The sequence below is a fragment of the Triturus cristatus genome, chromosome 4_1 (genome assembly GCF_964204655.1).
Source record: "Triturus cristatus chromosome 4_1, aTriCri1.1, whole genome shotgun sequence".
NCBI classification, from domain to species: domain Eukaryota; kingdom Metazoa; phylum Chordata; class Amphibia; order Caudata; family Salamandridae; genus Triturus; species Triturus cristatus.
In genome coordinates this window covers 100,746,828-101,035,185 of record NC_140585.1, presented here as the reverse complement: position 1 = coordinate 101,035,185, position 288,358 = coordinate 100,746,828, and the positions used below count along the sequence as shown (strand labels likewise).

Below are 288,358 nucleotides of genomic sequence, written 5' to 3'. Positions count from 1 at the left end.
CCATGAGGAGTTGGTAAATCCAGTATTTTGGGAATGAACATTAGCAGGTACTGTGATACGTCTCCCCCATAGAACCCACTTGGGGAATGCACTTTGAACATTTCACGAACATTCGACAGCACCCACTATGGATTTGTTATGGACTACTGTTGGAAGGCGAACCCAGAGGAGTCGGCGAGACCACCAAGGGGGGGCCCTCACACTGCACAAAGTAGCTGAGCGCTGCCGAGAAGCCTCCTGAGAGATCCTTCTCCTATCACGTACTAGCACAGTAACACCACCACACAGGACTCAAGGAGGTTGTCTCAAGACGAGTAATTCTTTATCAGCATTAAAAGGTTACGAGATCAATATTTACACGAAGGGATCGAGGGATCCACCAAAAGTCTCAGTGTCTCTTTGGAAGGGTAGGGGTAGCGGGACAGTCTTTGGCAGGAGCTCGGTACGAGGGTACCTGGGGCCCAGTTCTTATCCTCAAGCTGGAGGACCTCCGGATCTCGGAGGGGTCGAGCCGCGACGGCGTCAGCAGGGCTCTGGCGTACAGTTCGTGGAGAGCCGCGATCAGATCAGCAGGGCTCTCAAGATGGTTTCTGCTCAGCTCGAGCCGCGACGTCGTCAGCAGGGCTCCGAGGGAGGTTTCAGCGAGGGTGGGCCGCGACAGCGTCAGCAGGGCCCCGATGTTCCGGGGAGCTTCAAAGTGTTCACAAGAAGGAGCCGCGACGCAGTCTGCAGGGCTCGTGATAGTTCCGACAAGAGTTCTTCTCCGTAGGGTCAGCCGCGATTCAATCAGCAGGGCTCTCGACTCCGGGATACAACTGCCGATCTGTGGCGGGGTCGCCCCAGATATAGGTCTGGAGCCCTTTGATGTCCGGACCCTGGCGCCCGGGGGGGGCGGAGAGGCCGGGTGGAGGTGGCCAGACGCCCAGCAGGAGAGGCGTCAGGCCCAAGAGAGTTGCAGGGCGATCACACCTAGAGATGGGAGGACAGTTGGGGGTCTCATCGATACTGTCCTCCGCCGGGGGCGGTGAATGGTTCCTGCGGCACCCCCTGGACAGTTCTTGGTGCCTCGATGTCGGGGCTTCGCTGGGGCCGAGGCCGGGCTGAGCGGGGTCGCGCCGGCTGGTGCACAGAGTCACGTGGATGCCAACAAGATGGCGGAGCCACGAGGGGTATGCGACCTCGTGCGGCTCGGGATGAGGGGTCTCGGTGCAGTTCGGAAGGTTAGCCCGTGAAGGCCGGGGCGGGGAACGGGCACAATCCACGGGAGTAAGGACCACGCCACGAGGCCGGGTCCAACAACTACCATACCCAGTAAGCATTGCAGCATGAAGTCCCACTGGGGCGGGTTAAAACGGTATTTAGTTCACACAGCTGCTGATAAGTTTGTGAATAGCCAGTGAACAAGGGTAGGAGCCCGAAATGCATTTGGCGTTTTTTCGTGTGGGGGAGATAGTACGCTGTGCCTGCTGCCTAAAATAAACTACGGAGGTACTTACCGACTGTGTTGGCGTTTCCTTAAGGGCAACCTTTGTATTGTGGAATTAAATTGCGGCGCGCCTCGTCGCGGAAATGCCCCGCCGCCTTTACAGCGGACCAACGGCACTTGGAGCACCGGGTGCCATGAGGAGTTGGTAAATCAAGTATTTTGGGAATGAACATTAGCAGGTACTGTGATACGTCTCCCCCATAGAACCCACTTGGGGAATGCACTTTGCACATTTCACGAACATTCGACAGCACCCATTATGGATTTGTTATGGACTACCATAGCCAGTAAGCATTGCAGCATGAAGTCCCACTGGGGCGGGTTAAAACGATATTTAGTTCACACAGCTGCTGATAAGTTTGTGAATAGCCAGTGAACAAGGGCAGGAGCCCGAAATGCATTTGGCATTTTTTCGTGTGGGGGAGATAGTACGCTGTGCCTGCTGCCTAAAATAAACTACGGAGGTACTCACCGACTGTGTTGGCGTTTCCTTAAGGGCAACCTTTGTATTGTGGGATTAAATTGCGGCGCGCCTCGTCGCGGAAATGCCCCGCCGCCTTTACAGCGGACCAATGGCACTTGAGGCACCGGGTGCCATGAGGAGTTGGTAAATCCAGTATTTTGGGAATGAACATTAGCAGGTACTGTGATACGTCTCCCCCATAGAACCCACTTGGGGAATGCACTTTGAACATTTCATGAACATTCGACAGCACCCACTATGGATTTGTTATGGATTACCATACCCAGTAAGCATTGCAGCATGAAGTCCCACTGGGGCGGGTTAAAACGGTATTTACTTCACACAGCTGCTGATAAGTTTGTGAATAGCCAGTGAACAAGGGCAGGAGCCCGAAATGCATTTGGCGTTTTTTCGTGTGGGGGAGATAGTACGCTGTGCCTGCTGCCTAAAATAAACTACGAAGGTACTTACCGACTGTGTTGGCGTTTCCTTAAGGGCAACCTTTGTATTGTGCATATATGTATATATATATATATATATATATATATATATATATATATATATATATATATATATATATATATATATATATATATATATATATATATATATTACCTACTGGCAGTTGCCAGTAGGTAGTTATAGTTAGGACCTATTTTCCATAGGAAATCCACAACATTCTATTTGGAATAACGTTGGCGCCGACTGACGAATCTTCGTGAAATTTTCCAAACTTTTGGCCAGCTCCGGTCCGCTCCTATCCTGAAAATTTCACGGTGATTCTTCAAGCAGGGGCCGAGAAAAAAGGGAGCTCCCAAAACACGTTTTCCCCCTGCATTTTCCCATAGGACCTGTTGACGCAGCTACAGTCCGAACTGCTGAACTGAATTATACCAAATTTGGCAAAGTGGTAGTCCTCAGTTCAGACTCGTGCCTTTTGCTTAAATGGTGTAAATCCGTTCAGTAGTTACTGAGAAAAGTAGAGTTAAAAAGCTAGATATATCTGGGCGGAGCCTAACCACACATCTCATCGTAAGATTTGATTGGCTGTCAGTACTTCATCCAAGAAGTGTTGGCAGCCATCTTGGGACCAATATACATGATAGCACCTCATTAAAAAGCATTGCAGTTAATAGAAGGTTTTAAGACTTTAGTTACATTATAAATCATTTGTTGATGGTACCATACTAATTTTAGGAATTGTGGTGTGTTCTAAGGTGATTTTACCATGTGAAAAAGCCTTCTGCTGTGATATCATGAATCATGTTTGAGAGAAAACTATTTTCTCATGCACTTCCCACAGAGGTTTGGAAGGTGATCTATAAGCTAAACTGAGAGCACATTTTCTGTAAATTCACTTTATCTTTCTCAGTCATGTGAGAATGAAGTCTGACATTCTCAGTAAAACATGTACATCCAACAAGGGCAGTGACTGTCAGTTGATTCCTTTGTGCTCTATTGCAGCGTCCCAAAGTGTTCTAAAGAACAACTAGAGCGCTAACAGTCCTACTTATGACAAACGTATTGCACACCTGAAGCCATCTTGATTGGAATAAAGTGGTAACTCTTAAAACATTTAATTTATAAAGGAACAAAATGAGGGGGTTCATTTTGCCATAGAAAGTATGATTGTTGTTGCAGAAAGAAAAATTAGGGCACATTTTGAGTGACTTCTCAAATCCTCTTCTATTTTATTAAAAAATTCCGACATGCAGACTGAAACATGCACTTTCAATACCAGCAGCAGACTTCCCTGGTGAGCAGTAGCTTTACTACAGTGATCTAATAAGCAACTAGAGTGCTAACATTCTGAATTCATGGCAAATGTGTGACACATCTGAATGCCTTCTTGATGGAATCAAAGTAAAAAACTGAAAGTATTTCCTACTGAGGAGACTGTAGTAAATGAGGAAATTAGGAAACTTTTTAACAAATAAGTCTCCCAAAATGGCCACCAGAGACAAAAGAGCCCAAATGTAGCACAAATATCACCCAGATGTAGCCCAATTATAGCCCAATGACAGAATGTCCCAGAGTGTTCTAACGAACAACTAGAGTGCTAACAGTCTTACTTATGACAAAAGTATGGCACATCTGAAGCCATCTTGATTGGAATAAAGTGGTAACACTTAAAACATTTAATTTACAAAGGAACAAAATGGGGGGATTCATTTTGCCATAGAAATTATGATTAGTGCTGCAGAAAGAAAAATTAGGGCACATTTTGAGTGACTTCTCAAATACTCTTTTATTTCATTAACAAAATTCTGACATGCAGACTGAAACATGCACTTTCAATACCAGCAGCAGACTTCCCTGGTGAGCAGTAGCTTTACTACAGTGATCTAATAAGCAACTAGAGTGCTAACATTCAGAATTTATGGCAAATGTGTGACACATCAGAATGCCTTCTTGATGGAACCAAAGTAAAAAACTAAAAGTATTTCCTAGAGAGGAGACTGCAGTAAATGAGGAAATTAGGAAACTTCATAACCAATAAACCTTCCTGGCTGGCCACCAGAGACAAAAGAGACCAAATGCAGCTCAAATATCACCCAGATGTAGCCCACATGTAGCCCAATGACAGAACTGTGCAAAACACTTATTTTTTGTGTATTTGCAGTTTTATATAGTGCAGACTTTGTGTATTTGCAGTTTTATATAGTGCAGACTTGTCAGGTATTGGAGTGCTTTACATGAGCATCGGTTACATCACACAAGATCAAATTCATTTTGGTTGTAGACATGGGGAGATTAAGTGATTTGACCAGAATCACAGACTGTTGAGCTGAAGCAGAAACTCCAACCTGGTTCCCCAGTTGCAAAGTCTGCAGCTCTGGAAGTAACACCACATCCTCTCCCCTAGTTGCAACATTTAATCAAGTGGTCAACTGGATAAAAAACATAAAGATTACAAATAATTTGAAAGTTCTTTATCGCTATTTGAAAACTCAGAAAATATGTCCTCATTTTAGTTTTTTAGAGCACTAACCATAATTTTTATGCAAATAAGACCCTCTCATATATGTAATTTCTAAAGGAAATGCTCTAGGTATTACAGTTTTGATTACATCAAGATGACATCAGGCGATCCACACTTTTGTAATAAATATAGAATGTTAGCAATCTAGTTGTTTATTGGGATACTGTTGAGAGGCAGAGGCCAGGGGCACGGACTCTGAAAATTGAAGGCAGGTAGGAGAGTGCAGAGTTAACAATTTGACCACACTGTGCAGGCAGGAAGGGCAGTGGCAGCACAACAGACTATGGAGGGCAGTGGAAAGGGGGGCAGGGCCAACAAACCAAAAATACAGGACTGGCAAGAGAGGCTGTGGCAATATAATAGACCATTGTGGGCAGAAGGAAGAGGCAGTGGTAGTACAACCATACATGCCAACAGACCCATTTCAGCCAGGAAACGTCCACTGTTTTTAAGCTCAAATGGGCTTTATTTGATCTGTCTCCTGTATACAATCTCCTCTTTTTCAATGTAACTCAAAGGGGAAAATCAATACCCCAGTTTTTTTTCAAAATCTCCCTCTTACCTAGTTCAAAATGTTCGCAAGTATGGTACATTGGATCATGGTAGGCAGGAGGAATTGGGGTAGGGACATGGACTCGGATAACAGAGGACAGGAGGGACATGGAGAGGTGCTCCAAACTGACCCTACAGGGCAGGCATCAGTGTTTACAGCAGCACAATACACCACACAGGGCATGCGGGACGGGAGTGCAGCACAACAATCCAGAGAAAGCAATAGGGAGGGGACAGGACCATGCACATGGACAACAGAGAACAGAGGCAATGGTAGCTAGCTGACCATAATGGACAGACAGGAGAGAAAGCTGCAGCATAACAGACCATAAAGGGCAGGAGGGACGGATCAGGGGCATTACAATGGAACAGAAAAGCCAGGAGGGAGGGAATAGGGGTCTGCACATGGAAACAGAGGGCTGGGGCAAGGGAGCAGGGCAGGAGCAGCAAGATGACCATGGAGGTCAGGCAGGATGGGCACTAGAAACAAGACACACCATGGAGAGCAACAATGAGACTATGGTGGCATACACACAGACCATGGAGGGAAGGAGGGAGGGGGTCAGAGGCAGCTAGCTGACCACACAGGGAAGGTGGGAGGGTCCATGGCAGCACAGACGACCATGCATGGCAAGCGGGAGGATTAGTGGCAGCACAATGGCTATGATGGGCAAGAAGGAGGGTGCAGGGGCATGCACAAAGGACCATGGAGGATAGAAGGGAGGGTCAGGACCTGGGCACAGACAAGAGAGTTCAGGGGAAGGGGCCTCACAATAGACTGCGCGGGGCAGGCAGGAGGAGCAGTTGCAGCGCAACAGACCAGGGAGGGAAGAAGGGTGTGGCAGTAAAATGGACCATGGAGGACAGGAGGAAGGGGATAGGGGCATGGCATGTGGACAGGCAGGGTGGAGGCGGCAGGGACAGGTTACAGTCATCTGACAATGCTAGGCAGGTGGGAGGGGAGTGGCAGCTCAACAGAACACTCAGAGTAGATAGGAGTGGCAGGTCCATGGTACATGGTGGGCAAAAAGGATGGAGCAGGAGCATGCACAAAGACATCGGAGGGCGGTGGAAGGAGAACAGGGGCAGCAAGCTAAGCACAGAGGCTTAGCAGGAGGTCAATGATGGGCCATAGAATTGGGAAATGGAGGGCAGGAGGAGTGGACTGGTACATCATGCTAAATGGAGGGCAGTGGCAGCACATCAGACCATGCATGGCAGGAGGGAAGAGGCTAGTCCATGGATTCAGACAACAGAGGATAGGGAGGAGGTGGATGGGGCAGCAAGCTAACTGTTCAGAGAAGGTGGGTATTAGGAACTTTATTGTTTTTAAAATGTGTGTCTGTGATAACTACTTAAAATATGAACAAGTATGCAGCATAATCCAACTTTTATTCAGGAAGAAGAGGACTTTTATGACTGTGACTCCGGGCTCACTTGGCAGAAACACCCCCTGACCCTCCACACCCATCGCAAAATCCAATGCCCGTGAAAAGGGTAGGTGGACGCAGTGTTATATAGAACATAGCCCTGAGAGCACGATTGAAAATGAAAACTAGATATAGTATATGGTATAAACTATGCACCAAAAAGTGTGATATAAGATGAACCGGGGTGTGAAATATAATATGCAATACATTGTGCGCAATGACAGATTCATTGGAGAGCGCGAGATAGCACAGGCACTAGCGCATGCTATGCAATATGCGCCTTGGAGTGTAATATGCACAGGGCAGTGTTGTGTAACCTAACTAGTCTCTAAAGTTGTAATATAAAATATGTGCTGGGGAGTGTAACGTTGCATATATGGATCCCAGATTGTAATATGTATGGCATAGCGCTGTGCGTTATAACATAGGCATCGAGGAAGGCACGTTAGATGGGGCAATATAACCCGTGCGAAGGCAAGTGTGGCATGACATATTCACGTGTGGTGTTACAGTGCACATGGGCTAGAGAGAGTCATAGCATACGCACTAGCTGGTGGAATACAACACAGAGGTGTGTGGCACTCGGCGGGCACTGGTGGGTGTAACACAGCATTGGGCTCAGCCAGGAGCACGCTGTGACTCTCAAGTGAGGTTCCTCTCCTTTCCAGAGAGTAAAATAAAAAGTATTACATATCCGGCGCTGGATGTGTGTTTTATTAACCGTGAGGGGGGATTCCTGCATAGTTTGGTCTAATTTTTGTCAAATCCCCTTTGAATGGCTTGGTGTGCGTGTGTATTAAATGTGCCCGTCAATAGCTACCCATGTTTGTATAAATAAACGACAAGGGTGTCTACTTGGAGAGAACCCACCGGCGGGGGCGCCGGGATTAGGCACGGTAGGGCGTCAGACACGTCAGAGCTTCACTAGTGGTGTAAATACATTCCACGTGGATTCATTGTATGCATAGTCGCCTTTTAATGAATATCACACAAATCGTCATGGTGATAGGTACATACGGTTTGTCCAGCATGTCCTAGGTGTTTCTATAAATATATATTTTTTTTAAATAATAAAAAACAAAGGCTGGCCCCAGGGGATGGGGTCCCCGGGGCCATAAGTGGCCTGAGGAGGGGGGCAACGCAGCCCCCCTCCTAAAGAATTAAAAAACAAAAAGGCCATGACCCGGGGGTTGGGGTCCACGGGCCGATTAAGGCCTTGGGAGGGCCAAATTAATTTTTTTCAACAAAAACAATTAGGGTGCAGGTCCTGGGGGATGGGGTCCCTAGGGCCAATAAATTAGAAAAAGAAGGGGGGCCACACAGCCCTCCTTCTTAAAAAAAATAAATAAATAAAAGACCGGCATCGCGCCGGAGGCCATGCCCCCTCCTTGCAGCACTCTGCAAACGCGCCCCCTGGCCAGTTGTAAGTTGGGGAATTCATTCCCCTTCAATACAGAGGGTCCCTGAGGGCCAAATAGCCCAACAGGTATCTCCAGTATGCGCCAGGGAGCTGCGTTGCAGACAGGTGTTCTGAGGCCACGCTCCATTTTACACCTCTATGCAACGCAGCTCTGTGGTACTTACTGGAGGTACCTAGTGGGCTAGTTTGACCCTAGGGACCCTTAGGATTCAAGGGGACTCAACCTCTCAACTTAGAATGGCCACATGGCGCGTTTACACAGTGGTGAAGGGAGGGGACGGGGCCTGAGGTGACATGTGCAAACACGCCCTGTGGCGCGTTTTAAGTTGGGGAAATAATTCCCTTTCAATCCTGAGGGACCCTGGGGCCAGCTAGCCCACCAGGTGCTTCCAGTAAGCGCCACTGCTCTGCGCTACAGAGAGGTGGTGCAGGCCGTGCCCCTTTTTACACCTCTCTGCAATGGCGCTTACTGGACGTACATAGTGGGCTATTTTGCCCCTAGGGACCCTCAGGATTCAAGGGGACTTAATCTCCCAACTTAAAAAACGACCACACTGCGTGTTTAAACAGTGGGGAAGGGAGGGGACGAGGTCTGAGGTGACATGTGCAAACACGCCCTATGGCGCGTTTTAAGTTTGGGAAATAATTCCCCTTCAATCCTGAGGGCCCCTGGGGGCTAACTAGCCCACCAGGGGCTACCAGTAGGCGCCACTGAGCTGCGTTGCAGAGAGGTGGTCCAGGCCGTGCCACTTTTTACACCTCTCTGCAATGCAGCTCTGTGGCGCTTACTGGAGGTTCCTAGTGGGCTAGTTGGACCCTAGGGACCCTCAGGATTGAAATGAACTTAATCTCCCAACTAAAAACGGCCACAGGGCGTGTTTACACAGTGGTGAAGGGAGGGGACGGGGCCTGAGTTAACGTGTGCATACACGCCCTGTGGTGCGTTTTAAGTTGGGGAAATAATTCCCCTTCAATCCTGAGGGACCCTGGGGGCCAACTAGCCCACCAGGTGCTTCCAGTAAGCATCACTGCGCTGCGTTGCAGAGAGGTAGTCTAGGCCGTGCCCCTTTTTACATCTCTCTGCAACGCAGCTCTGTGGCGCTTACTGGAGGTACCTAGTGGTCTAGTTGGACCCTAGGGACCCTCAGGATTCAAGGGGACTTAATCTCCCAACTAAAAACGGCCACAGGGCGTGTTTACACAGTGGTGAAGGGAGGGGACGGGGCCTGAGGTAATGTGTGCAAACACGCCCTGTGGCGCGTTTTAAGAGGTAGTTTTAATCCCCTGCCCTATTATATACTAGGGGCTTACATAGGAGGTCATGCTAATCACAGGGGGACCCCAACGCATAGTGTTCCCTAGTGTATGTAGGTGTTTTAACTGTATTCTGAGTGTCTTTTAACATAGCACTGGCTCTAGGACTGGTTAGTCAGACTCAATTACCACCAGTATCCGTCTGAAAAAGTTGAGGGTACAGGATGATTTTGCAACAAGGCTTCTTTCTGCTCTTCTGTTTGTTCTTTCTGCATGTTATCCTTCTTCCTGCACTTTTCTTCGTCTTTGAGGACTTCTGTTGCTTCTTTCTGCATTTCTTTTTTTTCTTTCTGTGCGCTTTTTTCTTCTTTCTTCACATGTCCTATCTCTGTAGGCATAGTTAGAAATTAGCATTTAAAAAACCTTTGAAATTCACTGAAAAAACCATAGGTTTCAGGGGCGTTATAGTTAGCTGGACTTTTCACTCGTACAAAACCATTGAAATTCCCCTTGTTATAGTTAGTTCAGCTAACTATAACTCGCGCGCCCGCAATGCACAGCTGATGACGTCACATATTACATCACTCATGACTTGGTCAGTGACATCACTCATGACATCACTGATGACATCTCAAATGACATCACTGATGACATCATCCTTGTGATAGAGTGGCAGACGTTCTCTCCCTCTAATATAACCTTTGATACACACATTCAAAAAAAGAAACTAAAATTTTCAAAACAATGGACATACCAATACCAGCTACAACAACCTATTCAGTCATTCTAATATCCACATCCACATATTCACCAACAGTCCTATACAGTCACTCATACATGTACTCACTCATCATATGTACTCATACACCTATACATCCTGTTACACAATGCCACTCATCCATAGAGTTACTCACACACATAGTCACTCATGCTAATAAAGAATCAAACATCCATTTACTTGCAAATATAGTTATACACACAACACCACACTTACTTCTACAGAAACTTACACATACTTACTCTTTTAAACAATCACTTATGGAAACACATACTTATTCATACAGGAACTCTTTCAATCTCTCACTCTCACATATACTCACTTATATACACCAATAGTCACATATACTAGTTTAAAACATATGTAGTTACTCATAAAGACACTATTGAGACAGTCATTCACTCACTAACACACCCATACACACACTCATCCACCCATACAGTCCTGCATGCTGTCTTCAACACATACAAACAGTGAGTCACTCATTCATGCACTACGTAAAACCCCCCACCGAACCATACAGACACTCAGACACTCATACTGATACTCAAAAAACCAACTAATAACCTATATAGACACTCATGTAGCTACTCACCAACCCATGCAGCCACTTATACACAAAGTGAGAGACTGATACAGATATTTACATATTTAATCATTACTCACTAAGCCATGTATTCACTAAGATACACTTAATCAGTCAGTTATACAATCAATTTTTCAAAAACAAATCATCCATTTAGACACTTATTTACCCATTTATTCTTCCATCGACCTTGAGATATACATATATAAAATGTGTAATTTTCAGAAAAACACCCATTCACTGGATGATGTCATCAGTGATGTCATTTGAGATGTCATCAGTGATGTCATGAGTGATGTCACTGACCATGTCATGAGTGATGTAATATGTGATGTCATCAGCAGTGCATTGCAGGCGCGCGACTTTTAGTTAGCTAACTATAACGGGGGAATTTCAATGGTTTTGTACGAGTGAAAAGTTCAGTTAACTATAACGCCCCTGAAACCTATGTTTTTTTCAGTGAATATATATATATATATATATATATATATATATATATATATATATATATATATATATATATAAAACCTACTGGCGGTTATAGTTATAGTTATAGTTAGGACCTAGTTACCATAGTGAAATGACAACATTCTATTCCCAATAACTTTGGCGCTGATTGACGAATCTTCGGGAAACTTTCAAAACAAATTCTTTGTTCAGATCAGCTCCTATGTTGAATGATTGGGGGGGATTCGTCAAGGGGGGGCCGAGAAAAAAGGGAGGTCCCAAAACGTGTTTTCTCCATGTTCATTTCCATAGGCTACAGGTCGAACGGGTGAATGGAATTACCCCAAATTTGGCAGGGAGAAGGGTCTTGGTCTAGAAAGCACACTTTGTTTATTTGGTGTAAATTCATTCAGCCAATATTTGGGAATTCTGCCATCTGATTGGCTGAGGAGTTACAAGCACTTGTTGCTGATTGGCTGCGAGCGGTGCGAGCGGTTGCAACTAGGAAGTGTTGGCCGCCATTTTGTGATTCTGTTGAAGGGAGTAAGGTGAAAAAAGGGGGGGGAAAGTGGGAAATAGGAGGGTAGGAGCACTGTAACCTCTGTGGGGTGTTTAGGGTGTGCTATAGAGGGGGTGCGAAGCGAAGTATTTACCCCTATCGGTGTGTGACTGGTGGGCTACGGAAATTAAGTGAGGTATTCGGTAGACTCTGATGCGGGTAAGGTGAGCTGGTGCTGGACTCGGGGATTAAAGCGTGAGCCCAAATTGTGTGTCTTATGCTGTGAAGTCGTGTGCCGTGGCCACTGCACTACAGTTGTAGAAGTAGTGTCCGGATGTGTTTATAACTACTAGGCTGAACAACTGACCCGTACTGGTATGAAAGTCCTGGGGTACGGAATTTATGTGAGGTATTGTCTAGAGTCTCATATTGCTAAGCTGAGCTGCTGCCGGAGTCGGGTATTAAAGCATGAGCCCAAACTGTGTGTCATATGCTGTGAAGTCATGTGCTCTGGCCGCTGTGCCACATCTGTGCAAGTAGTGTCAGCATGTAGTTATAGGTACTTGGATGAACTTTTGTTTAGAACATTGTAGCTTGTGTATGGTGCTTAGGTGGTGTTGTATAGGGAGTGCGAGGGTAAATCAATATGATATTTGTAGAGCACAAACTACTCACCCCTATGGGTGAGAAAAGCTGGGGATCAAAGCGAGAGGTCTGTGCTGCAAAGTGAGATGGTCTGGTGCTGCGCCACAGCTGTGTGGAGAATACATTTTGGCGAGGGTGCAGGAGTTGGCGTTATATGGCCCTAAAATAGGGGGCCTAAGTTGTAAGTTATAGGGTGGCTCTAAAAAGAGCCCTTGTGTTCATTAGTTGGAGCTACATGTAAGTGCGGATGCATAGCTTCAAGTTATTGAGGCAATCTTGGTTTCCCTGATCTGTGAAGTGTACTCCATCACTTCTGTATATATCCGCTATATCAAAACGTATGTTGTTGTTGTATATGGACCCCATTTTGTGGTCTCTGAGGTATGCAGAGACAGCTTTGTTGACTTTTTTCCGAGATTTTTCAATCAGAGGACAAAATTGTTTGGACCATTTCCACTTCTGTCTTTGGCACATATTGGAATATACAAAGACAGTTTGAGGCAAAAGTAACATCAATTGTCCAAAGGTGTCCTTCATAAGCATTTCCAAATCTACCCCAGTCAATAAGCCTAGATCGTTTCAACCACAGTGCACAATCATGAGGTCAGGGTGTTGGAGATGCAAACAGGTTTTAACCAAAGGCAACAATTGGTGCCACTTCAATCCTCTCTGTCCAAACCATTTAATGTCCACATTTTTTAAACCTAGGTCTAAGTCAATATGTCTCTGTTTTGCATACCTCTTGCAGCAGAAAACATAGCTATGTCCTACGATCCACACTAGCATTTTGAAGGTATGGCTGGAAGGTATGGAAAGATGTCTGTAGCTCATGCAGTTCCTTCGTATAATAAGAGATATGTTTAAAGATGGGGAACTAGTTTCTTTTCGCATACAAAATGGTACCTGATTGGGAGATGAAAAGCATTGTTTTTTAAAAGTAGGGTGCACATTCGTTTTGTGGAAAAGTATGTTTGTGATTGGTTAAGAAGAAGCAGTTTGCACGTACATATTATAGCACATATTATAGGACAAAATTTGCTCAACTCAACCACACCTGCTACTTGCATTTGGAAGGCACTGTTCGAACTTAAAACAATCGTGAACTTTTAACCTGCAAGTGCCGTTAAATGTTCGAGAAAATGTTGCAAAAAAATATCGTTAGGTCTAAAAAAAATTATGAACTTTTAACCTCCACGTGTTGTAGAATGTTCTTGAAAGTGTGTTGATAGAATGCGTTGCATTTCTGACTTCGATGTGTACTTGAATATTTAAAAAAACTATTTATATGGAAAAGTAGAAAGACAGTAATAGAGAGAATTTTTGAAAGCTAAAAGAATCAAGGAACTATTGTAATTTGTTCTTGATTACCTACTGGCGGTCGCCAGTAAGTAGTTATCACTGTTAGCGGTCTGAAAGTGCGGTGTTGCTCAGAGTGGCATGGTGGTGATATGATATGGTGCTACACTCGGGTGTGAAACCCAGAGTCTAAACCGTGAGGTCATTGCTGTAAATTGATGTGGTCTGGTGTTTGTAGCATACGTGTGCAAGTAGTGTTAGTAGGCGTTTCTACCATACAGGGAGTGGGAAGCGAACTACTGACTGCTACTGTGTGTTGATAGTATACTGGAAGCGGGAAGCGAAGTAGTTACGCCTACTGGTGGGAAGACTTGGGGATGAAACCGAGCTGATTGCTGTAAAGTGATGGGCTCTGGGCGGTGTAGGATACTAGCCGCTGTAGTATAAGTGTGTAAGTAGTGTTAGTATGCATTTATAGTATATAGGGAGTGGGAAGCGAACTACTCATCCCTACTGGTGTGAAGACTCAGGGATTAAACCATGAGCCTAAATTGTGAGCTCATTGCTGCAAAGTGATGTGCACTGGGCGCTGTAGCATACTTGTGGAAGAAGTGTTAGTTTACGTTTATACAATATAGGGAGTGGGAAGTGAAGGTCTTACCCCTACCGGTGTCAAGACTCGTGGATGAAACTAAGAGCTCATTGCTGTAAAGTCATGTGCTCTGTGTAGTATTCCATTATAAATCATAGTAGAATGTTAGTATGTAATTCTACAAGAATCTTAAGGGGCGTATTATCAAAGAACGGCGTTAAAATTATCTCCGCTTTAGCGGCAGGAAACTGCCGCTAAAATGGCGATAATGGGCTTGATAATATGTCATAGAGAATTCCAATAGAAGCCCATGTTAACACGAGAACATGGGCTTCTATTGGACTTCTCTACGGCATATTATCAAGCCCATTATCGCCATTTTAGTGGCAGTTTCCTGCCGCTAAAGCGGCTCTAATTTTAATGCCGTTCCTTGATAATATGGCCCTCACTATGTTATGTTAGAATGTAGGGCTGTCATGAGGGGAACCTTGCGGAGTTTGTACACGGTGCTGGATTAGACGGTTGCTTTGCTGTCTGCTCCTGTTGGTGGTTATTTCAGGTGTCTTGTTTTCTTGTAATAAATCTACTTATTGGATTCACTGCTGTCTGCCTCTTCACTACATAAATTTGGCGACGAGTGGGAGAAGGCAAAAAGAAGGCACCACTCAATATTTCAAAATTGCTTGCGTTGTGCTGAAGACCCGTTTTGTTCGTGTAGCTGTTTCTACTCATGCCAGGGTCGTCGGCTCATTGAACTATGTCATCTGACTTCTGGTAGGATTTATATTTTTAGATTTTGGGCTTCCTCTGCTTCTTCACTACATTCTGGTCACTGTACTACACGTGTGTAAGTCGTGTTAGTATGCGTTTATACTAACAAATGCATCATGGTAATAGGAAGGGCGACCTCTCAGGCACAGCTCATACAATGTTCCGGGGTGTGCATTCGCTGGACATTTGTGTTTGCTATTAGAGGGTGGTACATGGCTTCCACCCTGTGATAGCAAATACTTGTTCGACTACTTGAAGCGAGAGGAGGAAAACCTTGTATCGCTGTGATAGAGGGGATGTGGATGGTAAAAATGGAGAGAAAAGAACAACAACAAAAAAAGCGGGGTCTCACCCGTTCTTTTAAATGAGGCCCCTGGTAGGTGGGTAATGTTCCGTGGCCAATCCAATTATTATATTACCGGTCTCTGCAGGACTGGGGATCTTAATGTCACATGTAAATTAGGCGCGGAAGGGCACAGAGACGTTTTGCAGCCTATGGGAGCGCCACCTTCCTGGGTATTGTTTACTAATTGTTCGGCGGGTTCGAGGCCAACTGAAGTCCGGGGGATTGCCACACTCCGGGTCTTTATTTAAATATGCAGGGTGGGCCTCTGCAGTCCCTGAAGCCTCGGTGGTCCTAGGCAGTGCTTATTTGTTCTGTAATCACACGGGCAGTACTTATGGTGTTATAAAGTGATCCACTCATAGAACTCTAGCAGTTGTACAATTACCTAGGCTTCATTTGTCTTATAGTCAGTTAGATTATGTTTGGTAGGTGCACTCTAATATTAAATAATGTTGTCCTTAAAATCTCCTATAAACAGATGATTTTCACAATAAACAAGTGTCGTCAGAAAAAGAAGACCTATACACTCAGTTAATAAGTAACCTTTATTAAAACAGAAATAAATAGAAATGTAACTTTAATAGAACAGTATAATAAAAAAAAGTGGGTTGGACTCCAGTGGAAGCAGCGTAGGAAACCTGCAAGACAAAAATGAAACATAAGTATGTGTGCTATGTAGAAGAGGTAAAGAAAGGTATGTCATGAGTGATGTCATTTGAGATGTCATCAGTGATGTAATCAGTGATGTCACTGACCATGTCATGAGTGATGTAATATGTGACATCATCAGCAGTGCATTGCGGGCACGCAAGTTATAGTTAGCTCAACTAACTATAACAGGCGAATTTCTCTGGTTTTATATGAGTCAAATGTTCAACTAACTTTAACGTCCCTGAAACCTATGTTTTTTTTTGTGAATTTCTAAGGTTTTTTAAATGCTAATTCCTAACTATAACGTCTGTAAGTTATTTTCAGTGAATATATATATATATATATATATATATATATATATATATATATATATATATATATTATTTATTTATTTATTTACATTTGCACTAGTACCATGGACGTTCTAGAACATTTCGAGACAGCACTGTGGTACCTTATAAACTTTTTTAAAAGTATGTAAATCAATAAAAATAATTTTCCCCAACTCTACAGAGTTTACTGAACTGCCTCATGTACTCCTATATTTTGCAAATAGAGGAATAATCTAGGTTTCACATTAAACCACAGAACAAAGACAAAGTGTGGTCTAAACAATATGGCTGCCTTTTTATTTTGCAAGGGCTTTGATTAACCAATAATATTGTGTTTTGTCATCTCCGCCATGTACCGCTGTATACCGCGGCCCTATATATATGTTTTTTTGTCACTTATTACTTAAAACAACTGAATAAATTCAGATCTAAAAATAAAAACGAGCCTTTCCACACCATAATCTGTATCCCTTCCTAATTTTATGTAAATCGTTCAGCCATTTTGTCACTATGTCTGTTTAAAAAGTCTATGGAAAATGCATTGGTGGAAGAATGTACTTTAAATTTCTTCACACCCCCTTAACTAATCACCCATAAACTGTGCATCATCAGCCAATGTAGAAAAATGAATAGGTCTGCAAAGTGTCATAGAGATTCATCAAACGGTGACAAAGTTGTTAGCAAACAAACATCTGAGGAATTCCTCTATCTGGGAATCGTAACTATAAATACTGACCGAAAAACACTATATATATATATATATTTACTAATTTATTTTTCTGACAGAACCACTTGACCCCCCCATTTAACAAGTAATTCTATCTAACATTTCTCTTAATTGGGGACAACCCCATAACCCTCCCTTTTTTAGTTTCCCCTAACACCCTATACCCTTATCAATCAATCAATCAATCAATCAATCAAAGAGTTGTAGAGCGCGCTACTCACCCGTGAGGGTCTCAAGGCGCTGTGGGAGGGGGGTTATGCAAACTCCGTTCAGTCGAAGAGCCAGGTCTTGAGTGTCTTGCTGAAGGTGCCCAAGGAGAGGGCGCACCTGATGTCGATAGGGAGCTCGTTCCAGGTCTTGGCCGCGATGTAGAAGGCTCTTCCACCTGCTGGGGTTTCAGCGAGGGCGAGGTCGGCGGTTCGGAGGTTTCTCTTGGGTACGTGGAAGGAGATTCTCTCGTTGAGGTATTGGGGTCTGGTTTTGTGGAGGCATTTGTAGGCGTGGGTGAGTATCTTGAAAGTAACTCAACGGAAAGTAACGTACCTACTAAATCCTCCATACAGACACTTATACACCCACTCATTCCTCAATACAGCTTGGCATATATATATAAAACAAAATTAAACTTTACAGAAACACACAGTCACTGGATGATGTCATTAGTGATGTCATCAGTGATGTCACTGACCATGTCATGAATGATGTAATATGTGACGTCATCAGCAGTGCATTGCGGGGGCGCGAGTTATAGTTAGCTGAACTAACTATAACACCAGAATTTCTATTGTTTTGTACAAGTGAAATGTCCAACTAACTATAACGTTCCTGAAACCTATGTTTGTAAGTGGCTGTCCACCAAGTTAATAAATAGTGAAAACAACAGTGGTGCCAAGACGCAACCTTGTCGGATGCCACTCCCCTCTTTAAATTTCAGAGTGCATTCCCCTTGTGGGTTAAACCAAACTTGACTACATCATTTCTCATAGAGACGTGAGAGCAACCCCACAATGGGTCTTTGTTCACCTATAGAGATCAGCATTGCCCATAATGGATTATGATCTACCAGATCGAAGAACCTACTCAAATCTGCAAAGCATAGATAAAGAGTTCCCGATTTGGCCCTAGTATTTCCATATTAGAAGCTCAAGATTAATACACTGTTCTACAGTCCCCAGCTGTTTCCTAAAATCATACAGGGACGGGTTTAGGATCGATTGTTCCTTTGCCCAGTCCTCTAACCTTGATAATATAACTCTACTCATTAACTTCATCGAGGAGTCTAAGAGTGAAATTGGGCAATAGTTTTTTGATCAGCTCTGTCCCCCTTTTTAGGTCGAGCCTAGACAGCAGCAGCATGGCGAGTGTAATCCCGTCTGCTGCCCTGCTGCCTGCCATTGGTTAACCCCTGCGTTACTCTAATTGCCTGGCTCCTTATTGGTTGGTGCTCCAATAGATCACTTCCGTTTTTAACGGAAGCAGCACCGACCAACTACAATTTTATTACGCCCTAATGTTCATGTGTAATGTTTAGGGACTACTTGCTTTATTGTGTCTCACCACGGCGCATAGCAATGCGCCTGGTTTAATTTTTTTTAATTTTCTGACCATGGCACCCGCTTTACAGGCCGTCATACACATAAATTAAATTGCACTGGCACTACGCTTTATATTTTAGCACAGTGCCCACTTTTTGAAAATTGTATTTACAAACACGGTGTCTACTTCATGGTGTCCAACACCCGCCTTCACCACTTCCGTATCGAGGTGGAGGAGGAAGAGGACGGATCGGTGAACCTCCCCGAGGGGAGGTTACAACGTGATTAAACTACAAAGTAAACACAGAAGACTTTTGTATGGATAGCAGGTATTTTTTTTATTCATATCGAGTTAATTAACTTTGTTCAAAAATATTTTGTTACTTTGAGCCTGTTTCACATGGTAAATATGCCCCCTTGCATGGACGACACGGGCACTGTGTTAATCCCTTCAGTGCCCGCCCCTTTCCCCGCCCTGTGCCGGCCGTTTTATTAGCGGGCGGGGTTTATGACGAGCTGGTCTCGTCATGGGCACAGCGCAACCGCGGCCCATGACGAGACCAGCTCGTCACGGGCATTGAAGAGGTTAATGAGGCAAATCAACTTGGATCCTTCCTCCATTTTCGTCGATACCCCTCCTCCACCCTTTGTGTGGCTTGCGTGTTTTTAAGAGGCACGGTGTCAGCTTCTTGTTTCTTTAATATATCGAAGTTGGAAGTTACGCTATTCACTACTGAATGTACAAGCTTGCTGGTTGTGCCGGCTACCACCCAGAATCACGCAGCCCCAATATTTAGGTTAAGCGACCCCTCTCTGGACTGTGATTTATAACGGCGTTCCAGTTAATGGTTTTCTTTTTGTTCTTTCAGGGCGGCTTGCACAACTTGATTAGCCCTTCCTCCGGTGCCTCTCTTCATATGGGAACAAAGCCCTTGAGAAAGAGATGGCGCTTGAGTGTGCACTATGTGTGGCAGTATCACTCGAGCATGAAGCAGAACCGCCTTTCTTTTGTTTTGCAAGCTGCGGCGTGGTCCTTGATGCTCTTTTTGCTTCCACCCTCTCTCGCTTCGCATTAAGCCCCCCGCCTCCCCTCACTCGGCACAAACACAACCTCACCCTTATAAAGGCGGCAATGCCTCTTCAATACTTACTCCACCTTCGCAGCGTTTGCTGCCCTGCCCGACCTCCTCCCTCCGCTCCCAAGGGTCTCCCAGTCCCCACTCCACCATGAAGTGCTGGAACTCATGGATGCCCGCAGGAGTATAAAAGTCACACCGCCTCGATAGCTCCCGCCGGCGCCAAATGCTTGTGTATTTCCTCATTTACTCCATAACAAGCCCCATAATGTGTGTGCCAAACGCAATCAGTTCACCCCGTGGCGAGTGAGCTCTCATCATACACTGAAAGCCCGTATTTCCCTTAACGCTACAAACAAGCACAAAAAAAACATACTTTAATAGCGTGCCCCACTATACATTGATTTATGCCAACAGCAAAGCGCCACTAATTCTGAAAGCTTTTGTGGTACGGACGAGGACGGAGTGCTTTTAGTCTTGAACAGTTAAGTATCTTAAAGTATAGTTGAAAAGACGTAAGTGAGTAGGGTTCATTAACCTGGATTTACCCTTGTAGAAGCCATGCTGCTGACCCTAATTAGAATGCGCTGCTCCAATAATTGTCACAAATAAGTTGCAGAGCCTCGGGAAACTGGTTTTTGCTTATAGGCAATAAAACACCCATAAAACACTGCATCAGTGCAACATGCACCATACAAAATCCACACTACCAGCACTTGAAGGCGCCACACTGCAATGCTCTTGCCTCGTTAATTACTTGTAACTAAATTTGTTTACCTAGGAGCTCACACAGCATTTTTATTTATTTATTTATTATTTATTAAGGAGTTTTATATAGCGCTGGCCTGACCCTAGGGTAACGGAGTGCTTTACAACACTTTTTTGTGCAGGAGACATACATTAGAGCAATGTTATACATGTTGGTTCAGGAGTCCAAGTGTACTGAGCAGCAATGAGGTAATATGTGAGTCCTGAGATAACCTCATTGAGAGCACGTAGTCTCGGGTTGAACCTTTTAGGGGGGTGTGGTAGGGGTCAAATAGCAAGGGGAAGGTAGGTCTTAGTAATACAATGTCTGTGAGCAACGGCGAGCAGGAATAAGCATTTGGACGGCTGCTATCCATTCGGGAGGGAGCGGTTGAGGAAGAGGACTTTTAGGTGTTTTTTAAATTTTTGTGAAAGACGAGATAGTCCTGATACTGACTGGGATGGAGTTCCAGATTTTGGGTGCGTTTCGGCAGCAGTTTTTTGTTTGCATGTTTTCATAGGAATGAGTAGTAGGGTGCTGGAGCTCCTGAGGTTTGTAGTCTGACCAGCCCTCTTAAGTTTAGCAGCCAGATACTCTGGTTTTTCTGTGTACAGGGCTTTGTGCGTGAGGCAGGCAGTTCTGAAACTGGCACGCAATTCGATTGGGAGCCATTTTAGTTCTCTGAGTGCTGGTGAACTGTGATCGTATTTCTTAAATCCATTGACCATTCTGGCTGCTGCTTTGAGAGTAGTTTTGAGGGGAGCTAGGTGAAATTTGGTTGTACCAGTGAGGGTGGCATTCCCATAGTCGAGTCTGGATAGCACCAGTGATTGGGTGGCTTGTTTGAGGTCGTTGGTAGGGATGAATGGTTTTATTTAGTTGATTAGCTTCAGGTTGATGAAGGCACTCTTTGCGGAGTTCTTGATGTGTTTGGCCATGTCGAGTTTTGAGCCTAGGGTGATTGCTAAAGATTTTATGGTGTTGGTCAGAGTGCGATTGCCGTTGAGAGCATCCAAAGCTTTTAGCCATTTTGAAATTTGAGGGTTCTCTTCTTTGTTGGAGATGAGGAGGAACTCAGTTTTGTCTTGGTTGAGTTTTAAGTGGTTAAGCGACAGCCAATGTTGGATTTCTTTTAGAGTGTCATTTAGTCTGTGAATGTCACATATGGAGGAGGTTTCTAGATAGATCTGGGTGTCATCTGCATATCGGTGGAAGGGGATGGTGGCATTTTTGAGTAAGTTGATGAGGGGTTCCATGTATATGTTGAACAGTTGAGTTGAGAGCACTGAACCTTGGGGGACGCCCTTGCTGACAGGGTGTAGGTCGGAGGTAAGGTTTTTTATTTTGATCTTTTGTGAGCAGCTGTGTAAGAAAGAGAACCAACGAAGGACCACCTCGTCAGCAACTACCCTTTTTTGTAAAGCCTTGATGAGAAGTTGTTGATCAACCTTGTCAAAGGCTGCCGATAGATCCAGGAAAACGAGGAGGCAACATTGGTCGGTATCGAGGGATTTTGTGGATGTCGTCTGTGATGTTTAGAATCACGGTCTCAGTGCTATAGCCTTTTCTGAAACCCGATTGGGAGGGATCAAGAAGGTTAATGCTCTGCATGTGCTGAGTTAGTTGTAGGAGGACGCATTTTTCAAGGATTTTGGATAGGAGGGGGGAGATTGGAGACGGGTCTGAAGTTATTTAGTTCCTTGGAGTTAAGGCCTGTTTTTTTAGTAGTGGCGTGACTTGGACAACTTTGAGGCATTCAGGTATGATGCCGGTTTTCAGGGAGCTGTTTATGATTTTCTGTTTATAAAACTCCATTTGACTTAGTTTCTCTCAACTTGTGTTTTTTATAAATTTATTTAAATTTCTAGCTATTTTTTCAAACGCACTTAGCTTTTATACATGAAATCTTTGCTTCCTTACACACCATTTCCTTCGTTTATCTTCGCTTATTATTTTAAAAATTGGGGGAGGGTGTCCATATAAAACATGCTTAGCTGATAGCATTTGTTTGTGCACGATTATATCGTCAGTGCATTTTTGACGAGCTCTTGGTTTGCTGTTAGGTTAAAATGTGCTGAGCTGATAAAATCATGATTTAAGTATTCTGTTTTATTTTTAGACATAAACACGCCCAGTCGATGTGATGTTTACAAATAAATTCACCCAACAATTGATTAAATGTGCGTGTTATAGTTTCAAAACATTCTTTCAAGAATCTATGAATTTACATATTGTCTGCCATGGCTATATAAAAAAATACTTTTGACCATGACAATTAGTTGTCTGTGAAGCAGGAGTTGCTGTGCCACTGACATTCCCCCAAAACTTCCAGCCTTTCAGACCCAATTATGTGGCATCACCTCCTTTTTAGGTCTCGCCTTGCTATCGCATAAGAGATCGCAAAGCGAGACTATTGTCAGGGGGTTTGAAAAGTGCTTCCAAAAAGCGGCTTGCATGGCTAGCACGCGCACAATCACGCGCATCGTGCCGCCATGCAATCCGCTTTTTGGGAGCACTTCAAAGGGTCCGCTCCCCCGCCTGGAATGTGCTCCCCCGCCCCCAAGCGCGCGCGCGCCACGCTCCGCCGGGCTTGTTTTTGTTTTCCGTTTTTTTATAAACTTTAAGCGCGAGGGGCGCGAGGCGCGCGTGCGGCCAATGCTTGTTATTCATGCCACCTGTTTTTACCCCAGGTTTGTTAACACGGTCCCGTCGCATTTCCCTTAATGTGATTAACTGCATCTCTGACAGATATGGTTACTCACATCAGAAGACCGGGTATCAGGAGCGCCGTGTCCAATGCAACGAGAGCTCTTTCATAAACCGCATTTAAGTGGCTGTTGGCTGGCGTGTACCCCAATGCCGTGCACACCCCAGGCTCGGAACCCCCCCCCCCCGTAATAGATACAGGGATGGCATCCGAGGATTACGTGCGCCCGAGAACTCCCTGGGTATCCGAGCTTTAAACCGCTGGGACAGCTGACCCCTGCTTCAGTGACCATCTTTTATGGAAACAGACTTTAAACCCCCCCAAGTCATGAAGTGCATGTGTGTGTTTCACCACCACATACTACAGTCCACTAGGGTGGAGATCTGGTGAGCAAAGAGGCAATGATAGAGCGACAGAAAGACAGAGGTGGGCAGATCGTCAGACAGACGGTACGACACATAAACAGATCAAAACAGATATACGCGAACGGATATGGAAACATAACTTGATTTTTTGTGTATTGCACACGCAGGTGTAGGGACCGCAGCTAAGACTGGTGCCAAGCCAGCCACAATTCAGGTTAACTTTGTTGGTCACACAGTCATGGCGTCAGTCTCTGAACCGTTAGGGCAGACAGACGGTACGACACATAAACAGATCAAAACAGATATACGCGAACGGATATGGAAACATAACTTGATTTTTTGTGTATTGCACACGCAGGTGTAGGGACCGCAGCTAAGACTGGTGCCAAGCCAGCCACAATTCAGGTTAGCTTTGTTGGTCACACAGTCATGGCGTCAGTCTCTGAACCGTTAGGGCAAATGCAGGGCTTTAAGTGGGATGAAAACACTGGGGGTCTCTCAAACGGGCGTGGTCAATGTAATTAAGGGCGTGGCTTAAAACACGTATGCTAAAAATCTGTGTTTAGCGTAGTGTGCCGCACAACTTGTATTTTGCTGTTCCTGTCATTGCATCAGATATATGATACAACAAGTAACATCATACCTACAAGAAGTCAGTACTATTGGCTTTGTCAATGGTTGCTAGTTGCATAAGATAAATAAGCAGCAACTACGGCTTGTATACAATTTTGAAAAAGCTTCCACTTAAAGCCCTGGTGACACCACGACAATGTTGCTGCTCCTGAGTTTCACAAAGAGAAGGGCGCCGGGCGCGCGCACCATTTGGCAGCCTGCCTGATCATTTCGCGGCCGCTTTGATGTTCTCAGTGAGCCGCGCGGCCACTGAGAACATCAAAGCGGCCGCGAAAGTGCACACCATTTGCCTCCCCCTCCTGCCATGTTTATTTTGAACTGCCTCACACCTTGTTAGATTAAGTTATGGGGACAGTAGTTGGTACCTTTTAAATGGGATCTTATTGTGAGGTATACACAACGTGTTTACTGGCTAATGTATCATACCTGCTTTTTATTCATGTCACCTGTTTTTACCCCAGGTTTGTTAACACGGTCCCGTCGCATTTCCCTTAATGTGATTAACTGCATCTCTGACAGATATGGTTACTCACATCAGAAGACCGGGTCTCAGGAGCGCGTGTCCATTGCAACGAGAGGTCTTTCATAAACCGCATTTAAGTGGCTGTTGGCTTGCGTGTACCCCGATGCCGTGCACACCCCAGGCTCGGAACACCCCCCCCCCTCCCCCACCCCCGTAATGGATACAGGGATGGCATCCGAGGATTACGTGCGCCCGAGAACTCCCTGGGTGTCCGAGCTTTAAACCGCTGGGACAGCTGACCCCTGCTTCAGTGGCCATCTTTTATGGAAACAGAATTTAAATCCCCCCAAGTCATGAAGTGCACGTGTGTGTTTCACCACCACATACTACAGTCCACTAGGGTGGAGATCTGGTGAACAAAGAGGCAATGATAGAGCGACAGAAAGACAGAGGTGGGCAGATCGTCAGACAGACGGTACGACACATAAACAGATCAAAACAGATATACGCGAACGGATATGGAAACATAACTTGATTTTTTGTGTATTGCACACGCAGGTGTAGGGACCGCAGCTAAGACTGGTGCCAAGCCAGCCACAATTCAGGTTAACTTTGTTGGTCACACAGTCATGGCGTCAGTCTCCGAACCGTTAGGGAAAATGCAGGGCTTTAAGTGGGATGAAAACACTGGGGGTCTCTCAAACGGGCGTGGTCAATGTAATTAAGGGCGTGGCTTAAAACACGTAAGCTAAAAATCTGTGTTTAGCGTAGTGTGCCGCACAACTTGTATTTTGCTGTTCCTGTCATTGCATCAGATATATGATACAACAAGTAACATCATACCTACAAGAAGTCAGTACTATTGGCTTTGTCAATGGTTGCTAGTTGCATAAGATAAATAAGCAGCAACTACGGCTTGTATACAATTTTGAAAAAGCTTCCACTTAAAGCCCTGGTGACACCACGACAATGTTGCTGCTCCTGAGTTTCACAAAGAGAAGGGAAATCCAGAGAGAAAATGACTCTCTTTAAAGGATTTCCCTTTCCCTACAATGCTCACCGGGCATAACGTCATGCCGTAACTAGTGAGAAGTGAGGAGTGTGAGCACGCGCACATGGATGTGCCTGTTGCACTGTAGTCCGGAAACAAGCATTTGCAATGCAATAGATCTCGCAGTTACACGAGTTAAAGCTATTGGCATTGTAAATGCCAATGCCAATAGGCATTGTTATTTGCAATGTCAATAGCTCAAGCTCGCGTAAACGCGAGACCTAATGCATTGCAAATGCTTGTTGCTACCAAGCTTTCCCAAATAGATAAAAAAGGCCCATTAGGTGAGTGGCAGTTTGTTGCATATGAAGCAGAACTTGCTGTGCTACTGACATTGCCCCAGACCTTCCATCCTTTCATACGTAATACTGTGGTATTTTCTTCTATTACTAAAGGGAACTTTTTAAACTTGGTTGAAGGTTGATTTTCGTTTTGGATGATGTAATTAAACAGGATGCCATCAGATGTTTACAAAAAAAAAAACATGCTCAGCGCCAACCTGAAGGTATCTGTGCGCTTTATATTAAACATGGAAAGGTTTATTTGGTAGGCATGGATAGATAAAGTGATTTGGCCTGAATTATAGGATGTTAAGGTACGCTTTATATTTGAACTCCCTTTTTTTACCGTATTAGTTATCAAAGACTACTGGGCCAGTGTTAGTTAGTTGCACATTAAGCAGGAGTTGCCATACTGTTGGGCACTGTTCTAGATTTTCAAGCCTTTTAGATGCAATAAAGTGGCATCTCCTCCTTTTGCTAAAGGGTTGTTGCAATGGTTATAAGAGGCTACTGGCCCAATGGTAGTTACCTTCACATGAAGTAGGGCTTGCTGTGCTAATGACACTGTCCCAGCCCTTCCAGTCTTTCCAATACAGGAGCAAGGTATCTCCAAAACTTTTTTAAGAGCCACCATTTTTTTACATTTTACAATAGCAGTGATCTGCACGTTAAGCAGGACTTCCCGTGCCACTGGTATTGCCCCAGCCCTTCCAGTATATCCGACGCAGTAACATGACATTTTTTAATATCACTGAAAGGCACCATATTTCTTACCTTTTACAGTGGCAGCGAGTTGCACATAAAGCAGGGGTTCGCAGTGCCACTAACACTGCCCCGGCCCTTCCAGTCTTCAATACAGTATCGACGCGTCTCCGAATTTTGTTTCCGTATTTTGCAGTGGCAGTCAGTTGCACGTCAGTTGCACGTCGCGCAACATTTGCCATACCACTGACACTGTCCCAGCCCTTCCTGTCTTTTCTACACAGTAAAATGGCATCTTCTACTATTGCCAATTTATTTAAGGGAGGGAGAGTGTCCGAGTTCGCGAGTCCAACAATGTGCTGTTCACAGCTTCTTGGCCCTTGAAAATTGGATTATTTACTTTTTCTACTGTTTTGTTTCACACAGTTATGGCGCATCCATTAAACGCGTGCAGTTACATATGCTTTAAGTTGAAATTTCTTGTTTTTCGGCAAATTTAATAAGAATCAAATATAGCAGTAGTAGTCCGCTGTACGTAAAGCAGGACTTCCTGAGCCATTGATACTATCCCAGCCCTTCCAGTATATCTGACGCAGTATTATGGAATTTTTTACATTTTACTAAAAGGCACCATATTTTGCATCTTTCCTGCGGCAGTCAGCTGCACATTAAACAGGACTTCCCCTGCCACTGACAATCGCCGAGCCCTTCCTGTCTTTCCAACGCAGTAACATGGCATCTACTGCTTTTGGCTGCATTTTTAGGGGAAGGAGAGTGTTCAAGTATGTGAGTCCACCAACGTGCTGCCTGTTCACATCTTTTGGGCCGTGTTAAACTGGATTATTTTATGGATTGGATTAAGCGCGTACAGTTACACATGCTTTCATTTGAAACTTCTTGATTTTTAGCAAATGTTAGAAAAATAAAATGGGCTAGTGGCAGTCAGCTGCAGGTAAATCAGGACTTGATGTGCCATTGACACTATCCCATCGCTTCCGGTATATACATTGTAGTAACGAGGAATTTCTCTTTTTACTCAAAAGCATCATATTTTTCACCCTTTACAGTGGTGGTGAGTTGCACGTCAAGTACGATTTGCCCTGCTACTAACACTGTATCTCCTTTTATTTTTAGGTCTCACTGAGTCAGCGCATGCGCTGCGCTGCGAGAAATTTAGTGTGTGGGTTTTCGAAGTGCTGCCAGAGGCTTTTGGTGGCCTAGCGCTTGCGTACACGCGGGCGTGCACGCACGCAGCCGCCATCTGGCTTTGATCGTGATCACTTTCACTTTTGCGGGCCGCGCAGCCGTGTCACTTTCACGGCCGCTCGGCCAATGCTAAGTACCTCAGAACTGGCATAATGCTAAAAGACTGATTTTATTGTATGCAGTATCATTCTTATTGACCGGTGACGTCTACACTACAAAGCACATAAATATATATATATATATATATATATATATAACCAACAAATTCCTTCAGGAAGATGGAACGCACTCACAAATCCTTCATTAGTATTCAAAACCTTCTTTATTAAGCCATCAGTTCCCAAAGTTCCCGGGAAAAAACCAACGCGTTTCGCTATCAGCCGATAGCTTGTTCACGTGAACGCTCTTGCTTTACTGAAAATCATTTCTATGTCCAGATTCACTCGGATGGACTCCAAAGAATGGAGCCTGTGGCAATAAGGAAAGAAATATCTACATGTCACCAGTAGAAATAAAACACACAACACCTCCAAATAAAAGAAATATAGCTCACTCGCAAAGTCTGATCTTTACCTAGTAGTATGTGGCTTTTGTCCAAAATTATCCTTAATGTACTAAAGTGAATTGTAAAGTTTTGTGGTTACTGTTCATGCCCTTCTTCAAGGGAAGAATTATTTTAAAACAGAGCCTATAAAGACAGGGAGAACAAAATTATATTCAGTTATCCCCTAAAAACGTATAAAATCAGCAAAACAGAAAAATTCGCCCTGTTGCAATATGTGATCTTTTACTCGAAAATATTGTTTTTTGTCCAAAGTATTTACTGGTTTAACTCCATTGATTTACAACACATTTAAACATTTCTGAGGCTCTGTGCCATGTCCTGATTCACAGGGAAGAGGTCTTGGTAAATAGTCCTGCTTACAACCAAGAAAAACAAGCAGTGGCATAGCCAATAGGTCTCGCCTTTCGGACCTTATAAGTGTTTAGCCATGCAACAGTTGATGTTGTTGCACCAAGTATATTGTTCTGCATAACTAAATACTTATAAGGTCCCAAAAGCGAGACCTATTGGCCATGCCAATGCTTGTTTTGAAAGCCACCATATTTTTTCGTATTTCACAGTGGCAGTGAGCTGCACGATAAGCAGGACTTCCCATACCACGGACACTGTCCCAGCCCCTCCAGTATGTCGGACGCAGTAATATGGAATTTTTTAATTTTACTAAAAGGCACCATATTTTTTGCCTCTTACCTCTTACTGCAGCAGAATAAATTGGGGGTTTGGTTTGAAAAAGAAAGGCAGCTTTAATAACACAAGCATTTGCAATGCAATAGGTATCACATTTGTGAGAGTTTAAGCTATTAGCATTGTAAATGACAATGCCTTTTATTTATGTTTTAAAAACCAAAACATTAATAAAAGGCATTGTCATTTACAATGCCAATAGCTCAAACTTGCGTAAATGCGAGACCTATTGCATTGCAAATGCTATTTATATATTGGGATAATAATAGATGTCTCCCAGGAAGATGGAATACAATCGGTCGACGCAGGGTTAAAAACCTTAGCCACAGTAGGTCCACAAAGATCTGGGGCAGATTTGTATATGTCAACTGGGACTCCATCAGGCCCCGGGGCCCTCCCCCCTACGCCGACCTGTAAAGCTAGCTTGATTTCTTCCAGAGAGATTTCGAGCTTGGCTACCCCACAATCAACTTCCAGCCCAGTCGAGGCCTCGTCATTCTGTCTAAAGTGTTAGAGAAGTGAACTACCCTACTGTCACAGGGGACATTACAGCTAAACACTGGGATGTCTTCATTTTTTTTTAAAAAGGGCACGTTTACTGTGTCCCAAAACAGTTTGGTGTTCTTAGTCTCTGCCGCAAGGACAAGGTTTACCCATGTTTTATTTTGTAATATTTTTTTCCTTGCAACCAGACCCCGGTTATATTGAAGACGCAATGTTTTAATGACCGAGGTGTTCCGCGGGGAATTATTCAGGGCATGCTTAAGAACTCGGTGTGCTTTGGTGCAGGCAGGATCGAACCATCCCCTGGTATTGGCCCCTGCTCTAGTAGGATGGCGGGTCAAACGCGATCTTTTTCGAACTGGAAATGTCATTAAATTGGTTTACTAATAGATGTGGTAAGATGCTCTCCTGAAGACAATAATGAATTCTCTTATAGTTCTCCTGGACGATTTTTGTTGCATAATAGTAGGATCAATTCCTTCCCATTTAATTCTTACTCCATTAGGTCTACTTGCAATGATATTGATTACTGTATTACATGATTTGTGCAGCTTGCCCCCTCAAAAATCTAATGGTAATGAAATCAGGGTGTAGTCGCTTAAGGTCGCCGTACTTATGAGTGGTATGCCACATGCAGCATTAGTGCCGCAGATATCAATACATGATCAGGGTTGAATCCCTCCCACTAAAACTTGAGATTTGTTCTCCATTAGTACCGCTGCCGTACCTTAAAAGCTGTAATTCATATTTAGCGATAATATAGTTCAGGGCTTCGCCATACTCGTTGTGGCAGAAATGGTCACTCTCGATGCCATCTTGGTCAAGACATCCACATGCCTGGGTATCAAATAATGCACAGGCCAGTGTATTGAAATCTCCAGCCCATAATAATATGAAATTAGTATCTATAAGATTTAAAAAGGACTCCAAACAGCGATCAAGCGCCGTTACCACCCTATTGTTGCAAAAGTTTATCAAGACCAAATCGCTCTTATCCCCTTTCTTCACCCACAGTACATGAAAAAGTGGATCTGCGTAGGGTATTTTTTTTAGCAATTACTGGGAATAAGGGTCAGGAGCCCCCCTTTTGCCCACCCAGCATGTGCTGGCATTGCTTCAGAAAAATATGAGGAGTACCCTTCGACATATACCGGTCAGGTACACCAGGTTTCGTGAATACATAGAGTATCATATTCTGATATGAAATGTATCCAATCGGTATTCCCTATTTTGTTGGTAAACCTGTTCACGTTCTATGTAGCAAACCTAAATTCTCTTCCCACATTACCATCAGGGGGTTCATGGTTGTAACTTCCCCTAATGCTAAACTGGAAATGGGGCAGATTTCCCGTTTAGTGTTAATATTGGCTGACATTAGTGCCTCCCGCCTTTACTCAAAAATCTGATTCCAGGTCGCATTGACCGCCATTAATGAACATATTTCACTTAGAAACCTCCATACTACTAGATAACACATGATCATCTATACTATGGACTTTACAACTAAGTCAATCATTTTCTTCTATAGTACTCAGAACATGGTGTCTATTTGACCAAAGCTGGTCACGGAGGTGAGGATAGCGTGGATAATGGGGCCTTGGTATCTGTACATTTTGGGTGTCTGCACGAGGAGGATTGACGGTGCGTAAATGGTGATTAAAAAACCCTAGCGGGAGAACAGCCACGTTATGGCCATCCTGTGGTAGTAATGCCGCCTTGCGATGGATTTCTCCTACTATGCTGTTTTTTGTTTTTTTTAAATTAATGACAATACAATCCGCCTCAAAACCTTTGTTGGTGGGCCAATCCACCTCACTCTTCATGTGAGGAGGATTTGACGAGAGTTGACTGATATGAGTAAATGTTTAGAATGAAGCCAATGACCCACTTTGTGTTTTAGGCCCTCTGCAGACTCTATCACCACGTTTCAGGGGGGAAAGATTGACCAGGACCGCCACACATGGGCAGCATGCTGGGGGGAGATTGATGCTGACTCGCTCTTGTGGATAGTCTTGACTATCAGATATGTATTTATCTATGAGGGCAACACCATTTGAAGTTGCAAGTGATGTCTAAATGGGGGTCATATTAATGGGCCTGGTGGGTTGATTGGTCTTCAGGTTGGACAAGCTTGTACCAGGTAAGTCATCAGTCGCCCCAGCCCCCCGTGCTGACAGGCAGAGTGGCATTAGATTGCGTCTTCTTACTCTCTATAGACTGAATGCTACATACATAGGAAATAACAGATTCCATTTCTCCCTCCAGTTTAGCCAATTTCTTTTTAAGAGGCAGTAATAGGTCGCTAACAGTGCTTGTAAATTTGTCCCAAAATAATGTCCAAAAGAGGTTGTCCATTTCCAAATAGTGATCAAAAGGTACCTGGGGATCTGGGGGAGCCTGTATAAGGTCGCTTGTGGGTTTAGACATGGTCCCCCGGGTCTTTCTTTTTTGTTTTGCCGCCGGTGGGAGAGAATCGGAGATTAATGTCTGGGAAATCTGTTGTTGTGATGACACTGGTACTGGCCCTCCCGGCATATCCAATGGGTGGCTGCCCATTTGACCATTGATCGTACTCTCCTGGCCCTGAATACTGGACACCATATTAACTGTCTCAGCTTGTTCAGCTGTATGTATAAATAAGCCACCTTCCACGCAGACGCTAGGCCTGAGCGATCACCTTATTTAGGGCCCCTAGCGTGCATTCTAGGAAGGAGTCTATAGAAGTCCACTTGGTTGCACCCCTGAGTTGATGATGATGATGATGATGAGAAATAAATAGTGCGACAAATACCCTGGGGTGTCTAGACGCTGCCTTTGATAAATACCGATCAGTGCAGACAGAGAAGTAAAATTAAACTGTAAACAACCACATTTTAAGACCCCTTCTAAATTTAGAGAGACTTGGTTCTTTCTTCACCATGGTGGGCAGAGGGTTCCATAGGCTAGAAGTTGTAGCCGTGAAACTCTTACCGCCCCATATAGGAACAATTAGATTTCCCAGTTCTGCAGATCTCAGGGCTCTGACTGGAGTGTATGGATTTAAAATTTTCACCAGCTGTGTTGGGCCCATATTGTTAAGAGATTTAAAGGCGATGCATAGTGATTTAAATTGAATTCTCTTGGCTACTGGTAGCCAGTGGAGTCAGACTAAGGCTGTAGAGACTGAATCAAATTTATAGATGCCCAACAGGATTCTTGCTGCAGCATTCTGAGCCGTTTGAAGTTTGTTAATGCTACGCCTCGGAGCACTGGAAAGGAAGGCGTTGCAGGAGTCCAGTCTTGAGGAAATCAGCACTGATAGCACAGTCTTCCTTAAGTCCATAGGTATTGCTGAAAGGATTTTCCTCAATTGTTTCATGATAAAGAAACATGAAGAAGTGGCTGAGTTGATTTGTGCCTCAGGGGACAGCTTGGTGTCAAAGATGACTCCTAAGTTTTTGGCTTTGAGCACTGGATTGGGTAAAGAGCCAAGTCGGGCCAGCCACCAGCTGTTCAATTTCAGACAATTGTCTGCCATCCAATTTGCTATATGGCTCATACACTCGGGAAACCTGGATGCTGTCTGGCTAGCAGAGCTACTCACCGAGACGACGATCTGAGTATCGTCTGCGTATGACACAAGGGCAAAACTATAACTTCTTACTAGACTGGCAAGAGGGGTTACGTAGAGATTAAAAAGCATTGGGCTCAGGAAAGAGCGCTGGGGAACCCGACAGGGCAGCGCAAAGGGGGATGACACAGTGTTCCCTAAAGACACTTCCTGAGACCGCTCAGACAAAAAGGAGTCTAGTCGGGACAGTGCCTTGCCCCCGATCCTGATGGAAATCAACCGGTCCCGCAGCAGTCCATGATTAACAGTATCAAAGGCCGCTGACAGGTCCAGGAGGATCAGAGCTGCGTTCCCCCTCACTGTCTAAGATCTGTCTGAGCCCCTCCATGGCAGTAATAAGAGCCAACTCTGTGCTATGCTGAGAATGAAATCCAAATTCTGAGGAATCCAGAATGGCGTTGTCATTGATAATGGAATAGCTATAATTTCTGGTGAGGAAAGGCATGGGTCTGATGGAGAGCTAGATTTTGTAGCAGCAATAAGTTTGGTGGTTTGTTGGACTGTTAAAGTAGTTAAAGAGGAAAGGATTTGGGTGGCTGATTCAGAGGGATCCTGTGTTTTGACAAGAGAGGTTGATTGAAACTTATTGAGTTCTGCCAGTGTTTGAACCAGACGATTATCCTGCTGTACAAACAGGTCAAAGACAGACTTGACCTTGTGCTGACACCTGACCTGACCTTGAACAACCCTTGACCTTGTTGGTAGGTCGCTCCCCCACCACACGCTCCGCCTGTGTGTCCTGACCCTGCCCCAGCTGCCGCTGCTGTAGAAGTTGAGGCCCTCCTCCACCCGCAGGCTACCACCTGCACCTCATCCCTGGTGGCCAGTGGTAGGCCTTAGGTTTGTATCACTGTCCCTGTCTGTCTGTCTTTCCCTGTACTGCCAATACTGTCTTCTGGTGTCTGTGACTGCTGTTGCCTGTCTCCCCCCTGTGCCTGCATTCTTATCTGTGCCCGTTTTGCTTGGCTTCTGTTCCCCTTGTTGCCCCTTCATTCTATGTCCTCTTCTGCCTTTTGTTCCCCCTCGCTGCCCCTGATTTGTGCCCATTCTCTTGCCTTCTGTTCCCCCTCACTGCCCCTGATTTGTGCCCGTTTTCTTGCCTTCTGCTCCCCTCGCTGCCCTTTCATCTGTGCCCTCTTTTGCCTTCTGTTCCCCCTCGCTGCCCCTGATTTGTGCCCATTCTCTTGCCTTCTGTTCCCCCTCGCTGCCCCTGATTTGTGCCTGTTTTCTTGCCTTCTGCTCCCCTCATTGCCCCTTCATTCTGTGCCCTCTTTTACCTTCTGTTCCTCCTCGCTGCCCCTGATTGTGCCCGGTTGCCTTCGGTGCCTTCGCCACTCCCGTTCCTGCCGCTGCGTCCCCTGTGGCCCCGCCTCCCCCACTGCCCATTCGCTGCCCCTGCCTCCCGCCTCCCAGCTGCTCCTCCCTCCCACATCCCCGTATATGGCGGCCGCTGCGCGCCCAAGGCAAGCCCGTCTACGCCAGTCCGCATCTGGACCGCACCCAGCGCCACAACCCCTGGTCCCCGCACCCGCTACGACGACCACCACCGCTACGATGCCAGCACACTCCACGCTCTCAACCCCGGACAGACCCACACCTGCTTCAAGGCCGCCCGAAACGCACACACGATCCCTTCACCTGCCGGAACTGCAGCTACACCAGCCTCAGAGCCACCGAACAACCTGCCAAGAAAGACCTCAACCACCTCTGATGCATCCTACTGAACACACGCTCCGCACGCAAACACGCCGTCAAGCTCTGGGACCTGCTCGACACATCTTCCCCAGACGTTGCCTTCCTGACAGAGACCTGGATGAACGACTCCTCTGCATAGCTCATGACTCATCACCATAGCCATCCCAGACGGCTACAAGATCACCCGCAGAGACCGCACCAACGGAGTCGGAGAAGGAATCGCCATCGTCCACAAGAACAGCATCAGGGTCTCGAGCAGCACCGACGACACTCTCAGCACCGCCGAACACATGCATTTCCAGATCCACACAGGCCCCAACTCCACCCTCAGCTGTGTGGCACTCCTCCATTTTAAATGAGACTTGCCCGGCCCCTCAGAGGTGGCAGTCCCTGGGGCCAAGTTTGGCCATGGGGAAGGGTGCCTCCTGCACACCCTCGCCTTATTAAAAAAAATAAGCCCCCGCGATCTGGCCCACCCGGGAGCAAATCTTCAAAGAAGCATGGGAGCCCGCCCTTCTTTTGTAAATATTTTTGCCACAAATTCGCTACTCCGTCGTGATTTTGCTGCCAAATATATGTTTTTTAAATGCTTTTTTGCCCTGGTGGGGTTTGAGGGGGACCCCTGGACCAGAGCTAAGGGGTCAAGGTATTTCTACCCTGCCCCCTTTTCTTTTTTTCCAAATTATTGGGGGGTTTCGACTGAGATGAGTCCCAAGATGGCTGCCCACACTTCCTGGTTGTAGTGTTGGCAGCCAATCAGATTTCATCACGGGTCTGTCAGATCCTTGGAGGATTTGCGTCCCTATAGATATACAAATTTGGTTTTCTTTTAATATCTTGGAAACTACCAAACGCATTTACACCAATTTACAAAAGGTCTCTTTCTGGACCAAGAGCTACCTGTATGCTAAATTTGGTGCAATTCCGTATTGCAGTTCGGGCTGTAGTTATGTCTAAAATTCCTATCTGATTTTGCATGGAGCAAACGCATTTTAGTACCCCCCTTTTTCTATGCCCCCTCTTGACAAATCACCCTGAAACGTTCAACACAGCAGCTAAACGGACTGTCATACTAATTTTGAAAATTTGGTGAATTCATCAAACGGCGCTAAAGTATTTGGCAAAAGAAAAAAGGCTTTTCCTATGGAAACTAGGTCCTACCTAAAACTACATACTGGCAGCCTCTAGTAGGTAATATACATAAATAAACGCACACACACACGCACGCACACACACACACACATCCACACACACACACACCCACCCACAGACACACACACACACACGATATGCGACTGGGAGCTGAGGCACTGGATGAATGCCTCAGAAGAAATTAATGCTTGGGCTGAGTTAATAAAGTCATGGTACCAGCCTCTAACAGGAGCCCTGCTCATGAGCTAATTTCTTTTTGTATGACAAGATGCGTAACGAGGCTCTTTCTGCAGCCTTGCGTTGATGCGCAGCTCAGTGGCCAGTGAGGACTAGGCGGAGGGTGGGCATTGGCACTTCACTCACAGTATCATGCGCACTCATTTCATGAAGGCCAGGGATGCAGGCCCACAAAGGCCTCCTACTTCCCTCTCCAGGGAGATAAAACTGCCTATTATCCTTTTTTGTTCTTTCAGCGCAAAGGATTTTATTCTCCTTATCATTCCACAGTTGGGATACATTTTTTGGGCATTAACCATGATATTCAATGTTCTGGTCAACTGATCAGTCCTGGATATTTCCGCACAGGAGGGGTTACTCCTTGTTGCATGTTTCTCACCAGCATTTTATTCCTCTAGAGCACTCGGTGATGTTCAGCGGCTGTACCAGAATTGGAGATGTTCTGTACGAGGCTCTTTCCAGTTCCACAATGAGGCACAAGGTTCGTTGTTGTCCCCGTGTTGCTTCTCTTGAAGGTGTTGGCATTACGCGCTGCAGGTCTTCAGTGTTTCTCAATCTTTGACACTGTGGGAGGCTCCTGCTACTACTCGCTTGGTCTGGAGAGTGGATGTACAGAGTCTGTCTGTCCGTGGTCCTTCCTTGAGATGCTTCCTGCTAGAATGAACCCCGTTGCATATCTAGTTTTGTTTTAGGAGATTTGTTTGTCCACCAGATGCCGTTCCCTACTCAGTGTACGTGGCGGGTATGCTTTACGCAGTGCATAGCTGGCTGTGATATGGTCGTCTTATACTCTGGCCATAAGGTTGATTGCTTTTAACCCGGCTTACCAGCATTGTTTTTTAACTTCAACGGTTCATCATCAATTGGGCTTAGGACGATTCTTAAGGCCATGCCCTTTTCATAGACTGAGGCTCAGGATGTCTCTGCTAAGGGCCCAGTAGGATTGCTACATGAATTACTGTCTTCAATTCTAGGAGACGGGCTATGGAACAGTTGGATGCATGTTTCCTTCTGACGGTGCATTGTTCAGCTTGAGTTCCTTGAGTTGGGGTGCTGTATTGTGAGTCTTGCACAGGTACGGTTTCATTTCAACCACTGCTTACTTTGTTATGGCTGGGAATGTGTCTTGTTGGCCCATCTCAGGAGTTGTTTTGATATTCCTCATTGCTGTAATGAGTAAAGGGGCGAAGGTATAGTTACTGCGAGATTGGTCTTCCTTGCTACAATGAGTACTGACTACTCTTCCTTCCTCCCCTTCAGTTGCTGGGTCTGGCCACCTGGGAGCTTGGGGACATCACAGGATGCTTTGTTATAGGTGGTTCTTCTATACCACTACTGAAGGGGAGGGCTGAGCTCACAATTGTACTGTGGGAAGGGGACAGAGTGCCTGCCTGCAGAGCTGGACTCACCACATAGATGTGAATGGACACAGAGAAATGAAATTACTTAAGTAATCAAAACATTCATCCTTTAGACGCAGTAAAATGCAATGCCGCAGCCACATGCAACTGACCCTAAACTGTCTCCGCGCTGGGAAATTTCAGAATGAACATGTTGGTGTGCAATTTGGGCTGCATAGTGGGCTGTGGGCCGTGCGCCCTTTACTAAATATAGAAGGATTGTGAGAGTAACAGGCGCTTCCCACGGTAAATACTTTAAAAGTTAGAAAGTATGCCCATTCCCCATAGCGACACCCACCTGATTTTGTTAAAGTTTTCTTTGCCTCCGTGGGGCAGAAAATGACTCCACGCCAGGGCTATGTCTAGGACCCCAGAAATCTTGGTGCTTTCCCACTCTGCTCACTCACTCACACACTGCCCTGGGGAGGATGGGAGAGTGAGCGGTAGTGTGTGCCGCACTTACTTGCACTGGCAGAGGCTTGTTCGACTAGTCGAGGTGCCGCCTGTCTCACTGACTACTCCTTATGCCCACGGCCTGCCTACCGCGGGGTCTATGTTTTCATTTGAACTATTTCTGTAGACTTTTTCATTTGTGATACGATGAGCTATATAAGTGAAGTGTTTAATTTCTGAAAAATCATAACTTTGGCTATTGTCAGCCTGCACTTTTATCCTCTTCTTTTGTTTACCCAATGTGTGCCAACTACTTGGACCAGGAGTAGCGTAGTCCTTGTACGGACTTTGGTTCTCCCCAACTGGACCTGTCTCTATTTTATTGAATCTAGCATGTTAAAATAAAGCTGTGGCTTTCTCAATAAGAATAAAAGACGTGGGGGCATATTATCAAGAAACGGAGTTAAAATTATCGCCGCTTTAGCGGCAGAAAACTGCTGCTAAAGCGGCGACAATGGGCTTGATAATATGCCCTTGTGAATTCCCATAGAAGCCCATGTTCTGGTGTCAAACTGGGCTTATATGGGAATTCTCTGCGGCATATTATCAAGCCCATTATCGCCGCTTAATCGGCAGTTTTCTGCCGCTAAAGCGGCGATAATTTTAACGCAGTGCTTGATAATATGCCCCTCAGTTTTTTAATGCAAAAACAGGGTTTCCAGGATATGCACCAATGGGGAACGAGCGAGCAGAAACATTTTACTACAGAATACATTCGAAGATTCTCTCATAATACTACTGCGTTAGATCCAGGTTGTCATTCTTGAGGTACGTCACGTTCAGCGTAACTGGGAAAGGCTCAGCTTTTCAGTGTATGCTCACAACTATTTATTAGAGCAAGGAAAATAACTGCAGCCATGATCACGTGGTGTACTACGATGTCACATTCAAAATGGAAGAACGCATGAAATTGGCTTATGTTAGCATAGGCTTGATTTCTAATAAATAAAACACTATAATTCTAAAACAGATACCACACTACCACTTGCCTTTTGCCTCTGAATCTACACCTGTTGTGTCCTGTCAGGCTTGGAAACAGTTCAAAGTGTTTCATTCTCAACATGGAGTCAACTATTGTGTAGTACGCTTGAGGCAACACGTCCAAGAGCAACACTGCTCTGTAGCAGGCCAAAAGGCACGAAGGCAGAGCCCTGGTGCTACAAAGTGACGTACGTGGTAAGCACCGTGGCCTATTTACTCTAGCTCTTCCCGTGGGATTCTCACATATGCAGTAGTCAACCCTACAGACCGGTTTATAGTTCAGATGCAGCCATGGTTCTTATTTGGCATCCGTTGGATCATGATGACACACCTCTCCTGTACCTACTTTATACGTGACATGAGTTGGGTGGTGTGTTTTCACCACAGCTGCACCCCGCATCTTTCCCAATGCATACATATACTGACATCAGTGTAGGGTAGAGGTAGGGGAAGATAGGGAAGAAGGATAAGTTACTTACCTGTAATCCTAGTTCTCTTCCAGGGGTATCCTCACCAAAGTCATAAGCACTGAATATTCTTGCCCATGTGCGGGGACCCCGAAAAAATATAAAATTATATATGCAAATCATATATATACAGCTCTACATATATATATAATTCACTGACAAACCATAGGTTTCACACATGTTATAGTTAGCGGAAATTTTACTGATAAAAAACCAGTGAAATTCCCCCGTTATAGTTAGTGCAGGCAACTATAACTCACGCGACCGCAATCCTCTGCTGATGCTAATACTGTATTTAGACACTTATATGCCCATGTCTTCTTCCATACATTTTTAGCTATACATATATTACAAATATTTTTTTTTCATAAAGACACATATGTCATCAGCAGAAGATTGCGGTCGCGTGAGTTATAGTTGCCTGCACTAACTATAACGGGGGAATTTCACTGGTTTTTTATCAGTAAAATTTCCGCTAACTATAACATGTGTGAAACCTATGGTTTTTTCAGTGAATTTGCAAGGTTTTTTAAATGCTAATTCCTAACTATAACGTGTGTGAAACCTATGGTTTTTTCAGTGAATTTGTATGGTTTTTTAAATGCTAAGTTACTTTACGCCATTCGAGGCGTGCGCGCCCACTTAACGCAGTTCGTTCCGTGCACGGTTTTTATCAACTTTAATAAGCCCTGTACATTTGGTGGCCTTCGGCCACCAAAAGCACAAGGGGTGGGGTCAATGTGGATAGTGTTTTTTTTATTTCAATTTTATAATTTCATGTTGCCAAAATGTTTTTTTTTTTACCTATTAGTAAGCCCTGTACATTTGGTGGCCTTCGGCCACCAAAAGCACAGGGGGTGGGGTAAGTGTGGATAGTGTTTTTTTTATTTTTATTTTTTTACCGTACGCTTACGGTAAGCGTACGGTAAGCGTACCCCGCGAAATTGCCGAAAAAAAAATAAAACCGTTTTTGCTCTTGGGGGATGTTTGTGGACTCCCTCAACATGACTATGTGGGAGGGAGTTGTCAAAACAGCCCCGTAACATGTTTTTGGCCATCATGTTTGATAAACAACACTCAGTGCGAGAGACAAAATGGCGGCCGCCGCTTCCTGGTTTCGGCCGATTCGAATGTTTACTAAGATCTAAGAGCCAATCAGAATCGCGCTCGCGCACGCCACCGTACGCTTACCGTAAGCGTACGGTAAGCGTACCGTAAGCGGGCTCAGATATATATATTGATTTAAAGGCTATTTTCTCAGAATCTACTGAACAGATTTACACCAAACCTACAAAAGGCACTTCCTTGACCTAGGGACTACCTCTCTGCCAAATTTTGAGTAATTCTGTTCAGCCGTTCGGGCTGTAGCTCGTTCTAAAGGTCCTATGGAAAAATGCATGGGAAAAACGCGTTTTGGGACCCCCCTTTTATCTCAGCCCCCGCTTGACGGATCCCCCCGAGACTTTCAGGGTAGGAGCGTAGCGTAGCGCCCCACCTATTTTGAGAAATTCGCGAGGATTCGTCGACCGGCGCCAAAGTTATTCAAAATAGAATGTTGAGGTTTTCCTATGGAAACGTGGTCCTAACTATAACTACCTACTGGCGACCGCCAGTAGGTAATATACATATGTATATATATATATATATATGTGTATATATATATATATATATACACATAGCCACCTCTGTGAATAAATCACCTTTTGCAAAGCATTTAACGTCCACAGCATGCTGTTTTCTTGAATCTATCGGCGTTGGATTGGATATATACACAAAAGATCAAGTGGTACTTGAACTCTGTTTTTTAATAAGCAAAGTACTCATAAATAGTAATCTGCAAATAAAGTAGACATTGTTAGCCTACAGGCTGCACTGTAAACCAATAGCATAGAAAATGAAAGCATTTTCAACAAAAACTGGCACCGTGCCTTTAAAGCAGCCATGAGCCCTATCTTCACATCATGCCTCAGGGGTGAGTTAGGTCAGTTGTTCTTTGCATAACCCTGAAGGTCAGGGCACAAAGATATCCTTTAACACTTTAGAAACATCTCATTTACCTGGGGAGGCGGGTGGGTTGCTTATGACTTTGATGGGGATACCCCTGGAAGAGAACTAGGATTACAGGTAAGTAACTTATCCTTCTCCTCCAGGGAATCCTCATCAATAGTCATAAGCACTGAATAGAATAGCAAGCCCATCAACCACCTGCCGGTAAATGAGAGCAAAAATGACCCAACATATTATAACAGCCGAAATCAGCTGTTGAACAGATTCCTCAAGGAGGCCTGGCCTACTTGGGTGTATGTTCTGGTGTCTGAATCCAGACACTAGTGCTTCGTAAATGTATGGACGGACCTCCAAGTTGCCGCCTTACAAATCTAAGACATGGGCACATTATGAAAAAAAAACAGTAGTAGCCGCTTTTCCTCTGGTAGAGTGCGCTTTGGGAGTAAACCCAAGGGGCTTCTGCACTAATTGATAAGCAAGTTTGATACATGAAACTATCCATCTGGAGATGGACCGCTTTGAAGCTGCAAAACCAGTTCTGATCGACCCATAGTTAACAAATAGTTGATCAGATTTTCTCATATATCTGGACCTATCCAGATGGAATTTAAAAACCCTTTTCAGGTCCAGAGAGTGTAAGGCCCTCTCAGCTGGAGTGGTGGGAGTGGGAAAAAAGGTGGGTAGAGAGATGGTCTGATTCACCTGAAAGTCTGACACCACCTTAGGAAGGAAAGAGGGGTGCGTTTTCAACATGACCCTATTCAGATGGAAAACTGTATAAGGTTCTTTAGAGCAGAGAGCCTGTATTTCGCTCACTCTGCGAACAGACGTGATCGCTACCAAGAAAGCCGCCTTCCAAGAAAGATGTTGTAAGGTTGCTTTGTGTATGGGTTCGAAAGGCGGACCCTTCAATTTCGATAGCACCAGGTTTAGCTCCCAGGGTGGTGAAGGAGGCCGGATCGGAGGGTAGACCTTCTTTAAACCCTGTAAGAAATCCGTAACAGCCTGCAACTGAAGTAAAGAAGGTTGAGAAGGTGAGCGTCTATATGTAGTTATCGCTGCTAAGTGCACCATAATGGAAGAAAACTTCAACCTTGCTTTCGCCAGATAAAGTAGGTAAGAAAGGATGACCTCTTAATGACCCTTGGTTGGATTAAAGTTGTTTTGCACACACCACATATAAAACCGCTCCCACTTGCATGCATACGAATGCTACATGGACGGTCTTCTTGCTTCCTTCAAAATGGACATGCAGTCCTGTGGTAGACCTAGGTGGCCATACTGGAGGACCTCCGGAGCCATGCTGCCAAGTTCAGTGAGGGAAGGTTAAGGTGATGAATCCTCCCGTTCATCTTGGACAGCAGGTCCGGTCTGCACGGCAGCTTCCTGTGAGGGAATTCTGATAGGTGCAGAAGGTCCGGGTACCACCATTGTCGCGGCCAGTCTGGGGCAATCAGTATCATCCTCGTGCACGAATGAGACAGCTTGGTCACCACCTTCGGGATAAGCGGAAGAGGTGGAATGGCGTACACAAATGCCCCTGAACAGTCTATCAAAAGGGCATTCCCTTTCGATTCTGGTCGGTAGAACCTTGAGGCAAAGTCTCGGCATTTCGTATTTTCATCGTCCGCAAAGAGGTCGATGGTGGGACGACCCCATGACTGGAAGATGTCTTCGACAACCTCGTCATTGAGAACCCAGTCTTCTATGTCTTCGAAGTGACGGCTGAGAACATCCGCTCTCACGTTCTGTTTGTTCAGGTAGTACATTGTCATTGTACTGTCCGTCTGTACTAATACTGAGCTTGCCTGAATCGAGGGAAGGAAAGCTTTGAGGGCTAGGTGAACAGCTCTCAGCTCTAGCATGTTGATGTGGTAGGATCGCTCTTTTGGAGACCATAGTCCTTGAGTCTGGAGAGGACCCATGTGTGCCCCCCAACCCTGCAGTGAGGCATCCGTGATCAGCGTCTGAGCAGGCGGAGACTGATGAAAAGGAATTCCAACTTGCATATTTCCTTTTCTCTTCCACCAAGGTATGGACGCTCATGCAGCATTCGATAGACTTATCTTGTCATCCCAGCGAGCTGTCTGTTGGTCCCACTTGTCCTCCAGATCCTGCTGAAGAGGACGCATTCGAAGTCTGGCATTGGGAACCAGGAAGATGCAGTGCGCCATCGACCCTAGCAGGGAGGCAATCCGACGTAAAGGTAGTTTTCTGTTGTACAGAACCAGCGTGCATATCTGTATGAGGGAACACTGTCTCTCCTTCGAAGGAAACACTTTTCCTACCTCGGAGTCTAGCAGAGCTCCTAAGAAAAGTATTCTATGCGTTGGCTGTGAAGTTGACTTGTCTAAATTCACATGCAGACCCAGCCGGTGACACAGCTTGAAACAGTTCAAGAAATAAATTAAATAGAAACTCAGTATTGGGGTTGTCAGAGGTACTATACATTACCAATATTGTACAGCATAGATCTTATTGTGATTTAGATGGCACATGTTACCGTTAATTTTCTCATAGCAGGTATTGTGATTAATGTTTGTTGATAAATTCGATGATGTGAGATTAAATACATGTCTGGATAGTACTGTTATGTGAGGGTATCATCTTTTGACGGTTGTTGTAACGTCAAGTTCGGCGATACACAGGAAAAGTATGAACTGCGTGGGAAAACGGACGTGAATAGGTAGATTTGTGGTGGTGACATATTGGAAATAGCGGAGCGACTAGAATAACTGGACCGGGATAGGCTCGAAAGGATTCATATGTCATCACATGCGCAGCAGTCTCGCTAGGTAGCGGACGTGACAGGAAACATTTCGTTTTGGTGACTTTAGAGTGTTTTTGATTGTTAAGTATGCTTTTATATGTAAGCCGATTTGGTATTGATAATAGGAGGACTTTATGGTATTACGTACGAACGGTTCAGAGACTAAGGGGTAATTTTAACCACCTTATCGTGATTGGTTTGAAAGGGTTTTTTATGGAATGGACATGCGCAATAGTCGCGCATGGTAGCGGACCTGAATGGAAGCATTTTCCGTTTGAAATTGTAGAACGGTGTGACCAGAATAATTGGTCAACTTTATTGAAATGATGAAATAATCGATGAAATAATCGAATATAAGACGAAGAATCACATTTTATTCTACTGGAAGAATTTTCTTTTTGGACATTATTAATGAACACTCAATTTTTTCTAGATTGTAATTGCTGATTATTTATACGCTCCTTCTTGTAGTAACGTGTGTTCATAGATTAGTGGCTGGTTGACGATGGGCCACTAGAAGTAGAGCGTAACTGATGAATATTTAGTAACGCATTGATTTGGTTTGGATTAGCCTGCTTTGCACTTATTGCTTAAACCCACATCGTCTTGTTCGGATTGGTAATGAGAGGATCCCACCAGGAATCGTAGGTATTGTCTGTGATGCTGATTGATCGGGACGTGAATGTGAGAAGTTGGCTGGATATATGCTGTCCACTAATTATAGTGGGCACCTTGTATCAGTCCAAACAACCCTTTATAGTGAATAGGTTAAAGACAACCTTTATGGAAAGCTATCCTTTGTCCAGTTTCACGCCAGAGCAGGGGCAGGTAGCCCCTGCAACCATTTGAACTGGACTATGCACAGGGACACCAAGTGTGCCCCCAGTGCAGGACTTCAAAGCACCAGAGAGTTCTCCCGCCCAGCCCCAAAACACATCTGCCTGTCTGGGGAGGTGGTTCCACTTCCCTGGGACAGGAAACCTATTGTCCAGGTCTCCCCTGCCGGAGTTTTGGTCAGCAGCAGGATTCCAGACCGTGTCTGTGGCAGAGGCATCCATTTTGTGATGCCTGGGCTGTAGAAAGTCCTACCGGGTTAGCCCAGTGTGAACATGTCTCTCCCTCTAGAAGGGTGGAATGCTACCCCCGCTGCCAGAACAGGCGGGGGGGGTAGTATTCCAAAGCGTTTGACATGTTTCCGTGCAGCCATCCCAAAGTTAGCATTTACCGCGAGGTTATAATGCACTTAAGAGTATATGGTCAGGCTGCACCACAAACAGCATCAGAGGAGGTTCTCCGAACGCTGCAGAATGGCTCTGCTCATGCAGGGGCACTCTCTCACATAAAAACCAACTCTCTGCCTTCAGGATTGTTAAGGCCTGCAATAGGAGTGACTTATAGGTTTTATATGTGTGTGCAATGGTAGTGATATAGGTAGCCTATACCACAGTAAGGGGTGCAAGCACACCCTTACCCAGGCTGCAGTAGCAGACCTGTGGTGCCATTTTGGAGTGCTTCCCAGGGATGGTATAATACATGCTTCAGCCCCTGGTAGGCCTCTGAGGTACCTATGCCCTAGGTACACAGTATACCATATACTAGGGGCTTATAAGGCACTCCAGAATCCAATTAGATATGTACCTAATGGACATGGAAACCATTTTAGAGAGGAAGCAGCTAGGCTGGGGTCCTGATTAGTAGGGCCACAGCCAGACTAAGGTCGAAAAACTGTGAAACACCAGCAAAAAGTGGGGGTACCCATGTGAAGCAGATCCTACTCTCCTACAGTGAAAGTATGCATCTTGCAGATCCAGCGACCACATGTCTGAGATGTGGATATATTTGATGGAGAGCCAACATGCGAAACTTCTCCTTTTTGATTGATTGGTTGAATGTCCGCAAGTCCAGAATGAGTCTGTATTCTACCTTCTGGCTCTTTTTCTTTACCAAGAAGTATCTTGAGTAAACACCTTTCCCTCTTTGAGATACTGGCACCCTCTCGATGGCTGACTTTCTGGCAACTTCTCTCTGCAAGAGCTTTAACTGGTGTCACGACGGTGGAACTGGAGGGATTGAGGGGGGACGGTGTCAAAAACGTAGAGAGTACCCATTCTGCAGCGTAGCGAACACCCACTGATCCTTTGTGATAGCTCGCCACTCTTCGAGAGGATTTGCGATACTTCCCTCCACTGGAGTGGTGAACGGCGACGGGGGAAGTGAGTACTCATTGCTTTGTCTGCGTCTTAGCAGAGTTGTTGCCTTGATGCTGATTTCCTCCTCCTCTGGAGGAACGCCTGCCCCGATACTGCGATCTTTGCTGGCCTTGCAGATCCTGATTTTTCTGCCAATGAGGGGTTTGAACCGTCTGTTGGGAGGATCGCCGATAGTAAGGACGGAATCTCTTGTGGAATTCCTTCTTCCTTTCAAGGCCCACTGCCCTCAGCGTTTCCAGTTCTGTTTTCATCCAGGCCATCTCTTCATCCGTGTGAGTCCCGAACAGAGAGGAACCGGAGAAAGGAAGATTGAGGATGTGTGACTGCACTTCCGGCTTGAGTGCTGTAAGGCGGAGCCAAGACGTTCTTCTTGCGCATACCCCATGAGCATAAGCATGAGCCGAAGGGTAGCTCCCTCTGCCGCAGCACTGATGACCTGGTTAGACACCAGACTGCCCTCTGTTAGGATTTCCTCAAAATCTTTGCAATCTTCCTGTGGCAACTTTTCAGTGAATCTCTATAGTGAGTCCCACAGAGATCTTTCATAGCGGCCCAGGAGCGCCGATGCGTTGGAGACCTTCAACATAGAGGCCGAAGAGCCACAAACCTTCCTTCCCCAGGAATCTTGCGTCTTACTCTCCTTATCATGAGGAGCATGCTACCGCATGGGTCTTCTTTGCCGCAGCAATTATGACTGAATCCAGGGGAGGATCAGCTCTAAGGAAGAGCGGGTCGTCCTCTGGTGAACGGTACTTTTTTAAGATTCTCGCTGGGGCGGTCTTAACACTCGCCGGTGTGAGAATGCTGTCCATCACTGGCTCTATGAGGCCTGGTACCAAGGGGAGCAGAGGCTTAGATGCTGCTCTTTGGTGTAGAGTCTCAAAAATCACAGAGGACTTGTTTTGATGAGTAGGCACAGGGATACCCAGCTTTACCGCCCCTCTGCCAAGAATGTCCTGAAAAGTGTAGATGTCGTTCACCGGAGAGACCCTCAACGGCGGACTGTCGGTCAAAGTAGGCGAGTAGTCTCTGTGGGACGTACAAGTGGAAGAAGAGGACGGAGTCGGGGATCTGTGCGCTCTCCTCCTGCTTCTTGATCTAGACCTCCTTCTGTGCGAGTGCACAGGGGTACGGCTGCGAGCTCTGGCTCTTGAAAGAGATAGTTCTTTATCCACTGCTTGTATTAGACGAGCCAACGGAGATCTGTGCCGAGGGCTCGAGTAATGCTGCTCCGCCGTGACCTTGTCAGTGGCCCAGTGATGCAACGGCCTGTACCATCGTGGTAACAAATGGATGGAAGGCAATCTGTGCCTCTCTCACTCCTCAGTGGATTGTGCAGGAGGGGGGAGTTCACCTCCTCATGTGCAGACCTGTTTGGGGAATCTTGGTACCACTCTGACACTGGACTGCTGGACGTCGAGATCACCACCTCCGGGAATCTTGACGTTGACCCTCGGTGAGAACTGTGGTTGCTTGAAGGTGATGATGATAGGTTCACTGGAGGTGAGGCATTTCTGGAAGGGTGCCTTGATGTTGATCTGGAGCATCCGTGCGCCGACTGTCGTCTCAACGGAGATGTATGCCTCGACGTTGAATTTCCTCTCGACATTGAACGTCTCCCGACACCTCGACGTTGACCAGCGTTGGGCTGCCGGCGACAGAGACTTCTGCCTCGACAACGCAGATCCTTGTATCGATCTTGGCGGTGTTTTCTGTTTCGAAGTCGATGATGTAGTATGACGATCGACGTTGAAGAGCCTTATCCTGACTTCGACGGAGACTTCTGCTTCTACGCCGAAGGAGGTGTCCTGTGTCTCGACGTCGAAGTTCGTTGGTCTGATCTTGACGTAGACCTGTGCCTCAACGTCGATGATGAGACGACGACGTTGTGATGTGCCTCGACGTCGATCGCCGATGATGAGGCGATGACGGAGCGATGTGCCTCGACGTCGATCGCCGATGCGACGATGGAGTGATGTGCCTCGATGTCGAATGCCCAGTTGGCGCCAACGGAGATCTGTCTCTTGACGTTGAGCATCGCCTGGTTGACGTCAACGGAGGACCTGTTACCTTCGTCGACCATGATTTCATTGTCGATTGATGATCCACCAGCATCACCGAAGACTTCGACGCCGATTTCTTCGTCGTCGGCAGCTTCGACTTCGATCCCGACGGAGAACAGGTCGGGACTTTTCCTCTCGACGTCGACCGAGTTCTCTTCATCTGCTGCCTCACAGGAGGCCTACCTCTTTCAGAGAGGCCATAAAGTCGAATCCTCACCCTGTTCTTGATGGTCCTTCTTGACAACTTCTTACAATGATGGTAGTTGTTAGAAGAGTGAGACCCAGGGAGGCAGAGAATACACACAGGGCGTATATCTGTTCTGGCCTTCTTTTTGCCACAGGAAGGGCAAGGATTGAATAAAGAAGGCATTTTTAAAGAAAATAAACCTTTTCTGGAACACAAAAAAGGTGTTACTTGCACTCTAAGACTAAAAGATGTTGAGTGAAAGCAGAAAAACTAGATTTCTATAAGATATTTTTGACAGAAAGTCAAAAGAAGGAAGAGCTGAAAATCCAGGGTCCTGACTGAAGGAGCCGGAAAGAACAACTGACCTAACTGTCACCCCTGAGGCATGATGGGAAGCTAGGGGTCATGCTGCCTTAAAGGCACGGTGCCAGTTCTTGTTGAAAATACTTTCATTTTCTATGCTATTGGTTTACAATGCAGCCTGTAGGCTAACAATGTCTACTTTATTTGCAGTTTACTATTTAGGAGTACTTTGCTCATTAAAAAACAGAGTTTAAGTGCCACTTGCCCTCTTGTGTTTTTATACATATATTGGCAAATATAATCTTTATGTGTATAATTACATTGTTTAGCCTCCTATTGGGAGCTGCATTGGTATGAGAAAAAATGATATATGTATATATATATCTATATGTAGAGCTGTATATATATATGATTTCCATATATAATTTTATATTATTTCCGGGGTCCCCGCACATGGGCGGGAATATTCAGTGCTTATGACTATTGATGAGGATCACCTGGAAGAGAAGTATCCTGTTTATTCAGGTGCTCACAAGCATGCCAGAAACTGTTAGCATGCTTGAAGCTGAATGTGGATACATGAAGCTGCCTTCAGGCAGCAGGGGTTTGGGCTAGAAAGCAACTGACCATGGAAAGGGAATGAGCAGACATAGGAGTCATACTATCAGCAAACCAGTGTAAGAACCAATAATAAAACAGGCTATGAAGGGATGTTGTGCAAGTATTTTTCGAGTTATTAATGCTCGTCTCACACTAACACACATCGCCTGTGATGTCGCTCACTTGCTTAAGTCATGGGTGCTCGATAGAACATTGCAGCATGTGAGCCATAAGTTACATCATGAACGCACACCTTGCCTTACCCCTCACTGAAAAGAAGGAAGCTTTCTGCGTTGGGGTTGAGGAAAGTCTTGACGGCTTTACTGAATGAGGCGTGGGTGAAATGGATCTGATTGGTATTTATATATGTATGTACGTTTGTGGCAGTTATTCAGCAGAAACTAAGCCAAAAGGCAGTGGAGTGCTGCACAGGGTCAAAGGCAAAGATTCAGCCAACGAGTGATGGGAGAAGCAGCCGGCTCTGTAGGTGGAAGTAGCTCTTTCATACATTTGTGCACAGTGTTTCAATCAGAGGGAAGGGAGACAAGTAAAATACATAGGCAAGGTGGTTGCTAGCCATACTTTCCTAGGCATGTGGCTCATGAGAAGACTCCAGACGGATCCTCAACCTGACTAAAACGATGCACATCACGCAGCACCTGAGAGACCTTCACTGGCTCCCCATCCAGAAAAGATGCCAATACAAGCTTCTGACCCATGCCTACAAAGCCCTCCAAGACCAATGACCGTCATACATGAACCACCGACTAAAGTTCCACCAACCAACCACAAACCTCCGCTCTGCTTCACCTAACCCTCGCACAGACTCCATGCATCTGCCGCACCGGAGGACGATCATTCTCCCACCTTACTACCAAATTCTGGAATGCCATTACAATCCACCTTCGAAAATCATACTCGTTGACAGGTTTCAGGAAGGGACTCTAGGCCCTGGCTCTTTGACTGAGAGCCGCAGCTCAGCACCTGGATACCCTCATGGATGATAAACTGTGCTATACTAGTACTGATTGATTGATTGATTGTGTGGCTGGGGGCTAATGGGGATAATATTTGACCTTTATCTGCATTTAGTCATTCAGTCACTAGATACCAAGAGAACGTGCTCAGTTGACCTAGATATTTTAAAGAAGGAATCAAAACAACACATTTTTTATGGAAGACAAACATATTTATATAATGTATGGATGTGAAAATATGCATATGGCTATCCTATGACTACCTTCTGACATCATACTCAAGCATGTAGTCCAGAGAGGACTTTTGCCCAAGGTTGCACAAAAAGTTCCCTGCAGGATCTGCAAGTAGATGGTGCCTTCTGGCAATTCAGTGATACACCCACATTTCAGATAACTTAGTCTGAGTCCTTTGGCAGGTGGTTAACACACACCTACAGATGTGCTTGTGCTCAACACAAGTGAAGAATCGTCCTGGCACAATCGAATACACAAAAGCAAGAAGTTACCCCTGGTGACTTCCACTTAATACTTTAACTAAGATTGGATTGGTGCAACTAGAAGCGGTATGTATTGGCATCTAACTGCTGCACATCCTTTAGTGGACAAGGAATGCATCACAATTGGCCAAGCCACACACACATCTAACCCCATTCTGTTGCATGAGTGTGCAACTTGGACTTTTTCACATGTGCATGTTCAGATACAGTGACACAAACATGTTTCATGAATTTCCATAATTAGTGCATTTATGCATCTCTCAGTTTCAAGCAAAATTCATACCGCACGTCTGAAATTGTTTCCAGGGTTGAAGAGAAAATTATATTGTTTTGTTTTTGTGTTGTATAGGATCCAGGAAATAGATCATACTCTTACAATTGTTTATTTTTTTATTTCTCTTCAAAGATATACAGGCTTTCACAGCTTGCTATAAATCGGGCGTCCTAAGTGGTGATGGAGAAAGCATTGTATCTTCTTCCAGGAATGTTCCTGTGCTCTGCTATGGGCTTCCAACTCCCCTCCCCACACCAACGGCTTGGGAAAATTGGATATGTGGGATATTCTGCAAAGGGGGGACCCTGGAGGCTCAATTAGGTGTCCAGCACCTGGGTAGAATAGGAGGTGACCATTCGTCTTCCCGTTCTTCTTCAGCCGCACCAGCACCTCATCCGCGTACAGTTTGCTGTTGTAGTTTCTGTCATCACCAGCCACGATGAAGAGTATGGAACCCAAGGCTCTCTCCACGGGCAGCAGACTGTCCTGATGCTCTGGTGCCCTTGGATCCACAAAAGCACCATGCACATCCACTGCCCCAGAATCAGTGATGTGAGCAAACTCCATCCTATAAGCAGGACCATTAATGCAGAGGTCCTGGTAGCGTAGTGTCATGCCATTGATGTTGTTGGTACCATTGATGCAGATCGTGGCTCCCACCTGTTTTAGGAATGTCGCCATGGCCAAGGCAATCTCCGCTCCTTTGCAGGTCGCCACCACTCCAACAGTGGGACCCAAGACCTGAAAAAAAATACATTTGTGATTAGGACATACCATTGACTTTTTAGCTTTACTGCCAGAAACAAGTGGTTTATCCTAAAATAATGGCCAGAATATGAGATTGAGCATCCTGACTTGAAGACATCCACTGAAAGGTGGATGTCATGGATGAGGTGGTAAGCTTAAGGACCAGTGGTAATTTGACCACATGGAATAAAACATGCATAAAAGAGGATTTACAAGGAGCTTTTAGAAAAGACATAGAGACATATATTGTGTCACGTCACAACTTCTCTTGTCTTCCAACATTGTTTTGTAATTCTTCACAGACAACACACATAATTATTTACATACTTATACCAAGGGCATGACAACAACCCTAAGAGCCCGATTCCGATGTCAGACGGACCGGAGTCTGTCCGACATCAGTCAGGAACTGGAACCGAACGACATTCTGTCGTGGGGTCCAGCCCTGGAATTAGGATGCAACCGAACCCTGTTCGGTCGCATGCCTATTCTTTTCAATGGGAGCATGCATTCCGAATGGAATGCATGCTCTCATTGACTTTGCAGAAATTGTGTTAACCAACTATACCAGCAACATAACTAGGTGGGGCTGCTACCCTGTACCGAGAAAGCGATGATTGATTATATGTTTTATGTTGTACGTATAAAAAATACCAATAAAAACATTTTTTTAAAAAATTTAAAAAAAGAAAAGAGCAGAGGTGCAGTTCATCCCTGCACCCCATGCCAGGCACTGGGTGCAGAGATCAATGGGGGGGGGACTATAGATGCCCTCTAGGCTGCCATTCAGTGGCCTTGCAACCATGGGGGCCCTGCTGGGGGCCCCCAAAGCTGTTTCCGAATGCCTTTCTGTGCTGGAAAAGCCAGCACAAAAAGACAGTGAGAAACTGCCATCGTAGTCCCTCGGCCGGAAAGAGCCAGCCGGGGGATTACTGCAGAGTTTTCGAATGGCGGATGGGCTCTCTGAGCCCATCGGAAGCCATTCGGTAAACCGAATCAGATTCCCTTCCGACCGAGTCCATTGAAATGGCTAGGTCCGAAGGGAATCTGAAAAGCAGATTACGATGTGGTCAGGAGGGCTCCGACCAACAGTCAGAGCCCATCCTGTCCGCATTGTAATTGGGCCCTTAGTGTGATGAACACCACTCAGTTCTTCAAAAACATAAAATGTGTTTATTCTAGTACTTCCTCTTTCTGACCTACAACTCTCTATTAATTTGATAAGGCTAAAATCAGTCATTAGAATGTTGAATAAAAGCAATATAATTCTTAGTTCTAGTACAAACTAAAATTATTACCTTTACATTTCATTTTTGTTTTACCAAGTGTTAACAGGATATGCAATTATTATTGACACTGTACGTTTTTAGACCACAATATGTTATATATTAGTTTTCAATATACAATCACCCAAATAAAGTATTCATAAGATAATAAAAAATACACTCTAATAATAGATCCGAAAATTAACCATTGTTAGTTGCACCTAGGCAATTCTGTGGTCGAACTAGAAAGAGAAATTAGCTATTCCATTTACAAAAGCCTTGACAGTACAGTAGCCTATCAGAATGGTTTTTGGCACAAGGTGTTGTGGTTCTGATTGGTGGCATTGGTTGTGCCGTCGTGGTATCCCTCACCCAAAAGGTTAGGTCAGTGTTCACTGTGGCAGCCAGGGTAGTGTCAGGCAAAATGACTTTAATCCAGTTGTATGTGATTTAATTAAAAAACGATTTCATGGAATACCATTAGTGAGAAACCAAAGTACAAATACTGTTTAATGGAAATTTTCAGAATGAATGGCTTTTACCATTTCAGAGAAGTCAATTCAATAAATATTTATTTTGAAAATTTGCTTTTGGATGCTTATTTACCAGGGTGTAAAGGCAATGGCTATCAGTGGTAATTATTTCAGTGATATATGTCTTTATGTCTATGTGTTTACATTGTCAAACAATATATCTGGTTGCTTTTAATCCGCTGACCCCTCACGACCTCTAAACACCATCCATCTCTGACTCCTAAAATCCCTCATCACACCTAAACTGCACCCACCCCTGATCCCTAAAGTCCACACATCTTTTTTTTTCAAACTCTGTTTATTAAAGTTTTCTCACATACAAGACTACAATACAAGGACAGTTTAGACTCCATCGCTTGTAACAAACATAACATAGCACCCCCCGAACCGGTCAACATTGCTCCATTTCCCACCAGTCATGGTGGGCCCGATTCACAGAACTAACTTAAGACAAAATCCTAAACTTACTACCATTTTGGTATTCACAGAAGGCACTTACTCATTTTGGTATTCACAGAAGTTAGGAGTCCTTACTTTAGGACTCCTAAATGCCTTCTGTGAATACCATAAGTCTTAAAATTAGGATTTTTCTTAATTTAGCAGTAGTAAAGTTAGGACTCCTAACTTTAGGACTCCTAAATGCCTTCTGTGAATACCGAAAGCCTTAAAATTAGGATTTTTCTCCGTTTAGTAGTAGTAAAGTTGGGAGTCCTAACTTTAGGACTCCTAAACTGAGAAAAATCCTAATTTTAAGAATTTCGGTACTCACAAAAGGCATTTAGGGGTCCTAAAGTTAGGACTCCTAACTTCTGTGAATACAGAAGTGAGTAAGTGTCTTCTGTGAATACCAAAATGAGTAAGTGCCTTCTGTGAATACGAAAATGGTAGTAAGTTTAGGATTTTGTCTTAAATTAGTTCTGTGAATCGGGCCCAATATTCACAGTAATGCTTCCCCCCACTGGGGATTCCCAATCACTAAAACAATCCTATCGCCTTTTAAGGTGGCATGTTGTTTGAGAGATCCATGCATCTGGTTAACATTTCACTCCATACTGCAAGGTCCTCCGTAGGTTTTTCATCTCTGCATTGATTTTAATATATCGGCGAGGGCCCACTCACTGAAGCCCTTTTTCCATGTAGTCACTTCCGATGCATTCGGAACCACTCAATGGATCCCAATTCTGCCTTTTGCCAGCACTCTCCCCTGTGCCACCCTTCGGAGTGCCATTGTACCCCGTTTCCATATCAGGAATATTCCAAGCAAACATACATTTATGGAATTATCTAGAAAAATTCCAGTAACTTCGCAAAATCTCCATTACCTCCCTCCTAAATCCTTCCAGGTGCAGACATGTCTAGGTAAGGTGCAAAAAACATAAGGCGCAATCAGCCTACATCTACTGCACTCAGAGTTGGCTTCTGTGGGGTATGGTACGTCCTATGCAGGTCTTGAACCTGTACCAGTTTAAAGCCAGCGTTTGGGGATATGTGCATTTTGAACTTGTTCACAGGCCTTCTTCCATTCAGACGCTGACAATTCTGGAGCCCAGCGATCTCTCGCGTGTCTGTGTGCCAACCTCTGGCCTACACCAATGCTGCATGCAGGTCTGATTATCTTCATCTGGTCATCTTTAGCAGCTGCTGCATGCTATGTGTTCCTTGGGTCCTTTCGTAAAGGAGACCTATATACCTTGGGCCATATGTGCCAACCTCACCTCCTACAGAAACCTCCCAGGCCCACATCCAAACTGCTCCTGTCCCTCTAAGGAGGATATGAATCTGTTGTTGATAGACCGACCCCTTGCAGTTATACACACCCCCTCCTGCCATCAAAGGAAGGACACTTGAGTGAGCACATTTCGGGAGGCTTCAGGGACCAACAAGGAAGTGTCATTGCAAACGGTGCTCTTTTTAGGACTTTGATTACCACCCTGTGACAGGTTTCTGCTATCTGAAGGATTAAATACAGTAAACCTATCAGGGCTCCCCCACCCATCACAAACTGCTCCGGTGATGTGTGATTTGAGTGCATGCCTCTCACCAGCTGTAGGAGAGTAGGTTCTGCTTCTTATGGTTACCCCCACGTTTTGCTGATGTTTCACTGTTTTTCAACTTTAGTCTGGCTGGGACCCTGCTATTCAGGGCCCCAGCCTAGCTGCTTCCTCTCTAAATGGATTCCATGTACTTTAGGTACACTCCAGATTGGATTCTTGGGTATACTTACTAGTCCCTAGTATATGGTATACTATGCACCCAGGGCATAGGTACCCCAGAGGCCTCCCAGGGGCTGCAGCATGTATTATGCCACCCCTGGGAAGCTATTCTAAATCACATAACAGGTCTGCTACTGCAGCCTGTGTAAGGTGGTGTATGCACCCCTCTTACTCAGATACAGGTTCCTGATATCTAGCCATATCACTGCACATATAAACCTATCAGTCACCCCTATGGCAGGCCTTATCAATCCTGAAGGCAGGGTGCTGGGTTTTATGTGAGAGGGTGCCCATGCATGAGCAGAGCTCCTCTGCAGCCTTCGGAACCTTTATTCCAGGGTTGTTTGTGATGCAGCCAAACCATATACTCTTAAATGCATTATAACCTCACAGTAAATGCTAACTTTGGAATGGTTGCATGGAAAAATGTCGTGTTTGGTGTCAAACACCTTGGAATCATACCTCCAGACCAGTAACTGGTGTGGGAGGTATGATTCCACCCTACTAAAGGGAGAATCATGACTTCACCGGTACACCCGGTACCAGCTTCACAGACCCTGGCATCACAAAATGGATGCTGCCAGCCACAGACAAAAGTCTGCCCTCCTGCTGCTGGACGAAACTCCGGCAGGGTAGGCCTGGAAAATAGGTTTCCTGTCACAGGGAGGTGTAACCACCTCCTAGACAGGCTTTAGTGTATTGGGGCTCGGTGGGTGCACTCCAAGAGTGCTTTGATGTCTGCACTGGGGACACATTTGGTGTCCCTGTACATAGTCCAGCTCAAACCATTGCAGGGGCACTCAGCCCCTGCTCTGGCGCGAAACTGGACAAAGGACATGGGTGTACAGGACTTCAGATTTACCAGGACGAAACTCTGCTACAGAATCCCAGAACTTCTACTATCTACACGTCGTTGCATGACCGAAGAATCTCCCTTGGAGTAAAGGAATTACTCCCCTGCAAGGCAGGCACCAAAGACGCATCTGTCCAGTTTGCATCGATGCTGCTCCCGAAGGACACGGACAATTTTGCAACACAGGAGGTGGTTTCCAAACTTCCCCGAGGACGATCCGTGCTCTTAGCAAACCTGAGATCCAAAGCCCTCGTGGGGACCGTGCAACCCGAAGCCCTGGACACCGTGACCATTTGCAGCAGCATATGCTTCTTGGCAATCCCTGAGACTGTGCTTTGGGCTAGTGGTAGTCCAGACCCCGAGCAGTGATTCCACTGAAGATTGCTGGCCTACACTCCTCGAGTGACCCGTGGGCTGGTATCTAGTGATTCCTCTTGAGGTCTCTTCGCGATCCCTTGCCTGTCGACTTGTGGGTCCCTGAGAAGGGTACTTTGACTTTCAATGGGCTTACCTGGTTGCTCCAGACGTGCCCTGACTCTCCATCGCTTGGGGAGTCCACAGGACCTTGCTGGTCCACACTTAAGCCGTTTTTCTCTCACCGTGTGGGTTGCCGTTGCCGTTGGTCTCTAATCCGGACACCGACCCCCCAGCACTCAACATCCTTCGTGGGACAGCTCGCCTGCAGACTGTGGTCATCCTCGACGCTTCCTGGTCTCCGTGGTAGTGGTGTCAAGCTTCACCTCATCGCACCTGAAACACCCGACATCGGTGGGCATTCATCTATCGTGCCCCTGGTCACTGGCAAGTGACCCAAACTCTGTCCCCTCTGCTTTCAGGTTCTTCACATCTTTGATCCAGGCTTGGATCACACTGGACACTTCTCCTTTCCACGGCAGCAGCACTTTGCAGCACATCGCCATTGAAATCAACAACGATTCCCGACATCATTTGACACCTATGCACCCGGCTTCCCTGGGTGAGGTAACACGAGTACTCCAGTACTCCCATGGGTGCAGGCCCTAGAACCCTCTAAGTCTGAAAGGGTTTACTCAAAGTCCTCTCCTAAGTGTCCTTATTTTTTAAAATTCCAACCGCGACTTTCCCATTGAATTCTACGGGGCTCGCGGCTGTGTTCTCACACTGCACATGTCCCCCGTGGGTCCCCTGTGTCACTGCCTTGGGTGGTTCCTTGGGGTCCCAGTGATTCTGCGTGCTCTAGGCACTGTGTCTAGTCAAGTCGTGGTTATTATACCACTTTCTTAATATATGTTTTGGTCTCCCCCTGGGGCCTATTGTATATTGTGCTATTTACTGTCGTTTAATAACTGTATTATTGTGTGCATTGCTCTCTAACTTCATAAAGAGGTTAGTAGAGAGTGAAGTAAATACATATATTTTATATATATACCTTGTGTGGTTCTCCATTCATTTAGTTATTCAAGAGGTTATAATCTGGTAAACCAAGCTGCTTTACACTCCTTCAAGACTTAGCCTGAAGGCTGCTCTCCATAGCTACCACTAGGATAGTTTTAAATAAAGGTTGTCTTAAACCTATTCATCAATAAGGGTTGTTTGGACTGGCTCAAGGTGCCCACTATAACTAGTGGACAGCATATACCAGGCCAACTTCTCACGTTGGTGTGCAGCGGTTAGATTCAAGCTTGCTATTGCTTTACCAGATAATCTCTTTGAGTGACTAACTGAAAACCACTATAGGTCCATAGGTACATTTAATACAAGCTTTAGAACTTAGAGTTGTGTGTCAAGGGCTTAGCACACCCTTTCTACAACTCAAGAGAATTTAGTAGTTCCCACTAGGTTAGGTAGGTGCAACACCTCACTACACTGGTATGTCTTCAAGAGCAGAAGCCATCGACTCCTTGCTGACTAAATATGACCTCGTCTCATTTCAGGAATTGAGAAACATGTGTGCATCTAGGGAATTGAAGACTGGGAAGAACCCAGGACTAAACGCCTCATAGAGGCCTTGCTTTTAGATGGCCTCAGAAAGACCCCAGGGTCTGATGTGGCAGGCAAGTTGGGTGGGGCAGCAGATGAGGACAGGTCTAGAAGTGAAAACATCCAGGACCTAAAATCTGAAGCTGACCAGGAGGATCAAGATGATTCTAATCTGGACAATCCAATCTTTCCTGAGGGTGGAGGAGAGGTGCCAAGTGGTCCCCTTTTTACTCCACCTGGAAGGGTTAACAGTTTACCAAGAAGGTCTAGATCTCCTTCTCAGGAACCTAATCATTCTGGTACTTTTGTAGGGACCTCTGTTTCTAATAGGACCACTGCCTCTCATAAAAGGGAGTCCTCTTATGATAGTAAGTGCAGACTGCTTGACTTTGAGAGAGCAAACCTCAGAATCAAGAAAGAGCAGCTGGCCTTAGACAGGGAATCTCTGGAACGCCAGAGAGCTTCACAAAGATGGGGGCTCGAGCCCCATGGTGGCAGCAACAGTGTCCCTAGAGGTAGAGACCATTCTTGTGACCATAGGAACCTGAACAAGATTGTCCCTCCCAGAGTGGGGAAGACATCCAGAAATGGATAACTGCACTTGAGAGGGCCTGTAAAGTACAGAGGGTCCCTCAGCAGCAGTGGGCAGCAATCTTGTGGCTCTCCTTTGCAGACAAAGGTAGAGACAAGCTCCTTACTGTTAGGAAAGAGGATGCTGACAATTACAAAGTCTTGAAGAGTGCACTGATTGATGGGTTTGGCCTAACCACTGAACAATACAGGTTAAAGTTCAGAGACACCCAAAAGGCACAGACTCAAGACTGGGTTGGCTTTGTAGATTTGCTACTAAGGCTCTAGAAGGGCGGTTGCTTGGCAGTAAAGTGTGTGATTTTAAAGGAGTGTACAATTTGATTATGAGGGAGCAGATCCTTAATAATTGTCAAAACCAGCTTATGCATCAGTACCTGGTGGTCTGATCTGACCTCTCCCCTAGAATTGGGCCAGAAGGCAGACAAATGGGTCAAAACCAGGGTGAGGCAGAAGGTTCAGAACCAAGGTGGTGACTCCAAGAAGCAAGATTCTAAAAACTCTGATAAGGGTGGGGAAAAGGGTAAAGACCAAAAGTCTTCTTAAGGGCCCCAATAATATGCATCTGTGGGGAGTCCCAATCTAACAAAGGAAAAGGCCAAAAGAAACCATAGTGTAAAATCTGTACACAGAATACCCACTGGACTAGTGATGGTACCAAGTCCAAAGACTCAACTCCAGCCACCATTGCCCCTAAGGCAACTGTTCGCCCTAGTTCAGCTCCAAGTGGTGTTACTCAGAATAAGGGTGTAGTAGGGTTAACCCTGGGATCTGAGATGGACTCTGGCCTAGTCAGAGTTCCTACTCAGGCTGTACTGTTCTGTGATGGAGGCACGGATATGGCCTCCTTATTTGCCAGTCGCAGTAATCTGGGCAAATACAGACAGCAGCCTTTGAGAAATGGAAAAGAGGCTTTGGCATCCAGGGACACAGGAGCAAGTGACACAATGGTGACAAAAGATCTTGTGGCTCCTGAGCAAATCATACTTGGGTAAATGTACCAAGTGACCAATGCTAGCAATGTCAGGCAGTTGTTAATTTTTCCTGGGGAGGGGTAACTGGCCGTAAAAAGGTTGTGGTACGTGCAGACCTCCCTTTTGAATGCTTGCTTGGCAATGATTTAGAAACTTCAGCTTGGGCTGAAGTGGAGCTTAGGACCCATGCAGAAATTTTGGAAATCCCTGCAGATGTGTTTGCTATGACCAGGTCACAGGCAAAAATGTCTAACACTGGACAGGCCCTGGATTCTGGAAGAATGGACCAGGTGCCTCCCAAGAAAAGGAGCAGTAGGAGTAAGGCAGTGTCTTCCCCCTGACTCAGAAAGCAGATCAGTCTCTTGAGGGAGATGATCTCAGTCCTGAAGAAGGAACTGTCCCAGAGGAGCTTGAACCTGATCGGGTTGAGTTCTTGGGGACAGGGGGCCATTCCAGGGGAGAGCTGAGCCAGGAGCAGCTAAGCTGCCCTTCTCTTGAACCCCTCAGAAAGCAAGCTGCTGATGAGGCTGCTGGGAATGGTATAGGAACCCATAGGATCCATTGGGATGATGGACTCCTGTACTCAGAGTGTAGAGACCCCAAGCCTGGTGCCACCAGGAGGTTGGTTATACCTCTGAAGTTCAGGAGCTTCATATTAACACTAGCCCATGATATTCCCTTAGCAGGTCACCTGGGCCAAAACAAGACCTGGGACAGAATTATCTCTCACTTTCATTGGCCCCACATGTCCGCAGACACCAAGGAGTTTTGTCCCTCTTGTGTCACCTGTCAAGCCAGTGGTAAGGCAGGTGGTACTACAAAGGCCCCCCTGATAGCACTACCTGTGGTGGGGGTCCCCTTTGAGAGGGTTGGGATTGACATAGTTGGTCCCATGGATCCTCAAAGAGCATCTAGGCACAGATTTATACTGGTGGTGGTGGACCATGCCACTAGGTATCCGGAGGCTATTTCCCTTAGGACCACCACAGCACCTGTGGTGGCAAGGGCCCTACTTGAAATCTTTTTCAGAGTGTGTTTTCCTAAGGAGGTAGTATCAGACAGAGATGCAAACTTCATGTCTACTTACGTGACTGCTATGTGGTAGGAGTGTGGTGTGAATTATAAATTCACCACCCCTTATCACCCACAATGGAATGGGTTAGTTGAAAGGTTCAACAAAACCCTCAAGGGCATGATTAAAGGTCTCCCAGAAAAGCTGAGGTGCAGATGGGACATACTTGTGCCCTGCCTTCTCTTTGCCTACAGAGAAGTTCCACAGAAGGAGGTTGGTTACAGCCCATTTGAGCTTCTGTTTGGACATCCAGTGAAGGGTCCATTATGTCTAGTGAAGGAGGGATGGGAGTTACCTCTCAAACCCCCTAAACAGGATATTGTGGACTATGTACTTGGTCTCCGCTCCAGGATGGCTGAGTACATGAAGAAGGCAAGTAAAAACCTTGAGGCTAGCCAGGAATAACAAAAGGCCTAGCATGACCAAAAAGGCTGTGCTGACTGTTTACCAGCCAGGGCAGAAAGTATGGGTGTTGGAGCCTGTGGCCCCAGCAGCCCCCCAAGATAAGTGGAGTGACCCCCATACCATAATTGAGCAAAAGGGAGAGGTAACCTACTTGGTAGACCTTGGAACTCCCAGGAGCCCCCACAGGGCACTCCATGTCAATAGGCTCAAACCATATGTTGACAGGGCTGACATGGGCTTGCTCATGGCTACTGATGAGGGACAGGAGGAAGAGAGTGACCCAGTCCCTGACCTTCTCTCTCAGAACCCTGATGATGGATCAGTAGATGGTGTAGCCTTAGCAGCCTCACTGTCCTGCAACAAACTGACTGCAGAAAAGTTCTCAGCCAGTTAAGGCATATGTTTTCACTGACTCCAAGTCAGACTACCTGGTGCACTCATGAAGTGGACACTGGGAACAGTTTGCCTGTTAAAAATAAGATTTACAGGCAACCTGACCATGTCAGGGATTGTCTCAGGGCTGAAATCCTGAAGATGTTAGAATTGGTAGTCATTGAACCCTCAGATAGCCCTTGGGCTAGTCCAGTAGTCTTAGTGCCTAAACCTCACACCAAAGATGGCAAGAGATAGATGAGGTTTGGTTTTGTGTAGACTACAGGGGTCTCAATGCAGTCACTAGGACTGATGCCCATCCAATCCTAGGGCAGATGAGCTTATAGACACTTTGACCTCAGCCAAGTTTCTTAGCACATTTGACCTGACAGCTGGCTGATCAGACTAGCTGATGATGCAAAGCCAAAGACAGCATTTTCTACCCCTAGTGGGCACTACCAATTTGTGGTGATGCCCCTTGGTTTGAAAAATGCACCTGCCACTTTTCAAAGGTTGGGGAATAAAGTCCTTACAGGCCTGGAAGCCTATAGTGCAGCATATCTCGATAATATTGCTGTCTTTAGCTCCACCTGGGAGGATCACCCGGTCCACCTAAGAAATGTATTGTTAGGCACTGCAAAAAGCAGGCCTAACTATCAAGGCCACTAAGTACCAGATAGGGCAGAGTCAGGTTGTGTACCTGGGCCACCTTGTAGGTGAAGGCCCGGTTCAACCATTGCAGAGCAAAATCCAGACCATAATGGACTGGGTTGCTCCAACCACCCGGGCTCAGGTCAGAGCTTTCTTGGGCCTGACTGGGTACTATAGAAGATTTGTCAAAGGTTATGGATCCATAGTGACCCCTTTGAATGACTTAACTTCTAAGAAAATGCCGAAGAAAGTTCAGTGGACAGTCAGCTGTCAAAAGGCATTTGATGACCTGAAGGAGGCCATGTGCACTGCTCCCATTCTACAAAGTCCTAACTACTCCAAAGAATTCATTGTCCAAACAGATGCATCTGAGTTGGGGGTAGGGGCTGTGTTATCACAATTGAATGATGAAGGTCAGGATCAGCCAGTAGCTTTTATTAGCAGAAGGCTGACCCCCAGAGAGAAACATTGGTCAGCTATTGAGAGGGAGGCCTTTGCTGTGGTTTGGGCTCTGAAGAAGTTGAGACCATATTTGTTTGGCATCCACTTCATTGTTCAGACAGACCATAAGCCCCTCTTATGGCTAAAACAGATGAAGGGTGAAAACCCCAAACATTTAAGGTGGTCCATTTCCCTACAGGGGATGGACTATACATTGGAACATAGACCTGGGAGTAACCATGCCAATGCAGATGGACTCTCCAGATATTTCCACTTAGAACATGAAGACTCGACTGGTCAAGGTTAGTTTAATGTCCTTACATTTGGGGGGGGTGTTGTGTAGGAGAGTATGATCTGCTTCTTATGGTTACCCCCATGTTTTGCTGATGTTTCAATGTTTTTCGACTTTAGTCTGGCTGGGACCCTGCTATTCAGGGCCCCAGCCTAGCTGCTTCCTCTCTAAATGGATTCCATGTACTTTAGTTACATTCCAGATTGGATTCTGGGGTACCTTTATAAGTCCCTTGTATATGGTATACTATGTACCCAGGGCATAGGTACCCCAGAGGCCTACCAGGGGCTGCAGCATGTATTATGCCACCCCTGGGAAGCCATTCAAAATGACACAACAGGTCTGCTACAGCAGCCTGTGTAAGGTGGTGTATGCGCCCCTTACTCAGATATAGGTTCCCTATATCTATCCATATAACTGCACAAATAAACCTATCAGTCACCCCTATGGCAGGCCTTATCAATCCTGAAGGCAGGGTGCTGGGTTTTATGTGAGAAGGTGCCCATGCATGAGCAGAGCCCCTCTGCAGCCTTCGGAACCTTTATTCCGGGGTTGTTTGTGATGCAGCCAAACCATATACTCTTAAGTGCATTATAACCTCGCGGTAAATGCTAACTTTGGAATGGCTGCATGGAAACATGTTGTGTTAGGTGTCAAACACCTTGGAATCATACCTCCACCCTACCAGAGGGAGAACCATGACTTCACCAGTACACCTGGTACCAGCTTCACAGACCCTGGCATCACAAAATGGATGCTGCCAGCCACAGACACGAGTCTGCCCTCCCGCTGCTGGCCTAAACTCAGGCAGGGGAGGCCTGGACAATAGGTTTCCTGTCACAGGGAGGTGTAACCACCTCCCAGCCCAGACAGGCTTTAGTGTATTGGGGCTGGGTGGGTGCACTCCGAGTGTGCTTTCATATCTGCACTGTGGGCACATTTGGTGACCCTGTTGATAGTCCAGCTCAAACCATTGCAGGGGCACTCAGCGCCTGCTCTGGCACGAAACTGGACAAAGGACATGGGTGTGGCCACCCCTCTGTCCTGACCCTCCCATAGGTGGGTCCCCAGAGTTTTGTCCCACCCCTTCTTTGGGTATAAAGTACGAACCCCTGACTAAAGGACTTTAGATTTACCTGGACGAAACTCTGCTACAGAATCCCAGAACTTCTACTATGTACATGTCGTTGGATGACCGAAGAATCTCCCTTGGAGTAAAGGAGTTACTCCCCTGCAAGGCAGGCACCAAAGACGCATATGTCCGTTTTGCATCGACGCTGCTCCCGAAGGACACCGATAATTTTGCAACACTGTAGGTGGGTTTCAAAGCTTCCCTGAGGCCGATCCGTGCTCTCAGCGAACCTGAGATCCAAAGCCCTCGTGGGGACCGTGCAACCCAAACCCCTGGACACCGCAACTATTTGAAACAGCATATGCTTTTTGGCGATCCCTGAGGCAGTGCTTTGGGCTACTTGTAGTCCAGACCCCAAGCAGTGATTCCACCGAAGATTGCTGGCCTACACTCCTCCAGGGCCTCATGAGCTGGTATCTAGTGATTCCTCTAGAGGTCCCTTCGCGATCCCTTGTCCGTTGACTTGTGGGTCCCTGAGAAGGGTACTTTGACTTCCAAAGGGCTTACCTGGTTGCTCCAGACGTGACCTGACTCTCCATCGCTTGGGGAGTCCACAGGACCTCCTGGTCCACACTGAAGCGGTTTTTCTTTCACCGCGTGGGTTGCCGTTGCCAAGGCTTGTTAGTCTTCAATCCGGACACCGACCCCCCCCCAGCACTCGACATCCTTCGTGGGAAAGCTCGCCTGCAGACTGTGGTTATCCTCAACGCTTCCTGGCCTCCGTGGCAGTGGAGTCAAGCTTCACCTCATCGCACCTGAAACACCTGACATCGGTGGGCATTCGTCTATTGTGCCCCTGGTCACTGGCAAGTGACCCAGACCCTGTCCCCTCTGCTTTCAGGTTCTTCACATCTTCGATCAAGGCTTGGATCACACCGAATACTTCTCCTTTCCACAGCAGCAGCACTTTGCAGCACATCGCCATTGAAATCAACAACGATTCCCGACGCCATTTGACGCCTATGCACCCGGCTTCCCTGGGTGAGGTAAAACGAGTACTCCGGTACTCCCATGGGTGCTGGCCCTAGAACTCTCTAAGTCTGAAAGGGTTTGCTCAAATTCCTCTCCTAAGTGTCATCATTCTTTAAAATTCCAACCGCGACTTTCCCATTGAATTGAACGGGGCTCGCGGCTGTGTTCTCACACCACACGGCCCCGTGGGTCCCCTGTATCACTGCCTTGGGTGGTTCCTTTGGGTCCTAGTGATTCTACGTGCTCTAGGCACTGTGTCTAGTCAACTCGTGGTTCTTATACCACTTCCTTAATATATGGTTTCGTCTCCCCCTGAGATCCATTGTATATTGTGCTATTTACTGTCGTTTAATGACTGTATTATTGTGTGCCTTGCTCTCTAACTTCATAAAGAGGTTAGTAGAGAGTGTTTAGAAATAAATACATATATTTTATATATATACCTTCTGTGGTTCTCCTTTCATTTAGTTATTCAAGAGGTTATAATCTGGTAAACCAAGCTGCTTTACACTCCTTCAAGACTTAGCCTGAAGGCTGCTCTCCATAGCTACCACTAGGATAGCTTTTAATAAAAGTTATCGTAAACCTATTCATCAATAAGGGTTGTTTGGACTGGTAGAAGGTGCCCACTATAACTACTGGACAGCATATACCAGGCCAACTTCTCACACCAGCTACTTTTCCAATTTAGGACAATCCTGAAACCTGTGAACCACATGTTGGAGTTGGACTGCGACACAATTTAAGAACAGGCTTGGCAGCCCTATCCCCCACTCAACCCATGGAAGTTTTAGTGTATCTAATTTTACCCTAGACCAGTGTATACACCTCAACCTGTCCAGTCGAGAAAATGTCGGGACCAGGCACACATATAGGCAGCAGGGGAGGAATACCATCTTGGCCAGTGAGATTCGACCCACTAAGGAGAGGAGCAGGGGTAGTCAGAAATGTACAGAGCGGCCTTCCAACACTTTGCTGATTAAGTTTGTTACTGTGCTCGAGGACGTGGCCAAGTATGCAGCCAGAGCAGATGTCTCGGGGTGAGTGCAGGTACGCCTCCACCCAGCATTATCCTGTGCTCCAGAGACCATTCTTGATATTTGGTAAGGCGCCTCAACTGCCCTCGCATTCTCTGACATTACTGGGCCACTGATTGCCTGCTGGTAAGAGCGGGGACCCTTACCACAGTGAGCAGCAGGAACGGCCGGGTCGATGCTGCGGTGCGTCTCCGGCTTGGGAGGCACACAAAGAAGACCTGTGGAGTGGGGATGGGGGCCAACATCCGTGCAGGCTCAGATTATCTCCCTGCATCAACTTAGCAGTGCGGGGTTCCCGGGCCCTACCGACCGCTCTGGGGCCTGAGAGCAGAGATGGTGTCCTGGGCCTGCAGGGCCTTGTTTCTTGTGTGCAGCCTGCTCCCCTCTGCAGTCAGCGCAGTGTGGAATGATACCAACTGGGCTAATGCTGTGGTGTGGAGGCACCCGAAGAGGACCCGGGGAGCGGACGAGCATCGACATCCATGCAGGCCCGATCACCTGCTGACGAGGCACTCAGCAGTTCAAGTCTTTCGGGCCCGCCGACCACCCTGAGGCCTGAGTGCGGTGACGACCTACTTCCAGGAGAGGTGAGCGGCAGGCAAGGTCCCGCCTGGCCCGGGAGAGGTGAGCGGCAGGCAAGGCCCCGCTAAGTGAGAGCCCCCGCTGACCTGTGGAGGGTAGCAGTATTCACCTTGTGGCCTCCTCCCCATGGTCCCAATTACTGAGGTAGATGTGGGGAGTGTCTGGACACTCGGATTGTCGAGCTCCGCTTGAAGGTAGGCCAAGCCTAGCGTGGACTGCGCATCCGGTGTTGTGCTGCGGATTGAGGGCCCATGGAGGTCGGTCTCTGTGAGGAGGGCTGGAGCCTGTGACCGGAGGACACTGAAGTGCTGTGACTGGCCCTTGGGGGCATCTTTAGCATGTGGGGCGGCCACAGGTGAGGGCGGTCCCACCCAAGGCATCTGCAGTGGCTAGTTGAATGTCTGGGACCCGTGCCACTTGAGATATGGCAGACCAGTGATAAATGAGCACACTATTGCTCCGGGAGGGGAGTGACAACATTTTACAGCAACTAGCGTCTGATGGAAGTGACAAGAGGGGATGAGCAGAGGCCTGACACACTGTGGTCAAATTGGGGATTCATGGTTTTGTTTTTCTTGTTTTTGTGTATGGGATTTATAAAGCGGATAGCTACCCGAGGGCTTCCCAACGCTACAGAGAGGAGGCGGTAGGGAATCATGTGAATAACCAAGTTTTACGTTTTTTCCTGAAACACTGTTCATTTTTAGCCAGTCACAGTTCCGAGGTTATTGAGTTTCAGAGCTTTGGGACCTGGTGTGAGAAGGATCTCCCACCCCATCTTGATCTCTTTTTCTTTGGTATGTTCATCAGGAAATCAGATGAGGACTTGAGGGACCTATTCGGGACATATGGGGAGACGAGGGTTTTTATCAGGGCAGGCCATCTACCCTGCATGGCTTTGTGGGCTAGGCAGAGCGCTCTAAACCTAACCCTAGATTAAATAGGTAGCCAGTGCATTTTTTTCAGAAAGGATCTCACTGATTCCTGTCCGGGGATCTTCAGGAGCATCCTAGCTGCAGCATTTTGGACAACCTGTAGCCTGTTGATCACATACTTAGGGGACCGCAGATACAGGGAATTGCCGCAGTCCAGTCACGAGACCCTAGAGCCTGGACCACCGTCTTCCGAGACTCTTCTGGGATTAGGTCTATGATCTTCCGGATAATCCGTAGTATACCGAAACAGGTTGCCGATAATTTTTTGGCTTGTGATTCCATGGAGAGATTCTGGTCTAGAAACATCCCCAGGTTTTTTGTGGATGGCTTAGGAGCAGGGGTATAGACCCCAACCCCTTGGCCAACTGATCCAAGTCCATGGACCTGGGCCATTGCCCAGGAACATCAGCTCTGCTTTGTCGCCATTCAGTTTTAGGCTACAGTTAGTTAGCCATTCAATTTGCTATTTTTTCCATGCATGGTACTAGCTGCAGATGGTTCGAATTCATCTCTTCTGACATTGAGACTACTAGCCGAGTGTCATCAGCATAGGAAAAAACTGACAAGCCATACTCCTGTACTATATGTGCTAGAGGACTCAGATAAATGTTGAACAGGGTCGGGCTGAGCGCTGAGCCATGAGGTACTCTGTAAGGGGCCGGGAGAGTGTCTGAGAGGATGGTCGATTCCATACACTGGGACGATCTGTAACTGAGGAAATCGGCAGGCCATTGATTGGCTTTATCCTGAATTCCTATCTTTCTGAGTCTATGTATTAAGATCTTGTGATCCACGGTATCAAAAGCCGAACTAAGATCCAAAAGTAGAATCGCAGCGGCTCACCCCTGGTCGAGTATCATTTTCAATTTCTCAGTAAACACTAGGAGGGCTGACTCAGTGCTATGTTCTGGGCGAAACCCCATCTATGTCTGGTGCATGATGTTATTCTACTCCAGGAACTGAGAGATGATGCAATTGACATGTTTCTCAGTGACTTTACCCAGAATGGGTAGTAGTGAGATGGGGCAGAAATTCCCCAGTACCGTAGAATCATGTTGAGGCTTCTTGAGCAGAGGCTTCACCGCGGCATGCTTCCACTCTGGGCACTATCCCCATGCTTAGGGATAGCGAGATAAAGTCAGCAATTTTGGAGAGGATGGGATCCTCACCCTGAAGTAAGATGTCGGGAGGAGTGGGATAGAGTGGAGACCCAGATTTAATGTTGCTCATGAGGAGGCCCGTGCGTTCGTTGCTCAACGCTGGGAAGGTACCTAATAACGGGGGTAATGAAGGTCCAGGATGGTCTGGCCTGGGGAGTTGGCCATTCATACCAGAGCTGTCCTGTCTCACTTCGAGGTTGTCCATGGGACATTTGTGTAGTGAGTTATATATGTTTTCCACTTTGTTTTTTAAAAAAGTGGCTAACTCATTGCATCTCTCTTTTGAAGGGTGATGTGAGTGGGAGGGTGTGCTTGGGGGTACACAGTGTACCTCTTGCAGTGACCTAAACCTGCAGTTAACAGGACCCTGCTAGGCTCTAGGAAGATGGTGAAACCACAGCAGCCTACAAACTCCTCACCAACTGATGGGAAGCACTCACACTAGGATGGGGAACAAGCCGGAGGGGATGGCACACTGCGCTATCGTGAGGACCCTTTTAGGACCTGGGTTGGTGACCCCTGTTTTAGCTTAGTTTTGCAGTTCATGTTTTAATCCACATATTATTCATGTTAGCAAGGCTGATTTTTAGAGAGAACTTTCTACACATTTTATCAGTTTGCTTTTATTAATCAGCCTTCACACCAATATAATCAGTATTTCTTGTTACAACAACTATGCTCTCAGAAATAGACAGAGGATTAGGTAGGAACCTCCAGAACTTCTAGAATCACATACATCATGGTTGGATTGTTTATCTTTTTTTACCATGTTCGTAATGCTGATTACCTTGCTTTCTTTTATCTGCCTAATTATTGCAGCTTACTCTTTATACAGTAGATTGTGCTTGTTTCAATAGATGTATTGAAAACGTATCTCGCATCTTTGTCTCTCACCTTGGCATGCATGGGTAACCGAGCAAAAGGGGTATGACCTGTTTCTACGGCTTCCCTGGGGAATCACCTTTACCCAGATAGGTTTGGAGGACTAAGTGAGACACTGTGAGCTATCCAGGAGTTAGGCCGGCAGTTACTAACTGTGTGGATATACTCAGGGTCAGATATATGATGGATTTTTGCATGCGCAAATGGATTTTAGACCCGTGTGTGCATGCAAAAAACGTATGGCCCATGTACTAACCCTATTTAGCGAGTCGTAAATTGATTTGCGACTCGCTAAATAGGATTTGGACTTTATAAGGAAGGGGCGTTCCAAGGGCATCCCTTCCTAATAGTGACTCAGAACCCTATGTAAGAATGTTTTGTGACCGCAAATGCGGTTGCAAAACACTCGCCGTTTACCACCCTTCTCAGAAGGGTGGTAAAGCACTCGCAAAGGGGAAAGGGTTCCCAGGGGACCCCTTTCCCTTTGTGAATGCATGCAAAAATATTTTTATGGGGCTGCCACTGGTCCCAGAGACCACTGCCTGCCCGTAAAAAATGAACCAACATTTTTTAATTGTTCTTTTTTTAAATGCATCCCGTTTTCCTTTAAGGAAAACGGGCTGCATTAAAAAAAACTGCTTTATTTAAAAGCAGTCCCAGACATTGAGGTCTGCTGAGCCCAGCAGGCCACCATCCCTGGGAGGGCCAGCCATTCCCAATGGGGTTGCAAATTGTGACAGCCTCATTAATATTAATGAGGCATGCAATTTGCGACCCCATTGGGAATTGCAAACAGTGCCTCAGACACTGTTGCACATATCATTTTGTGACTCGCAAATTGCGACTCGCAATTTGCAAGTCGCAAAATGTTATGGTCGTACATTTGGCCCTCAGTCTTTACTGTTCTGCCATCTTGAACACGCAGTCTTATTACCAAAATAGGAACCACATAGCGCAACCTCGAGGCCACCCTGGACGAACACCCAAACCAGTTTGAATGTATTCTACAGGCTATCCTGGCCACCAAAACAACCCTGGAATCTACAATAGATGAGGTCCCCTGGATGGTGGATTGCTCAGCGCAGATCATCGATGGCTGGCACAGAGGGTGGATGACACTGAGTCTGCTCTGACCATGATATGTCCCACGCTACACAACCAACAATCGTAGATACAGGAAATCAGGGCTGCTATCAGCTCCTTGCAATGGAGGATGCTGAAGGGCGATCAAAGTGCAATAATGTTTGCTTTGTGGATTTCCCAGAGCACTCTGAAGGTCTTAACAGGGAACTTTTCCTCAAAAAGTGGTTGATGGATACAGTATTGGCTGGTAGGGTACCGAAATTCTTTTCAGTAGAACCTGCTTCCCTCATGCTGGGATGCTCTTCCCTGCTGGGAGCCATAATACGCTCAGTTATTGCATGGGTACTCAATTATAGGGACTATTCAGCTTTTCTGGACAAAGGGCCCCTGGTGGTTTGAAGACAGCTTCATCACTGCGTACCTGCACTACACAGCAGAAGTGCAGTGGTGACGTAATTCCTATGTGGCTGTGAAGGTTTTGCTGCAGAGCTTAGTAATGAAGTACACTCTTTTGTTTTCAGCCAAACTTAATGTGATTGATGGGGACTCCGCTCACTTTTTTCAGACTCCTGAGGATGCCTGGACCTGGTTGCATGCCAAGGGACTGATGGAGCGGCTGGCGCTGTCTCAGGGCTGACCACGTGGCCGCATCACCGGCATTCAAGGAAATCTCATAACAGGCCCACATCCAAACAGACAGTCATAGAACACGCACAGGTGGTGGAGGAAGTGTTACAGCAAGCCTGCAACCCCTTTGAGTTCTGTGCTTCGATTGTGCCTCCGACACTGTCATGGACACTGGTGGTCACCATGAATCGGGGTTGACATGACGGCTGACAGAGGACCTGCTATGATGGATATTTTGCCCATCTGGGGTGGTTAGCCCTGTGATTATCTCTGTGGGGCAAGTCGACCTTTGGTGTCATTTGCAAGGGAGGACTGGGATGTGGACTACACACACACAAGCCAGAGGGCCGGTTTGCATTGCATATTGATTTCCATGCTACGAACCAATGTAATGGACTAGAGTTATACATTTCATGCTGTAATTGTGTGGTTGTATTATGCATAACTGTGTTGGGGCATTGGGAACTGTCTCAGTGTGGAGAAGGACTTGTTGTATATGTTGTTGGTTGAGAATTGGAGTTACCCGTACACAATAGCCTGACTGCCACCCGCGCAGTTAACACTCACACACTCACTAGAGAGCGGTTGGAAAGGGCCATGCATTGGGACCCGTAATGCCGGTGGGGCATGACCATCTCTGTCTGTTTGACCTTACACATGTTGCATGGGTACACCTGACAAGAATCTGACCCAAAGTACAACCTACAGACTTGGAATGCGAGGGGCATGGCCACTCCGATTAAGCTCTACAGGGTGCACAGTTACCTTACGTGACGTCACACGCACGTGGCATTCCTGCAGGAGATGCACTTGATGCAGTCGGAACTGCAATCGTTGCACCCAAAATGGAGGGGCCAGGTGTATGGTACCACAGTCTAAGCCTCTGCCATGGTGTTCTAGCCTGGATAATCCAGGGGGGCTGGTTGTACAGGAATCTCACAAAGTTCACCCAGATGGCCAGTATGTTGTGGTAGAGGTGCATCTGGAAGGTAGGTTTGCTGAACTAGTGACTATTTATGCCATCTAACGCTGATCAGTATGCCTTCATTGACTAAATCACGCCAACTCTATTGCCTGACCCTCATACTCCTACCATATGTGGTGGGGATTTTTAATTGTCTGCTAGACGTTAACAGGGACTGATTGGTCTGGATGCCATTGGGGGCGACTTGTCACAGAAGCACACAGCATTTTCAGGACTGACTGACTAGCCGTAGCGTGTGTGAATTGTGGCACCTGTAGGATAGGGGATTCTCCTTTGCATCACTAGGCACCCTAATACTCTGTATGGAGTACCTGTTGCACTGACCACTTCCCGCTTTAGTGGTTATTATGATGGGGGTATGCTTGCCCCCACATCCGATGTGGGAACTACAGGCTGATTCACTTCTCGACCCCTCACTCTTCTGCGAGGACTTGGTACTTCAAGCACAATGCTGGCTCCGCATCCTGTAGGGTATCTGAATGAGATGGTCACAAAGCAGTGGTGAGGATTATTGCATCACAACCACGTGGGGGTCCAGTCAGACTCTACAGAGGGACATACTGGCTAAAGAGCAGAAAGTGTGTCGCCTAGAGATTGAACAGCTCACTGGTAGAGCTCAGTCTCTGCTCCAGTTATGGCGGGAACACTAGGAACTAGAAACGCGACTGGAGCAACTTGATTATAAGCAACACCTTATCAGACTACATGGGGAGAGAAATTGTGCTGGTGGGATGCTAGCCTGCCTGGCACACGATGGCCGGGTGGACGGAGATGAAATCCTCAATACCTAGAAAGGATCTTAATGCTGCCTTTGTGAGTCTTTATCAATCCCTCTATGTGGCCCTGGCGGGCCCCTCTGGGACCGCTTTGCATGGCTACCTGCGTGAATTGCCGCTCCCCCATCTGAATGAACTGCAGAGGGCTGAACTGGATGCACCTCTTCAGCTGAACGAGATCCACATGGCCATCTCCAAAATTGCTCCTTATAAGGCTCCGGATCCCGATGGCCTCCCCATAGAATACTATGCTACTTATAGCTGTACCCTAACACCAAAGTTGCTGGAGATTTATAACAAGTCATGGGAATGTAGACACCTCGCAGACACGCTGTGAAGCTCTGATAGTGGTGCTTCCCAAAATGGGCTGGGACTCGCTGGATGTTCATTCCTAAGGGCCGCTTTTGCTGTTCAATCTCGACTATAAGATTCTGGTGAAGTTTCTTGCAAATTGACTTCTCCCCATGGTTGGTACTTTGGTGCATGTAGATCAGAACATGTTCATTTCCAGCTGCAACACTTCCCTTAATATCCGCAGGCTTTTGCAACTGATGAGGGCTGACCTGAGGGGCACCGGGGTGGCAGAGGAGGTGATGTTTGATATTGCAAAAGCCTTCGATGGCCTGGGCTGGGACTAATTGTTTGCGACAATAGAAGAAATGTACATGGGTCCGGGTTACCTGAGCTGGATCTGGACCCTTTATGGGGGTACGGGTGTGAGTGTCAAGACGGGGCAGCTGATATCTGACTGATTTGATATTCACCAGGACACTAAGCAGGGCTGGCCTTTATCACTATTGATCTTTGCCTTGACCATGAAGCCACTGGCCTGCCGTTGAGAGAGTAGGGGATTGAGGCACACAGGTCCCACTACGTGATCTGCCTATATGCGGCTGATACTCTGATATATTTACGTAACATCAGTCAATCAATCAATCAATCAAACATTTGTAAAGCGCGCTACTCACCCGTGAGGGTCTCAAGGCGCTGGAGGTGGGGGGAGAGGAGGAAGCAGCTACTGATCAAACAGACAGGTCTTGAGAAGTCTCCTGAAGGTCAGCAGGTCCTGGCTCTGTTGCAGGTGGGTGGGGAGGGTGTTCCATGTCTTGGCGGCGAGATGGGAGAATGATCTGCCGCCGGTGGTCACTCGGCGGATGTGTGGGACAGTGGAGAGGGCGAGGTCCGTGGAGGGAAGCTGGCGGTTCGAGGTGTAAAAGGTGAGTCGTGGTGATGACATTGATGGATGATTTGGGGGCAATGGCAGGGCGAAAAATTAGTGACCTGGGCCAAGCCCTGTCTGTTCCCCCTCTGTCCAACCTTGAACCTGTCTGAAGTAGACTGCCCCCGGCTTGACTCCAGTGGCAGTTCGGCTCATTTAAATATCTGGGCATTCAGATATACCACACTAATGGTGACCTCTTGGAGGAGAATGTGTATAAAGCGCTAGGTCCAGTGCGTTGATATGTACCGTCCTGGACGTCTCTCCCACTATCTCTGTTAGGCTGGGGGGCAATATCGAAAATGCTGATACTGCCACTGCTGCTATTCTATTTTTCAGCTCTACCGCTTGCTCATCCCACGCATTTCTTCTTTGAGTTCAACACATTTTTAGAGGAACTGATATGAGACTCAGGAAGGCAGAGAGATGCTCTTGACAAATTGTATAGCCTACTGTATGAGGACAGCCTTGGAGCGCCCAATTATGAATTGTACTATGTGGCCGCTCAGTTTGCAATTGCCGCTATGAAGGCTTGGGATGGTATTGTATGCTGAGATGGAGGATGTCCAGCGCTTACTGGACAGATTACACATCCAAACCTGGGCTCTAGTTGCATCAGATGTGGATCACTAGATGCAGTTAGCAAAAATATATCCATGGTAAGACAGCCCACCCCCCATACTCACCCCTGATCCAAATTTTGCATATGACGGCTGTGCAAGAAGCCATCAGATCAGACATCATGACATAGTGTGCTAGGGGGAGGTGGTTATGACACGTGTAGGGGAGTTTTCAGTGGGGTGTACACTTTGGTCTTTCCAGAGATCAGTGACACAACATACATACTTGTAGGATTTTTCCTGACATATAATGCTGTTCAACACGCACTTACCTTGCAATTGGAATAGGGGTGCATGGAACCCCCATAGCGCTGCCACCTCCATGCCATGCTATCCTATGGTTGATGCAAAAACAACAATTGATGGACAGAATGCAGAACAATGTCATACGTTCACCCCAGTACAGAGATCTGGGCCTAAATCCATAGTTTTTTTGCTCACCATGCCGTTCCAATTTGAACCCAGCCATATGCAAATCAGTCTTGACCCTCTGCCTCATGGGAACAGTCCAGCCCGAACTGCCAAGCCAGGTCCTCCCTGGACTGGAAACAAGCATCCTAGGACCGGTTTCGGGGTTTCACCCCTCTTCAGCCAGGATAGCTTGATTTCCAGTGGCATGGAGAGCAAGGGACCCACGTCTGGGCATACCCTTCCCACTCGGGGTGACAAATGCAAAAACAACAATTGATGGACAGAATGTAGAACAATGTCATACGTTCACCCCAGTACAGAGATCTGGGCCTAAATCCATCGTTTTTTTGCTCACCATGCCGTTCCAATTTGAACCCAGCCATATGCAAATCAGTCTTGACCCTGTGCCTCATGGGAACAGTCCAGCCCGAACTGCCAAGCCAGGTCCTCCCTGGACTGGAAACAACCATCCTAGGACCGGTTTCAGGGTTTCACCCCTCTTCAGCCAGGATAGCTTGATTTCCAGTGGCATGGAGAGCAAGGGACCCACGTCTGGGCAAACCCTTCCCACTCGGGGTGACAAAAGCAAAAACAACAATTGATGGACAGAATGCAGAACAATGTCATACGTTCACCCCAGTACAGAGATCTGGGCCTAAATCCATTGTTTTTTTGCTCACCATGCCGTTCCAATTTGAACCCAGCCATATGCAAATCAGTCTTGACCCTGTGCCTCATGGGAACAGTCCAGCCCGAACTGCCAAGCCAGGTCCTCCCTGGACTGGAAACAAGCATCCTAGGACCGGTTTCGGGGTTTCACTATTGAAATGCCAGAAACCGGTCCTAGGAAGCTTGTTTCCGGTCCAGGGAAGACATGGCTTGGCAGTTCGGGCTGGACTGTTCCCATGAGGCACAGGGTCAGACTGATTTGCATATGGCCATGTCTGAACTGGGGTGGCAGAGTGGGCTAAAGAACGGTGATGGATCAAACCCAGATCTGTTGACTGGGTGTGAGTGTTGGATTGGTTCTGATGCTCCGTCCATCACCACCCCCTTTTGTACATGCTATCCTATGGTGGCATGTGTAGTCCTACTGACCCATAAACAGAAGCCGGACACTAGGTCCCATGAACGCTGGATGTTGGTCCTTCAAACGCAACTGTTGGAGAAACAGTGGAGTCAGGCCCTGCTGCAGGTTATAGAGGTCTCCCAGAATCGCTGCTTTTTGTTTACCCCGTTTAACTACCTGCACAAATGTATTTCATGTCACACCACATAGCACACATATATTCCACCACTAATTCAGGGTGTCCTATATCCCAGGTGCTTGAAGTAGGCTTTTTACATTTAGTGTGTGACTGTCTGGTGATTGGGTGGGGGTGGGAGGAGATAGAGAGGATTACCTCTCCTCTGTGTAGTCTTGGCCACCCCTGAATCTTGTTTGCTGGGCATCAGACCCAGGGCTAAGGGTGGTAAATATCTCCATGGATTACTTAACCTGGTCTTTATCTTATATAAGTGCCAATTTCCAATAGCATGGAAATCTCCAGTAGCCCCGGAAGTGAAGAACTGGCTTTGCAATCCATTAAAATGAGTGAGGGACAAGGCGGATGTTCTGGTGGAGGCTCGTGGAAGGGGGGCACCAGACAGGGAATCACAGCCTGGGTTGCACCTCCCACCCTTTTCCAAGCCTTCCGCTCCATAGGCCATCCTCTCCACTAAGTGAAAATCGCCGGTTTGCCCTCCCCCCGACACTTCACCTTCTCCCGCCCTATATTACAGCTGGGCAGCACCAACCGTACAGGGTCCACTGGGGGTCTTCAGATCGCATACCGGCTCCCTCGGGTCAACCAGCTAATGCGGCCTTGCACAGTTTCTCCTCCATGACAATCCACTAAGGAGAGCTGCCTGTTGGCTACTTGGGTCTCTCTGCAGGTTCAATACCAGGCTGTCCTCTGTCGCTCTCCCTTCCTCTGCCAACTCCAAACAGGTTTCCACTCCATTACAATTCAAACACTGCAACACTTGTAATAAATGATCTTACCAAAATGGAATAAACACCTTAAAAACACCTACAATAAGTGCAAATAGAGGTCAAAGGTCAACTATATGACCGCTACAATGATTTGAACAAGGAAAAAGATAGTACTTTGCATGTCGAGTCCAATAATGCCACACATATTGAAATTGATCCAAGCGTAACAGAATAAACAGAAAAAAGGTTAAACATGTGTATTTAGAGGTCAAAGGTCATTTTTTTCACCTCTTACAAAATTTGACTAGTTGACCTGTGAGATCAGACAATGACCTTTCCAAAGATACCTCACTTTGCAAAAACAATATCACTGTTTCAAAGCTATATCCTTTGCACACTTCCAGAAGCTACCATTTAGGGTCAAAGGTCAAGGACTGTGACCTTCAGGAGTTATATGAATGAAATCATATGCCAACTATTCACAAAATATGCATCACTACTGTGCATAAAAGTCAGAAAATATATTTTGAGATGTTGAACATATGTCCAATAACAAGACTGAGATCATTATATGAAAAACATCAATAGACGAAACAGCATGTCAGCCATTTTGTAGTATGTAAAGTGCTGTCAAAAGCAGCAAAAATATGTATTTTCATATATTTACTAACAGTAGTCTCTGAAACATCCATTTTAGTTCTGTGAACCAATTCTGCTAGGCTTATAAGTTAAGATTCTGCACAACAATAGAAAAACATGAGAAATGTATGTGCCTTATATCTATGTCATAGTATGACAAAGAGCCATAAAAAACACAAAAAACAAAATCAAAATCTGCCCTATTACCGGGTGAGCAAACAGACTAATAAATATCTCTGCGTATCTGCTTTTGGAAACCACTATTTTTTTTATTAGCCTACCAACGCGGTCATTTACACTTATCATTTTCCCAGTCACCTGGCGGCCATCTTGAATTGTGTCATGTGACTTCAGGGTATTTTATAAATGTATGTTTTATGTATAAATTAATAGTACTAGAAGTACTGAAACCAAAAATATATAGTTTCTCAACATTATAATCGTAATTACACAAACTACAGCATGTTAAAGCAAAGCAATCCAAAAAGCCAATAAATGGCTTGGCACTGAAGGATTTTCAATGGTCACTAATAGGGTTAAGCACAAGTTGAAATAAAGTCTTTGTAGTCTTTCTCCTCTCCTTCAGCAGCAAGGCAACCACTGCAGGCCAATCCCCCAGGTCAGGGACAGTACTCCTCCTTACAGCTTTCCCAGTTCCTTCTCCTCAGGCAGAGGTTCTTCTTGTCAAGCAGGATCTAATTTCTTGGGAGCTGGGTCCCAATACTTATACCCCTAATTCCTTTGTTCCTCTGGGGTAGAGGGGCCTTTGCCCAGTCCAAACCAGTTCCTGAGCACTTTGTTGACATGACTCTGACTTTCTATTCAGGGTGCAGGGCACAGACATCAGCCGCTCCACAGGAGGTGGAGCCAGCATTGTGGTGGCAGAGCACAGCCCTATTCAGAGTCCAGGTGCACTCCTCCCACCCATCTGGATGTCAATCTCTCTATTCACCACCAGGCTACCTAGCCCTGCCCCTCTGGGTTTCCCCAGCCCTGTCACTCACACAAACTAGACAGGCAGATACACATCATAGCAGAGGCGGGCTGAAATGGTTAGGCAAGCAAATACCAACTTTCTAAAAGTGGTATTTACAAACACAGAATATTAAAATAAACTTTACCAAAAGATGTATTTTATTATTCTGAGTTCAGGCATACTAAACTAAAATTTCTACCATGTTCCTTGGGTCTGTTAGGATCATAGGATGTAACAATTCTAACAGCCCATTCTGGCCTATGGGAACAGGTAGCCTTGCAATAGTGAAAAACGAAAATGGCTGTAATTCACTATTAGGACATGGCACACACATCAGGGCTTGTCCTACCTTATGATTATAATGCACCCTGCCCTTGGGCCTACCATAGGGGTGACTAATATGAAGTTAAGAGAAGGTTTAGGGACTGGGAAGAGGGTGCACTTGCCCAGTCAGCATGACAGTACCAGACTGCACGCAGGTTCTGCAATGGCAGACCTTAAGACACATTTTCCTAGGCCGCTTCTGTGGGTGGCACAACCAGTGCTGCAAGCCCACCAGCAGCATTTGTATTTACAAGCCCTGGGCACTCCTGGTGCACTTTACTGGGGTCTGACAGTAAACCAAATAATCCAATCATGGAATCCAACCAACATATACATTTTAAATAGGGAGCACTTGCACTGTGGCACTGGTTGGCAGTGGCACAGTGCTCTGAGCAGCTAACACCAGCAAAACACATGAGGCACAGCGACAAAAAGTGGAAGGGAGACTCACGCCAAGGTGCCAGGTCTAACACAGGGCAATCCCCCTTTTGTTCTTTGACCCACTTGCTGGTAAATGCTCGTAAGGGGAGGGTCCCTAGTCTAAATTGCACGTAAAGTTTCCTAGCCAGTGGTGGTTGAATGAGGTCCAGAAACTGTTCCTTACTGTATGTATTTTTAACTAGCAAAATTTCTGCTCTTAAGCGACCACGTGGGGCACTTTGTTCTAGGGACATTAGATTGGTTTGTCTGAATCATTTGACTAGTTCAAGCCTCGATGTCGTGGCACATGATGCTTCGGGAGTTCTCCAGAGGCCCGGTTTACCTAGCTTGTTGGCTATGTCCTTTATGTGACGGAACCACGGGAGCTATTTAATAGTACTTAGGGTCAGAAGCTCCATTAGTTCGGCCCTTTAAATGGACAGCTCTGGGGTCACCCAAAGCCTCCTCCAAAATGTTAATGGTCTCAGGGCAATCTCTTGCTCAAGGGGCCTAATACCCTTGTCCATGCGGAGGGGAATGAGAGGATTACTACGGGGTAGACCCACGAGCTGCCACACAAAGTTGTTCTCGAACTTCGCTAAATTAGAGGTGGAGCAGTGCCCCCACAGCTCCACCCCATATAACATGGCGCCCCTTGCTTGAGCTTTGTAAATTTCCACCACAGGGGCTACTGGTTTAAAAACTGAACTTCTGTACGTCTTCATTATACCACCCACTGTCTGGCTTAACCAGAGTCTTGCTTTGGCCAACTGGGGCCCCCATTCAAAATGCTCTGACAGGGTGACTCCCAGATAGTCAAATATCTTTACTCTTTCTAAAGGAGTACCATTAAGTGAAGGGTTTGGCCTGGACGTGCTAGGAGGGTTTTAGGTAGATTGAGCTCCAGCCCTCGCAGCTCACAATAATTAGCAAAGCCGTCGAGCGTGCGCTTGATGCCCATTGATGTTTTTGAAAGTAACAGGGTGTCATCGGCAAACATCAGCGCAGACACTCTCCCTGATGCTAACTTGGGAGCATCGATGTCCTTCATGTTTGTAAGATAATCGACCAGACCATTAATGAAAAGACAAAATAAGGTAGGGGCCAGAACGCATCCCTGTCGTACCCCCTTTTGGACAGGGAAGCGAGAAGTAAGTTCCCCTTATTCTCCACAACGTACTTGCGCAAAGTTTCCCAGGTGGAGCCTCTCTATGACCTTGAGAAGATAGGGAGTAATTCCAAGATCACTCAGCACCTTCCAAAGCTTCTCCTGAGGAACCAGATCGAAGGCCGACTTCAGATCAACAAATATAAGGTAGAGGCTGCCAACCTCTATAGTCACAGTTTTCCAGAAAAGAAGTTGTAATCTGAATATCTGGTCTACGGTTGACATGTTTGATCTGAAGCCGGCCTAGTAAGGACTTAGTATTTGTTCTTCCTCCATCCAGCCCTGGAGACGGTCCAAAAGCACCCGGCCGAGAAGTTTTTGGGTGATATCAATTAAACTAATCAGTCTGTAGTTAGAGGGTGAAAGGGGACAACCTTTGTTTAGTATGGGGACTATTTCCGCCCCACGCCAGGTATCAAGGGGATCCAGACCCTTCAGACCAGCATTAAAAAGGGCACACAGATATGGTACCCATATTTTTGGTTCTTCCCGGAAAAGGTCCCCCGGTAGTTTGTCTAAACCCGGCGCTTTCTTGGGGTGTAACTTTTAAATGGCATTTTCCACCTTGATCATGGTGATCTCGAGAAACCCCACCAAGTGGGCCTTCGCTATCATACTAGGGGGAGTAGAATTGTCAGAGCCACCATCCCCGATGGCATATAATGACCCAAAGTGGGTTTCCCAAGCTTCAGGCGCTATGTTAGGCTCAATAGCCGATCTCCCTTCCCTGTCACCCGAGCTTACTAGGGAACAGAAGGTTTTTCTGAATTTTATCATTAAGGGCGATCCTAAGGGATTCCCACCTCTCTAATTCCCAGGTTTTTTTTCCCTGGCATGTGATCCGTTTGTACGTGGCCCTAGAAAGCTTGGTTAGTGTCCTATCCTTCGCCTTCACCGCATCCAAGAGGTCCTTCTTGGCTTTGCGGCAATTATTGTTAAACCAGGAACATTTATTTTGATTATTTACCCATCTGCGCACACGGGGAAAAACACATCAGCTAGTTTCGTGGTTAGCTCGGTGTGTATTTTCCCTGCCACTTCTAGATCCCAGATGGGCCCGTCCACCTGCGTTGCCTCCCACATTTTAGCTATCATTGGGATTGCTAGCTGGTACACTTTAGCGAGCTTGGTGGGAGACCGTTGTATATTGCCCCATCTAACCTTTCTTCTATTGTTTGTTAGAATTAGTGGGCCTGTCCCATTTGTGGTGCTAGGAGGGGGATTAGAAATGCCGAAGTCCCATGGTTTTAAAGTCAAATTCAGGGCATTGTGGTTGCTGTCCTGCCTCTGTGTGATGTAAAAATCGAGGACCTTATCTCACAGTCTCGTTTCCACCACAATATAATCAATTAGGGAGGATTGACCTACTCTATTAAATGTGTGCTGGCTTGGCTGATCGGATTTGTTCCGTCCATTGCATGCCCTGAGTGATAGAGTTAGGGTAAGTAAGTTAAGCTGCATTACCAGTGGTGACCATACTTTGGTAGAGGCAGTCAAGGGATCAGGAATAGACCAGTAAAGGTCTTCTTCGGTGGAGGCAGAATGGTTAGGGTCAATGAGGGGTTCGAAATGGCAGTTAAAGTCACCTGCCACAATCAACCATATCTCTGGGTCCAAGGTAGGAATAAAATGACCCAGGTGGTCGATTGTGGTGGATTCTTGGCTATTATTGACAGGGCGGGAGTACATGTTGAATAGGGCGCTTTTCGTCTTTGAGGGAAAGGAGAGCAGGACACATTGGATGTCATTTGTGGGTGTTATTATCTGCTCTGACCTACAACCAAGGTGAGTACCTACCCAGATGGAAAGACCACCTGAGGGTCTGCCCCTCCTCCCCGAGGATGCCAGAATGTTAAATGAGGCAAAACCCATCCGGTAGGGGTTTTCCCTCGCCCATGTCTCCTGAAAGAGACATATATTGTGTTCATCAACAAATTCACCCCAGTCAGGGCAGGGCAATTTGTTTTTGATACCTGCCAGGTTTCACGAAAGTAACCTCATTCTGCTTGCCTGCCCTCTTTCTTGCCTTGCAACCTTGGGGGCACCAGCAAAGTGAGATAGAGGGTCACCAGTGCCAACCCCAGACTGACTAACTAAAGCCCCCCTCAGTTGACCTTCTCCTTTCATGATGCCCGGCAGGATGGAGAAGGTCACATTTCGGGTCCCGCTTGTTCCTATCCGGCCACCTGCCGGAGCATTCTGATGAGGGAGGCTAGAGCTGTTACTCCTATTTGTAAATTTCGAGCCACTACCCTCTTTGCCCGTCGTGTAATGAGCTGCCTGATCTATATCCACCCCCCTGAGGAGTCCCTCCATCAGTCAGTGTACCCATCTGTCTAAACTCAGGAAGGTAGATTCCCACGACGATCGACAAGCATCTGCGGAGCTTATCAGCGGTGATAACACTGGAAGTCAGTAGGTGGCAGTAGATTCCTATGGATCTTCCCAGTGGCTGCTTAACTCCGGAGAAAAACAAATTCCCTCCTCCTTGTCAGCTCCGTCCAGGGAAGACCACTTAGGTGTGCCAGTATGAAGGAAGAAATTAGGAAAGGGACGGCTCACTACAGGAAGCTGAGAGAACTGCGAGGGAGATGGTTCACCATACAGTTGCTCCGAGATGCGCTGACTTAACAGAAATGAGGCGCCCACACGTTCGACAGCTGCCCGGCGCTCCCCTCACAGCTCCAGCAGTAAGCGAAGGCAGTAGAAATGTGACGCGCCAGCGAAGCTCCTTACAAAGCAGCATGGAAGAAACTAGGCTAAGCGCTTGAAGTGATGGTCGGTACGCTTTGTAGTAAACCACAAGTTCTTTATTAAGAACGAAATATGAAAACAGGTGAGCGCCAGGATACACCTCCACTTCCTAAGCCAGACTAACAGCAACTCCCAGAACCCGAATGTCACAGAGTCAATGACATTCCATGCACGCACACACACTCACCTTAGGTACATTCCAAACCACGAGACACACGACACTAAAGTAGGACACAACACATCCCCCCCCTTAACACAACAAACAAACAGCTAACTAAACCAAAATACAAAACACAAAAAAAAAAAAACGCAGCTTATCCCCACATACACAGAGAGAACACCAAGCACAAAACAACAGTACTACACAATATACTCCTTGAGCCAACTAGGCAAAATCTTTTTCCTTTTTCCTATCCCCATGCCACCATCACCAGAAATAACATCCCCCTGTAAAGGTAATGTGACACATTCCTGTGGAGGTACCATGCTTGGCTGACACGACATAGACCCTTCCCCCTCTGTAACAGAAGAAGTATCCTTGGCACCCCCATGACAGAATTCATCCTCCTGAACCACCTCATGTTCCCGTACATATTCCACACCTAACTGTGACCGTAGGTTACTGTTCTCAAAATAATCCTCCACCCATTCAAAATCTTCCCTTTGATCCTCCACAAGATTACCACCATCTTGACCACCAATCACAGCTATGTCTTTCAAATTCCACACCTTCCCATCACTTAACCTAACCGAATTCCTCAAAACCTCCATAACTTGCTGAGGTGACTCAAATTTACTCTCTCCTTTAACAACTTTGAACGGTTTCTTGACCCGTACCCAATCGCCAACTTCAATATCCACCTCCTTTGCACCATGGACCCTATCATAATAAACTTTAGTTTTTGCATGTACTTCTTCCAATTTTCCTCGTACCTCACTAGGAGACCAATGATGTACTCCACTTTGTACTAACCACTTTGGATTGTACTTACTCCTTGGCATTCTACCCCTCATCATGACAAAAGGAGGCAAACCAGTTTGAATTTGAGAAGTAATTCTGTATGACCACACCGCTTTTTGTACTTGTATCCTCCAATCCAGATTTTTGTTCATTGACGCTTGGATGACCCCTTTAGTCACACTATTAAAACGTTCCACCGTACCATTCCCACTTGGATTGTACAGCGCCGTGGTTTTATGTTTAATCCCACACCTTTTAAAATACTCTTTAGCCATATTAGAAAGAAATTGCACCCCATTGTCCGTAAGAATGCAACCCGGTAAGCCTTCCATCACAAAGATATTATCCAAAAACCTTAAAACGGACTGAGTATCTGCCTTCTCTACAATTTCTACAACTGGCCATTTGGTAAACAAATCTATAGCCACCAACCCATACTCTTTCAATTCACCAACCGGTCCAAAAATGTCCACCGCAATAGTATCCCATGGCAAACTCGGAATCAAACCTTCACTCATTTTGGGTCTTAAAGTTTTCAAAGACTTGTCCGCCGAGCAACAAACCGAACAAGTCTTCACAAAACTTTCAATCTCCTTGTCAATTCCTGGCCACCAGAACATCCCCTTCACAATCAACTTCGTTCTGACAATTCAAAAATGCCCCTCATGGCATAATTGTAAAATCCTTCCACGCAACGTTTTTGGAGGAATTATTCTATCACCTCTTAACAACAGATCCCTGTCTAGAACCAATTCCATCCGTACCTCCCAATAAGATTGCAAACCTCCCAAAATACTCGCCTTCCTCGGCCACCCTTTAGAAACGTACTCCACAACTCTCTCCAACACCTCGTCCTTAGACTGTTCCTCCAGCCATTCACCTTTACTGATAGCAGCTGCACCGGAATCATGTACTAAAGCTATACTACAGTTCCCCCAAGGATCATCCACACACTCCTCCAACGGAGTGGGCAATCTTGATAGGCAATCCGCCACTACATTTTCTTTGCCCGGAACATGCACCATCCTGTAAATGAACTCCTTCATCCTCATTGAAATTCTGGCCAATCTAGCCGAAGCAACTGCTGTACCCTCACTAGATAAAATACGAACCAAAGGTCGGTGATCCGTACGAATCACCACAGGTTTCCCCCACACAAAAGCACGAAAATGTTCAAGTGCCCATGCAAACGCCAATGCCTCTCTCTCTATGATCGGATATTTACTTTCCACTGGTGACAATGCTCTAGAAGCAAATAAGATAATCTCCTCTTTTCCGTCTTTCCCTTTTTGTGACAACACAGCACCAAGCCCTTTATCGCTAGCGTCCGTAGTCAAGAAACAGTCTAAATTCGGATCAAAACTAGCAAGAGCATTCACTGCTTGAAGGTCCACCTTGACTTCCCTATATTCTCTTTCACACTCCTTATTCCAATCAAATTTTGTGTTTTTCTTTAAAAGTAAACGAATATTGTAAACTTTCGATGCAAAATTCCTTATGAACTTCGCACAATATTCTGCCATACCCAAAAATGACCTTATCTCTTCCTTAGACACAGGAGCTGGTGACCTAATGATGTTTTCGACCAATGTTGGTTTAGGTCTTACCCCTTCCTCACTTATAATGTGCCCCAGATACGAGACACTCCTCTGACCGAATTTACATTTAGTTAGCTCAACTGTTAGCCCCACTGACTGTAAAGTTTCCAAAACCTGAATCAAGTTTTTTATCATGTTCCACTTTGTCTTTCCCTGCTACCAAAATGTCATCTTGAAAAAAACGTACACCATCAACATCACCAAACAATCTGTGCATTAGTCTCTGAAAAAACGCTGCAGCAGATGCCAGCCCAAAAGGCATTCGTGTGAATTGAAAGCACCCAAACGGCGTAATAAAAGCTGTGAGGCTCCTTGAATCTGCTTCCAACACAACCTGATGGTAAGCCGCAGACAGGTCAATGGTAGAAAACCACGTAGCCCCTCGCAAAGATGAAACCATCTCATTGATTTTGGGTAAAGGAAATTTTTCTATAACATATGTTATTGTTTAAATGGCGCAAGTCTATGCATAGCCGGATTTTTCCGTTAGGCTTGCGGGCCACGGCAACCGGAGAAATCCATGCTGATGTCTCCACCTCTTCAATAACTCCTTTGCTTAACAAATTCTGTATTTCACTTTTTACCTCATCCCTAATTAATATCGGAATGGGTCTTGCTTTGTGAACTTTAGGTTGTGCATCCTTTCTCAGTATTATTTTGTGCTCAAACCCTCTGAGCTCCCCTAGATCTTTCCCGAACACCATAGGAAATTTCCTACTCAACATTTCACTCATCTTACTGCACTCATCCATTATCAGCACCTTTTCCACACTGTTAGGATCAAGAATTACATGCAGATCCTTTTGATCGAACCATCCCAACACTGACGGTCCCCTCTTAGCTATGTACAATTTCCCTCTTGTGGATCTCCCTTTAAATAGGAATGTCAACCATCTGAAACCTAACATGTCAATTTTTTCACCAGTATAACTCACAGGATTTACATCTGATTTGTTTAAATGGTTCCCAATTTTTCCTACAAATTTTTCTTTCCAAATTTCTTCATTTATAATTGTGTACGGTGATCCTGAATCCGCATACACCATTACTTTAACTCCACCCAAGGATAGCTCACAAATAGGTTTCCCCTCCATAGAATTATCCTCTATGTTCAACATGAAGCTTCCCCTCACGCTCTTCACACATTCTTCCTCGTCCTCACCATCTTCCTCCTCATCATTCCATATGTACTTTACATTGCTGCGCCAACGACACATTTTGCTAAAATGCCCTAACAATCCACAAATACCACACTTTTTCTTCAAAGCCGGGCACATTTTGCTAAAGGCTAAATGTTCTTTGCTGTCGCAACGATAGCATCTTCTCTCCTCAGTCTTAAAATCTCTCACTTGGCTCCTCGTGGGTTGACTTGTCCATCTCCCTTGCGTACGTTGAAAATTTGGTTTAGCTTTACTTTGAATTTTAAATACTCCCTCTGTCGCCTTTTCCGGATCTTTCTCTGCTGCCTTGACCACTGTCGCACATCTCCCAGACATTTCTGACTTCCTCATTATGGCCAGTACGTCCTCCAGTGGTGCATCCCCATTCACCCATAAGCGATCTTGTAGAGGCGAATTGTTATTATGCATAACCAAATGATCTCTAATTAAGTCATCATGTAGATCACCAAACTTGCAATCTATCGCCAATTTCTTCAAATCATCTAACCAGTCATCAACAGTCTCATTTTTGGCTTGCTTCCTCTGAAAAAATCTGTGCCTAATTACACCTATGCATACCTTCGGGGCAAAATACTTGTCCATATCTTTTATTGCATTCTCAAAAGTATTTAAATTTGCATCTGACACTTTGGACATTCTTGAATAAGTTTTTAACCCCATAGGTCCTAAGGAATGTAGGAGTATTCTCTTTTTCTGCTCTGGTTTCATTTTCCCCGCTTCATCCACAGCCGAGATATAGTTAATAAAATATTCTTTCCACTCTAACCATTTGATACCTGGTTCTGCTCCTGTTGCCCAAAAGGTGTGTGGGTTACTTATTGAATAATTCTGATGTGCCATCTCCATAGTTGTGGGATTTCCTTCGTTATCCCCTTCACTCATTTTCAATCTTTCTTTTTTTTTTTTTTTATAACAGCAACTTAAGTTCTGGGTCAATATTCTTTATTTGGGGTATTCCCCCGGCAATCTCACCTGTTTTCGCTGCACTCCGCTACTCCAAACACCTTGTGGTTCCCTTTATTCTCCGTACGAACGTGTTGCTAGGTTACCAACGCTGAAATTGACTAAAACAAAATGGCCGCCACGTTGGGTCACGCAACGTGACCTTGCGTGGCTGCGTAGAAGTATTCCTAAGCACTGCGCATGCTCCTGACGTGTCCAGATGTTCCTCTTACGTCAGGAGCGCCTCGCGCGTACAGTTCCGGAATCTCCACAGCGATTCGTATCTCGCCAACAGCGCGGACCCTCCAACCGTCCGAGACTCTCCTGGACAGACAAGTAAGTAAACAAGTTCCTTTTCCTGCTCTTTTCTTGTTCTCGTCTACCGTCGCCCGTCCAAATGGCAAACACTTGAGAAGGAAACTCACACTAACAATTAAAAAAAAAAATATCCACTTCTTCCGTTTTTTTTTTTTCTTGAAATCCTTCGCACGCCGCTGCTCCAATCCCAATCGTCGCCAATTGAAGTGATGGTCGGTGCGCTTTGTAGTAAATCACAAGTTCTTTATTAAGAACGAAATATGAAAACAGGTGAGCGCCAGGATACACCTCCACTTCCTAAGCCAGACTAACAGCAACTCCCAGAACCCTAATGTCACAGAGTCAATGACATTCCATGCACGCACACACACTCACCTTAGGTACATTCCAAACCACGAGACACACGACACTAAAGTAGGACACAACAGCGCTATTCACACACAGATGCTGCGGAGGCTCCAAGCGGTTGATTTCCCTTCACAGCTGAAGGTGGGAGGCGACCGAGACAGCGTGGATCTGCGGCGGAAGGAGCACCAGACCCAGATGGGTTCAGGTATGTTTATTCACCGCAGTTGGGACGTGTAGCGGAGCTTCTTCACCAGCTGCGTTTTTCCGATGCTCAGTTTTTCTCGGATTTTGAATTTCGTGTTGCTGGCTCGGTGTATAGATTAATTCAACAGCGCCATCCAGTGGCTGATTGGCGCCACTCATGCTGAACAAGGAAAAGAAAGGCTCACTCGTTGGTGTCTTGGTGAATATTGCCCGACCTGCAGAGAAGTGATCGTGATGAAGGGCATGACACCAAGGTGGCTCAGGCAAAGAAAAAAAAAACAAGGAGAGTAAGAAATATTCCCCATCCATCAAGGGAGGCCTGAAGTGGTTACAATGGAAAAGTTGCTGAGGGCCATCGTGTGCAGTAGCTGGTGAGGTGTTTCCTGTTGTCACGACATTCGAGACTTTAGACACTCTCGGTCCTGATGTCTTTCGTTTTTGGAAAACAAGTTTAAAAAAAAAAAAAAAAAAAAACGTTTGGCATTGTAGTCTATTTATTGCTACGGTCTGTCATTTGTTTGCTACCTTTGTGGGCAGCCTACCACTATTTTTAATGGTTGTGGGTGACATTTGCCGGTTACCTTTGTGGGCAGCCTACCACTATTTTTGTGGTTGTGGGTGTCATTGGTGTGTTATATTTGTGGGCTATGTTTGTAATTGACCCCTTGTATTTATTGTGGGAGTGTGTCTCACTGTTGGGGGTGTGTATGTGAGAAGGCTCTGTAGCCTCTCTAGCCTACCACTATTTTTGTGGTTGTGGGGGACATTGGTGTGTCACCTTTGTGGGCAATGTTTTATTGTTGACCCCTCGTGTGTTGTGGGAGTGTGTGCATCTCTCACTGTTGGGGGTGTGTATGTGAGAAGGCTCTATGTTGCGGAGCCTCTCTGGCCTACCACTATTTTTGTGTTTGTGGGGTTGGCTTGTGATTGTCTCCCTTGTGGGCCTTGGTTGGAGTCGACCTTTAGTCACTCGTGTCTTCCACTGTTGTATGGTTGGTCGGTGAAGTTCTCTTCACCTGTAACTTTGCGTTTTCGCTGAGCATTTTCTGTGTTTTTGTCCTCTTTCCTCCCTCTCTTAAGCTTGGGCGTTTTTGGCCTGGTTGAGTTTGTGTGTCCTGTGGTGTGCTTTCTTCTGCACCGTTGTGGTTTGTTCCCCTGGTGTCCATGTTAATTTTCGGCCTGGCCAGCTGATATGTGTGTCTCAGGGGTAGGTTGGTTGTGCGTGTTGTAGGAGTTTGTAGGTTTGTTTGGTTTTGTGTGGTAAGGTGGGAGTTTTGTGTGGCAAGGGAGTGGATGTGTGTAAAGGTTGTCTTTCTGCCTAAAGATTGTGATTCATCTGTGTATGTACGTGGGTGGAAGATTTCACTTCCCTTCTCCCACGGTCTGAGAAGCCCCTTTGTCCGTGCACACTGTGGAGCGTTTAATAGAAAGAGAAATACGGCTGGGAAGCGGTGTCCAGACAGCCAGGGTGAAGATGTGTTACTTGGAGGTGCTTCAAGTGGAGCCTGTAGTGTTTATACCTGACGTTTTTCATTGTGTGTGGACTTGTAATTTTGACTTGGGTGTGCCGCTTGTATTTTGCGTCCTAGTGTCCGTGGCAGTTTCAAATTAAGGCAATCCCTGGAGCCTGTGACTTGTGGACTTCCCTCCCGTTTTTTGGGTTTCCTGATGTCGACGAAATTGTGGTGTGCTGGTGCTTCTGAAGTAATTGTGTCTACCGTTGAGTCTCATCTCTGAGAAATTTGAAGTCAAACTGTTGCTTACCTCCAACGGCCATTCCGTGACCGTTTGTCTTGCGCGAGCCGCTGCTTCAATCTCGGGCAGTGCCCTGCTGCTACCATTCTTTGGTGCTTGGACATGCCTTTAGCCACCCGGTCCAATGTCATAAAATGTGCCACCATTATTGACATCTTGGAACTTTAACGCAAAGAAAAGTCGTCGTCTGTGTTCCCTGCTGGTGAGCAGAATTGCGGGTCGTCAGATGTTTAACGTCCCGGTGAGCCTTTCAGTGACAATTTGCAGGTTTCTTACAGTCTGTTCCGCCCGCGCTGTCATCACCTTGTAGAGACTCAGTTTTATTGTTAAAAACGAAGATGTCGGACTAACTTGGAAGGGAAATCTACCTATGCTGACATGGAAATTGAGAAATTTATGTTTCCTGATGAAAAATGTTTTTACGTTTGGGAAATGTAATAAGAAAAAAAAGGACGACAACGAGACTCTACACTATTAGTGGTTTTCCAGTGAGAGCTGTATTTGCAAAGTCTATAGTCATGACGTTTTTAGTAATAATCTGAATTGTGTGTGTGTGGCCTGTCTTTTTGTTATACAGCTGTGTGTAGATGTGGGACTCTTTATCTACAGTTTCTAGCTTGTTGTAGTACCTCACCTGTTTGTGGATATGGTACGTTGGGAGTTGGTCACTCTGTGGGTGTTGTGTTTGTGTGACTTTCCGTGTTTAAGTCACTCTGAGTTACCACCTTTGAATGTGTTGGTTAGTTGATTTTTTTTCCTGTCAAGTCACTCTGGGTCACCCCTTTTGTCATGGATAAGAGTTGTGTCTCTCTGTTGGGGGGGGGGGTGTGAGTGAGGACTCTGGTTTGAGCGCGTGGTTGTGGGTTGACATGTAATTGTTACCTTTGTGGGCAGCACATTTTGGGTGAACCCCTTGCCATTGTCATGGGAGTCTAGATCTTCTCACTGTTGGGGTTATGTTTGTGAGAAGGCTCCTGGGTTTTGAGCTTCTCTTGCCTACCACTGCTTTTGTGGTTGTGGGTTGACATATGTTGTCACCTTTGTGGGCATGGTGTTTGAGATGACTTGTTTTAGTCACTCGTGTTTACCACCTTTGTGTGGTTGGTAGGTGAACTTTTCTGTCATAACCAGCTTTGGTGTTGTTTTGAGGTTTGTCGTATGACTGTTCCCCTTTCATTAATCACATGTCTGATCAGAGTTCCTATTAGTTTGGACGTGTGTTTGTTGTGGCGTGTTCGCTATGCACCGTTGTGGTTTAGTCCTCTTTGTGTTCACGTGATTTCGGCCTGGCCAGCTGGAATGTTTGTGTCCCTAGGGGTTGGTTGGATTTTGCATGGTGCAGTCTGCTGATTTGTATGTTTGTATAGAAAGGGAGTGGGTGTGTGAAGGAGTTTGCCTTTCTGTATCTCGTTTCATCTTTGTATGTACTTGGGTGGGCATTGTCGTTTTTATCTATTGCTTTGCCTTTTTGTTGACATTCAGGCATATTGCCATTTTTCTCCTGTGCTTTCCTGCATTATTGGATGTTAACTTGCAAGCCCATAGTACTGTGTTTTCCTTTCTTTTCATCCTTTCTGGTTTGCCCTCAACCATTCTCAGGCCTATGCAATGGTACTTTTCCAGATTTTATGTGCATGTTATAATCTCTTTGATGTGCTTTTCACTTGTACCTTTGGATTGTATTTTTGTTTAATATGAGGAAGGGAGAAGTGTTGTACTTGCTGCTCAGCCAGTGTGAGTGTGGTGTGGAATGTTGGGATGGATGATGCTGTGGAATGTTGGGTGAGTGAGGTCGGCAGTTGGAGGATGGGCTGAGCAGCAGGAAGGCTGCTCCTGGTGGGGCTCTCTCTGTAACTTTATCTTGAACCTTCTATCTTAATAAATACTATCCTAAGTTACCCTGGAACAGGATCTTCGTTTGATTACAACAACGCTCTCTAGCGGTTTTGTCTACTAAGATAGTTAAGTGTTTAGAAATGGCATTAGGGTCTAGTATTCTAATTTGCAAACATGCTTGAAATGTTTATTTCTTCTCATTAAAAGTAACAATTTTACCTGTAATCTCAATCTCATTCTGTGTGGTTACTGTTCATTTCATTTGCACAAGATTAAGAAGTTTTAAACCTTTAACACTACGAGTCCTGATTTATTAGTGCAATGTTTGAGTGTTTTATTCGTAGGACAAACCAATTGTTTTAATTATTTCTGTGTCCCTGAGGTCATTTCACGGGACAGCTGGTAAGTAACCTGCAAACACTGTTTACGCAAAGAATAGCTTGGTGAGCTTGTGTTAAGACTGCAGTCTATTCGGCCTCTCTAACTCAGTGTGTGCACTAAACTGAGTCCCTGCACCCTGGATTTCAGATCTCACCTTGCAGTTCTTTTGAAAATCCTCAGAATGAATATCAAAGCTTGTCTACTCGCTGTCCTCCGTCTTCTGCCAGCACATGAGAAGGATAAGGTAACTTTGGCTCCTTGGCAGCGGCGTGGCGTGGGTCGCCAGCGCCTGGGGCAAAATTGGAAAAGAATGTGTTGCGCCCCCTAACCCGTGGACCATTAGCTCAGGAAGAGCTTATAGTCCACAGGTTAGGGGGCGCAATACTTTCTTCTTTCTTGGGGTGCATGGTGCGCCAATCGATGCAGGTCTTGGTGTCGTGGTCATGCTTGAAGCACCACAGGCAGACGAAGTTTGGATCCTTCACTGACATTTACTGGTGACAGGTACCACAGGGCTTAAAACAGCCTTCTTCATGGACATTCCTGCCATACCAGGAGACAGTCTCAAAAAATCAAACATTGACCGGGGATAGCTCTTCTCTGGATCTGCGCTGACTATTGTGGAAAGAAAATAACTGACATCAGAATGCTGGGGTGGCACCTATATAGGCACTTTCTATATGTCACTGCCGGCGCAGACGACGCAGACAGAGTCAAGCAGAGCTGAACAAGGCCACATACTGACAAGCAGGAATACTGCTCACAAAAAACTTCTGGATTCAGTCTGATGCCTGGGCATAATTGTAAGGAATTCACGGCTAAAAGTCTCTTTCTATTAGTTAATTTGTTTGAATACCATGGGATACTCGATGGATGTATATGGTTTTTCCTTAATGAAATTGTGGTGTTTGTGAACTGAATTTATAAAAAATTATTAGTATTGCTGTTGCAAAAAAATTATTTTATGTTATTACAATCAATATGTTTGTTTATGAATTGTTATTATTTACACTTTTGACTTTGTCATTAACTATTTTTTTATTAATGTTTGTAGATGTTATGTGAAATTGTGTAGTTTAAATTGTGGAAGAGAAATTATGTATTAGTCTAGGTAAAGTTGGCTTTTATAAACTATTTTCCCTGAAATTTGTCAATGAATTTAAAGGCACGATCTACAGGCACTGGCTTTACTCAAGTGTTATTGACTAAAATTCATGGACACCCAGTGAAACAAACAGTGGAGTTGTAGGATTTGAAAGGGATTTTTTCTTACATGATTTTCCTTTTTTTATGTGTATGTTTTTCTATTTATTTGTATGTGATTTTAAGGACTTTTTAAATTACATTAGTGAATTAAATCCAGATGTATTTTTCTAAACCTTTGCTGTATTCAGTTTTGTGGTATTCAAATTTGTGAACGTGTGTTTTATTATAAAATTGAGGAAAGATCGAATGACTGTGAGGTGCTCCTACTGTTGTGTGTTAATATTCACCAAGGGGAGCATTTAGTAGTTTGATGAATTTCAGTTTTGACACTGTCCTCGCCCCTCGGATATGGATCTCTAAGTGGGACATTTTGAGATGGAACATAGTTAATTTCAAAGACCGCTGGTCTAATTGTGCTTGAGCAGCCATCACTGCAGTTCTATTGCAGTCCCCTCTGAAACTTTGCCAATGGCATGCCAGGTTCCCTTGGTGCTAGCCCCACTGAGACCTCAGATCTCACTGCAGAGCCTGAATATGCCAGCTGACATGGTCGATAAGCATCTGCATGAGGCCAATAGTCCAAGAAGATTCAGAGCCACCCTCACTGAGATCCAGGATCAGGGAAGAAACATCAGGAACATACGCCCACTGTCCTGGTCTCTCTGAGCTGGAGGGAAGGCATGGTAATGCACCATTTCCAGGGTGGCTTAGATGAAAGAGAGCTTTCATAGCGAACCAGAATGATATCAGGAAGTTCGCTGTCGTCTGGAGGTTGTTCATGACTGACTGTGGCAAGCCCGCCTTCAACAGCCAGTCGTTGAGGTCAGGGAAAACTGGTACACACAACCTCCAAAGGTATGTTGCAACCACCTCTTCAAATGGCTGCCACAACAGATGAACCATCACGCAAGCACTCGTCACCAGCAGACCTAACTACAGCAATGCGCTTCACACCGGAATCTCCAAGCAGCTCATGCACAGACACCTGACCATCTAAAACACTGCTGCAACACTCATCCTCAACCTCCCACGATGCACCCACATCTCACCTCACTTTAGGGAGCTCAACTGGCAATTCACAAAGGAAGCCAATTCAAACTCCTCACTCACACATATAAAACTTTGCACAACACCGGACCAGCATACCTGGATAGACGTATACACTTCCATCAGCTAGCCAGACTGCCACGCTCAGCCTCATTCTTACTTGCACACACCCCCCGCATTTGCAAACACAAAGGAGGAGTGTGAGGGACCCTTTTCCCCGAACCCCAAACCCTCCCGTGTACCACCCGGATTACCTCCTTTACGGAGTTCTCCCTTCCCGGACACGCCAAACAACATGATCTCCAAAGAGTCCGTGACAACGAAGACCCCGCCCTTCTCTCTCTTACAGGGTCCAATCCGATGTGACGACAGACCGGAAGGATTCGACCGGTACCCCGGAAGTCCCTCCCCCTCCCAGGTGGACGACAACAGAAAAGGCGGAATTGAGACGAAGGAAGGCGTCGGAAGATCGTGGCAGGAACTCTCGACTGGCGATACGGAGGAAGGAGAAGACGGAAGTGGAGACCTCGAGGAATGGTCGGAAGACTGGTGGAGTCCTCCGGAGGTAGCTGAAGAGCGGCCGTAACTCAAAAGGAGAGTTACGGCGGAGCGTGTGAGTACCTTCCCCCATAGTCTAGCTCATTAGTTACGCTGTGTAAAACCCTAGAAGCCCCCTTGTATATAAACTCCCTCACTTCTACAGTCACGTTCAACCACCTTGTAAATACTATACAGCACTGTTCACACTATATAAGTCCTGTTTTCTCACAACTCTTTCGGAGCACCCTTTCCAGCACTAAGTCTTGCCCTTTCCCTCCTCGACCCGTTTCTTTCCCCCCCCCCCCTCACGGTCCGTTTCCTCTTCATCACATTGTGGGTCTCGGGGGACGGTATCCTCCGCAGAGTCCCTGCAGGACTGACGGCTCCTCTGTTTGTTTCTCTTTCGGTCCTCCGAGGAACACCTATCCCGGTCTACCACCACCGAAGAGGGCCAAGAGCGGGAAGCGTACCAGAAGCACCGACAGCGACGACCGAGACGAGAACCATCACCCCATTTCCCGTGACTCCCAACCCTATACTGGAACTTGTGCATATTAAAGAAACGCACTATAGCCCACTATATCTGGCCTCCTCGTCTGTTATTCCAGCCCGCCACACCCCCACGACCACAGGTGGTGTCAGAAGTGGGATCCGCTGGAGACATGGAGGCCGTAATGCAGAGGATGGCTGCCTCCCAAGAACAACTCGGGAACCTGATGGAGCGCTTCCTAAAAACTGCCGAAGACGACCGAGGGCAGCTCCATGACGTCCTAAAAGGCCAGGGAAACACCCACGAACAGGCACTGGGTAAACTGACCACGGTTTTGGAGCAACAGAGACCAACAGCCTCCCTACCTTCGGTGGTCCTCCAAAAGTTCGTACCGGGAGAAGACCCGGATTTCTTCTTCACAAACTTTGAACGGTTAGCCCAGGCCGCCTCATGGCCTATAGACCGTTGGGGACATTACCTAGGGCCCTTACTCACAGGCGAATTACAGGCAGCATATCAGCAAGCGAACGTACAAGGCACCACTCCGTATGCGGACATCAAAACCTGTATTTTGGAACGATTGGGCATTGATGCCGAGACCTACCGGGTGAAGCTACGACAGGTCAAGGAACGACCACAGGAAACTCCCCGAGCCTTATCGTTTCGGATCAAGGACCTGACCGCGCGGTGGCTGAAACCGGAGACAGCCACTAAAGAGGAGATATTAGAGAAAATACATTTAGAACAATTCCTGTCCTCTCTCCATCCCAGCACCCAACGGTGGGTACGTCAGCATGCCCGTCTCTCTCTGGAAACAGCGGTAGAAATAGCAAGCGCTTACAGTCGGGCCCAAGAGAACCTACGAGTCAAAGAGGACCATCCCCAGAGACACCCTCCCGCTACAGGGATCAGACCTCTCCGCCCTCTTCTACCCAAAAGACCCGTACTGACCCCTCTGATGCCTTCCCCGATACCCCTACGCCCTACCAACCCGGGACCTCAATGTTACGGTTGTGGGGGTTTTGGACATATCGCTCGAATGTGCCCCCACAAGGAAGAACCCATGGAGATTGGTATGGCCCGAAACTATGTTTGTTCCGTTCCCAGTACCGGACCGCCCTCGTTCCATCGTCCAGTGACAATAAACGGACAAACCCTCACCGCTCTGGCAGACTCTGGGTGTAGACAGAGTGTTCTCAGGCCCCAGGTCATGCAGAGCCCTGTCGACCCCCCCTCAGGGATGGTCGCCATTCAATGTGTTCACGGCGACACGAAGAAATATCCGACCACCCAAGTCCAGGTCCAACATCCCAAGGATCCGGGAACCACCCTCACAGTAGGTCTCGTTCCCTCCCTTCCAGAAGAAGCCATCTTGGGGAGCGACTATCCCGGTCTGCCCGGTCTACTCCAGGACACAACTGATGCCCTAAACACTTGGTGGGAAGAAGCCCCCTTTCCTCAGGGGCTCTCCTCGCCCATAAGCCAACCCAAACTCCCGAAAACCAAAGCACAGAAGAAAAAAGAGAAAAGAGACTATGTAGACGTCTTCCCAGCTATCCCGGACGAACATCCCTGGCAGATAGACCAAGAATTCCGAGCGGCTCAACAAGAGGATCCCGTTCTACAGGAAGCATGGGCTACGGCGTTAGAGCAAGAAGACCCACTTACCGTAGGTCCCTACTTTTACAAAAAAAAGGGGTTATTGTACCGTAAGGGAGGGGCACAACAAAAGCCTCAACTACTGATTCCCGGCCCTTTCCGTGACAAGGTCCTGTTTCTCGCCCATAGCCATCTCTTGGGCGGACATTTTGGCGACGAAAAAACCAGCCAAACCATTCTGGAAAGATTCTACTGGCCCGGGGTCCACCAACAAGTGAAAACATACTGCAGGGAATGCCCGGTATGCCAAAAAAACAGTAGATATCGACCCCCTAGGGTGCCCTTGTTGCCTCTCCCTATCATTGATGTCCCGTTTAGCAGAGTAGGGATGGACATTATAGGCCCCTTGTTACCCTCTCGTAGCGGTTGTCGCTATGCCCTAGTCCTCGTGGACTATGCCACTCGCTTCCCGGAGGCGGTACCCCTGCGACAACCGACTACCCAGAACATAGCTAAAGCCCTCATCTCAGTGTTCTCTCGGGTAGGATTTCCCCGGGAGATTCTAACCGATCAGGGCACACCTTTTGTATCCGCCCTGATGAAACAGGTCTGCTCACAACTGGGGATCAAACAGATCCGGACCTCAGCATACCACCCTCAAACCGATGGGCTGGTGGAGCGTTACAACGCAACGCTGAAACAAACGCTTAAGAAACTGTTGGGGTTGGAAGCAAAAAGGTGGGAGGATATGCTACCCCTAGCGTTGTTTGCTATTCGGTGCAAAACCCAGAGCAGTACCGGCTATTCACCTTATGAGCTACTATACGGACGACCCCCACGTACCCTGTTGGATATGGCTCAAGAAACCTGGGAAGCGGAACCCAACCGCACTCGGCCCCTCCCGGAATACATATCCAACCTGAAAACCCATTTGGCCCTAATGAGAGACATTGTACACCAGAACCTGGAGAACGCCCAAAACAAACAAAAAGTTCAATACGACAAGGGAACAAAAACCCGAACCTTCTCCGTGGGGGACTTGGTTCTGTTAATGATGCCGTCGTCTGACCATAAACTCCTGGGGCAGTGGCAAGGCACATATTCCGTGATTCGACAGGTAACCCCTGTCACTTATGAGTTGGAACTGGACCCAACACGAGCCACCAAGCAGATCTTTCATGTGAATCTGCTGAAAAAGTGGGAAGGCCCACGTCCCGTCCTCACTAACACCTTGGAGCAGGTACCCCTCTCCTTTGCTGCCTGTATAGATTCGGGGCTCCCTTCCCACCAAAGTCACGACCTTATGACACATCTATACCCCTTACGTCAGGTGTTTTCCTCGGCACCCGGTCATACGACCATCACCGAACACGCTATTCACACAGAACCTGGAAAGGTGGTCCGACAAAGGCCATATCGAGTCCCTGAAGCCCGTCGGACTGTCATAAAACAAGAGATAGAACAGATGCTGAAAATGGGCATAATAGAACCCTCATCGAGCGATTGGAACTCACCGATCGTCCTGGTTCCCAAACCTGACGGGTCCGTCAGGTTTTGCATTGACTTCAGGGAAGTCAACAAGATATCCTCATTTGACACATACCCCCTTCCGCGTGTCGATGAGATGATCGAACGCATAGGGAAGGCCCAGTTCATCTCCACTCTGGACCTCTGTAAAGGCTATTGGCAGATACCCCTCAGGAAAGAGGATAGGAAGAAAACAGCGTTTTCCACTCCTGAGGGGTTATACCAGTTCCTGGTCCTCCCTTTCGGCCTACACGGTGCTCCCGCCACCTTCCAACGAGCCATGAACCACATCCTACGACCCCATACCCAGTACGCGGGGGCATATCTAGACGACATCGTCATCTATAGCGATAACTGGAAACAACACTTGGACCACCTTCATAAGGTCATCTCCTCTCTTGGGTCATACGGATTTACGATCAATCCCGCTAAAACCACCCTAGCTGCTCAAACAGTCCACTACTTGGGGTACCTTCTAGGTGAGGGCCTCATACGACCCCAACACACCAAAACTGAAGCCATCCGTTCCCTCCCCTTTCCTGCAACGAAAAAGGACCTCCGTGCCTTCCTAGGCCTCTTAGGGTATTATCGGAGGTTCGTGCCCAATTTTTCTCAAAGGGCAGCACCGCTCACCGACTTACTGAAAAAAACCACAGACACTGAGACCCTACTCCGACACCCCGCCCCCTTGTTACTACAGGCTTTTTCCGATCTTAAGCATGCGTTGACCTCAGATCCCGTGCTAGTGAGTCCTGATTATACACGAGCCTTCCTTTTGCAGACGGGCGCCTCGGAACAGGGGTTGGGGGCGGTGTTGTCACAAAAAGACCCGTATGGAAACGAAAAACCCATTCTCTACCTCAGCAGGAAGTTATTTCCCAGAGAGAGAAATTATGCTGTGGTAGAAAAAGAAGCTTTGGCTATTAAGTGGGCGGTGGAAAGTCTCCGTTACTACTTAGAAGGTCGGGAATTCACCATTTACACCGACCACGCCCCCCTGGAGTGGATGGCTCGAAACAAAGGTCATAACGACCGGGTCCTTCGCTGGTTCCTTGCACTACAACCATACAGGTTCACCACAATCCACCGAAAGGGGGTGGAACAAGGAAACGCAGATTACCTATCCCGGTATCCCATGTCCTCACCCCGTACACGAAAGACACCTAGGGAAAGGGGATGTGAGGGACCCTTTTCCCCGAACCCCAAACCCTCCCGTGTACCACCCGGATTACCTCCTTTACGGAGTTCTCCCTTCCCGGACACGCCAAACAACATGATCTCCAAAGAGTCCGTGACAACGAAGACCCCGCCCTTCTCTCTCTTACAGGGTCCAATCCGATGTGACGACAGACCGGAAGGATTCGACCGGTACCCCGGAAGTCCCTCCCCCTCCCAGGTGGACGACAACAGAAAAGGCGGAATTGAGACGAAGGAAGGCGTCGGAAGATCGTGACAGGAACTCTCGACTGGCGATACGGAGGAAGGAGAAGACGGAAGTGGAGACCTCGAGGAATGGTCGGAAGACTGGTGGAGTCCTCCGGAGGTAGCTGAAGAGCGGCCGTAACTCAAAAGGAGAGTTACGGCGGAGCGTGTGAGTACCTTCCCCCATAGTCTAGCTCATTAGTTACGCTGTGTAAAACCCTAGAAGCCCCCTTGTATATAAACTCCCTCACTTCTACAGTCACGTTCAACCACCTTGTAAATACTATACAGCACTGTTCACACTATATAAGTCCTGTTTTCTCACAACTCTTTCGGAGCACCCTTTCCAGCACTAAGTCTTGCCCTTTCCCTCCTCGACCCGTTTCTTTCCCCCCCCCCCCCCTCACGGTCCGTTTCCTCTTCATCACATTGTGGGTCTCGGGGGACGGTATCCTCCGCAGAGTCCCTGCAGGACTGACGGCTCCTCTGTTTGTTTCTCTTTCGGTCCTCCGAGGAACACCTATCCCGGTCTACCACCACCGAAGAGGGCCAAGAGCGGGAAGCGTACCAGAAGCACCGACAGCGACGACCGAGACGAGAACCATCACCCCATTTCCCGTGACTCCCAACCCTATACTGGAACTTGTGCATATTAAAGAAACGCACTATAGCCCACTATATCTGGCCTCCTCGTCTGTTATTCCAGCCCGCCACACCCCCACGACCACAAGGAGGGTATGCTCTCACCTACAATGCAAACAAAACTTGGAACAATCTCTCTCAATACATCAGAGCCTCCTCCTCACTTCTTGAGTTCCGTAAGAAACGGAAGACCTGGCTATTTGAATAATCTTGCGGGGCCTCTCGCCTTTCTGCTGAAGTGTTTGGATACCCTCACGGGTGATTACCTTGCCTTCAAATCGACATAACATAAACTTCAGTACCTTTGTCAACACCAAAGGGGCACTGCTGAGGATGAAAGGAAGCACAGCAAGCTGAAAATACTTGTGGTGCACCTTGAAGTGCAAGTTGCACCAAAGGCCTGCAAGATGGGAATATGGATGTAGGCGTTATGGAGGTTTTGTGCTACCGTCCAGTCTTCTGGATCTAGCACAGATAAAACTTAGGCCAGCGTGAGCATTATGAATTTGTACTTCCACAGGCAAAAATGGAGACAGAAGTTGTATTTTTAAGATAGGATGAAGGTCACCTATGCCATTTTTGTAAGGTGCCTGGCGCCACACGCAAAGGCTGTGTGGCTGTCTTTAAATCATTTTATAATTTGTAATTTCACTAATTTTTTAATTCATATTAATTTACCGGTGCTATTCTTTTGCAGGGAAGCCTGTATTAGGATAATGGGGTTGCTGGAACCCAGTTTAGTGTTAATTATACTCACTGTTTCCGAACCCAGCTGATCCACCAAGCCCCCTGACACATCCCCCTGGATGACTGCTTCACAGCAAGGCCGTTTGCACCTGTCCACGCCATGACAGCGCACAGCGCCAGAACCACTGCCTGTTTCCAGTCTCACTCGTCCCCCCTTTTAAGACACCCCAGGAACGAGCTTCTAGTACTTAACACCTCAGGTAAGAACTCCTGCTGCCATATTTTTAACCCTCAGCGTATATTTTGCACCGTGAAGTGCACAGAGTGTAGCCTTATGCTTACTTATCAGCTAATTAGCGCCAACAGTTCCAATAACCTGTGTAAAATTAACAACCCAGTTAGTCAGCGCATCATATCCTGTAGCTTACGAAACGCTAGATCACTGGTTAAAAACAAGGATGAATTTGCTGACTGGTTAGATCACCACAAATTAGATATTACATTTATAACTGAAATCTAGGCTCATTCCACTTTGGGTCCCAACTTGGCTGCAGGAGTCCCTTTGGGGTACTCTGTTTTTTTAGAATGGACAGAGTTACCAAAAGGGGTGGAGGGCTGCCGATAATCTACCGTGATCAGCTCACCACCGCCTTCTTCACTGTATCTACTAATCTCGAATACGAAGCACTCTAGTTTTGAGTGGAACTCACTAAGAACCATACTTTTAATGGCCTGCTACTCTACCGCCCCCCCAGACCCAGATCCACCTCCACTCAGGCCAACAGCCCTATACTTGAATCTAGTATGATCTCCATGGACTTCACGATTCTTGGAGACTTGAACTTTTACTTAGATATTCACATAGAATGAGATTCCGAAATATTAATTGATACTGTGGCTAGTTGAGGTCGATCTTAACTAATAGATTTCCTGACACACCAGGTAAACTCAATGTCATTTTTACCAATTAGCACTGTCTTACATTTACTGCCTCATTGCCACTGACTTGGTCGGACCACACAGCAGTCATGTTTGAACTTGCGATCCAGACTAGATTACTTGTAAACAACACCTCTAACCTTGTCTTGAGAGTCGAGCCTGGCACAAAATTGAGATCTTCTAATTTAACCAAGCGCTCTCCAGCTCAAAGCCTGATGTTCCCAAGGATCTAGACTCAGTCATATCAGACTATTCTACATGGCTGAGATCCGTGATCAGTTAGCTTGCTCCTAAAAAACATATACTAATCAGAAAAAATACTCCATCACATCCTTGATTCTCTGATAAATTGAAAGCCAAAAAACAACTCTGTCGTAGACAAGAGCGTAAATGAAGAAATAACTGTGATCCCTTGGAAAGGGAGATCTACAAACAAACCATTAGTGACTACAAAACCCTAATCTAAATGGAAAAAAATGCTTATTTCAGTCATAAGATTGTAACCTCCAAAAACTCTGCCAGGGAATTATTCTCTAAAGTTGAGAACTTGTCAATCCACCTGATAAAAATAACATTATTGGCGACCTAGCCTTTTGTAACACCCTGGCAGGATTCTTTCAGTCCAAAGTCAAGGATGTCTATAACATTTTTGCTGCCAATAATCATTCAGCCACTGAGGCTCCAGATGATAATCATCCTCCCAATTATTTGCGTTCTTTCCTCCACTCACTGTCGAACAGGCATTAAATCCGGCTCCCCGTTGGATCCTTGAACCCCACAAATCATTCACTTAGCTCCTGAGAATATAAACTCCTATCTTGTTAACATCTTTAATGACATTTTTCATTCCGGCCACTTTCCCAAAGAATGGAAAAGAGCATCCACTCTTCCACTAATAAAAAAGCCCAACCCTAATCCGCAGGAACCAAGTAGCTATCCATCAATATCACGCCTTTAATTTTCAATGGGAGCTTGTTCTGGGGTATTTTCAGCCCATTACACAAACCCCATGAAAAAATTGACGTTTCCAACCGCACTATGTGCTGTCATATCCAAATTGGGATTGCAGAACCGCCGACCCATGGTCAGGTGGTTCCTTTCCAGCAACTGTTTTGGGCGGAAGCAAGTTCGCCCCACATCATAATAAGGGCCTTTGTATTTTGGAAAGGGATGTTCTGGTAAGTGTGATGTACCATCTGTTTGCATAATCCGGTCTTGATATAACTAGTAACAGTGAGGCCTCTAACCTATATGAGAACCCTCAGCATGGGTAGATGCATGGTAGGATTCTCACCAGTTTGTTGTCTTGGGATTAAAGAAAGAGGTTGGAATCTGTAATCACCCTAAGGATTTCCACTTCAGTAGGTAATGGTTTCTCCATTTTGTTTAGCGAAGATGATTGTTATAGTTTTGCTATGACCCATAGGCGAGTGCTTCTGTTTTTTGAGGTGCTGAATCTGAGATCGCATCCTTTGTTCCACAGCCTATGTTTTCAACACCTTGAAGTTTTCACCAAAGAGCGATGCTGATGACAATATAATATGTCCGCATAGTTGTAGCAGGCGAGGTTGAAGGAATTCACCATTTTAGGAAGATGGGCTGTGTAGATGCTGAAGAGTAGTAGTTGTGCATTGTCTTGCACCTAATGCACTGATGTATTGTGCAGAGTTGAATGGTGGCAGTGAGACAATTTGCAGCTGGTTTTAGAGGAAGTGTTATATCCAGTACTATACCCTGTATCCCTGAGTCATACAGCCTCTCGGCTAACAGCAAGTGGTCAAATGTATTAAAAGCAGACAATAGGTCAAGACCCAGCAGGGCAGCTGCCACATTGCTATCGACAAAGGTCTCAAGGCTGTTCTGGATGGATCATAGTATTGATTCCATGCTTAATTGGGGTTTCAATCCATGTTGTTCGATAGATTTATTTTCAGTGTACGTTGCTGTCTAAGGAAAGGTTGCACTTTGAACCAGTGTACTCAAAAAATGAAACATTGGCCTATAATAAGCAGGGCCATTGTTGTCAAGATCCTTGTGAGAAAGTGGGTTGTTGGTTGACTGGGGTGTGAACCCTGGTCAAGCAACATCCACAGGCCCTTGCAGGATGAATCACAAAAAGTCACTAAATTAACCTGTGCTTAACCCTGGGTAACTTGGCACAAAAAGCAGTCAGGCTCAACTTAGAGGCAATGTGTAAAGTATTTATGCAGCACACAAACAATAATAAAGTGAAAACACAACACAAGAAAAATTCCAAACTCGATTAGAAAAATAGAGTAAATTGTAATAAATGATTTGACACCAAAGTGACTCAAATCCAATAACTAGAACCGTAGTTATAAATGTTTATGGTTTAAAATAGTGCCTAAAACCATAAAGCACAGTTATCTGGTCATGCTGGACCTTCTCCAGGACGTTGCCAAGAGTCCCCTTTCCCGAGAGCAGGGAAAGTGTTGCTGGTGGTGGTTGACCTGGTTGCGAAGAACGGGCTGGAGCCCCTGCAGCTGCAAGCCCCAATACTTGCTGTGCAAAGTGACAAACTTGTGTCTGCTGGCACTGACTTTCCGGGGAGCAAGGAGGTTCTGGAGCAAACGGGCCTGCTTGCGTTCATGAAGAGCCCAACAGATTGACTTAAAGAGCTACAAACCTCTCCCAAGGTCCCAGGACCTGAGAGGCATCTCTTGGGAGTCAGGAGGTCGTTGATGGTGGTCCAGGAGCTGTGGAGAGCTGTTATGTCCCTGAGGCTCAGATCAGGAGACTAGCCCTTTGAGTCACTTTGGGATCCTGGGAGCAAGGTGGAGCTGCAGGTCCAGTTTTTCTTCACCTTTCAAGGAGTGCAGCAGGCACCAGGTCAGCAGAGCTAGGCAGCAGGTCTTCAGAGCAGCACTTCTTGTTGCAGCATAGCATTTCTTCTTCCTGGCAGGGCATCCACAGGTCCAGAAGTGAACTGAAGAGTGGGTCTAAGAGCCCAGTTTTTATACCTGGGTGCCCTGCTCCTAGAAGGTGGGAGAAGCCGCTGGAAAGGTTCTTTGAAGCCCTTGAAGTTTTCTGCCCCCCTGCCATGGCACCAAGCTGGTTGCACTGACAATACAGGGTTGTTATGACTATTGTGAGGAGACAGGACACAGCCTATTCAACACCGGCCGTCCATCCGGCCAGCTGATGGGCCATTCAGGCTGCGCTAATCCTAATACTGTGTGACTGTCTAGGAGTAATTCACAAAGTCCTAACTGTTGTCTACACTCAGTCATGTGACCTAAGACAGGCTGCAGGCACAAAGGGTAGGCAAATTCCAACTTTCCAGGGAGGACCTGATCTGGCAGTTCGGGCTGGACTGTTCCCATGGGGAGCAGGGTCAAGACTGCTTTGCGTATGGCTGGGTCCAAACTGGGGTAGTGTGGCGAGCAAAAGAATGATGGATTAACCCTCGATCTGTGACTGGGGGGTGAATCTTTGCATTTCTTAGCATTCCGTCCATCAATTGTTCTTTTTCCATTTGTCGCCCTAAGTGGAAATGGTATGCCGAGATGTGGGTCCTGTGCTCACCATGCCACTGGACTCTAGCGCGCCTGGCTTGTGAGGGGTGAGACCCGAAACCAGTCCTAGGATTCTTGTTTCTGGTCTAGGGAGAGCCTGGCCTGGCAGTTCGGGCTTGACTGCTCCCATGGGGAGCACGGTTAAGACTGATTTGCATATGACTAGATCCAAACTGGAATGGCATGGTGAGTAAAAAAACAATGGATTTAGGCCCAGATCTCTGTACTGTGGGTAAATGTTTGACATTTTCAGCATTTTGTCCATCAATTGTTCTTTTTGCAACTTTTCAAAAGTAGCATTTTATAAATCGTAATGATAAATTCCACTTTGCCATTAAAGAGGGTTCATCATTACAAGTCCATAGGTACCAAACATGACATATCAACCTTGTCTTATTTAGGAATTACAGCTTATTAAATGTAATAATGAATCTCCAAGGTTATCCTATGGGAGGGGTAAGCCTCACTGGAGTAAAAATCTAATAAGGGATGTTTTCACTACCAGGAAAGGACATGCAAAACGTAAAAGCACATATCCTACCTTTAAATTACACTCTGCCCTATGAGCTACCTAGGACCTACCTTATGGGTGACATATGTAAGAAAAGGGGATCTTAAGGCTTGGCAAGGGGTTTTAAATTCCAAGTCGAAATGACAATTTACGCTGCACACACAGGTTCTCCAATAGCAGGCGAGAGCCACGTTTAAAGGGGTACTTAAGTGGGTAGCACAATCAGTGAAGCAGGCCCACTAGTAGAAATTAATTGACAGGCCCCAGGCTTATGTAGTGCGCTTTACTAGGGACTTACAAGTAAATTAAATAAGCCAATTGGATACATGTCAATCAAACCACTTTAGCACTTTTTAGACATTTTAAAGTGGACTGAGTCCTAAGGCCAACAAAACAAATTCAGCAAAAATAGGAGGAGGAAGGTAAAATGTTTGGGGGTGACCCTGTAGAGAAAGCCATTTCCAACAACCCTGTTTCATTAGAAAAACTTTAATATATGAGATCTTCAAGTTATGGGGGCGTGGCTAGATGCCGAACATGGCGGCGGTATCGTAATGGAGCTCCCGGCCGGGACCTTGTTCACCCTGCCTTTCTGCCGATCCATGGAGTCTTCCTACCGTAAAAGCTGTCCGCCTGATTGCGGAATCCACTGGGATCACACGCCTGCGACGACGGGGGTGTGGGCCCCCGGGACGGGTGAGATCCTCGACCTTGAGTGTCGTCGCGCTCCTCGGCCCTGCATTATTGGTGGTGTGGGTCGCTGGAGGTCGGCGCTGGGGAACCCGCTGCCGCCGCTGCCTGCAATGTCGGCAGCTGAGGATGGCGTGGGTCGGCGCATGACCAGCGCTAAACCACCGCAGTTGGTGAGGTGGATCACTGCAGGACCGGGAGCTCGGGGCAGAGAGCCCCAGCTCCTACATTGGCTCCCGCGCGGGGTGCCTAATACCTTGCAGAGTGCTGCCTACTCACGGCGAACCTTCTGAGAGGGAGGGGGTGGCGCGGAGTGCCTTGCTGCGCAGCCTCCGCATCTGCCCTCCGTGGGGGTGCCGAGTCCTGGGTTTCTGACCGGCGGTCGGCCGAGTGTGAAGCAGCCACGCTGTTACTAGCTGTGCCACTGGGAGTGTCTGCGGTGCCCGCCCTGGAGCTGCTGCTGGTGCCCCCGTGACTGCGTGGCTAGAGCCACTTCATAGTAAGCTGAGAGCGCCCCTGTGACCCTGTGTGACGAGGAGCCCCGCCGACTGGACACGGACCGGGGGTGCAGTGGACTGGCTCTGTGGTCCTGCGGGAGCCAAATACACACATGACCGGAGGGCCATAATTGAGGACCGGCGCTGTGCTGACTAGGATCTGGGCCTCCTGCATGTCACCTGGAGTGGGCGTGGACACATAGACTGGAACTGGTCACAGGGAGTACCACCCGCGCTCTCCCAGGCACCTGCTCATGCCCCTGGCTGGAATATCTTCCCCCCGCATGCGGCCTACAGACTGCTTCCACGTGTACTGTACACTTGCCCGGTGGTGCGTGGCCTTAACGGTGTGTTGGGTATGACGACTGCTACGGGCGTCTAGTGGCCCTTTCATTTCCACTTCTCGCCATTGCGCACATCGCCATGGGGCGCCAGCGGGGGAAGCAACCCGAGGGGCCCGGCACTGAGGATCCACCTCGGGAGACTGCGGAGTCGGCCTCCCAGGCCTCTTCGATCAGCTGCATGCCGCCGACTGCCCTGTCACCCCCCCCCTGATAAATTGGACCTGATTCTACAGGAGATACGGGACTCGCGCCAAGCTATTGAGCACCAGATGGGCACGCTTACTACTGGCCTTAACCTCTTGCGAGCAGATCATGGTAACCTCGCAACTACTGTCAAAGACCACACCCGCACACTGTCTGACCTTGTGCCTCAACATAAAGATCATGCTGCCCAACTGGTGCACTTGAATAAACAAATGACTGTCCTGCTGGACAGGGCCGACGATGCGGAAGGAAGGGCGCGGTGAAATAACATCTGCATTATTGGGCTGCCAGAATGCTCTGAAGGTGCTGACGCAACTCACTTTGTTGAGCAGTGGCTCAGAGACATGGTGGCCCCGGAGGGTCTTTCTGCCTTCTTCTGCGTGGAATGTGCGCACCGTATCCCTACGGGCAGGCCGACTGTTGGCCGGCCACCCAGACCACTTATTGTCCGCATTCTCAATTATAGAGACTGTGATCTCCTCTTGCAGAAAGCACGGGAAAATGCTCCGATATTGTTAAAAAATGACCGAATTTCACTGTATCCGGATTACGCTGTGCAGGTACAGCGCCAGAGGGCCTCTTACCAGCCACTCAAGAAGAAGCTCCAAGCCCTCAATCTGAAATACGCTCTGCTGACTCCCGCACATTTAAAAATCATCTACAACCAGAAATCTAATTTCTTTGTTTGCCCAGAAGTGGCGAACGACTGGCTTGAACACACCCTGCCTGCTCAGTCTCTGGATGGTATTGACTGGCGGTGCGTGGGGCACAGACGCAATCCAACCAGCTTAGGCCTCGTCTTAACGGAACTCTGCGATCACTCCCTTCTGTACAGAAACCAACCCTGGAACAGGCCGTGATGGAGCAGGAATCAGAGCTGGAGATGGCCGCTGCCATGCGGGATCCTACACAGATCTCTTCCTCCCTGCAACAATCAGACGATGAAGTGACACCATCGGACTCTGGCAGCAATGACCCTCGATTACTCCCCAGGTGGTCAAGGACCTGTTTGACTGAGGTGGAGGCCTGTCCTCTACAGCACTTTCGTAACTATGACTTAGACTCAGCAAGATGTTGATATTATTTGTATGGTGTAGGAACAATTTTCCATTTAAATAACCTCTCTCTCCCAGGTTCGGGATAGCTCATTGTTCATCATCCTATACGGTCCCGGCAGGATGTACTCTTGGGTGTGTTCATGCGACGAGTGTTTGGTGCTGTGCCCGCCCCCCCCCCCCCCCCTGCAGTTGCATTCACTGCATGCTATAACCGTTTGGACTCAATGTTTGTTAATCTGAGTTTGGACCAGCACAGTTTGATGGCTGACCCTAGTATTGGGGATTGTTTTTCAGGGGTTGTTTCTTTTGGTTCCGGGTCCACACCCTAGTCTTTATTGTATTGTGTACACGATGTCAACCTGGTTCGCCCTTCTTTCCACAAATGTTGATGCATGGCTGTTTTGGCTAAGTATAAAATACTGACATGAAATTTGCGGGGAATGGGATCTGTGCATAAGCGACATCGCATTTATGCTCAACTGAACAGGCGCAAGGCCCACATAGCTTTACTCCAGGAAACAGACATGACTGACTCGGAGGTTGTTAAGCTGCAGAGGAAATGGAAAGGACAAATCTATAATACATCCTATTCTGCCTTTGCACGTGGGTCACTTATTTGGGTGAGGAATGGGGTGCCATTCGAGTTGCTGGAACGGAGGGTGGACACTGCAGGGCGCTATGTTCTCCTGTGGGGCAGGCTGGACGGAACCCCAATTGTTTTGGGCAGCCTGTACGCCCCGAACTATGAACAGACTGCTTATCTTACTGGCCTCAATGGGGTTTTGATGGACTGGGTATAGTACCTCTGAGTTCTCGGGGGGGGGGAGGGCTTTAATTCTGTTCTAGATGTGCAATTGGAACGCTGTCATCCCCCAGTGCAGGGCGCAGTAGCTACTAAGATAGCGGAGTTCCTATAGGCCTGGGGGTGGGCTGGGGGATCAGTGACATATGGCGCACACAACTCCTGTCCGACCGTGAAAACTCATTTTACTCCCCCACCACACCAACTACATACGCGAATAGACAGAATGTTCTGCTCCCTGTCCCTATCATCACAGGTGATTGAATCCACGTACCTCGGGAAAATGTTATCCGATCACAATCCACTTGAGGTGCTGCTCGAATGGGGGAGCTACAAACCAAAACTGGGTCCTGGCTCAAAGAAAGCTCAGCTGAACTGAGCCCAATTAGCAGAAAAAGCAAAACATACTGTCCAGACTGAGAATCACTAAAAACACCCTTTTATAGCTCCTATCATGAAAAGTAAAACGTGAGAGGAGGGCTTTATAAATTTCCTTTTTACTCAGGGAAATATTTATTGTTTATTTCTCATTTTTCTCATAGACAATTATTCATTGCGCATTTACATTTTCCGAAAAACAACATAGTAAAAATACAAATACATTACACAACATTACACAATAATCTTGATCCCCTATATGGAGATTTCAAACTGCATTCACTCCTCAAACATTCATGGCCAATACACTCATGCATACAATCAACATGAACTGAACAAAGTGGACCTAATGACACCTTTCCTTTTTCAATAGATTGACTGCCAAACTTTAGATAAGTCAGAATACTTTTTCTTTTTTTATGCAATAAAAGTACAAAAGGACGTTGTTAATAAGAACAACTCAAGTGGGTGCCAAAAGGACCAATCTGGTCGACGCGTTTCGAACCTCTATCTTTATGAGGTTCTCTTCAGGACCAGCCAATTTCTTAGACAAGTGCGTCAATATGGAACCTTAACTGTCTGTGACCGATCCAGCTTGCCCTGGGGCCTTCGACGTAAATCTGTTGTCTGAATGGGACAGCCGAATCCGAATTGAGACGGCTGCCTCCTTAGCCGGCTCCCTCGGTGGAGAAATTTATTTTCTTCCTATGTAAGTTTGCGTGCTCGTCTCACATTAGAGTCCCGTGCCGGCATCGAGATTACTCTGCTCCTCCAGCGCTTCGCGGCTCCATCAGTCCGTCAGCGATACTCCTGGGAAGACTGGGGCCAATGGGGGAGGGCCATCCCCCCCAGTCCCGACATGGAGACTGTGGCCGCTCACACTGGAAGATGGGGTGTTTAGGGACACTCTGGGTACCGCTATCGCCAATTACTTCACAGAAAATACAGGCTCGGCACCCTCAAGTCTAATTGAATGTGTTTAAGTCAGTGATCAGGGGGTGGCCATAGGGGCTACTGTTGGGGCCCGGCACAAGCTACATGTTATGTTATATTTATTTATAGTGCGCACGGCTACAAAGAGTGTCCCGGCGTGAGCAATGGAAAAGGAAGCAAAGATCTAGAAGAGGCTAAAAGAGAAGGGTTTTTAGTTTTTTCTTAAAGGTTGGCGGATCCTGAAGGCTGCGCAATGTCAGCTGCAGAAGGTTCCAGGCTATAGCAGCTGACCTGACAAAAGAACACCCGCCCAGCCTTTGGCGGTTAAATCTGGGGGTCTGCATCAAAAGCTGAGAGGAGGAACGCAGCTGTCTCGCTGGTATGTAAAAAGCAAACCTCTTTTGCAGGTAGAGGGGACCAAGACCATAAAGGGCCTTGTGAACAATGGTCAGCATTTTGAATTTTATCCGAGACTCCACTGGGAGCCAGTGCAGGGAGTGCAGGTGTGCATGCACACTACTCCTATTTGACAGACCTAGAAGGAGTCTGGCTGCCGAATTTTGGACTACTTGCAATTTCTTTAGGAGGTAGCCAAGGATACCCACGAAGAGTGCATTCGCATAGTCCAAACGGGACAAGATCAAATCCCGGACCACCGTTTCTTTGGCAGATCTCGGGATAAGAAGAAGAAATTTCCTCAGTGCCTTCAAGGTGCCAAAGACGGTCCCCGCCAGCATCTTAATCTGTGTCAAAAAGTTCAAATTTTCATCGAACCAGACACCCAGATTTTTTGCAACCTTTCTCTCTGCGCTAGGCAGGGGCGAAGCCAGGGGGCCATAATCTTTCTCTAAAGTTGGCCATAAACGGACCATAAGGAAACACCTCGGACTTCTCCTCATTGCATTTCAGTTGCGCCTGAGCAAGCCACTGAAACACAGAGGAAAGGCAGTGTTGTGCCGCAAGAACCGAGTCGTCGCCCCTGCCCCAAGAGAACAAAAGCTGAGTGTCGTCAGCGTAGCCCAACACCTTAGCCCCTAATGATTCCGCTAGAAAGACCAGGGGAGTAATATAGATGTTGAAAAGAAGGGGACTGGGGGATGACCCCTGCGGGACACCAGTGTCCACCTGCTGGGGCACCATGCAAAATGGAGGAAGACAGACCTTCTGAGAGCGGTCTTCCAAGAAAGATCTGATCCAACACAACACAGCACCGGAAACCCCAATCGACGAGAGGCGGTCAAGGAGTAAGGAGTGGGGCACCGTGTTGAATGCCGCAGAGATGTCTAACAACAAGAGCCGCTCTGCTACCGGCGTCCAGACACTCCCGGATTGCTTCCATCAACCTCCAGCAATGCCGACTCGGTGCTGTGCAGAGGCCGGAAGCCAGATTGTGACGGATGCAAGAGCCCCAAAACCTCAACATGATTAGTAAGTTGGTTAGTAACCACCTTTTCACAAACCTTAGCCAGGCTAGGCAGGAGTGAGATGGGACAATAGTTACCTGGGAGCTGCGGGTCAAGAGAGGGCTTCTTAAGAAGCGGAAGAATTAGCGCCTGCTTCCAAGATGCTGGGACCACGGCCTCCCGGAGAGACATGTTAACCAATGCATTAACTACGGGATTGATAACATCCGGAGCGACAGCCAGGAGTCTAGCAGCGCATGGGGTCATTTGGAGAGCCTCACTTGAGGCCCTTAAGAATTTTAAGTGAGCAGGTGAGAACAATAGGCATAAAAGTAGAAAACAACTTGACCCGGGCAGCCCCCAACGGTTCCAGAACGGCAGCAGCCTGCCCATTGGCAGGGGCCGTGAAAGTGTCTTGAATGCTGCATATTATATCCAAGAAAAACTTGGCAAGAGTGTTGCACCAAGACTCTGATGCCGGTGTGGCATAAGAATGAGCAGTAGGGGACATAAAGCTTTGCACAATCGCGAATATTTCCTTTGAGTTATTATTGGCAAGGTCAATGCGTGACGAATAATATTGGCTTTTAGCAACCACAATGGCAGCATAATAGCTTAGTTTAGCTCTAAGAGTGAGTTTAGCTTTACCGCAGTAACCACTGGAGCGCCAGGCCCTCTCCAACACTTTGCAGTCATGTTTCAAAACCTTCAGCTCGGGCGTGAACCAGGGTTTGGAAGGTGAGTCTCTTGACAGTTTGGCTGGACACGAAGCGGATAGGGCAGATACTGAGTCCACATACATCAGAAACTCGTCTCCGTGGAGGACTCCCTGAACACAATGGAAACGCAGGCGCCACTGCAGGATGCCAGGATTCAATATGCAGAGCTCCTTGAACGACTCTGTTTAATAGATTACAGTACATACACCCAATATAGTCATAAAGAGGCTGACAAATCAGGGACTCTTTTGGCTCGTCTCATTCGCGATACCCCACCCCGCACCCTATATTGGAGGTATTCCTCCCGGATGGCACTGTGGCTAATACCCAGGGTGATATTAACATGGCGTTTTGCACCTATTACAAGTCCCTCTACGCTGCCCCGACCGCTGTGCCCCAAGATCTCCTGACTAATTTTCTGAACGACCTCACCTTCCCCGTACTGTCGGCAGAGGCACAATCGGACTTGGAGGCCCCTATCACTAGACCAGGAATAATGGGAGCCCTTAAGAGCCTCCCTAAGAATAAAACGCCAGGGTCGGATGGACTCCCTGCGTAGTTTTATTTGACTTATGCTGAGCAACTTACTCCACACCTGTTGACTCTTTACAAGACAGCACTAGAAAAACACACACTTCCTGTAACGACTGCGCAAGCACTGGTTGTTTCCCTCCCCAAGCCCAACAGAGACCCTCGAGACATATCGGAATAACGTCCTCTCTCTATGTTAGCTACCGAGTATAAAACACTGAGTAAAATACTAGCGCAGCATCTGTTTCCCTACCTCCCCAGACTTATTCACATGGACCAGTGCGGTTTCATCCCAGGCCGTAGCACCTCTCTCAATATTAGGCGCCTCCACTACCTGAATGAATCCACTGCAACTCAGTCCGACACCGCCGGGTGCAACTCTCTAGATATGCGACAAGCGTTTGAAACCCTGAACTGGACATATATGTTGTCCTCGCTTAAGAAATTTGGTATCCCACTGGGATACCGGCGATGGGTCAAACTGCTGTACTCCTCTCCCATGGCCCGGGCTCAGAAAGGCACATCCATCTCAGCCGCTTATCCTAAGGCCAGGGGCACGCGACAGGGCTGCCCCCCCTGTCACCAATATTATTTGTGCTGGCACGAGAACCCCTCCTTCTCAAGAGCTGAAAGGAGGCCATGGGACTGGGGATACCCATGTCTAACGCGACACGTATTGCGTCTGCTTACGCTGACGACATTATCCTTTATTTTAAAGACCTCACGACCAGTCTGTAACCCGTCCCGACTCCACTTAAGAGTTTTGGACTGATATCGGGTTTGACGATTAATGCCCAGAAATCCCATGCCTTCTTTATGTGACATAGGGAGGCCCCTGACCCAAAGATACCCTTTGGTGACCTTCTGTTGACGACCGCCCCAGACACCTTCAAATACCTAGGTATTCAAATTTATCGAACTCCCCAGGATTTGATTGAGGGTAATCTACAGAAGACGATACAGTCTCTCCGGAGCCAGATCTCCTTCTGGACTTCCTTGCTACTGTCTGTGATGGGCAGGATAGCCATCTCCAAAATGGTGATGCTCCCCGCCTTTTATATCTTTTTACTAAAATACCAGTTGTTATCCGACCCGGCATATTCAAGACGTTGGACTCCCTATTGTTAGACCTTATTTGGGGAAGGGATGCAGGAGAGTGGGACTAGCAAAGTTGCAGCTTCGACCTGCTGAGGGAGGCCTGGGGGCACCAGACTTTTGGGCATACTGTATGGCCAGTCAACTACAGTGGTTGTCATAATTGGCTGGCGGGAAAGCACATTCATTAGATTGGGTACACCGATCGCCTCCTTGCTCAGGGTACATTACATGCTTTACTTCTGCCGCGGGCTAAAATCCCGCCAATGACACCCCCTTGCTTAGAACCGCGCTGGCATACTGGAAGAAGTCCGTTAACTACACACGACAAACCCTCCCTTACTCTCCTAACATTCTTGGGATCCCTGGCGCACACGGCTTAATAACGAAGCGGACTGTGTCCCCTTGGGAACAGGAAGGGGTATCCACTGTTGGAGTGCTATTTGTAGACGCCACTCTGACAGACCATGACAACTTCACCCGTGCACAGGGGGTCCCCTCGATGCTGTTCCTCCTCCACACCACCATTACCCACTACATCAAACGCCATTTCTCCCCTGACGGGTTAGGGCCCCAAAAAAATGAACTTGTATACTCTACATACTTGATGGGTGCTGGCCGACATCTTACCCGATGGCTTTATAGGGGGATCCGCGCTCACTCAGGGACGTCTCTGACTCCACTCCAGGCGAAATGGGAGGCGGGACTGGGAAAAGAACTCACGGACAGTGACTAGGCAACTATATTGGAGTTCCCCAAGAAAGTCTCACGGAATGCTAAATTTAAATATACAACCCATGATCTTACACAGGGCCTATCTGACCCCACACCGACTGATCGGTATCTACCCAGATGCCCAACTTTCCTGCCCTAGGTGTCAAGAGGCGGATGCTGATCTTCTCCACATGTTGTGGTCTTGTCCACGCTTGCAAACTTATTGGCAAACAATAGCTTACAGAGTCCGAGAGGTCACCGGCACGGCCAACTGGACGGCTGCGGATAGCTGTCTACTAGGTCTGCATAAACGCCCCAAGACATTGAAAGTGCAATATAAATTTGCGGACCTGGCTGTGCTGTTGGCGAAACGGGCCATCACCATGAGGTGGAAATCTGCCCACCCCCCTACAGCAGCGGTCTGGCAGGCAGAATTGATCTGCAATTCACTGGAGCTCAGATCCAGACGGATGTGGAGATGGTGTCCTTGCTGGCAAAATGTGTAAGTCATGCAAGAGCTGAGGTGCCATATCTCCTGACCAGACGGCATCGACCAGGAGATGTATGCAATTGCAAAGATATATGGTGAGCATGAGTTCTTTGGGGGGACTTTTCCTTTCTTAGGAGTCTCCAAGTCCTGCTGTCTTTGTCTCCTCTTTTTTACTGTAGGCCTCCATGGTGTTTGTTAATCCTTGGACACTTTTGAAGCTGGGACCTGACACATCCTCCAATGGTGTGATCTGTCGTCTCATCAAAACAACAGCGTTCTTTCAGAACTGAAAGACATTCCTTGTGTTAGTAGTTGAGTCCATCTCATCTAGGGAGGTGGTTTCCTTTTACCTCTAAGCACAGACACCTTGAGTTACAATTGGTGGGTAATGCTGGGTTTTCTGACACCTCAGGGGCTCTGGGAGGAGGAGAACAAGGACGTCAGTCTAATTGGAAGGAGTTGATGGCGGCACTTCTAGCTCTTCAATCTTGTAAGGACTCAATCCTGGACAAAGTAGTGTTGCTGAGAAAGGACACCACCACCACCACCACCACCACCAAAGTTTGTATAATATGGAAAGTAGGGGGGGTTCCAGGGGCACAGATTTGGCTGGGGTGGCTTTCCTGATGGGGTTTTATTTTCTGCTAACAGTACTACTATTTCTAAATGCAGAGACATAGATGGAAGTGGATTCATTCGGTTGAGTGTTCATCTAATAAGCTTTCCCTTTCGCAGGTGTATGTCAAGTATGGCACTCCTGCGACAGGCGGGTTTGCAGATGCTCACGACACACTGCTCACAAGATTCTGCTCGCAGGATACTCACCACCTTAACTACTTTAACCTCCGTGGACCACCTCTCCTACCTACTTGTTCAATTACTGACTGAATGTTTATCTGTTATTAGACTGTAGATCAGCCCTCTACTCTGATAAAAAGGGAGGTATTCAATCAGCAAGTATTTGTCATTCAGGTAAAAACATGCTATTGAAGTAGAAATTGGCAAAGCTGTAACTTGTGCTGCTTTTCATAGTTTCTGTCAAACTATGCATCCAGGTCCTAGAGCAAACCTTCATTCAGGACCACGCTGCTTCATCTTCTGCTTCACGATGAGTGTCCAGGAGTGCGGAAGACTCCTTTTGGTTAGTGAGGACCTGCACCTATTCATAGACTCGCTTTGGGATCTGGACCTTATTTCACTATTTTCATTAGAGTTTTTGCTTGCGAGTGGGCTCTTGGAGGGCGGCCATCACCAATGTTACTTTTTTACTCTCTGAAATTGGCTGATTCATGTTTTCAGACTCTTTCCACTATAAACATGGATCCAAGCCAGTGAGCTGGGGCGGTCATATGGTTAGAGCAAGAGGTGTTCATTGTTGCTCTACGCGTTGCAGAGCCATGACAGATGATCAGGATAACTACTGACTGTGTGAATGTATCCACTGCGGATATCCTGATGTCTGGCCTCTTGGACCCACCTGTACATCCACGGATCAGTAAAACCAAGGGTGGAATCTAATAATGGCTTGCCAGCATATGTCATGGGTAGAAACACAAACGAACAATAAACATGCTAGAAATAGTGTCAATTCTGTGGTATTCGATTTAATTAATGGGAATGTTGTGTCGTTTGCATCATGGCTACTTGTCCTCATAGTTTTTCAATCTATTAACTTATTCCCCTGTCCATTAACCAAAAAGAAAAAAATATATATATATGTGATCAAGGCCATTTTACCGGCCGAAACACGTCATGGCAGACAGAAGGGAGTAAGCAATAAATAACTTCATTCACCGACGAAGAGGAGTTTGTGCGTTCATTCTCGCTACGCGCTATGCGCTGGAAGTGTGTGAATTCTTGAAGTATATGTATGTATATATGTATAGCGCTGATGGAACGGCGTGCCTGTCTGCAAGGACATAAAGACTTCATGGGACCGGCCTTGTGGTATTGCAGCAACCTACTGAGGGATTTAAGTCTATCGAAGGAGATAATGGTGGCACCCACTGCGGGATCATAAATATTGGAACTACTGAGACCATAATGCACAGAGTGCATACGCCCACTGGGGCGGGACTGATAAACTCACCGCGAGTGCAGTGATACTGTTTGTTGCCTTCACTCCACAAAGCCTAGCCAATGATTAAGGGTGAAGGAACGCCCGAAACGCGTTTGGTGTATTTGAGCTGTATTATGCTGGAACTACGATGTTGTGAGCCATGCGGTCCTACAGACATTAAAGGATTTTAACACGCCGTGTGTGGCCCTCCAATGCTGAGCATCTTTCATATGGAATGTATGTATATATATATATATATATATATATATATATATATATATATATATATATATATATATATATATATATATATATATTACCTACTGGCGGTCGCCAGTAGGTAGTTATAGTTAGGACCACGTTTCCATAGGAAATCCGCAACATTCTATTTTGAATAACTTTGGCGCCGGTCGACGAATCCTCGCGAATTTTTCAAAATAGGTGGGGCACTACGCTCCGCTCCTACCCTGAAAGTCTCGGGGGGATTCGTCAAGCGGGGGCTGAGATAAAAGGGGGGTCCCAAAACGCGTTTTTCCCATGCATTTTTCCATAGGACCTTTAGACACAGCTACAGCCTGAACGGCTGAACAGAATTACTTGAAATTTGGCAGAGAGCTAGTCCTCAGGTCAAGGAAGTGCCTTTTGTAGGTTTGGTAAAAATCTGTTCAGTAGATTCTGAGAAAATAGCCTTTAAATCAATATATATATCTGTGGCAGCTTACGGTGTGCTTACCGTACGCGTACGGTGGCGTGCGCGAGCGCGATTTTGATTGGCTCTTAGATCTTAGTAAACATTCGAATCGGTCGAAACCAGGAAGCGGCGGCCGCCATTTTCTCTCTCGCTATCTGAGCTGGGCAGCAAAAACGAAGCCAAAAAATGGCTAAAGAGGCAGTTTCGTCACATCCTAACCACCCAGCATTGATATAGGGGTCCCCAAACAACCCACAAGCCCAAAAAAATTTTTTTTTTATTTTTTCGGAAATTCGCCGATTATGCTTACCGTACGCGTACGGTAAAATTAAAAAAAAAAAAAAATAATCCACATTCTCCCCACCCCGTGTGCAAATGGTGCTCGAAGGGCACCATTTGTGCATGGCTTATAACAGTTATAAAATTAACAAATAATACATTTCACAAAGATGCGCATAATATGTCCCCCATGTGCGCACGGTGCGCGAAGCGCATCGTGCGTATATGGCCCATCCCGCATAACGTGGGCACGCGGTGCGCGCAGCGCACCGCGTGACCACCGTGCGTGCACGGCACTAAATGCGTAAAGTGGGTGCACGGTGCGCTTGTGCGCGCACGGTGCGCGATGCGCACCATGCGCGCACGGAACGAACTGCGTTAACTGGGCGCGCAACGCCACGAATGGAGTAAAGTAACTTAGCATTTAAAAAACCGTACAAATTCACTGAAAAAACCATAGGTTTCACACACGTTATAGTTAGGAATTAGCATTTAAAAAACCTTGCAAATTCACTGAAAAAACCATAGGTTTCACACATGTTATAGTTAGCTGTACATTTCACTCGTAAAAAACCAATGAAATTGCCCCGTTATAGTTAGTGCAGGCAACTATAACTCACGCGACCGCAATCTTCTGCTGATGACATATGTGTCTTTATGAAAAAAAAATATTTGTAATATATGTATAGCTAAAATTTAATGGAAGAAGACATGGGCAAATAAGTGTCTAAATACAGTATTAGCATCAGCAGAGGATTGCGGTTGCGTGAGTTATAGTTGCCTGCACTAACTATAACAGGGCAATTTCATTGGTTTTTTACGAGTGAAATGTACAGCTAACTATAACATGTGTGAAACCTATGGTTTTTTCAGTGAATTATATATATATATATATATATATATATATATATATATATATGTATATATATATATATATATATATATATATATTTCCATTCTCTTTTTGGGTGAGATTACCCCTTTCTCCTCTCCCCACTGGGGGGCAATTTACACCTCACTCCACTTAAAGTTCCCTAATCCTGTCTAGTTTTTTGTAATAACTATCCTATTTAAGGAGACTGGCATTTAGAGGTAATCCTACCCCATTCCTCTCCATCTACTGCACATTCCATGTAGCCTTTTTGGCCACTTTCTGCACTTGTTCATTACCTATCACTGCAACTCTTACCTGCTTTGTCTCTGATGGGAGTAGAATGAGTGAGCTTTGGGCCGGCGGACCGTAAGTCGGTATTACGCTATGTTTGACTGGGAGTACTCAAGAGAGGACATACCTTGGGGTGCTTCAAGAGGAGGTCTGCAGCTTCTTCAAAGTATTCCAGATCCACCTCGGTCAGTGATCCTGGCAGGTCATCGTAGGCAAAATAGGCCAAAGCGAGTGTGGCAAAGCCCCGGCTGGCAAGAAGACCGCTGCGGAACTCCATGAGACCCCCAACGCCTCCAAACATGTCAATGACTCCTGGAAATGGCCCATCTCCTGTGGCAGAAAAGACAGCAAAGCAGTGAACAATGAATTTAGAAAGTTGAAAAGGTGGGTGGGTATCTGCATATATGGTTAAAGCCATGCAGGACTACAGCAATGCAATCTATTCTCGAATCAATGCTAACATGACCAGAAGACTCAAAACCACACAAAACTCAGTGCCAGGCTAACCTTCAACATTCCACACCACACTTGCATCATCCTTCACCGTAATGAGCTACACTGGCTACCAAGCACTCTTCAAACTTTTCAGGCACACATACAAAGCCTTAAACAACATTGACCCCATGTACAGCCATAACCGCATAAACTTCCACATACCTACCAGATACCTCCACTCAGCTGTACTCTTACGGCACACACCCCGCACACTCAGAACCACATTTAGGGGTCTTGCATTCTCTTACCTTGTACTAAAGCCTGGAATTACCTGCTCCTGCAGATCCACGCTGCCTTCTCAGTTCTTGAATTATGCAAGAAACTAAAAACCTGGCTCTTCACCTACCTCAGACCATGGGTCGGCTCATACAGCTCCTGCTTCAGCACCAACGATGCCCTCCTGAGCGAGCCGTACACTTTAACATAACAGAGCAAGTGGATGTGGAACTGGGTTTGATATGCACAAGTACCGAGATTCAAGAAGCCAGATTGGAAATAGAGGTTACCTAATTGCAATTCTCAGAAATTCGCAATTAGGTAATCTCTATTTCCCATATTGATACATGTGGCCCTGTGCTCTGTAGTTTGCCTAGCGTGGTTGCTGTTCCAAACCACTGAAAGTATTTAATTCCTAGTTTCCTATTTTTTTTTTCAGATCTATGGTTTGCTTCTCTCTCTTTGTGTGATTTATTCTTGGACTTTCCCTGCTTCCCCTTTTCTTTACTTCCATTCATCGCTTCTACTTCTGTGTAGCATATGAAACAGTAAAATTTCCAGCTTTACGGAATCTTAGCTTACTTTACAGACATTCAAACCGAACAGGTAAAAGCAATAAAAACATTGTGTTGTGTTAGATTTGCAGATTGCTTTAGGCAATATTTATCAATATTGGAAATACAGATTACCTAATTGTGATTTTCTGCAAATCGCAATTAGGTAATCACTATTCCTAATGTATGAAACTCCATGAGTTACATTTAGCGATTTCTAGTGGGACGCAAATCGACCTACCTCATGAATATTAATGAGGTAGGTCGCAATTTATGACCCATTAGGTATCGATCAAATCACATAGAATGGTGGCCTGCTGGGGTCAGCAGCTCACCATGTCCGTGATTGCTTTAGGATAAAGCAATCAGTTTTTTCAAAATGCAGCCTGTTTTCCTTAAAGGAAAACGGGTTGTGTTTTAAAAAGAAAAATGAAAAGTTTTCTTTTCGTTAGGTTGAGCCTGAGCCAGCGCGCAAGCGGTGCTCTGGCGATTATCTGTTGTAGTACAGTATGGGAGAGATGCCCCGCCCATTCCCCTGCCCCTATTTTCCATTGGCTTGTGTCTTTGTCCTTCGAAAATGCTGTCTCCTGATTCCTAAATAGGCTTGTTAGTCCCTTCTTAGTACCGCTGTGTCGTCATTTGTAACCTCCCATGGCTACTGGCCCCTTTATTTGGTTGTTACACGGTACGTGTACTATTTTCTTTACATGCTTTGCTTAATTTCATCGGGCCATGCCTGCTTACACAGAGTGAGCAGCAACATGAAGGATTTGTTTGATTTCTCCTCACCATGCATTAGATTAAAAATGAACTGGGGGTCTCTAGTTGGCAATGGTTTGCACCTTTGTCCAAATAGAGACCCTTGCTTCTAGTCAGGACAAGGGAGTTACACTCCTGGATAACCCCTGCTCACCCTGTGGTAACGTAGCACGAGCAGACAGGCTTATCTCAGAGGCATTGTGCAAAGTCTTTGTGAACACACACAGTAACACAGTGAAAAAACTACAGATGGACCCCACACCGGTTGTATGAAAAATAAATATTTTTATATTAATTTATCACAAGACCAACGACAAAAATTGCACATACACAAATCTTCTTCTTTAGTAAAATCCTTATGAAAACAAACTTGCAGGTTTCTGTATTCCTTGTGCACAATGAACAAATGTCCCAGACGTATGGGACCAGTAATATACGCAACAATGATTTTATCAGGAAGACAGTACTCCGTGAGTCAACGTTATGCTTATGATGGAGTGCTGCAACGGCGTAAACACCAACGCAAGCCCTCAGATATGCGCTATTAGTGCGCGGTGAATTCGGGCCCCAATGAGTGAAGAAATGGAATTCCAGCAACAGGGATGGGCCGTGGTGCTTACTCTAGCGGGATGCAGGCACGATCGGAGGCTGACCCGCAATGAAAACAAGAGTGCCTCACACTTACTACACATACAAGCTCCCCCTCGGTAGGCGCGCCAACTTCCAACTCGCTAAGGCAATGTGCGGCTTCAACGGGGGTTGCAGTTCATACCTGGAGAACAGTTCTGGTCCTGTGGTCCCGCCGGGGCGATTGGCAGACGGGATTCCTTCTCCCTCGATGGCGCCTCACGGAGGGGTCGGGACAGCCTGTTCCACCTCTCCACGCAGCTTCTCTTCCAGCTGTCAATGTCTTGCTGGGCGGGGTGTGATGCTGCCGGCGCTCCCTCGCTGAGGCGTCCTCGGTCACCATGCAACGGCTTCCTTATGACGCGGTCTTCCTCTTCCTGGAACTCGGGCCAGAGCGGTGATCGGCAATCCGTGTTCAAGAGCCCACACGCTGCAGACCTCACGGCAGCTAACAGCTGTGCGCCAACAAGCACATCGAACCAGATGGGGCAGGAATTAATCAGAGCCCACATGCTGCAGACCTCACGGCAGCTATCAGCTGTGCGCCGACACGCGCACCAAACCGGATGGGTAATCAGAGCCCACTCTGCAGCGGGGACACACGCAGCGCTGTAGCCCACAGGCCTGCAGCGGTGAAACCCAGTCAGCTGGCACTGCAGACCCCACGTCAGTCAACAGCTGTGCACCGACACGCGCACCGAACCGGAGCGGCAATAATTAATCAGAGCACACCCTCTGCAGTCGGGCTGGCTTCACAGCGGCGTGAAAGATGTTGCAAGGAAACGTTTGTAGCCCTGAATTTCCAATAACAGGAGGCCAGCTCTCTTCAGGCCCTTGGAGATTCTTCTTCAAGTGTTATGAAAGTACACAAAAAGTTATTTTCCCCTCTCCTTGGCAATCAGTAACCACTGCAGGCCCACCCCATAAAATAGCACACTGGCTCAGGGCAGTCAACTTCCTTCAGCTTCTCTGGTTACTCTCCGCAACAGAGGTTTGCCTTGAAATCCCAGAAGTGATCTAAATTCTTGGGATCACGGTCCCAATACTTATACTCCAATATCCTTTGTCCTGTGAGGGCAGAGGGGCCTGTGCCCAGTCCAAACCAGTTCTGTGCAGTTCTGGAGCACTTTGTTGACAAGGTTGCTCCTCTCTTTTGTCAGTGAAGGGGGTGTGCCCTCAGACACACCGCAGTGGCCGTAGCCAGCATTGTGGAGGGAAGGCACAGCCCTCTTCCGGTACCATGTGCAACTCCTCCCACCCATCTAGATGCAGATCTCTCTATTCACCACTGGGCTGACGCAGTCGAAAGGTGGCGGAAGGCTGGGCACGAATCCTACCTGAGAGAGACACAGCTCTTGGTGCCTCCAAGACCATTGTGCCCGCGGCGTTTCCCTCCCGCCGTCACTCGTAGAGGTGGCCGCTGTGAGGGGGGAGCGCAAGCAAAAACTACACTTCCCAGGATTCCCTGGGGCCGGAAATCGACGCCAGCGCGCCCGGAGGCGCTATTTAGCGGACCTTGACCCCCGCGTCGCGGGCGGCGCGCGGGCGGCGCCGGGAGAAGCCCGGGACAAGGGCGGGACAGTCTGTGACAGTCCGGGACTGGTCCAAGCTGGGCTGAGCTGCACCCTCAAGCGCCGTATGTGCGCAAGGACTTGGAGGCAACCGTCCATGGTAAAGTGTGGAAGTGGCATAGACTTGTTTTAGTGCCTTTTTGTGTTTGCATTTTGGTTTTTTAAAATTGTGGACTAATACCTCATCCGCTTGCATTCACAATGTCTATAGGTCCAAGGGATATACTGACACCAGGGTTTGGCCCTCTCGATAACTACCTGGTTAAAAAGGTAAATAAAATAAATAACGAGAGAAGAGTCTCTCTGGGTATGGCTAGCCCTCCAAGTAATAGTCTAATCTCCATGACAACAGTTGAGTCCCCGTTGGCGCATGGGTCTTGTGAGCTGACCTCCACAGCTGCCTCTGCGGTAATTGCCCAAATCCACCTGGATCCTTTACCTCCAGATATTTCGATTGAGAGCGAGACTACTGATGACGTCATCCCCGCCACCAGACCAGTTAGGAAATGTAGGAAACCGAAATCTAAAAAGGGGGGGATAAGCCAAATAAAAGGGTCAACACTAATAAAATGGTACAAGACAATACTGATGTGCTCTTAAACCCTCGTGCCGATAGTAAGGGTTTAAATAGCCCTTTACTCCCTGACCAATTTGCCCAACTGCTCAGCTCCCTAGAGGTTATGTTAGAAACTAAATTAGAACAGCTGGTGCAACCTATAGTTCGGAAACTTGATTTTGTGGCCGATGAGGTCAATAGGCTGGGTGGTCTGTTAACTAAACATCTAAATTTGCTAGACAACAACTATAAAAAGGCGATGGATGTAATAGGGCAAGACCCTACAGTCGGAGCAGAACCCCAACAGCTGATACCCCAGCTCCCCATTACCTTACCCCCTGCAATATCTTCCCTACCAGTGTCCATCCCCGCTCATAGAATTGATATCCCAGTTTCTAGGGGTTTGGTCGCAGCCCCCGCAAGACAGGAAGAAATGGAAAGTAGATTTTTAAATCTACCCCCGGCTTGTTCCCCTTATGTGGTGATCCTAACCAATGTCCCGCCCCAGGACAGCCAACCAAACTCAACGCACAAGGAAACACATGACTCTCTTAAAGACAAAACTGTCTCCTGGCTGTTCAGGAAATGTGGACTCCCGCTAAATTTATCTAACGACATTTTAACTACTAGAAGAGTGAGCTGGATTGGGTCGTCAAAAAAATCTTGTATAGGGGATTGTGTCATAGTGAATTTTAGATACCCTCGTCATGTGGCCACTGTTTTTCTGAGAGCTGCTTCTCTGCCACAAGATGGAAACAGTATCCAGGTGCGCCCCCTTGGGTTTTTCTCTGATGACCCACCCAGACACCCTTTGTCTAGATTAAAAATGGGTAACCACTTATCACAGACAGCTTCGATTCCGTTTACCTCCCAGGGACCAAGCGGAGAACATTACTTCAAGCATGGGTCTAACATCCCCACGCGAAACCGTTTCGAGGTTTTTTCTACACTGGACATGTGTGACTGACTAGAGGCTGCTGAGGGCAGAAGGGCAGAGTCTCATCTTTGTTTGGCTCTTCAGGATTTAGACCAAGTTCCCTCGATTACTGTAGGCAATACACTCAATGAAACGATACATGGAAATCTTAAGGGGTTAACAATCAAGTTCTTATCCTGGAATGTGGCAGGTTTACGTTCAAAAAGAGATAACCCCTCTTGGTTAAGTCTCTTGAAAGATTACGACATCTTGGCATTCCAAGAGACTTGGGAAATTGACTGTGATTTCTGGTTGGACGGGTACACATCCTTTTTTGTCCCCGCTTTAAATTCTGCGTCTGGGAGGGCTATAGGGGGTTTAGTGACTATGGTTTCGGTGAAACTTAAAGGGTCAGTTAGTAGGATAGTCTGTCTTTCTTATAATTTTCTAATCCTGGAATTTAAATTCCCCGATAAAACAAAAGCATTATTAGTGAACTGTTACAATGCCCAGCAAGGGGTCTCGCCTAATGTTCATTTGGTCTGGCTGTTGAACTTTTTAAACACTTATAACTTAAAGCAAACCACTTTCTGTCATTTTATTTTGTTAGGTGATTTTAACGTGCACCTTTGTAGTCATAACTGTCTGATAACCGATAATGATGGGCCTGATTTTATATCCCCGCAACACTTTGAGCACTCAAGTAAGGGGGAAGCACTGGAAAAACTTTTATCTGAAATTGGCTTGTATGAACCAGGTTTCCCCGATCAAATGTTACGGGTTCCCACTTTTAAAGGTAGGGACAGCGATACAATTATTGACTACATATTTCTTTCTTCCGGCCTTTTAAATTTTGTTGTGTCCTACACTGCTATACAGTCAACTTTCAGTGACCACAATCCGGTGACACTTGAACTGATTGATGGACTCCAGTTTTTAAACTCTTGCTCCCCTCACCTGGTGGTGGCCGAACTGAAGGCAAAGGATCAGGGGAGGAGGTTAAATTGGAGCAAGGTAATTCCAGATGAGTTTTTCAAAATCTTTTCCTTAGAGGTGGCGCCGGATTTGGAAATTTGTGGAGATTTTTACTCTAAGGGGAAACAAGTAATATCCTCGTATGAAGCTATTTGTCATTTTGTGGCAAAAGAGTTAACTTGTAAAACTAGTCCGGCCACTGACAGTTCAGTTATGGGCTGGTTCAATCATAAATGCACTAAAGCCCACAAAGATCTTAAAAAAGCTCTCCAGGCATGCCCAAAGAACAAAAGCCTAGTGTCACAGCTTAGAAGAGAATACAAAAAAATCATTCATGATAGGAAAGTAGAAATCAAACACAATGCCTGGGTTGAACTCATGGATAAAGCTACTTTAAAAGATAGTGCAAAATTCTGGTCTATAATTAATACAAAATCACAATGGATGGTTTCAGTTCCTACAGGTAGAGGGATTTACAGCCAACAGTTATGTGCTGTAACAAGAATAGGGGATGTCTCCATGGGATAGGTGAGTATGCAAAGAGGAGGAAAGGTACTCCTTTGTGTGGTACGTGGTGCCCTCACACACCCTTACGAGTGTATAGCATCATCATCGGGCAAAATTGCTCCTCGTGGGGGTGGCGCTGCAGTCCCTCACGGGCCCCGAGGGGCTCTCTAGCGGAGATCTTTTAGGAGTTGCCGCAGTTGTGACTGAGGGTGTGTGGGAAGGAAGTGCTAGTGAATGCAGATTAAAATGGGTCAGGAGGCCATGACAACTTTATTAGTAGGACCCCTGATCCAAAATAAAAATCCACGGGGATGGAGATGCACAATTGTGCCGATAGGAGAGGGGAAACAAGACCAAATAGATTCCCACTTCTCTCAACCCGTGTGGTGTGTAATTAAGTGTTGATTTAAAAGGGGGTCGACATGTTTTGCGCTATAATTTGGTCCCTAAAGGATCCCAGAGCGCTTCATCAGGACCAGGTGGAGAATAGAAAACGGGAATCAGGAAAAAACACCCTGTATTCCTTAATATATCCTAATTAAGGTATGTTGACAATTATTGTCTTAGGACCTGTTATTATACAGATGTCCTTATTCACAGCCCTCCCTGGATCGGAGAAGGGCTCCGTCGGATGTACCACGGGGTGAGGTAGAGATACAGCCTCACGTCACGGGAAACCTACCCGTCCTGCGGTACTGCCGGTAGCAAGGAGACATCCCCTATTCTTGTTACAGCACATGACTGTTGGCTGTAAATCCCTCTACCTGTAGGAACTGAAACCATCCATTGTGATTTTGTACTGATTTTGGGAGCATTGGTTCAGGACCTCTTTCTAATTAGCTCCTTGTCCCCCCCTCTCCTTTTTGTTTGACTATAATTAATACACCCCTTTTTTCTAATATTAAAAACGGTGTTCTGGAAACCAATATCGCAGAGGAGGATTGGTTAAGACACTTTGAAAACATATACGGCAGTCATCTTGAATTTGATCCCTTTGTGGGACCAGTCCCTGACTCTTCCTTAGCACCTCTTAGGTTTCACATAGGAGAGGTTACAAAAGCAATCGAAGAATCTGCAGGGAAAAAGGCCCCCGGTCCAGATGGAGTCCCTACCGACATGTATAAAGCTAATCCTTTGTTTTGGGCCAATATATTGACAAATGTTTTTAACCACTCGGTCTGTGTTGGTTTCCCTAAATCATGGTCCAGGTCGGTCATAATACCGATTTTTAAGAAGGGCCAAAGGGTAGACCCCAGATGTTATAGGCCCATATCCCTCCTGGATTCCTCTATTAAAATTCTGGGGAAGGTCATCCTAGCTAGGATAACGCGGTGGGCCTCTGACAATAATATTCTGTCAGATGCCCAATACGGCTTCAGAGCAGGGCGGAGTACGGAGGATCAATGCCTGAACCTTCTTTTAATAACAGCTAAATACACCAAGGCGGCCAGGGGTTCCATCTATCTTGGTTTCATGGACTTGTCCACGGCCTTTGATTTAGTCAATAGGACTAAATTGTGGACAATGCTCCTGGAATTGGGACTTGATGGACCCCTTGTGCACTTCCTTGCTGAGCTCCATAAAGACCTGAATGCTTGTATCAGGATGACCTCCAAGGGGCACTGTACATCTAGTTTTAAATCCAGTAGAGGGGTTCGACAGGGTTGTATTTTAGCCCCCATGTTGTTCACACTATATATAAACGCCCTGGAACAAAACTTGCTGGCAGCAACACCGGACATTCCGCGTATGGGAGGTACCCCGATTCCGGTCCTCCTGTACGCGGACGATGCCGTTCTTCTGGGCAGGACCCCTCTGGCCCTGCAAAGACTGCTGGATTCGTTTGCCGATTTTATGACCAGTCTGGACCTGGTAGTTAATAACGGGAAATCACATGTGATGTCGCTGGGCCCGGCTAAGAAAAGTGTTAAACCCTTTTTTTGTGGGGGAGAAGAAATATCGAGAGTGAAGGCATTCACCTATCTGGGAGTAGTTTTCGATGACAAATGCTCCTGGTTTCCTCAGCTCTTACTAAAGGTTAATTCCGCAAGAAATTCCTCTGCGGCAGTTCTTGGTTTTGCAAAAAGGCTAGGTGGTAAACCGGTTGAGGCAATATTAACAATTTACAAAGCTAAAACCATTTCTATTGTAAGGTATGGGGCGTCAATTTGGGGTTATATTAAACATGATGCCATCCAGACAGAGGAAAACAAATTTTTGCGTTCTCTTCTTGGACTCCCACACTCAACCACTTCCTATTCAGTCCATTTGGAACTTGGGATGGGTTACATAGCAGACATAATTAACTTAGCACCTTTACTGCTATGGATTAAAACATGGTTAAATCCGAATTTATCCCTTAACCACAAGATCTTGAAGGACTGCATGAGACTAGATAATAGGAATAAAATTCAGTGGTTGTTTAACATTGAGACGTTAGCTGCATACCTAGGGAGACCAGATATTTTTTTCAATCCGGAATCCCTATGTAAGGCAGATTTGGAGTGGGTGAAATTGAACTTTATTAAACTAAGGGTGGCCGAGCGGGAGAGAGTTGAGCTGTGTAAATCCTCGGTCAGGGGGCATGTTTTGTTAACAACATCTCCAGGGTTGTCCCCATACTTGTCATTAGTTTCCAACCCTTTCCACAGATGGCTATTGACCAAACTGCGATTTAATCAAATACATATGGTCCTTTGGGATGTGGAGGGTTGGAATAGACTTGTAGACGTTGCACCTTGTAAGTGCGATGATTATTCCCCCCAAGACACTATGCACTTTTTATTTTTTGTTCATTCTTCAAACAGGCTAGGAAAAAGTTTATCATACCACTGTTAAAAAGCATGAATTTTGTCCAGTGTAGGCCAGCTTTAATGTTTCTGACTTTTTTAGAGTGTCCATTAATCATGTTTTGTGTTGCCAGCTTTTTAGCAGCGTCTGTTAGAGAGAGGAGGGTCAGACTCAAAAATGTGCAAGATATTCACCCCGTTTTAGTATCTGGCGATAAATGATTTTGTTTTAACTGCTTAAATTGGACTTGGTTGAATTTAAACTTTTTAATGTTAATGAAATAGCTTTTACCTGAATATTTTAATTAAGACTTTTAATATTTCTGAACTTTGCACATACTTTTATGATTTTAAATAATCGAATAAAGTGGTTTTGACTTGACTTGACTTGACACTGGGCTGACTCACCCTGTCTCCTGGAATCCCCCAGCCCCTGTCACTCAAACTCCAGACAGGGAATACACAACCTAGCAGAGGCAGGTTTGGATAGTTAGGCAAGAAAATACCCACTTTCTAAAAAGTGGTATTTTCAAACACAGAATGTGAAAACCAACTTCACTAAAAGATGTATTTTATCATTCTGAGTTCAGTCATACTAAACTCGAATTTCTACCATGTTCCCTCAGTCAGTTAGGATTATAAGATGTAATAATCAAACTGGCCATTCTGGCCTATGGAGAACAGGTAGCCTTGCAATAGTGAAAAACGAAAATGGCTGTATTTCACTATTAGAACATGCCACACACACACCAGGGCATGTCCTATCTTATACCTACAATGCACCCTGCCCTTGGGCCTACCATAGGGGTGACTAATATGCAGAAAATGGCACTTGCCCAGTCAGCATGGCAGTACCAGACTGCACACAGGCTCTGCAGTGGCAGGCCTGAGACACACTTTACAGGCTGCTTTTGTAGGTGGCAAAACCAGTGCTGCAAGCCCACCAGCAGTATTGGATTTACAAGCCCTGTGCACACATAGTGCACTATACTAGGATCTCACAAGTAAACCAATCAGCCAATCATTGAGTCACTAATTCATATATCAATGTACCATAGGGAGCACTTGCACTGTGGCACTGGATAGCAGTGGCACAGTGCCCTAAGCATCTAAACCAGCAAAAACATATCAAAAACAGAGGAGGCAACAGCAAAAAATGGAAGGGAGACCCACGCCAATGGTGCCAGGTCCAACACGTATCCCCTCCAGCTGAAATGTGGGGAGAACTACCCACCCTCTTGGGAGTACTCTTCACTAAGGCAGAAAAATCTGGACAGACCATCAGCATTGGCGTGTTCTGTACCAGGGCGGTGTTCCACCGTGAAGTCCATCCCCTGTAGGGAAATGGACCACCTCAACAGCTTTGGATTCTCACCCCTCATCTGCATCAACCATCTGAGGGGCCTGTGGTCTGTCTGAACCCGAAAGTGAGTCCCAAACAGGTATGGTCTCAACTTCTTCAGTGCCCAGACCACAGCAAATGCCTCACGCTCAATTGCACTCAATAGCACTCCACCTCTGTTCCCGTGGCAGTAATCTCCTACTGATGAAGGCTACAGGTTGGTCTAGGCCCTCTTCATTAATCTCTGAAAGAACAGCCCCGCACCATGCTCTGAAGCGTCTGTTTGGACAATGAAATCTCTTGAAAAGTTGGGCACCTGGAGTCCATGTGCTGTACACATGGCAGTCTTCAGGGCGTCAAAAGCCTTCTGACAGGTGTCAGTCCAGTTCACCTTCTTGGGCTGCTTCCTGGAAGTCAGCTCAGTGAAGGGTGCAACAATGTTGCTATACCCCTTGACAAACCTCCTGTAGTACCCCATGAGTTCTAAAAAGGCTTTCACCTGTGTCTGAGTCTTTGGGGGTTCCCATGCCAGGATGGTACCAATCTTGGGTTGTAGGGGCGCTACCTGGCCACTCTCTACCTTGTGCCCCAAGTACACCACGGAACCCTGCCCGATCTGGCACTTACTCGCCTTGATCATGAGGCCTTCTCTGCGCAGTGCCATCAACACTTCCCAGAGGTGGCGCAGATGTTCTTCCCAACTGGCGCTGAACACTGCGATGTCATCCAGGTAGGCGGCACTGAAATCCTCCAGTCCAGCCAACACCTGGTTGACCAACCTCTGAAAGGTTGCAGGGGCATTCTTCATCCCAAAGGGCATCACCCAGAATTGGTAGTGCCCATCTGGTGTGGAGAATGCTGCCCTCTCCTTTGCCCCATCAGTTAAAGCGATCTGCCAGTACCCAGACGTTAAATCAAACGTGATAAAGTACCGGGCAGCCCCTAACCGATCAATGAGCTCATCAGCTCTGGGGATGGGGTGCGTGTCAGTCTTGGTGACTGAATTGAGTCCTCGGTAATCCACACAGAACCGGAGTTCTGGTGTGGCACCAGGCACGGCAGCTTTTGGCACCAACACCACTGGGCTGGACCAAGGGCTGCTAGAGGACTCAATCACCCCTAAGGCAAACATCTTGGAGACCTCCTCCTTGATGCAAGCTCTGACCCGGTCAGTCACTCAGTAAGCCTTGTGCTTCACAGGAGGACTGTCCCCAGTTTCCACATCATGGACACACCACTCAGTGACACTAGGAACCAGGGAGAACAAGTCAGAGAATTGTCTCAACAGTTGACGACAATCACCCTGTTGCTCAGGGGTCAGTGTGGCAGAAAGGCTCACACCATCCACTGTTGCAGACAGGAGGTCAGGAAGAGGCTCAGTCTCCTCCTCCATTCTAGCATCTGTTGCTTGGAGCATGCCCACTTCGGACCTCTCAAAATGGGGCTTCAGGCAGTTTACATGCAGGACCCGCAAGGAGTTCCTGGGAGACTGCAAGTTCACGAAGTAGGTGACATCACTCTTGCGCTCTACCACCTCAAATGGTCCGGTCCACTTATCTTGGAGCGCACAGGGCTCCACTGGGGCCATGACCCAAATGTTTTGACCAGGTTGAAACTCGATCAGAGTGGCATTGTGATCATACCACCGTTTCATCTCCTCCTGTCTGGCTTCCAGGTTTGTCTGAGCGAGTTCCCTGAAATGCCTAGTCTGGATGCAGAAGGTCAGCATGTAACTAAACACATCCTGGGGAGGTTTCCTAGGAGCTTTCACAAAGCCCTCCTTAACCAGACTCATTGGTCCTCTTACCGGGTGACCATAGAGCAGTTCAAAGGGACTGAACCCTGAGGACTTATGTGGCACCTCACAGGAAGTGAAGAGAAGGCATGGCAAGAGGACATCCCACTTACGCCTCATGGGTTCCTCAAGACCCATAATCATACCTTTGAGGGTTCAGTTGAACCTTTCAACCAACCCATTACCTTGGGGGGGGGGTAAGGAGTGGTGAACTTGTATGTTACACCGCACTCCTGCCACAGGGACTTCATATACTTAGAAAAGAAGTTTGCACCACGGTCGTACACCACCTCTCTGGGGAATCCCACACAGGAGAAAATCCCCATCAGTGCGTGTCCCACCACGGGCGCCGTCACTGTCCTGAGAGGGATGGCTTCCGGGTACCTGGTAGCATGGTCCACCAAGACCAGGATAAACTTGTTGCCCATGGCTGTCTTGGGGTCCAGAGGCCCCACAATGTCAATGCCCACTCGCTCAAAGGGGGTACTGATGAAAGGAAAAGGCTGGAGGGGAGCCTTGAGATTCCTTCCAGTTTTCCCACTTGCCTGGCAAGTTTCACAGGTCCTACAATGAGTGTCTGAACTCTTTCTCATCTGGGGGCCAATAAAAGTCGGTAACAAGCCTGTCAAAGGTCTTGCTCTGCCCCAGATGTCCTGCCAACAGCACACCATGAGCCAACTCCAGTAGGAAGGCTCTGAAGCACTGGGGTACCACCAGCACACGGGCTAACCCAGGCTCAGCAACCATAGGTTCGCTGTACAGGAGGCCATCCTCTCAGTAAATCCAATGTGAACCAGACTGGTCACCTGCTGCCTGGTCTGCAGCCTGGCGCCGCAGACCCTCAAGAGAAAGGCACTTCCTCTGCTGCTCACAGAACTCCTCCTTGGAGGGCCCTCCTACCCGCTGCCAATGGGTCAGCTCAGGCAGGTCCCCCAGTTCGGCTACTTGTTCCCCTGTAGGTTCCAGGGCATTTCCCTCAAGGTCTGCTTCTTCCTGGATCATGGGAACTATGGAGGCCGGTTTCCCTCGCCCCTTACCTCTTCTCTTTAAGGCAGGTGCCTGGGCCATACTTTCAGGCTCCAGGACCTCTTGCACACCCTTACTGGCTGCCATAGACCGAGTGGTCACACACGCCCACTCAGGCAGACCCAACATTTTCAAATGAGACTCTCTCGCCACCTCAACCCAAGGGGAGCTCTCTAAATCGTTGCCCAACAGACTGTCAACAGGCATGGCTGGCCTCACAGCAACTTGAAGGGTACCTGGAAACCCCCCCCCCACTCAAAGGGAACCTGAGCCACCTCACACTGGCTCTCTGAGTTGTCCACAACAACTACAGGGAAGAATGCATGGGGAATCACCTGCTCTTTAGACACCAGCCGATAACTAACAGCTGTCACACTGGCCTCGGTGTCTCTCAGAGCCTCCACCCTATGGCCATTGATGGTCACCCACTGCCTGTACTTCTTAGTGTTATCAGGCAGCTGGGACTTAGGGACCATCTAAAAATCTCCTAAAGAGACAAGGGTCAATTCTACGGGATCCCCCCCCACCTTGGGAACCCATCTCCTCCCCACCCAGGGCTGCACTGGCGATCTGGCGGGGTGGTGCATTGGGGTCATACTAGGGACACTTGGGATCATACCAACAGTGGCCCAGCTGACCACACTTAAAAAATTTCATGGGCCTCCTGAGAACAGGTTTACCTGTCGGGGGCTCTGACTTCTTCTCAGCGGGAGGCTGGGAACCCTTCCTTTAGTTCCCTTGGGGATTACTTTTTGGACCTTTGTGGAACTTCCTCTGGTTACCCTTGTCTCCCCAACTCTTCTGCTGGGGACCCTGCCCACCTTTGGCGAAGTCTCCCCCACGACCCTTGTGGACCCGGGTGCTTACCCAGCGGTCTGCCTCCTCTGCAAGCTTCCTAGGGTTAGTTAGCTTGCTATCAATAAGGTGCTAGCGTAGCTCAGGAAAACAGTTACTAGATAAGTGCTCCCTTGCAAACAAATCATGAAGCTCCTCAATAGTACTCACTTTGCTACTCTGCACCCAACCATCCATGGCTCTGCAAAAAGAAGACACATATTCCACCCAGGTTTGAGACTCCAGTTTCTTACTATTCCTGAACCTTTGTCTATACAACTATGGGGTCAACCCATACCTTGTCATTAAGGGTTCCTTCATGGCAGTATAGGACATCTGATCCTGAAAAGGCAGATCTAACAGGGTGTCTCTCCCATCACTGAGAAACTGTCCCCACAACCCCGCTCCCCAATCCTTCTCAGGGACCCAGTTGGCTGTCACTGCTGCTTCATAGGCTCTAAACCACTGCCCAATATCCTCACTCTTATAGAACTCCTTAATCACATCTTTGTGAAAATATACTCTACTTTCTACAGGCACAGATGGTGCGCTGCCACCAGAGGGAGAAATTTCTAAACTCTTGGCTTTAATATCCAACTCCCTCATCATTCTCTCTTGTTCAAAATTCAACTTCTTTTCTTTCAAGGCGGCTAACCTCTTGTTATCCATTTCCTGCTGCCTATCCAACTTGAGCTTGGCCAACTCCAGGTTATATCTTCTATCCCTCTCCCTGTCCTCCTTCTCTGCTGGGGACAGGCCTCTGGAAGAGACGCTACTGCCAGGTGGGGACGGTACCCCTTCCCTGGCTGGAAACACTGGCCTATCAAATTGCCCATCTGCATCCTCAGCTGGCTCCACCGCCAGCTCAGAGGCATTTCTTGCTTCCACCCAGGCCCTCAGCTCTTTGTGGAACTCATCCTTCTTTGTGAGGCCTGGGATAGCAACTTTCAATTTTCTGCAGAAGGCTTTCATCTGTTTGGCACTATAGGTATCCAACCTCTCGTCCTCAAAATCTTGATCCATAGATGCAATGGATGCTGGTTTACTCATGGCAGTAAGAATTGGCAGTTCTCAGGAAAAATAACAGTCCAAGGAAAAAAAAAATTCTACAAAAAAGTATGTGGTCGCGTTTGGTCTGCACTCACTAGTAGTGTACACCAATCAATCGGTCTCGCCTTTGGGAACCTATATATATTTAGCTATGCATCACATTAGCCTGGGTGCTGAACATCTACTTTTCTTTAAAATGGAGGGAGAGTAAGCACCAAACTGCGTGACACGCCAGGTATGGGAACACATGGAGAGAAATATTGCCTTTCAGCAGGAAATGGTATAGTCCAAAGCTCTGTTTTTAATATAAAATCAGGACTTCGGTGGTCATATCACTGAAAATACAAGGTTTGAAAAAAATATTTTTGTCTACGAGTGCTCGTGGAAGACAATTTCTATGGACTGGAATCTAGAGCATGCTAAAGTGATTCTGGTATTTTACTGACCTCTGCTGATCGTTTTCTATCAAGACAAATAGAGGCAGTTGAACAGAAAAAAAGTCCTTAAGCGGAAGCAGACAAGTCCTAGGGCTGATCTCCAGAGCCAACATAGTACATACACATATAAGTATATAATAAGTATATACTAAAATATATACAAGAGGTCTCGAATGCTCAACCTATACACACAAAGGGGAAAGAAGGAGGATGAGAAAGACTTAAGTACAGTCACAAAGGGAGACAGCAGGAACCAGCAAGAGTAATAAATGAGCCAAGGGTGTCAGGTACAGGATTAAAGAGGCCTGGGGTGGATTCAATTCTAGAGAGCCCTGGTATTCGGCATTGAATAGGGCTTCTGAGCAGAGCTTTGGGCACCGGTACTCATTATTTGACAAATTAAGCACTGACGCATCTGAAAAATACTTTTCCTTCGACGATGCACACAGCACTCATCCCACTGTGGCGCAGTGCTTTCCTATTCACATTCCACTCGCAGGCTCCCGCACCTCGCATGTGGAAGTGCTTCGGGCTCGTGCTCTGACCAACTTGCTCCTTTAATGGACTGTAATGGAAGTGAAGTTCCTTGTGCGCTGCAGGGCTCGGGGTTTACTGCTCCGGTGTCCCGGTGGGAAAAACACCGAGCGGCTGAAGCGCGAGGCAGTAAATACGGAAATTAACCGAGAGCATAGCTGCCAAGGTTTTAGATTGCTATGTGTGTCATTTTCATAATTTCTGTGTAATTATGAGTGCCATTAGAACCACTATGAGTGACACTTTTCTCGCCAGTAAAATCAACCAATAAAAGATGAGGGAAACATAAATATCAGAAATTTGACCCATTTGAGCAACGAGAAGCTCTAAGATCTTAAACCTGCTGCAGATTCATGAGGTGGCTGAGTCATAATTACAACGAGATTATCAAAATATCATACATAGCAATCTGAAACCTTGGCAGATATGAAAGAGGGCGAGCATCACTTCACATGACATAGCATTGAAGACCATGCCCATACTTCTGATCTTGACACCGAGTCTTGTTTACTTAAATATTTCATAAAAGTGATTGGAAGTCTGCGTTTTATTCTATTGCTATTTTATTGCTTCTCTTGTACAATGCTGATCATATAATACACTTGTGAATTTTGGTTGGCATAATGTATTGACTAATAAGAATAAAAAGGCAGAAGCAATGCCAATTAGACAAAAAGAAAAGAAAAGGAGCATGGTGAAACAAGGAGAATAAAGCAAATCACTTTTACCAGGTGGTGTTTGTTGTCCAAGACGAGGTCATGCAAAAAATTAATGTGATGGGAAAAGGTTTTTCACTTGGATTGGGGTGAACTGAGGGGCATATCAACTACAACCGGCAATAATTATCTTTAAGCGCTCTTAGCGTGAGGATAATTATCGCCAGCTAGCGTGAATTTTTATCGCTGAGATAGCGTGCTATTAGCAACGCTTATCTCAATAGCGATAAAAATCCTCACGCTAACAGGCTAACGTGAGATTATCGATTGAAACCCAGCGATAATCTCACGTCACCTTGTTGATAGGGACAGGCAAACTTAGCCAAGATATCCTCCTTCCATAGGATATCATGGCTAAGTCAAAAAAATACCAGACGTAAAAAAGCAGCGTTAACCGCGGTTAGCGCTGCTTTTTTTGTCTCTAACAGGGTTACCGATATTCTTGATAATAGGAGAAATGTCGCTTAGCGACATTTCTCCTATTATTTTACTCTGGAACGCCCCCTTTGCATCTCATTAGAGATGCAAGGGGAAGCGTAGAGTAAAAGGGTGCTAACATGCAAATTTGCATGTTAGCACCCTGTTGTTGATAGGGCGCTAGTTTTATCTCTTCTTTTTTGGCTTTTAAAGCCAAAAAAGCAGAGATAAAGCCCTTGTTGATATGCCCCTAAGTCGGTAAAGCTGTCCCTGCAGGGGCCACCTTATTCATAAGCGAATGCTGTAAGCAGGAAAGTAAGACTTGTGAAGTAACTACTAATATTAGCCTCAGATGTCACCACCAGGAAAAAGAAAAAAAAAAGCGGACAGCTAGAAAGCAGGTCACTTGGCTCCGCTAAGAATTAACACTAAAAGGAGCAAGGACTTGCGTTTATACTGAAGAAACACCTAACAGTGTTTGAGAGGCCCTAACACAGAGCCCAGCTGCCTCTGTGCCTATAGCGTACATTAGAGTCAGCTGATTCGCGGACTCCGGCTGGCGCAGTTAGCAGTTAGCAGTGTCATGACAGCATGGTGCTGGGCAAGCCTCAGGAGAGGCTGGGAGATACACACAGCGGTCACAGCAGGCTGTATTATTTCAAAATGTAACACCAGTGAAGTGAGCAGTCCAGGGGTCTGGCGCACCACAGCTACACAATTCACTTACTTGAACGAGTCAATGAACTAAGAGAACTGCATGTACTCTGTAGCAAAGAGAAAACTTTTAAGTCATTTTTAAAACATACTCACTGCATATTTGCTATGCCGTGGGTTTTAGAACAAGCTGCGCACGGTTCAACCTGCAGCAGAGCCTCTCTTCCTCCTGTAGAGTACATCTTCTTGCCCGCGCTGTGACCTGGGAAATGTCTGGAAGCCCCAAGAGATTGTCACATACAGACTGGTCTGGCCAGGAGAGGTAGGGGACATGTTTGTACTCATCAAGGAATAGTCGAGTACTTAAATCTCGGTCTTTTTTTATTAAATCCGGATGTTTATTTTCAGTGTATAAAACACTTAAGCTGCTCTTTTTAATGAATGGATAAACCTGTCCTCTTGAAGCAATATCGTGATCAGAACAAGAGGACAATACTCCCTGGGGCGCACAATTGAAAATGTCTGAAATCAGTTCTTAAGTGTGTTGGATTGCTGAATTCTACTTAGCCCACATGTAAAGAAATAGAGAATTTTCAAATTCTGCAGCGTACATTGAAATGATGGTTCTAAGATGGACAGTTTGATTTTCTTGAAAATAAATTGCTGCAAAGTCATTTTGTTTGGAGCTCTGCTGCCCTCTTGTGGGCTCTGTCGGCACTGACATTGACGTGGCGAATAAGGGAAAGCCGGAGAGCATGCATTTTCCTTCGTCTAATTGCTGAACCGCGTATATTGTCTCATTTACAGGGTACATTATATAATGTCGTGACCCTAAAGCACTGTGTGAAACAGATTAGAGTAATACCAACAAGCACTGGCAATGCAATAGGACTCGCATGTACGCGAGACCTATTGCATTGCAAATAGCAATGCGTTCGGGCGATGAGGCACGAGGGGGGTGGTGGCGAAAAGGCATCGGACTGCGGAAGGGGGGGGGCACAGGAAGAAAGTAGTCTGTGCTGTGAAGCGGCCAGTAGCGGTGGAAGGACACAAATGACTGACATGGCTGTTATGGGGAGGGACTAACAAGCTTAAAACCAATCGGAAGGCAGCATTTAGAACCTAAGCCAATGAAGAAGATGGGCCGGAGAGTGGGCGGAGCTTCAACAAAGCTTCCACACTATAGTGTATACTGCATCCCTCGCAAAGCGATTGCAGCGCGTTCGCGCTACAATGCTAGGCGAGACCTAAAAATGAAAGTTCAGTGAAAGTATAAATGGATTTTATTGTTAATCTGAGGGCGAAGCACAACCCGTTCTTCATATCCCACTAAAGCCCCGTCTCCCCAGCTCCTCCCACTGATCATGCAATGGATCTCTTCACCAGGCGCGCCCGGCAAATAGAAGTGGGGCGCCCTTAGTCACTCTACGGGCAGGAGCCAAGGCGGGGAGTCCTTCATCTGTTTTGCCTTGAGGAGGGGAGGCACGTGTGACATCATCTGAGGGTGCTGCACTGTCTAAGGCATGGCAAGGCATATGATCGGCCTCTTATCTCTCCACCGTGTACCCTACAACGTGCCGCAGCATTCAGTGTCTGACCAGGCACATGGTGCAAATGTTCAGCGCGGTCAACAATGGAACCGGGACCCTGATCAAATTCCGCCATTGGCTCAACATAATCCTGGTGGGTCATGTTACAGGGTGAGCACAGGAAATGGAGTGGCACGGGGGAGGACTACCAGGAGTGTAGCTGCAAATATTGTGCAGTAATACAAGTGCACCTAACATTTATTGCACTATTTTTCTCTCCTCTTATGTCTATCTACCTGTTGAGTGGCACATCGGGAGGGTCGTCCAGCCTACGGCAGCGGCATGAGGCAAATTGAGGCAGAATGCCCCCGAGAACCTCCGGAGGACCCTCACTGCGCCAGCAGACATGGTGAGTATGAATTATGCAGATTGCTGTAGTTAAGCAGTAGGCTGAACCGGGCAGACTCACGTTAGGCGGTTCACATCCTGGGAAAGAAATGTGGTCTAGCGGTAACAGCTGCTGACCTTGGAACCCAGAGAAACGGGCTAGAATACCGGCTTTGTCTCTACAGCCTCTGAGCAGTTTACCTAACATCCTTGTGCCAAAAAAAGACATTGTTCGATATCCTGCATTGATTTCCTCATAGTCTCATGGAGCGTCTTCTCTGGGGTTTCTTGTGAACATTTGAAAGGATTTGGGAGTCTCTTCAGGGGACAGAGCAGTTTTCTGCTTCCTGTTTACAAACCACAATACTGTAATATTGTAAGGGTACTTACGAGATTCTTTAAAAGTCCTTATTGCACGCTGTCAAGTATCATAGCTCAGGAATGGGAGCTTTAAGACTTAATTTCCACCATGTTTAGGAAGTAATTCCACACATACTGAAATTTAAATACATGTTTTACGTACCTCTTGTTTCTATACCACACCGCTTCCTTACTTAATTATCCATGTGGCTAGTTTTTGTCATGGCAGGGCATCTACCCAGAATCTAGCAGGTCAGTCACTGTTTTGTTGCTGCCTTAGCTGCTGGAAACCAGCTGCCGCAGCTATAACACAGTGGTTTGTGCGCTGCCTTCAGATTGATATCTTTGTGTGTGTTTGAATCCCAGCAGAGGGGGTAAATGTGCACGAATTGCCTTTTAATATCTGCAACATGCTGTGATTGAGTGGTTAACTACAGGGGCACACGCTCAAATCCAGAAGGGTGTGATCACAAATGTCCGCAAAGGTGGAAATCTATTTTCAGTAATTTAAGAATGTCCCCCTATAGAATAACGATTTATATAGGTCACACTAGACTGTGAAAACAAACTGGCAGGGCTGCTGCCAGGCACCTCACGCGAGGCTTGGCTCTGTTGTGCCTGCGCAACAGCGGACCCAAATACCTCAACAACAGAGTAAACTTCCACGTACCCAACAGAAACCTGCGATCCTCCAACCTCGGACTGGCTGAAACCCCACAGATCCGCAGAACTAGATCAGGCGGAAGATCGTTCTCTCACATCGCATCCAAAACCTGGAACGAGCTACCGGTAGACATCAGACGCACCCCCTCCCTGGACACCTTCAGGAAGACCCTCAAGACCTGGCTCTTCGGCTGAATGAAGCAGCAACCCCCCCCCCCCCCCCCACCCCCCAGTACCTAGAGACCCTCACAGGTGAGTAGCGCACTTTACAATGCCCTGATTGATTGAGTGATTGTGGTGAAAAGCAGGCACTTTTACCTAAACAAGCATTTGCAATGAAATAGGTCTTGTATTTGCGCGATTTTGAGCTATTGACATTGTAAATGAGAATGCCTTTTATTTTTGTTTTCGTTTTAAAAACATAAATAAAAGGCATTGTCATTTATAATGCCAATAGCTCAAACTCCCGTCAATGCAAGACCTTGCTTTGCAAATGCTTGTTTTTTTAAGAGCAAGCAGTGCACCGTGGGACCACTGCCTGCTCGTAAAAAAAAATTGTGCTACCATTGAAGTTGGTGGTAAAATGCGAATGTTTTGCCACCGCATTTCGGTTGTAAAACATTCTTACATACTGCCGCAATTTGGTATTAGGAAGGGACGCCCTCAACACGCCCCTTCCTAACACTGAATCGCAAAACCTATTGAGGCAATAGAAAACCGAAATGCAAATAGTATTTGGTACATAGGAAAAGCCTTTTTTCCAGTCGCAAATGGCACGATTCTACGAATCGGGCCGCTTGTGAGCAGAAAAAAAGATACTTAAATGTGGCCCCAGTGGGCACATGTATGACTGTTTTTAGCGGTCACAAATGGAGAATCAGCCTGTTTGCGAAGGCTAAAACGGTTTTGCCTGCGTCCATCATTGAGGCCTGGGCCTGCGCCTAGTATACCTTTTGGTATTGACCTCACTATTAAATTACTGTTATGTGCACCTTCTTCCAAATTGCCCCCGCTCCAGGACTGGTGTGGATGTTGTTTTGCTCAACACGCCAGACACCCTCCGACGACAACTGTCTAAATTACTCACCTTCCATTATTATGATGTTTGTACTGCACAGATTGAGCACGAATTTGATATGTTTGGTTACGCATTTGTAATTGCCTGTTAAAAACTATGATGCTTGTCCTGCACAGATTAGGCATGTACGTGATAAACTGATGGACGCACTAATATAGGCCTGAATATGATGAAAATTTATATCCAATGTCACATTTGGGGCCACTTACTGTTCACCTATCCAGTATGTATCAATCTGCCCATACTTATGGGCTTACACTATGTCATGTATATATTTTCCATCCCTGAGGAAGTCGCGGGTTCTACTCCCAATCGATGAAACATGTGTTGGCGGGAGCTTCAAGAAGAATAAATCTACAATATACATTTCTTAAATTGTTTGTTTTGCAACAAATCATTTGACTCTTTCGTAAATATTGATTGTATGTGTGCTGGGATTTGTCATTAATTCGTACAGATCTTTGGATCTGAATTGTGGGCTGTTGGGTGATCACCTCCTTCCTGGGCACCATACACCTAAATAGCTATAGCAAATAAGAGACCAATATTAGAGAGCGCCACTACCACACAGGGCACTATCATCCTAACTAGTACTTCATTTGCTTAAAAAGCAGTCACAGACATGGTGGTCTGCTGACCCCAGCAGGCCACCATCTCTGTGAGTGCTAATCATTCCCAAAGGGTTGCAAATTGCGACATCCTCTTTAATATTCATGAGGAAGGTCCCTTGTGACCCATTTGGGAAAGAAACAGAATCTGAGACACGGTTGCACATCAGTTTTTGCGAGTCACAAATTGCGTGTTGCTAACAATTGCAATTTGTGATTTACAAAACCTGATGGTCGTACATGTGGCCCAGAGTGAATGGGGAACTACCAAAGGAATTGGATCAGGAAATACCAATTTCCCTGGTAATTTCTTATTTCTCAGGAGATTCCCAGAATTAAGATGACAGCAGAATTGACATTCCCCATACTGAGGCACTTGTAATGAAGCCTTTAGTCTAGCACGAAACAGTGCTCTGTCACACCTGCTAACTCTCAGATGTGCGATGATCTGTCCTCATTCTTCATAGATAATAAAACCCAGAAAATCAGGACTGCCATCACCATCATAACCGCACATGCCACCAAAACACAACTTTCAACTTCCATGCTGACACCACTCCGCCTATCAGCCATCTTTGAAACGATAGGAAACATACTGAAATCGTGATTACATGCACTAGACAACAGTATAAACCAACCATCTGTTAGCAGCAACCTTTCTTTGAAGGGATTCCAAACTGTAAGACTGTCAAAAGTTCACGTTTGATCTATCTCCTCACACAGGAATTTAAGACCCTCAGATCAGACTTAGTGGACAGTCCTTCAACTACAGAGCCCTTCCGTTGGTCTAACAGCAGACAATATTCTGCACCTCAGCACCAGGGGACAATTGAAAACACAAACCCTGCAATATACAAAAAACATAACAAATGTTTACCCTGCTGAACTATTGACAGAAACTGGAAGGAGTATCCAACTGTTTAGAGCAGTTATCTGAAGTGTTGCAGATGGCAGATGATTCTGGGCGAACACAGAGTGCCAAAGAACGGCACCTAATAAAAAAACTAGGACTGTGGCGGAAGAACACTCACCTGGAGGGAGAAAAAGGGCTCCTCGCACCCTGCCTTCTCGGATAGGTATTCGTTGCACTCCCGGTGCCACGTACCACCGCTCAATCATCTGGCTGGCCAAAGGTATGATGGAAGGAGATGGTTCAAACTGAACTGAATCAAAAACTTGCACAGTGATCCGGAAGGGACTTCCAATCACATCTCGTTTGATGAGCCGATGGAAAGGCTTCTCGGAGCTCAAGGCCCAGAGGAGGCCCATGGGCAGCACACCTTGGTAATCCCCTCCACTGGCTGCTGCCTTCTCCAGGTCCACCTCTCCAGCAGCATCCCCTCGGTAGAACGCGCTTGAGCTGTACAGGAATCCCTTCTCGTCCTCCAGTGATGCCCTGAGAGTCACCAGCTGTTTGGGCTCCAGGCCAGAGATGAAGATTCTGATGGGTTCATCTACAAGGGACACCTTTGGAAGCACCCTCAGATCTACCATCTTGGAGACGATCCCTGAAGTCCCTAGCAAATAAAGAACAAAAGATAAGACTGGATTAGTATGATGCAGCTCTCTCAGAATGAACATCATACATTGAAAATTATTTTAATACCATCATTGCACCAGCACGAGTCAAGACCTCTAGGTACAGAGCAAGCACTACCCATGTCGGGTCAGGAATATATACTCAAATTGGTGTTTTCCAAAGACGAAGATTTGGAGTGAATAATAAAGAGAAATTTATGAAGATAAAAAAAGAACCTGCAGCCATGTGTTCTCTGTCCTGACATGCATTCAGATTTACAAATTTCACAATCGTTTCCCAGAATGTGACTCAAACTGTTTCACGAACTTCCAATTAGGGAGGTGCAAAAGATTGTAAGGTTGAGCAACCTATTATGCACTGCATTTCTTGATTTCAAAACTGCATTGATCATGGTAAACTGTTTCAAAATTAGACACATTGGGACATTCCTTCCACACTAATTAGAGCAATTATCAGTCTTAATTTGAGTACCTGTGTAGGGAATGTCCATCTTCTGTGTGCTGTACTTCTAGATTGTTGCCTTGACTATTTTTTCTGGCTGTAGAACTCTGTACTCTTTACCCCTGCTAACCTGTGGTAACGTTGTATTCCCCCTTGCAACATGATGAAATGGAATACTCTAATTAGCGTATTTAACATACCTATATGTCCCTAGTATGTAATACATTGTGTGTTTAGGGCCTGAAAGCTAAATGTGACTAGTGTACTCAGCACCCTTTTTACCACTTACTACAGAGACAATGCAAACATAGCTGTAGGCCTACTGTTTGTAGTCAGGCTGTTGCAGTTTAAAGTGAAAATCCTACCTGTCAAAGTAACCCCGTTTTGACAGGTCAAAACCCTCCTTTCGAATATTTATAAGTCACCTCTAAATAGGACTTATCACCCATAAGGCAGGGTGCATTGTATTTAAAAGTAAGACAGGTAAATGTTTGATGTTAAACATATTCTTACTGTGTAAAAGGCCAAAAAGCTATTTTCACTGTAGCAAGGCTGTCTGTTTTACATCTATAAATATAATTCCAGACTCTTTTTAATAGTAATTAAAATTCCAATTTAATGGTAGAATCAATTTTGTTTTAACTAATAACTATTAACGAAACGGTACTTCTATAAAGTTACATTTTCCCTACCTAAAGTCTCTGGAAGCCCAGATTTAGATGAGTTCCAATTGTCATCTGGCAGCTGATTAGCAACCTTAATGAGGTTTGAAAACTCCTCCCAGAGCAGGATAAAGGCCTTAGGTGCGGGGAGGTTTTGTTGTTCCCTTGACAGCAGACCCAAGTAAGATGTGCCTGGGATCTTCATTAACATTGAAGAGGTATGCCCTGCCTAAGGCAATTGTTAACTGAGACCTGGGCAGGTCATTACTTTGTTCCTCCAGTCAGACAGACAACAATGCCAGTGGGGGAGGAGCTGTCCCCAGACTGGTTTAGGAAGTGTTGCTTATTTCCATGGCCACGCCTCTTAGGTGGGCACACAAGCTGTGCACAAGGGAAGAACGATTCTGCTATCTTGGTTTAAGGTGTGGAGGTGCACTGTGGTACTGTTATTACTATGGCACACAGGAATTGCTGCAAAAATGGGCAGGTTTACTGCTAGGAGCTTTTACCTCATTGGTAAGGAAGGGGCCAGGAGCCTGGCCCACCCACAGGCTAGTGTCAGGCATAAATGTGGCATCCACAGTACCTCCTCAGAACACTACTGAGCCTGTGGCTAATCAGCTAATCAGAAGAGGACTGAACCTGCTGTGTGAAACCTGAGAAGAGCCCTGTAGAACTGGTCCTGCTCTCCTCCTTGTAGCCACGCCAAAGAAGTGGACACTAAAGGTCATAAGACTAACCTCCTGTTCAAGCTACAGGGACACAACAAGCTACAACAGGGCTTTTTTCAACTTCCCAGCTAAGCTGACCATTGCCAACTGAACCTTCCCTAGACAAAGTTTTTTTTTTTTGGAGTGAGTCTTGATTCCCAGTTTGTGTTCTTGAGATCCTTGAACTCTGGGCTGTGACAAAGTGTACTCCTATGTTAGACCTGTCAACCTTAGGGTGATCTTCCCCTAAACTTTTTTCCTACTTAACTCCAATCTGCGATGCAATTCACTTTAGTTTGCCTTGGGACTCTGCGCACTTTACCACCACTTACCCGTGCTAAAGTGTTTGTGTTTGCTTCCCCAAACATGGTTTGATTGGCATATACCTGATCGGCATATTTAATGTACTTATAAGTTGCTTGTACAGTGGTATATACCCTGGGCCTGTAAATTAAAAGCTACCAGTGGGCCTGCAGAACTTATTGTGCCACCCACTTAATTAGCCCCTTGAAACCTGTCCCAGACTTGCCACTACAGCCTGAATTCAGTTTTATACTTCCATGTCTTATCTGGCATTTAAACTCCATTGCCAAGCCTTAAACTAACCTTTTATTACATATAAGTCACCCCTAGGGTACCCCCTAGGTTCATACCTAATTGGGAGCAGGCAGATATATCATGTTTGGAACCTAAGAAATCTTAACGTTAAACCCTCTTTAATGGTAAAGTTGGATTGTTTATTACAATTTTGAAAATGACACTTTTAGGATGCTGGCTCTACCCCTTTGTGCCTCTAGCCAGTTTTGAGTTACATGACTGAGTGTAGTTGACAGTTAGACTTTCTGAATTCCTCCCAGACAGTCACACAATAGAAGGATTAGGTGTGCCTCTATGTGTCATCTGCTGGCAGAATGGGGGTGGGGGTGGGGGCAGAGCTGAGCCCAGCTCCACTTACAACTGAATTGCTTGTGCTCTACTTTCACACAAAGGGCCTAAAGACCCTGGGCCAGGGCAGAAGAATCAGGAAATTCTATGCACTTCAAAGAACCTTTTCAAAGGCTTCACCGACCTTCCAGAAGAAGGGCAAAAGAGTATGAAAATAGGACCTACAGACTCACTGTTCAGTTCACTACTGGACTTGTGGAAGGACTCTCAGAGGACTGCCTGCTGCTGTGACCTGTTGTGAACTTTGCCAGTCTGCTGCTGTACCTGGAAGGACTGCTTTGCTGCCTGAAGCGTGAAGCGTACCTTAAACCCTCAGAGACCAGCCCTACTGTTGAGCCCTATGTCTACACCTGCACCCAGGACTACCAGAAGTGACTCCAAGGGCTATATTGTTGGTCTCCTGTTGAGAGCTACAGGGAAATATATGACTCCCCTACCTGGACCCAGCATGAGTGAGTCCTGAACTTCCAAGAGGTGTCCCACCAGTCCTGGACCCTTGGTTGGGGTGCTAAAGGTGTTCCGATAGCCAATTTCCAAAAATGAGGACTTACAATATATTGACCGAAAACTGCTCTGAAGGCCAGGAGGAGACCGGTAGCAAAACACACAGGAGGGACTTAGAGCGCTTTTAGGTTCAGCATACAAACTCCCTTAAAATCTATGTGAACCAATTGGGCATGCAGTTCCTTTGGAGTCAAGTTGAAGAAGAAGAATATAAAGAAGGATATGGTGAGTGGGTAACTGATAAATCAGATTGGGGCTCTGATTACTCAGGAGCAAGAGCCCTCACACAACCAGGTAGGTGTCATGCTTCATCACCGTGCAGCTTCTCGTTGGGCCAGCAATGCCAATCCCAATGGACCCCTTGAGTGGGCTCTTGCCAGCGGTCTGTTAGTATAAGACGTGTAATGAAGTGTGAATGGAGGTGCTCTGAGTATAGATTGGTGTAATGTGAATTAAAATCGCTAAGGGGTACCCTACAAAATGTAATATGTGGGTCCTTTTGTTATGATTAAAAGGAGTGGGTGGCTGAATGTGGAGATAATGGTCCAATGCAGTTCATACGTTAGTATATACAAAGGTCGAAATGTTTCTTGCCAAAGGTTGTTGCTATCAATCAGGGCAGTTCTTCAGGACCAATAACCTAATCTACTGGTGATTGGGAACATGTCAGTTTGTAATTAACAACGATACCCAACCACATGAAACAAATGACAAACCTCAATGTATATAGTGTACCTGGGGATATTAAAAACAAACCTGGAATGAAAAATCAAAGCAAGTTTAAAAGTAAAAGAACAGGTATTCAATTGGCATACCCATCACAGAAGCAAAAATGCATTGACTGAGTTTTAGGGTAAGTTCATCCCAAAGGCTAAATTATGCTTAACAGTGAAAGTGCATAAACAACTAACAAATAAAGAAATAATCAGGCTAGTGACACACTGGTGAATTAATACACCTCCCACACATCCCATAAAAGGTTTCAAGAATGAGGCTGAGGCTTACCCAATTGTGGTAAGCTACTAACCCTTAGGTTACTGCAGAACACTGAATGGAGAAGAGTCACATTAGATCTAGGTTATTAAAAGGTATCCAAAAACAAAATGCTCACGGCGCCTAGCGCGGTCATTGAATGGCGACCTACCCCTCTCTGCCACCCTAGGGCAGCTAGCTGAGCGGGGCGGTCTTTATATTGAAACAAAGGGTAAATTGCCTCACAGCTGTCAGTGATCAGTGGTCTGACCGTGCGCGGTTCACGTTCAGCTAACCCATCGCCATCTTGGAAGTGAAGAAAGGCAGCGTGCTCAAATAATAGTATGAGCGGTGTCCTGCCAAATCTCTGCATTTGAAGGCAAAAATGAAAATAATATTCAGGCAGTAGCCGCGGCACAAACGGCCGGCGGGCCCGGTTGGAGCTTCCCAGATGGGGAGGGGGTGAAGAGAACTGCAGGATCAAAGATGAGCAGAGGGTTTGTATTAAGGGGAGACTGCAAGCAGTCGCCATGTTAGAGCAGTGAAGGAAGTTATCCTAATGCCAGCAGTAGCTATGGAGTGGGGTGAACCATGGGTCAAGCAATAGCCTATAGTGTGTAAAGTGTGAATAAAAAGTAATAAAGGATGACAATATAAGTCCTTCAACTGGCATAAACATGGGGTAATAGGTCATATCCTAAATGAAAATAAAGCAACATAAAACCACCTGGTTAGGCACAGCCTAGTGGACATGCAGCCTGGTGTCAGTGATGTGGTATTTCAGGGTAGTTAAAGCCCACAATTTGTACTGGTTATACTGAGTGGGCATGAGTTAACTAGCATATACAGGAGGATTACTAAAAGTCCTGGTGATAATGAGGGTGAGGTTTTCTATAATGGTCACAATGGCCCAGGAAGCGAAGAGGGAGTTAATTTTCCATCTCGCTCCAAGGATTATCATCATTCAAGCCTGTTTGGTGTGTCGCCAAATGGACCATCCAGTTTTGTTCCCTCCAGAATAAAGTGTGTTTATTCATATGATGGTCCAGCGCACCTCATCAGGAGTGTTATTCTGACTGAGGAAGTGAGTGCTCATCTTAGTGGTGATTCTTTTCCACCGGATGCCACTCTGATGTTCCATCATCCTCACTTTCACAGGTCTAGTAGGCATTCCGATGTATTGTTTGGCACATGGACAAGTGATAATATGTATGGATTTTTTTAGTGTTTCAATTAGTATGTGTTTTTTATATCCAGGTGTGGGTCTGATCAAGGATTATTTCTTTTGTGGTTTCAGTTAGTTCACAGACGCCACACCAGCCACATGGATAGTGTCCTGTGACTGGGGCAGATCCGGGAGGCATTGTTGTTCAGGTCTGGTAGCCCTCCGTGGTCTGGAGTGGACAATCATATCTTTGATATTATTGGTAGGCCTGGGCTAAAATTTTGTTCCGTTCGCGGAAATTGCGATAATTTGACATTTTCGCGTTCCGCGGAGAGTGCGAAAATGTCAAAATTTCCGCTTTCCGCAGCTTGGCGATAATTTGTTTCTTGCTCGCGCTGTAAAATAATACATTCTCACGCGCGATCACCTTACCTGAATCCCTGCGTTCGCCGACAAGTTTTCTTGATCCGGTCGCGTTCTCCATGAAATGTTGTATTGTTTTTAGCCATTTGCGCTGTCTCGCGACAGTTCGCGCCCGCAGTGACGTCATGCGTCGCGCGATCACGTCTTTCTTCTCGCGATCATGCACCGCGAGACAACTCAAAACAAGATGGCCGCGCCCGCGAGCAACCAGATGGGTAAGTTGGCGACCCACAACCATGCAGAAAATCTCGCGAACATGCGGGAAAAAAACTTCCGCATCTTCGCGATATTTCCGCTTGTTTGCGATAATTTTAAACATTTTCGCGATAATTTGCGAAAGTGGATTTCGCAAATTCCGCCCACCCCTAATTATTGGTGTGTTTGAAAGCAAAGCATGGAATGGGAAATATGCGGTAGCCTGTCTGTAATATGGACCAATGCTTCCGTATTATTTTGGTATTCTGTTGGAATTAGACATAAATATGATGACACAGGTGATGGTGTCCTCCTGTGTTTGAGTCCGTGGTTCCAATAGGGTGGCCGTATTATTGTTTCTTGCCCTCTTATGTGTCAAAATGACACTATGGGTGGGTAGTGTTGTGCTTTCAAATTTGAAGTGAGCTGTGCCTGCAGATCAAAATCAGTAGTTGTACTACGATTGCGATGTAGTGGCAAGAACTGGCCGAAGGTGAGGTTGTCTCTCAGCGATTTTGGATGATGGCTATTATACAAAAGTAGGCTGTTGAAATCAGTTGTTTTTTTGTAAGTGGTAGTCATCAGTTTCCCTTCCGTGACTTTGACGCATAAATCAAGAAAGAGGAGGCTCTTGTCAGAAATACTTTTCCTGAATTTTAAGAAGGGGTTCAGCGTGTTGATACAATTGGTGAAGTTAGCCCATTTTCCCCTTGTCTCGTGCCAGAGGACCAATATGACATCAATATACTCATGCCATAGAAGAATATGGGTAGTATGAGAATTGTTGTCACAAAGGATGTTTCCTATCCAAAGTTTGCCATATACAGGCATGCCAGGCTCGGTGCAAATGTGCTCCCCATAGAAGTGCCCTGGGTCCGTTGGAATAGTTGGTCCCTGTAGGAACCTGGGGTCACCAGGCCCTATAGGCGGTAGCGTGGCGCGAGCCGGTCGGGCAACCAGAGGGCGATGTGTTAAGCAACCATACACCACACGCTTCTCATGGACTAGAGACACACACAATAAGGGACGCCACACCGTTCAAATTATGCAAATACTTCAAGTTTATCCAAGTATAGTTGGTCAGGTGCAGTTCAGGAAATAACAAGGCAATACATGACTTAATCATATAATACCATCATAACATTACATTCGACACTCTGGGTGATATTCATGCAGTGCCTAACCTTGTTCTAGCGCTGTGCGCGCTTACGTGCAGTTTTTCCCTGAACGAGCCGTCTAACTAAGCATGATACTTGAACGGGGACACATTGGGCTCACTAACATGGCGCCTGTGGAACTGAGCGCTCCTCGTAATCGATGGCCCCTGATCCTATGAAGTAAAGCATATAAAACAAAGCGCTACGCGCAACCATTTGCAGGTAATTACAGTCCAGCAGAGCATATAATACAATACGTTACTCGTGATCCTGGTATGGCATTACCTTCGTGCAGAACATATAATACAATGCGCTACGCGCATCCCTTGGCATGTAATTACTGTCGAGTAGAGCATATAACACAAGGCGCTACTCGCATCTCCTGGCAAACAATTACTTTCGAGTAGAGCATATAACACAAGGCGCTACTCGCATTTCCTGGCAAACAATTACTTTCGAGTAGAGCATATAACACAAGGCGCTACTCGCATTTCCTGGCAAACAATTACTCTCGAGTAGAGCATGTAACACAAGGCGCTACTCGCATTTCCTTGTGAGGTAATTACTGTCGAGTAGAGCATATAACACAAGGCGCTACTCGCATTCCTTGTCGCTCCGGCTGGGGAAGCAGGGTCGGTGGCGGGAAGCGCCACACGAGGGTAAAGTTAGTCAGTTCTTTAGGCGGCTTCCAGCGGGGAGACTGACCGGACTTGCGGAGCGGGTCCCTATGCTCCGGTGCAGTTCACTTAGCACCGCTTTCAGTCTTACAGAAGGGGGGACACGGACAGGATCCCTCGGCGGGGTCTCTCCGTCGCGCAGGCAGGGGAGGGGATTCCCACGGAGGGGACGACCCGGGCCAAGTGCGGTGCGGTTTCCAGACCAGCAGGGGGCGCACCAGGGGGGATCTCGGCCTCCGGGCTTACCTCCGTCTCGGCGTCAGCAGGCGTCCGTCCTCACGACGTTGGGGGAACTCGGCCCCGACCTTGCGCACCTCCTCACTCGGCTGCGACGGCAGCGACGGGGCCCCGGGCTTCTCCTGGGCCTCGCGACACAGCAGGGCACTCCTCCAGGCCTCCAGGCCGCAGCGGTGAGCGCGCTGGCTTCGTCGTCGCAGGGGGGGGGCTCAAATTAAGGATGGGGTAAAGTGCTCAGCGGAGCACGCTGCCGGGGGTCCCAGACCAGGGTAGGAAGCGCGGGGGTCACAGCGCTGGTACCTGGTCGATCCCCGGTGTCTTGGCAATCGGCTTAGTATTTTGTTCACTAGGGTAGCTTGGACACGCAGTCTCAGCTCTGGCATTCAAGGCTTACAGCTCGCTCTTGTCATGCAGTCTCAGTTCTTAAAGTTAGATTTCAGTTCTCAGTTGACAGATGAAGTCTTTTGGCGCAGATGTATCTGGCGCCCTTAAGGGGTTCTGTTACAGGGGTAGGGATGGAGAGGGCGACTAGATCCTTCCTAGTCAGGTTGACAGAGAGTCTCTGGGTCCTCCTACTACTGGGCAAGATCAGTGGGATTCACAGGGCACCTCACTCACTTAAGAGGCAGTACCTAAATCCTGTCACTCTCAGAGGCATAAGTCCCTGGCTAGGCCCTACCGCCTACACTCCTGGTGGATTCTTCCAGCTCTGCTTCACCCCAATGGCCAACTCACCACACAAGTTTCCCTCCCACTCTTAAGTAGCCCTAGGTCAGGTGACCTCTAGCCAAGGCGGCAAAAGTAAAACCCCACCTCCCTTCTAGAAGGTTCCAGCTTCTTCCAGGAGCTTCCCCACTCTAACTATGGGACAAAAAGGCGGGCTGGTATCGCAACATTGTTGTGGGTCCCAGCCAGCTCCTGGCAGCTAGGGTGCTACTATGAAAAACGACCACCCTGCAGTAGCAGGGGTCTGTGGCAGCCATCTTGGGAGAAGGGAGCACCTGCACCTTAACACTGCCTGGCAATGAAAAGGCGCCCGGAGACCTAGTCCAACATAAAAAGGAGGGTGAAAAAAATGAGGCACGATACAAAAATAGAAGGGGAGACCACCCTAGGGCTGACAGGTCCAACAGTCCCCACATTGAAAAAAGTTCACTTTGAGTGCCAAAGTAGCACATTCTGTAATGAAGCTGACTGGTGTGGGTGATGACCAATCTGAAATTGAGAGTGCTCTCTATCACCTCCAGAGTGGCATCTTGTGGGACGTTGGTGTAGAGAGCCTCTTCGTCTAGGGTCACTAGAAAGTCAATGTGACTCATATTGTTTGATTCCTCAAAAATATTTAGGACATCTCTCGTATCTTTTAAAGAGGATGGTGTTTTTGTGATAAGCGGTTGCAGGAAATGGTCGCAAAATTTCAACAGTGATTCCAGCATGGAACCTATTCCTGAGGCAATGGGTCTGCCTGGTGGTGGGGTGACCCCCTTATGTATCTTGGGGAGGATGTAGAAGTAAGGATCTTAAGTTGGGTGTTAACCAAAAAAGATCAGTATCAACCTGCTCATCTATCTGCCAGGGGTGCATTGCCGGCCAGACTGACTTTGCGGCTTCTACTGCTATTTTCTTCTGTTCAGCACCAAATCCGTTTCAGCGGTCCTTTACCAAAGGGGTATCCAACCTTGTGGAACTGTCTTCGGCTACAGCCCTCTGCCTCTTCCCACTGGAGATTTTCTATTTCCATTTCAGAGACTCAGCCTGAACGTAGAAATCTTCACCGCTACTTTGACTCAAGGCTATCCGGCAATGGCACTCCCTCTTCGGACACCTCCTGCAGCCTAGCCCTGCTGAGCTTTACCTTCTCAAAACATTTGTCTCAGAATTTAATCTAAGTCCGAAGGTAAGAGCTGACTGGGCCCATCTGTATCCAAACAGCGCTTCATCGCAGTAGGTCATATTTTTCGACTTTGCCCGGGTCTCGGGCGACTAGTTGTCCACGGTTGACGTGTTAGTCTTGTAGGCGCTAGTTTTCACACAACATTTTTTAATTTATATCTCCGGTTCTAACTGATTGAATTTATGTTGTTTTGGTGTCAACTGATTTATTAAAATGTATTCTTTTTTTAAAAATAGTTTTTGGGTTTTTTCTTGAGTTGTGTTTTCACCTAATTAATGTTTGTGTGCTGCATAAATGCTTTACACATTGCCTATAAGTTACGCATGGCTGTTTTTTGTGCCACGTTACCCAGGATTAAGCTCAGGCTAATTTAGTGGATTTTGTGGTTCACCCCGCAAAGGATAGTGGCTGTTGCTTGACCAGAGCTATCACCTCAGTCAACCAACAACCCAATTTCTCACATCCTCCTTACATCTCCCAAAACCTGAGACTTAAGAAACATTTTGGCTCCAAAGACTTCCAAAGTACTAGGGCCAACATGCCAAGGGAGATGGTTGCTCTCAATCAAAGGTTTTTCACAGCAGCAAATTTGGTTCAGTGTGACCTCTCAAAGAAGGTATCTGGCCTCTGAAGACCTCTTTGGCTACTGCCCTGCTGGAAGAATTAGAGTTCCAAAAATATGACTAAGTCTGAACGCTGAATTATTTACATGACAAAGGGGCCAATATTAGCTGGCCAGCAAGCAACCTTATATATACACAAAAAGAGGTAGGAATGTAGATTACACACTTATTAAGGTTAAGTGGCATGTGTCCTGTATGGAAAAAACTGCCCTCACCCACAAATTGTGGCATGCTTCATCATTGGGCTTGCTAACTAACACCCCTGTGCAGACCAATGCCTGGGGTGGAGTAAAGGGAAGGGGAAGACAATAGAAACATAGAAATAATAAGGGGATGAAAAAAATATAAATGTGCAGATTGTGAAGTCTAAAACTGACTCGGATATATCCGCCCTTTATGCTTTAGCAACCTTCTCTGAGCGAAAAATAAAAATCTCTCACACTCAGAAGTTTCCGCCCAAAAGTCAATGGCTTCCCCTGGGCCTCATCCAAATCTGACGTTGTGGAGCCTTCTTTAGCCACAGCCTCCTACCTTGCCCTGCTGAGGAGTTTTGACTTCCATTTTAGAAACTAAGTCAGAAGATAAGACTTCCATCACGTTGAACCAGGTTCCTGTAAATGACCCACTCTCTATTGTGTTCGGCTCATATCTTGCCTAGGTACTGGTCAAGCACAACCAGATGACCATGTTTGGCGCTTAACACTTTTTAGCAGTGTTTTTTCATTTACTCTTTAAAAATTCATATATTCTATTTCCTTTATGGTATGGTTTTTTGTCATTCTGATGTTTTTTATTGTGTTGTGTTTTAGCTTTATTACTGTTTAGATACTGCATAAATACGTCACCAATTGTCTCTTAGTGAAGCCTGTAGGCTCTGGGCCATAGGTACCTGGGATTGAGCTCTGGTTAATTTAGTGACTTTAGTGATTCACCTCAACAAGGATTGTGATTGTGATTATTGCTGGAGGTGGATACTTGCCTCCCCCCCTCCCAACTAATACTCCACCTGGGTAAAAATTAGATTGGCCCTTCCTACGGAAAGGATTTTAAAAAGCTAAGGTCTGAAACAAAGCTGGTTTTTAGCTCCTTTACTTTTTAAGTTGTATAGAGCCGACTTAGGAACTCCCCTTCACAATGCAGACTCCTTTTGCCCTATACTTGCTGGTTGCAAGATTGAACTTCTTGCAATATGCAGATAATACTATGGTTTTTGACAAGACAGCAGTAGGGCTCTAGAGAACATCAAGCATTTTATGGGAATAAACAAGCAACAGTGACAACACAAATGGCAATGGCAACCAGATAGCATCAAGAACAAATCAATGGCTACAAACTCCTGGGTTAATGGTTGGGAGAACATGGAAGTATTGTAGTGTATGTATTGGCAGTGAAAAGCACAAGCTCAGCTCTTAACACCTTCCTCTGGAGGCTAATCAACAAGGTACCAGCCCCGTTCATCCAAAAGGGGTAGAGTGATGCCTACCCTAACTCGTCGTCTGGTGACTTTTCATGGGAAGCTTTCAACATGGCTGTACATACCGCAATGTCGCTTATACGGACTTTAAACTCTCAGATAGCGCTCTGAAGCCCAGGTAAGTTTAGAATTCTAATAGTTCAAGGAATCCACCATCCTGAAGGATCTTTTGGTTTTATACTATTCCCAGTGCTTAATTTGTAAAACAATAAGTGCCGAAGCCCAAAGATTTACCCGGAAGTTCTAGAATATCAGGAGTGCTGAATACAAAGCTGCGTAGTATTGAATCCACCTCATGCCTTAGTAATCCACCACCAGACACTCCTTACACGTTTATCTCATTCTAGCAGTTTCTATTTTATTCCTGCTTCCTTCCTTTGTTGCTCATTTCCTCGCATTTCTCTTCCTCTTTCTTTCCCCTTTTGTGCTTTTCTCTTTCTTGCTCTGGGTAAAAGTCTGATGCATAACAATAAGCGCCAGACACTATAAATAAGTGGTGGTGGTGGTGTAACCCCACCTACAACGACGGCCCAAATTGAGCACTGACTGCTCTAAGCTTAGAGGGCCAGATGTACGACTGTTTTTGCATGCGCAAACGGGTTTGAGACCCGTTTGCACATGCAAAAACCTAGTGGGCCATGTACAAAGCCTATTTAGCGAGTCGCAATTTATTTGTGACTCGCTAAATAGTTTTTGCGGCTCGCAATTAGGAAGGGGCGTTCTCTTCCTAATAGCGACCGCAAAGCCATGTTCCAATGTTTTGCGACCGCAATTGCGGTCGTAAAACACTCGCAAATTACCACCCTCTTCAAGAGGGTGGTAATGGAGTCGCAAATGGGAAGGGGTCCCTAGGGGACCCCGTCCCCTTTGTGACAGGCTATGAAAATATTTTTTAAGGGCAGGCTTTGGTCCCAGGGACCCCTACCTGCCCTACCTGCGCTTAAAAAATTAAACGAAAACGTTTCATTATTTTAAAAAATGCGTCCTGTTTTCCTTTGAGGAAAACGGGCTGCATTAAAAAAAATTAAAAACTGCTTTATTTAATAGCAATCCAAGACATGGTGGTCTGCTGAGCCCAGCAGGCCACCATTCCTCGGAGGGCCTGCCCTTCGCAATGGGCTTGCAAATTACGAGAGGTTCATTAATATTCAAGAGCCTCGCAATTTGCGATCCCAAACAGTGTTAAACAGACTGTTGTACATGGCAAATAGTGCCTCGTAAATTGTGAGTCGCAAATGAGTCGCAATTTGCGAGGCGCTATTTTGCTGGTCTTTCATCTGGCCAAGAGTGTCTCAACACAAAACTTCTGGAGCGCAAAATAAATAATTACCAAGCAAGAACCCTTCTGGAACACATTTGGAGAACTCCGTATGGAACTTACAGTGTAACATCATATGGAACTGAGATCTGCCAACATCACAAAATAAACAAGCATTGGCAAAGCCAATAGGTCTCGCCCTTGAGAGCTATTGACTTTGACAATGTTTTGTAGCCATGCTGTATAGCAGTGTGGATGCTTTGCATTTTGGATAAAACGCATTTAAAAAAGAACTAAGATGAAGCCATTGCTAATGCGTTTTTTTTAAAGTGCATTAGCACTGGATGCATCCTAGTCCTTTTTTATTAACATTTTTAGCCGTGCTGCATATCAGTCATGCTGATATACAGCATGGCTACAATTAATTGCCAAAGTCAGCAGTGTCCATGGTGCACAGCATGTACAGTAGTCAATAGCAGAGCCAAGAGGCTCAAAAGTAAGAACCACTGGCTTTGCAAATGCTTGTCAGGTCTCGGCACAGCAGCCCTGTGATTCTGAGCTAATCAGTTAATCTCACTGTACATAAAAAAGAAAAAGAAAGTTATTTTTGGTAAACAATTATATCGTATAAAGAAAGCAATGTACGCACATGTCCTTTTCTGAGTGAAAATACGTTTGGGAGCAGATAATATCTGTAGTCACAATAAAAGAAGATAACATTTGTTGTCACAATAAACATACATATCAAAGGAGAAAAGTGCTTCTTTGAAGTGTGTGTGGCACACAAAAGCACAGCTACAAATGGCAACAGGTTCAACAAGAATGACAGGAAAGAAGGAAAGAAGGAAAAATAAAAGTAGCACCCCTATCACAGAGCGATCAGGGAAGGACAAGCTAAAACAATCAGTACTTAGCCTATGCTCCAGTCGAAGGAAGAGGAAGTGAAACCAGCAGGCGTTGGTCAATTAGAAGGCAGAAAACAAGAGTGACAGCGAAGCCAACAAATGTCAAGCAATGGTCTGACTGCAAGCCCATTGTTGTATACAATATCTCTCTCAGGCGTGACCTAAAAATGAGTTATTAACCAGGGGAAACTTATCTCGCTCTTTGAAGACTGAGCAAACTTAGAAGCACACATGGATGGTTGTCAGCAGGTAGGAAAACAATGCAAGACAAAAATATCTGGACGTACCACTTAGTCTACAGCAAAAAAGAAAGTTAGCTAAAATAAGGTTTCCATTACGGTCGTCCAAAAGGCGGAAAAAATATCAAACGTAGGCTGTGCATGTTGGGTGAGGAGTCAGTAACTCATGTATTGTGTATGTATATGAACTACTTCAGTTTTTATAGCAGTGCATACAATTTAAATCGTAGTCCATCTTCAGGGTCTGTTGGACTAGTAGCGTTTAAAAACAGGCACACTGATGAAATCACATGATGCATATGATTAAAGCCTGGATGAGGCTGAAACGCGTTATGCTTGAACCTTCCATGAATAAATGCATTTTTAACTACTAACCGGCTGGAGTGGCTCTACTTGTCTCTGGACTCAGGGGGGCAGATTTATATTTGACTTGCGCCTCATTTACGCCGCTGTTGCGTCACTTTTGCTCATTTTCTGTAGGATACATATACCAAAGCTGCTTTCTAGTGAGGAAACAACATTGTAATTTACAATACGTTTCTTGAGAGTTATGAAAATAGTTGATAAAACCCTTATTCTAATTAGGGATTATTAGTCATTGGGAAGTGCAGTGTGTCTAAAGTTCTATTCTTGGGCAACCATTTTGTAGGTGTATGTGTACAAAAAAAGAAAAAATGAAAGTGAGATCATCCAATGGCTGGAGTGGGCTAGTCTGATGATCTATACCTTCTGCTTGGGTGCGAAGGAGTATAGTGTGGCTGACAACAACAGACCAATGGTGAAACACTGCGGATTGGAAACCCCTATATATGTATATATGTATGTATGTATGTATGTATTTTTGTATGATTTTCCTGAAAAACATAGGCAGGCAGCACAGCCAGAGCTGTCTCTAGGCCACAGGCAGGAGACCTCATTCACATCAACGGGGCATGGACTCCTCAGATAAATCTTAAAAGTGCCCCAACAAATATGGTCTCACTTGAGTTGTCTCGTCTTGCGAGACATGCACGTATCCTAGAGACACATACAACAGAGATGCTCGCTCTGTGCCAGGACATTTCCCATACATGCTCATGACATTTCAACCGTGTGAGCTATGAAGTTTACTCCACCATTACGCAGATTTAATGAAGCTATGAAAGTGTTTGTTACTGTGCAACTGAATTTCTACACAAGTCTTAAAATGTTCTGTGGCCTTGCTCACTCCTCTGAGAGAATGAGGTGGCCTGATAGACTGCGATGACCTTGGGGGAAAGTCACAGTATCAAGACTTCTCAAACTTCACCAGCCAGGTGATGTCTCTGGGTTCTCTCAAGCTCTTTTGGGGTGATCAGTGGGATTGCAGAGCCTGTTCTGTGTCAAACACCGCTGTTTAATCTTGAGTGCAGGCTCTTTTGCGCAGGAAAAGGATGGAGGCCAGCCAGTGAGGAATAGGGCTAGTTGAAGGAGATTCAGGCATCTGAAACCAGTGGAAGACCGGATGAAGAGGAGGGCAGAGACACCGGATCAAACAGAAATTCAAGCTGGCATGGGCAGACCCTGGTGCAGCTGATGACAAACCACTCACTGCTTGCTGCCTCTACTGTATGGTTGCACATCTGCATAAGTAATAGCACCACGACGATATGTCCATCACATATAGCAGATGCAATCCTTTGCATGCCAGCGCATCCCAAAAATGTACTTATCTGGCAGCCTCACCACTAGGAGCGTCATTATCTATTGTCCTGATAGTTAGCACAGGGTGATCTTTTCCTGCTGGTTTTCCGAAGGGGGGGCACTAAAGTACTGTAGGTTTAGGGATGCTACCGTACATATTTGAAATGCGCATGTGCAATGCAAGGATCTTGCCCACAAAAGCAATGCCAACATATATTCAAGTACTCCGCCAAGAGGCTGCAAATCTTTCTCCGCAAACTGATCTCCACACACCTACTCTGACGCCAGGACTTACTCAACGCCACTCAAAAAGCGGCCTGAGTTGGCCAACGTTGACATACTCAGAGTCATCAATGACTGCCAGGGCTTTAGGCCTCCTCCATCCCACGACTGATACAAGAATAATTCATGGACTCAAAGTCACAGAGTTTAGGTTTACTTCAGGAAAAAGTTAACTCTTGCGATTAAGGGCCAGGTGTACGACCATTCTGTTTTGCAGCTCGCAAAACGGAGTGTACTATTGTGTCTCAGAAACATTTAGCTTTTCCTTTTGGGGTCACAAATGACCTGCCTCGTCAATATTCACAAGGCAGGTTGCAATTTGCGACCCATTGGGAATGGCATCACTCACAGGGATTTCAATAAAGCAGTTTCTTTCTTTTAAATGCAGCCCGTTTTCCTTTAAAAAAAAACGGGATGCATTTGAAATAGAAAAATTAAATCCTTCAGTTTCATTTGGTCCGGGGGACCACTGCGTGCTCTTAAAAATATTTTCGATGCCCAACACAAAGGGGAAGTGGTCCTCTGGGGGACCCTTCCCATTTGCGACTGGCTTACCACCTACTTGAAGTAGGTGGTAACTGCGATTGTTTTATAACCTCATTGGCAGTCGCAAAACAATCGTAGATACCATTAAGACTCGCTATTAGGAAGTGACGCCCTTGGCACACCCCTTCCTAATAGCGACTCACAAACCCTATTTTGCATGTCGGTAATTTATTACTACTTGAAAAATTGGGTTTGTACATACCACAAACCTTTTTAGCAGTCGCAAAGGGCCAATTTTCCGTTTGCGACCGCTAGCAAGGGTAGTACATCTGGCACCGTAATTCCCCTGCTGAACAGAGATGTGTGCAGTTTGAGCCTCACGTTTGACTCAGCACTAAATATCTTAGAGGCATGGTGCGCCTTCTGCACAGCATACCGTCCAACATGCAGGTTTCATATTTGTAAATTATGTAGCTATTTTTGTCAGCGCCTGAGTTTCTTGCAAAGATCCTTGTGTAACATGCAGGTCACACGTTACAACTCTTGTAATACTCCTCAGGAGGTTATGCATCAAGTTGCTGCATACAAACTGCACGACATAAGTTCAGAACGCTACTGTTTTATGTATATCATTATGTATCCAAAGATTGCTTAAAGGAACTTCTTTGGGTAGAAACAAACACTTATTAGTAGATGCTCTTTAATTGATTATCAGTGCTATTACTCATACAGATACATCTGCTATCAGGCCAGTGAATACTGATCTCTTACAGACAAAGCCTGGGAAAGTGAAACCCTACTTCAAAACTAGAGGTAATCTTTTAAGCACCTCTGAAGTAACAGCTGAGTGTCTCTGTTAAAAATGGGATCTCTGGTTGGCTAAGGCTTGCACCAAAGCCAGGCAGAGACCACCACTCTAGTCAGGGCAAGGGAGTTACACACCAAAGATAACCCCTGCTCACTTCCTTGGTAGCTTGGCACGAGCAGTCAGGCTTATCCCAGAGGCAATGTGTAAAGCATGTTTGCGCAACACACACACAGCAACAACATACTAGGCACACCACAAAAGGAACTCCACACAAGGTTATATCAAAAATAGCCTTTGTATTCTCATAACACATTAAAATAGTAATCACATAATATACATTGTGCCCTCTGGCACTAAGTAATATCTACAAGGGAATATATACACCTGACAGGGCCAACTGGACCACTGTCAGAACCATCACAAAGTGAACTTAGTAAATGTAGGACATATCATAAAAGTAGAACACAACCAGTAACTACTGGAAAACACTGTACTCAGCATTATCATGCAACATAAACCATACTATGCACAGTATCACATTTAGGTGCGAAATACATTCTACGCCGACCTCACCAGCATAAACACATTATGCAATCTTCTCATAAGTCTAAACGCATTAGACAATAACCTCACCAGCAGAAGAACATTATGCAGTAGCACATAAACAGAACTCTTAGATTAGAGAATAACCTCCTAAACCTAAATCATAGAATGCAAATTACCTCATAAACATAAACCACATTAGAGGCATAAAACAGGGTGCGTAAATCATAGTACATGAATCACATTTCCTAGCACCACATAAATCACATTAGGGCTGCTTGCCCTACAAACCCAACAGTCCCCCTGGCCAACTGGCCTTCTCAAAAGGAGCTCAAATGCCCTATGTCTCAAATGTCAGGGCGTCTCAAAGTGCGCAATTGCGCAGACCTAAATGATGCAGCTGTCACAAAGTGCTGTATAGCTGTGCAAATCACATGTGGGCCTGGGCATTCACTGTGCCCTCTGAGCCCCCACTGGGACTTCTCAAAAACTAAATGGTCAAGTGTTGCAGCTGTCTGCGCTCTCACAGGGCAGCTGGGCGAACAACATCACCACTGGCACAACTGTGCCCTCGGGGCCTCCACTGGACTCTTTCAAATACACTTGCCCCCATTGTTGCAGTTGCCCACTGTCCAGCGGGGTAACTGTAGAATATGACCAAAACTGGAGAGAACACGGGCCTCTCTGGGCCCTCTAACAACAATGTGCCCCCTCGTTGGAGCAGCCCCCTATCAGACGGGGGCCACTCAGGCACCGACAATGTGCCTCGCAATACATCACAAAGGTGCCCATGGAGCCCCCACTCATCGGGACTCTCTGGGCGTCTGCTCCTCTCCTGCACCGGTCCTCCCGGTGCCAATCTCGGCACTGCCAGTGGGCACGGGCAGCCCCCTCCACTCGGGGACTCTCTCGGGGCTCCACTTTTCAGGACATCCTCGTTGGCGGGAGACCCACTTCTCCTCAGGACAGAAAAAGCGTGGTGGCGTCTCTCTGCCACACACGGGGCTCTATTCGTGGCTGTGGGAGCCCCGCCTCCAGACAGCTGCCTCTGGGTCTGATCGCGCTGCGATTGGCAGCCGTGGCCACTTCCTTCAGTGGCCCCGCCCGGAGTCAGGCAAGGCCGCCTGGCTTCCGGGTCGGGCCTGAGGCCACTTCTCTTCTTCACGGTAGAGCGGGGTGCCCACCCGCAATGACCCTAAAACATGGGGTGGGCACCCACTCACTAATTAAATCATAAATGCGGGGTGGGCACCCGTTTTGATTAAAGGCTAAAAGCGGGGTGGGCACCCGTTCACTAATTAAATCATAAATGCGGGGTGGGCACCAGTTATGAATAAAGGCTAAAAGCTGGGTGGGCACCCGCATATGAAAATAATACCCATAAAGCGGGGTAGGCTCCCGCTCGAAGGACGCACCAATGCGGGGTGGGAATCCGCTCCAAAAGCCGCATCATGGGGGAATCCCCACGTCGGGATTCCCTCTGGAAGGGGGCTGCAGCTCAGCGCCGCGCAGCCCCCACGCTCTTCTCCTCTTTGGGGCAAAATAAAAAGAAAACAAGCACAGCGCTCACAGGGCGCAAAGTGCAGCAAAGATACTGGAGATCAAGGGGGTAATGCTGGGCCCAGGGAGGCAAGCCCTCATGGCAGTTCCACCTGGGACCCAGCAGCAGCAGGCCCCAGCCGGATTCAGGAACATCACCCTAGCATCATGGAAGAGAATAACTTTCATGGGGTCACAGCCCCTCTACTATACCAACATTCCCTTTGTCTGTAGTTCAGGGCATGGGGGAACCACATGCAACTGGTTATGGGGGGATTTGGAGCACTTTGTTTTGCAGGCTCCTATTCCCCTTCGTCAGGTGGGGGCTCGTCATCAGACACACCACAGGGGGGCAGAGCCAGCATTCACTAGGGCAGGCACCATCCTATTCAGAGTCAGGGGATTACCCCTCAACTACTCCCAGCACAGATGTCCCATTCAGCCTAGCGCTGACTCACCCTGCCCCTCCTGGAGCCACACACACCTCCCAGCCACTGTCACTCACAAGCCAGACATGCAATTCACATCAGGCAGGCAGACACATAGCACAAAGAAATGCCAACTTCTAAAAGTGGCATTTCTCCAACAGTCATAATAAATCTGCGCATGCCATTGCGCAGCATTTATTCTCACAATTTCATACATACTAAATTTGACCACGCGCTCCTCCCATTCCAGGAATTACCACTGACACACTTAATCAAGGAATCCCCAATGCATCCCTATGCAGTGGCGTAGCTAGAGCTTGTGGCGCCCGGGGCTATCCCTCAGATTGCCGCCCCGGTGGGGGAGGGGGGGGGGGAAGAAAGGACAGCACGCACTTGAAAGAGGTCCGAGAGACACGTAGTATCGCCGCCAATAGTTACCTTGATCATGCAAGTTATATGCACATACATGACACGGTCCAAGGCTACACAGTTGAATACACCAGTGACCGGCAGTACAAAGGAGGACACACAGACTGCATGATCTATCTGGGGACTCAGAAAAACCACATGCGACATCTATCAGAAAGCTGCGTGAACGATTACCTGGTAATCACCTCAGCACAATGTAAACATGCACATACATGACACTGTTCGGGGATCCGTCATTTACAGCTGACAATAAATGGCCAAACATCATGGTCCCCCCCATTAAAGCAGTGGGGACGTGCACAAACGTGATGTGCTCTGAGGACCCAGAGCCAACTTAACAGTGTCGAAGCCTGTAATTCTTTATCTTTCAAAAACAGCAAATTAATTATTCACAGGGAATGACTCACTGTGTGCCCTTAGAACTAAACTCAGCACAAAGGGGTCAGTCAGCTCCACAACCTTGCCAACACAGACCAGATACAAAGCCCACTCTGGTGACCCAATGGCAACAACCAGGGATCACGCCCTGTCATTACTTCTAAGCAGCAGCAACCAACTCCCTGGGACCCAAAGCCAGCTTGTAATAGTGTATCTCTCCTTCAGAGCAGCCTCAGCACACACATGGTGCACAGCCTACCCAGGGGGCCCAAAGCTGAAATACAGGGAGTGGAGACACATTGTCATCACAATCCTTAAACACAGCTGTAGGGGCCATGGGAATATGTTCAACCCTATCCAGGGACTCCGTGAATAATCAGAAGAAACAAGAAACATTACATTTTTCTGCAATTTTGTTTTCACATTACTTTCATGGTAACCAACAGTGTTAAAAGTCAGCAAAAACTGTAAAATCATAATAACGTGTCTAGTATGGAACGCCAAGGCTGTGTAACTCACGTCCCTGTAACACACGTCTTCAGCTGCCTCCCAGACTTGAATGTAGGCATGGCAGAACCAAGGTCTGGAGAAAAATAACCACTTAAAAGAAGTCCGGATATGAAGTAAGTTATGTGTGCTTTTACGCATGTGTGTTTCAAAATGTCCACGGCTCAATCATTGGACAGTGGTAGTTTGCTACTACTGGTATCGCTCTACTCACAGACATCCGTGAATAAAGCCCTTCATCAGATCCCTTACGCATTTCAAAAGGTTCATAACCTTAGTGGACACAGACCTGGATGCGCCTAGACAACTGCTGACTAACTGGAGCAATCACACTGGCAACCTGCGATCACAACTGGAGCTCTCGTAACCTAGGCCCTGGTGCCCTGGGATCAGAGAATACCAGGTTCTTCTCTTGTATCTTGTATCTCAATCTTTTGTGTTCCTTTCCTCTCACAAGCCAAAATGCTTAAGGTAAATAGCTCACACAACATTCAACTCTCTCTAGAACTCTAGGCTCTACAGATTAATGCATTATTTAGGAAGAGAGAGTAGAAAGGCTTGCCTGTGCTCGCAGGTAAATGTATCAATGAGAGAATGGAAGCAGAGAGGTCAGTTTATCCCTGCTGTTTCCTGAGCAGAATTACAAGAACACATCAACATAAGGGTAGGGTACAGACTGACATTTACCCAGAGACAGGTGCAATAGCCCACATGTCTAACTGGCGCTAACAGCACAGCCATCACTTGCTCAGATGAAGACTTATTCCACACTCAGCGCTTATAGTACAAGTATCACTCATATGTCACAGATAGCAAAAGTACTACTTACGTGCCACAGTGACCACAGCTATCATCACATGTCAAAGGCAGCTGATTAGTACCGTTCATCTGATCAATCCCTTGCTCTTCTGGTTAATTTCTTACTCAGTACAAACAGCAAATCTATCCTTTAAGGTTTTTGTCTGCAGAGCTACTCTCACCAGACAACAGAGCATTCCCAAACAAGTTACAGGGAGCAAAGCTATGCCTTAATAGCAGCTGAGCTATCCCTGGATAGGTGATTGTCCTTCTGACAATCTGTCTGCACGGTGTCTAAGCAACTAGGGAACAGGGAACCAGTGAAAAAGAGGGGTTCGGAAACTAATGCTTTCAGGATGGCGTTTGGAGAAAGAGAGCCTCTCATACTTTAGTGGGACAGGTAAAACAAAGGAACCGGGAGACGCAATAGATAGGCCTTGGAGACAGAGAGACCTCAATATTGAGCGGCTTTAGGCTGGGAAACATCAGGCAGAGTAGAAATGGAAGGCTAGAAGAAGACAACAGAGACAATGAAAGCAAGAGACAGGCCAGTTCCAACTACAAGGATACAGGCAAATAAGAACCTAGGGTGGAATGTTTGAATTTGAACCTAGATGAGGAACAATGCATACCAAAGGAGAAACATAAAATCCACAAATATTGCACTAGAATGACTCTTACATCAACCACCTGTGTCATTTAGAAGGGCACATGGCATTACTTTCAAACAACACTACCATAGCTGACACTAATTAGGGGGAAGGATTCAAGGCCCTAACCTCCACTGTGAACCACCATGCAGAACCCCCAAACACACTCAACATTAACACAGGTTAGGCTGGAAAGTGTCAAGAGTCTCTCCTCCCCCCCAACTCCCTTTATAGAACAGCTCTATGAGGATAACCAATGTCTTCCAAGCCAGCCACCCACATTAATGTGATTCAGTTCCTCTACTGGAAAACCTCCGATGGATGAATCACAAACGCAGACTGATGTCTGCATAAAGTGCCGAGGCCAAGTAATTGGCTAACTCTGAACCATATCTGGCAGGTCAACATAACAGAACTGCTGCTACACATGCTAAACCTCTTCTCTGTGTGTTTGGAAACGTTGCATACCAGCTGTCCATACTGTCCCTATGCTATGTGTGAATTAGCGAAGCTTTAAGAGACCGTTCCACTTAAAAAAAAAAGAAATCAAAATGATTGTCCTTGTCAATTTTTTTTTATATTTAGCTGCTTACAATGGTGTTTCCATTATTTTTTTTATAAAATTTCCCAAATTAAGCTTGAATATTGACGTTCAAACAGTTTGAATCAAACTTCTATGTAGGTACACCAGGAATACACTGTTGTATGTATCAAGTCTGCATCATCTAGGGCTGTAAGGGCACAGCCTGTCACCATTTCACATAATTATATTAAAAAGTAACGAAGAAAGCCTTTGTGTGCAAGGATAAACGTTTCCTGTCTCTGTCCCCATTTCTCTCACAAGAGGAACCTAATAGACAAGAACTGCACCTGGGCTTACCTGTTTGAATGAAGCTCCCCTCACGCTACATTCCACAAACAGTGCTCCAGGTATAAATGTCCCGTCCTCGCAAGCACCAGGAGACCCCAAGCCAAGGCACCCCAAGCTCCGCTGCACAGCGCCATCCACAGGAAGCGCAAGCACTATTTTGTGTCCCGACCCGGACCAGACCCCAGGCGGCACGCACAATGAACCCGGACGCCTCCGCCCAGCGTGCAGTCAACCTTGCAGAAGCTCGTGCGACGTCACGGGCCTATGCTAGGTGGTGGTGGCGGCGTGCGTACGCTGCAGGCAGCAGTTGCAAGCAGCAGGTGGCGGTGCGCATGCGCTCGTACTTCAAACAGGGCCGCACGCGTGGCACTGGTGGCCCATTGCAGTGGCCTTTATAATTTATTTGGGGACACTGACACTACTGTAACAGTAGTGTCAGATTCCCCAAATAAATTATAAAGGCCGCCGCAACGGGCCACCAGTGCTGCGCGAACGCCACCCCAAAAATAGTGCCGCCTGGGGCGGACCGCCCCCTTCTTAGCTACGCCCCTGGAATCAGGTGAGTGAGATGGGGCGTGAGAAGATGGGATGAAATGGGAAAAGGGAGGGTGGGGAAGGGAGATGCAATGGTGACTGAAGTGTAATGGATGGAATGTAAGTGGATGGAAAGAGATGGGAGAATGGTGGGATGGAATGCAATGGGATAGGGGATGGGAAAGTAAAAGGGATGGGGTGGTCTTTGGGATGGGCTATGATGCGAGGTGATGTGATGAGATGAGGAGAGGGTAGGTGGGGTTGGGGTTTGATCTTGTAGCGTTCGGATGGGATGGATTGAGAAGATGGTGAGGTGGGATTTGATGCAAATGGGATGGGGTGGGGTGAGATGTGAGGGAAGAAATGAGATGTGAGGGTAAGGGATGAGATGGGCATGGTGGGGGTTTGGTTTGATGGGACAGGGTAGGGTTGTGGTATAGGGTGGGACAGGAAGGAGTGGGCCAGGGTGGAATGAGGTGTGATGAGAAGGCAGGGTACAGTGCTGCATGGTAATTGTTACTTCAATGCTGCACACTGGAGAACTGAATGTCAGCCTTGGATACATGGAGAATGTGAGAAAGGACAATTGTAAGAGCACTTTTCAAAAAGTTCAAATAAATAAGAGTTATTGACACCTGAAGCATTACTACAATAACAGTAAATTGGATTTTTTTTCAAATTAAATAACATATTCTATAATTACTCACAGAGTGCTCTGGTTATCAACCTTGAAAGGATGAAAGGCTAAGATCCAATTTACTGCGATTCGAACTTCTGACCTGCAGGTAAAACTAGAGGTCTTAACTTGCTGGGCCTTCTTGCTGGCTGCTGACGTATTACCACTCCTCCACCCACTCCTTCGGCATCGTAGTGCAGTGTGTGCACATTTTGAAACATAACTAATCAGTCCAGAAAGAAGTGCGGAGCAGCTATTCAGTTTCACAGTCCCGCAGGTTTTATATTACTAAAGAGAGAGAACGCACATATTAGCCCCACCTTCAGGGGCTGGAGCCTACTTTTGCTGCTAAATTAGCTGGGGTAAGGCTGGTTTTGGATATTCGCGCTGAAGAGGAGAGAAAGAGTTGCTTTGCTGCAGAAGACGCAGGGCCTGCGCCACTAAAACATTTTAGAAATGCAGTGATCCAACCTCACGAGCGGGCGGTGGGGAGGGCAAAAGTTTAAGCATTATCAAAATTTCACAGGCACTTTTGTAAAATGCGAGGCATTTTTACAAAAGTGTTGATATTGTGATTTTTTTTGCAATCATGACATCCTGAAGGGTTTGATTTACACCTTAAACAATAAGCATGCTAAATCTATTCATCGGTTTCTATGAAATGGTAAATGCAATTCATCCCGAAAGTTTCCAACAGTCAGTTTATGTGGCATGTAACTGTTTTTCTATGAAATCACATACAACCCTGTGGAGCAGGTAGGCACAGACTATGGCTGGTGCTTTGAAGAGACAGCCATTGTCACTTGGTGCTGTGTATCTGTGAAAGCATGCAGAACTTCCACAGATCTGACCCAGTGATGGCTCTCTGTGACCTCACTTCCAAGGAATCACCTGCTCGCACACAATCACCTGCTCACTCGCACGCAATCACCAGGCCTCGGGTCATCTACTGCATGCATTAGCTAGGCTGTGAAACAGTGGCGGTCTGTAGCCAATCAGTTCATGGACTGTCCAGTGCATCACACGTGAAAAGCTATTTCAAGATGTTATGCACCTACCACATGTTTACTGCAGAATGTGTAACGTCATGCATATGGTTGCTAGATATCACAGCTCAACACTGACACACAGGTTCACCATAAACCCATGGCAAGTTTAATTCAAGAAACTAAAGAAGCTATAAACATATCACAAACACACCCTCCTTCACCCCCACTCAGTGGAGTGTGAACATGGAAGCACATTGAAGCAACTGTGCTTATAGCAGAACTCACAAAACTTGTGTACTTTGACATTATTATTTTTTTTGCACATTTATATAGCGCAAACTCGACCCGAAGGTATTAGAGCCAGGGCCGGCTTAAGTGCTGGTGGCGCCCTGTGCGACAATGTTTGATGGCGCCCCCCCCAATGATCACCTCCACCACAGGTATCTCTCGCTAGCACCCTTTAACAGTGACCAAGTCTCCATAACCACACTCTCTCAGATGCACTGAATTAGTTATAGCGCCACTCATACCAGTGTAGGGTGTCCGAGCACTTTGCATCACACACACATTACACAGAGACAATCAATCATACGTGTGTAAATCAGTGTATAGGAAATGTTACATAAGCCAAAGGACTAAAAGTGTAGGAGTCACATGTCATCCATACTGATAGGCAGTATAGTTTGAGAGTGCTTGGTGTGGAGAAGCACAAACTCCGAGGCGAAAATGAAACCGCATAGTTGGGAATCGATTTCAAGACAAATTAACCCTTTTTGCAACATTAATTAATGTTCTAATAATGTGTACTTTGCAGTCTGTATGCAGTTCCAGGGTGAAAGTTAATAGCTCACTATACTATATTAGGACTTTAAGTTATAAATTGCAAGTAACAAAAGGATGTCTCTTTTGAAAGCAGTAACCTGCTGATCTGTTTACATCATACGCACTCTGTAATCTACTTGGTGCACGTTCTTTGCAGCAGGCATATTAACCCTCTGCACTAACTTCACCTAAATCAAAACCTCAACGATACAAAATGCTGATCTCTCTCCAGGAAGGTAATTAATCACACGAGTTATCTTGACATTTATGTGAGGCCTGGTAATTGCGGGGGGAAGAAACGCTGCAGCAGGTGCTTCAAAAGCATAATAAACTTTCAAACACGGCGCCCCCAGGAAGCCAGCACCTGGTGCGGTGACCTCGAGGCTCGAACTCTGGTTTCCAGCACCAAAGGCGGCAGTTTAAGCCGGCCGACGGACCACATCCTCTCCCCTTCATCTAACATCACTTACTTCTTGCGCCCGGCGTTCTCAGAAAGTGCCGTGGACCCTTCCTCTGGTCTCTGCCCTGCCTGTAGTCCACGTCCCCAAACAATTAAACTGGTTCGAGCCTAGGGCGGTACATCGCTTTACCTAGACTCGCAGATTTGTATTGTATCTCTCTGCCTGCAGCTCCGTCGACCTGCCACCACCTCCGCCTGGATCGCTGTCAACCTTGCAGAAGCTCGTGTCCTGCGACGTCACGGGCCTATGCTAGGTGGTGGCGGTGCGCATGCGCTTGCATTTCAAACAGGGCCGCGCGCGCGGCACTGGTGGCCCGTTGCGGCGGCATTTATAATTTATTTGGGGACACTGACTGAGTGACACTACTGTAACAGTAGTGTCAGTGTCCCCAAATAAATTATAAAGGCCGCCGCAACAGGCCACCAGTGCCGCGCGGCTGCCGCCCCAAAAATAGTGTCGCCTGGGGCGGACCGCCCCCACCGCCCCCCCCTAGCTACGCGCCTGTCCCTATGGAAGGGCAGGCCAACCTTACTAATGTAACACAGAGACCACAGTGCTAAAGTGCCCAGAGGCCTAAAACCACCAACACCAGATTACAGACAAGGCAAAATGTTTCGGGGTGAACCTGCCAAAAGGGCCAAGTCCAACAATCTCTGTTTCCTCCATGACACTGGCTTCAAGGTGCTATGCTCTAGTTAGCTTCATGCAGGAAAGACATTCAAACAAAGGTAGGGCTGGTGACTCTTTAACCCCTTCCCCGCTCATGACGGAACCACTCCGTCATGAGCCACGGTTGCGCTGTGCTCATGACGGAGTGGTTCCGTCATGCTACGGCCGTTGGCGGCCGCTCCGCCCACGTGGCGCTAATTCCCCGCCTCTGCGGGCGATTAGCACAGTGGGCGGAGACGTGACGGAACCACTCCGTCATGAGCACAGCTCAACCGTGGCTCGTGACGGAGCGGTTCCGTCACGAGCACCGTGCCACCGCGCTGCCCCCAAACCCCCCCCAGCGCCGCGGCCGAATTCCTGCCGCGGCGAAGGGGTTAAGTGAGGCGTTTGTGTTTCATGGATACCGGCCAAGGATCTGTCTCAATGACAGCTGCCAGGCCTGGATCTGGATGAAGCCACCTCTCCTCCAGTAATGGACCTGAGGCACAATTCTGTTGTCTCTGTGATAGATTTGTCCCCTCGGTGTCCCTGCACTTCTCTGTGTGATATATTTACCTTTGTTTGCCTCTAGGCTGTGGACTTCTGTTTCACATCAAAGTACTTCTCTGCTCTCTAGGTTGGATTACACTATACAAACACCACAAATGAAAGCACAGCAGATGTTAGCTATCCTTTTTAGCTGTCATTTAGAGGGGTGAATCTTGATGGGAAGCTCTGCTTTGTCTCCAAGAAAGTTCTCTGCTGTCTCGGTCAATATTGAGAGCTGCCTGAGAACTAGAACTTTATGATCTATGTAATCTGAGGGAGGTCTCTGCTGCCTGAAGCAGTAAGAGCCTAGGTGGTTCAGCTAGCATGGATGATGTTGTAGCCTGAGTAATACTGTGATTGTTCTGGGCCTTAGGAAAAGCTCTGAAACCTGAGAGCTAGCCTTGCTGTGATCCAGCTGAAAAGACATGACAGGCCTCAGTGTCAATAGGGACTTTAGGCAAGAAATGGGAGTAAATAGTGCTGCTCGAATTCGAAAAACCTTTACAAAAAAGAGACAATGAAGGGTCACTACGCCCTCGCCAACACACACTTCTACTGGTTCCTTCAATTGCGGCATTGGCTGCGCTCCCACATTCCCACAAACACTGCGCTACCTGAGTGCAGCACACTCGAGGCCAAGATTTTCCTGGGGCACCTGGGGAAGGGAACCTTCTCCACAATCTATTGTTCCCTAATTGTCAATGCCCTGATGGCTTTGATTCCCTTTGTCAGGAGGGAGCTGTAGATTGCCTGCCACTTGCGCATGGTTCAAGTGAACTATCTTCATGCTGCCTACATCTCCCCCCTTCGCATACAACAAATGTCCCCTGCAGACCAGGCTATCTGTGCACAGTGCACATTCCCTGCAGCCAATTTCTTACATATGGCCTGCGACTGCCCCACACTGCATCCCTTTTGGGTCAAGGTGGCCCAGGAGCTTTTGGCGGTCCTGGATCGTTCCCTTGAACTGTATCGCTCTGCTTGGGCTGCTGGAGAAATTGGGGGGCCCCCGTGACGAGTGAATCCTAATTGGGGTGGCGTGCCTGGTGGCCAAGAGAGATGTGGCCCGATTGTGGAACCAGCTTAACATCCCCTCAATCCAGCAATGGCGCAAGGGAGTGATCTGGTGCGCGCAACAAGAAACATCCATTTACGCTGCATGGAGGTGTCCTCACAGGCATGAGAGGGTATGGGGGAAATGGTGTTCCTTTTAATGGTTGATTTTTGCCTCGACCATGATGTACCGGTATACTTTCCATTGCATTGATCTGGTTGATTATGAAGATGGATGTACTTGATGTAAAACTTCAGTAAAGTTAGTTATAAAAAAAATAAGAGACAAGAGGCATCTGGCAATACAAGAAATGTTTGTTTAATTAAACATAGCGGCCGGCAGAACAGTTACAGGTGCAGGGTTTGTGGACTGTCTCAATTTACATTCAGTTGGGATCCTTGTTAAATACAGTTTATCAGGTTGTAAAAGTTCTACGGAGAGCCGTATTATTGTCCAGCCCATTGTTTCCTTGTCATTCGGTTTGAAACGCCACTCCAGGAAGACATCACTTAGGCGACGCACTATTAGGACCCAGGCCTCTCAACATACCGTTCCATTACTACCTTATTGAGTTTACTTTACATTCAGTCGTGTTTGGGACTAGTTGTGCCTTTTCAACACCGGGCATTAATAGATCCACATCATAATTATTTAATCCGTGCTTATTCTATAGAAACTAAAACTTCGTTCATCGCATTATATTATGTGGATCGTCTTTTGGCAACACCAGCATCAACGATAGTTTTGACATTTTTCAGCCTTGAAAAAGTCACAGTACCTACTTGTACAGACGAAACACGTGTTGGCTGCTTTGTTTGCTGGGAATTAATTTTGAAAAGAAAATCAATAAATGAAACATTTTCTACGTTAAGATTTTTGTGGAATGCCCTTCATGTCCTATATACCGGTCATGTTGCATCTGACTTCATTGTGTTTTAGGAATATGCGCACCCCCTCCGGCCATGTGTGCTTTATTGGGGCCAGTCTCCCTTGACCACTGTAATGGCGCTGCACCTATCTGTGGGAGTGATCTAGGGATTCCTGTTTGTGCAGTTATCTGCTACCTACGTGCCATCCCACCTGTGAACTATAAACCAGTGACCCCGGGCCTGGGTCTCGGAGCTTGCCTAACTATGTATTTGCGAGTAGGGGTTGTTGTGGAGTTCACAACGGGCGATTTCATTAATAGGGACGTGATTTCGTTTTCATAGATGAATCTATAACTTTCCATAATAACAATAGTATTGATCTTTTCAATTAAAAATTCTGCTATATTGATGCAGTCTTCAGTTGAGCCCTCAACTGGCCTTGTTGTGACAGGTTTAGTAAAACTGTTTACAATGGAAAAGATTTATTTTGAGGTTTTTTTGCTATTTACATTCTTATTGGAGAAGAATTCCGCTCGCGCTTTCTTTATTGCTTTGTGGTATACTTCGATTGCACTCAGACGCAATATTTTGGCCACTGCGTCATAGGGCTTTCTCCAGGCTCGCTCGAGCCCTTTGCAGTGTTTTCTCTCCGCCGCCAACTCCTCGTTAAACGAGGTGACGGAGGGCTTGCTTCTGGCTCGACCTTAACGGGGGTTTAAAATTGTCAAGAGCTGAGGTGAGCCAAGTCTTTACCTTGTTATCACAGCGATCCACATTGGTATCTACCTCACGGGAGATGGCAGATATATAGCTGATAAATTCTGCAAGAATTCATTTGCGCCAGGGCCGTTTCCTAATAGTGTTGCTGGGGAAAGTATTGCTGTTGTTCGAGATTGCTAAGGACATGGGGATCAGACTGTGGTCTGACCAGGTCAGAGGCCAGGGGAGTGCTACCTCGATATTGGGTCACCTGGTTAATTAAGGCTGTAATGAAGGCTTCAGAGGGGCCAGGGGTCTATAGATTAAAAGGCAGGGGGGTGCACTCTGAACTCACTGAAGGGGCTGAATTTGGTTCGGAGCAGGCTGCTGACTCCTGTGGTGCTGACTGGGTTGATCCTTCCCTCCCGCCGCCGCAACAGCTTCCTACGCGGCCGCTGAGAGGAGGATAGGGACCACAACCCCCAGGCTCCCTTGCGGCCGGAAACCCGCCAACGACGTTTGCGCGCCCTGAGGCGCTTTTAAACCCAGCACTCCCCCGGCAGAGCGGGTGCACTCTGAACTCACTGAAGGGGCTGAATTTGGTTCGGAGCAGGCTGCTGACTCCTGTGGTGCTGACTGGGTTGATCCTTCCCTCGCGCCGCCGCAACAGCTTCCTACGCGGCCGCTGAGAGGAGGATAGGGACCACAACCCCCAGGCTCCCTTGCGGCCGGAAACCCACCAACGACGTTTGCGCGCCCTGAGGCACTTTTAAACCCAGCACTCCCCCGGCAGAGCGGGTGCACTCTGAACTCACTGAAGGGGCTGAATTTGGTTCGGAGCAGGCTGCTGACTCCTGTGGTGCTGACTGGGTGGATCCTTCCCTCCCGCCGCCGCAACAGCTTCCTACGCGGCCGCAGAGAGGAGGATAGGGACCACAACCCCCAGGCTCCCTTGCGGCCGGAAACCCGCCAACGACGTTTGCGCGCCCTGAGGCGCTTTTAAACCCAGCACTCCCCCGCGTCGCGGGACCGCGCGCGGGCTAAGCCCGGGCAAAGGGCGGGCCGTTGTGTGGCCGTTAGGAGGCCGGAAGAGGTCGGGTCGGGCTACCCCCCTAAGGTGCAGGAACTGCTGGGAGATTGTACGATTGTTGTCCACGAACATTGCCAGCTAGGCCAGGAATACTGATAACGGTGACTACATAGCCTCAAGGTATTCATTTGGATTACACTGTCAGACATTGTTGTTTACGCTGTGGGAGTAGTGTGAGTTGTTTATTAAGGCCTCATAGTGGACCCTTATTGGTTTTGTGTAGGATCTCGGGCCACATAAATTATTGCTAGACCCTTCTTCATATTCATAGTGCTGCTGATTGTTAAAATATATGATTATTGTTTTACAATGGCCAAAAATATAATTACTATGGATAACTATTTGGTTAAAAGGGTTAGCATTATTAACAACGAGAGGAGGAAATCCTTGGGGAAGGAGCCTTCTATAGAAAATGTGCCGCTAACTTTAGATGTTAGTACTATTACTCCTACTGCAGTAGGCTCCCAAATCGAAACTCCCTTATTGGAGAACTTAGTACACTCTCCTGTGATCCAATGTCAAGATCTACTGGAGTCTCCTAGTGAGCCTGTAATACCCTGTTCACCCCCAAAAAGGGCAGTTAGGAAATGCAGGAAGCTTCAAACCAAGCGGGGGAGCGCTCATCATAAGCCACTGCTGGATCATTCTCAGAAAAGTACGGCGGCCCAAAATGAATCCCCGAACACCAATAGAGATGAAAATTCTGCCCTTCTAGGGCTTATCACTAAGATGTTCGAGGAAAAATTAGCATTCACGATTAAGCCCCTTGTGGAAAAAATTGAATTGTTATCTAATGAAGTACTAAGACTGGGCGGCACCCTAGAGAAGATAACACAGCCCACAAAACTGTCTGAGGCATTGATACAACCTGCCCACCTAGTATCGCCACTTGTAAATGAGGCAGTGAGACACTTAAGTCCTTCTAGATTACCATGTGTAGCTGGTAGTAGTATTCGAACTAATACAGCTCTACCCAGTAACAAGAGGTCTAAGGCCCTGGTACAAAAATCATATCCTGTTAATCTTCCACCAGCTTGTGAACCCTACGTGATTGTCCTTTCTAATGTTCCACCTTTAGACTCAACAATATCTAATTTTCGGGAAGAAGACCATGACTCACTCAAACGGAAGTCACTTGCTTGGCTAAATAAAAATTGTGGCTTTCCTACATATCTCTCCGACCAAATTCTGTCCACTAGACGAGTCCCTTGGATAGGTAATACAAGGAAAACATGTAAGGGAGATTGTGTCATTATAAATTTTAGACAACCCCAACATGTTGTGACCATCCAACTAAGAGCAGCAACACTTGTACTGGGGGAGAATGATGTGAGGGTTCACCCCTTGGGTTATTTCTACAGATACTTAGACAGGTCAATACAAACTATGAACAGGAAAAGATCAATGTGTATTAATAGTTTTCCAACTTTTGCAATCCCGACCGAAAATAGATTCGCTGCACTGAGTTCCTTGGATTCAAATGATTGACTCCAAAAGGTTGCAAAAAAATTACCAATACCTGTAGTAGATACCCCGTCGAGGGTGACCCCCATGAGTAGTAAAGTCTCTTACCCAAAAATTTCAGTAGTACCAAGCCTTTTAGATAAGCAAATAGATGAGTTGTCAGATACAGTTAGGACTATTTATGCTCGGCAGGGTGACTTAGCAGGAATGCATACGGTCTTTGAATCTCAACCGGTACAGCTAGAGGCATTAGGTAATAATACAGATGACTCCCTAGTTACACCTTTGGTTGATATTGATGGAGCAGACATTTCATCAGGTACATCCCTATTATGTGTAAAAGGTGTCCCCAAAATAAGGTTATTATCTTGGAATATTGCTGGTCTTTCTAGGAATTTGAAGGATGCAGTATGGTGTTCATACACCGAGAATTTTGATATTATCCTTTTGCAAGAAACCTGGATGTTACAAACCCCCCATAGATTAGGATACAAAACCTTTAGCTCTAAAGCAATTCCATCAAATAGAGGTAGGGCATCCGGGGGGCTGGTCATCTGGATTAAAGTTTCTTTGGAAATAGACGTAACTCGGTTGTCTATCTCCTCCCCTGATTTGTTAGGTTTAAAAATCGCGACAGGGGGGGGAAGGTGTTATTTACCTAATAAATGTCTATAATAGACCGTACCCATCTAACAAGGAATCAAAAGTGATAGAAACCTTAGATTCCGTTTTGGAAGACATAGGAGAAAACGCTAAGGTGTTAGTCTGTGGGGATTTTAACTGTAAATACGAGCCTATTCAGGGCCTGGAAAGATTGTTCGATGAACAAGATGCCGCCAATGATATCATGCCCCTGATGTCTGTAAGATCTGTCAAAAGCACAATAGCTGCCACACAGATTTTACAGATGACTGTGTCCCATGATTTAAAAGCATGCAATGGTCGTTTTTGTTCCGACAGACCGTCAGCCCCTACCTATTTTAAGGGAACACTTAGGTCACACATAGATTTTATAATGGCCTCCCGAAACCTATGGGGCTTATTAATTGACTTTAAGATAGACTCCAGAACAGAGAGTGATCATTTTCCTCTCCAATTATGGTTAGATTCTTTACCATTTATTTGTAGTCCGGCTGTTGAGGGTCTACCAAACTCTCCAGTCGGGGAAATACAGATATCCAACAATAGACGTGCTTTAAAATGGTCATACATCCTGGGGAAAAAAGAAGCGCTGACCAATATTTATAATAAATTTAATGAAATTATTGGCGCTTCCCAGTTGCCCTTACAAGGCACACAGGGTGTTCTCGAATTACATTATAAACTGACTGATGCTTTGACTCCTCTTTTGAGTAAAGTATATAAAAAAGACGAAAGTAGGGGAAAGGATTCCTTGGAGTCAGGAAACCCATGGTATAATCAAGATTGTAGAACAGCAAAATCAAGGTTGATTCAGGCTGTAAAATCTAGGATCCAAGTAGACATAAAAAATGCTAGATTGACCTATAATAAAATTATGGCCCAAGCAAAAAAAGCATGGGATGCTGATTTATGGGAGGATCTATTGAGTGCGGCTAAACAACACGATCAGAGTATATTCTGGAACTTAATCGCTAATGGAAATAAGAAGGGTAGATCGCCCAAGGATATTTATCTTGATGAAAATACCTGGTGTGACCATTTTGCTAAACTTTATTCTATTAACAAGGATGACTCGCCCTTAGATGACAATGAATTTATTTTGGATAAGAGTATTGTCCCACTACATTTTAGCTTAGCAGAAACTAATCTGGCACTACAAGCTGTCAAAATGGGTAAAGCCCCAGGCCCTGATAAAATCCCTGGTGATTTACTAAAACATGATATTGAAGTGTTGGGCCCATATATAAACTTTTTAAGTAATTCAATAGTGGCCGGAACACCTATTCCCGAATCATGGAAAGGGGCAGAAATTACTACAATCTTCAAAAAGGGTGACCGTTATGATCCATGTAACTACCGTCCTATTAGTTTAATAGACATTTTACAAAAAATTTTTGCCAGACATATTTTAAACAGGCTTTTAGATTGGATTGAGGAGACAAAGTTATTAACTAAATACCAAGCTGGTTTTAGATCTAAAATCAGCACAGTCGACCAGGTGTTTAGGTTTATGTGTATTTGTTGGAAATATATAAATATTAGGAAGGGCAGTCTTTTTGTGGCACTTATAGACCTAAGGGCCGCCTTCGACCTGGTCCCTCGTAACTTGTTATGGTCCACATTAAGGAAGATGGGGGTCCCTGGTGAGTTACTCAATGAATTGATTAAGCTACATACAGGGAACTACGCTAAAATCAGATGGGGGAAGGATGGCGAACTAACTAGAGCTATTCCAGTGGATAGAGGTGTACGCCAAGGTTGCGTGCTTGCCCCTACACTTTTTTCGTTGTTTGTCAACGACATTCCAAGTTTCTTAAAGATCTGTGCTCACGACTCCCCAAAACTAGATGGTGAAGCAATAAGCTCCTTGTTATTTGCTGATGACACTATTCTTATTTCTCAGACCCCAAGGGGTTTACAAAATTTGGTGAATTGCTTCCAAAAATACTGCGAGACGAAGGGATTAGAAATAAATCCAACTAAGACCAAATATATGATTATAAATCCCACAAAAAAAAACACCAGGAACAATTTGTTTTTAGAGAACCGCAAATTGGAACAGGTAGATAGTTTTAACTATCTGGGTCTGACATTGGATAATAATTTGACTTGGAAAGGCCAGTTGGATAAAAGTACCTTAGTTCTTAAACAAAATTCATTACCTATTTTGAAAGTGCATGGTGCTAGTCAATCTAAAGCTATTACACCTGCACTCGAGGTATTCCAAGCGAAGGCCCAATCAGCTGCTTTATATGGTGCTGAAGTATGGGGTTGCTGTAGTAACAATAAATTTGGGAAGGTTGAAAATAATTTTGTACGCAGGTTGCTTAAAATTCCAACCAGAACACCTCTTGTCCCTGTATTACTTGATATCAATTTTAAAAGAACGGAGTATTTAGCATTACTGAGACCAATGCTGTATTGGGTTAGGATTTGGTCTACCCCAGAACTGAGCGATTATAAGAGTGGGTTGACTGAACTAATTCAGATTGATGAGCATTTGAAAACTCCATGGCTAAAGTATATAAATAAGTGGTTTAAAATATTAGGTCTCTCTCATTTCTGGGAGGTACCCCAGAATATGACTTTGTCCTCCCAAAAAATTCTAAAGAACACTTTCTGGTCCTATGTCTATACCGAACTAATAATTGGTTCGACAATTGGCATATTGACGCAGAACTTCTTGAATATAAAAGACACACCAAATTTTGAAGAATTTATGGATGAGATTGGCCCTCCACTAGCGAAATCGTTATATTTGCAATTTAGGTATGGGGTTTTATTGATTAGCGCTTACACATACAGGTGGGGTGGGGAAACAGGCTCGGATCTTTGTACTCTCTGCTCCTTAGGGGTGAGGGAAGATGATGCTCACCTATTATTTTTTTGCCTTGCGTACAAGAAACCGAGGCTCTGTTGGATCAAACCACTTTGTAATCATGTGGGGGTCAGATCCTACAAAGTGGCAGAGCGTATACTAAAATCTAACACCTCACAACTGATGGTCTTTGGTATAAGCAGATTTTTATTTAATGTATATCTCATTAGGAAAAGGCGTGGTCACAAATTGTAATTTTAAGAAGAAGAATCTACCCATTTCCTTTTCCATTTAGTTATAATACTAGTCTTCCTCAGCCTTATTTTAATATTATATAAATGGTTTTAAATGATAATCTGGCTTTTAACTAATATATTATTCCTATTTATTTTCTTAATATTCGGTATTGTCTAAATCATGAAGGTATACCCTTTTTTGTCAATTGTTGTAATTGTAAATATATATCATGGTCATGTATGTAAATTGTGTTTTTATTGTTATGCTGACTTTTATGGCAAAAATGCCGAAATAAAGTATTACTGACTGACTGACTGACTGACAGATTAAAAGGCCGGACAAAGTACAGTTTTTGTAAAGGGATATTTGTCCAGCTGGTTGGAAGCCTGCACCTTGTGGCCTTTGTAATGAACCATAGTGTGCCCTAGGTGTGTTCTCCCAACTCCGGCACAGCTGCTGCGTCTTCCTGAGATGTCTGAAATGTCCTGTGGGGCTCCTTGGCCTCAACCCAACCAGGAGGACTCTCGCGTGTACCTCTGACAGTGGTGGCTGCTGTTCACTTCTCTCCCTTGGGACCGGCCTTCTGCTGGGGCTTGTGCATTCACTGTTCTCTCTTTGGACCCTCCACCAGGGCCTCCTCAGTCTTTTGCTGTGTTTGTGGGGGGGGGGGCAGGGAGAGTGCAGGAACCGCTGCGATGCTCAGATGTCCCTGCCCCCCCATGCGGGGCGTGCACCACCCTGGTCTCTCCAGGGCTGAGAAGCGGGACTGGAGGTGGCGATTGGGTTCACCATGCACCTCTGGCCCTTTGCAGACCTTGGTCTAGGGCGCACACTCCGGCCCGGTGATGCCACCTACTTGGCCTCATTCTGATTTGCTGGGCTTGGGAGTCGTCCGATCGACATGCAGGCGAGTACGTTTTCTGCCATCCAATGGGGGACCCAGAAACTGCTGCCCCTCCCTCACGGCCTCCCGCCTTCAGTGGCCCAGGTGCAGAGCTTCTTGTCTCGGGACACCCATGTGGCGAGCTCGATGGATGTTCAGTCCCTTCTTGCGGGGAGAGCCCTGACCCTGCCGGTATGTCGGTCACAACCAGCGGCAGCCATTTTGCCCACTTCTTTCTTAGCCGCTCTGATCTCGGCATCTGGGGAACCGTCTGCTCCAGGGGCAGCCTCTGTGGGACCAGGATTTTGCTGAGGCTGGCATTTATTTGCTAGAGCTCACACTCCGGGCAACATGTTCCCTGGGTGCCAAAACCACGCTCGACTGCAGACGTTTTTCATGCATAACAATCAGGAAAAACAGGAAGTGGAAAATTATCCTAAGTACATGTAGAGCCACTTTACCAGGGACTTACAAGTAAATTAAATGTGCTAATTAGATGTAGACCAGTTTTACCATGTTTTAAGGTGTGAGCACAAGCACTATAGAACTAGTTTTCAGTGGTAAAGTGCAGTCCTAAGGTCAACAAATAGAAATGTTAGCAAATATGAGGGGAGAAAGCAAAATGTTTGGGGGAGACCACACTAAGGGGCCAATTCCGATGCTGTTAGGAATGGCTCCAACCCTCGGTTGGAGCCATCCTAACCGCATCGCATGTGCCCGTTCAGATTCCTTACCGACCGAACCCATCGGAATGGCTCGGTCGGTAAGGAATCCGACTTGGTTTTCTGGATGGCTTCCAACAGGCTCAGAGAGCCCGTCAGCCATCCGGAAACCCTTCAGTACTCCCCCGACCAGCTCTTTTTGGCCGAGGGATTACAATGGCAGTTTCCCACTGCCTTTCTGTTTCGGCCTTTTTGACCCAGAAAGGCATTGGGACACTGTCTTTGGAGGTCCCCAGCAGGGCCCCCAAGGGTGCGAGGCCTCTGTTGATCCTTGCCGGGGTGCAGGGATGAACTGCCCATTTGCTCTTCCAATGAAAGCATGCATTCTGTTTGGAATTCATGCTCCCATTGAAAAGTATAGGCATGCGGCCGTACAGGGTTCGGTTGCATCCTACTTGCAGGTCTGGAACCGACAACAAGAGGTCATTCGGTTCCAGTTCCTGAGCGATGTCGGACGGACTCCGGTCCGTCCGACATCAGAATCGGCCCCTAAATGCTGTCAGTTCTAATAGGGAGGTACATAGTCTGAAGGATGTCACTGCTATCTAAACTGTTACTGGGAGGAGTGTAGTTTTATGGATATCACTGCTATCCCAGGTTTTAATGGGAGGTGCACTTCCTCATGGTTAATAATGTCAAAGATGGCAATACTAGGAGGAGAGTAGGTCAAGGGCAGCAGTCCTATTTAATATGTTAATGGAAGGTGTGTAGCCTGAGGGACAGCTCTGCTATTTAAGGTGTTCCTTTAAGGATAGTAGCCTGAGGGATATTACAGCTACAGATGGAAATACTGGTGGGAGTATAGCGTAGAGGCACCAATCCTATTAAAAATGTAAAAAGGGAGGCACATAGCCTGAGGAATATATCACTTCTATCTAAGGAGTTAAAGGAAGGTGTGTGGCCTGAGGAATATCACGGCTAACTAAGGTGTTATTGGAGGAAAGTAGGCTGAGGGATATAAGTGTTTTCTGGCTTTACTCTGAAGTGCCTAGCCCAGGGTTCTTCAAACTGGGGGGCGGGCAACCCTAGGGGGGCCTCTAGTGGGGGTGGGGGGAGGGGGGGGGCACCAGACTCTGACCAAATGAAGCAATGGATTAAACCCAGATTTGGTGACTGGGTGGTGAATGGTTGCATTGTTCAACATTCCGCCCAACATCTGTTCCTTTTGCTTGTGTCTCCCTTATTGGGAAGGGTATGCCCAGATGTCAGTCCCATGCTCACTTTGCCACTGGAGTCAAGCTAGCCTGGCTGATGAGGGGTGGTAACCCGGAACTGGTCCCAGAATGCTGGTTTCTGGTCTAGGGAAGACTTGGCTTGGCAGTTGGGGCTGGACTGTTCCCATAAGGAACAGGGTCAAGCCTGATTTGCATATGGCTGGGTCCAAACTAGGGTGGCGTGGTGGGCAAAAAAACGATGGATTAAAACCCAGATCTGTTGACTGAGGGTGAATGATTGCATTGCTCAACATTCCGTCCATCATCTGTTCTTTTTTGCATTTGCCTTACGGATATCACTGCTATCTAAGGTGTTACTGGGAGGAGAGAAGCCTGAGGGATATCACTGCTATCTAAGGTGTTACTGGGAGGAGAGAAGCCTGAGGGATATCACTGCTATCTAAGGTGTTACTGGGAGGAGAGAAGCCTGAGGGATATCACTGCTATCTAAGGTGTTACTGGGAGGAGAGAAGCCTGAGGGATATCACTGCTATCTAAGGTGTTACTGGGAGGAGAGAAGCCTGAGGGATATCACTGCTATCTAAGGTGTTACTGGGAGGTGCCTCGCCTGAGGGATTGCACTGCTATCTAAGGTGTTACTGGGAGGAGAGAAGCCTGAGGGATATCACCGATATCTAACGTGTTACTGGCAAGAGTGTAGGCGGAGGGATTAAAGTGTTTCCTGGTATTCTTGGGAAGTTCCTTTCCCAGGGGTCTTTAAACTGGGGGATGGGCCCCGATAGGGGGGCCTCAGGTGATCCCAGGGGGGACGCCAGGCTCTGGCCAAAAGAAGCGTTACGCGGATAGCAATGCTGTGTATTAAGCGGGGGGAAACAATAAGCGGTAGAAAGCCGCTCTGTAGAGGGCCATCACTAACATCTTTTGACATTGATATCCTGGCTGGGAGAAGGTGTCCACTTCTAATGATCCCACTGTGACGCATTAGAAGGACTGCCTGATCAGAATAGCATGTTTGGCAAGAATGTATTTGGTTGAATTTATAAAACGTAACAACTGCAATATTTAAATACGTCTTGTGTTTAAATAAGTCAAGACATATTTAAACATTGCAAATTAAATAGAACAATTGTGAAAAAAACTGAGGGGGTCCCCCAATGAATTATATTTTTTCAATGGGGGGGGGGGGGCATGGCATTAAAAGGTTTGAAGACCACTGGCCTGACCAGAGGGATGTCACTGCCATGTAAGGTTTTACTGTGAAGTGCCTAGCCTGAGGGATATCCCTGCTATCTAAGATGCTACTGGGTTGAGGGTTGTCTAAGGGATATCCCTGCTGTTTCAGGTTTTAATAAGAGGTGTGTAGCCTGAGGGACATCACTGCCATATATGGCGATACTGAAAGGAGTGTAGCTTGGGAGCACCAATCCTGTTAAAGATGTTAATGGGATATACCTCACTTGAGGGATATCCCTGCTATCAAAGATGTTACTGGGAAAAGAGTAATCTGAGTGATATCACTGCTATTTCAGCCAACAGGGAGAGGAGTGTAGTGGAAGGGCTATCACTGCTATCCCGAGCTTTAATGAGAAGCATGTAGTCAGAGAGATATCACTGCTACGTCAGGTTTTATTGGAAGGTGCCTGACCTGCGGGACATCACTAGTAACTCAGATGTTATTGGGAGGACTGTAGCCTGAGGGATATCACTGATTTCTAAGCTGCTACTGAGAGGAGTGGTGCCTGAGGGATAGCGCTGCCGTTTCAAGGTGTTACTGAGAGGACTGTAGCCTGAGGGATAGCACTGCTGTTTCAAGGTGTTACTGTGAGGAATGCATCCTGAGGGATAGCACTGCTGTTTCAAGGTGTTACTGTGAGGAATGTATCCTGAGGGATAGCACTGATGTCTAAGCTGCTACTGAGAGGAATGCATCCTGAGGGATAGCACTGCTGTTTCAAGGTGTTACTGTGCGGAATGCATCCTGAGGGATAGCACTGCTGTTTCAAGGTGTTACTGTGCGGAATGCATCCTGAGGGATAGCACTGCTGTTTCAAGGTGTTACTGAGAGGACTGTAGCCTGAGGGATAGCACTGCTGTTTCAAGGTTTTACTGTGAGGAATGCATCCTGAGGGATAGCACTGCTGTTTCAAGGTGTGACTGTGAGGAATGCATCCTGAGGGATAGCACTGCTGTTTCAAGGTGTTACTGTGAGGAATGTATCCTGAGGGATAGCACTGATGTCTAAGCTGCTACTGAGAGGAGTGGTGCCTGAGGGATAGCACTGCCGTTTCAAGGTGTTACTGAGAGGACTGTAGCCTGAGGGATAGCACTGCTGTTTCAAGGTGTTACTGTGAGGAATGCATCCTGAGGGATAGCACTGCTGTTTCAAGGTGTTACTGTGAGGAATGTATCCTGAGGGATAGCACTGATGTCTAAGCTGCTACTGAGAGGAATGCATCCTGAGGGATAGCACTGCTGTTTCAAGGTTTTACTGTGAGGAATGCATCCTGAGGGATAGCACTGCTGTTTCAAGGTTTTACTGTGAGGAATGCATCCTGAGGGATAGCACTGCTGTTTCAAGGTGTTACTGAGAGGACTGTAGCCTGAGGGATAGCACTGCTGTTTCAAGGTTTTACTGTGAGGAATGCATCCTGAGGGATAGCACTGCTGTTTCAAGGTGTTACTGAGAGGACTGTAGCCTGAGGGATAGCACTGCTGTTTCAAGGTGTTACTGTGAGGAATGCATCCTGAGGGATAGCACTGCTGTTTCAAGGTGTTACTGTGAGGAATGTATCCTGAGGGATAGCACTGCTGTTTCAAGGTGTTACTGTGAGGAATGCATCCTGAGGGATAGCACTGCTGTTTCAAGGCGTTACTGTGAGGAATGCATCCCGAGGGATAGCACTGCTGTTTCAAGGTGTTACTGTGAGGAATGTATCCTGAGGGATAGCACTGCTGTTTCAAGGTGTTACTGTGCGGAATGCATCCTGAGGGATAGCACTGCTGTTTCAAGGTGTTACTGTGAGGAATGTATCCTGAGGGATAGCACTGCTGTTTCAAGGTGTTACTGTGAGGAATGCATCCTGAGGGATAGTACTGCTGTTTCAAGGTGTTACTGTGAGGAATGTATCCTGAGGGATAGCACTGCTGTTTCAAGGTGTTACTGTGAGGAACGTATCCTGAGGGATAGCACTGCTGTTTCAAGGTGTTACTGTGAGGAATGTAGCCTGAGGGATAGCACTGATGTCTAAGCTGCTACTGAGAGGAGTGGTGCCTGAGGGATAGCGCTGCTGTTTCAAGGTGTGACTGTGAGGAATGCATCCTGAGAGATAGCACTGCTTTTTCAAGGTGTTACTGTGAGGAATGCACCCTGAGGGATAGCACTGCTGTTTCAAGGTGTTACTGAGAGGACTGTAGCCTGAGGGATAGCACTGCTGTTTCAAGGTGTGACTGTGAGGAATGCATCCTGAGAGATAGCACTGCTTTTTCAAGGTGTTACTGTGAGGAATGCACCCTGAGGGATAGCACTGCTGTTTCAAGGTGTTACTGAGAGGACTGTAGCCTGAGGGATAGCACTGCTGTTTCAAGGTGTTACTGTGAGGAATGCATCCTGAGGGATAGCACTGCTGTTTCAAGGTGTTACTGTGAGGAATGCATCCTGAGGGATAGCACTGCTGTTTCAAGGTTTTACTGTGAGGAATGCATCCTGAGGGATAGCACTGCTGTTTCAAGGTGTTACTGAGAGGACTGTAGCCTGAGGGATAGCACTGCTGTTTCAAGGTGTTACTGAGAGGACTGTAGCCTGAGGGATAGCACTGCTGTTTCAAGGTTTTACTGTGAGGAATGCATCCTGAGGGATAGCACTGCTGTTTCAAGGTGTTACTGTGAGGAATGTATCCTGAGGGATAGCACTGCTGTTTCAAGGTGTTACTGTGAGGAATGCATCCTGAGGGATAGCACTGCTGTTTCAAGGTTTTACTGTGAGGAATGCCTCCTGAGGGATAGCACTGCTGTTTCAAGGTGTTACTGAGAGGACTGTAGCCTGAGGGATAGCACTGCTGTTTCAAGGTGTTACTGAGAGGACTGTAGCCTGAGGGATAGCACTGCTGTTTCAAGGTGTTACTGTGAGGAATGCATCCTGAGGGATAGCACTGCTGTTTCAAGGTGTTACTGTGAGGATTGCATCCTGAGGGATAGCACTGCTGTTTCAAGTTGTTACTGAGAGGACTGTAGCCTGAGGGATAGCACTGCTGTTTCAAGGTGTTACTGTGAGGAATGCATCCTGAGGGATAGCACTGCTGTTTCAAGGTGTTACTGTGAGGATTGCATCCTGAGGGATAGCACTGCTGTTTCAAGGCGTTACTGTGAGGAATGCATCCCGAGGGATAGCACTGCTGTTTCAAGGTGTTACTGTGAGGAATGTATCCTGAGGGATAGCACTGCTGTTTCAAGGTGTTACTGTGAGGATTGTATCCTGAGGGTTAGCACTGCTGTTTCAAGGTGTTACTGTGAGGAATGCATCCTGAGGGATAGCACTGCTGTTTCAAAGTGTGACTGTGAGGAATGAATCCTGAGGGATAGCACTGCCGTTTCAAGGTGTTACTGTGAGGAATGTATCCTGAGGGATAGCACTGCTGTTTCAAGGTGTTACTGTGAGGAATGAATCCTGAGGGATAGCAGTGCCGTTTCAAGGTGTTACTGTGAGGAATGTATCCTGAGGGATAGCACTGCTGTTTCAAGGTGTTACTGTGAGGAGTGTATCCTGAGGGATAGCACTGCTGTTTCAAGGTGTTACTGTGAGGAATGTATCCTGAGGGATAGCACTGCTGTTTCAAGGTGTGACTGTGAGGAATGCATCCTGAGGGATAGCACTGCTGTTTCAAGGCGTTACTGAGAGGAATGCATCCTGAGGGATAGCACTGCTGTTTCAAGGTGTTACTGTGAGGAATGTATCCCGAGGGATAGCACTGCTGTTTCAGATGTTCCTGGGAGGATTGTTTCTTGAGGCATCTGAGTGCTATTTAAGGTGTTACTGGGATTTGTGTAGCCGGAGGTATATCACTGATTTCTAAGCTGCTACTGGCAGGAGTCACCCCTCTTATCGGGACATAACTCTTTTCGAGGTTGTCACTGGGGCTTGTAAACTGGAGTTCAGTCACCTTCGTTGTTTTCAGCAAAAATCATTAATTAAATCCCTGCCGGAAAGGCAGTGATTAAAAATTAAATAAAAGAAACCAATTTGTCAATTTAGTCAATTAAAATGTGCACAAATAGACTTTGATGTACAATTTTGGCAACAGCATCCTCCCATCATACCGTAGTAGGACTGATTCAGACTGAACTCCACAGTACTAGCATGGCAGGTGAGTGTTAAAAGTAAACCTCACTGAACCTAGACTTTGTGACTTCCGGGGTATCTCTCGGTATCTCTGATTGGCTCGCCACTCTGCCCAGGGCACAGTCCATTCCTGTTATTAAACGCCGAGCAGCAATGAAAGCATCAGACACTAACTTGTACAAGACAACCACAGGCAGACAATCTCACAGTAATGCCAATAGATCTGGTTTTGAAGGAATGTTGTATGGTAAGGTAAAGCTTTGCAAGAAGAAAACATGCACACGGGTGGGAGCAAGGAACTGTATAACACGGCCGCTGTAGGTTAAGAGTAGCTTTGCATCAATGCTGCAAGCAAATATTGAAGGACAACAGCATGACGATAGTGTACATTAAAAAACACAGAAAATGTAAATTATGGAAAAACCTATACAAATATGTTGGAAAGGTGGATAATGTAGGTGGGAAGTAAAGAGTTAAGGATTAAGTCCTACCTGCTTATGTTGATTCTAAAGATCATTTCGGACCTCAAGAATTTACTGTACACGCCTCGCTAATTCCCCTTATACTGCATCTACTTTTTATATGACCAATTCTAAACTGCTACCCTAAAAACTAACAAGCGTTGGCAAAGCCAATAGGTCTGGCGTCGCCCACCAGACATTTGGCAATTCTGGTTTTGTTTTGTCATGGCTTCTGTAAAACTTTATTGTTTGGGAAGCTGCTGGGTGTTCACCAATTGGAAAAAAAAAAACATTGACCAAAGGCAAAAGTGTCTTTTAGTCCCAAAAAAGCATGCATTACCATAGTAATCCCTGGCACTGAAGGAAACTACTGTGTGTATGGAGGTGTTCCTTGTGAAAGAGCAGCATGCCTTAACTCATGGTAAAGTCAGCCAATGGCTGAAGAGGAGTGACACATTGCTCCTTGATGCATGTTCAAGTGGGTTGAAGAAAAATGTGAAAGATACAACCACGGATGAATGGATGGTTTCCAGCTTCTTGCGTTTGAAGAAGAATGAAACAAAGAAAGAAGGTGAGAAAGATTGGAAGAAAGCAGGAAAGGAAACAGAAAAGAAGGAAAAAGAAAGGAATATAAGGAGGAAACAAAGAAGGAAAAGAAAGAAGGATAGAAACAAAGAAAAAAGAAACGAAGAAACAAAGAAAAAAGAAAGAAAGGAAAAAGAAAGCAGGCTCAAAGAAGAGAAAACAGACAAGAAGGAAAGAAAGAAGTCAAGAAAGATGTAATAGAAAGAAGGATGGAAAGAAAAAAGGAAGAAAAGAAAAAAGGAAGGAAGGAAAAAAGAAGTCAAGAAAAAGAAAGGAGAGAAAAAAGGAGAGAAGGAATGAAAGCAAATAAGAAGGAAAGAAAGAAATAGAAATAAAGAAAAACTGAGTGAAGAAAGAACAATAAAGAGAGAAAGAAAGCAAGAGAGAAGAAAAGAAAGACATAAGGCTAGAAAGAAGGGAAGAAGGAGTGAAAGAAAGATGGCAAGAAAAAGGAATTAAAGTTAGAAAGAAAGAAAGATGGAAAAACGGAATGGAAGCAAGAAAGAAAGAATAAAAGCAAGAAAGAAGGAACAATGGAATGAAAGCAAGAAAGAATGGAAGAAGAATGAAAGAAAAAAGGAAAACAAGACAAGGGAAGAAAAAAGGAAAGCAAGAAAGTAAGAATGAAAAAAGGAAAGAAAAAGGAAAGCAAGGGGGAAAGGAAGAATGAAGGAAAAAGGAAAGAATGAGAGGAGGAATGAAATGTAAAGAAAAGAAGAAGGAATACAAGGATGAAGGAGAGAAGGAATGACAGAATGAAACGATGAAAGAAAGAAGGAATAACAAAAGTGTGACAAGTGTCACAAGTGCTGCAAACTAAACACAATACACACTTTTTTCCTGGGCAAGTTTATGAAAGAACCACTAGGGACTTTGAGCAAACGTGTTTTCAAATTAAATAAACAAGTTCTGGAGATTTGTCCGCTTAGGAATTCAAATGTATAATATTGTAGCTTTAGATACCTTAATACAGAACAGTTTCAAATAAATGCAATCTGTTATGCTGTACAATTCCTTTTGGAGTGTCCTTTGTTTATCTGAGAAAGTCAAATCAACAATGGACTTTCCCAAAAGTAATTTACAACAGCATTGGCAGGAGACAGGAACTGATAAAGTGTGGGAATGGTCTGTATTCACATCTGGAACAAAGCGTCCTGCCATCAGATCGGACTCTAAACACAAAGACAACATCAAAGTAATAAATTAAAAAACAAAAACATTGACCCAGATGGGAACTAGCTTGTGTGCGGATGTGCTCCTAGTGCTCAAAGAGAAATGATCCAGAGCTTGAAGTGGGCTGACCCCCTTCCCCATGCTGTATGCTGTAGTGGGTGGAGGCAAAACATGAATGACACACCAACAGACCAATGGATGAAGAACGCTGGCTGGAAGCCCCTCTAAATAAGTATGTTGAACATATATTTGTTTTAAATCAAAAGGTCTTAGCGAATGTCAAACCTAAAAAAGCAATAAAAAAAGCTCTTTTCTGGGTGGGTGCATGTGTAACACACAGCGGAAATCTTGCACTTGACGCAGTAAAGCCATTTAAGCCCTCCTCGCTCCTACCACCATTCATTGGATGCAGAAGGTAACACAGTAAAGTACAGAACACTTTGTTATAGGTTGAAGTGATATAAATAGCGTTGTCAAAGCTGCTACTAGAGTACTTAGACTCCCACATACAAACCTCCAATAAAGTACCTCACTCTTACTGCAGTACAAGGACCCATGCACCACTCCACCAGTGGAACTCCATCCTACACACCTTACAAACAGAAACAGCTCAGCTGATGCACCTCAAGTCTGCAGCAGCAGTTGATTTCACAGATCTCAAGCCCCTCTGTGGACCTGGCAGTGCTCCAGAGTCCTGTTCAGTACCACCCCTTTACTTTCCCAATATTTGGACTCACCTAATGTATCTCTATCCCACAACTGTGTCTGCTATCACCACTCTAGATACATGTATAACTAATTCTAATCCTTTAAATTATGCATTCACAGGGGGAGCTGAAGGGGGGGGGGAGGAGGCAACAACAAAGCAGAGAGGAAACTCAACAACTTAATGTGCTGTTTCTGGCATTCTTGTGCAGAAACACAGCACAGGATCAAGTCTGCAAGGCACTGTGACAGTGTAATACCAGAGGGAGATCAGCCTTGGGGATCAGAGGAAGAGTCACTCCCCACTGAGATGTCACGGCACGCTTGTGTCGCCCATTGTGAGCATCATCAAGAAGAGACTTCACCCCAAAACTGGCTCCTGAAAAATACATGGTGACTCCAGGAAACAAATTCTATGTCTGAAAGCTATTGATTGCATCAACACTGAGGAATACGGTCACAAGGATTGAAGTTCTAATTGCATTGCTTGCTACCCTATATATGGCAGCCTGATAAATATAACATATTTTCTCCTACCTAGCCGACTGCTTATCATTCAGACTGCCACTACACAAACAACAGCCAATTAAATAACATTCTCTGATATTTACCCAGACTACTGAAAAATAACATATTTCTTCATATCTAGCCATCACCATGACACCCCAAATAGCATCTATTTTCTGCTCCTGGTCATGTTGGTTAAATAAACAAAAACGCGTTTACCTCGCTGCCTTGACAGCAGCTCATCGTTAGGTCTCACTTACACAGCGCATGCGCTATGCATCTTTACAAAAAAGGGCTTGGAGCCCGCTTTTGCTACCCATTCGTTGGCTCCGTTGTTGCTCTTCTTTTCTGGCTCCTGATTGACCTTTTAACTTGTTCCTTTCATCTTTTCTGCACACTACATTGCTTGTTTCAGAAAGTATTGCAACAGAGAAAAGGCGACGTTAAATTTTTCTTCTTTCAGTCACAGCTGGGACCCGCCTCTTCCGCTTCTGTGTTTGCTCCATGTGAAGAACTTCTGTTTTTCTACGGGATAATTTGTTAGAAATGGGGTCTCGAGTTGCTTTTGGTTGGCACCCTGACCACATAGGCACCCTCACTCTAGTCAGGGTTCAGGAGTCACACAGCTAAGATAACCCCTGCTCACCCACTTGGTAGCTTTGCGCAAGCAGTCAGGCTTATCTCAGAGGCAATATGTAAAGCATTTGTACATACACACACACAGCAACACAGTTAAAACACTGCAAAATGAGTACACACCAGTTTAGAAAAATAGCCAATATTTATCTGAATAAAACAAGACCAAAACGACAAAAATCCAGCATACACAAGTAAAGATATCACTTATAGAAAACAATAGCTCCAATCAGGACTATCTCGACATCGGGACAGGTACTAATCCAACAGTTCGGCCCCGACTGTGAGAAGCATGGGCCAGCTACAGAGTAACAAAGACCCTCAGTAACAGTACCTTGAAAATGATTGAAAAAAGACATTGCATGATGTCAGAGCGGTGAGGTGTCGCTGATGTCGGTGCGGCGTCGGTAACTTACTGCTGCAAAGGGGAGATGATGCGGCGTTGGTGGCAAGGCATCGTTTCCTTATGACGGTGCTGTGTCAATGAGTTCGGGGGTCACCCACGTCGGTTATGGAATTCTTGATGATGCGGCTGAGGCGCTGGCGTCGACATACATCAGGGCTGCAGTGTAAGTCAGGGCAGTGCATCGTGCTCTTCACAGGCGATGCCCATGGCTTTGGTGCAGGCAGCGATGTGGCGTCGGTGCAAAGCACTGTTGCCGGGGAGATCGGGCTGTGGTGCAAGTTGGGGCAGTGCATTGTGCACTTCATGAGCAGTGCTGTCAGCTCCTGTGCAGACAGTAGCCTCGATAAGTTGCGGTCATCGGCAACACCAGGGCTGCGTTGTAAGTCGTGCGGTGCCCTCGGCTCCGGTGCAGGCAGCAGGATCACTGAAGGCGTCGATTTTGCTTTTCTTGGGTTGCAGCACCAGCCACACGATTCACAGGGTCACTGAACTGCTTTGGGTACCACTTGGCAATCAGGACTCCCAGCAGAGAATTCCAGGTGCAGTTAGCAAGATGCAGATGAAGTCTTTGTTATCCCTGAGACTTCTTACCAGGAGGCAAGCATGCACAAGCCCTTGGAGAACCTTGGGAAGCAGGCTACAGAAAGCAAAGTACAGTCCTTTCCCTCCCAGGACAGAAGCAGCAAACAGCAGCCAGCACAACAATGCAACTAGTGTGGCTGTCCCTTCTACAGCATCCAGCTATTCTTCCTGGCAGAATGTCCTCAGTCCATAAGTGTGCTGATTTTAAGGTGTCAGAGGCCCAATACTTATACCCCTTTCTCCCTTTGAAGAAGTCAAACTTCAAAAGAAAGTCTAAGTTGTGCACAAGATCCTGCCTCTCCTTGACCTAGTTCCAGAAACACTACAGGCGGGTGGAGACAGCTTTGTGAGAGTACATACACAGGCCTGTTCACGACAGAGACCTGCTCTCTCCCCCTGCAGCTCTGCAGTTGTGCTGCCTGCCCTTGACCCAGAATTCCTGTGGCTGGTAGGAGTTTGAGGCACCTCCTCCACTAATTGTATTGTTGCCTCTCTGTGTTATTGTTATTTTTTTTAAATTGTATCCTTGTTCAGCTCCGCTTGTTTTTCATTTTCCTGTTGTTGTGCCCTATTTTGTACCCGTTTCGCGCCCTTACTCTTTTTTTTTTTTATTGTATCCTTGTTCAGCATCGCTTGTTTTTCGGTTTTCCTGTTGTTGTGCCCTTTTTTGTGCCTGTTTTCACCCCTTCTTCTTCCCTGCCGGTGCTGACCCTGCGGCCCCTCCACCCCTGCCGGTTCCTGCTCCCGCCTCCCAGCTGCGCTTCCCTCCCCCCTGCCCTATTTAATGGCGGCCGCTGTGAGGATGCATGAGCAAGACCGCCAGAGACCTGCTCCCCTGCAGCTCCGCGGTTGTGCTGCCTGCCCCTGACCCAAAACTCCTGTGGCAGGTAGGAGTTCGAAGCTCCTCCTCAACTAATTGTATCATTGCCTGTCTGTGTTACTCTTTTATTTTTTGGTTTCCTGTTGTCGTGCCCTATTTTGTGCCCTTACTCTTTTTTTTTATTTTTATTGTATCTTTGTTCAGTTTCGCTTGTTTTTAGGTCTCGCTGAGACAGCGAAAGCTGTCTCTTTGAGACATTTTGTAAGTGGGTTTTTGAAAGTGCTTCCCCTGGCATAGAGCTACAGTGCACGAGGCGTGCACGCGTGCAAAGCAGCCATATGGCTTTACGTCGTTCTCCCTCGTAGCCCCTCTCCGCCCCCTTCCCTTCTGCTATTTCACACAAGTTTATCTCACTTCGCCCGCTTCATGGGATGTGGCGATTTACGGCGCCCGCTTCATTCTACAATGCGACGACAATGATACGCAGTTATCAGCGAAACACATCTCTTCCTTGTGAGGCACATGAGACCAAAAGCATCATTCGATGACAGAAGTTATTCACTATGTGCTCTGCGCAGAACTGAGCTGTGAGCCTCCCTTTGTTGTTCCACCCCCTCCCCGGCGTCTCTCCCATTCTCGCCCTAGTCATGGGCTCATCTGCCGGTAATTTCACCCCTCACAGAGTCAACAGACTTTTTCTGCTGCTTAAAGGCCCTTTGGGGAGGGTGACGATTAACACACTGGATGCAGAACGGCCAATAAGGTCGTCCTCTTTCAGCTTCCATAGATGTGTTGCCAATAATGGGATTTGTTTTAGGACTGCTGGGGGCAACGCAAATAAAGGCGGGCACATATTACAAAGCTCTTCCTCCAACAAGAATCCAGGTATGTTGACTTTAACAGCAGTTGCTTACAGCGCCACGAAGCTGCGGATGCAAGCGCTAGATGAAAAATATGTCATTTACTTTCTCATCGCCTGCAGGAAAAAGCCTTGGTTCTCAGACGGGACAGCGTCTGCCAGAGGGATGCGGGACCACGGGCCTCAGCACCCACCGCCCGCTCTTCCTGGCCCGATTCTTGGCACTAGCCCCTGCTCAGCACTCACCGCCCGCTCTTCCTGGCACGAGTCTTGGCACTAGCCGACCCCTGCGCTTCCTGGCCCGAGTCTTGGCACTTGCCTGAGCTCAGCGCTTCCTGACCGGAGTCTTGGCACTTGGCGGGGCCGTCGTGCCTGAGAGAGGCACGGCTGTCCCACCCTGACTCCTGTGGCGACCAGGCTGTCCTGGGAGTAAACAGACTTGCTGCAGCTTCAGAGAAGCCGCTGGTAAACATGCAAGAACCCAGGAAAGAAGGGCCACACTGGCTGACACGGACAGGAGTGTGCCTGAGGTGGGAAGAAAAGACCTTTATTACAAATATGTAACAAACCAAAACCATAGACGACACCCTGGCCCGATCGCCATGCCTAAAGTGTCACCATTCTACGCTAAACTTCACCCCGGCCCTAAAAACATCTCTGCTCACAGGTGTGACGGCAACACCTGCAGCCCCCCAGCGAACCACGCCCTGCCTCTCCATGGCCTACATTCACCCTCTCAGCAGGGGTGTGGCTATCAGTGGTGCAGCAGGCGCAGTGGCACCGGACACCAAAGGCCTGAGGGGTCTCTGAACCCAAGTGACTGCTGTACTCGACTGCCCCAGCTGTGAGTGTGGTTTGAACCAGGGCCCTTGGCCCCTTCTCTCTTGACCTGGCCTGCCACTTGTGCAGAGCGCACCACCCCACCAGCCCTAACCTGCTATGCCCCTGCTCTTCAGACCTCAGATGTTTAACATGGATGCGTGATTTCTCTCAAAGTACCTGTAGTTGCGACAAAAGTTGCAAGGCCAAACAGGCGCAGAGATGGGAAGAGTAAAAAAACAAAGAGATGTGTCAGTTCCTGAGACCATGGGGAGGCGCTGCAACAGTTCTGCTGCATGCAGGAGAAGGGATGCGTCACAGTTCTGGTCCGTGGGTGATGCGTCAAGAAAACGTGTTGCCCAGGTATGATGTGTGGAAATCCGAGATGCGTTAGCGATCAATGCGGTGGTGGCGAGTGGCGCTGCATCAGTTTCTTCAGCCACGATTCCTCAATGCGGCGGTTTTTGCAGCAGCAACAGGCGCTGCATCGGTTTTGGCAGCAGCACAGCGATGCATTCAGATTCTTCTGGTACACTGGTGCTGCGTCGGAGAAACAGCCGCAAGAAGAGCGATGGGTCGATATACTTGTAGTTGTGTTGCATTTACAGCTCCCAACAGCAGGAACAACCTCCAGAGGCCCAACACAGTCACAGGCACCTCTTGGCAGGTCAGAACTCCCAGCAAGGAAGTTCAGGGGAGCAGGGGGTGAAGTCTGTGTGTCCCTAAGTCTTTAGAACAGGAGGAAAGCTGTACTCAAGACGTCGGGAATCTTCTTCAAGCAGGGGGACACCACACACAGCAAAGTCCTTGTCCTTTTCCTGGCGTAAACAGCTACTGCAGGCCAACCCCAACAGCACACAGCAAAGGGGCAGTAATCCTCCTACAATTTCTCCAGCTCTTCTCCTTGGGAAAGATTCCTCTTGATTGCAGATGTAGTATAAAGTTCTGGGGTTTTAGGTCTAATACTTATACCCCAAAATGTCTTTGTTCTCTTTGTGCAAGGGTCTCCGAGCCCAGTCCAAACCAGTTCTGTCCTCACTGGTACAGTATGACCACAAGGGGTGGAGACAGCATTGTGCAAGGGAGACAGGCCCCATTCAGGTGCAAGGAAATCTCCTCCCACTGCTCTAAATGCAGCCAAGCCCCATTCAACTCAGCTCTGAGTCATCCAGGAAGGGCCAGGCACACCACAACTTCCCCAGTGGCTGTCTACAGTGAATGCACATCCGCAGCCCCTGTCACTCCAAAACCAGATGGTCAATACACAAACAGGCAGAGGCACACAGAATGGTTAAACAAGAAAATGCCTACTTTCTAAAAGTGGCATTTTCAAACGCACAATTTAAAAACCATCTTTACTAAAAGATGTGTTATTAAATTCTCGGTTCAGAGACCCTAAACTTTAATCGTCCATTTTGTACGAATGGGAAGTTATAACTTGTAAGATGATACAAAGCATTTCCCATTCTATCCTATGGGGCAAGATAGCCTTTCAATAGTGAAAAACGAAATTGGCAGTATATCACTATCAGGACATGTCCCACATGCCAGTACATGTCCTACCTTTCACATACACTTCACCCTGCCCAGCGGGGTACCTTGGGCCTACCATAGGGGTGCCTTACATTTAAGAAATGGAAAGGTTAGGACCTGGCAAGTGGGTGCACATGGCAGTTCAAAACTGCACACGAGCACTGCAGTGGCAGGTCCGAGATACCTTTTTAGGGCTACTTATGTGGCGTAGTATTTGATTTACAGGTCCTGGCACACTTCAATGCACTGGACTAGGGACTTACCGGGAAATCACATATGCCAATCAGGGAGAACCAATTGTAACAACAACTTATACAGGGAGCACTTGCACTTTGACACTGATCAGCAGTGGCAAAGTGCCCAAAGCATCTAAGCCAGCAGAAACGAAATCCAGCATAGCGTCAAAAATACAGGAGGCAGAGGCAAAAAGTCAGGGGGAACCACGCCAAAGATGCCAGGTCCAACACTTGTGTACTTTTTTAGTTTAAGAACTAAAACAGGTACATGTGCACAGAACTAAATGTATGTTTCTGGAGTTTTGTGCGGGCCAGGTCTCTTGCCCAACCAACAATGTCACAGGAATAAAGACTTTAAAATGATTAACGACCTTGTTCAGCTTTATGTGGACAAAGTTGCGTCGCCGATGCTTGGGAGGTCATGTTAGTTGCTGTCCGTTCACAACAAACCCGAGGCCTAGCTTTACAACATCGCCAGACATTTTCCAGGAATGCAACCTTTGCATAGCTGAGAAGGGTTACTATCGGCCCAGAAGTGTTTGCCTCATCTCTGCAACAGCAGAACTTGAGCAGTGGCAGAAGAGGGACACATATCTGCTGTCATTGGCAGGACTGCAGAGGGCATCTTGCCAAATTGCACAAGCGAAGAGTATTAAAATAAAAAGCGCACAGAGTAAAGCTGGGCCGCTTGTCCGCCGATGTAGGGCCCTGCGAAAGTAGCACTTTCCAAATGAGGCCACGTTAAAGCACAGAGCAGCAATGTGAATTTTAATTCAAGTATACTGTCGCGAAGTTAAGAAAAGGAAGTAGAATAGTTAACAACAGAAAAATAAGCTAAAAGGGAAGCTGGATTTTTTTTAAAACATAAAAGTGAAGAATTGATCCACACAACATAGGAAAACTTCTAAACTTTGCACTACAAAGCAGCCTTTGAGCAACGGAAGCCGCTAGACAAGAAGCCAGCATCACATGATATCCAGGGAGCTAACTTTGTCCATTGAACTCTGCTGTGAAGAATTGCCAGGGCTAGATGCATCCCGAGAAAGAGCAAGTGAGACAATAAAGAGGCCCTGGCTTGGAGCAAACAGCAGCCCCTGGAGCCTGCTTTCTGAACACCAGATCACATTTACAGGCCTCGCATGACTGATGCTGTTTAGCTGTGAAGCACAACTGTGGAGAGCAAAGGAAACACACACTAACCTAATTCAGAAATTACACCCCAAACACAGGAGCAGTTCACAGTGAAATCAACAAAAGAGGGGATTGCAGGGTGGGTGTGCCGTGCTAATGAAAAAACTCCACACGCGCGTTACATGATTATTACGTCATGTCTAAATCTGCATACATGAACAGTTGGTTTTTAGGAAAACTGTATTTCTGGAACAAACACTTCACATTTCTCTCTTATTTCTTGCTGTGCTTGTCCTCGATATTCATCTACCAGTGTATGAAGCCAGAGGAGAAACTGATTCCCCTGTGCTCCACATGGGAAACAAGGCAAGAGATATCGGGCCTTATTACGATATCAGGCGGACCTACGTCCGCCCACACCGTTGCAGTCTCAGGACCAACCGACCTCTGGTTGGCGGTCCCAACACCGGTATTACAATGCGACCACACATGGTGCTGTCACATACTCCCATTTCTTTATGGGAGCTTGTGCTGCGGCTGTAAAAAGGCCGTGGCACAAGCTCCTTAAAAGAAAAGTTTACTTTTATTAACAGGGGGGCACCAGAAGTGCCCCCTTGGCCTGCAACCGGAGGCCGCAGGAAGAAGGGGGCCCTGCTAGGGGCCCCCAAAGTCACTTTCCGGCAGGCTTTCCATGTCGGGCCTGTCGGAATCCCGTCGGCAGAAACGCCGTCCATAGGGATTATGGTGAGGCCTCCGACTGGTCTATGGGGGAATACAGCTGGAATGACCGGCCAGTTTCACTTTCGACCTCTTGGATTGTAATGCGGCAGTTGGAAGTGAAACCGACGATGTGACTTGGAAAGATCGTAATGAGGCCCATAATGTTAGCGAACATCAGAAAGCAAAGAAAAGGGGCAAAAACGCCAAAAACGATAAGACAGCGAACCCTGATAATATACATTAATTCTCAAAAAAAAGGATGCAATTCTTATGTGCATCTACTTACAAACGCAATTACATACTCGCACCACATGGACTGAAATCAGTTGTGCAGCTGGACCAAGGTGTCTGCTGCTCATAGTTAATACAGAGTGGTCCTCCCCATGTGCAGTGCCTGCTACTGCCCAGATGTGAGTTAAACTTTGTGATCCTAGACAGATGTGAGACACTCATCTCCTTTCAATCAAACAAAAGAGAACTAATATACAGCCCTGCATACCCCAATTCTTAAAATAGGTGCAAGCGCTCAACCAGAGACCGTCTTGCTACTTAGCACCTTTGTTGTAGACATGGCCTGGTAGATGCGGTTCACAGCAGCTGCTCTGGTCCAAGGGTTAACGGTCCTGCAAAAAGTCTTCCCTTCTGCACACCCTCGAGGAACTTTTTGTTTCAGAGCTGATGGCTGCGTGCATGCACCAGGCTAAGCTAAATAGGCAAATGGTCTTTCCTCTCGGCTGCCATGATAGGGTCAGGCAAAACACTGAATACAACTTCGCTAGCAAAGTGGTGAAATGCAATCATTACTCTGGGCATTTTCTTGCCTAACCATTTTGTCTGCCTCTGCCTATCTGTAGAATCTGGGTTGGCTGACAGTTGGTCTATTGTGCATTCACTCTAGACAGTCACACAAAGTTAGCTGAGGAGTGCCTTGCATATCCTGATGGGTCATCACCAGGCTGATGGGCCTTCCTGAGCTAGAGTGGTGGGAGGAGTTGTCACTGACACCTGAATCAATCAATCAATCAATCAATCAATCAATCAATCAATCAGGGCTTCTAACGTGCTCTACTCACCCATGAGGTTCTCATGGCGCTTGGGGGGAGGGGGGAGGTGCAGCTCTGGGTCAGCCGAAGAGCCAGGTCTTGAGGCTCTTCCTGAAGGTGTGCAGGGTAGGGGAGCATCTGATGTTGACTGGGAGCTCGTTCCAGGCCTTGGCTGCGATGTAAGAGAAGGCTCTTTCACCTGCTCTGTTTCTGCAGATGTGCTGGGTCTCTGCTAGGGCAAGGTCAGCGGAGTGGAAGTCTCTTTTGGGTATACGGAAAGAGACTCTTATGGTGAGGTATTTGGGTCTGATGTTGTGGAGGGATTTGAGGACGTGGGTGAGTAGCTTGAACGTTACTGTCTTCTCGACGGAGAGCCAGTGGAGGTCACACACGTGTTGGGTCACGTGCTTATGCCGTGGGGTGCCGAAGATGAGTCTGGCTGCGGTATTCTGGAATTTGTGTAGTAGGGATTTGTTGATTTCAACGTTGAGGGCGTTTCAATAGTCCAGTGCTGGTTATGAGTGCGTGGGTGAGGGTCTTTCTGGCTTTGGGAGGAATCCACTTGAAGGTCTTGTGGAGGATGCGGAGGGAGTTGAAACAGGTGGAGGTGGCGGCATTGATCGGGCGTGGTCCGTCGGGGTGGGTGGGTTTCTGAGGGCGGAGGGCCACCAGGTGATGTCCCAAGCGGTGGGGGAGGGTCCACGGACGAGGACCTCTGTCATCTCCGAGTTGAGCTTTAGGCAGCTGTTGCTCATCTAGGCTGCAACGTCTTTCATTCCTTCCTGGAAGCTGAGTCTGGTGTCTTCGGGGTTCTTCGTGAGGGAGAGGATGAGTTGGATGTCATCGGTGTATGAGACTATGCTGAGCCCATGTTGTCTGACGATGGCAGCGAGGGGGCCATGTAGATGTTGAAGAGTGTGGTGCTGAGCGATGATCCTTGGGGTACTCTGCAGTTGATCTCTGTGAGCTAGGAGAGGAAGGGTGGGAGTCTGATCCTTTGGGTTCTGCTGTCGAGAAAGGAGCAGATCCAGTCGAGGGCGGGTCCCTGTATGCTGGTGTCGTGGAGTCTGTCTGCAAGAGTGCAGTGGGAGATGGTGTTGAAGGCTGCGGAGAGGTCTAGCAGGATGAGGGCTGTAGTGTGGCCTTGGTCAAGTAGCACAAGGTTGTCATTGGTGGCGGCAAGGAGGGCGGTCTCGCGGATGTTGTTACTGTGGAATCGGAAGAGTCGAGGATGGTGTTCTCTTCGATGAAGGTGGTCAGCTGGGCATTGGCAAATTTCTCAGTGACTTTGGCTGTGAAGGGAAGGAGAGAGATGGCCGGTCGTTTTTCAGGTCCGTCGGGTCAGTCGATGGTTTTTTGAGGAGGGGCTTGACCTCTGCCCGCTTCCAGTCATCGGGGAAGATGCTGGATTTGCAGGAGGCGTTGATGGTGCGGAGTAGTTCAGGTGCTATGTCAGCAGCAGCTCTGTGGAAGATGTGAGGCGGGCAGGGGTCTGTGGGGGCTCCTGACTGGGTGCGCTTCATGGTCGCGGTGGTATCTTCGGTGGTGACCGGTGTAAAGGTGGTTATGGTGGGCTGGCTGTCATTGGTTTCTGGAGTCTGTTCACTGAAGTTGTCATAGAGGGCCTTGATTTTCAGGTGGAAGTAGGAGCCGAGCTTGTTGCAGAGGTCCTGAGACGTTATGATGTCTGTGGTTTAGTTGGGGGGGTTGGTGAACTGCTGGATTATGTTGAAGAGTTCCTTTGAGTTTATGGCGTTGGTGAGGATTTTGTTCCGGAGAATATCCTCTTGGTGGTGCTGCAGATCGGCGCATATAAATTCTCCCTGCTTCCACGGACAGAGTAAATCTACAGTCACACGTGCAATCACACATCATACGCTAGGGCCCATCACACTATGTATCATGACACTCACTAGTCCCAACAAAATATGTATCATATTGGGATTTCTTCCTGGTAATGCATAGTTTACCCTTCTGTGGTGCATCTAAAGCCAAAGTCGGACTGGCCCCATTCTTCAACTCCTTTCCCATCTCAATGTCCCAAATTGTTTCACTCACTTTATATTTCCCTGCCTTCTCATGCATGCTCATTCTCCTTTCCTCTACCATGTTTAGGAAAGCCTTCTCCTCTTCTTTCAGACTGCAAGTTAAATTGTTTCTAAAAATGTAATCTAAGGTTAATTCTTCTTTCTCAATAAAAATCTCACCAAAAATGTTAGCTTCTTTAGCCGGATTCAGCTTTTTGTTCATAGGCAATTGCCCAAAAATGTTATCTTTGTTAGACATCTCATAATCTATTTTCCCTAACAAATAAAAAATACTACTTAGCACACTACATGAAATTCCATACGTAGCTGGTAAATGGTGATAAGTAACACCCTCTGAAACGGATGCAGGTAATTGCATACAAACATAGCAATCCCTAACTTCCATGTTCAGCAAGGCCTCTCGTCAAAATTCGATCACTCGAGCGCAGGCTGTAAATAGCAGCCATCTTTATTTAGGCCAAAACGGACCATCTTAATTAAAAAGAGACAAAAACAACGTTACCATATCATAATGATTGTACAGTGTTAAACCCCTCTAATACCCTTATGTGTATGTACTTATCTTGCCTTCTGCAATGCAATAAAGCATTAGCACACGTTATTTTAAACGCACAAACACAAAACAAATAGCATTTGTGAATAAAACCGCACATTATTATTAAGCAACATATATGCATCCCACGTGTAGTTTCTCTCATTAGTAATGTTGGTTAATCCGGACAAAACAAACTATTAATTAGTCGTTACAAATTAGTGGTTTTAAATCATAACATATAGACGAAACTGGAGCTTAAAACTCGATAAATTTTCAACAGAAAACTCTGCTCCAGCAGTGGTTCTTATGAGTTGGTGGTATCCTGTCATGGCCTACTTGTAGGTGGTCTGGTCTACGGCGGTTTTGCTGTTTCTCCATCTTTTCTCGAGATGTCTGCAGGAGCATCTGGCTTTTTGGAGGTCGGTGGTGAACCAGTCAGCCTTCAGGGGGCGTTATCTTGGAGAGGTGTCTAGCGCTGTAGTTCCTTGGTTGCAGAGTTGGCATTTAAACATAGCAGTGTTGAGGAATTCATTTCAAAAGCACGTTTTGTCCAATTTCTTTTCTAAAGCTCAATTGGTTTTCAGAGACTCACGAGTCGTGCCTGACGTGGGCTCACAGTAGCTCCAAGAGGCAGTTTATTCAGGTTGGAGTGTTACATGAATGAAGGAGAGTGCGGCTTAGATTCCCTGCTCATCCAGTTCTTGGCCTCTCAGCAGAGACGCCTGTGTTAGTGACTTTGCAGCTTAGCCTCGTAGCTACCAGCCACCCAAGGAAAGACCACAGACCTATTTCAGTGCTATCCACGATGATGACGATTGCTTATATCTGGTGATATAAGCAATCGTCATCATCTGTCAGCTACCAATAACTGTCGTCTTATTTCAGACTAATAAGACGACAATTATTGGTAGGCATTTAGTTGCACATTACAAACATTCAGCACTCTTGTTACGTAAATAATAGATGCTTCGCCTAGCCTGCTAAGAGGCACTGGTGCCATTAGACTGCAGTTTGTGCTGTATAAATCCTCAGGTTTATTTCCTTCGTCATTATTATTAATGTTCCATTAATTGGCACAGATGTTCCATGAGCCCGTGCTGGATGCCTCTTGGCTGGCAAAGGTGAGGCGGGTGACTTATCCTGGATATTTCAAAGTTGCAAGGGGAGGCGTGGTATGAACTGGGCACCTGCCATGCCCTGTTCAAGCGTGTGAAGAACATGTCTTCAAGGCGAGCATGCTACTCCAATGAAACGCTGTGCAGTGTTTATCCAGCGTGCCTAGGAGGTGAGAGTGTGCACACAGCGCCGTTCACTCACTTCGACTCCACATTGGTGCAGTGTCCATGATTGTAATTAAAGATGCATGGCCAGGGTGTGTGCAGGGCATTTATGCAGCGGCAGACCCGAGCTAAGGGAGAATGTGATGTCATTTTTTGGGCCTAGGGGGTGGAGGCCAGAACTGACAGTTTTGCCATCATACGGACATATGAAATATGCACTTCAAATGCTCGACTCCGTAGAATACGAGCACACCGCTGAAGGAATTCAGCTTCTGTGGCTCTTTACACAACCAGGCATTCCTCTAGGACTCTTACTTCTCAGTCTCAATTTTTCTTATGCTGATACATTAGTAATACAGTTTTAGTAGAATAATATAATAATACGATTTCCCATATTACTTCTTTCTAATGTACTAAAATGTTCTATTCTCGTTGAATGGCCCTTTTCAATACTCCCTTGGATCTCTCAGATAAAACATATCTTCAGGGTATAGCATAGAAGTAAATGTGCATTCTGTGGCGTGGCTTTGCATTCTGTGCCATGGCTTTGCATTCCGTGGCGTGGCTTTGCATTCTGTGCCGTGGCTTTGCATTCTGTGGCGTGGCTTTGCATTCTGTGGCGTGGCTTTGCATTCTGTGCCGTGGCTTTGCATTCTGTGACGTGACTTTGCATTCTGTGACGTGGCTTTGCATTCTGTGACGTGGCTTTGCATTCTGTGCCGTGGCTTTGCATTCTGTGCCGTGGCTTTGCATTCTGTGGCGTGGCTTTGCATTCTGTGGCGTGGCTTTGCATTCTGTGGCGTGGCTTTGCATTCTGTGGCGTGGCTCTGCATTCTGTGGCGTGGCTCTGCATTCTGTGGCGTGGCTCTGCATTCTGTGCCATGGCTTTGCATTCTGTGCCGTGGCTTTGCATTCTGTGACGTGGCTTTGCATTCTGTGACGTGGCTTTGCATTCTGTGACGTGGCTTTGCATTCTGTGCCATGGCTTTGCATTCTGTGCCATGGCTTTGCATTCTGTGCCATGGCTTTGCATTCTGTGGCGTGGCTTTGCATTCTGTGGCGTGGCTTTGCATGTATTGTCTTGCTTTGGAGTAGTTTTGACACGATTATTTTGCACCAAACACTTCAAAACCCCTTTTTGTCTAAAATGATTAAACATATACCTTAACACTCTTTCCATGTTCTCCTGTTCTTTAACTTCCTCTTCTGCCTACTTGTTGTAATAATCAGTTTACAAAATAATATATTTGCTGTCTTCTCCTCATAACTGAATAGTACTAACTACAGCAAACACAACTTTCTCCTAAAATATGCCAAGGCATGCCAAAGGCACCAATGGTGGGCAGAGTTTTGTGACACTTGAGGTGGACCGAACATTTATATACTCGCACTGAGTACAGCGCCACCTCACACCTCCCCGCTAAATCACCCTCCCACAACTCTCTCACTTTCTCCTTCTCTCTCACACCACTGTCTCACTCACACTCACTAATCCAGCGTTTATCATATTACTTCACTTCATATCTTTTTTGCACACTTTCAATACCATAACTTTTCAAATGATAACAACATACATTCCCCTCCTCTTCTTTCACTGTCTTCTACATACACAACCGCAGCCTCTTTATACGTCTATTACATTCTTTCCCTTTCTACCTCTCTTTCTCACACACTATTTATACTACTTTATCAATGTCAACAACAAAAGAAGGAGTAATTGATTCCAAGTAGAATATAAATTAATGCATTGAACGAAAACAAAGGAGTAAACTTAGTTTTTAAAACAACCCTCACTCACCAACCTAGTTGGTGACATGCTTCTTCATAGGGTCCCCACCCGAGCGGCCGAATGCCTCTCGGGTGTGCTACGACGCCTGATTACAGAGGATCGGGTTTTGTAGTGCAGAGTGAGTGATCAGTGAAGATGTGGTTTAAGATTGCCTTTATTAATCCCTAAAAACTTTATCCTGGAATAATAAGGCAAGATTAAAACAAAGAGGGATGTCCTATCAGGTTCAATTGGCCATTGACATCCATAGGTGTATTAAGTGACAAGGTCAGGTCTACATGTTTCAGCCTCTAAGTGCAAAATTGTGAGGCTTTCTTCCGGACCAGTGATGACACGAGAGATGTGCACTCGCTAAGTTGTACCCATCTCTGTCGTGGTGCTATCCGTCATACAAACATGGTGGAGAATAGGAAGAATTCCCTAAATTCAAGGCTTACATGGGATGTAGTTTAGCGAAACCCCATAGATCCGGTCGGGGGGGCGTTGTCTACAGTCACACTCTAGCTGTAGATTAGAGTAAAAGAATAGTGCAGCATCAGGCATAATTCAGTTTGTAAAATAACCAGTATACGCTGCGAGCCAAAGTCTCATTTACTATGCCAAGCACAACCGCCTGCTTCTGGCACCTGATGTGTTCCCGGCCCAGGATCCCAAGGATGAGTGTGTTCCGTGGCCGGGCGTATTTGAATGTTGTTGCTTGATCATGCTGAGCTACTTCATCTACACTTCATTCACCACTTTATACACAAACTACGTATTCCTCTGATTCTTACTTTCGATCTATTTTATATAACTCTCAACTCTATCAATTCACCATACAACATATTTACAATACACAAATGCACTACACACCACACAATTCAACCCCACACAATTCCACAACTAACAAGCCCAATTCAAATCACATAATTTCACTACAAACAACATACATCCACTTCACTACGAACAACTAAACTTCAATAAAAAAAATATCATTTACAATGCCAATAACTCAAACTTTCACACATGCTAGACCGATTGCATTGCAAATGCTTGTTTGCTTTTCTGTCTTTTAATGCATTACTTACACTGAGAGCTTGTTATCTGCAAGCGCACGAGTGGAACACCTCCAAACTTGATCTGCACCCACTGAGGGTGCCACCAGTGCCCCCTGACCAGGCTACGAGAGGCCGGTGGTTGGGGTTGCCAATGCTTTTTAAACATATTGTTTTGCTTTAATATAAACCAGTATATCATAAGTGGGCTCATCATATTCACACTTGTGCATAAACCCTATTCATGTGAGTGAAACCTTTCATCCACAAGTGGCTGAACATAGTTCTAATTTGGGTCTATATGGTTTGGCTTCCATTTTTATGTATATTTGTATTGAGCAGTACATGTCAATAAATAAATAATAGGTGAAAGAAAGAATGAAACAATAAATCAAATTATGTCCACACAGTAATTTACTATGAAATGTTTTCTTTTCAGATTTCTAAACACAAAAAACATAATACAGATACCAATAGATACAATATCTGAGATACTCATAACATCTATAAAGGAAGAAATAGGAAGGGTGGACAAGGGAGGAGATGATGTAGATAGTATACACAATGTAAAAAACATACATTATAGTTGAAAGACAGTAGATATAATATCATACAAATCCACAAGTATAAAGTTTTAAATGGAGACATTCCTGCTAATTATACAATGTCCAATAGGTGAACAGTAACTCCTAATTAAAATAACAGTGTTAATGGTTAAAAAAATAGATGGTTCTAATAATAACAGCACGCATATAAATAATGATGATAATGAATTAATAAGGAGGGAAAGGAGACGAAAAAGGAAGAGAATCGCTTAATGTATTTCCTGATTAGAAGGAAAATTCTTAAGTATTACCAGAAATAGAATATGCATTAGCTAGAAAGGGTGTCCGAATTTGGATGAAAATTCCAACATTATCCTGCAATCTGTACATGAGTTTTTCATATGATGTCATTTTTTTAACATTTCAGTAAGTCGGTAATCATGTGTAGGATGTTGTGGTGCTCTCCAATGTCGTGATATACAACTTTTTAATAATAGTAATAATAATACGGACACTTGTAAAGCGCAACAGCTACCTCAAACAGAGGTGTCCCGGCGCTGAAGAGATCAGTAGTGCAGCAGCAAAAGGAAAAAGAAACCCGGTCTCCGGACTCTAGTCCGCCGCAAAGAGCCAGGTTTTAACCGTTTTCCTAAAGAGGGTCTCAGTTTCTATGGAACGGAAGTTATTTGGCAGAGAATTCCACAGTTTTGCTGCTCCAAGCGTAAAGGATCTGCCCCCCATGCGTGCTTTCTTGAAGCGGTGAATACACAGTAAAAATTGTGAGTGGGACCTCCGGGATCTAGCCTGCTTATATCCACGTAATCTTTGTTTTAGATAGTTCAGGCACGTTCCATGCATAGCTCGGAATGCCAGTGTCAAGGCCTTGAATTCAATTCTCCTGGCTATTGGGAGCCAGTGAAGTGCTTTTAAATGCGGAGAGACATGTTCTCGAAAAGGTACTCGCCTAATCAGCCTCATTTTGCACCATCTGCAGGCGCTTGATCAAATACTTTGGTTGGCCCAGATAGAGGCCATTAGCATAGTCCAGCCTAGATGTCACTAAGGCATGTACTATGCTTTTCCAGTATTCCGTACCACCAATGCCCAGTTCCCAAAGTCTCCCCGCCAGCAGGCAATGGTCGACGGTGTCGAATGCCGCTGACAAATCCAGGAGCACCAACATCGTGGATGCCCCTGAGTCAGCCGCCTGTCTTACCACCTCAGCCACCTCCAAGAGAGCTGTCTCTGTACTAAAACCTGCCCAAAAACAAGATTGAGTGTCATGTAAGAGACCCTCCCTTTCAATTAAACAGGTCAGCTGCCTCTGCACCAGTTTTTCCAGCATCTTAGCCGGAGCTGGTAGCAGGGAGATGGGCCTATATTTGGTCAGATCCCCTGGATCCCCGCTGGGTTTTTTCCTCAGCGGGAGGAGAGTGGCATGTTTCCAAATATCCAGAAAGATGCCAGATGACACGGAGGCATTCCAGATACACAACAGAGTGTATGATAGGGAATGAGCCATCACCTTCCATAATTTAGGGGGGCAAGGATCATCAGGTGCCCCTGATTTACATTTCAAAATTTCTGTCAAGGCATCCTGTTGTGAGATGATAGTAAACTCTGTAAGAGACCGTTCGGTAGCTTACGCTTCTCTCTTGTCACATTTCTCCATCTCCACCGAGACAGAGAATGATTTATACACCTCCCGAATTTTATCGTCACAGAAATCGGAGATATTTTCACACAGAGCAAGAGAAGGCTCAACTGCAATCTCTATGGCAATAGGTTTAAGGAAGAACTGGACCACTTTAAACACCTCCTTAGTAGAATTATCTGCCTTGTAGATGCAGTCGGTCATGAATTCCCTCCTAGCTGCCCTAATCCGGCTGTGAAATTCTTTCAAAGCTGTTCTATAGGTGGCCTTGGCCGATTCACTGTAACCTGCTTTCCACTGACGTTCCAGTCTTTTAAACTTGCTCTTTGCCGACCTAAGTGCCTCCGTAAACCATGGGGCAGAAGGGGAGAGCCTTGCTGATCTGGCGGATCTGGCTGGGGCCGCAGAGTTAACAGCTGTCGAGATCCAGTGATTAAAAGCCACTGCATCTTTATCGGGGTCAGCTGAAAATAGTGGTTGGCTGGCCTGTAGGATGGGGTCCAACATCTCCACTGTCAGGTTTTTCCAGCTACGTTTAATATAGATTTGGTTGCCTCTCTTCTTGCCAAGTCTGTTCACCCTAAAACAAAATGGAATCAGATAGTGGTCTGACCAAGTTAATTTAATCAGGGTAGCTGTGCTCAGCGAGGCTATGTTGGAAAATATAAGATCCAGAGTATGACCAGCTTTATGTGTCGGGGCTAAAACATGTTGGATGAGGTTCGCCCCCCCTAAAGACAATATGAGCTGAGCTGCTAGGGTACAGGTAGCATCATTAACGTGTAAATGAAAGTCCCCATAGAACAGGGAAATTAGCATACATTATTGATTTCTGAGTAATATAAATGCTTAACTCCTGGATGATCTTAGGAGCGCAGTACGGTGGCCTATAAACAGGGATGCCAGAAAAGGAGGTTGACCGATCAATTTGCAAGCAGAAGTTCAGACCCTATATCCCCTTCAGATTCAGAGGACCTGAGGCTGCTAGAACCCGGGAGTCTTTAAAAATAATAGCAACCCCCCCCCGCCTCTTTTTCCACTCTCCCTATTGGCATGGCACAGCTTAAAGCCACTGGGGATGGCTAGGGCTATTGATGCCACGGAATCTAAGTTCAGCCATGTTTCAGTTAGGAAAACGGCATCCCACTCCTTATCAACTAGCAGGAGCCATATATCCTCTGCATGCTTCGGCAGAGATTTGCAATTTATCAGACAAGCCTTAATCCTGGCTGGATTCTCACCTTGATTAAGAATGTCACCCGCCACTACATTCAATCCCACTTGTCCCAAGGGTGACCCAGCCTCCCATACGCAAGCAGAGCACATCTCTAGCCTGCTATCATTGGCAACATTAATACTGTGTGCCTTGGGGAAGGGACTATCTCCGAGTGCGAGCAGGGCATCTCTAGACCAGCAGGATCTCTCCCCGCCTGACTGTCGCGCATAGTGGCTGGCGCTGGCAGCGGTCTGGCCGCAGACGGGTGCAGATGGGCTTGCCTTTGACGCGCCTTTGGCGGGCCGGCGGCTCACCCGCTGCACGCGTCCGCTGCGCATTCTGGACCCCATGTGTTTTAAATAATGTTGCCGGGCACGGAAGTGACGAGAATCTAAGGCGAAGTCACGACCCTCTGTACAATCGGCACTATCAAGCCGTGACAGACCAGGGATTTGTGCTCACAAATCAAGGAGAGAGGTAAGCTCAGCTCAATGTCCCCCAACAAATAAAAGGCTTTAACAATTAAAATCAATTAAAATTCACCCAGCATACAATATAGTTGAAACAGTTTTAAAAAGATTCACGATCAGAAACTGTGCAAAATACGCAAATAGTAGCAATCACTTAGACTGTCAGCACGCTACTATCTCTCACCGCGCGTCCGGACCCCATGTGCTTTAAATATTGTTGCCGGGCACGGAAGTGACGAGATTCTAGGGCGGAGTCACGACCCTCCGTATAATCGGCACTATCAAGCTGTGACGGACCGGGGATTCGTGCTCACAAATGAAGGAGAGGCAAGCTCAGCTCAATGTCCCCCAACAATGCCGCTGCCCGCGTCCCAAGCAGTGGGACATCAGCAGGGCAGCATTCTAGTGGCCGCCCGTCGGAGCCTTCCCCCCTTGCTGCCTTGCGCGCGAGGCCTACGCCCACTTGGGTAGGACCCCCTATCGTGTGGAGCTGGAGGCGGGCCATGGGGGGGCGGGGGGCGCGGCTTACCCCCCTACTTAGGAGGCCCTCTCGCCCAGTTCCTCCTCTGTCTCCTGCGCGCCGCACTAGCCTGGACACGCGTTCTACCCGCCTGGACACGCTTCCTCGTCGGTACTCGGATCGGCTTCCCCCCCCCGGCGTCGTCGTGCCTTCCTGGGAGATCTTCTACGCTGGTGAGTCTTGCTAACCTCTCCCACCCCGGCCCTGTCCCTGGGCATGACCAGGTTGATGGGGCCCTGTGGCCCGGATGGCCATGGGTGTGGGGGGCGCAAGCAGTGGCCCGTGTCCCTGCGGGCTATATGGGGATGGGTTAGGTGTCGTGGCGCGATTGCAGGGGGGCAGAGCGAGTCGAGGGCCAGTCCAGGACCGGGGTATGCGGAATGTTGCGAGTTGTAGCGGCCGGGCCCAGACACGTGGCCCGGGTGTCGTCGTGCGTGTTGTGCCTCCCGGCAACGGTGAGCGTGCTCCCTCCCTCCGCCTCCGGCCTTGCCCCCTTGGCATGCGCGGGCCAATATGGCGGGAAAGCATGAGTGTGTCGTGGCGCGCTTTCGAACGCTCCTAGGACGCAGGCTGGCCAAGCAGGTGGGACGGGCTGGCACGAACGGATTTAGAATTGCGGCATAGAGAGACCCGACTGGCCCTAGATTAGCGTGGGGTGCGAGCGGCAGGGGCCGTATGCAGCAATTTGCCCAGCTTAACACCCGCAGGGGCTGGAGCTCGTTGGTAGAGCGCTTGTCTTAGGCCCGGGGTCGTCCCCCGGCATTCCTGCCCTTACATAGTGCGGCCGATTTTCGAGCGGGGGACCAGGGAGAGGGAGTAGGCATCGTGGAGCAGAGTTTGAGCGGCCGTGTGCGACGCGGTTGGCGCCCAGACGTGGCCGGGTTGATGGCCCCGCTACGGAGGCAGAATTTCATGTTTCCGAGAGCATTACTAAATTCATGCGTTGGTTGGTTCTGGTAGCGTGGACCACTGAGGACGGTTCTGGGCGCATGTAGGGCGGGGTTTTGAGACCACCTTCCCATTTTAAGTGTAGTGCGCCCCGGTTACTAACATTGCGAGTTGAGCGAATGTGGGGAGCGGGCGGCGCTCTGGTGAAGGCGTGGCGGAATTGTGGGGTCAAACGTCGCGGTGGGGAGGTAGGAGGATAGTGAATGGATCGCACAGGGCCACGGTTTCGTGAACGGGGCAGGTAACGCGTTCAGCCACCTATCAGCACCCATGACAGCAGTGCCTTATTTCGCAAAATCGGGCTTGGCCCCGGGTTTGGCGCTCGTGTCCCCAGTCTTATGCTTCCGACCGGCAGGTTGGGATGTGGACCCGTACACCTGACGCGCGTTGTGTTGGACCCAGTCGGTTACTGGGGGCCCCTTGTGGGACGGGGTAAACGGTTCGCACGGTGCGTAAGAGAAGCACAAGATGATTTTACTCATGTGATAGGAGTGGGGGAGGGTTAGTAAACTGCCCAGATTCAACACCCCACCCACGGAGCTGGGGAAGCGATAATTGCAGGACAGCAGCCACCGAAGTGCACGCCTTCAGCAGGCGCGGGAACCCGTAGTACCAGGCAGTGCCCGGATGCTGTAGCGGGCCGCCGACGCCCCCGGGCGCAGCATGTGCGCGTCATAAGTTTCCTCCACTGTCCCCGGCAGCTGTTAATTTTCGCCCGTGGAATCCTGAAAGGCAGGGCAGGCATGGCCTCATCACGTAGGATACATTGCGGGGGCGGAGGGGGCTGCGGGGCCTGGTGTGGGTAATACGATCCGGCCGGCACCCCGTCCCCCCCCCCCCCACACCCCACCCCACATACGGTCGAGCTGCGGTAGTCTGGAACTGAATTGCGATCCTGGGTCTGAGGTGGTAACTCCCGTATAAAAAATAGTTACTAGACATAAGTAGGACTCCAGTCTGTTTGTTTTACTAGTAGGAACCTTCTCGAGCGTAAAAGCACCTTTTCACTCAAAATTGAATGTACTACTTGGAAACAAAAACACACACAATAGGTAATGTCGTATTGGGGAATTTATTTTTCTTAACTTTCCATTTCTTAAAAGACTGGTTTTCTAGTTACCAGCCTCGATTTACTTAAGAACTTTTACTGTAGCGCGCGAGTTAAGGACTGCTTCATCGCGCTGGCCTGGATGTCGTGCACGGGGGGTTTCGCTTCACTCAGAGTTCGGCATTGAGGGCCCGGCGTGCACAGCGGGGGGGGGGCAGCGGCATAATGCGCCCCGGCATTTGCAGTGGGGGATGCCGAAATAAATACAAAATCGCTAATCATGGCGTGGTGGCACACTGTCATTACCTAGGGGCGCATTTCCCCGTTACATTGGCACTTAATGTACACAGTTATACAGGTTTACTGATAAATTATATAGAGCACCGACAAGGTGTGTACATTTGGTTGCAGTGAGTCGTTTGTTCTTGAGGCGCTCATAGGGCAGGGGTTCGAGTCCCACGAACGCTGTCGACATGTCAGGGAGTGGCAGTCTGCAACCCCCTTCTATTGTGTTGTAGGGTCCAAGGCGCTAGGCCTGGGTTCACTCCTCCCTGTCGGAATTGTCTCTTAGCGGTGGGGCGGGCCATCAAGTGTCTCACGCGGTGCAGTCCGGTGTGGCAAGCAGACATGTTGGCACTGCGGGTTACATGCTCAGGTGACCCCAGGGGCGGGGGAAGCACATGCCGGACTGTCCCCGCCCTGGGGGTTGCCGCAGGCCCGGTCGTGGTGAACGGGCAGGGACGAAGGTTTTTTCAGCCAGGCCCCCTGCAAGGTGATTTTCAAGCGTTGCACAGGGCAAGCCGGCACACTGTGTGCTTGCAATGTCGGTTTAGGGTTAACTACTTCATCTCTTTCCAGGGCTGGAGGCCTATCCATGTAGCTGCTAAGTTGCTGTGTGTACGCCAGATGCTTGCCATTGTACTAATCACCGTTCCTTTTCCAATTGCAGATCGGTGAGGGAGCGCCCGCGAGTATAGGGCTAGGACCGGAGGCGAAGGCGCTAAGGGACGCACACAGCTGTACTGTCGGAGCATCGCCATGGAGAACATCGGGACACCGGGTCCACTGTTCTCCCAAGAGACGTCGGTCGAGGAGACGCAGTCGAGCGCACCACAGGAAGGGGTTTGGGCGGACTTTATGGCGTTCGCCCGAGAGAAGGGCACGGCGTGGGCCCAAGGTTTTCTGGAGGGCCGCAGGGTGGAGGATTCGGGCGTTGTCGTAACTCCCCCCCCCCCTCCGAGGGCGCCCCAGGCTTATCCGGGTCTGAGCCCTGGAGGTCCACCCGGGTGCGCAAGCCCACGTCAAAAGACATGCCGGAGGCCCCGCCGGCCAGGAAACGGCAGGCGACCGCACCACGCTCCGGCCTTCCGGTGGTCGCAACAACACCGCTACACGATTCGGCCACAGGACTAACTGACTTGGCCCAGATGGGTAAAGCCATGGACCAGATGCTTGGCCTCATGTCTGTTTTTCAGAGCCGCCTCGATGCGCTGGCCGCACCACCAGCCCCGGCCCCCACACCGGCCCAGGCGCCCGTCCTACAAGTCTGGGCTGGGCAGAGCACAACCGCTGAACGGCGCAATGGTGAGCTGGGGGGAGCGTTGGGGTTGTCAACACCAGGGGAGGCCGGCCCTTCCACAAGCATGGCGGCAAGCACCCCCCCGGCCGGCGCAGCGGCACCCCCCCCACCCGCACAGGCGGTTACCATACCACCCATCCCCGCTGCCGCGGAGCCTGCGCCCGTTGCATCAACAGTTGTGGCGGCGTCCGGAGGGGAGGGTGTGACCCAGGTCCCGAAGCCCCTCGTTACCCAAGCACCGCTGGCATCGGGCCGCTGCTCCCTGGCGTGGTTGGTGCCGCAGGTCGCAAAAGAAGGGATCTGGAGGAGGGAATACATAGACATCCTGACATTACTTATGCATGGGTCTGCTGGGGTGGACACGAGGAAGATGGGCCGCAAGGAAGAGGAGAGGGTCAGGTACCAGCGGTGGCCGGACAAGACCATCGAAAACTGGACATCTGCATTCAATATATTGGCAGCGGTTATAGTACAGAAATTCCCCGATCAGAGTGAGGCTCTAATGCAGTACGCCAGCACCATACAAGAGGAGGCGAGGCTCTCGGGGGGGTTAGGGTGGTTCTACTATGACCAGGATTTCAGGAAAAGAATGGCCATATGCCCAGACTTGGGGTGGGACCAGAAAGAAATTCAGCTTTGGGTAGAACACATGTGCCGCCCCACCAGGGAGAAGAAGGACCAGGGATATAAAGGACAGGGTGAGGCAGCTGACAAAAAGAAAGACTTCTTCCCCAAGCGCTCCTTTAAGCAGCCTTTTCGGGGTGGCAGGGGGCGGGGCCAGCGGCAGGGCAAGAGATTCAATTCTGGGACGTGCCGCCTTTACAATGGGGGCAATTGCACCTGGGGCAGGTCATGTAAGTTCACACACAGCTGCAGCAGGTGCGGCGCGCAGCACCCCGCAGCTTCCTGCTCCTCCACCCAGAGCGCCCCGCAGCCCACAGCAGCGACCAGAAATGACGCCCGAATCTGAGACCACACCCGGGCCCCCCCCCCCATCAGCACCCCTCCCTCCCACACCAGCCACGCACCCCGCTTTCCAAGGCTCACCACTGAGCGCTATGGCCCCTGTCAAAGGTCCTTCACCCATCATCCTGGGAAATATCCTTCCACTCATTAGGAGGTATCCACTGCTCCGGGACAGACCGCTCCTGGCGGGGGGGTTTATCGATGGGTTCAGGATTCCCTACAATGGGCCGTTGGAGTCTAGAGATGCGAAGAACCTTAAATCGGCTAGGGATTTGCCCGGAGTGGTGGACCAAAAGGTGGGGAAAGAGTTGTTAGCGGGTAGGATAGCGGGTCCTTTCAGCGGCCCGCCCCTGGACAACTTTTTAGTGTCTCCACTGGGGGTGGTGCCGAAAAAACAACCGGGCACCTACCGTTTGATCCACCACTTGTCTTACCCTGAAGGAAATTCGGTGAATCACTGGCTGGACGAGGGTATTTGTTCTGTAGTGTACTGCTCCCTGGACATGGCCATTGACATGGTCAGGAGAGTGGGGCAGGGGGCGTGGCTTGCGAAGGCGGACATTGAATCCACATTCCGCCTGCTGCCAGTTCATCCAGCCAGTCAACATCTGCTAGGCTTCAAGTGGGCAGGGCAGTTCTTTTATGATCGCTGCATGCCGATGGGCTGTGCCGTCTCCTGCGCCTACTTCGAAGCCTTCAGTTCGTTCCTCCAGTGGGCCTTGGGGGAACTTCACGGGATCACGCAGGTGACCCACTACCTGGATGACTTCCTATTTTTTGGTGCGAGTGGGTCCGATGAGTGTGCAGTGGGTCTGAGTCGGTTTGAGGAGCTGGCAGAGTTCCTGGGTGTTCCCCTTGCCCCAGGTAAGACCGAGGGCCCTGCGCAGGTGCTGACCTTCCTCGGGGTGGAGTTGGACACGGTAAAGGGCGAGTCGAGGCTCCCCGCCGAGAAGGTACTGGGCTTGTTACAGGACATCCAGGCGCTGTTGGGCAAGGACAAAGCGACCCTCGGGGCTGTCCAGAGCTTGATTGGTAAGTTGAATTTTGCAGCGAGAGTGATCCCAGCAGGCAGAGTGTTTTCAAGGAGACTGGCAGGGGCCACGGCAAAGGTGACTCTGAAGCACCACTTTGTAAGATTGACCGCGGGTTTGAAGGCTGACCTCGCCATGTGGGCGGAATTCCTTAGGGACTTTAACGGGACGGTGATCTGGAGGGCCCCATGGATAGCCAGTCAGGAGCTCTGCTTGTTTTCGGATGCGTCTGGAAGGGAAGGTTTTGGTGTGATTCTGGGGGACGAATGGTGCGCGATGCGATGGCCCAATGCTTGGCGTAAGAAGAAGGTGACGCAGAATGTGGCAGTGTTGGAGCTCTTCCCAATTGTGGTAGCACTGCACCTCTGGCGGGCGGCTCTGAGCAATAGGAAGGTTGTCTTCTGGTCGGACAACATGGCGGTTGTCCACGCCATCAACGGCCTGACTGCCTCGTGCCCGCTGGTCCTGAGCTTACTGAGGGAATTAGTCAGGGAGGGCCTGCGCAGCAATGTCGAGTGTAGGGCACGGCACATCGCGGGGGTTCGGAATGTGGCAGCTGATGCTCTTTCTCGCTTTCAGTGGCTCCGGTTCCGGGAGGCCTGGCCGCGGGCGAGGGCGGAGATGACACCATTTCCGGACCACCTCTGGTGCTTGCTTCAGTGGGAGAAAGACTGAGGAAGATGGGGGAGAGGTCCCTGGCGCCGGCGACACGGCGGAAATAAGACTCGCAGCTAGCGACTTTCAGAGCTGTGAGAGAGGCGCTGGGTGCCTCAGCCTTAGGGGCGGAAGATCAAGTGGAGGCCTTTGTGGTGTGGGCCAAGGAGACCGGCAAATCGCACTCCTGGGTCAGCGGTCACTTGGCAGCGGTGCGCCACGATGCTAAGCTAGATGGTAGGGGCGACCCCGCTGGATCATCCAAGATCAGGGCGGCCCTGAAGGGCTGGGCCAGGGAGGAGGTCAGGCAACCAGACACCAGGGCACCCATTGAATACAGAGACCTCCAACTCCTCCTAGATGTGTTGCCCCTGGTGACTTTCTCACCGTTTGAGGCCAGCTTGTTTTCCACGGCCTTCTGCTTGGCATTCTTTGGCGCTTTCAGGGTCAGCGAGCTGGTGGCCAAATCTAAGGAAGACCTGTCTGATTGCGCGCTGGGGATTGCGGATGTGACCCTCAACACAGCACTGGAGCTACGTATCCGCAGATCCAAAACAGACCAGTTGGGGAAGGGGAAGACAGTGGTGTTACAGATCCTAGGGGATAACAGGTACTGCCCGGTTCACTGGGTCAGGGAATACCTTGCTATGCGTCCAGGATCTCCTGGTCCCTTTCTGGTTCACGCGGACGGATCCCCCCTCACTAAATTTCAGTTTGAGCGTCTACTAGAAGCTTCACTGGCAAGAGCCGGTCTAGCGGGGTGCGGGAACAGGTTTTCCTCGCACTCCTTTAGGATTGGTGCTGCTACTTCTGCGGCCAAGGCCGGCCTGGGCCCAGAGGGAGTAAAAGGGGTAGGCCGCTGGGAATCGGACTGTTTCAAGAAGTATGTCCGTCCGTAATGCTGTGGTGCAACCCGGAGCTTTGTTCCCGCTCCAAGTTTTGTTTTGGTCCATTGTCATGAACGCATCGTTTTGTGTGTGCAATAAAGATACGCTTACCTAAAGGCCGTTTCATCGCTTTATTAACAGGTCCCCGGGTATGGTTGGTAGGCCATTCCTACATCTCGAGGATGGAACGCTGGGCAGCACACAGGAACTGGTCGCAGAACTTTGCTACTACACAGCTTGTGTGGTTGGGTTCCCCGGGCATGAAATGGAGTGAAGCTCGCGGCATGATTGAGCAGCGCCTGGCAGTTGCAGGGGTCCAGCCCACTGTTATCATCTTGCACTTGGGGGGTAATGACCTGGTTGCCAGGGGGAGGAGGGCTCTGCTACTGTCAATGCAATCTGACTTACAGGCCATCAGCCAAGCCGTGGGGTCATGCGAGGTTTGGTGGTCTGAAATTGTCCCCCGCAGGGTTTGGAGAGGGGCTAGGTCCCCGGCGGCGGTAGAGCGGTCCCGTAGGAGGCTTAATAGGTCCATGCAGAAATTCATGGCGTGCAGGGGCATGGGCTTCATCAGACATGCTTTGATCCAAGAGAAGGTTGAAGGGTATTATGAGGCTGACGGGGTGCACCTGTCCAGGGTAGGTATGGACATGTTCCTGCTTGATGTACAAGAGGCATTGGCTAGCAAGGGACATCAGTAGCACTTGTTAGGAGAGGGGGGCTCTGGCAGTGACGGTAGCCTCCCCAGAGCTGTGGCGGAGTTACAGGGCGATCTGGATGCAGACTGGTACAGTAAGGGTACCTCTGCGACAGGCGGTACAGTAAGGGTACCCCTGTCCGGCACAGTAAGGGTGCCCGAGCCAAGGTCCAGGAGCCGAAGGGGGTTCTGGGAAGACCGCGACGGCGCCCCGTTAGTCCTTCGGGCGGTTGGGGGGCCTGACCAACCGGGGGTGGCCACAACACGCTCCGCCCCTGTCGGAAGGGGCGGGAGTAGGAGGCAGATCACGTGACCCAGTGGATGATCTATAAATATTTATGTGCCACACTGCCGGGCATCGACCCACCGTGTGTGCTGGCTCACCAGGCGGGCGGAGCAGCAAGGGCTGCCTGCCCTGGATCGCCCGTAAGATAACCCAATTTTATTATCATACTGTGTTGTATGAAATAAACCTGCAGCAGTTCTTCACCCACAAATAAAGTGTCAGTGTAATCTTTGGGTGACGTCTGTGTATGCGTGTTGACTGAAGCGGATGACGGTGTGGTCACTATGCCGCTGCCCGCGTCCCAAGCAGTGGGACATCAGCAGGGCAGCATTCTAGTGGCCGCCCGTCGGAGCCTTCCCCCCTTGCTGCCTCGCGCGCGAGGCCTACGCCCACTTGGGTAGGACCCCCTATCGTGTGGAGCTGGAGGCGGGCCATGGGGGGGCGGGGGGCGCGGCTTACCCCCCTACTTAGGAGGCCCTCTCGCCCAGTTCCTCCTCTGTCTCCTGCGCGCCGCACTAGCCTGGACACGCGTTCTCCCACCCTTTCCACTTACCCCACGTGTCAGGCACAGCGCGTTATTGGAATGTTTTAATTTTTTCTTTTGCGTTGCAGGCGGAGTTACAGGGCAATCTGGATGCAGACTGGTACAGTAAGGGTACCTCTGCGACAGGCGGTACAGTAAGGGTACCCCTGTCCGACACAGTAAGGGTGCCCGAGCCAAGGTCCAGGAGCCGAAGGGGGTTCTGGGAAGACCGCGACGGCGCCCCGTTAGTCCTTCGGGCGGTTGGGGGGCCTGACCAACCGGGGGTGGCCACAACACGCTCCGCCCCTGTCGGAAGGGGCGGGAGTAGGAGGCAGATCACGTGACCCAGTGGATGATCTGTAAATATTTATGTGCCACACTGCCGGGCATCGACCCACCGTGTGTGCTGGCTCACCAGGCGGGCGGAGCAGCAAGGGGCTGCCTGCCCTGGATCGCCCGTAAGATAACCCAATTTTATTATCATACTGTGTTGTATGAAATAAACCTGCAGCAGTTCTTCACCCACAAATAAAGTGTCAGTGTAATCTTTGGGTGACGTCTGTGTATGCGTGTTGACTGAAGCGGATGACGGTGTGGTCACTAATAAAAGGCTTTAACAATTAACATCAATTAAAATTCACCCAGCATACAATATAGTTTAAACAGTTTTAAAAAGATTCACGATCAGAAACTGTGCAAAATACGCAATTAGTAGCACTCACTTAGACTGTCAGCGCGCTACTATGAGCGCAATAGCTATCAATAGTTAGGTAGTAAACGCAAATACATATTTGCATGTGGACAGACATCTTGGATTCTAAAGATCATGGGTGTATGTTTTCTAACAGGCTTCGCTGAAAACCAATGTATCAAAAAAAGTCACAAAGCTTTTGGCTGCCTATCCAAATTCGCTCTCCACCCTCTGCTGATAGGAATTCTTACATTTACTTAATTGTGTAGCTGGCAAATGCAGAGAAATACCTTTTCATATTATTCTCCTGCACCCTATGAGAAGTAGAACAGCCATTCAGAGACACACAGCAGCCTTTCCACTCCAGAATGGGAATCTCTCTTAACTCTTCAGAATCTGGCTGTGTTTCCTGACAGAAGGAGCTGTTTTTTCACAGATTCTCTCAGCTGCAGGAACGGTGCTCTGAATGTCCCTCCACGCACTCTGCTGACAGAAAACCTCCTGCGCTCCCCCTGGGCCATGTGAAGAGTACAACCAGAGTTGGAGAGTAATTTAATTCACCTGAAGCAGCCTCCAGGTTTAAAAATAAGGAATGTCACTTATCTCTTGAGCAGCTGACTGTTTATTGACAGAATGAGTTGTTCTTTTACAGTGGGGCTTCAATGAAGTAATCGGTTTAACTGTCATCTCTCGAAAAGAACCTCAAAGTTAGGTTGCTGTTATCTCATTCATGTTCTATTCTATTAGCACGTATATAACACATAGCTACCCTTAGGCATTCCAACGCTGCTAGCGCGAGGCAACGCTACCAGGAAGCAGAGGGGGCTATTTTTGAATAACCTCGTTTGAGTGACTTACGGAACAATAGTCTGATGTCAACCTCAAGGTGGTGGGAAGGGTGTTCCACAATTTTGCTACATTGTAGTGAAAGGATCGACCTTCCTATCTAGATCTTTTGATCAGAGGGATCTTGGCCAGAGAAACATTAGAGGAGTGCAAGGTGCGTACCGGAAAACAGGGCGCGATCAGAGATCGAGAGATCAGTGGCCCTAGGATGCCTTTTTGGATTTAGGCTCGGATCTCCGTACTGGGGTCAATGTATGACATTGTTATGCATTCTGTCCATCATTTGTTCTTTTTGCATTTGTCACCCAGAGTGGGATGGGTATATATATATACATACACACACACACACACTTAATAACAAATATACATGCATAGTCGTAGGTCGATATTACATTTTCGATATTTTGCCTGAATACCAGTCAAGGCAGTTCGGCCAGCCTAAATCCATTAAAGGATTAGGGTTATCAAAAAAAAAGAAATGCTGTTATTCTGGCTCTATGGATGTTTTTTGACAGCTGTTTGGTTAATCCTTCTCTCCTCAAATCTCGGAGCTCAACCTGGAGGCATCCATATGAGTCAGTGAGTGGCCAGACTCCGCCCCCGGCCTCCATTTCAAACACTCTTTCCCCTCTCAGTATATCATCTCGCGAGGGCTAGTCATTTGGGAACCCAGATGGCTATCAATCGGTCTTTACAAATGGTCTAACTAGTCATTTGGTTGTCAATTTACCAGTAGTTCTGAAGCACAACTAAACTCTAGGCTGTATTTTGCTTCTCCAAACTATGTCAGGAGTCCTTCTCCCCAACGTCAGTGAGAATCATGTCCGGGGCTTCAGCCAAGTTGTGTCTTCTCAGCCCCCTTTGAGCTGCCGTATGCAGTGGAGCACGCTCACATTCAGACCTTTCATCGCTTCGGACCTCCATGTGGCCAAGATTGGTCCTACTGTCGCCTTCCAGCTCATGCCATTTGCCTCTTCACCAGGACCATAGCTAGTCTAGCTAACTTGCCAGCGGCTCTCTTATATTTAGGGCAGGGGAACAGTGCAAGAAAACAGACCTCATGAGGCAGATTCATTTGTCTATCAATGTCCTGGTTTAAGAAGATGAGGATTACCTGCTGACAGCACCTCTCCACTACAGGGCAACCCCAGACCATGTGGAAAAAACTTGCATCTGCAATCCCACAACTACAGAATAGCACAGCTTCTCCGACAGAGTATGAATTAATGTTTCGGGGTGAAATGTAAGCCCTGTGTACAGCTGTATCATCTTAAAGCAAACATTCCTGAAAACCCTGGTGTGGCACTCAGCATGCTTTCCCATGATGACACGATGGTGAATATCTACTGCCCGTCTATCCCTCAGCACACATAGGAAGCCACTTGAGAGAGCAAGGAATGCCCAGTACAACCAAGAAGAAGCTTTCATCCATTTACGCAAAGTATTCGTTGCCAGCCCTTGTGTGTGTAAGGCACCTCATCGCCCTCCCTCCACACACACACTCGCCCCTTCCTACTAGGAATGTAATTATTACTTGCACGTTAGGACTTGATATTGTCTGAGAGTTCCACCCTCATATAAGTCACCCACCTATGCTAACCCTTTTCTCTTCCATGACACCAAGCATCTTGCACCCTCTCCCGTACAGAACAGAGGCAGTTTTGACAGAGAACTTTTTTTTTCAAACATATTTTTATTAGCACTTAAATTAACATCTGTCAGATATACCAGCTCAAATGAGGTACAGTTTAAGATACAGTTCATCTTTGCAGTATCCAGGTGTGACTAAGCTGCCATGGCCAACATTTATGATATCACTACCCTTAACAATCTGGTGTGTAACATAACCCCGGGAGCCAGGGTCTGTAGGAATTCCGGCATAATTGTGGCGGCCCTGCGCATTTGCCTAATAATTATGAAATTTGTAATTTTCAATTGTATGCAACCTGTTATGGGAAAGGTGACCCAGATTATAGAAATTAGAGAAGAATTAACTATTAACTAGCTTTCTGTGCAGGGGGGTGTGGCAGTACAGGACCCCATCAGGGAAAAAGAAGCAGGCTCAGGGGATGTGTCAGGCAGGGAGGGTTACCAGCTAACTCCAATGCATGTCAGCCTGCCAACCAGTTGTTGGCGCAGTCTCCCTAAGTCACGAACAGGTCTGGGAGGTGATCAATGGCAAATTGCAATCGTGGGTTTGAGTGTACATCCCACCACCGCACTTTCAATCCTCAAAACTTTATCCCAAACCCTACTTACTGTAATACAGTCTCAGGTCATGTGTATGAAGTCAGTGTTGCTATAATTACACCACTGGCAATAACGTATTTCACCACCGTAGGTGACACAGAGCCTATGGGGAGTCAAGTATGTCATATGGGTATAGTTGAACTGTGTGAATTTCATCCTAGTGTTGGGGGAAACCTCTTGAGGGTATGCTAAGATTCTGCTCAATTCCAGATCTAAAAGTTCCCTATCTAACGCTGTCTCCCATTTTCCATGCAATTTTTGTAATGGGGTACTGGACATTTCTGACAGTGAAGAGTAACACCATTTCACCTGGTGTCTTGCCCCGCCTAAAGTAAGCATAGAGTGCAACACCACATGTGTCATGGGTTCCTCTCGTCCTTTACTCCATAATACTCTGAATGTCCGTGCCAGGGCCTCGTACTGAAGGAACTGACCTGACTGAAGCCCAAAGCCCTCAAACTGATCCTCCAAGGGTGCAAGGATGGACTGTTGGTAGCAGTCCCCCACTGTCTCCAGTCCAAGTTCAGTCAAGGCTGATAGTTGTTCAATGGAGAATATCGTTCTGGGGTTGCCATGCGGTCAATGGTAGGGCTGGAGCATACAAGGGGGCCTCTGCCATTTTAGACATGCAGCGTTGCCAACACTTCAGGGCCTTGGTCTTTCGTAGGGATTGGTGAGGGAGAACCACCACGGGGTCAAGCATTCTGGCTAGCAATAGTGTTGTGCGGTCCCCAGAGTCTGCCTATTATGTCCCCTCAGGGCCTATGCCCTCCAACCATTGTGCCAGCCACTGTAATTGAGAAGCCAGGAGGTAAAATTCAAAGTTTGGCACCCCCAGACCACCCTCTGTCATGGGGTGCTGCAGCTCCGACGCCCCTTTTGCCATATAAAATCTCGCAACACGGTGTCTAGCTGCCTGAACCACCCTGCAGGCACCACAGCCGGAAGGGTAATAAAGAAATAAAGTAGCCTTGGCAACATAACCATCTTTGATAGAGAATCTCGGGCCATAATGAGGAGATGCAAAGAGCACCAGAATTAGACAAATGATCTAAGAGACCCAAGTGCTCTCCCAAGATTCCCCTCCCTCAGATCCTTTTGCGAATGGAAGATGTGCATGTCTAGATATCTAAAGGTGGAGGGGGCCCAGTTAAGATCTAGTGGAAGGTCTATGGGGTGAGGGAGGGTCGCAGCCATGGGAAACAAATAAGTATTTTTGTTATCATCCCTTAAGCCAGACATACGTTCAGATATTTCCAGGAGGTCTAGTGTCACTGCAGAACCTTCCATAGCATCACTAAGATACATCAGGAGATATTCGGCGTAAAGAGAAATGATTTGAACATGTCCACCAACAGCCAAACCCATTCTCTCGCCTCCCTGACAAAACAGAGCTGCCAAGGGTTCGATCGCCAAGGCAAATAAGAGGGGTGCCACGAAAAACTCAAGATTGTGCCTTAACCTTGCCACGTGATGTTCGTAAAATCCCTTCACCACTTTCACCCAGTCATCTCCCAGGCCTGTGTGCCTCATGATCTTGAACAAGAAATCCCACTGTACAATGTCAAAGACCTTCTCCAAGTCTATTGACAGGATGGCCGCCTGAGGGAAAAGACTCACTCCAGGGTGATATAGCACTGAATACAGTTTGCGTAGGTTAAATGAGGTATTCCGGGCTGGGATAAAGCCATTCTGGTCTGTGTGAATTAATGTAGACATGTGTGGGAGTAAACGGAGTGCCAGTATCTTGCTAAGGATTTAAAAATCCATGGTGAGCATGGTGAGTGGTCAGAAACCCATAAGCAGTGCCCCCTCAGAAGTCGTCTTGGAAAGCGGAATCACCAACGCATCCCTGACGGAATCAGGGAGCCACCCGAGCCGCAAAGAATCCACATATAGGGTCTCCAGATGGGAGCCAGTTTGGATGCGTACACGGAGTAGTATTCTGAAGGTAGACCATCTGGGCCCGGGGTTTTAACTGTGGCCATACTCTTGATAGCCACCGGGATCTCCTGAACTGTCACAGGGCCGCCTAACGTTGCCTTCGCTCGTTGGTCTAGTGATTTAAGAGCTAACGGGGACAGAAAAGCTCTCTGCTCTGCTTGGGGAACCTGGGGAGGTGCTCTATACAGGGATTCATAATAGTCATTGAACAGAGCATTAATGGCCTCTGGGTCATGGACAGATTCATTTGTTTCCGTTCGAACATGGGTAATCGAGAAACCTTGTGTTTCTGGTCTAATCAGTCATGCCAGTAAATGTCCAGGCCTCCCTTCTTCCTCCTGCACTTTGGTAAGGTACCCCTGTATTCATAACACCTCAGCCTTTAAAGGGCTTAATTGTACAGTGCTTGTGCTTCCTTCAATGGTTCCTGGTTTGCAATTTCTGGGCCCTATGTATTGTCCAGCCCATGTAGTCTGTCCTCCAGGTTTTTCAGATCCTGGTGCAATTCTTGCTGTGCCCCAATTGACTGTCCCAGGCAGAACCTCCTTGTCACCACCTTAAATGCCTCCCATTACACCAGTGCTGTGGATGCCGTGTGAGTGTTGGTAGTAAAGTAAGCATCAACTGCGGCACCCAGGGTTTCCTTAAAATAAGGATCTTCTAACATCAGTGGGTTAAGTAGCCACAATGGGACCAATGGACGCCTCCCTGAAGGCTGAAAGGACAACAGTAAGGGACTGAGGTCAGAAGAAATGTGCCCCAGGTATTCTGTGTGTGTAATAGAATGACCTAGGCCAGGGGAGCATAAAAAGCATCTATCCTTGTGTGTAACTGGTGTATGGAGGAATAATACGAGTAGTCTCTATCGCCTAAGTGTTGAGTTCTCCAACCCCCAATGTCCCATCCAGTCCCTGAATCCCATCGCCGTGCGGAGTGCCTGGGCTTCTGGTAGTGGGGGATGTGACTGATCTAGTGCGGCATCAGCTACGCAGTTAAAATCACCTCCCTGGATCATATCTGCCACCGTTCGTGAGCTATACGGGCCAAGAGGCATTGGAGGAAGGGCACCTGGTCTTGATTTGGGGCATACACACTGCCCAGAGTGATCTCACGTCTGAGCAACCTTCCCTTCAGCAAAACATATCTGCCCTCTCTATCCGCCAAGGTGTGTAAGGGTCTGAAGGGTACGTCTGCCTTTATCCAGATGAACACCCCATAGCATATTCAAATTAGGAGGTCACAAAGAACTGCCCTCTCCATTGTCTGCACAATTTCTCTACTTCACTTTGTATAAGATGTGTCTCTTGCAGTAGGGCAATCCGCACCCCCCTTCTCAGTAGGCATCTATGCACATTATGCTTAGCAGCTGCCCAAATCCTCTAATATTCCATGTCAGGAATTTCAGTGAGTAGTACGTGGATGCCATTGGCAGGAACTCAACCCCAGCTCCAGGTCTCTCCCCTGGCCCCCAACCCCAAGAAAGGATCTAGTACTTCCCCTGCAACAGAACAGAACTATTAAAGGAAAAACCCCAGCAAAGCCGAACTCCCCTTCCCCAGAGCAGTCTGACAACGACCAGCCGCCCAAACTGCAAACAATGCATCAGTCTCAACAGAAGACACCAACCAGCCGTAGGTGCAGCATTCTTAGTGGGGGCAGGCACAGCTCACAAACAGTGTTGCTCGGATCGCCCTGCGCCGGCCCAAACACCAGAAACTTCCAGCCCGTCCACTCACAAAACTAGCAGAGCTTTCCACATCACCCTTGTGTGAGACCCCATCTAGCAGGGCCATATTGTTCAAAGATCATCCGCAGTTCTTGGGGTGACTATTGGCAGTAGGACACTATCTGTTTGGGAGGAGTCTGATTTAGAGTCCCCGGCTCCCTTTACCGAGAGCGAGCAAGCCTCCGAGGCAGTTTCTCAAGGTTTCATGTTCTCGACCACAGCTTTGAGTGCAACAACTCTTTCTTTCTCAGTTTGAGATGGGATCCGGTTCTTATATGGTCTCTTTCCAGGCCCTTTTCCTGTAGTGGAGATCCCAGCTCGTGGCAGCAGCGTCTGTCTTTGGTGGTGGTCCCCCAGATTTGTATGATTCAAGCCATTCCAGGCCGCCTTAGGGTCATTGCAGAAATTATCTTTCATGTCAAGCATATGCAAAACCTGGCAGGGTTCATTATAGAATATTGCAAGCCCTCCTCACGTAGTTGATACCTTGCTATTATCGAAATGCAGGAGTCTCGCCATCACCGGGTGCGGTGGATGACCTGGATTGGGCGGACGAGGACCTGGTGTGCCCTTCCGAGAGTGTAGAAGGTGGAGAGGCCTTCTGGGGCTACCACAGTGCTGAGCCAGGTTTCAAGAAAAGATATCATGTCTTTGCCTTCTGTCCCCTCTGGCAGCCCAATCACTCTAACTTTGTTCCTCCTGTTGCGTCCTTCAGCATCTTTTTCCCTGTGTTCCAGGGTGCAGACTTATTCAGTGAGCTCTACAACCTGATGTGTCAATGTGGTGCAGGGTGAAGGTCCGCGATTGAGGCCTCTACAACCTTCACCCTCTTCGTCAGTTTACGATCCATGCAAAGTAGTCCCAGCCCCTCTGACACCGTGCTAATGTCTTGATGGAGGGAGGAGGTTTTAGTATCTGATGTGGCCTCAAGTATTTTGGCCAGTTGCTGCTGTACTGGGTACACCCAAACTGGAACTTCTAGTTGTTGTTTGGAGGCATCAGAAGTAAAACCAGGCGGGGGAAGGCCTCTCCCCCAGGGCAGCAATGGCCTGAATACAGCTCTCCAGATGTCCAGTGGGGGAGACGGTGCTGTTCCTCCCACTGTACACATTCCAGGCCCCAGCGCCTGGCAGAGCACATCCAGCTCCCCCCCACGCTCACCGGTCAAAAGGCCCAGGCATTCGCAGCCTGGAAGGTGCTCTGCAGGTCTCAGGGAGAGTCGCTGGACCAGGCCATGTCCTGGCCGGTGCTCTGTCCCACCTCCAACGCGAGCGATCTTTGCCTCACTTTCAATCGCAGGTTGCCGCCCTCTGCAACCTCATCTTAAAGGCCATCCATGAAGGTCTATTTTCCAGCAGCCAATCTCTGCTCAAAATGGTCTCTGCATCTCCCCGAGCACCACAGCTACTCCAACAGACCTTCGTTGAAGGGCTGCTCCAACTGCCTCCTTGAGACTCGCAGCACTGTGGCCAGAGGGGGGCTGTTTTCAAATTTCCTTTAGGGTTCACGGCTCCTTCGCCGCTCACCGGTTGCGGCTACCTCCTGGAGCGCTGGGCTCCTTCGTACTTCAGGCTGATACTGTGATGCAACCCGGGGTGCCATTTTGAAAATCCAGGCCTTAAGCAGAATGTTGCTCCGTCTCAGCTATTGCGCCGGTCCCAGGGCTCCAACCCCATACATCCGGGGTTCGATGCTCTCTTGTTTGCTAGGCAGCTTGCTAATATTTTGCTGCCCGCCCTGCTGCCGGACATTACAAAATTGTAATCAGGCTGGCACAGAGCAACAGGTTCACGCGTCTGCCATTGGCCTCCAAGCCACACCCGACAGCTATTTTAGCCATGTAAGATGTTGGCATGTGTGCGCACTGTAGGCAACACGTCTAACAATATTTGGGAACATTCAGCAATCTTGGCAGAGCTCTCTTTCTTCCTTTAGGTTTGAAAAGGATGCTCACCATTTCTCTCACTGTGGAGGTCTTTGTACTCCCCCTCTTTCCTAGTCTCTATAGTTCTTCCAACCACCTGGTTGCCCGATGGTTAGGAAGTTCTGATGGCTACGGGAAAGTTGTTCCAGATCCCGTGAGCATAGTTGGGAAAGGCCGCCTTGTTTTTACACTTCTTAGTCTGCATTCTGATGGTTTCTAGACTGCAGGTGTTTCAAGAGCCAGCGGTGGTGAGCTTATTAGGTGGTGCTGGCCATGATGGCTCTGTAAATGAAGATCTAGTGATGGCATTGTAAATAAAAGTGCTGAGGCCCCTATAATGGGGTTATTCGCTATCTGTTTAGGTACTTTGTGTGCTGTGCACCTTTAGCATGCACACGGGGCGTATGTATATGATATTTCTGTAGTGCTAACCTGACCAAAAGGCATCAGAGCGCTGTTCATGGTCAAAGGCAAACTTAAAGTCAATGAGTAATAAGAGAGGAAGCAGACGTGTGGGCTGTTAATGCATTGTGATGCAGTGTTCTTTCAGGAGGTTAGCAGCTCTTTCTTAAATTGAAGCAGTGATGGAGCAGCCCTGATGGATAAGGGGATGCTTTCCCAGATCGTGGGCGCATAGATGGAAAAGGTTTGTTGTCTTGATTTTTTCTATTTTACACTTCCTATCTACAGTCCGATGGTGTTCTGGGTGCGGGTGTGCCGACAACCACCAGAGATGGTGAGCCTCTCTGCAAGAGAAGCTGAGATGCTGGCTGGGATTGCTTTGTAAACGATGCAGCTGGTTTTCAAGATGGTGTGGACTGTCAAAGGCAGCCAAAGCAGTTCCATCGGGATGAGAGTAATGGGATCATATTTCTTTAGGCCCTGGACGAGACATGCTGCGACATGTAGGGTGCCCTAAGGGGTGCCAGTGTGTAGTCTTGGCAGCAATGGAGTAGGTGTGAGGTTCACCATACAGATGAGAGAGTGCAAGGTCTTGAACAGCAGTTCTGAAGTTGCTTTCTGGAAGAAATGGTTTGACATTCTTTCGAAGAGAGTGCTGAGCCATGATGTCCTTGTTTTAGTTTTCCATGGTGAATCCTAGTGATTTGGCATTTGTTGATAGTTGGGGTTCGGAACCATCAAGGTTCATCTCATTCAGCCAGATTTTTACTGTCTTTTTTTGTTGTTGTTCTTGGCAAATAATAGGAAATCTGTCTTGTTTGGATTGAGCTTCACAAAGCGCTGGACATCCAGGTCTGAATGATGAGCATGCAGTGTTTGAGGCACTGGATGTCTGAAACAGAGGAGACTTTCAGGTAGAGCTGTGTCTCATCATGGTATTGGTGAATCGTGATGCTGTTATGTGTGAGCAGAGCACCAAGCGGCTCCATGCAAAGGAAGAAGATGACAGGAGACAGTATGGAAGCTTGGGAGACTCCAGACGTGATCGGGATCTTTTGTGATGTGCAGATGCCCAAGTGAATAAACGGTGTTGGTAGGAAAGGAAGTAGGAAAACCAGAAGAACATTGTTGATGAATTACATTTGTGACTCCGGGGTGTGGATGAGGGTCAGATGGTCAACAGTGTCGAAGGCAGCTGAGAGGTCCAGCAATATGAGGAGGCCGGGGTCATCTTCATCTGTAACATGAAGGACATCGTCTACAATGTGTAGGGTGCTGGTCTCTATGCTGCAGCATGATCGGGAGCCAGGCTTGTAGCCATGTAGGAGATGGGCAGCATGGAAGTGATCACAGGCTACTTTTTAATGATCTCGGTGGTGATGGCAGGTGGATTCATGTTGCACTTCGTGGTGTGTGAACAACGTCCTATCCTACTGCACACTGATTATAACACAGAAGTTGCCCCTTTACGTTGTCTCAGTGTGCGCAACAATCACGTGTGACAATGATGCAGCTTTCCAGCTGCAAACCCTGTAGTGTGTTTGGAAGAGTCCGCATTCATGATCTCCTTGCCGGCCGGAGCTCTCATTGAGAACAACAGGTTAACAAATCTGGGCCACCTTGTCCCAGGTTCGACTAGTAGCTTCTGAACTGTGGCTGTCCAAATATGCCTCCCCAGCCCATGTGTGGCCTCCCCAGGCCATGTGTGGCCTCCTCCCTCGGTGGCCTCCCCAGGCCATGTGTGGCCTCCTCCCTCGGTGGCCTCCCCAGGCCATGTGTGGTCTCCTCCCTCTGTGGCCTCCCCAGGCCATGTGTGGCATCCTCGATTGGTGGCCTCCCCAGGCCACGTGTGGCCTCCTCCCTCGGTGGCCTCCCCAGGCCACATGTGGCCTCCTCCCTCGGTGGCCTCCTCCCTCGTGCTGTGGTTGGAGTAGTCTGGACTGGGGTAGTCTGGAATCAGAAGAGATAATCCTCGAGCGAGATGCCTGCACTCCGCCTCCCTTCAACCCACGGCCATTTTGGTGGTTCCCTTTCACCCCCAGAGAGGGAGAGGTGCCCTGCGCTGATTGGATGAACATTGAGATTGTAACCATGGCACATTAAACCATTAAACAACCACGAGTTAGTGTGTTTTATATATAATCGGACCATACTTATAAAATCACATTTAAAGCACAAATATAATATGGCTGGCCCAGTACGGTTCTAGAACGGAGCAAAGATTCTGATAGCGCTTCAGGACCAAATGAACAATCACTCGGCGCTACACAAATTAACGTAACAGAGGTAACAGAAGTTTAGCTATTTTACTAATAAAAATATAAAAGTATAAAGACGTGCACTTTCCTCAAAATATAACAAACAAGAGATGTTGTGTTCTTTAGTGTAAAAAGTTCATTATTTGGTCGACGCTATGTGACCCCTTCCTTACCTGCAGCGCAAGCAGCGTCCCGAAGCGTTCACGGTCTTCGCTGGTGCGCACTTTATCAAGGAGCCAGGGCCGTGGAGCAGCTGCACAGAGCGGGCCAATCACGTGCTCCCTTCGACACCACACCTCTCCACGAGCATAGGGCAATCGTCCTGTCAATCATTAACAGACCAGCAGCCCCAGTCGAAGGGTGCGTGCTGTATACAATCCAAGCTCGGAGCAGGGAACTGCATCACCGAATGGCTACTTTCTCCTCATGGCGAGGTTGCCCCCTGGCCAGTTTTTTTTACTGGCATGACAAGTATTTTATTTCACCAAAATTAGGACCATTACCAAAAGTCGGTATATTTGTAAGTGTTCCAGAGCTGCCTTAATGATTTATTTATGCATTTTTATATAGCTCGAACTTTACCCAAAGGTGTCAGAGCGCTTTAAAATAGAACCAGTTGCATTACATAAGGACTTCAGAGTACGTGAATCACATAAAAGATACAAACATATAAACTCTAAATTCACACAAGAATGGTAGTAAGAACATAGGTCTACTACAGATACCAGTGGTTAGAGTTACATTTATACACGTTGTAAATTCACTCAAGGTTACATTTTAAGAAAAGTTGACGTGATTAGGGTTGAACAATTATATATTACATATTTACACAGCATGATCTTCTCGCCATTGTTGGGGTTCTTGCTTTCAGCCCGGCCTTCAGGGTGCTGTGGCCATCAGCAGGGGCGGCTCTAGGCTCATGGTGGCCCTGTGCAGGGAGCGTAGGTAGGGGGCCCCGGAAGAGGGGGTCCGGGCGGGGCGGAGCTCAGGAAGCAGTGCTTAATTTGTAAAATATGAAGTGCAGGTGCTCAAATGTTTTTTGGAGGTCACGCCTACTTTTTTTCGGCTCCACCCATTTCCTCCACTGGCTCCACCCACTCTATTACCTCCACCCACATCCTCAACTGGCACTGCTAAAAGTTAGATGTTACACCCAATCGATCTGAATTTCAGCAAGGGAGCCTTCCTCATAGTAAGGTTTTGAGAGGAGGTTCCCCTGCCCTGTGAACATTTTGAAAAAGAATACACCAAAAGTGCATTTAAAGCACAATTTTGAAATAAATTAGCTAAAATCGCTAATGCATTGAAAAGGGACAATTCCAGTGCTTTATGAGCCGATTTCTGGAAAGAACAATACCATTTTTAACAGATTTGTAACTATTGCCCTGTCATCTCTCGTGGTATCTGACCTTACGGCTCAGAGTTCACCCCTCTTTACCTCTGTTTCTGCTGCCTACCCTTCCCTCGTCAAAGTTATTCTTCACCTCGCCTCCCTCTTGCTACCATGCTTCTGCGACTGGTAGTAATAATGAAGTGAAGAAAGTAGAGGCATAAATAAACTTCATTAAGCCCCAGGTATTTCCTTAAGTAAACACATACTGCAGCAGCTCTGCCGGCCTCCGCCATAAATTAAACCAAACAATTCTTAGGAAAAATAAATCTGCACGAGCCACTAAAAAAGCCAGTGGCACGAAGAGTCCACGGGGCCGCCTGATTTAATCAAATGCTGCAGCTCAGGTGATGCGCAATATAGATTGCTTTGAAGTTCGAGTTAAATTAATGGAGGACACTGCGAGGCTGACCTACTTCTGTCAGTTGTTTTTGCACATAAAATGTAAAACATATTAAGGCACGGCACAATTACATTACAAATTTACAAGCACAAAACATGACACGCCGCTTCCTTAAAGAGCTTTTAAGACTATGGGCTCATTCATTGGGTGTGCAACTACTCACTGGTAGGAAAAAAGGCAACCAGTTTATTTAACATCCCGCTTTTCATATATATATATATATATATATATATATATATATATATATATATATATATATATATGTATATATATATATATATATATATATATATAGACGAAGTTCGCCACCAACACTAGCCTCCCACGGACCAAAGGACGAAGAGCGGACCACCAAGGATCAGTGCAAATTCCAATTTTTATTTCGTGCCAAGCAAGTCTGCCATTACGCATTTCGACCCCAACTCGGGTCTTGATCACATGACACACACATACTACATACATATAAAGGAAACTGTGCTAAAAGTCTTCCAAAGCAGTGCAAGCAGGAACCTCAATCTGTTGCTCTACAGGCCTCTCATGGATCTTTTCATACAAGACCTGAAATATGTGGATTTATACTAAAAAAAACTTGCAAGTGCTCAAATGACAGGCAATGGAGCCAAGGCCGTCACGTGTCACCCACAGTTAGTGGTTCTAATTTCCTGTCTGTGCCATTCCCCGATAGCGGGTATTCCAGGTCTGCCACAGCAGCGAGACAGGATGATGGCAGAGAGGTCCGCAGGATGCCGGGCGTCTGTGAACTTATGATTTGGGGGAAAACACCATTCTGGAAAGTAAACCTGATCAGTAGACTGATGCAGATAATAATAGATGAATTTCCTTCCCATCCCAAGGCTTTCCATTCAGTTATTCAATCATTCAGGCACAGGCTAGATTGCATTAATGGCATCTGCCTGCCCTACTTAGGTCTCTCTTGTGAGTCGTGACACCAGAACTGCAGTGTGTGGGTGAGTAGTGAGTGAGCATGGACAGGAATATGGCCTGCCTGCAGCTTGTCAATAGAGGCTATGAGCTCCGATGCAAAGAAACGTAGCTATGGAGTGCATTCTCCTGTACTCATGGATCATCATACATAGAGAAACCCAAAGAAACAACAGTGAGTTACTGGTGCCCCAGTGCTGCTGCATATATATTCCATTCATCCAGTCATGCTCAGTGAGCAGCAGCATCAGTGAGCAGTTTAGAATGATGGGGTGCAGATGCGCACAACGGTTTCAACTTTAAAGCCAGACTCAGAGCCTGAATCGGTCAGCAGTCAGACTCACTTATGCCGTAAGTAGTTTCTGCCACCACAGTTGGAATGTGCGATGCGATGGCGCTTGCTTCAAGTTCTGGCTGGTGTACAGACTAGTTAATTAATGGCTACCACGCGAGTCTGAGTAATGTGATGCATCTACCACATTTGAATATAACAAGAGAAATGCGCTGTAGCATCATGATGGCCAAGCCCTTGTTGTCACGTCACCATTGGTCTGCATTTTCAGAATGTTGCACTTGCCCCATCGTTAAAAAGACGTTGTTGTCCTACAAGCCCCAGCATGCAGATGTGTTGGCTAAAAACTAAAATCCACACTGGCACCCATAGCAGGATGCCACCAAGCATTTGGGTGACTGAGCGTGACGCTGACGCAGAATCAGAATAAAAATAATTTTTCAAGATTTGTGACGCCGCCGCTTTTCCTCAGAAATTCGGAAGGACTCAGTCAGACTCCTCAGAGTGTTATTTTAACAGGACCCTGGACCGGGTCCGTGCCCGACCCGTCCAGGATAGTACTGGATTTTCTGACAGTGGGCCTGAGGCTGAGCGAGTAACTTGCAATCTCGCATACATAGCTTGAAAGGAAGAGAGGTGGTAGGAGGGCAGGCAAGGCAGGGTAAGGGTTACTGATGTCAGTTCAGAGCAGCATGCCCAGCACCGGTACCCAGTAACCCACTGTACCCACCCAGTTCCTTTCCTTTTTCATCAAACAGTACTTTGCCACGTTACCTTTTTGCATGAGAACTCTTTAGGTAGGTCTGACCTGCTGACCCTGGGACTCTAGAACTTAGATACTTGGTAATGTTTTACCTTGCACACATCCTGTTTCAGGACTTCTCTAGTTTGTTCTGCATCACAGAGCACTGCTGGCAGGCACGTCTGAGAACACGAATAGTGTTAAACAATCTGATCGTTCATATATTGTGAAAACAAAAACAACTTCAAGAAAAAAAATATATCCCTGCATGTATGGAGCCCAGAGTATGCAACTCCAGAAAAAATCTATACTGCCCAGGTGCAGATTTCCACAACACTGTAAAATCGTGCTGTAATATTTGCACAACAACTAACACCAAAAACATATGGGCTGACTTGCAATGACCACGGAGTAGCCTCTTCTCCAGACTCTCAGTCCGCCCACCTGATTTAGAAGTGGGCGGACCATCAGGTGAAAGCTGAAGGAGTAAATCTTATGCTCAGTACCATCGAGGCAAGCCATTCGCCCGCCCTGTATAAAGTGGGCAGTCGGATGGCTATTTTTTACTGTCAGTCACCGCCATCTTGCCCAGCTGAACCTGTAAAATCAGTTCATACTGAGAGACAGCTCGGCCACCTATGTCTCTGGCGTAACTTCTCGCTTTCACATCTTTGCCTGTCTAAATAGTTCTAAAAGCATTTGCTATAAACGACGACTTTACATGGAATGTGCATAAGGAAAATCAAAAGGAATGAAAACAGAAATAAAGACAACGGTATATGTTTTGTACTTTCTAAAAATGAGAAGAGACATCTTAAATGTTATACGTAGATTATTTTGCATGTCAATGAAACCAATGGCTTTTACAGGAATTGTATGTAGAAAATGTTGCTGTAGAATGTAATTAGTGGGTGACCCAGCCATTTGTTGTGGACTCAAGTAAGAGACCACCAGAAAGTGAAACCAAACCAAACTGCATTTCGTGGGGAACGGCCCGAGAAGAAGTGAAGAGTCGAGACAAAGTGCTGTGATTGTGAAACTAATTCCTGTGTGGCTGCGGCTGTGGTACACGCTGGGCAGGGCCTTGGCTTTCTCTCTACTCCTCTCTCTACATCTACAACAACAACATATACAGTAGTACTATCAGTGGTCGAAGTAGGGGAAAAAAGTAGGGGAACTGTGGGCAGAGAATTAGAGGGCGGGAATAACCCAAGGATTGAATCAGTGGGTGGAGCCAGAGGTGTGGCCAGAATGCGCAACCATCTCAATTTTTTGTATTTGTTTGGCATTTCAGTGCCCAGTTTAATCAACCAATGGATACACATGATTATTTAAGTATATAATGAGTTATTGACATTAAAATACATTCACAAAGTGGGATACGTTTCCAAACACAGAATGTCCCAAATACAATAAAATGTGGAAGCACAAGCCATTTGTCTCCGAGCCATGGAGTTTGTCATCAGCACTTCTCCCTTTTTCCACAACAGCAGTTCAAACATGAATGGCAAAATATCCTAGTTTGCAAATGTTTTCTATATAATCATGGCTTCTGCCATATTTTCATCCTAATGCAAGATCTGCTGCATGATCTGACCATTTAAACTAATAAATTGTTTATAGCTCAAACGTATCAAAAGTTAATAAAAAATGTGACTTGTGTTGCTGCGGAGTGGATGGCCTATTGCAAAGGTTGACTGATCACCTTTCTCACTGCTGCATTTGTATGCTACACTGGTGCTAATAAGGCAAAATCTTTCCAGAGACTGTTAGCATGTGTACAAATGTCAAAATAATAAAATATCAGAAAATATACTGCATTACGCTGCAGACTTTTTTTTTTATGCATAATTTAGTCAACACTGCAGCATAATTTTGTCCTTCTTTGGTGCATAATTAATTCCAGAGGCCCCACAGCAGGCAGCACATGTTAAAAGTGCTAGTGAATGAAGCAGACAGACTTTGAAGTTTGCGAACTTAGTTTGGTGTGCTTGCAAATCCAGCATTGCCGAACCCTGGTGAGTTGCAGCTACTACTGCTGAATCAAGGCAGGGCCAGCTTTAGCGCTCGTGGCGCTCTGTGCAACAATGTTTGTTAGTGCCCCCCAATGACCACCTCTGCCATGGATCCACTCACTAGCACCCTTTAACAGTGCCCCTCAAGTCTCCATAACCACACTCCATCTCAGATGTATTTAATTTGATGATTTACAGCGCCACTCATACCAGCGTAGGGTGTCAGAGTAGTTTACATCACAAACATCACACAGAGACAATCAATACGTGTGTAAATCAGTGTATAGGAAATGTTACTTAAGACTAAGGACTACAAGGTGTAGGAGTCAAATGACGAAATGCATTGGGCTCCAACATCAATGAAGATAAAAACAACTTAATTGATTTGCGTTTTTCTCCTAATAGAAAATTTTGTAATTTACACAAAATGTACTCATTTATTGCATAATATATTGTGAGACTAACAATATAAATGTAACAATGAAACAGTCCTTGACTTTGTCTTGCACTTGAGGTTTAAATTTACTGAAAGTTAATAACAGATTATTTGTTTACGATTAAGGCTATATTTGTTTTAAATTAGTAATTTTATTAGACACATTAAGGGATTTTTTGTCCCACTTGGTGAACAGTGCGAGGTACTCAGTGGGTTTTCCCACTCTCCTCAACCTTTCATTATCTTCACATCCGCAGTGACTTCGGACGTTGTACCTCAGCACCCTTTAGAGAATATTTCTACTTAAGCAGTTCTAAAACAATCCCAACAAAACGCACAAACTGGTGTGCTCCTTACTACCCATTCCTTCGGAGTCAAATGACAACCATACTAGTGGGCCGTATAGTTTAATAGTGATTGGTCTGGAGAAACACAAACTAAGAATTTAAAACGTAATACCATGGTTGGGCGTTCTCTTTAATAATCAGAATTGATATCTGTCCAAAAGAACACTTTTTGCAACATTAGCATAATCAAAGACTGGGGGAAAAACATAACGCTCTAATTCATACCTTGCAGTTTGTATACAGCTCTTAGATGACAGTTAAGAGCTCACTTTTGTATGTTAGGATTTTAACTTATAAACTGCAAGTAACAAAAGGATCTCTCTGACAAAAGCAGTAGCCCACTGACCTATTTACATTATGTGCACTGTGTGATCTGCATGGTACATGTCCTTTGCAGCAGGCACATGCTTAACCCTCTGAGCTACCTTTCAATGAGTCAAAACTTCCACTAGACAACATTCCGATCTCTCTCTAGGAAGAACATTAATCACCAGAGTCATCATGACATTTTTATTGTTGCCGAAAATTGCTGGAGGCTAGGAAGGAGGCAGCGAGCGCTTTTAAAACCATAACATACTTGCAAACATAATGCCTCCACCCAAAGTCAGCACCTGGTGCGGTCACACCAGTTGCACCGCTCTAGAGCTGGCCCTTCTCAAGGGTCCTGTGACCTTAGTGACAGAGTCACTGTTGTTCTAGGGTGTGCTGCTTCATAGGCCTGCCCGCAAGACTGGAGGTGAATTTCAGTATGGTTTGTGGTGGACAAGCCTTGAAAGCTAACTTACACTTGCCACGCTAGGTTCCACCTGCTGGTGCTAAGACACCAGAGCTTCTAAGGTCTTGCGAGAGCTTCTAAGGTCTTGCGAGGCCTTCTAAGGTCTAGCATGGGATTGTGCTCCCTCAGGAGAGTGTGGTCTGGTGGACTGGTCATTAAGGCTGAACCTGGTTCCCCAGTTCCAAATTAAGCAGCTCTGGCCATAGTGCCACATCCTCTCCCCTACTGAACACCATACTGCCCCACTGAGAAAAACTCACACTGCCTTTAACTACAACCCAATTGTTGTTGGCTATAAACACCTGGATGCGGCTTAATTTAAATTACACACTAGACAAGATCAATATGCGGCCAACAAAGAAAAAGTAACAAAATCCTCACTCATAAGGAATGCAAAATTTAGCAAACCATGTGAAATGTAAGCAGGAACAACATGGTTACCTTAACACTTTTACACTCACTATTCAGAAATCAGTGTGTGCTTTTGCCTGAAAAGTTAACTACATGACTACAGGGCCCTGAATGGACCCATTTCAATGTCCATTGCTTATATCCTTACAAAACGTAAGCAGTATGGTAAAAAGACCACATCCCTGGAAGCAGAGCCGCAGTACACATTTTGTTTTCCAATCCACACATTGTAGTACCTCCGGGATTGGTGCACTAGTTGCAAGCCCAGGGAAAACAAAGTCAAGAAAACAAAAATAGCGCTTCACTGGCAAACTCTGTAAAAGTGGCGCTAATGTGTTTGGATGTGAATAAAATCAATCTGGCCAGTTTGCTACCACTCTGTCTTACTTTATTTGCTTAATTTTCATATTTTTAACCTTTTATTACCGATGCTGCACTTTGAAATTAAAATGTCAGAAAAATACCACATTTCCTGCAAAAGTGTTTTTCTTTTTTGGATCCATTTCACAGTGGAGCAAATAAAAGAAACGAGAGGAAAGAGAGTGAGAACCCCGTTTTGGAGTCACAGTTTTCAGTAAGACCAGAACTGCTAGACAGAAAGAGAGGAAAGAGTCCTGTTACTGTTCTCTGCCGCCCCGCCCGTCATGAACGCAAGGAACACCGAGCTTTACTTATAGGCTTGCGTCCTGGACGCATTTTCAAAATAAATAAGTAGGGGAACGGAATCCTTGGAATTAAAGAAGTAGGGGCACGCCGTGCCCTGCCGATCCCGCACACTTCGACCACTGAGTACTATTAAGTGAGTCTTCTTAACCCCGGCAGGTCCATACTGCGGCTAGCTCCCGCCCCCCCCCCACCCCCTATTGAAAAATCACATGATTGAGGATTGGCATTGGTTTAACTAAGGTCGAGGAACTTACTTAGGGCCTGGACGGGTGCTACTTCTTCTGCTTAATTGTACCAACCAGACACTCCACAGTACTACTAGTACTGACTGATCGATGCCCAGCTCAACAGTGCCATGACTGTCGGTCCTGGCCTCGGGCGGCGGCGGGGGGGGGGGGGCAACTTGAACGCGATGACTCACTGACTCGTCGTGGTGAGCGAGCTGCCTGTTGCACGCTGCGGTGGTTATGCTGGGGCGTGGCAATGTATAAAAAATCTGTGCACGTTGACACACAGCCCCTACCCCAGCATAACCAAAATGTAGCCCAAAAAACGCCCAAACCAGTGTCCTCCTCCGGCCCGGGGCCCGCCCAGCAGCAACAAGTAAGTGGCTAAGGCGGCTCCGCGGCACGCAGTGCACTCCGGCGCCGCTATCAAAACAATTTAAATATATGAATAATATAGAATCTGATACAGACTACAGTGTGAGTGTGACTGTGACTCACTCCTCAGAGATGCGATTGCGATGCGAAAAACACGCTGCGGCATTTGAGTCTGACAGAGAGACACACTACTCGGTAGTGTAAGTTAAATTATTGAAAAATGTGACGTGCTCGCAATGCAGCAGATGCAGAGTGTAGACCCGGCCCTGTCATAGAAGTGCCGGTGCTAAGCACCGGAAAGCACCGGCACAAATTAAGCCCTGCTCCCAAGTTACACCTCCAAAGGTCACCATGCCTCCCCTCAGCCACAAGTAAACACCGCCCCTGCACTCCTGACTCACTCTTCCCTCCACATACAGCGCCGATCTGTACCACTCCCTACCCCTGGCGCACGGTGACCACCTGTCTGACCGGCGCTCTCTTAGAGATGAATCGTGAGAGAGAGGCTCTCTCTCACAATTCATCATTCCCTCCCTTCCCCTGACCCCCAAAATACCTCCAGCTCGCCACCTCACACGGCTTACCTCCACCCAGACCCAAAGCACACACCATCTACAATAACATCCTCACCCAACCTTCCCCACGCCCCCGGCTCCTCACCCCCACGGGCTGGGATCAGTGGTCGAAGTGGGGGAAAAAAAGCAGGGGAACTGTGGGTGGAAAATCAGAGGGCGGGGATAACCTGAGGATTGGTCAGTGGGCGGAGTCAGAGGTGTGGCCAGAAAGAGTATAACATCCCAATTTTTAATATTTGCCAATTTAACTGATCAGTTATAGCTTATTATGTGATTCAATTGATCCAATGGATAGTCAAGTTTAATTAAGGTTTTTGGCATTAAGCATTCACAAAGTGGGATGCGTTTGCAATCATAGAATGTCCCAAATTCACTTAAAAGTGGAAGCACAAGCCATTTGTCTCTGAACCATTAAGTTTCTGTCCTCAGCACTTCTCCTCCCTCTTTACACAAGAGCAGTTCAAACAAGAATGGCAAAATATCCTAGTTTGCAAATGTTTGCCACATAATACATCTGCTGCTGCATAATCTGACAATTTTAACTAAACAAATTGTTTGTTGCTCAAATGGATCAAAAGTTACTAAACAATGTGACTTGTGTTGCTGCGAAGTGGAGGGCCCTTTGCAAAGGTTGACTGGTCACCTTTCTCACTCCTGCATTTGTATGGCACTAATGAGGCAAAATCTTTGCAGAGACTGTTAGTATGTATACAAATTAAAAAATGCTAAGGTATCAGAATCAAAATGAATCTAGACAGCAGAGCAGTTGATATCTCTCACACCAATACAGCAGTTCGAAACTGGTATGTTCAAGAGATTTTCCTTCAAACAAGTGGAACCAGAGGCACAATATGTGCCCACCACATTATTGGCAAGGGTTTACTGTAAAGCAAGAACAAAATACTTTACCTAACCAAGTGTGGTAACCAGTCTATGAAACAATGTGATAATATTCTCCCCCACCTATGAATACAAACATGATTTGGCCACAGCATAACATGGCACGTTTTTATAGCCAACTATACTCAGTGTCTCCACCACCTCCTCCACCACCACACCATCATCCACATTTAGCCCCAATGTTAGCAACAGAAAGCCCTTATCAACAATCCCATTGTCACCAATTCTCAACAATTCCTCCACCAACACATTAACTTTTACACATACATCAATTCCCATCACTGCCACCTCCCTCAATCCCACTACTTCCATCCACTTCCACTCCCCACTTGTGTAACCCTTCACTTTCATCCATGCCACTATTATTCTCATCAATGCTTCCACCACTATCTCCACATCAGTCCCCACATTTTTAGAGTCCTCCTTTCTCAGCAATGCTTTTACCGCTTCCACCATCTCCTCCTGGTGATTTCACTTCATCTCCTCCATGTTAGTCTTAATGGAGCCTTTCCTCAGAGAAGTATGATTAGTTAATTGCCACTCCCAATAAAATTGGTTTATGGGATCTACAGTTTTTTTTAAATCTAATATTACACTTCAAGACGCTGCAAGAGACGTTTTTCCCGATCCACGAGAGATAACTCGGCCCTGATTAGTGGAGGCCCTGACTTGTGAGCATCTAAGAGATTTTACTATTTATCGCCCGTCCATCAATTTGAACCAGGGGCACCGTACCGTACTAAGTACCGGAAGATTCATTATATATCCTAATCATTAATGCACTGATGCAGAGCAAACTTCCGTCCTCCTTGAAATAGTACCAGATTAGTGAAATCAAGCCTTGTGTACCGATCAGAATTCACATCTGCCCTTGTCACTTCTGAAACAGCGTGCCAATTTGTTCCAGTTAAAACCTTGATAACGCATATCTTATCTGATTTCTAACAGTATCCCTACTCTGTACAAGTCCGATGACACTATACCCTAGTTGGGCGAGGTCCTGATGAAGGTGGTCCTATTACATGCTACCCCACCGAAACGCGCGTAGACCACATGCGCCCAGACCTATTTAGGTTATTGCCATAATTTCCAACTGTCGGAGATGTCTTTTTACTCTGATACTCCCTATACCCATAAAGTACAAGTGTTATGTATGAATGAAAGTGTAATTGAGTCACGAGTGTGCTTTGTGAGTGTTGATTGAGCCTTGGCTGAGTAGGTTTTGATTTTATATAATCATCTTCTCTTTTTTTTTTTTTTTCAAAAAAATGCACATGAGTATTCAAATAGGAAATGATTTGTTTTGTATTAGAAAATAAAGTAATCTGATGCACAACGGTTACAAAAGCATGATTCTTGGAAATGAACAAACAAAATAAAATGAATACTTTTACAAAAAAACAAAGTTTATGTACTAATGTATTAAAGTGAAAAGTATCTATGTATTATTAGCAATGGTCAACCCATGCGTAGATTCAATCTGAGGCAAAAGAAATATAGGACTGAGAGGAGTCATTGCATATTAGATTGTTTTTCCTTCCCCTCTTACTCCTAGACCTCATATGTCCTAGAGGGGGTCCCTTTATTTACAAGTGAAGTCTACAGCTTTTTTTAACATGATTATTCTTTCCCTCCTATTCAATATAATCAATTATAGGTCAAAAAATAAATATATAATTTTTAAAGCATGAACGCTATATTTCCAGAATATTTGCTATCAGTTACTCATTTTTGGGCATAGGCAATGAAATATATTAGAGATGACCAGTAGAAAATGTGTTTAAAAATATTTGTTTCCATCTGTTAGCCAGTGCCATTCTCATGTGTTGGATATGTAGCAGTTCAGTGACCATACAGTCATATATCCATACCCCGGCGCCCTGTTTTTGATAAAACAAGTCCTCCTTATTTAGATATTGAAGGAGGATTCAGGCCTTCGGCCCCCAATTATAAGGCTGGTTAGATGCAGCTATTCTGCTATTTAGATGACGTAATCCATATCCTTTATAGAAGCTGCCAATGGAGTGGGTATACTTGTTACCTGATTGGAAAATGATCGTTGATGAGACAGGGCAACAGTGGAGCCCATCGTTCTCATTTCCCTTTCCTTGCCTTAGAGGGTCAATTAAGGTTGCCCCAAACTCCACGACCCCTGTCCTGCATACATGCAGCTTGGAAGCTATTCCTCTGATGTCCTTGCGCATGACAAATAATAAAAAAAACTGAATTCTAGGGAGAGATCATTGGGGCTCTGTGAATCCCAGGGAGTGGAAACACGGGTCCAATCAGAACTGCACCGTGGGGGTTCCAGCACTCCCCAGCATTGCCTTCTGTGCGGTGCTAGGAAGAGCAGATTTGCTCCTTGGCTTAAACTTGTGCAGTACATTTTCCTCTCTATTAGAAATGTATTTTTTAATTCCTGCAGAGTAATGAATCTTTTGTCATGATGCAGCTGCTTTAAATACAACTGGGGAGAAGAACTCTTTTATTCTAAAAAATGTTTTGCTCAACTGACCCTTCACTTTACAAGGTACTTTAAAATTGTCTGAAGTTGGTTTCCATTCTTAAGAAGCTGAATGAACGTTTTCATGACAGTAGTTTAAGTAACACCATTTTTTAAATGAGTACGAAAATGCCCATTTTAACGTGCATTAGATTTTGAAAATTTACCAAGTAGATATATGTTTGCACTCGAATATGTATTCATTCTGACACCGTTTTGTTTCAGCTTTTTCAGTGATGTATTACGTACCTATATATATTTTTAATAAATGCACATCTTCAGCAAAATAAAGATGGCATTTCCAGCAAAAGTATTTCTTATCCTTTTGGATCTTTTCAACAGGGAAACGAAAGAAGGAAAGGAGAGGAAAGGAGTTACAAGCCGCTTCTTGAAGTCAGGGTTTTCAGGAAGCGAGGAGAGCGAAACAGAGACAGAAAGAGAGGGAATAGGCTGCCAGAGGCAGAGCAGAAAAAGTGAACACTGTCCTCCTGTGGCAAGAAGGAAGAGACAGAGTCCATTTCCTTCTTTGCCCACTCACCCGTCCCCGCACGGCAACGAGCAGCCGAGCCTTATCAATAGGCCTTGGCTATTTCTGCCGTCCGGGGACACATTTTTAGAATTAGCACGCCTCAGTCGTTCATGCGCCAAATCCCTGCCAGGGGCCGCCACGAATATGTATTGTATCCGATTCCTCGTGGCGGCCCCTGGGGTTTGGCGGCCCTGTGCAGGTGCACAGCATACACATGCCTAAGGCCGGCCCTGCCATCAGGGGCGGTGATCTTGGGCTTGGAGGGATCCCCGAGCTTGTGATGTCCAGATGCCCCCCGGACTTGATGGAATGGTGGCTTAGCTGCTGGGCCCTAGCACAATGAAGTGGCCGTCAATCCTCATTAAAGCAGCTGCGTCGGGGCAGCAGGTCGACCCTGCCCCTTCGTCTTCCTCAGTCCTCGGCCCTCCATTCGCGTGCCACTGCTTTAAAGATAGCAAAGCCATGTCAAAATAAATACAGACATTTTTATGTAATGTCATATTTAGGTAAAACGTCTGGGACGTTGACAAGACTTACAAAATGACAAAATGGGCAGATGTTTTCTATTAAAAAGGTTCTCCCCCCCTCCGTTATGTTCTTTTGGTGCAGACCTGCCAAGTACCACACATCACGCGCTAGACTAATGCATTTCAGTGTGGTTGTCCTCATCACCGCGCTGAAATGCATTGTCCCACATTTATAGCTGTCTGCCAGAGCGCTGCTATTTAGCGCCTCCACTGACTGCCAAAAGTCTTAGCTGGCAGCTTGGATCAGGCCTGGGGGCTGGCTCAGCTTGCGCTGGGTACAATGTTTCACACTACACCACGGAAATCACAGACGCCAGGTCATAGGTCTTATGATTTAATTTGCCCAATCATCATAGGCGAGCCTGGCCACCTGCGGAACGAGCAGGCGGGCGTGGCATAGTTTAAAGTTATTTGGCAGCCAGCACACCTGGAGCCCGCCAAAGCAGCTTGTACTACCCGGCCAGTGTAATGATTCTGACCGGACCGTGACTGGAGAGTGGTGGTGCAATTACTGCCTTAGCAGCCACTCTGCTCTGCAGTCTAGTTCAGCCAATGCAGCGTGAGTCGGTGTAGGAGAGTAGGATCTGCACCTTATGTTGCCCCCACTTTCTTTCTGATGTTTACACTGGTTTCTGGCTATAGTCTGGCTGGGACCCTGCTAATCAGGGCCCCAGCCTCTCTGTTCTCTCTAAACAACTTGGAGTGCATATTAGATGCACTAGTGATTGGATACTGTGGTACCTTATGAGCCCCTAGTATATGGTACCTTAGGTACCAAGGGCATAGGTACTTCACAGGCCTACCAGGGGCTGAAGCATGTATTATGCCACCCCTGGGAAGCAGACTAAATCTGACACGACAGGCCTGCTACTGCAGCCTGGGTGAGGTAGTGTTAGCACTCCTCACTGGGATATAGGTTCACTATATCTCACCCTGCACACACATTTAAACCTTTCAGTCACCCCTAAGGCAGGCCCTATCAATCCTGAGGGCAGGGTGCTTGGTTTCCATGTGAGGGGGTGCCTCTGCCTGAGAAGGGCCCCTCTGCAGCTCTCAGAGTCTATTCTCTGGGGCTGTTTGTGAATGCAGTCAAACCATATACTCTTAAGTGCATTATAACCTAGCGGTAAATGCTAACTTTGGAATGGCTACATCAAAACATGTCGTGTTTGGTGTCAAACGCTTTTGAATAATACCCCCACACCAGTAACTGGTGTCGGAGTATGATCCCACCATTCTAGAGGGATAGACATGTACCTACTGTGGAAACACGGTAGAATCCTGAAGAGCCCTGGCATCACAAAATGGATGCCACCAGCACAGACACTGGGCTGCCCTCCTGCTGCTGACCAAAACTCGCAGTGGAGGAGGCTCAACAATAGGCATCCTGTCACAGGGAGGTGTCACCACCTCCTAGACAGAGTTTAGTGTATTGTGGCTGGGTGGGTGCACTCCTAGAGTGCCTTTAAGTCCTGCACTGGGAGAGCAGTAGGCTCCCCTGTGCATATGCCAGCTAAAACCGGTTCAGGGGCTACCTGCCCCTGCTCTGGCTTGAAACTGGACAAAGGGAAGTGGGTGTAGCCACCCACTCCCCTGACCCTCCAATAGGAGGGGTCATAGAGCTAGTCCCTCCCTTCCTTGTAGTATAAGTTAGGGAACCCTTGCCATTGCAAACTAGATATCCCTGGATGACGCTCTGAAGAAGAATCCTGGACCTTCGATGTTCCACTACCTCTGGAAGACTGAAGAATCTCCTTTGGAGTCAAGGAGTGACTCCCCTTTTTGGCAGGCACCAAAACTTTGAATCAACGGTCGCAAACTTTCCCGCTCCCGCCGGAGTCCGAAGTCCCTGCAGCCCCAGAAGTGGATTTCCTGACTTTTCCAAGGCCATCGTGAGTCCCCAGCGATGCTGAGGCAAGTGGACCCCACGAGTGGCGAGGAACTGCAATCCCTGGGTACCATGCACTTTTTTCGAGTGCAACCCCTTCATGACATTCTACGAACTTGTGCATTGGACCACATGTGGTCCAAGCCTCCAGCAGGATTTCCACTGAAGATCAGAGGCCTAGCCCATCCTGAGTGACTGTGGACCCCTGGTGAGTGAATCCTCCCAAGGCATCTTTGCAATCCTTTGCCGGTTGGCTTGTGGGTCCCCTGAAGACTTTTCTACCTATCCAAAGGGCTCCCCTGGTTGCTCCAGGCCTGCCCTGACTTACCTTCACTGGGTGAGTCCCTCAGACCTTATTGGTCTGCACCGCTGACTTTTTACACTTTTCACAAGACTTGCTGTTACCAAGGCTTGTTGGTTCCAATCTGGTCACCAACACCGCAGTAAGCTGCAGACTTTGTGGGACAAGCCGAATCCAGCTCCTGGTTATCATTGACGCCTCCTGGACCTCGTGGCTGAAGAGTCAAGACACCAGTGATCACCTGAAATCACCCGACGACGGTAGGCATCCAGCTTCCTTGCCCCAAGTCACTACCAAGTGACTTTGAACACTGTCCCTTCTGCTTTCAGGTCTTCTTTCTTCTGAATCCAGCCTTGGATTCCACCGGACACTTCTCCTTTCGTCACAAGCAGCAAGTCTTCTTTGGCTCCCATTGAAAACGACGCCGTGACCCAACACCAAAAGACACCTATGCACCCGGCTTCCCTGGGTGAGGTAACTCCAGCACTACGGTGCTCCTGTGGGTGTTGGCTCTAGAAATACTTACCCTGTAAGTGACTTGCTTGTAAACTCTCCTGAAGTATCCTAAAATTCTAAAAATCCAACCGCGACTTGCTCCATTGAAGTCTATTGGGATCCGCGGCTGTGTTCTCACACTGCATGCGTCTCCCGTGGGTCCTTTACTTACCTGCCTTGGGTGGATTAGTGAGGCCCCAGCGCTTCTGAAGGCCCTAGGCCTTGTCCCTTCTCAAGTCGTTGTTCTTAAGTCTCTTGTTTAGTATATGGTCTGGTACGCTCCTAGGGCCCCAGCCATATTTGTGCTTAATTTATTGTGAAACGTTGACTTGTGCATATGTTCCTGACTTCTAATCTCATGAAGAGATTAGTAGAGTGTGTCTAGTATTAAATACATATATATTTGATATATATATACCTGTGTGGTGTCCTTTCATTTAGTAATTCAAGAGATTATAAGGTAAAACAAGCTGCTTTACATTCCTCTAAAGACTTAGCTTGAAGGCTGCTCTCCACAGCTACCACTAGGATAGCTTTCTTTAAAAGGTTGTCTTAAACCTATTTACCATAAGAGTCAAATTGTACTGGTGCAAGATGGCCACTTTGACTAGTGACCAGCATATACCAGGCCAACTTCTCACAGTCGGTCAGAGTGTCCGACTTGGAACGCAGCGTTGCCTGGGACGGTGCTGAGAGGAGTCGCTGTGGCTGGTCCGTACTGTCAATGGTGCTGGTAGCTGACACAGAGTAAGTTAAGCGTCATTCTCTGTCTTATCTTCTTGTACTTGATTTCCTGGTGGTATCACAACAACTTTGCTAATAATAATGAGCATGTGCAAGAAAATTCAGAGCTCCTACTGTCTGCCAAACACTCCAACAAGGAAGTCTTGGCAGCCATCTTGGGCTCAGCCGCAGCTGAGTACCCAAAAACAAAAACGTGAAAAAAAGAAAAAGGGACAGGGTAGGAATACCCTGACACCAAAGCCTTGGTCTGGGGATCCCAGTGGGACCCCGGCAGGGCAAAAAAGCACTTGTTTTCAAAAAGGCCACCTGGTGGGCCAGGTCCTGGTGGCATTTTATGAAAAACGGAAGGGGCGTACGATGCCCCCCTTCTGAGGCTCTTTGAGCCCCAGTGACCACCACCTCCTCGGGGCTTGTAAAAAAAATATAATGGAGTGGGCATGTTTTAAAAGAAGGAGTGCATGATTGCCCCCTCCTGAGGGTCTTTGAGCCCCGGGAACCAACACCTCCCCCGGGCAATTAAAGCATTTGGCAATGGGGCTCATGTAACCCTACACCCCAGGGAACCACTACCTCCACAGGGCTTTCTTTTTTTAAAGAAGGAGGGAGGCAGTGCGGCCCCCTCACCCAGGCCGTTCTCTCTCCGGGGACTACCACCTCCCTGGGGCGGCCCATGCAAACAGGAGGAGGGGGGACACATGGCCCCCCTCTTGGAGCCATACATGGCTTTGTGGACCCCACCCCCTCGGATCAGCTCCTGCAATGTCCCAGGGTGCCTACCCAGGGATCTCACATCTCCCGCCAAGCTAAAGCCAACACTCTACTTCCAGCAGGTGAGAACTGTCAAAGTGCTCCCACCTGCTAGAAGCGGAGGTTTCATCTATTTCTCTGCCCGTAGACAGGGAAAGAGGTGAAACAGATTGCTCTTGCCACGCAGTAAGCTGCAATTTCAGCAGCTCCCTTCGTGCGATAGCAATGCCGGCTCCCGCAGGATAGGGGATCATGCTGGGACCGCAGTGGCCATGAGGCACCCCCCCCCCCATGGCCCTGGGGAAACAAGGAGAGAGGCAAAAAAAGGTCAGAAAGTTGCAGAAAGAGGCAAGATAAAGGTGGGAAAAAAGAAGAAAGAGGCAAAATAATGGTCAGCAACGAATAGAAAGAGGCCGAATAATGGTGAGAAACGAGAAGGAAGAGGAAAAATAAAGTTGAGAAACTAGCGTAAAGGGGCAAAATAAAGGTGAGAAATTAGCAGAAAGAGGTAAAATAGAGGTCAGAAACCAGCAGCAAGAGGCAAAATAAAGGTGACAAACGAGCAGGAGAGGTAAGATAAAGGTGAGAAACGAGCAGAAAGAGGCAAAATACAGGAGAGAAACAAGCAGAAAGAGGCAAAATAGACTCCGAAACAAAGTAAAAGGACAGAAACTTGCAGAAAGAGAGAAAATAAAGGTCAGAAACGAGCTGAAAGAGGCTAGCAACAAGGAGAAAGAGGCAAAATAGAGGTGAGAAACAAGCAGAAGAGGCAAAATAGAGATTAGAAACTAACAGAAAGAGGCCAAATACAGGTCAGAAACAAGCATCAAGACGTAAAATAGAGTTTAGAAATTAGCAGAAAGAGGCAAGATAAAGGTGAGATATGAGAATAAACAGGCAATATAAACGTATGCAACGCACAGAAAGGAGCAAAATAAAGGTGAGAAACAAGCAGAAAGAGGCAGACTAAAGGTCAGAAACCAGGAGCAAGAGGCAAAATAAAGGTGAGAAACGAGCAGAAAGAGGCAAAATACAGGTGAGAAACTAGCGGTAAGAGGAAAAATAGAGGTCAGCAAATGAGCAGAAAGAGGCAAGATAAGGGTGAGAAATGAGCAGAAAGAGACAGAATAAAGGTCAGCAATGAGCAGAAAGAGGCAAGGTAAAGATGAGAAACAAGCTTAAAGAGGCAAAATAAAGGCCCGAAACCAGAAAAAAGAGGCTGAATAAAGTTCAGCAATGAGCAGAAAGTGGCATGGTAAAGGTGAGAAATGAGCAGAAAGAGGCATAATAAAGGACAGAAAAAAGCAAAAGGAGGGAAAATAAAGGTCAGAAACTAGCAGAAGGAGGCCAAATAAAAGTCAGCAACAAGGAGAAAGAGGCAAGCTAAAGGTGAGAAACGAGCAGAAAGAGGCAAAATACAAGTCAGAAACAAGCAGCAAGAGGCAAAATAGAGTTCAGAAATTAGCAGAAAGAGGCAAGATAAAGGTGAGATATTAGAATAAACAGGCAAAATAAAGGTATGCAACAAACAGAAAGAAGCAAAATAAAGGTGAGAAACAAGCAGAAAGAGGCAGACTGAAGGTCAGAAACCAACAGCAAGAGGCAAAATAAAGATGAGAAACGAGCAGGAAGAGGCAAGCTAAAGGTGAGAAATTAGCAGAAAGAGGCATAATAAAGGACAGAAACAAGGAAAAGGAGGGAAAATAAAGGTCAGAAATGAGCAAAAAGAGACTAGCAATGAGCAGAAAGAGGCAATATGGACGTCAGAAACAAGCAAGCAGAGGCAACAATAGAGATCAGAATCAAACCGAAAAAGGCCAAATAGAGGTCAGAAATGAGCAGCAAGAGGCAAAATAGAGGTTAGAAATGATCAGAAAGAGGCAAAATAAAGGTGAGAAATGAGCAGAAGGAGGCCGAATAAAGGTCAGCAACAGGCAGAAAGAGGCAAGCTAAAGGTGAGAAACAAGCAGAAAGAGGCAGAATAAAGGTCAGAAATGAGCAGAAGGAGGCAAACAAGAAATCAGAAATGAGCCGCTAAAGGCAGAATAAAGGTCAGAAAGCAGCAGAAAGAGGGAAAATAAAGGTCAGATAGAAGCAGAAATAGAACCACAATGAGCAGAAAGAGGCAAAATATAGGTCAGGTACCAGCAGCAAGAGGCAGAATAAAGGTGACAAACGAGCAAAAGACGCATAGGAAAAGGGAGAAATTAGCAAAAAGCGGGATAATAAAGGTGAGAAATGAGCAGAAAGAGGCCATATCAGATAGAAAAGATCAGAAAGACGCAGAAAAAAAGTCAAAACGAGCAGAAGGAGGTAAAGTGAAAGGACAGAAACTAGCAGAAAGAGGGAAAATAAGGGTCAGAAGTAGCTGAAAGGCCAGCAACGAGCAGAAAAAGGCAAAACTGAGGTCAGAAACAAGCAGAAAGAAGCAAAATAGAGATCAGAAGCAAACAGAAAGAGGCAAAATACAGGTCAGAAACAAGCAACAAGAGGCAAAATAGAGTTCAGAAATTAGCAGAAAGAGGCAAGGTAAAGATGAGATACGAGAGGAAAGAAGGGAACGTAACTGGTGCTATGTAAAGTGCTCTGATATCCGATTCGGATTCGGGTCAAGTTTGCGCTATATATAAAACTCTGCAAAAGAAAAAAAAAAAGAGGCAAAATAAAGGTGAGAAACGAGCAGAAAGAGATAGCATACAGGTAAGACACCAGCGGCAAGAGGCAAAATAAAGGTGAGAAACTAGCAGAAAGAGGTGAAATACAGGTGGGAAATGAGCAGAAAGAGGTAAAATAGAGGTCAGACACCAGCGTCAAAAGGCAAAATAAAGGTGCGAAATTAGCAGAAAGAACCAAAATAAAGGTAAGCAACAAGCAGAAAGAGGCAAGATAATGGTGAGAAACAAGCATAAAGGGGCAGAATAAAGGTCAGAAACCAGCAGCAAGAGGCAAAATAAAGGTGAAAAACTAGCGGAAAGGGCTAAAATACAGGTGATAAACAAGCAGAAAGAGGTAAAATAGAGGTCAGAAACCAGTGGCAAAAGGCAAAATAAAGGTGAGAAACGAGCAAAAGAGGCAAAATAAAGGTCAGCAACGAGCAGAAAGAGGCAAGATAAAGATGAGAAACAAGCAGAAAGAGGTGAAATAAAGGTCAGAAATGAGCAGAAAGAGGCAAGACAAAAGTGAGAAACAAGTTGAAAGAGGCAAAATAAAGGTCAGAAACTAACAGAAGGTCAGCGACGAGCAGAAAGAGGCAAGCTAAAGCTGAGAAACAAGCAGAAAGAGGCAGAATAAAGGTCTGAAATGAGCAGAAAGCAGCAGAATAAAGGTCTGAAATGATCAGAAAGAGGCAAATAAAGGTCAGAAATGAGAAGAAAGAGGCAAAATAGAGGTCAGAATCCAGCTGAAAGAGGCAAAATAGAGGTCAGAAAGGAGCAGAAAGAGGCAACTTAAAGGCCAGCAACGAGCAGAAAGATGCAAATTAAAGGTCAGAATTTTGTAGATACAACTCAGAAATCGAGCAGAAAACAAGCACAACCCACTCAAGCACTCATGCACCCAGTCACAGAATAACTTTGACACTCTCACAGCAACTCATTGACCCATTCAGATACTCATGCCCCCAGTTACAGAATCACTCAAACTCCAATCTCACCCACTCACAAATCTACTCAGAGACTCATACACTGACTCAAAGACCCACTCAGAGACTCACGCACCCACTCACAGATACACTCAGACACTCATACACATACTCACAGACTGACTGACACCCTTATTGAGACATTCATAAAAACACTCAGACTCTCACAGTCACTCAGACCCACTTGGATACTCAGACACTCATGTACCCACTCAGACACTCACTCACACATCCAGTCAGACACTCATACACCCACTCACACATCCAGTGAGCCACTCACGCACTCACTCAAACACCCACTGAGACACTCATGCACTCACACACACTCTCTCTCCCTCTCAAAGGTTACAGGTTAGGAAATACAATTAAAAAACCATATCAATTCAAAATAGCCAAAGGTTACAGGACATTATTGTTTGGAAATAGAATTAAGAAAACCTTAGCAATTCACTGTAAAAACCAACGATTACAGGGATGTTTTAGTTAGGCTCAGATTTCACTCATACGAAACCAGTGAAATTCAGCAGTTATAGTTACCTGAGCTAACTATAACTTACGTCCCACCAACTGGTGTAACCATGCGCTTTACAAGTGCTATTATTAATATTATTAATGTACTGCTTATGTCCTCACATATTACATCACTCATGACATGGTAGTTGACATCACTGATGACATCTCAAATGACATTACTGATTACATCATCAACAACCATTCACACACCCACTCACACCCGTATACAACCTCTCATACATCCACACAACCACTTACATGCCCATTTGCAGATCATTACAAGTACTCACACAACCACTCATTCACTCTTACAGCTAGTCATACAACCAACCATTGATTATTATAGCCTCTCATGCACCTAGTCACTCATCCATACAGTCACTCACATGCCCACTCACACACCCATACAGTCACTCACACATGCTGTCACTTACTTATACAGGTACTCACACACACACTCACCCATACAACCATTAACTGACCCACTTACTCATACATTCAGGAACTCAGAAAACCACTCACTCACTGAACCAGCTACTCATATACCTAGTCACTCACACATACAGCCACTCCCACTGTCACACACTCACCCATAAAGCCACTCATATACCCACTTATTCACCCATAAAGCCACTCAGACACCCACTCACTCACCCATGCAGTCCATCAACACAGCTACTTACTCACTTATATAAGCACTCAATCACGCACTCACTCACTCACCCACACAACCACTTACTCACCCATTCACACATCCATACAATCACTTCCACATCCACTCACTCATCCATACAGCAATTCACACTGATGCTCATTCTTCAAACATTCTGTTTTACCATACAGCCACTTACACACCCACTCACAGACCCAGTCACTCACATACCCACTCACACAAGCATACACACAATCACACAGCCACTCACACAATATATATTAGAAGTAGTATCACTCATTAGTAGTACACCTAGTATACTCATTTAACTTTTTGAGTACCTTAGTATACATGTTTACCAATCATAAATTCTTACAAATACTTATACACACTGGATGATATCATCAGTTATGCCATCAGTGATGTAATTTGAGATGTCATTAGTGATGTTATCAGTGATATCAGTGTGTAAGTGGATGTAAAGGTCAGTGAGTAGGTGTGTGAGTGGCTGTAAAGGTCTGTGAGTGGGTGTGTGAGTGAGTGGCTGTATGGCTCTGTGAGTGGGTGTGCGAGTGGCTGTATGGGTCTGTGAGTGGGTGTGTGAGTAGCTGTATGGGTCAGTGACTGGATGTCTGAGTGGCAGTATGGGTCTGTGAATGGGTATGTGAGTGTCTGTATGGGTGCATTAGTGGGTGTATGAGTAGTTTTGAGTGGGTGAGCAAGTGTGTGAGTGATTTTGTGGATTGGTGAGTGGGCCTGTGGGTTGCTGTATGGGTCTGTGAGTAGGGTAGTGAGTGGCTGTATAGGTCTTTAAGTGGGTGTGTGAGTAGGTATATGAGTGAGTCTGAGTGTGTGTGCGAGTGTCTGAGTTGGTCTGTGAGTGGGTGTATATGTGTATGTTTGGGACTTTGAATGGTTGTGTGAGTTGTTTTGTGGGTGGGTGGGTGTTTCTATGTGGCTCTGTAAGTGGGTCTTAGTGCCTGCATAACTCTGTGAGTGGGTGTGTGAGTGCCTGTGTGTGACTGTAAGTGGGTGTGTAAGTAAATGCATGGGTCAGTGAGTATGTGTGTGAGTACCTGCATGGGTCAGTGAGTGAGTATGTGATTGCCAATGTGGGTCTCTGAGTGGGTGTGAAAGTGCCAGCATAGAACTGTGAGTGGGTATGAGAGTACCTTGTATGGGACTGTGAGTGGGTATGAAAGTGCCTCTGTGAGTCTGAAAGTGGATGTGTAAGTAGATGCATGGGTTTGATTCTTAAAATGGTAGCCACAAACTCCCTGTCAGGTTGTGGTCAACCAATCATGGCTTGCATGTAACTTCACAGACCCAACTTGGGGGATTTGCTGGTGGGTAAACGTCTTTAGATATACAATTTAATTTTTTCTTTAATAACTCCGCAAATACTATAGTCAGTTTCAAAATCCCAATGGGAAATTGCACAGGAAACACTTTTTTTAACCCTTCCTTCTTTTCGCTCCCACTTGACAGATTCCTCCGAAACTTTCCATGCAGGACTAGACTTTTTTGGGAATTGTTTGTGAAGATTTATCAAACAATCATCAAAATTATAAGCAAACCAAAAAAATGATTTTTCGATAATTACTAGGTCCTAACTATAGCTACCAAAAATCTGGATCCCAAATGATACAATGAGTCACAAAGAAATAAAATATCCAAGAAACAGATGGATTGGCTAAAGAACAAAAATATATTTCCACTACAACGTTTCAGCTTCCGCGCTTCCTCAGGTAGTACAAGATGGGTGCTCAGTGGCTGCACTGATAACACAGCTGAATTTTCAAAAAGCATCATGTGTGAAGATTCCATTTGGAATGTGGAATCAATGCAGTCGTGAGAGTTCTCGAGATATGCAGTAATCAGGTGGTATTGTCAGTGATGTTCAGTCCATCTGGATACAGTGATTTTAAATGGTACATCCAGAAGACTTGTCAATCTGTTGCTGTATGTTATACAGAGGATAACCTCACCTTTCAAATAATGTAGCAAGCTCCTGTAGATGGACACTTGTAAAGACCATCTAGAGGAGCCTGTTAAATTATTACATCAAAAGAAATTGAAATGGAGTATCCCTTATGGGGAGTTTTTAAGAATTCACAGAAATTGCACTTTAGATGAGAATTTTGAAAAATACAGTCAAGAAGCTCAAAATCATTTCATAAATTGAAAATATCCAAAGAAAATTGTCATGGAGTGATTAGAAAAAGAGAAAGAAGAGAATCCGAGGAATGTGGTAAGATTGATAACAAATTACTCAGCAGAGACAAATAGACTAACAAAAATCCTGAAGAAATATTGGAGAATTCTAGAACTCAATCCCATGGTGGCCGAAATAGTAGGGATCATCCAAACATCACTTATAAAAGAGCGCCAAACCTGAGAGATAAATTTACCCATAGTCACTTTAAGATGTATCAAAAAAGACCATGGTTCAAAAGGTTTTGTCCCTGTAAAAAATGCAAAGCATGTAAAAATAGGGAAAACAAAAAGGAAATTGAATTGACAAATGGTACCATGTGGAAAATAAAACAACATATTACATGTAAGAGTACATTTTTAGTGTATGCAATGGAATGCCCCTGTTTTTGGAAATATGTGGGAAGGACAACATGTGCATTGAAAAAGAGAATTTTAGAACATATCAGAGCCACAACAAACAGGGACCGGAGCAATGTGGTTGCTAAACACATGGAAAAAAAACATAACAGCAACTAGAAAGATCTAAAATATTATACAATCAAACAAATCCAAGTATTCGAAAGAGGAGGAGATTGAAAAAAGTTGTTAAGACAAAGAAAATCAAGATATATTCTGTCAATGAGAACTCTAGCCACGAAAGGCCTTAATCAAGATAAGGAGCTTTTTGTTAATTTATTAAGAATCAAAAAGAAGAGAACAATCCAGATAACGCTTTGAAAATCCAAAGGTATGAAAAAAAATAATCAGATGCCAAATTGTAAGGTTAGTGTCCCAAATAAATCGGCCAATAAAATTAAGAGACTAAACCCACTGGAGGGTAATAACTTATAAACAAACATAAGAAGAGGGAAAATGGAGAGAAAAGAAAAAAGAAGAAGAGGAAACAAAAATTGAATAATACATCAGAAAGAAGATCCAATAATTGTCAAGAATTAAAGACGTTCATAAAGAACTGTTATTCTACCCACTAGAGGGCAAAAGTAAAGGACACTAAAACAAAATGATAACAATTGAGTAACTAAGCAACTCTGATACATGAATTTGCCCCTATTTATAATAATTTTAATTCTGTATATTTATTGTGAAATAAGCATATTTGCACTTCTGCACTTTTCTCAAAAAAGCACTTTAATATAACAAATTTCACAAATTTGCACAGTCACTTTAAATACTGTAAAACTATATAAATGATGTAAACCACAAGTACCATCATGCAATCCAGATGAGGAAATTACGTCACTTGTAAATAGAAATAAATGTTATGCAGAATGTGGTTGAAATCAACCAACCTATGATCAATGTGAAGACCAAAATGTGTTGCGTTTGTCAACTGTGCTCCATCTAACAAATCAGCACAGAAATATTTCCTTGTGAGTGCCCTCCTTTTTCTAGGGCTAGCTTTGAAAAAAAAAAAAAAAAATATATATATATATATATATATATATATATATATATATTCACTGAAAAAACCATAGGTTTCAGGCCGGATATAGTTAGGAATTAGCATTTAAAAAACCTTAGAAATTCACTGAAAAAACAATAGGTTTTAGGGGTGTTATAGTTAGCTGGACATTTCACTCGAACAAAACCATTGAAATTCCTCCGATATAGTTAGTTGTACTAACTACATCTCGCGCGCCCGCAATCCACTGCTGATGATGTCACATATTACATTATTCATGACATGGTCAGTGACATCACTGGTGACATCTCAAATGACATCACTGATGACATCACTGATGACATCATCCATGTGACAATCAGATACACCTCATCATACACTAGTATAAACCTTTCATCACTCACTGTAAAATAGAGAGTGCCAGATTTAAAACCATTGACACACCAATACAAGTTTCTAAACACCCACTCAGTGATTCCTAGATTTTTCACATAGAATCACCAATGTTATCCTATGGCAGAAAATTCACTTAGCAGGTAAGTAGTGTTATCGTTACTTTTTCTTACTCAGAGGTGGATCCTGGATCCAGCACAGGTGAATCTCCTGTAAACAGTTGAAAGAATGTGTTTAAGTCATACAGATGATTTTTTAGGAATATTTTTAGTTTGTGAAAATAGACACTTAAAAACTTTTCTACTTAAAAGCAAACAATGGATTCCTATGGAAGGAAATACAAGTTAATGGTAAGAACGCTTAGAATTATTTTTCAGGGTCAGTGCTGGTCTAACAGATGCAGCACTGGGTTCTCTCCTGATAGCAGGTGAGTAAACCGGAATTCGTAGTTCGGCTGATTTTAGTGGATTATTTGTACATTTCAAAAATGGACACAGAAACTTTTCTGCTGAAAACCACACAATGGATTCCTATGGAAAGAAATACAAGATACTGGTAAGTATGCTTAGAATTATTTTTCAGGGTCAGTGCTGGGCTAAAAGATGCAGCTCTGGGTTCTCTCCTGATAACAGGTGAGTAAATTGGAATTCGTAGTTCGGCTGATTTTAGAGAAATATTTGTAAGTTTCAAAAATGGACACTTAGAAACTTTTCTGATGAAAACCACACAATGGATTCCTATCTAAGGAAATACAAGTTACTGGTAAGTACGCTTAGAATTACTTTTCAGGGTCAGTGCTGGTCTAAAAGATTCAGCCCTGGGTTCTCTCCTGATAACAGGTGAGTAAATTGGAATTCGTAGTACGGCTGATTTTAGAGGAATATTTGTACGTTTCAAAAAAGGTCACTTAGAAACTTTTCTGCTGAAAACCACACAATCGATTCCTATGGAAGGAAATACAAGTTACTGGTAAGTACGCTTAGAATTACTTTTCAGGGTCAGTGCTGGGCTAAACGATGCAGCCCTGGGTTCTCTCCTGATAGCAGGTGAGTAAATCGGAATTCATAGTTCGGCTGATTTTAGAGGAATATTTGTACAATGGTAAAGGAAGGGGGCGGGGCCTGAGGTGACATGTGCAAACACGCCCTGTGGCACGTTTTTAGTTGGGGAATTAATTCCTCTTCAATCCTGCGGTCCCCTTGGGGCCAACTAGCCCACCAGGTACCTCCAGTATGCGTCAGGGAGCTGCGTTGCAGAGAGGTGTTCAGAGGCCACGCCCATTTTTACAACACTCTGCAACGCAGCTCCGTGGCGCTTCCTGGAGGTATCTGGCGGGCTAGTTGGCCCCTAGGGGACCTCTGGATTGAAGAGGAAATAATTCCCCAACTTAAAACGTGCCACAGGGCGTGTTTGCACACATATCACCTCAGGCCCCGCCCCCTACTTTCACCACTGTGCAAACGCACCCTGTGGCGTGTTTTAAGTTGGGGGATTAAGTCCCCTTGAATCCTGAGGTTCCCTGGCGACCAACTTGCCCACTAGGTACCTAAAGTATGCGCCAGGGAGCTGCGTTGCAGACAGGTGTTCAGAGGCCACGCCCCTTTTTACAACACTCTGCAATGCAGCTCCGTGGCGCTTCTTGGAGGTACCTGGCGGGCTAGTTGGCCCCTAGGGGACCTCTGGATTGAAGAGGAATTAATTCCCCAACTTAAAACGTGCGACAGGGTGTGTTTGCACACATATCACCTCAGGCCCCGCCCCCTACCTTCACCAATGTGCAAACGCACCCCATGGCGTGTTTTAAGTTGGGGGATTAAGTCCCCTTGAATCCTGAGGTCCACTGGCGGCCAACTTGCCCACTAGGTACCTCCAGTATGCGCCAGGGAGCTGCGTTGCAGAGAGGTGTTCAGAGGCCACGCCCCTTTTTACAACACTCTGCAACGCAGCTCCATGGCGCTTACTGGAGGTACATGGTGGGCTAGTTGGCCCCTAGGGGACCTCTCGATTGAAGAGGAATGAATTCCCCAACTTAAAACATGCCACAGGGCGTGTTTGCACAGTATCACCTCAGGACCACCCCCTATCTTCACCACTGTGCAAACGCGCCCCTTGGCGCGTTTTAAGTTGGGGGATTAAGTCCCCTTGAATCCTGAGGTCCCCTAGCGGCCAACTAGGCCACCAGGTACCTCCAGTAAGCGCCACAGAGCTGCATTGCAGAGAGGTGTAAAAAGGGGCGTGGCCTCATTACACCTCTCTGCAACACAGCCCCCTGGCGCACACTGGAGGTTCCTGGTGGACTAGTTGGCCCCCAGGGACCCCCAGTATTCAAGGGGAATTAGTTACCCCTCTGCAAACGCACCAGGGGGCGCGTTTGCAGAGTGGTGTAAGGAGGGGGCGTGGCCTCCGGCCCAATCCCGTTTTTTTCCCCTTGTTTTTTGTAGAAGGGGGGCTGTGTAGCCCCCCTTCTTTTTCTATTTTTGTGGCCCTGGGAACCCCATCTCCCAGGGTCAGACGCCAATTTTTATTTTTGAAAAAAAAAATCGTGAAGGGGGCCGCGTGGCCCCCCTCCCGAGGCCATAATTTGCCCGGGGACCCCATCCCCCAGGGCCTGGGCCTTTTTAAAAAAAACAAATTATGGAGGGGGCTGCGTAGCCCCCTCCTCGGGGCCACTTCTGGCCCCGGGGACCCCATCTTCCGGGGCCTGGCCTCTCGTTGGAGACCGTGGGGGGGTCCCCGATCCCCCCACGGTCCCAGCCGGCTCCCCGCCTCCTGCGGGAGCCGGCATTGCTTTTCCACATGGGGAGCATCTAACATGCTACTCCCCACGTGGAAAAGCAATCTGCTTTGCTTCAATGAAGCGAGAGCAGGTTTCCCTGCTCTCGCTTCAATGACGCAAAGCAGTTTGCAATGGCAGGGTGGGCGCCCTGCCATTGCAAACAGCAGTGTCCCGGGGGTGGGCACCCCGGGACACTGCAGGAGCCGGCCCTGGGGTGTGGCAGTCCCCAGGGCCAATACAAGGCTCCAGGAGGGGGGCCGCATGGCCCCCCTCCAACATGTACAAGTTGCCCCGGGGGGTGGTGGTCCCAGGGGCTGGGGGGGCCTGAGAGCCCCCCACATCAAATAGTTTTAAGCCCCGGGGGTGGCGGTCCCCGGGGCTGAGAGGGCTGCGAGCTCCCCCACCTATGATAGTGAAGCCCTGGGGGGTGGCGGTCCCCGGGGCTGCGGGGGCCGTGAGCCCGCCTGCATATACAATCTTGGAGCCCTGGGGGGTGGCGGTCCCCGGGGCAGTGTGGGGGGATTGTGACCCCCCACACTTTTCTTTAAAATGATGCCCCCGGGATTTGGCCCCCGGGGGTAAATTAGAATATTCAGCGCGGGAGCCCGTGCTGAATTTTTAAAATTTTTCGGCCGAAATTCACGCTGGGTGCGCGAATCTCGCCGATATAAAAAAAATATTAATCTTTTTTTGGCCCCGGGGGTCCTTGTGGGACCCCCTGAGCAGGCCTAGGGGGTCAGGGTGTTTCTACCCTGCCCCCTTGTCACGTTTTCGCATTTGTTTTTTAGGTTTCTTGTGCCTCGGTTCTACCGAGGCACAAGATGGCTGCCAAAACTTCCTGATCTGGAGTGTTGACAGCCAATTAGAATACAACTCGTGCACGGCAGGGGGCACGCTGGGTGCGGGGAGGGTGCGCGGATCCTCCGAGGCCATAGATATATCTATCTTTTTAACTCTAATTTTCTCAGGAACTACTGAACGGATTTACACCATTTAAGCAAAAGGCACGAGTCTGAACTGAGGACTACCTCTTTGCCAAATTTGGTGTAATTCCGTTCAGCACTTCGGGCTGTAGCTGCGTCAACAGGTCCTATGGGAAAGTGCATGGGGAAAACGCATTTTGGGACCCCCCTTTTTTCTCGGCCCCCGCTTGACGAATCACCGTGATATTTTCAGGATAGGAGCGGACCGGAGCTGGCCAAAAGTTAGGAAAATTTCTGACCTCATCAGCAGAGGATTGCGGTCGCGTGAGTTATAGTTGCCTGCACTAACTATAACGGGGGAATTTCATTGGTTTTTTACGAGTGAAATGTCCAGCTAACTATAACATGTGTGAAACCTATGGTTTTTTAAGTGAATTTGCAAGGTTTTTTAAATGCTAATTCGTAACTATAACGTGGGTGAAACCTATGGTTTTTTCAGTGAATATATATATATATATATATATTCACTGAAAAAACCATAGGTTTCACACATGTTATAGTTAGCTGGACATTTTACTGATAAAAAACCAATGAAATTCCCCCGTTATAGTTAGTGCAGGCAACTATGACTCACGCGACCGCAATCCTCTGCTGATGCTAATACTGTATTTAGACACTTATTTGCCCATGTCTTCTTCCATTAAATTTTAGCTATACATATATTACAAATATTTTTTTTTCATAAAGACACATATGTCATCAGCAGAGGATTGCGGTCGCGTCAGTTATAGTTGCCTGCACTAACTATAACGGGGGAATTTCATTGGTTTTTTATCAGTAAAATGTCCAGCTAACTATAACATGTGTGAAACCTATGGTTTTTTCAGTGAATTTGCAAGGTTTTTTAAATGCTAACTCCTAACTATAACGTGTGTGAAACCTATGGTTTTTTCAGTGAATTTGTACGGTTTTTTAAATGCTAAGTTACTTTACGCCATTCGTGGCGTGCGCGCCCACTTAACGCAGTTCGTTCCGTGCGCGCCGTGCGCCCACTTTATGCAGTTAGTGCCGTGCATGCACGGTGGGCAAGCGGTGCGCTACGCACACCGCGTGCCCACGTTACGCTGGATGGGCCATGTACGCACGATGCGCTTCGCGCACCGTGCGCACATAGAGGACATATTATGCGCTTCGTTGTGAAAGGTAACCTTTTAATTTTCATATTTTACATATGCCATGCACAAATGGTGCCCTTCGGGCACCATTTCCACACGGGGTGGGGAGAGTGTGGAATTTTTATTTTTTTTTATTAATTTTTACCGTACGCGTACGGCAAGCGTAACCGGCGAATTTTTCGAAAAAATAAAAAATTGACTTTTTGGGCTTGGGGGTTCTTTGGGGACATGTTCATAAAGGCTAGGTGGTTAGGAGCTGTCTAAACAGCCCCTTTATATGTTTTTAGCCTTTGTTTTTCCTCCCCCCCTCAGAGTGCGAGAGAGAAAATGGCGGCCGCCGCTTCCTGGTTTCGACCGATTCGAATGTTTACTAAGATCTAACAGCCAATCATAATCGCGCTCGCGCACGGCACCATACGCGTACGGTAAGCTTACCGTAAGCGCACGGTAAGCGCACCGTAAGCTGCCACAGATATATATATTGATTTAAATGCTATTTTCTCAGGAACTACTGAACAGATTTACACCAGACCTACAAAAGGCACTTCCTTGACCTGAGGACTACCTCTGTGCCAAATTTCAAGTAACTCTGTTCAGCCGTTCGGGCTGTAGCTCTGTCTAAAGGTCCTATGGAAAAATGCATGGGAAAAATGCGTTTTAGGACCCCCCTTTTTTCTCAGCCCCCGCTTGACGAATCCCCCCGAGACTTTCAGGGTAGGAGCGGAGCGTAGCACCCCACCTATTTTGAAAATTTCGCGAGGATTCGTCGACCGGCGCCAAAGTTATTCCAAATAGAATGTTGAGGTTTTCCTATGGAAACAGGGTCCTAACTATAACTATCTACTGGCGACCGCCAGTAGATAATACATATATATATATATATATATATATATATATATATATATATATATATATATATATATATATATATATATATATATATATATATATCCAAAACACTTTTCCCAGCTCTTCCCGCTTCCCATCCGGCAAGACAGCGAAGAGAGAGTCACGGACACCCGTTTTCTTTGTGGCAAAATCAGATCTTTATTCAAGTTGCAGCTTACGACGCGTTTCGGATAACAAAGTATCCTTGTTCACATATATATATATACGTGTTCCAAAAAATGCCCAAAAGCTTAAGGACGCTTGCGCCTCTTCCTCATAGGCAGCATTGAATGTCTCGCAGAAAGCTTGATCACTTTAATTAACTGCATGCTTGACCCCGAGTGGGTCCCGCTGAGTGTGCTTTTCCATTTCTTGCATGCTGGAATTTGTAGTCTCTGTCAGAGCAAATATCGTCCTTTTAGTAAGCTCTGTTTGCACATTCAATATTTAAAGCATAATATTTTTCCTCCAGTAGGCCCCAGAATGAAAAGCAAGTTTTAATTTACCATAATTGTTGTGCCGCAAAACAGGTAAGAGCAGTTCCAACCATGCAGCCTCTCTTTGAATCAGCAAGATGGTTCTGTCCTCCACGGCAGGGCCGCCGTGTCAATTAGTGTTCCAACAAATGCCTGAAAGCTACAGGACACACACAACAACAATTTTAAACCAGATGGATTATTCTCTCACGGAAACTTGCATTTTCATTCCGACGTGACAAATCCATTAGCCTGACGCGTTTCGAGGCTTGCGCCTCTTCCACATAGGCAGCAGTGAATGTCTCTCAGAAAGCTATAATCACTTTAATTAACTGCATGCTTGACCCCGAGTGGCTCACGCTGAGTGCGCTTTTCCATTTCTTGCATGCTGGACTTTGTAGTATCTGTCAGAGCAAATATCGTCCTTTTAGTAAGTTTGCACATTCAATATTTAAAGCATAATATTTTTCCTCCAGTAGGCCCCAGAATGAAAAGCAAGTTTTAATTTACCACAATTGTTGTGCCGCAAATATATATATATATATATGTATTACCTACTGGTGGTCGCCAGTAGGTAGTTATAGTTAGGACCTGGTTTCTATTCAAAAAGTGTTTTTTTCTTTTCCCAATAACTTTGGCGCCGGTGGACGAATCTTCGCGAAATTTTTAAAACATTAGTCCCGCTCTGGTCAGCTCCTATCCTGAAAGTTTCGGGGTGATTCGCCAAGAGGGGACCGAGAAAAAAGGGGGGTCCCTAAACGCGTTTTCTCCATATTATTTCCCATAGGAAACTTTAGACACGACTACAGCCTGAACTACTGAACGGAATTACACCAAACTGGGTAAAAGGGTAGCCCTTGGTTCAGAATGAGACCTTTTTTTTAAATGGTATAAATCCGTTCAGTAGTTTTCGAGATATTAAAGGAAAAAAATCTTTATATATCTAGGCGGGACCTAACTACACAAGGATGAGCTTGGCTCTAATTGGCTGCCAACACTTCAATCCAGGAAGTGTTGGCAGCCATCTTCGTGCAATACTTTTTAGGTCTCACCTAGCGCTGCACACTACACAAACACCACTGCACTGCCCAAAACCCTAAAACACTACACCAGCACGACCACCTACACTGTACGAACACAACTGCACTGCCCTAAACCCTGAAACACTACCCCAGCATGACCCCCTACACTGCCCGAACACCACTACACAGCCCTAAACCCTGAAACGTTACCACCAGCATGACCCCCTTTACTGCTCGAACACCAGTGCACTGCCCTAAACCCGGAAACATCACCCCCTGCACGACCCCCTACACTGCCCGAACACCACTGCACTGCCCTAAACCCTGAAACACCACCCCCAGCATGACCCCCTACACTGCCCGAACACCACTGCACTGCCCTAAACACTGAAACACCACCCCCAGCATGACCCCCTACACTGCCCGAACACCACTGCACTGCCCTAAACCCTGAAACACTACCCCCAGCAAGACCCTCTACACTGCCTGAACACCACTGCACTGCCCTAAACGCTCAAGCACAACCCCCAGCAAGACCCACTACACTGCCCGAACACCACTGCCCTAAACCCTGAAACACCACCCCCAGCAAGACCCCCTACACTGGCCAAACACAACTGCCCTGCTCCAAACCCTGAAACACCAGCCCCAGCACGACCCTTACACTGCCCAAACACCACTGTCCTAAACCCTGAAACACCACCCCCAGCAAGACCCCCTACACGGGCCGAACATCACTGCACTGCCCTAAACCCTGAAACACCAGCCCTAGCATGACCCCCTACACTGCCCGAACACCACTGCAGTGCCCTAAACGCTGAAACACCACCCCTACATGACCCCCTACACTGCCCGAACACCACTGCACTGCCCTAAACCCTGAAACACCACCCCCAGCATGACCCCCTACACTGCCCGAAAACCACGGCACTGCCCTAAACCGTGAAACCACCCCCACCACAACCCCCTACACTGCCCGAACACTACTGCACTGCCCTAAACCCTGAAACACCAAACTCAGCATGACCCCCTACACTGCCCGAACACCACTGCACTGCCCTAAACCCTAAAACACCAGCCCCAGCACGTCGCCCTACACTGCCCGAACACCACTGAACAGCCCTAAACCCTGAAACACCAGTCCCAGCACAACACCCTACACTGCCCGAACACCACTGATCTGCCATGAACCCTAAAACACCAGCTCCAGCACGAACCCCTACACTGCCCGAACACCTCTGCACTGCCCTAAACCCTGAAACACCAGCCCCAGCAAGACCCCCTACAAAGCACGAATACCACTGCACTGCCTTAAACCCTGAAACACCACCCCCAGCATGACCCCCTACACTGCCCGAACACCACTGCACTGCCCTAAACACTGAAACACCACCCCCAGCATGACCCCCTACACTGCCCGAACACCACTGCACTGCCCTAAACCCTGAAACACTACCCCCAGCAAGACCCTCTACACTGCCTGAACACCACTGCACTGCCCTAACGCTCAAGCACAACCCCCAGCAAGACCCCCTACACTGCCCGAACACCACTGCCCTAAACCCTGAAACACCACCCCCAGCAAGACCCCCTACACTGCCCGAACACAACTGCCCTGCTCCAAACCCTGAAACACCAGCCCCAGCACGACCCTTACACTGCCCAAACACCACTGTCCTAAACCCTGAAACACCACCCCCAGCAAGACCCCCTACACGGGCCGAACACCACTGCACTGCCCTAAACCCTGAAACACCAGCCCTAGCATGACCCCCTACACTGCCCGAACACCACTGCAGTGCCCTAAACGCTGAAACACCACCCCTGCACGACCCCCTACACTGCCTGAACACCACTGCACTGCCCTAAACCCTGAAACACCACCCCCAGCATGACCCCCTACACTGCCTGAAAACCACGGCACTGCCCTAAACCGTGAAACCACCCCCATTACGACCCCCTACACTGCCCGAACACTACTGCCCTAAACCCTGAAACACCAAACTCAGCATGACCCCCTACACTGCCCGAACACCACTGCACTGCCCTAAACCCTAAAACACCAGCCCCAGCACGACGCCCTACACTGCCCGAACACCACTGAACAGCCCTAAACCCTGAAACACCAGTCCCAGCACAACACCCTACACTGCCCGAACACCACTGAACTGCCATGAACCCTAAAACACCAGCCCCAGCACGAACCCCTACACTGCCCGAACACTTCTGCACTGCCCTAAACCCTGAAACACCAGCCCCAGCAAGACCCCCTACAAAGCACGAATACCACTGCACTGCCTTAAACCCTGAAACACCAGCCCCAGCAAGACCCCCTACACTGCCCGAACACCACTGCACTGCCCTAAACCCTGTAACACCAGCCCCAGCAAGACCCCCTACACTGCCCGAACGCCACTGTACTGCCATAAACCCTGAAACACCAGCCCCAGCAACACCCCCTACACTGCCCAAACAGCACTGCACTGCCCTAAACCCTGAAACACCACCTCCAGCAACACCCGCTACACTGCCCAAACACCACTGTCCTAAACCCTGAAACACCACCCCCAGCAAGACCCCTATACTGCCCGAACACCACTGCCATAAACCCTGAAACACCACCCTCAGCACGACCCCCTACACTGCCCATAAACCACTGCACTGCCCTAAACCCTGAAACACCACCCCCAGCAAGACCGCTACACTGCCCGAACACCACTGCCATAAACCCTGAAACACCACCCCCAGCAAGACTTCCTAAACTGCCCGAACACCGCTGCAGTGCCCTAAACCCTGAAACACCACCCCCTGCATGACCCCCTACACTGCCCGAACATCACTGCACTGCCCTAAACCCTAAAACACTACCTCCAGCATGACCCCTACACTGCCCGAACACCACTGCTCTGCCCTAAACCCTGAAACACTACCCCCAGCACGTCCCCCTACACTGCCCGAACACCACTGCACTGCCCTAAACCCTGAAACACTAGCCCCGTCATGACCCCCTACACTGCCTGAACACCACTGCACTGCCCTAAACTCTGAAACACTAGCCCCAGCATGACCCCCTACACTGCCCGAACACCACGGCACTGCCCAAAACCCTGAAACACAAGCCCCAGCATGACCCACTACACTGCCCGAACACCACTACACTGCCGTAAACCCTGAAACACCAGCCCCAGCATGACCCCTACACTGTCCGAACACCACTGCTCTAAACCCTGAAACACCACCCCCAGCAAGACCCACTACACTGCCCGAACACCACTGCACTGCCCTAAACCCTGAAACATCAGCCCTAGCATGACCCCCTACACTGCCCGAGCACCACTGCACTGCCCTAAACCCTGAAACACCACAACCAGCATGACTCCCTACACTGCCTGAACACCACTGCACTGCCCTAAACCCTAAAACTCCACCCCCAGCAAGACCCTCTACACTGCCCGAACACCACTGAACAGCCCTAAACCCTGAAACACCAGTCCCAGCACAACACCCTACACTGCCCGAACACCACTGAACTGCCATGAACGCTCAAACACCACCCCCAGCAAGATCCCCTACACTGCCCGAACACCACTGCCCTAAACCCTGAAACACCACCCCAGCAAGACCCCCTACACTGCCCGAACACCACTGCACTGCCCCAAATCCTGAAACACCAGCCCCAGCATGACCCTTACACTGCCCGAACACCACTGCCCTAAACCGTGAAACACCAGCCCCACCACGACACCCTACACTGCCCGAACACTACTTCACTGCCCTAAACCCTGACATACCAGCCCCAGCATGACCCCCTACACTGCCTGAACACCACTGAACTGCCCTAAACCCTGAAACACCAGTCCCAGCACAACCCCCTACACTGCTGGAACACCTCTGAACTGCCATGAACTCTGAAACACCAGCCCCAGCACGAACCCCTACACTGCCCGAACACCACTGCACTGCCCTAAGTCCTGAAACACCAGCCCCAGCACGACCCCCTACACTGCCCGAACACCACTGCACCGCCCTAAACCCTGAAACACCAGCCCCAGCACGACCCTCTACACTGCCCGAACACCACTGAACTGCCCTAAACCCTGAAATACCAGTCCCAGCACAACCCCTACACTGCCCGAACACCTCTGAACTGCCATGAACCCTGAAACACCAGACCCAGCACGAGCCCCTACACTGCCCGAACACCACTGCACTGCCCTATATCCTGAAACACCAGCCCCAGCACGACCCCCTACACTGCACGAATACCACTGCACTGCCCTAAACCCTGAAACACCAGCCCCAGCAAGACCCCCTACACTGCCCGAACACCACTGCACTGCCCTAAACCCTGAAACATCAGCCCTAGCATGACCCCCTACACTGCCCGAACACCACTGCACTGCCCTAAACCGTGAAACATCACACCCAGCACGACCCCCTACACTGCCTGAACACTTCTGCACTGCCCTAAACCCTGAAACACTACGTCCAGCAAGACCCTCTACACTGCCCGAACACCACTGCACTACTTTAAATGCTCAAACACCACCCCCAGCAAGACCCCCTACACTGCCCGAACACCACTGCCCTAAACCCTGAAACACCACCCCAGCAAGACCCCCCACACTGCCCGAACACCACTGCACAGCTCCAAATACTGAAACACCAGCCCCAGCACGACCCTTACACTGCCCGAACACCACTGCACTAAACCGTGAAACACCAGCCCCACCACGACCCCCTACACTGCCCGAACACTACTGCACTGCCCAAAACTGTGAAACACCAGCCACAGCATGACCCCCTACACTGCCCGAACATCACTGCACTGCCCTAAACCATGAAACACCAGCCCCAGCATGACCCCCTACATTGCCCGAACACAACTGCACTGTCCTAAACCCTGAAACACCAGTCCCAGCACAACACCCTACACTGCCCGAACACCACGGATCTGCCATGAACCCTGAAACACCAGCCCCAGCATGAATCCCTATACTGCCCGAACAGCACTGCACTGCCCTAAACCCTAAAACACCAGCCCCAGCAAGACCTCCTACACTGCACGAACACCACTGCACTGCCCTAAACCCTGAAACACCAGCCCCAGCAAGACCCCCTACACTGCCCGAACACCACTGCACTGCCCTAAACTCTGTAACACCAGCCCCAGCAAGACCCCCTAACCTGCCCGAACACCACTGCACTGCCCTAAAACCTAAAACACCAGCCCCAGCAACACCCCCTACACTGCCCGAACAGCACTGCACTGCCCTAAACCCTGAAACACCACCCTCAGCAACACCCGCTACACTGCCCGAACACCACTGCCCTAAACCCTGAAACACCACCCCCAGCAAGACCCCCTATAGGGCCCGAACACCACTGCACTGCCCTAAACCCTGAAACACCACCCTCAGGACGACCCCCTACACTGCCCGTAAACCACTGCACTGCCCTAAACCCTGAAACACCACCCCCAGCAAGACCCCCTACACTGCCCTAACACCACTGCCCTAAACCCTGAAACACCACCCCCAGCAAGACTCCCTAAATTGCCCGAACACTGCTGCAGTGCCCTAAACACTGAAACACCACCACCTGCATGACCCCCTACACTGCCCGAACACCACTGCACTGCCCTAAACCCTAAAACACTACCTCTAGCATGACCCCTACACTGCCCGAACACCACTGCTCTGCCCTAAACCCTGAAACACTACCCCCAGCACATCCCCTACACTGCCCGAACACCACTGCACTGCCCTAAACCCTGAAACACTAGCCCCAGCACGACCCCCTACACTGCCCGAACACCACTGCTCTGCTCTAAACCCTGAAACACCAGCCCCAGCATGACCCCCTACAATGCCCAAACACCACTGCACTGTCCTAAACCCTGAAACACCCCCCGCACGACCCCCTACACTGCCTGAACACCACTGCAGTGCCCTAAACTCTGAAGCACCACCCCTGCACGACCATCTACACTTCCCGAACACCACTGCACTGCCCTAAACCCTGAAACACTACCGCCAGCAAGACCCCCTATACTTCTCAAACAGTACTGCACTGCCCTAAACCCTAAAACACTAACCCCAAGCATGACCCCCTACACTACCCAAAGACAACTGCACTACCCTAAAACACTATCCCCAGCATGACACCCTACACTACCCAAAGACCACTGCACTGCCATAAACCCTAAAACACTACCCCCACATGACCCCTACACTACCCAAAGACCACTGCACTACCCTGAACCCTAAAACATGACCCCCAACACTACACAAACACCGCTGCACTACCCTAAACCCTAAAACACTACCCCAGCACAACCCCTACACTACACAAACACCACTACAGTACCCTAAACCCTACAACACTACCCCTACACTACACAAACACCACTGCACTACCCTAAACCCTAAAACACTACCCCCAGCAGTACCCCCTATACCACCGAAACACCACTGCACTACCCTAAACCCTAAAACACTACCCCCAGCATTACCCCTACACTACCCAAACACCATTGCACTACCCTAAACCCTAAAACACTACCCCCAGCAGTACCCCCTACAGTAACACCACTGCACTCCCCTAAACCCTAAACCACTTCTCCCAGCACAACCCCCTGCATCTACCCAAATACCACTGCACTACCGTAAGCCCTAAAACACTACCCCCAGCACACCCACTACACTACCCAAACACCACTGCACTACCCTAAACCCTTAAACACTACCCCAGCAGTACCCCTACACTACCCAAACACTACTGCACTACCCTAAACCCTAAAACACTCCCTCCAGCATGACTCCCTACACTACCAAAACACCACTGCACTACCCTAAACACTAAATCTACCCCAGCATGACCCCCTACACTACACAAACACCACTGCACTACCCTAAACTCTAAATCTACCCCCAGCATGACCCCCTACACTACCCAAACACCACTGCACTACCCTAAACCCTACATCTACCCTCAGCATGACCCCCTACACTACCCAAAGACCACTGCACTACCCTAAACCCTAAATCTACCCACAGCACGAACCCCTACACTGCCCGAACAAAACTGCACTGCCCTAAACCCTGAAACACCACCCCGCACGACTCGATACAGCTCCTGAACACCACTGCACTGCCCTAAACCCTGAAACACGACCCCTTCACTGCCCCAACACCACTGCACTGCCCTACACCCTGAAAAACCACCCCCTGCACGACCACCTACACTGCCCCAACACCACTGCACTGCCCTAAACCCCGAAACACCACCCCCAGCAAGACCCCCTACACTACCCGAACACCACTGTACTAAACCCAGGAACACCACCCCGCATGACCCCCTACACTGCCCGAAAACCACTACACTGCCCTAAACCCTTAAACACCACCCCCAGCATGACCCCCTACAGTGCCCAAACACCACTGCACTGCCCTACACCCTAAAACACCAACCCCAGCACGACCCCCTACACTGCCTGAACACCACTGCACTGCCCTAAACCCTAAAACACCACCCCCAGCACGACCCCCTACAATACCCGAACACCACTGCACTGCCCTAAACCCTAAAACACCACCCCCAGCACGACCCCCTACACTATCCAAACACCACTGCACTTCCCTAAACCCTAAAACACTACCCCCAGCATGACCCCCTACACTACCCAAAGACCAATGCACCACCATAAACCCTAAAACACTACCCCCCACACAACCCACTACACTACCCAAATACCACTGCACTACCCTAAACCCTTCAACATGACCCTCTACACTACACAAACACCGCTGCACTACCCTAAACCCTAAAATACTACCCACAGCACGACCCCCTACACTACACAAACACCACTACACTACCCTAAACCCTAAAACACTACCCCCTACACTACACAAACACCACTGCACTACCCTAAACCCTAAAACACTACCCCCAGCACAACCCCTACACTACCCATACACCACTGCACTACCCTAAACCCTAAAATACTGCCCCAGCACGACCCCCTACACTACCCAAACACCATTGCACTACACTAAACCCTAAAACACTACCCCCAGCACGACCCCCTACACTACATAAACACCACTACACTGCCCTAAACCCTAAAACACTACCCCCAGCATGACCCCCTACACTACACAATCACCACTGCACTGCACTACCCTAAACCCCAAATCTACCCCAAGCACGACCCCCTACACTACACAAACATCACTGCACTACCCTAAACCCTAAAACACTACCACCAGCACGACCCCCTACACTGCACAAACACCACTGCACTACCCTAAACCCTGAAACACCAGCCCCAGCATGACCCCTACAGTGCCCAAACACCACTGCACTGCCCTAAACCCTAAAACACCAGCCCCAGCACGACCCCCTACACTGCCAGAACACCACTGCCCTACCCTAAACCCGAAAACACTACCCCCAGCACGACCCCCTAGACTACATAAACACCACTACACTGCCCTAACCCCTAAAACTCTACCCCAGCACGACCCCCTACACTACACAATCACCACTGCAGTGCACTACCCTTAACCCCAAATCTACCCCAAGCACGACCCCCTACACTACACAAACATCACTGCACTACCCTAAACCCTAAAACACTACCCCCAGCACAACCCCCTACACTACCCAAACACCACTGCACTACCCTAAACCCCAAAACACTCCCCCAGCATGACCCCCTACACCACCCAAACACCACTGCACTACCCTAAACACTAAATCTACCCCAGCATGCCCCCTACACTTCCCAAACACCACTGCACTACCCTAAACCCTAAATCTACCCTCAGCACGACCCCTACACTACCCAAACACCACTGCACTACCCTAAACCCTAAACCACTGACCCCAGCACGACCCCCTATACTACCCAAACACCACTGCACTACCCTAAACCACTTCCCTAGCATGACCCTCTACACTACCCAAACGCCACTGCACTACCCTAAACCCTAAAACACTCCCCAGGCACGACACCCTACACTACCCAAACACCACTGCACTACCCTAAACCCTAAATCTACCCCAGCATGACCCCCTACACTACCCAAACACCACTGCACTACCCTAAAATCTAAATCTACCCTCAGCACGACCCCCTACACTACCCAAACACCACTGCACTACCCTAAACCCTAAAACACTACCCCCAGCACGACCCCCTACACTACACCAACACCACTGCACTACCCTTAACTCTAAAACACTACCCCAGCACGACCCCCTACACTACCCAAACACCACTGAACTACCTTAAACCCTAAAACACTACCCCCAGCACAACCACTACCCTAAACCCTAAAACACTACCCTCAGCACGACCCCCTACACTACCCAAACACCACTGCACTACCCTAAACCCTAGAAAAGTAATCACCACCCCATCCCCCTTACCTTTCACTCCTCATGGTTCCCTCTCCTCGTGGTTCCTGCTTCATGTCGTCTCTGAGGGGCGGTGCACATCGTTGTGAGGAAACGGAACAGCCTCTGTTTCCTTACAACGAGGTGGATCGTCTACATTTTTTTAGAACTCATGCTCATTTACCATACATACCTTTACAACAAAATTCGTTGTAAAGGCATGCATGGTAAATGACCATGCGTTCTAAACAAATGCGTAGTAATTGTAGGAAGGTTGAATTTGGTTGCCCCCACTTTTTGCCTGGTGTTTTGCTGGTTTATGACTTAGCTGGACTGGGATCCTGCTATTCAGGTCCCCAATCTATCTGCTTTCTCTGTAAAATGGTTTGCATGTACATTAGGTACATATCTAATTGGATTCTGGAGTGCCTTATGAGCCCCTAGTATATGGTGTACTATGTACATAGGGCATAGGTACCTCAGAGGCCTGCCAGGGGCTGAAGCATGTATTATGCCACCCCTGGGAAGCACTCCAAAATGGCACCACAAGTCTGCTACTGCAGCCTGGGTAAGGGTGTGCTTGAACCCCTTACAGTGGTATAGGCTACCTATATCCACATATATATACAGACATATATAAACCTATAAGCCACTCCTATGGCAGACCTTGACAATCCTGAAGGCAGAGTGCTTGGTTTTGTGTGAGAGGGTGCCCAAGCATGAGCTGAGCCCCTCTGCAGCTTTCAGAAATCCTTCCTTATGGCTGTTCTGTGATACAGCCATACCATATACTCTTAAGTGCATTATAACCTCGTGGTAAATGCTAACTTTGGAATGGCTGCATCAAAACATGTTGTGTTTGGTGTCAAGCGCTTTGGAATACTACCCCCCCCCCCGCGCCAGTTCTGGCTGCAGAGGTAGCATCCCACCCTTCTAGAGGGAGAGACATGTTCACACTGGTCAAACCCGGTAGGACTTTCCTGAGCCCTGGCATCACAAAATGGATGCCTCTGCCACAGACACGGGTCTGGCCTCCTGCTGCTGACCGAAACTCCGGCAGGGGAGGCCTGGACAATAGGTTTCCTGTCGAAGGGAGGTGTAACCACCTCCAGACAGGCAGATGTGTATTGGGGCTGGACGGGAGCACTCTCTGGTGCTTTGAAGTCCTGCACTGGGGGCACACTTGGTGTCCCTGTGCATAGTCCAGTTCAAACCGGTTCCAGGGGCTACCTGCCCCTGCTCTGGTGTAAAACTGGACAAAGGAAATGGGTGTAACCACCCCTCTTTCCAAACCCTCCCATAGGTGGATCCCTAGAGTATGTCCAACCCCCAAACTTAGTATCAGTATGGGAACCCAGTTCTTGAGACTTTAGATTACCCTGGACGAAACTCTGCAACATATATCCTGGACCTTTGACTTTCTATCACGACTAGAAGATGGAAGAAATCTGCCTTGGGGGTCAAGGAGTGACTCCCCTGCTTGGCAGGCACCAAAGAAGCAACTGACCAGTCTGCATCGCTGAGGCGCCTGCCGGACGCTGAAGTCTTTGCATCACCAGAGGTAGATTTCCAAGCTTCACTGAGGCTACCCTGAGTCCACAGCAAAGCTGAGGCCCGTGGCTATTGTGGGGGATGAGGAACCGTGACCCCTGGACAACGTGCTCTTTTGCAGCAACAGCATCTTCCTGGGCTTCCACGAAGTTGTGCTTTGGCCTCCGAGTAGCCCCAGCCTTGAGCACCTCCTGCACCGAAGATTGGTGGCCTCCACACCATGAGTGACCCGTGGGCCAGTTCTAAGTGCGACCGCTCGAGGCTCCTTCGCGATCACTAGCCCGTTGGCTAGCCAGTCCCCATGAAGGCAACTCCTCTTCTGCTTGGGCTTTCCTGGTTGCTTCAGACGTGCCCTGACTTACCATCACTGGGTGAGTCCCTCAGACCTTGCTGGTCTGCAACGCAGTCCTTTCTCTGAATTCCAGTGACTTGCCGTTGCCAAGGCTTGTTGGGTCCATTCTGGTCACCGACACCGCAGCAGTCGACAGACTTTGTGGGACAGCTCGAATCCAGCTTGTGGACTTTGTTGACGCCTCCTGGACCTCGTGGCTGAAGAGTCAAGGCCCCCGTCAACCCACCTGAAGCACCCAACATCTGTGGGCATTGATCCATCCTGCCCTCGGTCACTGGCTAGTGACCCAGACTCTGTCCCCTCTGCTTTCAGGTTCCTTCCATCCTAGATCCAGGCTTGGATCTCTTCGGACACTTCTCCTCTTCATGTCAGCAGCAGTTCTTTGCAGGCTCCCATTGAAATCGACGACGCGACCCGACACCAAAAGACACCTATGCACCTGGCTACCCTGGGTGAGGTAACTCGAGTACTCTGGTGCTCCCATGGGTGCTAGCCCTAGAACTTCTTAAGTTCAAAAGGGTTTGGTCCTGACTCGATTAGAAGTGTCCCTAATCTTTAAATGTCCAACCGCGACATTGCCCATAGAAGATAACGGGAACCCGCGGTTGTGTTCTCACACTGCATACAGTCCCCGTGGGTCCCCTGTGTCACTACCTTGGGTGGTTCCTTGGGGTCCCAGTGATTCTACAGGCTCTAGGTCTTGTGTCTAGTTCAGTCGTGGTTCTTATACCACTTTTTTGGTATATGGTTTGGTACGCCCCTAGGTCCCAAACGTGTATTTGTGCTATTACTGATGATTGCTCACTTGTAACTTAAGTACTTCGAACTCCAGTCTCATTAAGAGACTAGAGGGGTGTGTTTTATCCTAAATACATATATTTTAAATATATACCTGGTGTGGTTGTCTTTTCATTTGATCCTTCAAGAGATTATAGACTGGTAAAACAAGCTGCTTTACATTCCTTCAAGACTTAGCCTGAAGGCTGCTCTCCATAGCTACCACCAGGATAGCTTTCAATAAAGGTTGTCTTTAACCTATCACCATAAGGGGTTGTTTGGACTGATACAAGGTGCCCACTAGAACTAGTGGAGAGCATATATCAGGCCACCTTCTCACAGTAATGACTTTGCGATGTGCAACGCATGCGTGGTAATGCATGCATTGTAATGGTATTGCAAAGTAAAAAAGTCGTTGTAACAGCTGTTTACCGATCGAAGCTGGCCCCTTTTCTTCAGTGAGTCGTTTATTTGATAAATTAGTAGGAAGGAATGTGTTTTTTTTACCAAAAAGTGCAGTCCCGGCTGTTGTATTGTGAAAGTGTCCGCGTAGCCTGGTTTTACTTGCGGTGAGAGAGTGGAAGAGTCTGTTTGGATCTAAAGGGGTTCTGCTGTTGGACGGGGCCGGCGCGACACATCATCAGAAAACACAGCTAATGGAAAGCTTTGTCTCCGAAGTGTGGAGCAGTGCCATGAGAGGTCAACGAGTGTGCGTTCCACCGCAGTATGACCGTACCGCGTGACCCATGTGCCGCCTCCAGTGTACGGAAGGCAGAAGCAGCATCCATCGCAGGTCCTCTTCAAGACAGTTGTAGCACTAATTCTACATTTTGGAACTAAGGCATTTTACCCTTGCTGTTCCTGCCAGATAAAAAGAGAAGATCCTGTGTTAATTAGTGCCCTCATTTCCTTTTCTGTGGGTAGTGGTGCTTGTCACTTTGCTGCCCCGCCGGTGCACACGACTGGGCTCCCCACCTCGTGTGCCATCTGCAGGACCTCTGCCCTCGGATCACTGGTTTCGGTTTCTGGAGTGGCAACATAAACAGTTGCTCCCAAAGGACTAGCCTGAACACTTAGGTGAATATCCCCTGCACCAGAATTCCGCAGAAATTATTTCCTAGCTCTTCCATGTCGACGACGATGTCATAATAGCACGGCTCCGCTCGCGACTCCGTATGATGTCATAGGAGCCATAAGAGGACCTCGTCGGCGTGCTGACGTCAGTTCCACCCATTTTTTCCATGCCACCGAGGTAAACAGGTGGACCGACACATTTTCACATGTATACATAGTATACTAAATATATACATATTCACTGAAAAAAACATAGGTTTCAAAGACGTTATAGTTAGAAATTAACATTTAAAATACCTTAGAAATTCACAGAAAAAACCATAGGTTTCAGGGGTGTTATAGTTAGCTGGCCATTTCACTCGTACAAAACGGGTGCGCAACTCCCGCAAAAAAAATTTATGTGCCAAAATGATATGTATGTGTCTTTAATATACATATTAGGGCAAGAGATTATCTAAGATAGTTATAAAAATAACATATTTGTACTTATAATAAACTTATATTATTTTTAAATATATTTTCGCAAAGTCGGGTGCGTGCATCGTGAGTGCAGAGAACTAGGTCAGCAGAGGTGCTGTAGAGCCAGAGAAACCAGGTCAGCAGAGTTGTTGTAGAGCCAGAGAACCAGGTCAGCAGAGCTGCTCTAGAGCCTAAGAAGCAGGTCAGCAGAGCTGCTCTAGAACCAGAGACCCAGGTCAGCAAAGCTGCTCTAGAGCCAGAGACCCAGATCAGTAGAGCTGCTCTAGAGGCCGAGAACCAGGCCAGCAGAGCTGCTGTAGAGCCAAAGAAACCAGGTCAGCAGAGCTGCTTTAGAGGGAGAGAACCAGGTCAGCAGAACTTCTTTAGAGCCAGAAAACCAGGTCAGCAGAGCTGCTCTAGAGCCAGAGAACCAGGTCAGCAGAGCTGCATTAGAGCCATAGACTCAGGTCAGCAGAGCTGCTCTAGAGGCAGAGAACCAGGTCAGCAGAACTGCTTTAAAGCCAGAGAACCAGGTCAGCAGAACTCTTTAGAGGGAGAGAACCAGGTCAGCAGAGCTTCTCTAGAGCCAGAAAACCAGGAAGCAGAGCTGCTTTAGAGCCATAGAACCAGGTCAGCAGAGCTGCTTTAGAGCCAGAGAACCAGGTCAGCAGAGCTGCTCTAGAGGCTGAGAACCAGGTCCACAGATTTGCTCTAGAGCCAGAGAACCAGGTCAGCAGAGCTGCTCTAGAGACAGAGAACCAGGTCAGCAGAGCTGCTCTAGAGCCAGAGAACCAGGTCAGCAGAGCTGATTTAGAGGGAGAGAACCAGGTCAGCAGAGCTGCTTTAGAGCCAGAGAACCAGGTCAGCAGAGCTGCTTTAGATCCAGAGACCCAGGTCAGCAGAGCTGCTCTAGAGCCAGAGAACCAGGTCAGCAGAGATGCTGTAGAGCCAGAGAACCAGGTCAGCAGAGCTGCTCTAGAGGCAGAGAACCAGGTCCACAGAGCTGCTCTAGAGCCAGAGAACCAGGTCAGCAGAGCTGCTCTAGAGGCAGAGAACGAGGTCAGCAGAGCTGCTCTAGAGCCAGAGAACCAGGTCAGCAGAGCTGATTTAGAGGGAGAGAACCAGGTCAGCAGAGCTGCTTTAGAGCCAGAGAACCAGGTCAGCAGAGCTGCTTTAGATCCAAACACCCAGGTCAGCAGAGCTGCTCTAGAGCCAGAGAACCAGGTCAGCAGAGATGCTGTAGAGCCAGAGAAACCACGTCAGTAGAGCTGCTTTAGAGGGAGAGAACCAGGTCAGCAGAGCTGCTTTAGAGGGAGAGAACCAGGTCAGCAGGTCTGCTTTAGAGCCAAGGGACCAGGTCAGCAGAGCAGCTCTACAGCCAGAGAACCAGGTCAGCAGAACTGCTTTAGAGCCATAGAACCGGGTCAGCAGAGCTGCTTTAGAGCCAGAGAACCAGGTCAGCAGAGCTGTTGTAGAGCCAGAGAACCAGGTCAGCAGAGCTGCTCTAGAGCCTAAGAACTAGGTCAGCAGAGCTGCTCTAGAGCCAGATAACTAGGTCAGCAGAGCTGCTGTAGAGCCGGAGGAACCAGGTCAGCAGAGCTGCTTTAGAGTCAGAGAACCAGATCAGCAGAGCTCCTCTAGAGCCAGAGAACCAAGTCAGCAGAGCTGATTTAGAGCCATAGAACCAGGTCAGCAGAGCTGCTTAAGAGCCAGAGAACCAGGTCAGCAGAGCTGCTCTAGAGCCTAAGAACCAGGTCAGCAGAGCTGCTCTAGAGGCAGAGAACCAGGTCCGCAGAGCTGCTCTAGAGCCAGAGAACCAGGTCAGCAGAGCTGCTCCAGAGGCAGAGAACCAGGTCAGCAGAGCTGCTCTAGAGCCAGAGAACCAGGTCAGCAGAGCTGATTTAGACGGAGAGAACCAGGTCAGCAGAGCTGCTTTAGAGCCAGAGAACCAGGTCAGCAGAGCTGCTTTAGATCCAGAGACCCAGGTCAGCAGAGCTGCTCTAGAGCCATAGAACCAGGTCAGCAGAGATGCTGTAGAGCCAGAGAACCAGGTCAGCAGAGCTGCTCTAGAGGCAGAGAACCAGGTCCGCAGAGCTGCTCTAGAGCCAGAGAACCAGGTCAGCAGAGCTGCTCTAGAGCCAGAGAACCAGGTCAGCAGAGCTGATTTAGAGGGAGAGAACCAGGTCAGCAGAGCTGCTTTAGAGCCAGAGAACCAGGTCAGCAGAGCTGCTTTAGATCCAGAGACCCAGGTCAGCAGAGCTGCTCTAGAGCCAGAGAACCAGGTCAGCAGAGATGCTGTAGAGCCAGAGAAACCACGTCAGTAGAGCTGCTTTAGAGGGGGAGAACCAGGTCAGCAGAGCTGCTTTAGAGGGAGAGAACCAGGTCAGCAGGTCTGCTTTAGAGCCAAGGTACCAGGTCAGCAGAGCTGCTCTACAGCCAGAGAACCAGGTCAGCAGAACTGCTTTAGAGCCATAGAACCGGGTCAGCAGAGCTGCTTTAGAGCCAGAGAACCAGGTCAGCAGAGCTGTTGTAGAGCCAGAGAACCAGGTCAGCAGAGCTGCTCTAGAGCCTAAGAACTAGGTCAGCAGAGCTGCTCTAGAGCCAGATAACTAGGTCAGCAGAGCTGCTGTAGAGCCGGAGAAACCAGGTCAGCAGAGCTGCTTTAGAGTCAGAGAACCAGATCAGCAGAGCTCCTCTAGAGCCAGAGAACCAAGTCAGCAGAGCTGCTTTAGAGCCATAGAACCAGGTCAGCAGAGCTGCTTTAGAGCCAGAGAACCAGGTCAGCAGAGCTGCTCTAGAGCCTAAGAACCAGGTCAGCAGAACTGCTCTAGCGCCAGAGAACCAGGTCAGCAGAGCCGCTGTAGAGCCAGAGTAACCAGGTCAGTAGAGCTGCTTTGGAGGGAGAGAACCAGGTCAGCAGAGCTGCTCCAGAGGGAGACAACCAGGTCAGCGAAGCTGCTCTAGAGCCAGAGATCCATGTCAGCAGAACTGCTTTAGAGTCATATAACTGGATCAGCAGTGCTGCTTTAGAGCCAGAGAACCAGGTCAGCAGAGCTGTTGTAGAGCCGGAAAACCAGATCAGCAGAGCTGCTCTGTAGCCTAAGAACAAGGTCAGCAGAGCTGCTCTAGAGCCAGAGAACCAGGTCAGCAGACCTGCTGTAGAGCCAGAGAAACCAGGTCAGCAGAGCTGCTTTAAAGGGAGAGAACAAGGTCAGCAGAGCTGCTTTAGAGCCAGAGAACCAGGTCAGCAGAGCTGCTCTAGCTGACACTGACTGACTGACACTGGTTGGCTGACACTGACAGATTGACACTGACTGACACTGGTTGACTGACACTGACAGACACTGACACTGACTGACACTGATTGACTGACACTGACTGACTGACAATGACTGACACTGATTGACTGACACTGACTGACTGATTGACCCTGACTGACTGACTGACTGACACTGACCGACACTGATTGACTGACACTGACTGACTGACACTGACTGACACTGACACTGATTGACTGACACTGACTGACTGACTAACACTGACTGACACTGACTGACTGACACTGACTGACACTGAC

General features: G+C 47.0%; 1 protein-coding gene across 1 annotated transcript; it reads right to left on the bottom strand.

Annotated features, from left to right (window-relative positions):
* Positions 1-51,762: 51,762 nt before the first annotated feature.
* LOC146839648 (acyl-coenzyme A amino acid N-acyltransferase 1-like) lies at positions 51,763-237,129 on the bottom strand. Its single transcript, XM_085651733.1, has 4 exons — positions 237,030-237,129; positions 146,852-147,337; positions 122,553-122,755; positions 51,763-52,402 (listed from the first exon to the last, which is right to left on the bottom strand). The coding sequence occupies exons 2-4, from the start codon at positions 147,312-147,314 to the stop codon at positions 51,806-51,808; spliced, it is 1,263 nt and encodes a 420-aa protein (XP_085507859.1). The 5' UTR covers positions 147,315-147,337; positions 237,030-237,129; the 3' UTR covers positions 51,763-51,805.
* Between the last annotated feature and the right edge of the window lie 51,229 nt (positions 237,130-288,358).

Excerpts from the sequence above, each read along its gene's own strand:
- LOC146839648 (XM_085651733.1), bottom strand. The coding sequence starts at position 147,314 with ATGGTAGATCTGAGGGTGCTTCCAAAGGTGTCCCTTGTAGATGAACCC. Across the intron at positions 122,756-146,851 it reads AGCCCTTTTTCTCCCTCCAG|GAGATGGGCCATTTCCAGGA; the intron begins GTGAGTGTTCTT and ends TTTCTGCCACAG. Across the intron at positions 52,403-122,552 it reads TCCTCTTGAAGCACCCCAAG|GTCTTGGGTCCCACTGTTGG; the intron begins GTATGTCCTCTC and ends ATTTTTTTTCAG.